Source organism: Gopherus flavomarginatus, chromosome 24 (genome assembly GCF_025201925.1).
Source record: "Gopherus flavomarginatus isolate rGopFla2 chromosome 24, rGopFla2.mat.asm, whole genome shotgun sequence".
In the NCBI taxonomy this organism is placed as follows: Eukaryota; Metazoa; Chordata; order Testudines; family Testudinidae; genus Gopherus; species Gopherus flavomarginatus.
In genome coordinates, this window is record NC_066640.1 from 12,443,801 (window position 1) to 12,723,355 (window position 279,555).

Consider the following 279,555-nt stretch of genomic DNA (forward strand, 5'->3'; position numbering starts at 1 on the left):
TTCCTTCCTGACCCCACAGATGGGGATCAGCTAGACATTGAGCCTGCGAGCAAGAACCAGCCAGCTGAGCCACCTCAGAGCCCCACACCGGCCCACTCCATGCGGTGTCCTGTGTCCAGGTGCCACCATCCCTGGGGCTTAGGAAGGAGAATGATCCCTCCGCAATCCCACCTCCACCATTCTGCAAAGGTACCTTGGGAAAGGAAACCTGCTCTGTGTCCATCTGGAAGGCAACACCACCACCCTGAGGCAAGCTACTGACATGGCAATAGTGTGGTGGTTGGGTCTGCTACCCAGCGGACTCCAAAAGAGGGTGGGGGCTGGGATTCAGGACACCTGGGTTCTAGTCCCACCTAAGGGAGGCTTGTAAGGTACAGTGGTTAGAGCATCCTAAATCATGCCAGAGTACAAACTGGCCCCAGGATCAGGGGAATGTAAAGGTGGTGAAAAACACAAAGCTACAGAAAGAAGATGATTTGCAATTAAATCCTGGAGGATTTTTGTGTAAGAGGATTTATTAAAGATACAGCATCAGATTCCTGGCTGGTGTAAATCAACATCCCTCCTTGGTCCTGGTTCTCCATTGCCCTGCACTTTGTGTGGTCGTTTACAGGAGGGCCAACTGGGTATTCTGCTCTGGGGCGGCACATGATGCAGGGTGTTGGAGAATCAGACCCATTGACTCAAATGGAGCTGGCCCACCTCACATTGGCCTGCTGACTTCAAAGGGGTAACACTGACTTACCCCAGCTGGCCCTATTGACACCAGTGGAGCTTTGTCAATTTGCACTAACTCTGGATTTGGCCTTTAACTGCTTAGGGAATTGAAATTTGCTTCCACACGCAACACACTGCACCTTCGGCAGCCTCTGAGAAACAGGAGTGGGTGGTGAAAGCGTATCATGAAACCTGCTTCTTCGAGACTGGCAGTCACAGGGCCGAGCCACAGAAGCAGGAGATTCCAGTGACTTTCCTCCCCTCGTGCTTAATCTCAGTGAGGAAAAAACTTTTCTCTTTGTGGCTCTGAAAATGGGTTCACAGCAGCTGGGGGTCGGCTGTGCCCTGAGAGAGGATGGAGATGCAGCTGACCCCACGGTTCGTCCGTTGGTGAAGGAAATGGATCAGGGTGCTGCAAATAAAAATGCTCCAGCCCCCCAGGCATCAAAAAACAGCTCTGAAATAATTAGATAACGAGAGAGCCCTTCCAGCATTTTTAACGTGGACGCAAAGGATTCTGGGAGTCCCAACCATGGGGCTGAGAGTGGGGCCTAGGCCTGGGCGTAGTGTGGGGGGCAAATTTCACCCCTTTTTCATGGTGTTGAGAGGGTGTTTATTGGTGCTTTGTTTGGGGTTATGTTTCAGGCATGAGACTTCATCGTTCCTAACAGCTCTGGCCCATCAACAGAGGCACCTCTCAGGAGGTCTGGAGGCCCAGAGGACGGCCTCTCTCTCCACCTCAGCTGCCAGCGGCCCTCCCTCATCTGCAGCTGCCAGGCCAATCGCCAGTTCATTAACACACAGTGTTTAGTGAACACATTGGCAGAGCCTGACTCGAGGCTGGCTATGCCAGCTCTGTCCAGATGGCAGTAGGTTGTAATATCTTAGCAGTAGCCATCTGTCTGAGATCAAAGATGCCAGCAGCTAACCCTCGTTGGAGGCGAGGGGGTGAGGGCAAACAACGTACTGTTTAATTAAAAATGTATCTACTGCAAATATGCTTTGCTAATCAGACTGCCTCCCCGGGGCAGCATTAAGGAAGATTTAAACTGGCAAAGGCGCTTGCCGCTTGACTGTTTTCTGACCCACAAGACAGAGGGAACTTATTTCATGCCCCTTTTAAGATCTAGAGACATGTTGATGGTGGACTTCAGATATCAGGCCTTGCGTCCATCTGCTTTAGGGGTGTTTTCTAGCCCAGCAGCGGGAGGTCTCACATGCTCTGTTCCATGGAAACAGCTGCATCCACAGGGTTGACGTTTGACCCGGGATGGGGACTGCCCTGCTGTGAGTTCTAGATGATGAGGTGGGCAAAGCCCTGGCACAGGGTGGAATTCACCCCTGTGCAGAGCCGAGACTGTGTTGATCACCCCAAAATAGGCTTTAAGTGGTGTCTGCATGGTGGGGGTGGTGAAATGGTTAGTGTGGGGCAGAGAGGCCAATTAACACACCCAAGTGCACTTGGAGGGTACAATGAATGAGGCGTCAGCGCTGTGGGATGAGTCTAAAGAGACACTACACAGAGCAAGGGGGTGAGCTGTGAAATATGCCCACGAGCTGAGAAGGCTGATGTGCTCCACAGCCCGGAGAGGCAGAGCAAAGTGGCCCTATTTAGAACAGCGATTGGCCATTTGGGGCTTAAATATCGATTTGTGTCTAAGAACCAAAGATGGAGCTGGAATATGTGGGATGGGCACAGAACAGGAAAGAGCCGAGCCTCTCTTGTGGGAGTGCAAGGGGTGCACCATTGAAAGGGGGGCGGGATCACTAGGAAAAACCCAGAGGCCTTAAAGTATCCAAATTTTTGCTGCAACACTGAATAAGAGCAGCAGGCGAAAGGGGCCCTATAACAAAAGTCCACATTGCAATTCTTCAAGAATACTGGGAAAGGTGAAAGACTTTGATTCTTGAAAGATCAGTGGTGTCCAGACTGTGCTTGGTGGTCTTAACCTCCACAAGTGCCAGTGGGGTGAAACACTGCAGGGAGCCAGCTGGCAGGAGCCCTGGGCTAAGGGTTGCTGTGGACTGAGAACTCAGCCAAGGGCCGGAACTGGATCTTGAGGGGAAGCTCTGGGAAGCATTGCTCAGTACAAGAGCTGGGGCGAGAGCCTGAAGAAATTGTCCCAGGAGGTTCCCTTGCCCCTTGGACTTCTGACTCCTTGGAGTCATAGTCATGGCGTTTAAGGCCAGAAGGAACTCCCAAGTCTGACCTCCTGTAGATCACAGGCCACTAAACACCAGCCAGCCCCCTCCACACCAAACCCGACGCCCAAAACGTCTTCTCCAGAGTCCCTGCTGGAGCAGAAGAGAATGCGCAGCTGGAGTCCAGTCTGGGTTGTTCTGTTCCTCAGGGCATGGCTGAGACTCTGTTCTAGGTAGGGATGTAACCAGTTCGGTTTCTCTCCATCCTCCAAATGCATTTCAACGCTGGGGGGAGTCATATTTCACCTGTCCCATCCGAATACAGATCCTGTTAGGTAGCTAGATGGGTGTGTATGGAGATGGCTAGATAGACAGACAGATGAAAGACATTCTGGATGTGGTATATCTTAGGCCTGCTCTACACCTGAAGCTTAGATCAACCTAATTATATTACTCAGGCGTGAGAAAAATTCACCACCCCTGAGATACATAGTAAAGCCGGGCCGGATTTACACCTTACATGCCGCTAGGCACAACATCTTCAGTGTCCTTCCTGTCCCCCTTCCCCTCGCCCCCGACTACAGCTGACCTTTGTGTTTTCCATAAAAAATGAAACTTTTAACCAACTTTTAACTTTTAGGTGCCCCTAGAACTCCGGTGCCCCTAGGTATGTGCCTACTGTGCCTAACTGGAAATCTGGTCCTGACTAACCCCCAGTGTAGAAACTGCAAGGCGGATGGAAGAATTCTGCTTTTGACCTAGCTACTGTCTCTTGGGGGGGTATGGGGGGAGGGTGAACTACCACAAAGGAAAAGCCCCTTCTGTTGGCACAGCTGCAGCACCGTAGCTGTGTGGAGCGGCTGTAGTGTAGACATCCCTGATCCAGAACTCCTAATACCAGGGTCTCAGCCCCTGATTGATTCGCGGTGACCATCCGAGCTCCAGGCTGAGCGGGGCTATTGGCTGGGTTAAACGCCCTGCGGTGCTGGAAGATATCTGGGACATCCCCCAGCAAAGGGATCTCTCACACACACACACACACTCAGGCAGCCTCCACTTTGTGCAGTTCAGAAAACATGAGACAGCCTCGGCAGACCTTGCTGTGCGAGCGCCCAGGAGGGGGATCGCTAGTGGCAGCTGAAACGTTGCTTAGCACAATTAACTGGGAAAATAGGTCACGGAGGAAGCGTCTCTGTCTTCAAGCAACATATGCTGCAGATAGACGCCTTCCTTCTCCCTGAGACTGAAAAGCCAGGAGGATGCCAGGGAAGGGATTAGGGTCCACGGTGGCCTTTGGGGTCAGAGCTTCTCATTGCCACATGGGCCCAGTCCCCTATTTCCTGGGATGCCAGGGTCTTGCGTCACAGTGCAGGTGGCATGTCAAACCCAGGCAGCGGGAAATTCACTCTTGTGGAAAGGGGCTAGCACAAGGCCTAGGCAGCGTTAAAGAGGTGCAGTGCATTTCCCCTTAGGACCGCATGCATGTTGCTCTGCTCTGAGCTCCAGGGGCAGGCTAAGGATAACACTGGCAAGCTCTAAAGGAGTCTCCAGATAGTCCTTGATGGCTAAGGAAGGTCATCATGGAACTGGAGTCCACAGCAGGAGGGCAGAGTTTACCACTGGGGCATTCTCATGTTGCAGCATCTCCTCTGGGCTAATCCAGATTTGCCTTTTCCTAAAGCACTCTCTCTCTGGGAAGAGGAATGTACCTAGTGCAAGCCGATTGCATGTGCACAAGCAAACTCTAAACAGAAATTCCACTCTAGTGACAGCTGGCAACTCTGAAGTTACAGGGCCAAAACCCTCAGCTGGTGTCAGTGAGTGTAATCATTGGAGTTACAGAGGATCTGGCCCATGGTCTGCTGCCTGAGGGTGGGGCAGGAATTTGGTTCACTCCTTTGCGCAGTGCACTGAATCAGAATCACTGACGTCACTATGTGCATGGAAGGTGCATGCGTCTGAGGCTGTAGGTAGGCTTGGAAAGATTTATGCTTCAGTGTTAATGAACCACTTCTCACCCCACACGGGAACTGACAGGAATTATTTTCCATCCTTAAGAATTGGAAGGAAAAAGCACAAATCAAAATCCTTCCTATCTGACTCTGGCTGTGTAGGGTGGGCAGGTTGGCCCAGGAGGCATAGGGTTGTCATGACAAATGGAACCACAAACATTAAGGAAGAGGCCTTTATTGCAGAAAACAACCAGAAACCTCTTTCCACACAGATTGAGTTCCAGCTTTGTCCTTCTAGTTTACCAGAGACCACACCTTTCCTGGTGCTCAACGCAGCACTGTCACAGGGTGACGCCCCTTTCAGGGGAGATGGGGCCAGCCCCACCTGTGCTGTAATAATTAATTAGCTGCTTTCCAATCTGAGGGGGTGGGACTAAGGGGGGCTAGCTGCTAGTTTAATGGACACCTAGGCCTCATAAAAGGACCCAGAGAGACCAATTTGGGGTGCGTGGAACCACAGGGAGGGGGTAGGCTCCTGTGGAAGGTCCCGAGCCAGGAACGGGTCTGCAAGAGGCTGGGAACTGCAGCAGAACCAGCCTGGGGGCCAGTGCTCTGTACCAGACCAGGGAAGGAAGCAAGGAACAGAGCCCAGTAGGGACTGAGAGCTGTGCTCTCAGGGAACCAGCCAGGGGACTGAGTGCTCTAGACACAAGCAGGGAGAAGACTCAAAGGTAGCTCAGAAAGGGCCTGATAATGGAGCCCAGAGGGTGGCTGAGGAGAAGCCAATGAACGGGGGAAGAATCTTTTTGTTTGCCATGACCCTTTAGTTGGGTATTTGTTACCCTGGAACTAAGGGTTTTAGTTTGTTTGCAGCTTGGCTGGCAGGCCAACACATCTCCAGCGCTGAGGGGTGTGGGGAAAGCTGAGGAGACCCCGCCCACCCCGGGAAAGAAACTGAGGCAGAAAGCACTGGTAGTGCCACCCTGGAGCAGAAGGGGGTGCTTTGCCACCCCCAGGACAAGCACAGAAGGGAAGTGCACTCAGCAGCTCTTTGTAGTGCTCTGCGTGAGGGAAACAACTTGCTCTGCGTGGCTTGCCAAAAGCAGCCAAGGTGCAGGGGGTCTGCACTATCCAGGCCCTTAAATTAGCAGACACTTAGTTCTATGCTGTGCCTGGAGTGGGTTATCTAGCACTCCGGCCTAGTGCTCAAGGGAATCCTAGGGGGACATCCTGCTCACCAGCTGTGTGGTGCACCGGGCTGGGACCCCACCCCATTTCTGCGCTGCAGGAGAGGGAGAGGGAATTTGGAATCTGGTCTGGCTGCTGCCCGGTTCCCTGGAGGAGAGGATCCCACGGAGCTGATCTAGCCCTGAATCACTGACATTAGAGAAGGTAAAGATCTGTCACATCAGGCAGTTTGTCCCCTCCCAATACAGGACTGCCCCCCCCCCCCCCCGCCCAACACAGGGCTTTGTCTGGTTTCGGGTTAAATGTCTCAGAGGATCTGGGGCTCCCCTACTCCCCATGGGACATTTAGGTGTCTAGCCTCAGGTTATAGGGTGAGGCCGAATTGCGGAATTGGTTTCATTTCAGCTCCATTCCCAGTGCCCTTGCGACAGTCGTCCTCACAGCCATGAGCACCATCATCCTTCACTTCTCCAGCGAGTGGACGAGACATGTTGGAAACGGATTCTCCACTGGCTCCGGCCCTGTGGCAATCGGCACCGAGCACAGACTGTCAGGTGGCCAGAAGCAAACCTGACACACGCCCAGGGGACTGGATGGCTCGGGGGGGCTTGTGAGACGGGGCTGTGGAGGGATTCACCCTCTGCTATTCGTTCAGATCTAGCCCAGGCTGGGCCCCCTCTGGTAGTAATTCACTGGCCCGGAGTGGGGAAATGAGCTGAGTTGCTCCATCTGTTTCTCAGTGGGCAGTTGTCTCTCTTGCAGATAACACGGTAACCATAGGCAGCAGCCTCCGCTCAGGGTATGTCTACACTGCAGGGCGTTCCCTGGGCAGGGGGGAGGGTGGAAAACTGGAGGTGCTTGTTCCCATGCTGTTCTGCAGATAAATAAAGGCTTCCTTCCACCGGCAGCAGGTTCCCCCTGGAAAAGAAAAGCGGCTCTCTCGGCCTGCCCACAAACGCAACACGCTGGCAGAGGGTCCTCCTCTGCCGGCTGCTCCAAGAGAACATCCTACCACCACTGCCAGCTAAAGGAGCTACTCCTTTCACTCAAGCAGCAGAGATCTGTGGTGAAGGTTCCAGGTCCAAACCCTGCTGATGGGTGTTGCCAGGGTGGAGCTGTCATTACACAGATGCTGAGGGATTGCGTTTCATTTTTGCCTGCTGGAGGTTGGGGGACGGCCCATTCGCCCCACCTCATTGCATTGTCTCAGGATCTCTATTCAGAAGCGGCTGCTTTTCCCTTTGTGGCTTGCGAGCTGATCCCTGCCTCTTTTCAAAGAGCCAAATTTGCCATGGCAGAGGAAGAGCAGGGCACTGCCCCGGCGGGAAGCATGTTCCTTCCTGCAGCAATCTGTTATGACCGTCACTGGTCAGAGAAGAAGGCAGGCAGCGTGGAAGGAAGCCACAGGGCTTGCAAGAGAGTTAGATCAAAGACAATGTTACCTTACACTTCTCTAGCTCCCATTGATAGCAGATCCCTACAACACCCCTGTGACACAGGAAGATGTTAGCTATTCCAGGTGGGGAAACTGAGGCACAGAGCGGTGCTGTAACGTACCTGAGGTCAGAGAGCAAGTAGATGTCAGAGTCAGACACAGAACCCAAATCCCTTGATGTCCAGGCCAGTGCTCTAATCACTAGACCTATGCTCCCTCTATGTGGATACTTCTCCTGGAGAACTCAGTGTGTTGATGGATAAATTTGGCCTGGATAAGAACAGCCATACGAGGTCAGACCAAGGGTCCATCCAGCCCAGCATCCTGTCTGTTGACAGTGGCCAATGCCAAGTGCCCCAAAGGGAGTGAACCTAACAGGGTCCGAGATTTGCTGAGTATCGGCAACACCCACGGAAGTCAAGGGGCTTAGCTCCTCTCAGCATCAGGCCTTAAAGTCTCTCTTCCCCTCCAGCTAAGCCCAGGACCCATTTACAAGCCAAGCCTGCCCATCCTAGGGGTGCTTGACTATTGGCTGGGTGAAAGTCACAGTCCGGCTGTGTGGGATTGGGACTGTATTGGAAGGATAGTTTTGTGCTTAGGGCACCAGCCAGAGACCCATTTGATCTTGTATGAGGCACGGCCTGCGTGGTCAGAACATAAAAGGACTCCATGCTTGCAACTCAACTGGCTGTTTAGTAAGAGGACTATTTGCTGAGACGCTACAGCGAGCATTCTAGCCCTGCGCACACAGACCGACCTCCCAGGGCCTCCTCCAGACACTTCCCTCCTGCAACCCATGCTCCTCTCTCCAAGCTCCATGCAGGTGGCTACAGATCTTTGTTTAATTCCTGGCCCCACCACAGCTTGTGACCCTGGGACAGTTCACGGAGGATGGGAGCTTTCCAAAGGCCTAGCTCTCCTCCCACTGCAACCAATGAGACTTTTATCACGGACTTCAGCGGGAGCAGAGTTTGGTTAATCCTGAGTACTTTTGCAAAGCTCACCCTCAAGCTCCCTGAACCTCAGTTTTTATCCTGTAGAGGAACTGGAAATCCCCCTTTAAATAGTGTGAGAGCCCTCTTGTGGTGCTCACTGGGTTCTGTGCTTTACAAACCCGGCCGAGCAGCAGTATGTGTATGCAGCTAGACCACGGGTGTGTAGCTAGTGAACATTGTCATTGGGACCCCCGGTGCAGTTTCTACATATTATTTGGTTGCATAAAGACCAAAAGATTGATGAAAAGTGCTGTAGCTGAGCTAGATATTGTCTGTAAAAGTGGCATAAGAATCCTTCCTTTCCCTCAGCCTCTGTAAACTCATCGGGGCAGGTTTTATTTTGTGTCTGTACTAGCACCATGGGACTCAACTCTTGGATGGGAGGAGGCCTCTATTTGTTCCTATGATATATACTAGTCATATGAATGCATTGGGTAAAATTACCAGGGTTATTTAAGGAACCAGCTGTCAGGTAGGGTTTTTTGTGCTGTGATGGAGATTGCAGTGAGAACAAAGAGCCATTTGATGGCACAAGAGAGCCAGCTAGAAAGAAGGGGCTAGAAATCGTTGATGTTTCTCGTAAAGGTCACTTGTACGTTGCAGCTGCCGGGCGTGGTGTTATGCCTTCCTCCAGACCCCCAAGAATGACACAGCGAGAGAGAAATGTGTGTGCTGATTTTTGAATGCAGTGCAGAATTGCTTGCACAGATGCAAAACTGCCTGCCTCTCCCTAGCCTTCTCTTTGTGGACAAGGGGGACGTCTGAAACGTGAAATCCTGGGATTTTCCATAGCCAAGAGGGCTGGGACCACAAGCTGCAAATTTCAGCAGCTCAGTGCATATCAGAAATCTTCCAAGACTGCAAATCTGGGAGTTACTCTGGGATGGTCCAGCCAGTTTGGGACAATTTGCAACACGGGCCTTGAGCATTGGGTCAAAGAAGCAGAACCCGTAGTAGAACAGAAGTGAAGGTGCAGTCAGAGGTGAGGATGTTTTTCTTCCCAACTAACCCAAGATGTTTGGAACTTTAAAGAGCGAACATTGAATCGGGGACAAATGCGCACAAAGGATTCACGAGAGCGATGCTTCAATACGCAGCGATTCCTTCTCTGCGGTTCTGTTCAGTAATGAAATCAAAATGAATATTAATCAAATTGCAAAGAGCAACTAGCTGAAAGGATTCCGGATGATGCAAGCCACCGGCAGAAGGAAGCATATTCCAGAAATAGAGGACACCACTGATGTCTTGGTTTCTGCTGTTTCCTGAGAAAAATATCAAGACACAAATCTCCTAAAGTGACCATCCTCAATGTGCAGGAATATTTGCTGTCTCTCCTTATGTGCATGGAGGGAGATCCCTGCCTCAGCTAGCATTGCTAGCAGAGTCTATGAAAATCAGGTTTTGGCACTGAAAAGACACGAAGGTGCAGGAAAAATAAGGAGGCGTGCAGAGACATCAGGAAAAACACAGGGGAGAGGAATCGATCTGACTAAGCCCAGCGTGCAGGTCCGTAAGGACAGAGATTTGTGGATATAATTTTATTCCACCAGAGAATCCCGAGAACTGCTTTTTAGTCCATCTGTATGTTTGACACTGGAATAGGTGCGGAGGGTGGGAAGTCACAGCAAGATTCCAATCTCTGCCCCACGTCTAGCAGGAAATTCCTTTCTGCGGCCCCCCAACATGCCTGCCTCCAAACCCGGCACGGAGTACTGGATTGATGGCTCCCACCGCAACACTGCCCTGGAGGACTTCTACACTATGGGTCCGGAACTGGGAAGGTAACGGTTTAAGGTTATCGGGATTTGATTCGTGGTGTGGGTGAGCTTTGCGTCTCTTGCTCCTGATGATGCCTCTTGCAGTTGGGGGTCAAGTGCACGTGATAGGTAGGTCAAGAGCCTGGAGTGAAATGTGGAGCAGGTCTCCCAATGGATGAGAGAGAGGGGTGAATTGTTTTCTTTAGATCATGCAGCCCAACCTCAGGAGCAGGATTATATCTGGTAGGTGATGAGGGAGATCAGTTCAGGGTTTGTAGGACTGGGCCTTTCCTTCTCTGGAGCCTGATCTTATAAAGGGTAAAGTGTCTTCAGTGGCTCTTGCTTTATGTTCAGATTATTCCCGACTCTCACACCTTCTGCCAGAGTGACTTTGGCATGTCAAGAAATGCGCTCTGCCATGATTCACCAGGCGGCGGGATGCCTCCTCCCTGTAACGGGGTAAACAGGGAGGTGGCAAAGTTTGCAGACGGTACAAAATTACTCAAGTTAGTTAAGTCCAAAGCTGACTGCGAAGAGTTCCAAAGGGATCTCACAAAACTGGGTGACGGGGCAACAAAATGGAGGATAAAATTCATTGTTGATGGATGCAATGTAATGCACATTGGAAAACATCATCCCAACTATACATACAAAATGATGAGGTCTAAATTAGCTGTTACCACTCCAGAGAGAGATCTTGGAGTCATTGTGGAAAGTTCTCTGAAAACATCCGCTCAATGCGCAGCAGCATTCAAAAAAGTGAACAGAGTGTTGGGAATCATTAGGAAAGGGAGAGATAATAATAAATACCATAATGCCACTATAGAAATCCGTGGTACGCCCACACCTTGAATACTGCGTTGGTTCTGGTCACCCCATTTCGAAGAAGATACATTGGAATTGGAAAAGATACAGAGAAGGGCAGCAAAAATAATTAAGGGCACGGAACAGCTTCTGTATGAGGAGAGATTAAAAAGACAGACTGTTCAGGATGGCAAAGAGATGGCTAATGGGGCTAGGAGAGAGGTCTATAAAAACATGACTAGGGTGGAAAAAGTGAATAAGGAAGTGTTATTTACTCCTTCACAGACCACAAGAGTCAGGGGTCGCCCAATGAAATTAACAGGCAGCAGGTTTAAAATAAACAAAAGGAAGTATTTCTTCACACAACGCACAGTCAACCTGTGGAACTCCTTGCCAGGGGACGTTGTGAAGGCCAAAACTTGAACTGGGTTCAAAAAGGAACTAGATAAGTTCATGGAGGACAGGTCCATCAATGGCTGTTAGCCAAGATAGTCAGGGATGCAGCCCCAGGCTCTTGGTGTCCCTAAGCCTCTGACTGCCAGATGCTGGGGCCGGATGACAAGGGATGGATCATTTGAAATTGCCGTGTTCTGTTCGTTCCCTTTGAAGCATCTGGCACCAGCCACTGTCAGAAGCCGGGATATTGGGTTAGACGAACCATTGGTCTGACCCAGCATGGAGTTTCTATGTTCTTAAGCACCAGACAGTTCAGGAATTGATAACAAGGACCAGAGCCTTGGATGTGAATCTGCCCCATTTTGCAAAGGAAGTTCTGTAAAAGTGTTTACTCCCTGTCCAGGCCTTGGGGGGCTGATATGCAATGAGTGTGATGGGTCTCAGTCCTACTCCTACTGGGCTTTTGTCCACCATTGCAGCTGGTGCTCACCAGCTCTCTTGTCAGTCTGGACTATAAAGCTAATGACAGCGGATGTGAGAGCTCATTCAGTGGACAGACCTGCGACTTATTTCTGATAGATCCTAACATGGAGCCATGCTCTCATAACGGGCAGGGCATGTGCCCTGCTTTGTTTATGTTGAGATTTGCGCTAAACCAAGCCAGGGTGAAATTTCCAGACTCGTCTCTATGTTGGAGAAAAATGAGATTTTAAAGTCAGCCAAATGTTGTGCTTCAAACCCTAGAATGTGTCTTTTTGAGCAATCGTTTTCTCCAACAAGGGTCACTTAAAGGCCACTATTTCTTGTTTGCATTGCAGTAGTGCAGAAGGGGGCCGCTCAGTCAGGGATCGAGGCCCTGTGGTACTAGGTTCTGTACAAACAAAGAACAGAGACAGTCTCTGCCCCAGAGAGCTCACAATATACAAAGGGTTCATTGATATCAATGGAAAGGCTCCCCTTTACTTCAGTGGGCCTTAGATCAGGTTCTAAGTGATTCAACAAACAGATGGGACGGAGGGGGCGGGGCAGAGGGTGAGAGGACAAAGTGATGGGAGAGACCAGTGTGGTTGTGGAAATTCGTAGACACAGAGTTTCTCTGATCCAAATCCCACTGAAGTCAGTGGAAAGCCTCCTGCTGACCAGTAGCTGGTCCTTGGTTTCAGTCCTTACAAAGAAATAGGTAATTTGCAAAACCCAGATCTGGAGCTTGGTTCAGATTGGAGGTACCCGCTAAAGTTCAGGAGAGTTTGAAGCTGGAATGTTGAAGCCCTCCTGTCAGTGGTCAGTGGAAGTCAGATTTTGCTGTCATCCTAGTGGCTTCTCTTGGGAATTAATTCTTCTTTGTTGTTTGATTAAACCAACGAGCAGTCGTCAAGCGTTGTGCAGCTCAATGACCAGTTGAGAACCTCAAGCCATTTACCCCAGCTGGCCTGTAATCCCTGGGAATGCCCTGCCCTTGGGTAGTTACTGCTAGTGATTAAAATGAAAAAGGGAGGGAGGGCAACAAACAGCAGATGTGGGTATTTTAGGTTTTAGGACCGACATTGTTTCAAACTGTTGCCTACAAGGGCTTTCTAGAGAAGGAACCTTTGTATTTTTAACCAGCTAGCTCGCTTGCCTCGTGAGTTTCTCATCCAATGCTTACTGATTGTTATTAAACAACCTAATATAAAAATGACAAATCTGCAAATGAACAAAGGAAATTCTTCCTTGGAAGTGGAGGTGAGACTGGACAGGTTTAAAATGTGCATTAATATTAGCAATAGGTCCTGAGGGCTGTTGCAATAAATACACAGTTTAGGAATGTTTTAAAGCGCTTATATTTTTATCCTGATCTGTGAAACAAGTGTGACTGAGCCTGTGTGTGTAAATCCTTATTAGGGACTCTTTTTAAAAGCTGATTCTTTTTTCTTCCTTGTGACCTGTTAAACCCTATCATGGCCACAAGCACAGAAGAGTTTTTAAATCTGTTTGCTTTACTCAATCAGCTGTGAGAGCTCAAGAGGCTCAAGAAATGTGCAAGGAGTAGAAAGGGGCAGGAACAACTGAGGTAGGATGGTGCACTGATTAGGGCACCTAGCTTCAGCTTTAGGAGACCTGAATTTAATTCCCTTCTCTGCCACAGATGCCCTGTGTGACCTTGGGCAAATCACTTAACCGCTCTGGGCCTCAGTTTCCCATCTGTAAAATGGGGATATTAGCCAGGCCCCTGCCTCCCAGGGGGCTGTGAGAGTAAATGCATTGGCAGGTTGTGAGGGGCTCTGATGTTATGGTTATGGGGACCATAGATATACCTTAGAATGGCAGCTGTAGAGAACTGGAAATGAATTAGCTCTGCCGGTTTTCACTTCATATCCCTGCCCATCCACAAAGGCACCAGGCTATTTTAAGGCCTGATCCAACACCCTTTGGCATCGACACCAACTGACACCAGTGGCTTTCGATCAGTCCCTTAGAGAACAACGCTCTGGACAGCTGCAGACAAAGTACCTTCGTGTCACTGGAGCAAAAGCTTGGCTATTTCTTTCCTTTTTTTTTTTTTTTTTTGTTGCACTCATAGCTCTTCAATGTCCAGAGCCATCTTTCAGACACACAAGTAGCCTTTACTCACGTGACTAAACCCCTTAATTTAAGGCCCAACCCTGCACTGTTGAAATCAGTGGGAAGTTCGCCACTGGACTGGGGCTGGGTGTGATTCACCCGCCATGCACAGGGCCAGTGTAAGACCTGCAGCCTTCAAGCCCCACTTAAGCCTTCAAAATAGGATATCACTATTGCATGGGTTTCACACTGGCCGTGTGGATGGGGGGGGTCAGTTTCGCCCCCACGTGGATGAGGGTTTGCAGGGTTGGGCAGAGTGCCCGTTGTCTCCAGCAGCTCTTGATTTAAGGCCCCGTTCAGTCCTTTGCTGGGCTTAAATCCTGACATAGCATTCCATTGTTTGACCCCATTTCATTGCTGTGGTAGAACTTCCATCCCATTGACTTCCCTGGAAGCAGGACAAGATTTAGTCTCTAATAGAAACACTAACAAAGCTCTTAACTGCACCACAGCTCAGATGCGCTTCTAGACAGAGCCAGGGCCTTCCAGAGGATTCAGGGGGCCTGGGGCAAAGCAATTTCAGGGGCCCTTTCCATAAAAAAAAAGTTGCAATACTATAAAATACTATATTCTTGTGAGGGCCCCTGCAGGACCTGGGACCTGAGGCAAATTGCCCCATGTGCCCCCCCACTCTGGGCGGCTCTGGACAGAGCTGTGCAAAGAGCTGGTTTTTCGGTTCACTGGCAGTTTGGCAAAATTGGAGGGGAAATCGTTTCAGGATGACCCGAAATGAATTTTTTTGACTTGTTCAGCAAGTCAGAAAGCAACAACAACAAAATAGTTTCAGGTCAAACTAAATGTTTTGTGTAGATTTTGAGCTTTGTAAAATGTTCTCTAAAAGCAAAACTGAAGGCAGTTTTATTGACAAACCAACCGGTTCCCTTTTGAAAATATCAAAACAAAACATTTTGATTCCTTCAGAATTTTGTTTGTTTCCCAACCAAAACAATTCAGCAAATTTGACACGAATTCGTGATGCATTTCGGTCAACCCAACTCTGCATTTTGGCCCCAAAAAAGTTTTGGTCAAAAATTTTTGCCCCGCTCTACTGCTCTATTAATGAAAAACCCCGGAAGTGGGGGAGGAAAAACCTCAGGTTGCCAGTAAAAACCAGAGGCAAAGAACAAGTGGAGTGTCTGTTAGCTCTTGGCTTTGTGTCGCCAGATATTAATACTGCAGATGTGGATTTTATTAATGCTTTGTCTGAGAAAAATAGCACAGCAATCAGAATGAATGAGCTCCAAGGGAACTGAATTTAAATTTCATTTCTATAGACTTTGGGAGGTTATTTTACTTTCTGGCAAATGATGTGAAGCTAATACTTGAACTTGAAAATCCATCCGCATTAAGTTCCAAGGGCTCTTCAAGGATCCTAATAACAGACAAGGCTATAGCTGACTGCAATGGAGAGTCAGTTACCCTTCTTGTCAAAGACGGGGCTGATTCTCTGTTACTCCATTCCTGTACTTGGAGGGTAGAGTTGGGAGATTATAGGGGCTTTAAGATACTTTTGTGTTCCCTGTATTCTTGCAACATCCAGCCCCTGGTGTAAGTTAGAGCAGTCTCAGGGCTGCTGTAACGTATGTTGTTTCTTGGGTCCCCCTGTGGGAAGCAGAGAACAGCTGTAGGGCTTTGCACTCCATACGTACTCCCAACACAGCCCCCATACCAGGAGCTGGAAGCAGGACTGATGCAGAGTCTTGACATCAACCGTGTAGTGGCAAGGGATATTCTCAGGGGGGTTTATGGATTAAGAGAGGACTCAGGCATATGGAGGTGGGTTGCAGAGGCCCTGTAGCAGAAGTGGCAGTCAAGGAGTTAATCCTCCCAAACACATGTTCTGCCTTCTACGGGGAGGGGGGCGGCAACTCGTCAGGGATGAGAGATGAGGGGAAAAGAGCCCAGACCCTGTGCTGAGCACCTGCAGCTCTCAGTGAAGTCTGTGGGAGTTCTCACCCGGGCTCAGCACCACCTCAGTATTTGACCCAATAAGCCAAGTCCAGGGCCCACTCCTCCATCAGGCTGCCCCTCAGACAGGGATACACAGACTGAGGCTCGCGAGCTGCAATGTGCCTCCTGCAGCTCTTTGCCGCACATGCTATTAAAATGCTGTGTGATTTAATTACTAACCAAGCTAAGGTATTAACCAGTCAGGATGCTTGTACTCTGCTATTAACCAATTGTACGTGATAAAATAATAATACTTAGTCATTTTGCTGTGAGAATTGAGAATACCTATAATAATATATAAAAGAAATATTTCCCTGCTACACTGTTTAAACATGAACATATAGTACAATAGACAGTGAAAGACGGAATTCACACTCCTGTGACTCTTTTGGGTAACTTTGATCACTGATTTGGCTCCTGAATCACTGAGGTCTGAGTATCACCACCTTGAAACAACAGCCCAACTAAGAAGATCTGTTGTGTTCTGTGTAAGTCCTCATACTGCACTCAACACTACAGTATCTCAGCGCCGTCCTTTGATTTCAGTAAAGCATTTGTAACACCGGCCTTTGTAACAGTGGATATTTATAGCCTGCTGGGGCCTTTGTTTTTATTTACTATTATGTATTTCTTTGTATTGCGATAGTGCCGAGGAGCTCCCGGCAGGGCTAAGGACATCGTGCCCCCAAAGAACTTACAATCAAACTCAAGGACGTTCTATTTATTTAGCAATGGAAGCTTTCTGCAGCCCACTCTGCCATTGCAAATCCGGGGCACGAAGCCGGCTTTGTCACCTCCTCACCTGCACATACCTTACAGCCGCTAGAGAGAAATAGCAACGGGTGTGGGAGGGGATTCGAATGTGGGTGCAATTGAAACGTCCAGATTTCAATCAAATTAATTTTGTTCCTTCCAAAAAAACCTCCTCTGTCTGAATTGTCAGTCCTTTGCCTCGCTCTCTCTTTTTTTCCTTTCACAACTTGAAATGCCAAGTACTGTGTGTAATCTGAAGTGACAGAAAACCTTTCTCCGCATGCATTTGTCACTTAGTGCCACCCTGCCTCTGGTGCATTGAAACTGACCGAGCAGAACACCTTCTGCAGACTGATTTGTAGCCAATGGTTTCTTCTAATCAAAGGGTGAATTGCAGCACTCAGCTTAAAGGAGGGGTGGGGGGGAAGTCCATGAAGCAGGGTTTCAAGGCCCTTATCAGACAAATGAGCACAGACATGTGATATTTATCAGGCGCAGGGGAGGAGAGCTTTGGAATATTGCACAAATCAGTTCCAAAGACAGACTGGATTGAACAAAAAATGGCCAACCAGCGAGTGAGGTAATAGTTTATTCCCGGTAAAAATTAATTGCTGAAGGATATTGCCGTGAGGAAGAAAAGATAGGCCCTGAGTCTGAAATGTGATCTACACAGGTCCCGGGTCTACCTGATATGACTTGTGGGATTGGGGCCCTAAATCCCATATGCTTGGTTGATTATCGGTGGGGAAAATGTGGATTTTTATCCTGCTTTCAGTGTCTTATAAGTATAAAATTAAAATATCTACATCTCAGTGATGTAAGATGAGAAATTGCAGCTGGATTCTCAATCAGCGCTGAGTATAACATGCAAAATCCTGCTGTGTCTTAGTAGTGTCAGCGCCCCCAGGTGAGAAAAGGTGCAGCAGAGAACATCCTCAATTACATCTGTACAGGAACTGGGCTGACTAGAGTGCTTTGCTTGCATGTTAGACTGGGAGGACCTAACAAAGGGGAAGGGGCCAGCCTGCCTGGAGGTGTGGCCATCCCTGCATGTTTGAGGCCTGATTTGCAGTTATTTTGGGGCAGGGATGACTTTCAGCCATCTTTGTGCTTGCTGTATTCTGGGGTTATGGAGGCCTGGGGAGTTTGTTTCCCTTGGCCCATGGGAAATAGAGCAGCTGCAGGGCAGTACACTGGTCCAGTCACAACCCCCAACCCAGCCCCTCAGCTAGGGGCTGGGAGCAGGGTGTGCATAGACCGAGGGCTGGCTCCAGGGTTTTTGCCGCCTCAAGCAGTGCGAAAAAAAATAAAAGCCGCAATCGGTGGCACTTCCACCACTCCACTTTCTTCTTCATCAGCAATTTGCCGGAAGGGCCTTTCCTCCGAGAGGGACTGAGGGACTCGCCGCCAAATTGCCACCGAAGAGCCCAGCGTGTCACCCCAAGCACCTGCTTGCTGAGCTGGTGCCTGGAGCCAGCCCTGCAGAGAGCCCACAGCACGCCAGCCGGGGGAGGCCTCTGCACTGGTAGCATGGCCCTAGAATGCCCTGGATCAGGGAGCATCTCACAATAGCCAGGCCAAAACTCGGCCCATAGTCTTTGGCTCCTCCTCCACAAACGATGCTATTGGATAAAGTGTGCACTCGCATTAGAAGCAAATCCAGTCTTTTTTCAACTAATTCCATCGTTACACATTTTCCAGTCATCTGTAAAACAAACACAATTATATCTCCATTCCCAGTCAAGGTTGATTACGGATATTTATACAGAACATTAAGTAGAAGTAGAAGATTGACTCTTTTCTGGAAGCTCAGAGACGGGGCCAGCGATACAGACTGACTGGGGTGTAGCTAATTTGTCTAAATCCTGCCGCTGCCGCTGATAATGTTATTGGAAAACACAAAGGGTAAGAGGCTCTTGTGTGTAGACTGACACGCAAAACTGAGCATCTCTTAAACTCTGAGCTGATTGTTTGTAAATGATCATCCTAAATGCAGGATTTGGGCTCTAAAGTAGCCATGCAGAACGTTCACCTTGAACGGTAGATGGATGAGACACATCCAAGTCTGGTGTTGGAGTCAAACTTTGCATGGGTGACGATAGGTTCAGGATGCTACGGTTCTGTTCCTGGCTCTGCCACTGAGTCGCTGTGCAACCATCTGTGCAAAGGGAAGAATAAATACGGAGTTGGGGCAAAGAATCGGAACTGACACTTGATTCCCCCCCAAGACAAGAAAGTCAAAGAGTAATAAAATGTGTTCAGTTACTCAGAGTGGGAATGAACCTGCTAAGAGGAATCCTGCATCAAAGCTGAAATTGCAAGGTTGACGACACAAGCAATAGACTGATTTCACTGTCCGGTGGTTAGGAGATGTTGTGAACTAGATCTAAAAATTACTGGCAACTGCCTGACACTGCAGGGGATTTTAAACATAATGAGTCCTCTTTAGTAACTTGAAAAGGCTTAATTTTGTACACTAGTACCTTTCCTGGACCATTTTGCTGGTCCTCAGAAAACTGGAAAAGCATTTTGGGGGTCTAGTGGTTAGAGCAGGAGACTGGGAGTCAAGACCTCTGGGTGCTGTTCCTGGCCTTGGAGGGGAGGGGGAATCAGGACTCCTGGGTTCTATTCGCAGCTCTGCTACTGGCAATACTAGGTGTCCTTGGACAAGTCACCTCTGTTTTCCCAGTACAATGGGAATAATAGCACTTAGCTACCTCATAAGGCTGCTGTGAACCTGAATACGTGTGCAAACGCTATGGATGGCAGTGTTTGCTGCCCTTCCAGGAAGCCCAGCACACACAGACCAGAGCTCAAGAGCGAGAGCAGAGGCAGCTCCAGGCACCAGCGCAGCAAGGGTGTGCCTGGGGCGGCAAGCTGCAGGGGGCGGCCTGTCGGTCGCTGTGAGGGCTGCAGGCAGGCGGCTTTCGGTGGTGCGCCTGCAGGAGGTCCACCGGTCCTGTGGCTTCGGCGGCAATTCGGCAGTGGGGACGCCGATGGTGCGGCACCAGCAGCAGGCATGCCGCCGAATCCACGTGGCCAGTGGTCTGCCCGCAGGCGCGCTGCCGAAAGCTGCCTGCCTGACGGGCTTGGGGCAGCAAAAACCGTAGAGCTGCCCCTGAGCCGGAGACAGAGGTGGGTTCAAAATGCAGCAGAGCTTGTTATGCAGCGGCCACTGACCTTGCTGACATGGAAGAATAACCAGCATCAGTCCCAGAGGCACAGCTCAATCCATGCTCTTCCCCCAGCCCTCATCACTCTGGCACATGTGTGCCTGAAACCTGCTCTGCATGTTCACATTCACTTCCTCCCCTGGCGATTAGGATGACGTCCCAGCAAAGCACAACCACCCCAGGGAGCCCCATTGGAGGGGCTCCAGGCGAGACTTGGTCTGCAAAGCTCCTTGCCTGGCATCTCTTCCTGGTTAAAGGATGGCGGACGTGTAGGGTGACCAAATAGCAAGTGTGAAAAATCAAGACGGAGGTGGCTGGTAATAGGAGCCTATATAAGAAAAAGCCCCAAATATCAGGACTGTCCCTATAAAATCGGGACATCTGGTCACCCTACGGGGGTGCCGTGCCTTTCATGGCGCAGAAGCCACCTGACTCCTTGTCTCGGAATGACGAGACCCACTCCTGGCTGCTGCGTAAGTGGGGGAGGCACAGAAGAGGGGACGGGTGGGGAGGGCCAAGGGCTGGTCCTCCCTGATAATCCTCTTTACGATTTAGTTATTATTTCGGTAGTGCACCGGGCCTGACGTGCTTAGAGCCTGCCCTGGTTTGCAAACTGATACAAGCCCCTGTACGTTCGCTCTCACTGCAGTTTAAGACACAGATTTTCGTACCAGTAGAACTATGACACTGACACGGAGGGAGGTTATTTTTTATCAATGGCGTTTTACCCGTACGCCCCTCTGAGGATGGGTTATACAGATATAAAGGTGTCCTATACCGGTATAGATGATGGGACCTTGGGACCATAGTTTGAGACTTAAAGTTTTTTTTGCCTTCCTCTGCATGGGGGGTGGATTGCCTGCTGGGATCATCCTGCCATGTCTCACCTAATCAATTCCCTGCCATCGCAGGGGCACTGGTGCCCCTCTGTCCCTCCTGTTCTCTGCCTGGGGCGTGTAACGGGGTGGTCGCCTTGGGACTAAAATGCCTTGGTTTAACTGCAGTCACTGGGCTCAGCGTGACATTGGATGGCCTGTGCTCTGCAGGAGCTCAGACTACATCTATTGATCCCTTCCGGAATTCGAGGCAGCTATGAAATGACTGCTATAAGCAACTTTACACCAGCATAACTGGGAGGGTGCTTTCTTTATATCATCTAGTTAAAACTATGCAACTGCTGTGTGGAGACAACCTCTGAGAGGTGCTTTGGGCCTGGTCTAACCACAGCGTTGCATGGATTTAACTGGAAGGCAGGATTTTAAACTGATTTAGTTAATCCAGGACAAAACCTTGTGTGGACACTTAATGTGATTTAAACCCGGCTTGTATCCATTTTGATGCCAGCACAATGGACATAAGCCAAGTGTAAATGACATTGAGGGTGTCCATACAGGGTTTCATACAAGTTTGAAATAACACTTTTAGGTAAACTGGTGCAATTTAGAATGCAGGCAAGGAGGCCACATTTCCAGAAGCATCTACGAGACAGGTTCCTAAGTCCCATTTTGAAAAGTGCCTAAGGGCCAAATGTTTAAAGGTATTTAGGTGCCTAAAGATGCGGATTAGGACCTAGTTGGAAATGGATTAAGCTAAGAAGGAATAAGTGTGTCTACACATGGAGGTATTCAGGAAGAGTTATTGCAGTTTAAACGCACGCACTATCTCAGCCTAAACAACTTTCCAGTGTAGAGAAGCACTTAGACGCTGATGCCCCAGTCTCTTTTGAAATGGGACTTAGGCTCCTAAATCAGGTACTCTTGAAAATGTGTCTCTACTTTATCTGAATGGTGGGTAATCAGGGCTCAGGGTTTGCTTGTGGCGCGAGGTACTCCACAAGCAAGGGAGACATCGCAGGCTCTGGTTTCCCCGCGTGCTCCAGCTCAAGTCCATGGCCCAGGGGCCCTGCCTCGGAGCTTACAGTGCCAGTAGAAGACAGCTGCCTACCAAGACTCCAGAGTTCCTTGGTGCAAATATAATTTAGGGACCCCCTTCCCCATTGCGAAATCCACCCCCTTTGAGCTTCCCCACAGCCCCAGTCCAGCCTCCTGTACATCTCTGGACCCTCAGCTGGTGCCCCCATAGCCGCAATCCAGATCTCCCACACCTTGGCCCCTGCCTAGCTTCCCTCCAGCTTCATTGCAGGCCCTCTGCAGACCTACAGCTTGTCCCCCTGGCCCCCCTTGCTCCCCTCTAGTTCTGATCCCATCCTCCCAGCTCTCCCTCATCCCACTCCAGTCCTCAGCTCTCCCAGCCCTGATCCAATCACCCCACCAGGCCCTTTTAGCTTCCCTCCTGCCCCCACTTCTCTGATCTCCTTCCCAGACCCATGTCAGGCCCCCACAAGCCCTCCCCCAGCTTTCTACCATGGTCCACGCTCTGCTCCCAGACCCTGCAGCTCTGCTCCAGCCCCCTGAGCTGTGCTCCAACCCCCTTTCCTTGCCTGCCTCAGCTCTTATCTAGCCCCCCAGCTCCACCCAGTTCTGCTCCAACCCCCTGCCCCACGCAAAGTGGCTGAGGCTTTCTGCTTTGCACTCCACCTCTGAGAGGCCACATCTTCCATCTCTGCCCCCACCCCTCTCGCATCACCTGGTGCTGCTATATTCCCCCACACCTTCTCCATGCATCCTTGCTGGCTGCTCGTGCCCAGGGTCATCCTGGATGGAAGGGTCCCCCATCCCAGCCACCCCCTGCCACTGGGGGCCAACAGGCCCTGCTCTAACCCAGTGCCCACTCTGACAGGGGCTCCATAACCTCATGGGTCCTGCCCCACTGTAGCAATGTTCTTGGTGGAAGAGGTATGGGCCAGGCGTGAGGTTGGAGGGTGACGGACTGAGCCTGTTCCAATTTGGAGGGTGATGGGACGTTGAGAGACAATTGCCCTTTGACAAACGAGTCCCCTGGCAAACCCCATTATCTAAACCGCAGCCTTTCCAAATAACCCAGGCACTGGAATGCAGCCTCTCTCTTTCTTTTGACACAAACAGCATTGGGTTACTACCACTGCTTGCTTTGTAATGAAAGAGGCACCGGGGCGCAAGCAATATTTTTACTTTTGGACCAGATGCAGCACCCCCGGACGTGCCGGGGCTATGCCTGGCCAAGCCTAGAGGTGCCGGGGTTCAACCCTGGCACAAATTAAGCGCTGGTTACTACCCTCTTCACCTTAGGGGCTGGACAGTTCGAAGTTACAGTTCAGCAGAGCCCATTCACTGCCTTTGCGAAAACATGATGGAACAGAACAGATCAGCTGTGCTCCAGAGACAGCTTGCTCTCTGCAACTGAAGGCTAAGTGGATTTGCAAATGGCCTAATGACCAGGGTCCAATCCCACTCGATTGGGTTTGTTTGTGAGGGGGAGATGAGGAGTTCGGGTTTGCTCCTTGGGGGTGACCGTCTGCAAGAGGAGAGGCGCTGAATTGAAAAGTTCCTCCAAGGCTGGGGAAAATGGTCGATCAAACTCTGCGGCGTATGTAGCCTTCCGCGTGTCGGTCTTCGAGGCTGCTGGCCCAGGCACTGCACAGAGCCGGTGTCTTGTTGCGTAGGGATGCGCGGAGTCGTGGGAAGCAGCCTGCGGCGAGTGGAGTGTGGCAGAATGCGGCTGCCAGCAGGCCAGATTGCCGTGTGACTGTTAAATGCAAGCGCTCGCTGCTTTAACACAAAGAAGAACACACGCATCATTAAAGGCAGCAACTGCTCAGTCCTAGGGTACGTCCACACTTCCAGCTGGAGGTGTGAATGGTGGCTCGGGATCGTACTTAGGGCACCTAGCCCCTCCCAACACTCGCACCACCCATTATATTTTTAGCATGGTAGCTCCTAGTGCAGGTATGTCTCCTCCAGCTCAAAGTGGGGGTGTACCCAAATAACCCCAGACTGTCCTGGGCTCCAAGCACTAGCCGGGGAGTCAGGAGACCTGTGTCTAGTCTCAGCCATGTGCCTGGATGGCTGTGTGACTTGAGGTTGCTAATAAGAATGCTCTGTGCCTCAATTTCCCCATCTGTAAAATGGGGTTGATCAGGATCTTGTATGCAGGGCATCATAGACTCATAGACTCATAGGTCAGAAGGGACCAATATGATCATCTAGTCTGACCTCCTGCACAAGGCAGGCCACAGAACCCCACCATCCAATTTTATAACAACCCCTAACCCAGGACCGAGTTATTGAAATCCTCAAAATTGATTTGAAGACCTCAAGCTGCAGAGAATCCACCAGCAAGCGACCCGTGCCCCACGCTGCAGGGGAAGGCGAAAAACCTCCAGGGCCCCTGCCAATCCGCCCTGGAGGAAAATTCCTTCCCGACCCCAAATATGGCGATCAGCTAAACCCTGAGCATGTGGGCAAGACTCACCAGCCAGCACCCAAGAAGGAATTCTCTGCAGTAACTCAGTTCCCATCCCATCCAACATCTCCCCGCAGACCATTGAGCAGACCTATCTGGTGGTAATCCAAGATCAATTGCCCAAATTAACGATCTTATCATAACATCCCCTCCATATACTGTGCATTGAAAGCACCATGGTGGCATTAGCATCCTGGTGCCAAGGGGGAGCTCTTGGCCCTGGAGGCTTGTTCAGGGAGCACACATGTCGTACACTCTCGAGAGTCTCCCCTTCTGCTCCTCCACAAGGATGTAATCTCTTCTTAGCCCTCCCCTTGCAGCTGGTTCACTTACTGGGACGTGGGGGAAGGAGATGCAGCTTTCTGTCTTAAAAGCTGCTTAAGGATTTAGACTGCCTCACTATTCCATTTTTAATTAAAATGGTTTTACTAAGGAAAGCCAGAAATATAAGCCCCTCGCACAGCTGAGTGCGCTGATTCTGGTGCAATCAAAGGTCACAGTCTCTGCATCCCCCTCAGGTGGCACAACAGCAGCAGAATGAGCAGCAGCTCCCACGTGCTGCATGATGGTGCCCATCACCCCCAGGGCTGCAGCTGTGAAAAGTCCACGGTGGTAGCGTGGTGAGAGAGGCCCAGGTGGTGTCGTTGCAGTAGTGCATGTATACCCACCATACCTCGCTCTACATAGCACTTCTCATCCGTACAGCTCTGAGCGCTTGATAAAGGAGCTCAGTATCAGACCCCCATTTTAGAGATGGGAAGTTGAGGCACATAGAGGGAAGTGACATGCCCAAGGTCACCCAGAAGCAGAGCCAGGAACAGAACCCAGACCTCCTGTGCCCCACTCCAGTGCTCTATCTGCTAGACATCACCGCCTCCCACATATGCCCAAGGTGACTAGACATGCCTTAAACCAAGGCCCCGTGATTCCAAAGGGAGGTGCATGACTCTGAGCCACAGACCTCAGGTCTGTGCTGCGTGGGCATCCCCACAGTGCTGAGCAAAGTCCTGCCCCAGCGGGCGTGTCACCCCAAGGGAGGGGTTGTCGAGTCTCTGCTTTGCCCGTCCCACAGTCCAGCTCTGGGATCTGGAAAAGGCAACCTCAGCACAGTTACAAGTGGCCCCCAAAAGGAGGCGTATTAGAAGCAGAGACTGGGTGGATATGATGCGATGAGGCCGAGCAGCCTCTGAGCTGGAAAGCTGGCATGAGCACCTTAGCCCTTGTATAGACCAGGACCATCCTCCAGGCAAGCCAAGACCTGAACCTCAAATTTCAAAACCAAGCAGCAAACCACCCTTCAGTCTCCTTTCTGCCTTCTTTATCCATCGCAAAGAATCCTTGAAAAGTGCACTCCCCCCCCCTTTGCAGGTTGTCTTTGAGCAGGCGTGGCTTTTCTCATTGGTAACACCGTTGGCCTCTCCTTCTTTCTGTAGGGGTGCCACTTCCGTGGTGTACAGCTGTGAAGAGAAAGGAACCCACACACAGTACGCGGCCAAAATCCTGAAGAAGACGGTAAGTACCTGGGACGCCGTCCTCAATGATTTCTGAAAGGTTCTGAGCAAGCGTTAGCAACACATGGAAAGTAATGGGAGGAAAAAAATCCTTGTGTAGACAAGGCAGTTTGTAGTCTCAACATGAGTTAGCAGGTTGAGGTCAACCCTAAATTCACCCATAAGTGAAGAGGCCCCCGCTGAGGTCTGGATTTAGAACCGCATGGTTATAAATTCCGCCTGGACTGCAAAGCATCTGCATTGATTCAAGCAGATGTTCCTTCTCTTGGTACTTTTGGCTGCTACTAATTAATGCCATGAAGAGGAAGAAATAAGCAGCCCTGTGGCCGGGGGAAATGGGAGAATCCCCTGGAGGTAGAGGGTCAGTGTAGTCCTGGGGGAGTGAAGGCATGCATAGCTGGGGAATTTTCTGGCCCTGGGGAAAAATGGACCATATACAGGAAGGATGGGCTCCACCTAAACCAAAATGGAACCAGATTGCTGGGGCTTAAAATTAAAAAGGCCGTAGAGCAGTTTTTAAACTAAGGGCTGGGGGAAAGCTGACAGGCACAGAGGAGCACATGGTTCAGACTTCTAATAGCTAATGCCAATTTTTAAAAAGGGCTCCAGAGGAGACCCCGGCAATTACAGATCTGTAAACATGACTTCAGTACTGGGCAAACTGGTTGAAACTATAGTAAAGAACATAATTGTCAGACACATAGATGAACTTAATTTGTGGGGAAGAGTCAACATGGTTTTTGTAAAGGGAAATCATGCCTCACCAATCTACTAGAATTCTTTGCCGGGGTCAAAAAGCATGTGGAGAAAGGGGATTCAGGGGATACAGTGTATTTAGATTTTCAGAAAGCCTTCACAAGGTCCCTCACCAAAGGCTCTTACACAGAGTAAGCAGTCATGGGGTAAGAGGGAAGGTGCTCTCATGGATTGGTAACTGGTTAAAAGACAGGAAACAAGGGGTAGGAATAAATGGTCAGTTTTCAGAATGGAAAGAGGTAAATAGTGGTGTCCCCCCAGGGATTTGTACTGGGCCCAGTCCTATTCAACGTATTCATAAATGTTCTGGAAAAAGGCATAAACAGTGAGGTGGGAAAATTTGCAGATGATACAAAACTACTCAACATAGTTAAGTCCCAGGCAGACTGCCAAGAGCTACAAAAGGATCCCTCAAAACTGGGTGGCTGAGCAACAAAATGGCAGATGAAATTCAGTGTTGACAAATGCAAAGTAATGCATATTGGAAAACATAATCCCAACTATACATATACAATGATGGGGTCTACATTAGCTGTTACCACTCAAGAACGAGATTTGGGAGTCATTGTGGGTAGTTCTCTGAAAACATCCACTCCAGTGCAGCGACAGTCAAAAACGCAAACAGAATGTCAGGAATCATTAAGAAAGGGATAGATAATAAGACAGAAAATATCATATTGCCTCTCTATAAATCCATGGTATGCCCACACCTTGAATACTGCGTGCAGATTTGGTTGTCCCATCTCAAAAAAGATATATTGGACTTGGAAAAAGTTCAGAAAAGGGCAACAAAAATTATTAGGGGTATGGAATGGCTTCCATATGAGGAGAGATTAATAAAACTGGGACTTTTCAGCTTCGGGGGGATATGATAGAGGTCTGAACATGATGACTAGTGTGGAGAAAGTAAACACAGAAGTGTTATTTAGTCCCTCTCATAGCACAAGACCTAGGGGTCACCAAATGAAATTAACAGGCAGCAGGTTTAAAACAAACAAAAGGAAGTATTTTTTCACATAACGCTTGGCCAACCTGTGGAACTCCTTGCCAGAGAATGTTGTGAAGGCCAAGACTATAATAGGATTCAAAAAAGAACTAGATAAATTCATGGAGGATAGATCCATCAATGGCTATTAGCCAGGATGGGCGGGGATAGTGTCCCTAGCCTCTGTTTGCCAGAAGCTGGGAATGGGCGACAGGGGATGGATCACAGGATGATTCCCTGTTCTGTTCATTCGTCTGGGGCACCTGGCACTAGCCACTGTCGGTAGTCAGGATACTGGGCTACGTGGACCTTGGGCCTGACTCCGTCTGGCCGTTCTTAAGACCATGGCTGGGGAATCTCCACCCAAGCAATTCCTGGTTGCTGGAATGACCCCTTCCGAGCTGCTAGGAATAACTCAGGACAGACTTGGAGGTTATGGGACTAGTCCAGCCCTCACCAACCCCCGGATTTGGGGAACAAAAAGGTGGCTTGAAGCAGCCTTTGCCAAACCCCTTTTGCTGCCTGACGTGTTTATTGTCTGCAGCGGAGGCTCAAACCTTGACTATCGATTACAATTCCTCTCTCTGTAGAGAGGGTCATGACCAGCCAACTGAAGGGCAATGGAAACTCTGCTCTCTTCAGCTATCTAGTCTGTCTCCCACACAGCTGTGCAGCTCTCTGTTCTGCAGCCCTGGCTGGCGCTGCTCTGAAAGGTTCTGGCTCTTGGGCGTTCCCCTCACATACATATTTAGAAGACTTGCTTGAGTGAAAGTGGGCGAATTTACATGCAGTTAATATGATCCGGTTCAGAATTAATTTCAAGCAGGTTTTAAACAGCAGCAGAGGCCTCTGCATTTATGTGCTGATCAAACCCGACATCCAGAAGAGTTCAAAAATGTAAAGCTTTTTGTCCTTGTTCTTATTTTATTTTATTGCTTTTTAGATTGACAAAAAGATTGTGCGGACGGAAATTGGTGTCTTACTGAGGCTTTCGCACCCCCACATTGTGAGTATGAGCCATGTGGCTGCTTTGTGACTCAAATCCTCATCGGGGGTGCTGGGGTCCAGTTATGGCCCAGAAAGAAACAGAAACACACAAACACACCTCGTCTAAGGGGGGGAGGAAAGTATCTTCCCAACAGAATGCAGTTTTGATTTGTTGGTTGTTATGCTGTAGATTTCTCTAGCACATTTCACCCAGGTGATGGGGACAGGTATCAGACCCTAAGATAGCAGATTGGATCGCCAACTGCTTCCCCTCAGCGCTCTCCATGCAGCACTGCTGAAATGCAGCCACCTCTGGGGCAAAGGGCAACACCAGGCGCACAGTGGGCAGGGAATCTTTGGCCAAAGATGCTGGAGCAAACCCCTATCTCGTGTAGCGATCCCCTATGGCCTGTATCTACCCTGACCTCCTGCATAACCCGAGCTGTTGTGTTTCACCCAGTGACTCCTGCTACCTGCCCATTAACATAACGGCTGAGCGAGAGCATCTGTTGAGTCCCAGCCAGTCTTGATACAGGATGGGATTTTCAGAAGCACCTAAGGGAGTTGGATGTCTAAGCCTCCTTCCAAAAGTCAGCAGGAATTCAACTAGGTGCCTAACTCCCATGGGTGCCTTCGAAAAATCTCCCGTTTCAAGATGGCAGATGTTGGGGGACTTCGCCACCCCCTTGGGGAAGCTGATCCAGTGGCAAATTGCCTTCAAGTTTAACAATTTGCACCTTGTTTCCAGTTTAAATTTTTCTCCCGGCCACTCTCACCCCCTGGGCTTTGTTCTTCCTTTGCCTGCCAGGTTCGAGCCCTCTGTCCTTGGGTCCCATCTCTGCACAGGGGCACTGGCAGACCGAGATCAAGCCACCTCTTGACTTTTGATAAACTACGGGCAGATCTGGTGTACAGTACAGAATTGCTTCGTATAACTATGTCACGCAGGGGTGTGAAAATGCACCGACCTAACCCCCAGTGTAGACGGCACTATGTCATAGCTCTTGGGGAAGTGAATTAATTACACCTAAAACGCTACACCGGCAGGAGGGCTTCTCCTGTTGGCCCAGGTAATCCACCTCCCGAGAGGCAGTAGCGAGGTCGACGGGAGGCCTAGCGCTGTCTACACCAGGGGTTAGGTCGGTATAACTGTGTCGTTCAGGGGTGTGGATATTTCACGCCTCTGAGCGATGCAGTTATACTGGTCTAATTTCCTAGTGTAGACCAAGCCTTAATAAGTGGAGCTCCTAAGTCTCTCCCTGTGAGATGTGTTCCTCAGACGTCTCTGTGTCATCATTCCTCTCTGCACAAAGCAGATGCGCGCTGCAGCTTGGCAGCCTTCCTCGCCCACCTGGGAAATTGTCAGTCATGCTCAAATCAGCTGTTAGCCTTTTCCTCCAGGCCCAGACTCTCCAAAGGAAAACAAAACTTCCAGCTGGGGCTGTCTACCCAGCCATAGCTCCCAGAGCCTTCAACCTGCTGCCTCTCTTCTCCAAGGACTCCTGCGAGAGACAGTCCCTTTCGGTGGTCCCGCTCCACTTCCTGCAGATCTTGATCTATCCCCAGCTCAGCTGCATCTGATTAGCCACCAGGACAGCTGGCCCCAGGCCTCTGGCCCTTAAAGGGGCAGGCGAGAGTCCTGCGCGGGACGTTTTTTTTAATCCCGCTCCACAATACCCATCCCCACCTGCTCCCATGTTGTTTGTTGAATTTTTATCCCATTCCCGCTATTATGGCAGCAGGTCTGCAGGACCCACAGGATCCCAGCCCCGCTATAAGGCAGGCCACTCTGTTCTTTGTGGTTTATTTTTATTTTAAGGGTCTCATTCAAAACACCGACCAGCAGCAAAGTGCATGGAACTCACTTTACCCACTGCCTCAGGAAGGACGGGATGTGAATGAGCCCTGATGGGGTTTGCCATTGTCTGAATTTCCAGGGGTCTTTCAGGTGTTCCAGCTCTGATGTTCAGGCCACTAGACTCCCCCCTTGGAGGGTTTCCATTCGGTAAGCGATTTCTATCGAGGAGATCAAATGAATGCCAAAGAAAAGTGCCTGTTTGTAACGAATCCTACAAAGGAAGATTAAGTTGAAAACGCCAGGCCATCTCTTGCCAACATCTGAGCTCTCAGCTGCTCGCCGGTATGAGCAGAGCGGTGTGGATATAATGCAGCGCTCAGAGGATAATGACAATTGAACTGGAACAGTTTGTAATGCGCAGGAACAGATATAATTACAGAAGGAGTCAGCCTAGATGGGACCTTCTTGTCAGGTTCCATGTAACTGACGCGACACGCTGCTCCCTCTACTCTGCCCAGACACTCAAGCTGCTAATTCTACCGGGGCTAAGCACCAGCGCTGCCCATTGAGCTGTGGGGGCTGTGCGCTGGGCAGGATTGGACCCCTTTCCAGGCCTTTCTATCTCCAGAGGTTTATTCCTGTCTGTTTACTTCCCCAGCTGATTTGGAATTACCAGGAGGCCAGATGGTTGCTTTCTACCTTCCTGTCCCCTGTGCATGTTGGGCTGTAATGTAATCCCTGGAAGAAAAGCGCCCATTTGTAAATGGATGGTTTTTTCACAGGTCCGCAAAACGCCAGGCAATCTGAATTTTATTTTCATTGTTGCAGGGTAACCCCCATTTCCCAGAAATGCTGCTTTTGGCCATCTCCCCGGGGTGAAGGAGCTTTCAACAATCCCCGCCCTCCTCGTGGGGATGAGAGTGAGAATGGAAGTCTTGCCTGCTTGTAATCGTTAAAGACCCTCCTGGGAAAAGCAAAGCCAATAGGACAGGGAATAGCTGGAAATCAGGGGGCTGGGGGAAAATACACCCCCAGTGTAACTCCACTCACTCCAGGAATGGATTTTGTCCTTTGTCTATCCTCCCCAACACACACACACACACACACACACACACACACACACACACACACACACACACACACACACACACACACACACACACACACACACACACACACACACAGAGTTCCTTGTATGACATTTCCTAGTGCTGTAAATGCCCCAAGCAAAGGAATTTGCAGTACTTCCCCAGAGAGGCTATTTCACATTCTTAGCTCCCTGCCAGGAAATCATCACTGAAAAGGTCTGGACACCCGTTGTTAGAGGGCTGGAGCAGGCTGCCTGGTCTGAGCCAGCTATATTCATATTTCCATTAGTAACCTCTGGTGCAGGAAAGCATCCCCTTTTGGAACAGCCGGCAAGCAGTTGAACTGGAGCAATTTAACACCCAGAAGGCGACCGCCTCAATGGGATCTTCTTGTCAGGCCACATGGAACATGCATCACGCAGCTCTGTCTGCTCTGCCCGGGCGCTCAAGCTACTGATCCTGCCAGGGGCTGAGCTAAACAATCTGCTGCAGGAATTATATGGGGGAAAGTCTACGGCTTGTGTTACGCAGGAGGTCAGACTAGGTGATCACGGTGGTCCCGTCTGGCCTTAGAATCTATTATTCCGTATTCTTAAATTCTATCTCAAACAGGCACATACTTAAGCGTGTGCTCAAGAGAGATCCTGAATTGGGGCCAAAAGGGTAAGTCCCCAAAGGGACATAACTGTTAACGTCCCTGATAAGCTCTGAGGGTCTGATTCTTTTCCACCTGCTTTCAAGACTGATTTCAGCATTCAGTTCTCCTCTTTTGATGCGAGTGAATGACTGGCAACCTGTATTTTGTTAAGAGGGGTTTTTTTCAAGAGCACCTAAGGCTGTCTGTGGCACCTTAGCTATCCCAGTACAACCCTGTAATATAGACATAGCCTACAGGTTTTCCTCACTGTAGGAACTCCACCACCTCCACCTCCTTGAGCATTCTTCCATTGATTTAGCCACGTGCACATCAGGGATTATGTCGGCACAGCTGCCGCACTCAGGGTTGTGGATTTTTCACACTCCTGGTGACCATAACTATGTCCATCTAAATGTTAAGTGTAAACCAGGCCTATGTCCCACAGTGACACTTCAACTCCTAAATCACTTGGGTTTCGATCCTGCTCTCATAAAAATCAATGGTGAAACTCCCATTGACTTCAATGGAACAAGATCAAGCCACTTTTGAATATGTTACCCTACGTCTTTTTAAAAGATATGATAGAAACCGAGACCAGTTTCTCAGTTGGTGTCAATCAGCCCAGTGGAGGAATATCAGCTTATACCAGGTGAGGATCTGTCCCTCATTTGCTGTAGATGCACCACATGGTCTCTGAAGTCTTGTTTGTGTAGAGTCTGGGGGAGAGGCAAAGGAGAGATTGCCTCTGGAGTGTTATAAAGGGGGTAGAAAACTTAATTCGCCCACCCCAGAACTAGGCGCAGCTACAGGCCAGCTACATTGACATAACCAATTGGACAGCTTTAGTGTTTAAATCAGAATGGCTTTGGTAAGGATCTGCTCACTCCCTCGTTCAAACGATATATTTTTAAATGACGCTTCATTTCAATATTTACACTGGTGACATCTGTACGCTTCTCGCTGTCATTCCATACCCACCTCAAGAGCAGACGATAATAGGATTGTAAACTTTTGAAGTTAATAGGAAAATGATAGCACTTCTGTGTAGTATTATAATACAGTAAGCTTCCACAATGTCTCATGCGGAGGTAATGATTAAAGCCCCATGAAATTCACAGTGTCACAGAAGTCTTAAGCACTGTGAAATTTTCTTTTTTCCATTAAAAAAATGCACGTGATGCATTTTTATGAGCCCTGTTCATTCCACATTTGCTGCATTGGCACAAAGGGCCAATGTGAGCGGTCTCTTTTTTTTTTTTTTTTAATTTTATTTCTTTTCTGCTTTCCTCGTGACAAAACAGCCCATGTGTCACAGGTGACCTGTTCAAAGTTGCCTAACTGGCTTAGGTGCCCAGTGTCACATTTTCAAAAGTAACAGAGCTGGTCTCTTATTCATGAAAAATGATGTATACAATCAATACCTAAAACATGAGAGGTTCCTAAAACATCTGGCTGTAGCAAAAGAAGTTTGCTGTGCATAGGCACGTGGGACCCAATCATGTATCTCCTGCACACATTCATTTAATTTTCTCTTCCTGTCCTTTTTGTCCTTTCATGATCTAAGGATGCTGCAAATAACATACTGGAATAATGGTCCAGTTTGTTCCAGGAAAGGGCAGATACCTCAGCTGCAGTTGGCGATTCCAGCATAAATGCACCGTGGCCAATTCTGGCAATTTTAATGTGGGTCTCATGATATTTGGTATTTTTTCCCTTAAAGCCTCAACTCCTGGAGTCATGGGATTATGTAAAACCCTTGGCTTACATGCTTTTTATTTTTTAAAGCCAGTTTCTAGTGCTCGCAGTTGATTAGGAAAACCTGAAAATGTGACATCAAAAGGCTCAAAGCTCAGAAGGCAAATAAAAGAACAAAAAATATATATAAAAATCTTGTGATTTTTTAAAGAGGATCTCATTATTTTTTCAAGCCTAGACACTTGGGATTAGCAGGACTGTAAATGCAAGCACCCTTATTCTCAGTAACACTAAGGTCCCTTTACACGGCTGTGGCATCAGAAAGCAGCCTTAGAGTGGATGGAGACAGTCCCCGAAGTACCCCCTGTGCAGGGGTCATGCCCAGCCACGGCAGACCTGGCATAAGGGAGCTGCTCCAACCTTGTTCCCATTCTCTGACCTAGGCAGTGAATCAGGGAAGTGACCAGAATGCAATGCTCCATAGCTATGTTCGCTTCCCATGGTGGGAACCAGAGCATAAGTTAGAGTAGCCTCAAGGCTGCTGTAACTGACCGCAGGCAAGCCTCTGAACAAGGAGTTTGCATCTCCTCCTCTCTTTGATCCAAGTGCAGGAGTGGAGTAACTGAAGCCAATCCACCCTAGAGGGGCTATCGTGGTATAGCCCACCGTAGAGTAGACATCGCCTACAGCACTGTGAGGGGGTTTCCTGTCACTGTAGCAACTCCACTTTCCTGAGTGACGGTAACTAGGGCAATGGAAATGTTCTTCCACCCACCTAGCTGCATCTACCCGGGGGCTAGATCAGCAGGGCTCCAGAGCCGAGGGGTGTGGATTTTTCACACTTATGAGCACCATGACTATGTCAACCGACATTGGAAGCATAGACCAGGCATGAGAATCAGGCCCAAGAGCTTCAGGCTGAAATCCCGGCCCTGCTGAAGTCAATGGCAAACTCCCGTTAACTTCAGTGGGCCAGGATTTCACCCTTAGGAGTAAAACTCTCCCATTAGCAGAACCAGCGGTTGAGTGAAAGAGACAAGGACAATAGGCTTTGCAAAGCCACAGGAATGTGTGCAGCAGAGGTTGCTCAGTCCTCCTGGCAGGGATGGAGGGGCTGCTAATTTAAAAAGCTTTCATAGGATACAGCACATTCCACTTACAATAATAAGCTTCAGGATCTGGAGAGAATAAATGCCTGGTGTGCGGGTCTGTTTCCCTGCTCTAATTTGCAGGGTTATTTGTTTGGTTTTTTTAAATGCCTGATTAAGTGAGCAAACCTATTTTGAACAGTTAAAATTCCATGTTCAAATAAAAAAAAATTAGGCATATTTGCTGACGGCAGCCCTGTTACGATGATGCTAAACTTGTTACATCTACACAATCTGTTCTGCATTTATTTATTCCTCTCACCACGATGAGCCTCCCCAACATGCATCTCATGAACAAATTAACCTATTCTGGGAATAAATTGATTTACAGTGAGTACAGGGCTGGCGGAAAGTTGCCACTGCATCTGGCTTGTAATGGACGCGGTTGGAAGAATGGTCTCTTTCTGGCAAGGGAGCAGGGCTGTGAGTGAACTGTTTCTGTTCTTTTCAGATCAAACTGAAGGAGATCTTCGAAACGCCCTCTGAGATTGTGCTCATACTTGAACTAGTGACGGGAGGAGAGCTCTTTGACAGGTACTCAGCTAGACCTTCATTTAACCTGCAAATTCTTAATAAAAGGAGACACGTCTAGCCCCACCAAAAAGGTGGAGGATGGAAGGGAGAGCTGAGTGGCTCAGGGACTAAATTACCAGCTTTCCAGCTCCAGGCTCATAGATCCAGTCAATTCAGGAAACCAAGTGGTTTGCAAGTGGCCAGCAAGGGACACAAGACGTGATTCTCTAATGCCCTACATTTACCTCTGGGAAAAGCCAGCATCAGATGAATGATAGCTGGTAAAGAGCTGGGCTTACATCTATTTGGAATAGTTGGTGTGGGCTGAGATATCTTTTGGGGAAGGGGGGAAAAGCTGTTTTCTTTGGGCTTCATTTGAGTTTCCACTAGGGAAGTGAAGTAAGTTCACACGATGGGCTGGAATTGAACCTTTCTCCAGGTTCTGTAATCAGACCTTGGCTTTTCCCTTCCTGTTTCCAGGCCTGAACTGGCCAAGTGCAGAAATAAGGATGATGGTTTATAGAAGAAGAGCCTCGTAGTGCGAAAAGGTCTAAAACTTGGTGGGAACTGATTCCAGGGCAGGCTGTGAGCCGTCACGGGGTCAGGATGTGCCATTGCTATGCAGGCTTCTTTGTGACCTCTTTGCTGTTTTCATCTTACAGGATTGTAGAGAGGGGATTCTACAGCGAAAGAGATGCAGCTCATGTGGTCAAGCAGATCCTAGAAGCTGTATCTGTAAGTTTGCCACTATTTCTTTATCTTTCTATGGTATTTTGGCCTCTCTGCCTCTGTCAAACCCTGGGGGTCATGGACAGCTGTCAAGGGATCGCAACCATTAGAGCTGGGAAAATAACTGATGTAATTGAAAAAGTTGGGGGCGGGAGGGGAATTGTGTCAAACACAATGTTTTGTTTCATTATTGTTTCTTTCTTTAAACTTTTTAAAAAAATAACACTGAGGTAAAATTCACACCGCAAAGTGGTTTTGAATGGAAATGTTTCATTTTTTCCCCCTGACTGAAATAATTCCGGGAGATCTGACATGAATTCACAAGGACAAGATGACGGGGGGGCACCTGCTTTATACTGGATCACGGGCTGTTCAGAGAGAATAGGGGAGCTTTGTGGTTAAAGCGTCATGGTAGGACTCAGAAGTTTACGTTCAATTCTTGGCTCTGCCACAGTTTCCCTGTGTGACCTTGGCCAAGTCACTTAGCTGTGCCTTGGTTCCTTTAGCTGTAGACTGGAGATGATGATACTTCAGTTCTCCCACCCTTTGCCTGGTCTATTTTGGTTAAACACTTTCAAGCAGGGACTGTCTCTCATTCTATGTCTGTACAGCACAATGGGGCCCTATAGGCGCTAAGATAATGTAAATGAAATATTATGGATATTTAAGGCATTTTGCTTAAGACGCCGGTCTTATAAACCTGCTGCCAAATGGCATAAGAAAGGAGTCGGTCTCTGAGTACCCGAGAGAACAGCTGCAGCTTGGCTTTTGTTCTGTTAACCGGTGGCCCCTCCCCATCTTGAGCATATCTAGAGCCACTCCACCCTCCCAAAACCATTTTGATGGGTTCCCCCTTTGCCCCAGTGGTCAGCACAGAAACAGTCCCATTAAAGAGACCCTGTAACGATGGCACCTTGGTGAAATGAAGAGCACAGCAGCAGTGCTGCAGGTCCAAGCATAATTACAAGGGAGGCCTGTACCCTGTGTTTGTGGAGGAAAGAGAAAACTGGATGCCTCCCCATTGTAGTAGGGGGAAATGTCGTGTACTTGGAACACAGCCCAGCTAGGACCCCTGCATATAAAACAGAGGGGCTCCTTTCCTTATCCTGCCTCCGCGACTTCCCTAGCGGGGAAGCTTGTACATCAAAGTAAGATCTTTCCGACTGCCAGCACTGCGAGCCTAACCTGGCCTCTAAAAATAAAGCTGTGTGCCCTTGGCCTCAGGCGTTGTCTTCTGCCATCGTCAATGATAAACGTTCCGGAATGGGAATTTAGCTGGCCGCTGGGCTGTTGATGCACAAGGGAAGCGAGATCAGAGCTCATGCTCCCACCGTCTGCTACTGGATATGGGATCCTCTACCCCAGTCCCTCCTCCATGTGAATTATTGCACAGTGAACTAGAGGCATTATAGGCTCAAGCCCACCTACAGCGACTGGACGCTGCTAGAGGCAGCTACTGAATTGGATGGCTCGGATCCAGGACTAAAACAAACATGTGCAGGGCCAAGGTGCCATCTTTACAGAGTCCCTTTAATGGGACTGTTTCTGTGCTGACCACTGGGACAAAGGGGGAACCCATCAAAATGGTTTTGGGAGGGTGGGGTGGCCCTAGATATGCTCAAACTGCCCCAGGGGCTGGTTATTAGATCAATGAGTGGGGACTTAGGCTTTGGGGGAAACCTGTCATCACGAGGCGTGTTTCTAGCAAGCGCTGTCAGTCTTCACAAATAAGTTTACAACAGCTGCAAAATCTGCCAAACTGTGTTTTTGTGCAACTGAAAAATCCCCGCAACTCACAAAGGAATCCGCGATGCATTGTTCATAGGAGCTGCCTCTTCAGATCTGTGCTCTGGAGAGGATCAAAGAGACAGAGAGAAAATACCTCGGATTTGTATCAGGAAGGTCACTGTTTCTCTACAGGAAAGGTTAGCTGAAGATAGTCTCTATGGCAACAGAGGGTTTAAAAATGGAAGCTCGAAACAGAAAATCTCCTGTGTGGAAATTGCACCTCCATCCACGTAGGCAGGGAGAGAGCAACAATGTACCCAGGAGTAAGGTGTCCAGCAAAGGGGGTTTTAAGGAAATAATTGGGATTTGGGGATCTCTAGGTGCTCTGCATCACACAACAAACCAGGGCAACATGCTGCAGCTCCCCAGATGTGCTCATCCCTGCCCTTTAATAAAGAAAGCTGATTAGCAGGTCAGCGTTAAGGGGGGAGCAGGTTACTGTAGGGGAGCGGTGGTTTCTGTAAGCTAACTGTGCTTGGTGGAGGAGCGTTAGATTCCTATAGCTGATCAGTACAATATAATATAGCGGCTGATCAATATGGGCCAAAGGGAATATTTTTCTCTCCGCATTCATGTAGTTCTGGACACAGCCAAGGTGCCGTTATTCATACTATAGAAGCATCGGGTGCTTGGTTGTGTGCTAGGTGCTGCCCGTAGCGGGCGGCAGAGCTTACATTCCAAACAGGAAGAGAGACCAAGGGGAAGGAAGGGAAACAACTTGCCCATAGTCACATGCTAGGTCGATGGAAGAGCAGGGGGTGGAAGTCGGGTCTCTTGGTATTTGGGTCAGGTTCCCAGCTACTGGGTCCTACAATCTACTCATTGATAATGTGGTTTGCGTTTTGCCTCCTCTGTTCTCATCTTAGGCCCCCCTCGTTCCTCCATATCCTCTCTTCTCCTTGCTCCCTTTGGCTCCTTTTCCCACTTGTGTACATCTCCTTTCCTGCAAGCCACCCGCCAGTTCTCAAAGACTCTCCCACAGGTCCGTCCAGTCACTTATAACTGTTAGCTACGTGCCAGGCACAATATCTACTTCAGCAACTACAGGGTGACTTATCTCTGTGTCTGTGGCATATGGATTAACACCAGGTGGCCCATGTGTTTCTGTTGGCTAGGAGTGCTTGGGTGCAGACAAAGCATGATTCATTGTTGCAAGAGAGTTCTAATCTTCAGCTGTCTTTGTCTGCTGAGAACTCTGTCTAGAACTGAACAAAGACTGGAGCCTGATTTTCATCCACACCAAGGCCCCTTTACACTGCCATGTAAGGGAGTAAGGTCCTATGTGATTTGGATAGTTCTGTCAATGGAATCTCATACTCTGTTTAATACAAACTAAGCAGTGTGGTAAGGAAATCTACGTGGGTATTTTGTGATTCTTCGAGACACAAATCTTCTTCCTTTGCAAAGTCTTCATAGGTTGATCTCCTCAATGAAGATGTTCTCTGCGACCGCTTGTATATGAACTGATGAGCTGTGTCTGAATCAGACTGCAAATTCACATTGGGACGAATCCCGCACTGGTGTAAACCGGCATAACTCCATTGACTTCAGTGGAGCTACACCAATTTACGCCAGCTGGAGATCTGGCTACTCTCTTTTGACATGTGTCTATAAAGAACCAGGGTCCATCACTTGGGGCAATCACAGTACAGTTAGCTAAGTCTCACGCTCTTGATACAGCGTAGAGGTTTCTGAACCGGTTATGCGCCTCCATGACATTCTATCCTAAACCAAGTCTGGCGTGTTCTGGGGACAAGTGTCTGTTGATGTCATCCAGCCATCGGAGCTGAGGTTTTCCACCGGGTCTTTTCCATCCTCCTTTCTTTGAGTCAAAGTCATAGAGGATTCGTGCCAGAAGTTGATGAGCATTCGGAATGGATAACCACGCCATCTTAGAGGGAGCTGGGCAACCGTTTGAGGGGGTTGGGAAACTGAGCTTGCCATTCAACTTGAGTTCATGCTGTTTGATGTTACCAGTCATTCAGCAATGCTTCCTGGTCACGCTATAAAGTGTGAATGGTGATTTGTAAGTAATTAGCTTATAAATGGCGAATACCAGTAGCAGTGTAATTACACTGGCCAAAAACCAAGGACCAGATACCCTTATTGACACTGAACGATACCTTATTCCTGGTGCCATGGATGTCAGTGGAATGAGACGTCACTTGTAGAGAAAGTTGCAACTCGATGTGAATAACGGTATCAGAATCGGGCCCTGAGCAAACTCTCCAGGGTTTGGCTCAACATAATTAATACTCTGAACGCTGCTGTTTTATATCATCCCTGCATTTTGTCTGAACCGGAGTTGGCTTTTTCTCCCCTGCTTCACATTCTCTGTCTCTCCAGTATTTGCATGAAAATGGAGTCGTCCACCGTGATCTGAAACCAGAGAATCTCCTGTATGCAGACCTTTCCCCAGATGCTCCTCTCAAAATCGGTATGTCTGGGGGGCAAGCAGCAGAGTTTGGGTTTCCGGTGCCAAGGCAGCTACCGTCCATGGCTAGGGCCCAGTCCGACAGGGAGTGGGAATTTGGTTCTTGATTTCAGTGGGCTAGAATAGACTATACTCCTTCAGTTTGCTCTAAGTAAGGGAGTGGTGTGGAACTGCATTGTCCCAGGATCAGATGAGAGAAAAAGGGTAGAATGACCCCATTGATGTCCATAGTGAAACTCCCACTAGCCTCAATGGGGCAGGATTTCACCCTGAATTGTGACTCAGTTCCTTCCCAGCTTTCTCCTTTACTCTAGGGAGGGTGGAAGTTACTTCCTCCTTTTCATGGCTTGGATAGTAATAATTCAGTCTGGGATTTTCCAAGGAGCCTATGGGAATTAGGCATTTACATCCCAGTGAATTCGAAACTCCCTTAAACTGAGGCTAGGACATTCAAAGAAGCCTATCAGCTGAAATCCCCATGCTGGCTGTGGAGCATGCCACGGTACCGTTGCCCCTTTGGCGTGAGCGATTAGCCAATATTTGGGTTCTTGCTGGGTTGTTTACAGGAGCAGAACAGATCGACACTACGAGTCGAGTCTATTCTTGGCTATAATCTTATTTACAAAAAAAATGCACAGACAGACCTGTCTCCTGATCACAATAGAAACTAACAGAAGGCAGTTTCCTTGCTCAGAAATCCCCGAGTCTGCCTCTCCAGTGAGCTCTGTGCCCAAGAATCTCCATCTCAGGGTCATGGTCACCATTCTTCTCTTTCTGTCTCTCAGGAATTGTCTGCACTTGAAAGTTGTTTGGATTAACACGAGTTTTTTTGGGGGGAAAGTGTCTTGTACCTACATGCAAAAGATTTCTTTACAGTCATCTGATGTTTCAACCTACACTAATAAACCCACTGGAGAAATGAGTTTGCTGACATTGGGGATGAGTTTTCCATCCCTGTCCTGAATCCACATCTGGCAGTCCTCCCTCTGGATCCCACACTGCTTGGCTGACTACCTGTGTCAACCAGTCTGCTTACCTGTGTGACTGGATGTCACCTCCCCCATTTAAATCCTGGCTTATTAAAGCCAAATGAAGGCAGAGATGCAATGAGAGAAATTAATGGGAATTCTTCAGTTTGACCCCAAGTCTCAGAATTCCAGTGCCTTCTCTTGCTATCCTGCAACATGCCATGAGGAGAAATCTGAGAATGCACCAAGCCCAGCTGAGATGCGTGGGATATCTGCCCAGGCTGCTGAGTGCTGATTTCAAAACAGCCCACCACTGTGTGGACATGCTGATCCCAAAGGGGAGTAGCTTAACCTAGGATAAGAAGGCGTGGTGGATGTGCTGCTTGCGCAACCATTGTTCTGGATCACTTCATGCGGATAAACATTCCCCAAACCAACTTTCAAGTATGGATGAGCCCTCGTACACACAGGTTGCAAAACCAGTGTGGTAGCCTGGGCAACCAGGGCAACTCCTGTTAGCTCATCTGGGTTAGCTCTGCTGAGGAGTGGCTGGGCAGTTTTGTGCCTCCCGTGGTAGCCTCCATTGTCTGCAGTTGTTTTGCTACATAAAGGGGCTGAATTGCTCCTTCCACTGAAAGAAGGCTGCTTGGCACACCCAGTTGGCTTTAACAAGGGCTGTGATTGTTTAGGATCAAAGACTTGACCCCGACGGCAGCCACTGGGCACCTGTCAGCGTAACAGTCCTTTTTTTGCCCATCTGGTCCCTTGCAGGTGATTTTGGATTGTCCAAGATAGTGGATGAGCAGGACACCATGAAGACTGTTTGTGGTACTCCAGGATATTGCGGTAAGTGGCTCAGTGTGAAGGAATCATATGGTGGGGACATTGTGGAGGTGGGAGCGGAGAGGGAATGTATCTTTGCACGTTCTGATAGACAGAAACCCCTAAAGGTAGGACTTCCCGCCCTAGAGATTGGATTCCTATGGGTAGGGCTCTTGGAGCTAGGGTTAGGGGTCCTATCGGTAGGGCTTCCTGCTGTGGGTTTAGGGTTCCTAACAGTAGGGCACATGGAGCTAGGATTAGTGTTCCTATGGGTAGGGCACTTGGAACTAGGATTAGGGTTCCTATGGGTAGGGCACTTGGAGCTAGAGTTAGGGATCCTATGTGTAGGCTTCCCGCCCTGGGTTTAGTGTTCCTAAGGGTAGGGCACTTGGAGCTAGGGTTACGCTTCCTAAGGGTAGGGCACTTGGAGGTAGGGTTAAGGTTCCTATGGGTAGGGCACTTGGAGCTAGGTTTAGGTTTCCTATGGGTAGAGCTTCCAGCCCTGGGTTTAGGGTTCCTAAGGGTAGGGCACTTGGAGCTAAGGTTAGGGTTCCTATGGGTACAGCATGTTGAGCTAAGGTTAGGGTTCCTATGGCTATTGTGCCCCACCCGAGGGATAGAGTTCCTAAGGGTTCGGCACTTGGAGCTAGAGTTAGGGTTCCTAAGGGTAGGGCACTTGGAGATAGGGTTATGGTTCTTATGGGTAGGGCATCCCCCCCCAGGGTTAGAGTTCCTATGGGTAGAGCACTTGGATCTAGGGTTAGGTTACCTATGGGTAGGGCTTCCCGCCCTGGGTTTACGGTTCCTACGGGTAGGGCACTTGGAGCTAGGTTTAGGGTTCCTATGAGTAGGGTGCCCCATCCTAGGGTTAGGGTTCCTAAGAGTTGAGCACTTGTAGCTAGGGTTAGAGTTCCTAAGGGTAGGGCACTTGGAGCTCGGGTTTGGGTTCTTATAGGTAGGGCATCTCGCCCTAGGGCTAGGTTTCCTAAGGGTTGGGCACTTGGAGCTAGGGTTAGGGTTCCTATGGGTAGGGCACTTCGAGATAGGGTTAGGGCTCCTAAGAGTAGGGCACTTGGGGCTAGGCTTAGGGTTCCTATGCGTAGGGCACTTGAAGCTATGGTTAGTGTTTCCATGGGTAGGGCACTTGGAGCTAGGGTTGGGGTTCCTATGGGTAGGGTATCCCGCCCTAGGGTTAGGGTCCCTAAGGGTAGGACACTTGAAGCTAGGTTTAGGGTTCCTATGGATAGGGCACATGGAGCTAGGGTTAAGGTTCCTATGCGTAGGACACTTGGAGCTAGGGTTATACTTTCTATGGGTAGGGCACTTGGAACTAGGGTTAGGATTCCTATGGGTACGGCACTTGGGGCTATGGGTAGAGTTCTTATGGGTACAGCTTCCCACCCTAGGGTTAGGGTTCCTATGGGTAGGGCACTTGGAGCTAGGGTTAGGGTTTCTAAGGGTAGGGAACGTGGAGCTATGGTTAGAGTTCCTATGGGTAGGGCCTCCCGCCCTAGGGTGAGGGTTCCTAAGGGTAGGACACTTGGAGCTAGGATTAGGGTTCCTATGGGTAGGACACTTTGAGCTAGGGTGAGGGTTCCTATGGGTAGGGCACTTTGAGCTAGGATTAGGGTTCCTATGTGTAGGGCACTTGGACCTAGGGTTAGGGTTCCTATGAGTAGGGTACTTGGAGCTACGTTTAGGGTTACTATGGGTAGGGCTTCCCGCCCTATTTTTAGGGTTCCTATGGGTAGGGCACTTGGAGCTAGGGTTAGAGTTCCTAAGGGTAGGACACTTGGAGCTAGGGTTAGGGTTCCTAAGGGTAGGGCACTTGGAACTAGGTTTAGGGTTCCTACGGGTAGGGCATCCCGCCCTAGGGTTAGGGTTCCTAAGGGTAGGACACTTGGAGATAGGGTTAGGGTTCCTAAGGGTAGGGCACTTGGAACTAGGTTTAGGGTTCCTATGGGTAGGGCATCCCGCCCTAGGGTTAGGGTTCCTAAGGGTAGGACACTTGGAGATAGGGTTAGGGTTCCTAAGGGTAGGGCACTTGGAACTAGGTTTAGGGTTCCTATGGGTAGGGCATCCCGCCCTAGGGCTAGGATTCCTATCGGTAGGGCACTTGGAGCTAGGGTCAGGATTCCTATGGGTAGGGTGCCCCGCCCTTGGTTTAGGGTTCCTATGGGTAGGGCATTGAAGCTTCGGTTAGGGTTCCTATTGGTAGGAAGTGCGGGGCCCAATTCAAACAGTTTCGACGGGGCCCTGGCAAGGATGACTTAATGAAAGAAACACATGTAAAAAAGACGTGGGGCTTGTATTCACCGGGTGGTGTTCTGAGTCTTTGGCAGCATTTCGGTGGTGGGTCCTTCACTCACTCCAAGGCTTCAGTGGCACTGGAGGACCCCCTGCTGAAGTGTTGCCGAAGATCCAGAGTAAGCGGAGCACCCGCCGCTGAAGTGCCATCGAAGACCCTGAGAGAGTGAAGGACCCGAGGCTGAAGTGCCGCTGAAGACCCAAAGTGCTGCCAGGGAAGGCGCCTCTAGCCAGGGAAGGGATTCTCACTGGGTGCAGGGCCCTCTTAGGTGTGGGGCCCGATTCGGGGTACTTGGTGGAATAGGCCTAAAGCCGGCCTTGCAGGCATGCCTGTGGGAGGTCCACCGAAGCCGCGGGACCTGCGGACCCTCAGCAGGCAAGCCGTCAAAGGGAGCCTGTCTGCCACCCCTGCGGCAACCGGCAGAGCGCCCCCCGTGTCTTGCCACCCTAGGCACATGCTTGGAGCGCTGGTGCCTGGAGCCGCCCCTGGCCTCCAGTCACACACGGGTGAGATCAGGGACACTGAGGATGGAGTAATGTGGCTGGGGCTGTGTTTTGGGGACACTCATATCTGGGGTAGACTAGCCCAACTCCTCAAACCCAGATGCTGATCACGCAGGTTAACTCGGCAGTGAAGACATGTCCTAAGAATTGCCATTCAGTCGTGTTAAAGAGAACGGTCCTGTCACCCAGGAAAAGCACTTCAGGGGTTTAGGAGCACAAGTCTCATTGCTGTCAAATAGAAATTAGGCACCTAATTCCTTTTGGCTCTTTTGAAAATCCCACTCTGGGTCTGCAAAGGCTCTCAGGGCAAATTTTCACAAGCCGCTAGTGATCTGTGTTGCCTCCCTTTTTAGATGCCCAGCTTGAGATGCCTTAAGAGTCTGATTTTCAGAAAGTGCCTAGCACCCAACTTCTGTAGAGCAGCCCTTTTAAGGTGTCTCAAACTGGGCACTCAAAATCACCAGGCACTTGTGAAAGGTAAGCCGTAGACTGCATCTGAAAGAGATACTATTATTTTTAAAATCCATATAATTTATTTATATTTAGGCTCAGATTTTCAAAGCTGCCCAAAAGATTGGGATGCCCATTTGCCACTAAAATTAACGGGAACTTCAGCTTTGATAATCTCAGACTAAATTCTTACATGTGCCACTACTGCTATCTTGAACTCTAAGGACCGGGAAAATATTTTACAGTCTCATTTTCATGGCGGGTTCTCTTGTGCGTAAAGCACAGGGCTGGGATTCAGTAGATCTGGAGTCTCCTTCCTAAGCTGTCACAGACTTGTTCAAGTCAATTCAACTTTCTGTGCCTCAGTTTCCCATATCTCTAATATGGTTGTTAACTGCCTTGAAATCTTCAGCTGACAATGTTCTGCAGAAGTGTAAATTTATTTTTAGGCTTTATTTAAAATATTGTTTTTCAAGCCACTTATTTCCTCCTTGCTTCTCACTGATCTTGTTTAAGGTGACCAGATGTCCTGATTTTATAGGGACAGTTCCCATTTTTTGGGACTTTTCCTTATACGTGCTCCTATTACCCCCCACCCACTGTCCCGATTCTTTACACTTGCTGTCTGGTCACCCTGATCTTGGTCCACAAGATCTAGATGATTCTGCTTTTCTGTATAACCAATTTTTAATATGCTTCATTTTTGGTTCTTCCTGTACATTGTCTAGAAAGATACTGTCTTATCTGTGTTTTAACCTCTGCAAGGGAATGTTTAAATCCCAGCAGCAAATCATGTTTTTCACTGACACTTATTTTTTAATTCCTTGAAACCAATTCTCTTCATATTAGGGTTATAAAAGATCCTTAAAACCTGAGTTTTGGGCCTAAATTACTTGCTGTGGTCCCTTTAACGGAAGTGGCTTGAAACAGGAAGTTAGCTCAAGAAGTGAGATTTCAGTACACAGTCACTCCTTTGAGCTGGTAAAGGCACAATGTAAATATGACATGGTTTTGGAATTTTCATCTGCAATATTTAGCAGCTGATAAAAAAACCTGTTAAGTACAGCAGACGGACCCATTTCTGGGAGAGACATTAACACATGGCTGTTTGTCTCTGTAGTAACCCTAGTGCTCTATGGCCTTGCTCTGGATTTACACCAATGTATCTGAGAAGGGAGGGAAGTGCAGTGGTTAGGGCTCTGGCCTGGGACTGGGGAAATGTGGGTGTAATTCCCTTCTCTGCCACAGACTTCCACTATGTAGCCCTGGGCAAGTCACTTAGCCTCTTTGTGCCTCAGTTCCCTATCTGTAAAATGGAGATAATAGCATTGCCCTACCCCACCTGGGGAACTGTGAAGCACTCAGGTGCTGTGGTGATGGGAACCATATAAATAATCTAGATAGCAGAATTTGATCCTCAGGTTATTGACAGATGCCTCCTGCTGGCATATTTTAACTGTGAATTATACTTTCAGCTCCTGAAATTCTCCATGGCTGTCCATATGGACCCGAAGTGGATATGTGGTCTGTGGGTGTCATAACGTATATATTGTGAGTAATGCTGAAAATCTCTGACAGCAGCCCACGCCCCCACATCTTTGCTGCTTTTTCCAACCACTGTCCCTAAGCAGAGAAGCACTGACTCATCTTAACTCCATCTGCAAACACGTCTGGTGTTTTCACCAATCTGCTCCAGGGCCTACCACGCAGCTCATGTTAATGACACGTCTAGTCCATGCATCCCTTACAAGAATGAAGACTTCCATTAGGACTCCCATTAAAGAGAAATGGACTCAGGGTTGGCAATCTAAGCCCTTAGCACCTACCAAGTGAGGAGGAGTGGACAATCTTTATGCTCGTTGGACTCGATTTTAACCCCTTAGTCACAGCAGTGAGCCGTTAACTCTAACAAGTTCTCTCATTGGCCAGGATCTTCAAAGGTACTTAGATTCTTCCCTTCCATTGGGAGTTAGACACCTAAATACTTTTGAACATCTGGACCTTTGACTTAACTCGTGAGAGCATTCTCACCGGTTTGAGAAATGGGCTCACAGTCTGGCCTTTTGTTTTCAGGTCCTAAAAATAAGTCATACTAAGAAGAGTGAGAGAGAAATGTATACGGCTTATTGAGAGATGGCTGTCTGTTTTACGGTATATCATGATCTGTTACCAAGGTCTTTGATCACGAATGTCTGATTTTCTAAAAGCCTTCAACCACCCAATTTCTTTCTCAAGCCTCGTTCTGCTGCAAGTGACTCTGACCTCTTTTTTTTCTGAGCGATGGCTACACCCAGTAACATAGATTCCCTTACTGGAACCCTTCTTTTAAAAAATGTCAATTACTGGCCAACTTTGAACTGATGGGGCCCTGCAGGCATGTTGTAAACATGGCTGGAGAAAGCAGATATCTTCTGACTGGCTGAACTTCATAGCACAGACAGTAAGTGTCAGCTGATAAATGAGCTTCCATCACTGGATGGATGAAGATTTAAACAGTCCTTACTGCTATCATCTGCTATTAGCTGAGTACTCTTTCTTTCTTTCTTTCTTTCTTTCTTTCTTTCTTTCTTTCTTTCTTTCTTTCTTTCTTTCTTTCTTTCTTTCTAATAACTTTAGTTAGTTAGTTAACTTCTTATTAATGCCCCAGGAGGATTTCTCGCTTATTCGTTTTTTCTACAAGTATACGAGTCTTTTTTAAACTCTGAACCCTAGACAGTTATACGCTACCACACTTATTCACAATGAGTAGAACTTTACTTTGCTACTAGTCTCACTGAAATCAGTGGGCTGGATTCTGTTACTCCAAAGTAAGTGGATGAGAGAGAAAACAAATCACACGTGACAATGTAGAAGCTGATCATCATAACTATTTGGAATAACTATGCCGCAGTTTCTACCCATGTGGAAACTCTGTTCCAGAAAAAAACGTTACTCCACTTAAAAAAGAATTTGGAATAGCTGTGTTGGTCAGTTTCCTGCATGTAGACAAGACCTTGGTCAGATCACTTACTGTACGACTGGAAGGCGCTTGGAATGTAATATTTTACATCCACTTTACACTCACTATGCCCTAATGTAGATAACAGCAGAAGGTACAGGACAACTGAGAATTGAGACCATTTTTTAGGTTTAAAATGTTCCTTGGACAAGTTCAGCTTTGTTGCCACGGTGTAAATCCAGAGTAGCTCCACTGACTGGAGTAGAATTGTCCTAATTTCCACTAGTATAACCCTGAGATGCAAAATTTTATCCACCTCTTTCCAAAATGATCACTGAAATATTGTGAAGAAGTCGCAGACGTTCTCTCTTGCCCTATTTGGAATGTGCATGGTATTACTGGCCGTGAATTTCTACATGCTTGCAAAACTAACAGATGCTCAGTAAGAGGCAGAAGCTCTCATGATTGTTCTTATAGGTTCCTTTCGTTGTGCCATATGCGAAAGCGTGGCATGACTCATAGAAATTACAGATGGGGGAAAAGCCCTGTAAAGTAATCCAGTCCATTCGTCATGGCAAATGCAAGATTCTTCCCTACCGGATGTGCTCCTGTGTTTTGTCCACTATCGTTGTCAGTGTCCCAGGTAATAGTGCTGCCAGCCCAGATTCACAAAGGATTTTGGGTTCCTAATTTCCACGGAATTCTGTGGAATTCCTTTGTGTATCTAGGCTTCCACCATTTTTCTTGACTGCTCCACAACTCTTGCTGGCAGGAACTTTCCCTTTTCTTAATTTTATCCCACTGTGTTTTCAGGCTTTGTGGGTTTGAACCATTTTTTGATCCAAGAGGGGACCAGTACATGTACAGCAGGATACTGAACTGTGACTATGAGTTTGTTTCCCCTTGGTGGGATGAAGTCTCCCTCAATGCCAAGGACTTGGTAAGTTACCCAAGGCCAGAGATGTAAATGCCATGCTGTGGAAGAAATTGGGACCTCGGTAGTGTAGGTAACATGAGGGGATAGCTTGGCTTCTTGTCAGGGAAGAACTTTGTAAGGCCAGGTCTACGCCAGAAACTTTTCGCTCCAGAGTGTGATTTTTATTTTATTTTATTTTATTTTATTTTTTGTGTGTGACATTTCCATACTATAGCCCATAGGGCTAGTTTAGTCTATATTATATTCAACTATAATGCAATGAACATACAGGCCTGTATCCTGGAAGACATTAGCTTAAGCAAGCTTAAGTATAATCCAGTATAGTAGGCCTGTGACTCATAGATAAATGCCCTGACAGTCACCTTTAGATTTTGGGGAACTAGGAACAGCTTGCTCAACACCAGAAGCTGGACCCTAACTGTGCACAAACACTGAAGTGATACTGGGCTTGGATGTTTTAGGATAGCGTCGTTGGCAGATGTTTAACCACAAATTTGCTTGAGCAATAAGTGAGATGTATGATAATGAGTTAAGTGGCTTTACTGTGTATGCATACGATACGTTAACCTATAGGATAAGTGCACCCCAGTATTACCAGGGTGAGGAAGTTAGATTTGGACAGGAGCATTAAAATGAACCTTCAGGATAGTGTGCAGGCCCTATGACAGGGCAAACCACCATGTGGAGGGGAGCTGGACCCTTCAGCTCTATTGTTATCTGCCATCAGTGTTAGGCATTGAGGGACCTGGACCATTGGACTCGTTCGGCATGCCAGAGACAGGGCTGGCCCCACAGCCAGCTTTATGACCCGCAGGGACCGATTCTGGGGAATCGGGTGAATCGGCTTAAAGCCAGCCCTGGCTGGCCCTTTGTCTCTTATCGTGAGGTCCTCAGGGAAGGGTGCAAGTATGCAAGTCTAAGAGCATGTGCAAAGAATGACACCACAGATAGTCCCCAACACTGTGTTATTCCTAGCTCTTTTCTGTGGTTTGGAGCTTTTCTGGCTTTATTATTGATCTTAATAAAAAATCACTACAGCTGTGCTTTGCCCTCCGTCTAAGTGTCTTTGCCATACAGGCCAAGGTTCCCTACAAGGTATTGAACTCATTGGTTTTAGTTCTGTGTAGCCTGATTCTGGGACAAAAGGCTCTTAACCCTCAGCCAGTCCTAGCCGCGGCTCTGCTAGGCCCTTGTTGTGAGACCTTGCACGCATCTCTCCTTGCCCCATCTCCAAAATGAGGGGGGTAATGCTTTGTTAAACATTTGAGATCTCTGGGTGAAAAGCTCTCTGTTTTGTTATAGCTGTTATTCAATAATAATCATACAAACCAGATTTGCAGAGTGAAGTGCAATAGTGAAGTACTAATGTCTTGAAAAGTACATAAGTGACTCCATTTAGCAGTCTTTCCAATCTCACAAAGTACAATGGATAGCCAAAAGAAAAGACAAAAATGGATGAGCCTGATCAAATGACAGCAAAAGATGACAGGAATCAATGTAAAGTTAAAACTCTCACTCTTTCCAGCAACAAAATATAAATTAAAACTATTCAGATCAGCATTATCAATTATTATCATCCAATATTAAAATGCTTTACAATCAATCCATTTGTAAAAAATGCAGGAATGCAGGATTTGCCAAACCAAAACAGACCAATGGTCCACGTGAATTTTCATTCCTGTGTCTGGCCCCAATTCAGGAAAGCACGGAGCTTGTGATTTATGAACTGGGGCCTCTGACTGTGCTCAGTACTTTATAGGAAAACTGTCCCTCTGATATGTTTACTTTTGCTATACTCTACAATGAGATAAATTCTGCTTGACTCATGCTGGTGATCATTCTGTGCCGTGCAGCATGAAGATGCATCCCCTTATAATTGCATTCCCCATCACCAGACTGCAGATGACATTAATGATAATTTCCAATTCCTTTTGAACAAACATATTTAAACTTACTTGTTTGAAATCTGACTGCAGGTTCAAAAACTGATAGTCTTGGACCCACAGAAGAGGCTAACAGTACATCAAGCACTGGAACACCCCTGGGTCACGGGCAAAGCAGCTAAATTTGCTCATATGGATAGCACACAAAAGAAACTGCAAGAGTTTAATGCCCGGCGGAAACTGAAGGTAACGTTACAGAGCCTTGCTGTTAATCATTCTGATACATTTCTTATTTCCCTTTTACATAGACTGTACAAATTGTCACTGCTAACCACATCTGCTATCGTCAGCTCTTCAGAATGCAGTGGTTTTAGTTAAGAAACACTTGAGATTTGTCTACACTTTCAAGCTGATGTGGATTATGATAGAGTATGAATATGCAGACCAAGAGCTATTCCAAAATAACTCCACATGTAGACAAACATTAATTAAAATGTCACAGTTTTGGTGGGGGACTGGATAGCTCAGGGAACTGGGAAAAGGATATGAAGCTTTTTGTGTCTGAGACTGTTTCCACTGCCAAAAATAGGACTGTTGTTACGTCATTAGCTATCACAGTGTAAAATTCTGGTGGGGACCAGGCATGGGTAGTTTCTACCTTGAAGTGGCTAGTTGAAATAAACCCCAGCAAGGGGTACAGTGTTTGGTCTCTGCTAGCTATGCTGAGGTAGGAACTGCCTGTGCTCTGTCTTCACTGGTATTTTACATTGCAATTGCTAACATAATGTGAAAACACACCTTTTTTTACTCTGGAGACATAGCCTATGGCATCACTTCAAATTTATCTCACAGTCATTGCAAGCTGGTGTCTCTTTGGTGGCCTGTGTGAAAAGAACCAGAAGTCTCAGTCCATCCTAGTGGATGGATGTTGCCATCCATTGGCCCCCTTGTTAGCCCAGATACCAAGGAATGAATGGCCCATGGAAACTGATCTCTTTCCTCTGGAGGGGCGGAGTATGTCTCCAAATCAGGACTTACCCTGTGGAAACTGATACTGACCATGTTCAATCTGTTCTAGAGAGACTGAAGTCCTCTGTCTACCCAGGGCTGTTGCTCTAGAACCTTTCTCTGACACTAAATTCACTCTAGGAACTTAAATGAACAAATGACTTTTTTTAACCCCCCAGTTTTACTAATGAAAAGATTGGAAGTCTTTTAATTGTATTTATTTTTATTACTTATAGATGCACATTAGGGCCTTGATCCTGCAAAGATTCATGCTTGTGACTTTACCCAGATTGGTAGGCCAACTGACTTTGAACTTACATACGCATTAAGTTTTGCAGGGTTAGTGCCTAGGGATACACTTTAATACAATATAAAATACATTTGACTGGAAAATGTTAATACAATTAAAATAAAATAAATCCCTATGGTTGACCTAACATGATTTGATCTCTTGTAAGAATACATTGATTTCTGATCTAAGTTATTCATTATCCTTCCTTAGAACCAAGAAGTATACCACATATATATATTTCCATGTGACCGTGTCTCTTCATCCCACTGGCCCTACTGAAGAACCAAGGTTATTTTGTCAAGGATTTTTTATTTTATTAACACAGGCCTGGGAACCATGACAGCCATTTCATGTAGCATCAGAGTATTTCTGAACTTACATCCAAGTAGCAAATCTCTGAAATGCATCCGTGCACTACTGCTGTTCACTAACTCTTCGTGTTTGTTTTTAAATAGGCTGCAATGAAAGCTGTAGTCGCTTCTAGCCGTCTAGGTAACCACGGGCATCATGACAGCTCCAGAAATGGACGTACTCACGAAGGTACCAAAGAATCGTGCCTGGCTCAGGCAGCTGAGAACTCCTCTCTTCAAGACATTCCTGATAGCTCTTCCATGGCCAGCCGGCCAGAATCCAGCGCAACAGGTCCCTTGGCAAAGGCAGAGAACCTGGAAGCTTTCCAAAGTGATTGCCCTGCAGCTCCCAAGGTTGCGTTTAATGGGGCCAGCTGTGAAAGTTAGTTATAAATATGGCTGCCGGCTGTTAACAACTTTAACTAAACAATATCCCATGACTCTTGGCCACAGCCGTATGGAAAGGAGTAGGCAGAAGAAGATCGAGCAATGAGAGGAGCATCTGAGAAATGATTGGAAACTGGGACTCTGAATAATACATAGCATGTAGTAGGTATGCTTTGATGAGCACTTGGTCTCTCATGTGATGCATCCTTATTTAATGTCCTGTCTCCTGTAACTGGTGGCTGTGTATGTGGGTGTCTGTATGGACCAAACTAGCAAGTCAAAGTTGGCAAGTTAAACTTTCAACAATCTATTCATGGCCACCTTGTCTATGACATATGAAAGAGAAGCAAACAGCAGATAGAGGCATTTTTACCTTCCCTACAAAAGAAATTATGTTATCTTCATGGCTTGTTTTGTAATTTAATGTAAATAATCCTCTTAGGTATATTTAATGAGGGAAGACAGTGAATCTACATTATCTCTATTATAATTGTTGTTAAATCTTCAAGGCCCAACTGTGGGATATTTTTAGATAGGGTTGGTAGACACATCTGGACCTAGATATTTAATGCCATACAAAGGAATAGTACTTGCCCTGTTTAATTTGTGCTTCAATTACACTCCAGTTTCAGTTGCTTTTAAGAAGTTCAGTCATGTGCTATGGACAACAATGCAGATCACATGGTTCTTAATAGCAGAGGCCATTGGCCTTTGCATTTGCTATCTAAGCCACAATTTACACAATTAATTCTAATGATGAACAATGCAAATATTTCTACTGAGCATCCTAAAGACTTTGTTTGTAACATGCAAGAAGTGCTGTTGTTTCTGGGTATCCTGCGTTGGAGACAATGTCTTTGTACAGCATAATGTTGTTTCTTTTTTTTTTTAAGGTTATTGAAATCAATTGATAGAGTATTGGGGGAAAATCCCAATTAGCTTTTTTTAGCACAATTATACACCATACTGCTGGATAACCATTCAGAGGCATCAACTCAGTGAAAAGCAATTTTAGAAATATATAACCTGTTTGGGACTGTGAGTTGTCATTCAGTCAGATCCCTTCTTATAGATCCAATCTCAAAACTTGTAAACTGGCACCGCTCCATTTAAGTTAATGGAGCTACACTGATTTACGCCAATGTAAAGGAGCTGGCCCAATGTGTGCAACAATGGGCTCCTGGCAGACAATCTCAATCTAAAGAGATTGAAATGTGTAAATAAGGTTCATTTTTGATACTTTGTATGTACAGTTCGGAATCTGATAACTAAGGGCTCACAGATAAAACTTACATTTACATTTAGCCTAAGCATTTAGTGTTGCTGATGCAAAATCTAAAAGGGGATAGAGAGCATGTCAGAACTATAAAACAAAGTCAAATGATTTTCAGATTTATTCACAGCACAAGTAGAAAATGGAAAGATGATACATAAGGGTTTATAAGGACTTTTTGTTTATTTGTGTATGGAGCGTTTTGATGTGAAACAAAAAATGTAGTGAGGAGAGATTAATGACTAGAGTTTTCCTGATTGGAAAAGTACTAGTTCTAGGCTGGAGAAGTGCTCCTGTAATTAATATTTATTTCTTAGATGGGATAGCATGCAGCTGAGGAGATGCGTTAGAAGGATATCAGTTGGATGCTGAGAATTGTCTGGGAAGAATAGAATATGGGATCTTGAAAACAGCTGATGTCAAATTAATGCAGATTATATTGTTAAAGTGAGATCAATGACATAATCTGAAAGGAAAACAGGGTTGTTGTTTTTTAATGCATGGAGGGCTTGATTTCAGAGTTCTGAACATGCTGGCCCTGATCTTGCAAAACTCTTAGGATAAAACCATCTCCTCATCAAAGTCAATGGGAGTTTTGCCATTGATTTTAATGGGGTCAGGTCTTCACCTTTAAACATTGCTTTGCTTAATTGGACTTCAGTGGGGCCGCAAATGCTTAAAGTTAAGCACAAGCTCAAATGTTTTACAGATCAGGACCAGAGAGACTAATGCACCCTGAAGGCTCAAGCCCATCATGCCAACATAGCCCATAAAGCTTAGGGTCCAACCCAGTGAATTGCTAAATGACTACTGGGTTGACTTTAATGTCAGTTGAGGGCACTCTTTATTTTGCAGGATGAACTACAAAAAAAAATTGATAGGCTGAGAACACTGAATAACAAAGGACACTGCAACGGCAGAAGGAACCAAGGGAAAATACTACGCAAAAAACAAACAAACAAAACACCTGTCATTTCAAAAAAGAATTATTCTGTAAATAATGATAGCTTAAAGGTAGAGAAAATGTACTCCCTGGAATAAACCTAACTAGAAAGTACAGCTTTGATCTGTAGATATGTGTTTTAATAATAATTTACTAATGCAATTGTGTTAACATTTTCAGTGTTATAGGTATTTATAAAAGTATCAATAAATATTAATTATTATAACACATGGATCCTTTGTGTTTACTATTGAGCTGTCAGAGGGGAAGGTTAGGGGATTGTGTTGCTCGTCTGATAGGGACAAATAATTCTCAGCTGATCTGATTTTCACATGGTTGCCTGAATCCATCTTCACATAACAGACTTTCAGGCCTCAGGAAACTGAATAGGACACCTAGGACCTAGGTTTTTAAGGGTTTCCAGGATCACTGGGGGCAGTCCCCCTGTCAGAGCTGTTCCTCAGCCAGGGACCCTGGAAAAGCCTGGCTGAAATCGCTACATTGGAGCACTGGAATGGGGTCCCTAGGGAGGTGGTGGAATCTCCTTCCTCAGGGGTTTTTAAGGTCAGGCTTGACCAAGCCCTGGCTGGGCTGATTTGGTTGGCGTTGGTCCTGCTTTGGGCAGGGGGTTGGACTGGATACCTCCTGAGGTCCCTTCCAGCCCAATCTGGTCAGTTTCATTGGGGGGGGAGGCACGAAACGGACAAGACGTGTGTGGGTTTCATGAGTCTAGTCCATGGGGAGGCACGAAACTGACCCAGATTGCGCCATCAGGCTCCCCAGAGCATATTTCACTGGGTCCCGCCCAAACAAGCGGACATCACGCCCTCCGGTTGCTATGCCAACTCATGATGTCACCAAAGCAGCAGCCTGGTAGCCGCTTGTCTGATTGGCCGCCCGCGCTCCCCCGCCCGCAGGCCCTTTTGCGCGAGGTTGAGAGAGTGACAACTCTCGCGCACGAGCGGGACTCAAGTGGGCGGGGCCGGGCCGGGCGCGCGCGCGCAGACGCCGTTGGGGCGGAGCGAGAACGAGGCTGGGTCTGGCGGAAGGGGCCGGAGGGCCGGGCCCTGCTCTTGTTGACGCGCGGTGAGCGAAGGGGGCGGGGCTGGGGCTCCTCTGACAGGGCGGCTGCGTGCGTAGAGCTCTGTGGTAACGGCGCGGGGGGCGCTGCGCGTGCGGGTTGGGCATGGGGGGCGGTGGGTAGCGCCTGGGCTCTCCCCGTGGAATGGGCTCAGACAGCTCCAGCCCTCCCCGGGGGGTGCCCCTGAGTACCCCCGTTCTCCCACTCACCCCCCCATAGGGGGCTCCTGAGCACCCCCGTTCTCCCACTCACCCCCCCCTAGGGCGGCTCCTGAGCACCCCCGTTCTCCCACTCACCCCCCCATAGGGCAGCTCCTGAGCACCCCCGTTCTCCCACTCACCCCCCCATAGGGGGCTCCTGAGCACCCCCGTTCTCCTACGAACTCCGCCTTAGGGGGCTCCTGAGCACCCCCGTTCTCCCACTAACCCCCCCCGTGGGGGGCTCCTGAGCACCCCCATTCTCCCACTCACCCCCCCCCATGGGGCTCCTGAGCACCCCCGTTCTCCTACGAACTCCGCCTTAGGGGGCCCCTGAGCACCCCCGTTCTCCTACGAACTCCGCCATAGGGGGCTTCTGAGCACCCCCGTTCTCCCACTAACCCCCCCCGTGGGGGGCCCCTGAGCACCCCCGTTCTCCCACTCCCCCCCATAGGGGGGCCCCTGAGCACCCCCGTTCTCCCACTCACCCCCCCATAGGGGGCTCCTGAGCACCCCCGTTCTCCCACTCCCCCCCATAGGGGGGCTCCTGAGCACCCCCGTTCTCCCACTCACCCCCCAATAGGGGGCTCCTGAGGAATTGGGGGCTGGGACCCTTGTGTAGCGGCGGGGTGGCTCCAACTACTCATTTCTCCTCAGAGGGGGCGCGTGGGGCTCCCCCCCCGGGTTTCTCCCCCGCGCCCTGACCCACACAACGGATCCGGGGGGGGGGCGCGCCCCTTCCCGTGAAGACTAGGCTGGGCTGTGTATATAAGATAGACCAGCCCTGTCCCCCCACGGGTGTATGAGAGAGACTTTAAAGGGCCCATTGGTTTCCTTCCCCTCGCCCCCTGAGCTGTGTGACTTTTTGCGTCTGCGTTCACGTTTCCACGTTCATTTTTATGGGGGGGGTTGGCACTTGGGGGCTGCACTGTAGCAGGCTGGCCTGTTTCTTCTGTGTTTGGACCTCGTGATTGCTCAAGTTTTGGGGGTGCCAGATACTGTCCTAGTCTCTCGTTTTGCACATGCCTGTCTGGCACTGATGAGGTATATTTTTGATGACTGGTGGAATGAACCTTTGTCTGGGCAATAGCCCACGCTTCCCGAAGCAGGTTTTTTCGAGGGAGTTAAATGTAACTTGAGTGCAACAAAATCAGTGCAAGCTGAATAAAATAGTAAGTGGGCATGTATGGATCATTCTGCACTAGGCACTAAAGTGGACAGTTCTGGGGACTAAAAGTAGGGCAATATTTCTGCACTAACATAACTTATGTAGCAATGATAATTATACCTTTATTGTTCTTGCTAAAACAAAGTTATTTATTTAGCACTAACAATGTATCTGTCTGTGTTTGAGAGGTAGGAAATGGGATGTAATCTGTATGCAAAGTACAAAATTGTCTGGAGAAACATGTAACGCAAAATACAAGGGAGGGAAAATGCTATCTGTAAATATCCCATATTTCGGATTGCAATCGTAAGGGTTTGTCCTGACACAAACAGGGTGACAAGTATGGTCTCTTAAAGTTTTACATTTTAAGTACAGTAATTACGCTTTACTTTTCACTTAACCTTTCATATGTAGGACCGAAAAACAAGACTTCATGTAAATTACGTCTTCAGCCTTGTAAGTACATGAAGCTTTTTTGGCTCTTAATACGTAATTCATTTAATTTTTCAGGTCTCTGACAAACATGTAAAACATTTGGAATCTGAAAAATTTACATTCTCTAAATAAGCCTCAAAAAGAGTTGCCAAGTTTGTCATAAGTTACAGGATGTGACAATTCACCTAGATAAACCTGGGAAGCACTTACTTTGCAATGCTATAAATTAGACTATTTGGGTATTTTGTAGAAATATTGATTATCAGAATTTGGTACAAAGTGAATGTTATATCCTTTTCAACTAGCTCAGTGGGCAAACTAGGTAAGTACATTAGTCCCCTCTAGCATGCACTGGATTGCAATGATGATTGAAATATCATTATTTTATTCTCATTTGTAGGTTCACTTTATTAACTAGATTTCTCAATACAACAGGACCACTCTAGCAACCTGAAACACATTGGTGGTGTGTTGCACTAGCCTAAAATGATTTGCACTTCGTGCATTAGTATTAATGGCTATCCTTGATAATTCTGGGATGTGTATGTACAAAACAATATGGGAGAATCCAACAGAAATTTGTAATATTAAATAAGCAATAATTATGTAGTATTAAATTGTTTTGAGATATTGCATAACTCTTATTTCAAAAGGTATATTGAGTTGTAAAAAGACTATGTTACACTTAGAGGTCCATGTAATAGCAGTTTTGTTTCAGAATACACTGGGCCTGGCAGTAGTTACCTTGCTCATCCTACATGAAGCACAATCATGACAGATCAAGAATATATCCTATGCAAATGGAAGAACCGTTTATGGCCAGCAAAGGTGAGAACATTATAGTACCATTTAAACAGGTAGAGGAATGAGGAGAAACTTTGTGGAGGTTCCTACCTTTTCCTGATATCTTGAAGAGAGTGGGAGGGAAGTGTGGGAGAGGGATGCGATCCAAAGCCAAGCAACGTATTCTCCTTGAAACTTCCTATTTGGAGACAACACCAGAAATGAATTCCCTAGGCCAAAAAAAATTGGAATTATTGACAGGGACAAATCTTATTTAGAAATTATGATTTCCAAATAAACATGAGGTTGATGATTTGTGTTTTGGTATCATCTAGGAACCCCAATCCTGGACTTATGTATATGGACCCATTGTATTAAATGATGCACAAACAGAGCCTCCTGCCCCACACAACTTACAATCTAAGTATAAAATGAGAGAAGAGATGGATACAGACAGAGGGGGGGCATACAAGGAAGCAACAAGACAGTATCTGTCTGCATGATAGGCAGTGATCTTAGCACTACCTGTTGTCAGTTTTTTTTCTGTTCCTCACAACAAAGGAGAGTTCTAAAGGAAAATGAGTTAGTTTTGCAAATATTTCCAGGGAGCTCCCAAGCACGAGGGGAAGCATCAGCGGAAGAATGAAGGTGCTTGTTTGAAAGCTCAGCAAATGGGTGATGGAAACTGACCTCGTGGGCCAAGCAGAGATGGGAATCTACTTTAATACTGAATGAGAGATGGCAGGTAGAGTGAGGATAGATCAGGATGGACTTTAAAATGACAAAAATTAGTTTGTTTGATATGATGGTGAAGAGGGAGCTAGGGAGGTGTTTCTAATTAAAGATGATCCCATACTGTCAGCAGATTTGTCTTGTAATGTTCACTGGATGTCAAGGAGTTGAAGCCAAATTTAAGCTCTGATAAGACAGAGGGTTTCCCTGCTTATGTTGAAGATGCAGCCTCATTCCCTGTCGTACTTTAAAAAATCCTTTTACTGAGGGAAGATAACTTTTATATTAATCTAATGTAAAGTTAGTAACATCCACTTGATGTAAAGTATCAATTTACTTGCCACTTTCCTGCTTAAACAAGTGAAACACTTAGTTTTGTCACAGGTCATTTTGTTAAATGTATTCATAAGCATGTTCCCAGTGTCATTCTTCAACTCTTCTCCTCAGTTTCTTATCGTTCCTGGGAGGTAGTTTAACTCAAGATAAGGATGCACTTATCTGTGCCATATTCTTCATTCCTGTTATTTCCTTTATAATTTGTCTGTCATCTTTTCCTCAACTCCTTTTCATTTCCTTTGCATGTTTTTTTCTAGTACACTTTAGCTTCCTTTATACAAAATTTTCACTGACTGTTCCCTGTTTTTTCTGCAAGGCAGCCAGAAAGAGCATCAGTCACCCAAAACATTGTACTTGCTATTTTGAAACACAAGTCACATGGACTAGATGGGGGTTCTTAATGGAAAAGGTCCCTCGTGCACGGTTATGTTTTTATTGTAAGATGCTTGTTTTGTTAATAAACTAGGAGTTTTGTAATTTGAATTTATTTAGAAGATTTTAATTATCATAAAGGCATCATAATATTCATTTACAAATGTTTTATATTTCCTAGTGCAAACGGGCAGCTTATTTTAGGAAAACTTAGGGATCTTTATTGGTTCCCTGTATTTTAGTGGATTTGGATATAAATATAAGAAAGGTGCTCATATGATATATAATTCTTAACCTGTATTCAACAAAAGAGATCTTAATTTGTTCCAAGCATAGTTAATCTACTTTGCTGTATGTTTGCTCCTGTTATATCAAGTTTTGCAGGATCTGAGTATGTGCCAAAATAAAGACACTAAGTTGCCACCAGGGTGAACGTGATATACATTCCCACATAAATGCAAAATTTGTTTTGCACGTTGTCTGTTTAAAGTTTCATTGGGCATAGGTAAAGGTAGGGGAAAGGAATAACCAGCACTGTTAGTGGCAACTGTATTCTGTGAAATGGTTTCTTATATTCACAAAATGCTCCAGAGCTATTCTCTTCAGATTTTATTCAACAGCATGAAGCAAAACAAAATGAGATTAGGACAATCTGGAAGAGAAGTTGGCACCAGGAATATAGATCACACCTTTTGTGGTGTTTGATCTGCTGCAGAAAAGATCAGACTAAAATAATGTAACAAAATATTCTAAATCCGAGAAAGCAAGTACACTTATTGATGTTCTTAAACTTAATTAGTTTGGTTGCCCAATCCAAGTCTCTCACCTTTCCAAGGGTGAGTTGTGGGAGGGCAATTTTCTCTGTGGCATAGCTGAAATTTCTTTCCAGGCTGACATAAACACATACTGTTTTTGTTTGAAAGTGGTTCAGATTCTCTGGGCAGGTTGGAAAGTAAATTGCTTCTGTCTGTTTTCAGGTCAGCAAGTGTGAGAAATAACAAGAATAGAAAAAAGCCTTCAGAGTAGAAACATGAAACTCTGTGGCCTTTTGGCTCTGTTAAAGGTTATAATATTCTGCTAGGGGACAGACTTGATTGAATAGAATCTCTTCTATCCCCACCTTCTGTAAAATTAGTTTTCTTAAAATAACTTCTTACAACAATCATGGAATTTTTGTTTCCATGGAGTGATGTGGCATCTTCTCAGATCGGCTGTGTATGAGTCACAAGTAAATATATAAACTCTAGCAAATGCTCCTTAAAAAAACAGTTACAGTTTGAGGAAATGTTATATGTTTTGACTAAAAGCTAACACTGATTTTGTGTGTGTGTGTGGTACTTTCCAAGGTTTCAGGGACATTAGTGTGCATAAGTGGTGCTGTTCTGTTAAGTTTGATATGCAAATAATATAGTAAAAAATTATCTGAGGAGGGGGAATACTTAATGTTAAGATGGATTCCATTGCATATCCCATATCCAATATAGCTAGGACTAGGCTTTTCCTTACAACTTAGCTTTCTGAGTTTCTCCTCATGCCATCACTTGGGCTGCATACTGTATGACGTCTTTACTCTTATGAGCATTGTGTCCATGCCTGTAAAAAATTATACTTTTTTTCTTCATTTAGGTTTTATGCAAAATCAGAACTTCCAGAAGACCAGTTGTTTCTAAAGCAAAAGCAGCCTCATTCGAAGTTGAAATACTCGGTCTGGAAGAACAGTTAAGTACCCTTTTAATCATCATATATTTAAGAATGCAAATATGTGGCAAACATGCTGTAATCATTAATTCTTTAAGCTGTCTCTAAAACCAGATTAATTGATTTCTGAAGTGTTTTGTTGGCTAACCAGAATTTTGTGTCAGTTTTTAAATGCATAAAATCTTATGACCATTGAAGAATTGTACTAATATTCTTAAAATGTTCTGGGCTTTGATTTTGAACCTGTTTCATGGTCATTAAAAGTAGCAAACCCTCCTGGTATTTCAGAAGGCAAAAGATAAAATTTCTTTTTTGATTACTATACTTCCATATACATGTAATCATTGAAATATTTTAGATAGTGGACTTGATATATTCCACCTTACCAGTCAACCTCTTGATTTTATTATTGTCCTGACGGTCCACACTAATCAGCAAGTTGCAATGTTTTTCTCTCAATATGACAGTTGGTTTCTGCGATTCAAAATATTGAGGAAAAGATATTGATTTCTTATTAATTTAGAAGTCTCATTTTCTTAAATTAGTAATCACATTACATTGTCTAAAGACTTGAACAATTTTACTGTTCTTTCAGGACTAATGTGAACTGTGTGGACACGCAGCCTTTGGAGGAGGAGCGCATAAAAATTATTGCCTCTGAATTAGGTGGGATACTTTTTACGTTATTACATGAGTGGTAGAAAAGGAAGAAATAGGTGGGGACATATCTAAATACCTGACTCATTTGTTTCCCTGGGAGGCTTCCAAAAATACTCTCCATGTGGATACATGAAACATCACAAACAGATACCTCTGATGTTCCCCAAATATGCCATCTCTGTACTTCTGTGCAAGTAGATCTCTAACTCCCTTGTTAAGTTATTTGTAATTTGGAAATGGTGTGTGAAGCAACACAGAGATGTAAACTTTATTCTTAAAGGCATGAGGACAAATGGGAGTCAGCAGGTCCTAAGTTCTGATTATGGCTCTGCCACTGATTTACTATATTGCCTTGGGCAAAGCTGCTTCATTTTTCTGACTCCAGGCTCACTGTCTGGAAAAGATGTCTTATACTTGAAGAAGCTCAGGCCAAGTGTACACTAAAAACTGTTGCTAGCATGGCTGTGTTGGTCAGGGGTCTGAAGAAGTGTGACTGTCGCTCTGCTGCCAAAAGCCCCTACCGTAGATGTGGTTTTTGCTTGTACACCTTATTTTGTTTAGGAGGCATGGTATAAGTTATACTGGCAAAAGTGCAGTTTTCCCAATATAAATTGCATCCATGCTGAAGTGCTTTGCTGCTGTAGTATACTAGTATCACTATACTGGCAAATCCTTCCAAGTGTAGACCTGGCCTCAGTCTATTTAGTTTATCCAAGAGAAGATTAAGAGGTGATTTGATCAGTCTACCAATATCTATATGAGGAAGAGACTTCTGATAGTAAAGGACATTTTAGTATAGCAGGAGAAAGCATAATGGGATCCAGTGGCTGGAAGCTGAAACTAGACAAATTCAGATATGGAATAAGGTGCACATTTTTAACAGTGAGGGTAATTCACGATTGGAACACCTTACCTAGGGATGTTGTGGAGTCTTCGTAATCTGAAGTCTTTAAATCAGGACTGGGTATCTTTAGGAAAGAGATGCTATATCAGAGGTGGCCAACCTGCGGCTGCGGAGCCGCATTCGGCTCTTCAGAAGTTAATATGCAGCTCTTTGTATAGGCACCGACTCCAGGTCTGGAGCTACAGGCGCCAACTTACCAATGTGCTGGGGGTGCTCACTGCTCAACCCCTGGCTCTGCCGCAGGCCCTGCCCCCACTCCACCCCTTCTCCTCTGAGTCTGCTATGCCTCGCTCCCCACCACCCATCTCTAGCCCACCATGAAACAGCTGATTGGGAAGTGTGGGGAGGGAGGGAGAGGTGCTAATTGGCGGGGCTGCCAGTTGGCAGGAGGCGCTGGGGGGGGAGCTGATGGGTGGGGCTGCTGATGTGTTATTGTGGCTCTTTGGCAATGCACATTGGTAAATTCTGGCTCCTTCTCAGGCTCAGGTTGGCCACCCCTGTTCTCTGCTAAGCTATGGCCTTGATGCACAGTTTACTGGCCTGTGTTTCGCAGGGGATCAGACTAGAAGAGTGTTGTAATGGTCTCTTCTAACTTTAACACCTGTGAATCATTTTCCTAACGGATTTCCAGCGTGCTTCATTTAGTTGGTATCTCAAATCTGCCTGTGGAAATTGGTACCATTTTGGTAGCAGTTTAGTTATATGCTCTTTTATTCACTTTTGCTCTTCCTTTCCCTGTGCTAGGCCTTCCATGCTGCACTGAGGGAGGCACAATAGAGAATCTTAGCCAGGATGTGTTTTAACCTGTACAAGTCTATTTCAAATTTGTCATCAGAGAGAAATATGAGCCTTTTTGTTAGCATTTACTTAGTCTGCTTTTAAAAAAAACTAATGGTGCCTTTTGCCATGCATTCTGTGATGCACTGTGCAAGAGATACCATAAAAACAGTACATTATATTTTTAATACACAAAGGAAAAGTAGTCATAACTTCTTGTATGCCTCTTTCAACAGACCAGAGGAATAAACCTAGTCACCCTGTGGAAGAACTGAAGTATCGCAAAGCTCTTAGAATCGCTCTAGATATTTTGAGTGCCTCTCCGAAACAAGTAAGGTCTTCAGATGAGGGACAAACTACTCCATCAGGCCAGAAAGAAAATAAAATAAGAAGTTCATTATCTCCTCCTGTGACTAGATGTCCAATATCTTCCCCAAAAATAAAATTAGAAGAGGGTGAGACCTTGAGGGAAAAATGGAAACAAAAGACACCCAGCCCACAAATTGATACAGAAAAAACCAAACGAAAATATCGGCTCAGTTCCAAGGAGACGGCTAAAACGCGTGGAAACAGAACAAATTCTTCAATATCTAAATCTGGGAACTTTTCTAGCACATGGAAGTCAGAAAGCCAGCATTGCAAGACATCTAAATCAAAAGTAAAAACATTAACTCAACAGAAAACAGTAAAATCCAAATTGTTGCCGAAGTCCAAAACAGGAAAAAGCTCATCACTTTTGCTAAAGGAGAATGAGAAAAGTAAGAAAGGAAGAAAGAGACCAAGAGATGCAGGCGAACCCTCATCTCCTAGCACTAAATTCCCAGATGATACATTACGTGTTTTTGTTAGAGAGAGTACCCCAGTATCTGCTTCCTGCAATTCTACTATGTTAATATGTGCTGGAAAAAGGCCAAATGTTAGGGGTCTGCCCAAAAAGAAATTACTGGATTTTTCTATTACAAGTACCTCACCTGAATTAGAGAGTAACATCAATGAAGAGAGAGACACTCCAGCGAGGAAATATAAAATGTTAGATGGGAGCAAAAAGCCAGTGAATTCAAAGTGTGTTAGCTGGAAACAAAAGACTACTGCAGTGTCACCTCTGCACAAAAAAGGGGGATGCATAAATGGCCTGGAACCTTTATCTGGGGCTTCTAAACACACGAATTATTCTGATAGCCCTCTTTCTGAGTTTAAAAAAGAGGAGAATAAGGGTACTTCACACAGTCCTGTGAATAAAGCTAAAAACTGTCAGCTACCTGATTTTGATGAAGACGAAGCAGGTAAGTATTTCAGTGGGGGAACTAGGACTTTTGTGCCATTTGATGTTCAAATATTGCTCACCTATTATTGTGGGAAGTTGCAATATCTTGGGGAAGGCGTTCTCTGAATACTCATTTTATACTAAAGTCCATCATGGTCAGTCCCTCTATCTGACGGTTTTGTTTTGTTTTGTTTCCCTGAAGTTTAAATGTTTAAACAGTTCAGTCATGTTGGCTAGAAGGAAGATATTTCTCTGTTGGGAAATTTCAGAATTGCTCAGTGAGATGGACAATTCAACACTTTCTCCTTTCCAAAAATGCTTTGGATTGAAAGTTATGATACAGAATAATTTACCAGTACTAGATGTGATTTACTAAATTTAATTTTTGTTTTTTATTAAACTCTTTAGGAAGTTTTTGCAACTTCTATCCATGTAAATATCTGACACAATACAATAATCATTACAACAATGAGCTTTTGTTAAGAGAAACATTATACAGTGGTGTAATCATTGGCTCTCTCTATTAACAAGATGTTAGTGTGTGGCAATGAGCATCTTTACAGTACCCATGACATGCCATTTCTGCTTTACTAAATGTTTGAACTTTTTGTGCAATGCCAGATTATTATCTGACTATTTTGCAGTTCAGTGTTACTAAGAAATACAGTGGGAACTTGCAAACCTTGCATTAATTGGTAGGATTTTTACTGCTCTTCAGCATTCTGCTAGTAACTGAAAAGTTTCTTAACACACTTTTTAGAGGTTCTGGTTCCTTCGCTGCACAGTTCACATGAAAATCGCACAAGCTTGTATTTTATTGCCTTGTCAATTCGTTCTGTAATTCTCCAGTGTTAATTCTTGACTTCAGTCTCCTTCATCATTTGACCTCAGCTTGATGTTTTGCTACTTGAATATCTACAGTTTCTACATCCAATGAAAGCGTACTGTTATAAGGAGGCAGATGATCTTTGGCAATACTTGTAGTTTGAGCAGTCAATTTCACACCTTGCCTCTCTTACCACTCTTTTTTGTATCTTGTTTGATTTCCTTTTTTCCAAAATTCACTGTTCTAAAGAGCGTTAATTGTTCTTGCTAATCTGTTCTATTTCTAATTACAAAGTCAATTAAATTAGTAACAAGTGTTTAGATGCTTCCTTTCCACTACATATTTTCATAGACTTAGTCTTAGTCAAAGCCAAGCCATAGATTGCTGCTTTCTTTATTTTCTTACTGTGCAAAGAAGCAGGCTAGTACCGTATCTACAAATATTCTTATTTCTCTCCAGTGTGGGGGTCAACACTGAACTGCTCGTTTATGGATTAATCTATATAGATCTTGTTGTGTGGCTTAGTGGAATTATATGATGCAGACAAGTAGCGACCTCATGGCATCCCCTGATGGCCTCAGGGCAGCTGAACATGTAATCCCTCACCTCAGTTTCCCTTCTTGGATCCCCAGATAAACTCTGCACAAGGTTTTTCCAGTCTGGTCGCCACTGCCTTCTGTGGGCTTTAATTCATTAACTTAAGTTCAAAACTAAATGCAAAAGTTGTCTTTCCAGCCTTTATCTGGTTACAGCCAAAATTCCCCTGGTCTGGTCTGAGTCCCCTCTGCCTTTGCAGGCTACTCCCAGTTCTTCCTAGCTGGAGCAATTCTCTTGGTCTCAGGGTCTTTGCTGCAGGAGCTCCTCTGCAATCTTCTGAGCTTCCCCCTGACTGCAGCCACCTTCTGCCCTTCATATGGAATTGCCTTATTCCCCTCAGGTAGGGCTTATGTAATCAGGGTTGGCTTGGCCCCAGGCTCTCCAGCAAGCCATCCTTTAAAATATGGCTAAATACCTGTGAGCTAGTGTGTGCATCATTTCATATCTGAATAATTATTTCTCCAGTACTCAATACTGCTACTTGCTTGTCTGTCTAAAGTGTATTGTATTGTTTCCTTCTATTCCGGTAGTCCATACAACCTTTTGACTTTCTTCCTGCTCTGAGTCATAAGGATTCTATCCTAGCGGAAGTCTCTCTTCCTGCCCCCCCCCACCTTTTTTAAAGATGGTTATTGTTTCCAGACACTTATTTACAGAAGTCTGCTCCTCTCCCCTTCCTAATTTCTTAAGCACATAACTCTATATTCACTGGCCAAATTCTGATTTTACACCAGGGTAAGTTTGAAGTAACTCCATTAAGATCAAATGGAGTTGTCAGTGTGCCTAGGTTAGAATGCATAATGGCAAACTGTCATAGCCTAATAGATTTAATGAACTCAGCAATTCAAAATACCATTGGGATATTTTTCAAATTAAGATACCTCGCACGACCAGAAAAAAAATATGTGATAAAACAGTTCTTCTCACTTCACTGCCAGGATTGGACTCCTCTGATCTGTCTTTGAAGTTTAGCTCTCCAGAAGCTATCTCTCCCGATACAACTTTGGTAGATGAGGAGGAAGAAGAGGAAGATGAAGAACTTCCTAGTATTCTCTTACGTCAAGGTAAGAAGATAATGTAACTATTTCTTTGAGCCTTAGAGTCATTGAAGACTTAAATATGATTTAGACTTTGTTTACTGATAGCTTGGTAACAAACATAAATGTTTTTATTCATTAGACTTGTTCTTGTTAGAAACTGTGAACGTTGTTTTGTTCATTTGAGTGTGGTAGCATGTTCATGCACAGCTCTAGAAGCTGCAGGCAAACTCTTCTTAGAGAAGTACCTCGGGTCATGCTGTCTTCCCTCACTGCTCCCAGAACTGTGGGCTTCCTTCAGGCCTCTGACAGTCAGTTCCTTTTACCAGTGCTCGAGTAGTCTTTGGAAAGAGCTGCTATGATGTGATGACTTCTGTTTTTCTCACTCCAGGTGTGAGTGAATGTCAGGGGATGTGTATGCTATCCACAAGGCTGGCCCACAACATTTTGGCACCTGAGGCAGGGAGCTCAAATGACACTCCCATACCCCCTCGCTTGGGCCAAAAATTTGAAAGGTCTCAATTCTGCCTTCTTCCTGTTCTTCTCCTCTCCTGGTACTGCTCTGCTGCCTACCTCAATAAAGGAGAACTAACAACTTAAAATGCCAAGTATCAGAGGGGTAGCCGTGTTAGTCTGGATCTGTAAAAGCAGCAAAGAATCCTGTGGCACCTTATAGACTAACAGAGGTTTTGGAGCATGAGCTTTCGTAGGTGAATATCTACTTCGTCAGATGCATCACATGCATGCGTCATATGCATCTGACGAAGTAGGTATTCACCCACGAAAGCTCATGCTCCAAAACCTCTATTAGTCTATAAGGTGCCACAGGACTCTTTGCTGCTTTTACAGTCTGTACCAGCTCATGCTCTGTTGAAATGGTTGCAAGGCTGACCAGCCTCTCCTGTGTCATTGTGAAGCATAGATGTGTTTTTGATTAACTTCAGATTGGAGAAGCTGCATTTTCCACTGGCAACTGTTACGGGATGTGTTAGAAGTACGCATAGAGCAACAAAAGCATTTTGAAAGAGGGTGATCATCTTATTTATGCACATATATTCCAGAACAGCCTTTGGAGTTGTTCCTGCTGAAATGTATCTTGAATGGGCTTTCAGTTCATCACCTAAATCACTTGCATCAATATCACGCATGTCATCATGGGTCAACACTGTCTCTAATGCCCTGCATTGCTGGTGTAGGTCTTCTTCAGGTATAGTGAGGAGTTTTGGAATATCATACAACATCCCAAATACACTGCCTCCACTCAACTTTCCCATCATGTGGCACTCAGTGGTTTCGGTATCAGAGAGGATGTTCCCAGATGTTGCTTCAAAATTTGCCATCAGTGAGTTGATGCAGAGAAAAATACACAGATGCTTTTGAATTACATTTAAAAAATTCAGCAGCGTCACTAGAAGCTGATGTTGCATTATTGACCACCAAGCTCAATGCATGGGACAAAAAAAGCTCAAGGGTTTAACTCTCCGATCCATGTCTGCACTCCTCTGTTCTTTCCTCTCATGTTGGCATCATTATCATAACCCTTACCTCTCGTGTCAGCTGTTGCAATTTCCATATCTTCCAGCTTTTTAAGAAGCACATTTGTCACACTAGTTCTTGTAGTATCATCAATGTCAATACATTCTAGAAAATGCTCTCTGACAGTCACCATTGCAGGGACATTTTCACTAGGTTCTGTTGTTGTTACAAAATGCACCATTAAAGTCATTTTTTCAATATGGCTGATGTCAGGTGTGCAGTCCAGAGTAATGTCTTGCTGACCTGCAGACCTGCCACAATCTTCTGTTTGACTTTTGTTGCCAGTAACTGTCTGATCTCATTTTGAATTGTTTTTCCAAAGTAATGAGGTGTGTGTACATTCTTGGGTGGTGTCTCTTCTTAGATGCTCCTGGAGTACAGCATCAAACTCAGCCATCAGCTCCACAATTTTAAGGAAGTTTCCATTATTTGGCACGTACAGCTGATCTGAAGTGCCACGCAGTGCTAGGTTTTTGGGTAACAGGCATTCTCACAATGCCTATGAGCCTTTTCAGAACATTTTGCCAGTAAAGAGACTCTGATGCAATCTTCTCTTGATGCTAATCATCTATGGTGGCCTTTAACCTTAGTCTCATCTCAAGCTCTTTCCACCTATGGAATGCTCTCTGGTGATTTGCTGCCTTCTCGTGGCATGCCAGATTTCTAGCCAGATTTTTCAGGTCCTTTGTTCCTGTAGAACCCAATGTGGCTGGAACATTAGACTGGAAGAGTTTGCAACAAAAACAGTATACAGCATTCTGGGTTTTTGAGTGCATAAGCCATGGCCTCTCCACTTTATCACCATTGGGGATTTCATGCCAGTAATGTGTTGGATGGAAACTTTTATTTTCATTGTCTTTGGGGAACATGAAGTTTTTCACTTGCTGTCAAGGAAGTTCCTCAGGCTACTGCTCAAGTGGGTCCACAGTCCTGGATCATCTAGACCCAAGGAACTAAACTCAACAGCAGCTGTTTCTTGCGTCTCCACCATACTCTGATCACTCAGTTGAAAAGGACAAATAAGCAGACAGGTAGCAGGGCCTGAGTGAGGGAAGATATGTGTCTTAAGGGTCTAACTGGTTCCTACTACTTCAATTGACTGCCTGTTCTCCTCAGGTGGGTTCAGGGAAGCAGCAGAAAACAGGAAGCTCCCTGAGAAGCTGGTGTTAATCAGTCCAGACTCCTAGGGCTGTTAGAGCGGTGTGTATAAGAGGCTCCTCCTCTCTCTCCCTGCAGCTCCTGCTGCTTTCTGTTATTCCCTCTCACCTTTTCGCCTGCCTGCCTGTTATGTCTCTTGTGCCCTCCTTCCTCCAGCACAGCACTCCACACCATCTCTGTGCATCTAGAGTGGAGAGAATACATATGCACCAGCAGCATACACCATTTTCTATACTCTGGGTCCTCCCCCCCACCCCCCGTTGCCTCAGTTTACCTCATGGTAAGGCCAGCCCTGGCTATCCAGTCCCAACATGGAACTGGAAGTATCCGCTTTGCACCCTATCACACCACTCTTGCTTCCCTCTAGGCATAGTTAACAAAAACTTCTAGCCTTGTCTCTTTGACTCCCTCATTCACCTTCACCAAATCTTTTTCTGTCTGATCCATGTTGGAGGACATTCCAAAAAGTTTTGTCATTCTATAAATCAGTGGTGCACTTCCCTCTTGAATACTATATATGGTACTTGTTACCCTATCTTACTAATTCTGCAGTATCTTTATTAAGGATTAAAAAGAAGGGTGATAAGAATGATTAGGCCATGGAAAAAAACTCTTCTACAAATAGAGGTGGAAAAGATTGGGCTGGTTTACCTTTAAAAAAGGGATAATGACAAAAGGACATGGTGGTAACATACAGGATAATGACTAGTGTAGAGACTAGCTTAGGAGCATCTGTTCTCCTTGTCTCCTAACACAGGAACAGCTAATGAAACTGAAATATAACAAATTCATATCTAATAAAAGGACTTTTTCCCCACAGAATACACACGATTAGACTGTGGAACTTGTTGCCACAGAATGTTGATGAGACCAAAAAAAATTACCAAGATCCCAAGAGGGTTTGCACTTATCTGGGTAACAAGACTGTCCAGGATTGTTATAGTTAATGCTGATAGTGTCTTAAGGCCTGCCACTAATCTCTAGCTATTAGGGATTGGGTTGAGATTGTCACCAGAGGGCAGATTATTTCTCATTTGCCAGCTGCAGAGTTGCTTGCATGTTCCTCTGAAGCATCTGGCACTGGCCACTGTTGGCGAGGACACTGGACTAGATGGACCATGAGTTTGATCCAGTTTCGCAATTCCTGTGTTCCTAGGAGACTAATGGAGATACTGAGATTATAAGATCTCTGAGGCAGGGACAGTCATCTTGTGTATTGTGTACAATGCCTAGCACAAAGGGATCCTGTTTCTTAGCGTAACGTGAGGTTGTAGTTCAGGGATCTTGTCTGTCTTGTTTGATGGGATGGTATGATGGGATAGCCTAATTTTGGCAATTGATCTTTGATTATCAGCAGGTAAGTATGCCCAGTGGTCTGTGATGGGATGTTAGATGGGATGGGATCTGAGTTACTGCAGAGAATTCTTTCCTGGGTGCTGGCAGGTGAGTCTTGCCCACATGCTCAGGGTTTAACTGATCGCCATATTTGGGGTTGGGAAGGAATTTTCCTCCAGATTGGCAGAGGCCCTGGAGGTTTCTCTCCTCCTTCTGCAGCATGGGGGACGGGTCACTTGCTGGAGGATTCTCTGCAGCTTGAGGTCTTCAAACCACGATTTGAAGACTTCAGTAACTCAAACGTAGGTTGGGGATTTGTTAAGGGGTGGATGAGTAAGATTTTGTGGCCTGCGTTGTGCAGGAGGTCGGACTGGATGATCATGGTGGTCCCTTCTGACATTGAAGTCTATGAACATCAATGATGCTGTGTAAATATTACACTTGTTTAATTATGTAGTCCAATTAACTTTTATTTTTGTGCCGTAGAACCGTGTTCAATTGAACCAGGGATGTTGGTCTGGTGCAAATTGCCAAGATATCCATATTGGCCGGCAGTGGTAAGAACAGCACCTAGCTATTTTTTTTGAAAATGGGATCCGAGGGTCTGATTCTGAAATCCTGTATGGCTGTATTAAGTATCTTCAGGCCTCACTGACTTCAGGATAAGTTGAGAACACTCAGCGCTCTTCCCTGTGGTGTTACTTACATTGGTTCAAAATCTTTGAACAACATTTAAAAACAACGGCTACCTGAAAGCAGGATAGATTTTTGCTTTCCTATGGCAAGATGTGCAGTGCAGATCTGAGCTTGTCAGATTAACGGTGAAGGATTTTTATGCACAGAAACCACCCAAAAGGTGTTTTAAAGGTTTTTACTTTTGACTTTTACCTTTTAAACTATTAGGAACTTCAATGGGTAGATTTCTCTAGTTTAGCTGGAAGAATATCTTTTTGGGGCTGTGTGGAGAAAGGTAGTGTCTCATGTCTTACTAGTGCTTACTTCCACTGAGAAACAAGACTTTTGAATGAAGAATATCTCATAGATTCAAAGTGCTGTTTAGGCATTTGAATTAAATAGTTTTTAATGAAAAACAACCCACTCCCCAAAGCTTTATCCCCCTGATTAAAAATCAGTGCCTTGCTAAATTGCTCATCTGTCTTGATTTTTGTGATGTTTCCCTCATTCTCTAATCACTGTAATATTTTGGGGTAAAGAGAACCTGTATTTTGGATGTAAAAAATGAGCGGGGGTAAAAAATGTTTGTGAAATCTCTTGATGTAATCTTTAAATCCTATAAAGTAGAAAAAAGGGCACAAGCCCAATATTTTTCCTTTTCAGACACCATTGAGAACTCATCACAGTCACCTTCTAAGAGACAGATGTTAAGGATGACATGCTTGTTGAAGTGTGTAGCTGCAAGTCTAGGGTGACTAGACAGCGAGTGTGAAAAATCGGGACAGGAGGTGGGGAGTAATAGGTGCCTATATAAGAGAGCCTCCAGAATCCCAACTTTCCCTATAAAATCAGGACATCTGGTCACCCTATGCAAGTCTGAGGTCTAAAGATAGAGCACTTGCTACAGATTCCAGTGTAGAAGGTGATAATCACTCGGAGAGCTTTGTAATACATAATAAATTCTCCATTGAAACCCATTCTGTTAAGCAGGAAAATTTCATGAGTTCCTCCTTATTCATTGCATTGTATTATGTTGCTACCTGTCAGAACAGCTAGCAATGTGGTCCCTCTTGTGGCTGTTAACACGCATTACTCAGTTCTGAATAGGAAAGAATGATTAATGTACATCATAATACAGTGTTAACCGGTAGCATCCAAAGATGAATTAACTCTAAATTATCAGTTATTGTTGTCTTTAATTTGTAAATTTGTTTTGATCATGCTACTTTGCTTTTTTTCCAGTGTGCGACAATAAGGGAATAAATTCAAATAAAGTAAAACAAATTGCATAATCAAACAACTAACAAAGCCATGTGCGCACATGCTATTCTTAATGTACCAATTTTATTAGCTTTATTTGTTTGCCTGTTAGACATTGAGAGTCAAGTTTAATCTATTTTCTGTAATGGTATATGGAGCAATATATGAAAATGCAAGTGGAAAAACTTGATTGCTTATAAAACAGTCACATTATCTAAAATGTTACTTTTGTCTTTATATTTTCAACAGATAAAAAGAGTGACACGGAAATATAAAAAAGCAAGCGTGCTGCTAATAGAAGCGGGTATGAATGGCAAGAAGGCAAAGGGGTATATTTTGTTGATTCTGATTAGTTTCCTAACTTCACTTACCATTTGTTAGAATTGTGCTAAGTGCCTTAACAACCAGGGTAATAGAGGCATTCTGAACCTAATTCCTTTTGCTAGTACGAAGCCCAGCTCAACCAATCATTCTGGTTTTGAGTTGGCATAAAGTAGCTCTTAGCTATTAATGGCATGTCCACTGTGGAATCCTGTTACAACTGCCAACAACCTCAAGAGGTCTTCCTCATCTAGGATGACCAGACGTCCCGATTTTATAGGGACAGTCCCAATTTTTGGGTCTTTTTCTTATATAGGCTCCTATTACTCCCCCACCTCCTGTCCCAGTTTTTCACAGTTGCTGTCTGGTCACGCTGTCCTCATCCCACCCCTTGAAATGTGCATGGGTTTTATAAACTTTTGTTCAGTGTGTTGCAGATCATACAGAAGGATTCTTAACTTTACAAAACCGCATATGTTGAGTAAAAGTGGATGTGCTTGTCCTTGTGAGTTGGCTTAAGTCTGCAAAACAACTTTAAACTTGCACGTCAGTCTTCATGTGGCCATCTTTATCTCTGTAGCTGAGGACCACTGGACATAGCTTCCCGCAAAGCTCGTCAATGTCACTCCTCAATCAGTTGTTCTGTTGTCTTGTTTCTAACCCATTTTAGCGTCAGACAATTCCTTGAGTATGAACTGGTAGCCCATAAGAATTAAAACTGGTACAAATTCTATTCTTAAACTAGTTATGGAACCTAACCTGCAGAAAGATGTAGAATCGGGGGGGGGGGGGGGGGGGGGGAGGGGCTGTGGGGTGAGAATCTAAGCTTGTCTGTATGCACTAACTATGTTCCTCTTTTTCCCTCCATGAAGTTTCTCTATAGGTCTCAAAAATCTAAAGCACTTTGATTGTAAAGAAAAGCAGAATCTAATAGTAAGTACAGTAATAAGAAGCAGACTTCACATTTTTCTTCAGTATATGATATCATTACTATGACTGAATCCCTACTTATTGGCCTTAATTGGTTCTTTATTCAATGTTTTATGCAGATATATCTTGCCTTTTTTTCAAATCTATTGTTCGTATAACTTTTTTTTAGCTGGAATGCAATTTTGAACAAAGTAATTAAATGTAGATATTCAAGGCATGATACGTGTTTCAAAATGGAGGGCATGAGGCTGCATTGGAGGGTGGGTACCTCGAACTGTCTCTGGAACAGGTTTTCGTTTGACTTTCTGCTTCCAACCTCAAAGTTCTCTAAATGCTTGTACTTGCAAGGTAATCCATAGCTAATGGCTGTCAGCATCTGGCTTCCTTTAGTTGTCTTCTTAGGACAAAACCACATTCAGCAGGCATTGCAGAAAGCATTCTTTAGTTTCCTAGCATAGACCAGGCCTAAAGGAATTTTTGCTTGAATCTGTCTAAATGGGTGGTAGTTTGGTAAGTCATAAATGCTCCAGTTAGTAGTTACATGATTTTTTACCCAACTAGAGCATGCTTGTGAAACAGCTGAAGTTCAAGCTTATTACAGCAGCACGGTGCACTTGCTTCTGTTCCTGAGCATTTGCACTTTCATTGAAATTAGTTTTAGGCTTTCAAAATTCAAATCAAACCTTGAAAAGACAAGTGCCAAAAGCATTGCCCAGCCAAGAAGGAATGTGTAGGCAAATAATCCAAAAGACTCTCCAAATTGCATTCTCAAAAAATTTATACTTGGATTGTCTTCAGGTTTTTAGTATTTTAAAAGTACTTAATATTTTGTAGTATTTATTCAGTGTGGACTGAGTTCTCTGATAAATGTCTAACATATAAGATAACCTCCATTATATTCACTAGGAATGTTTTTCTTAGCGCCTTCTAGCATGTGTATTTTTGTGGATTGTGTACTAGTATACAAAGAGCATTGATTTCAATAGGGTTTTCTGTATCCTTGAAATGGTGTCATAATATGTACTCTTTTTTTTTTTAATCTACATTGAAAGTTTACAGACTTCTAAAATGTATTTTAACCATTTTAAAGGGATAAAATTGTTCTTGGATTATATTTACTAATAAAACTCACAGACATATGGATCAAATGGCTGTTACACTATGTAGTAGACAAAATTAATCCCTCTGCCTTGGAACTGCAAGCCATGTTCTCTCCCCACTGATGCTGAGTAAGATGAGCTTTAACTGCCCTTTGACCTAAAATAGATATCCCAGTTCTCCTGTGAGCTCTGCAGCTAAGAGCTAGTGGGGAAGGAGTGTATGTTGTTTACAAGGCTGAAGACCAACAAATTGACTGAATCGTGGGTGTTGGGAACATTCTGTGAAGCAGGGAGATGTGGATGCTGTTTTCTGTCAGTAGGTTAATGTAGTTGGCTGGTTTGGCGTGTATAAAGTAAAACCTGTTCTTTGTGAGGGGGAAGAGTGCTCAGGCTCCTACAACCGTTCTGTTTGGGCTATCAAACAGAATACATTCTACAATCAACTTCCCAGTGTGACTGGACTTCCAGAAGACTTGCCCTGAATGTTCATCAGCTTCCAACAGTAACCCTAACCCTGAATGGGGCAGGTGTTCAAATCTGAGTAATCTGTAGAGCCATACTCATTTAAAAATCTAATTATTTCTGTGCTAATTGCAGGATGGGAGAGAGCGAAGCTCAGCCCATGTTAGCTTGCACTTCTGCAAGCCTTAAGAAATCTTCAAATTCCTCTATAATGCAGTCCCAAAACTTGGGAACCATTTTTCCCCTTGGAAATATAAACAAGCATTTTCATAAGCAAGATGTATCCATTTTATGATGGTAAATGGACACATTACTCTGTTGCAGAAAAACACTGACAAAACATCTTTGCATTATTTTTTGATTGGTTCAGAGAGGAGGAATTATTCAGTTTAAATCCAGCCTGTTTACTTTTTTTATTGTAGGACAAAGCCAAAGAGGACTACAGCCGGGAAATTGAGTGGTGCATTGAACTGATTGCTGACTACAGAATTAGAGTAGGTAAGCAAATGGGTCACGGCTGTCAACCATGTCCATTCTAGTATATATCTATTGCAATATTGACTGTCTTTAAAGGCCTTAGCTACCTCGGATCTATACTTGCAGGACATTGTGGTAAAGTAGAAGACTTGAGACCTGGGATTTATTGCAGGCTGAAGTTAACTCTTCCTCCTTGTGCCTCGGTTTGCCCACCTATTTGATAATTCTACCTCACTGGATGCTGAGTCTTCATTAATCAATATTTTCAATGTGCTTTGAATCCTCAGAAGAAACGTATACACCTGATTTTCTAGTTTATATATTATATAAAGTGTTCAAAAACAAAAAACATATTCCTGTTCTGCTCCCCTCAACACAGTTATGAGTTAGCTGTGCTAGGGCCTGAGGTGTCTCTAATTTTATAGCACCATGCATTGTGGGCTTCACAGGGGCCACCTGCTGTGGGCTGGATGCCATGGGAACTGAGAAAATAATCAATATTTACACAGTGCATTAGAGACTGACTAATCTTCACAATGTCTCTTTAAAAAGTATGTTTCCTCATCTTATGGATGAGGAAGAAGCGGAGGCAAGTGACAGCTCATGGCCAAAAGAGTAGCCCTACAAACTGGGATTGGAACTCAGATGTTCCAGGCTCTCGGTTCTGGCATTAGACTATTGGGCCACACCTTCAAACAGGTCCGTATTTAGGCTTTGAAATGCTCAGTTGAAAGGTGCTGTATTATGAGCAATGTGGTGTTTAGATAATGTGCTGAATGCCCTTCATAGCTTGGAAATGTTCACCTGATAAATATTGGCACTTTGGGCAGGACATCTTTAAGTGGCTTTGCTGTTTTAAAATTTGCACACTGTATCCTGTTGCACTAAAGTATTAGAATGGTTGAATCATGTCTTAATTACAGCACCTTAAATTTAGGATATTGCCTGAAAGCTATAAAGTTTCTTTAGGTGCAGTCTTTGCATAGAAAATCTCAAACTTTTGTTTTCAGAGATTATAATTGGTTTGATAAAGGTTCCTTTATTTTTTTCAGGTTGTCGTTCTTTTACAGGATCCTTCTTGGAATACTGTGCTGATGACATCAGTAAGTATTTCCATGGTGAGGCTGGTTTTTTTCCTCATTTCCCCATCAGCCAGTGTAGATAGCTACCTACATGCTAGTCTACCAAATTCTTGTAGTTAGGATTTCCAACTCCATAACTAAATTTTTCTGACAACATACTTCAGGGATGCCTAAAAATTTTGCTGTTAACTTGCCTTTTAATTTTGGCAATTAAAATATCTTAGTTTTTATAGCACATGTTTTTCCGTGCTCGTGCAAATGAATAACAGTTGTTTCATATTGTCAGATCAGAAATACCTAGTTGCCTTCATCTCCTCCCATCAGTGCAGCCCCCAGAGAAAAAGAGATGGGGCAGGGTGAAATCCATACTACCTTTCTTTTTTTTTCTCCTCAAGACACCTGCTGAGACCTGGGGAGCTTTCCCTTATTTGACACAGTGCGAATGGTTGGTGAGGTACCAGCACCATGTGCTTGTAGGTAGTACTTGCTTCTTCACAGTGAGCTGGGGAGGGAGAATGGGTGTAAAAAATGGGTGAGCTGCCAGAATAAGGAAATGAGGATCAGGCTTAAGCAAGGCCCATCACTCCAGCTATTAGGGATATAGAGAAAGCATCAAGACTTCAAAGCATTGAGTTGGAATGTTAGGAAGGAGGGATCAAGAGAAGCATTCGGGGAGAGGGGAGACATTTGATGTCAGTTTGGGCAGGAAACAGTTTTCTTGGCCCATGAGAATTGTTGAGATTTTGAAAACTTTCCCATCTTGAATTGGGACAAAAAGTAAATCTTAAATGTTTTGGCAAACTGAAAATCGGGAGGGAGGATGAAATCAGAAGAGCAACCAAAACATTTAGATTTTGACCTTTATTTTTTCCTATAAATTAACTTAAATTTTGAAACAAAAAATCATTCTGACCACAAAACAACCTGTTTTTTTGAAACTTGTCAAAACTGACCTTTCCTGCAGACAGTCTCGTATGCTGACTGTAGCATGATATGGAAAAGAGGGATGCACTAAGCCTGCAGATGACAATGGGAGGTGCGAGGGTCATGTTATCTGACATACAGATTAAGGTGGAGGTGGCGCCTGACTCATGCCAAAGACAACTGTTGGCCTCTTTTAGGAGAGGTTTCTGTTCCTAGGCCTGGCTACAGTTCTGGGTGATAAGTTCTCTTCTCATTTCCTGGCCACTCTCTTGATTTCTGCTGCTGGCATGGCACCAATCATTCTTCTTTCCTCCTCTGCTGCTGCTTTCTGTCCTGACTACTGTGCTTCTTTCCTGCAAAATGCCATGTCTTCTGTGCACTTGCTTATTTTCCTGGACATGGCTCACTTTAGAACAGATGTAATGACTGGCATAATTTAGCCTGTTTTTAATAGACTCCATAAATTTACATATAGCTAACAGCCCAGGCTGCCTTTTTCTTTCACCTCTATCCCCTGGTAATCCTGTCCTTACTTGAACAGACTCCATCCTAAACATGCCATATTATGAGGTATTTGCTGAGTTGGTCAAATCTACTACTGTAGTGACTAGGATGAAGATAAAATCTAAGTTAACTCCGTCAGGGTTCTCACAGTGCCTCTTATCAGCGGTCTGTCTTTTGGACAGAAAGCATTTTGAGGCAAAGACTCCTTATCCGTATCTTGCTGAGTGTGTTCAGCACCATACACCAGCAAATGATAATGAATTTAATACACAAGATAATCATAGTTAGAGAAGACATCTGTTGTCACCCTTCAAGGAATAAGATGATACTTATAAGCGCTAGGCAGGATTCTTTCCTGTTTTATTTTTTACTTCACTCGGCCCAATCTTACTGTCATCCAGAATTGCACAAATAGCAGCGTGCATTATGGGGTGCCTTCATTCTTTTTCATTCAGACATTGGCTGTGGATGAAGACCTGATGCCATGTTAGATCAACAAGTGGGTCACTTCAGTATGGGAACTCCTATGTTCTGAGCACAAATACATTTCGAAACCACTTCTATCTGGATTTCAATTCTTTAGTTTCTTTTTTGGCATAGTTAAAGGTTTCTCTTCCTGAATCAAAAACATTTTATTTTTCTTATCTGTCTGCAATATATTTGTATGCAGTTACTTTAAGTCTGGCTTTCCTTTCAGGCTATCCAGTTAGAAAAGAAGTTAATCAAGGTAAAATACAAATGACCTTCCCAGTCATAGCAGAGGAAGACTTTGAAGAATCTTTGTCCGAAACTACATCTATCAGACCCTCCAAGAAAGTTCTTCCTGATAGAATGAGGGCTGCCAGAGACAAAGCCAACTCAAAGATAGTCGACTTCATAGTGAAGACAAAGGGGGCAGAGGCGCATCTTTTGGCTATTTTGAAAAGCAAAAAGCAGTCCAGGTGGCTGAGAGAATTTCTGAATTCAAGTCAGTATATGACCTGTGAGACCTATCTTGAGGATGAAGAGCAGTTGGACATTGTGGTGAATTATTTGCAAGAAGTCTGTCATGAAATAGATACCAGGAAGCTGGATGTAAAAAATGGTGATAGAATAAAATTTATTTTGGATGTCCTTTTGCCTGAAGTAAGTGAACATCTTTACTGTTGTTTGACCTTGGTTCAGAGACTTGCTGAATGTTCTCCAGTCATTGAGTGACATTTGAGCTAGACAGGTTAAAATTAATGGGCCCAGTTTTTAATCTTGGATTTTTCAGTTTAAGTGCCTGACTCTGGATTTAGGCAACTAAGATTAAAAGGTGGACCCTTTTTATGTGGCTTAGCCTTGGGAGGTCAAAGGTGTGTCCGTTTGGTTCAGCACAGCAATCTAAAAGCTTACATGTATATGTTTTTAAAAAATCTTTGAAAATAAAGTGCTAAATTAGCATTATGGGCCTCCTGCTGGTGTTGCTATCATGTTGAAAAGTGAATGTGTGCACCAGCATAACAGCAGCTCTATCTCCATTTATAAACTGTTGTCCAGCTTGATTTATTCTGAAACTTCTTATGTAAGCACCAGTTTAAATATCAAACAATGGGTTGTCAAAAATTGCCTCATTATAGAATAAGAGCACTATACAATATCTCTCTGGGCTCATGTATTTCTGGTGTCGCAATGTTACCTTTAGGGAAGATGGCTGCTTCTCACAGTATGCTAATTATAATTTGCCTTTCTGAAATGCTTTCATTATTCCAATCTGTGCATTTTTAGAAAATTACACAAACAACTTTTCCTAAACTCTATAAATACTTCTCATGTACCTTATAAAAAGAACTGAAAATCCTTGTAAGGAACTTTTTCCAACTTCTATAGAAACTAAAATTTATTTTAAAAGAAAATTTAAACTTATAGCTCTTATGGTTGCAAAAGATCCTTCCAAGTGGGTTACAGGAAAAATTTATTTCCTGAAATACATATATTTAAATACACTTTTTTCTAAAAGCACAATGAGCGAACTTTACTAAATAGGGTAAAACCTTGTTCAAGAATTTTGTTCATCTGCTGAGACAATTTCAATTGCTGTTTTCAGATTATTGTGCATACAATTTAAACTTTAATTTTTCACTAGTATCAATAAACTCTGTTCTTACAGGCCATCATTTATGCAATTTCTGCTGTGGATGATATAGACTACAAGAAAGCAGAGGAAAAGTACATAAAGGGACCATGTGTCAGCAAAAGGTATGGTAGTTATTGTAATCTCCAGAATTTTACTTGTCAGACTTTTTGCCTAGAAATTAGCCTGATTCTCACCCATCTTTGCATAAAATATCAGCATATAGCCCCAGCTTCCAGTTCATAAGGAAATAAGACTCACTGAGTTTTACCTTGTTTTCTCAATCAGTAAAATCTTCTCAAAAGTGGGCATTTCCAGCGCTCCCTCAGCTTTTGCAAGATTATTACTCTATATTCATATTTAAAGCAAGATTTGACTATTCCAACATGGAAACTTGTCAGAAATTTTAACTCCTTAAAAATACTTAGCACTTGGCATTTCATCTTACTTAAAAAAACAAAAAGGGGGGCGGGGCTAGAGTCTCTGCTCCAGTTCAGTCCCCTTTGTGCTGAATGAGTAGTGCTCAGAGTTTGTAATGTGGCTGCAGCTGTGCAGTTGTGAATTCTGTTGGTGGAGGGGAATTCTTAACTCGCATAATGCTGGTACAGTGTGCCTTTGCCAGCCTCCTCCCTAGCATAAGGGTCCATACTAGGGGAGGAAGTGAGTTTGGGGTGGCGTGGGGGAGGGGATAGAACGGACCCTCCCCAAGCCAATTCTCTGCTGGTATGTGGGCCTTTAGGGACCATATCCTTCTTTCTGAAGTTAGAGCAGCCCATAGGCTGCTCTAATTTCAGTTGAGTTTTTGAGAGCTTAAGTAGTAGGAAGCCATAACATGCTCTGTGGTGCATGCTTACTCCTCATGTACTGAGTGTATATTGTTGTCGGAGAGAATCTGGCCTAAGCTTTTAAAAGAACATAGGAATTTGAAACATACATGCTGTGAAGTCTAAATGCTGGCAAGTGTATTACTCTTGTAATGGGTCACACAGAAAGGAAGAAATCAAACTAAAAAAATCCTAATCTGAGGGTTACCTTGGGGCTGATATGGCAGCCATTGTAAAATATGTATTGGGCAACAGTAACTAAAGTCAGTTAAATTGGTGCATAGAAGATTACTGCATAATACTAGTCATTGTGTGTGTGTGTAGCACAGTTGTGACATGTACAAAGGGATAATTTGAAGATGAAGAGGAAATGGAGACTCCCGTTTAGTTTCACTTAATGCATGTACAGTAGGAGCTCAGAATTATGAGCTGACTGGTCAGCCACACACCTTGTTTGGAACCAGAAGTTTGCAATCAGGCAGCAGCAGAGACGGGGGTGGGAATGGAAAGCAGATACAGTACAGTACTGCTAAATGTAAACTACTGGAAAAATAAAGGGAAAATTTAAAAAAGAAAAATTGACAAGTAAGGAAACTGTGCTTGTTTCATTTAAATGAAGGTGGTTAAAAGCAGCATTGTTCTTCTGCGCAGTAAGGTTAAGTCAATGTTCATTTGTAAACATTTCAAAAGCAACCATAACATTTTGTTCAGAGCTATGAACTTTTCAGAGTTACGGACAATCTCTCCATTCCCAAGGTGTTTGTAATTCTGAGGTTCTACAGTAATCAGTTTTTGATTAAAAACTAGTTTAGATGTTTTTGTTATGGTGAAAATGCAAACTTCTAGACAAGATGAAGACCCAAGATTGCGGGTATTTAAACATAACTAACAGATATTCTAAAATGCTTACATTTTAAAAATATACTTTGCCTGCCTGCTTATAATTTGTAAAGCTAACTTCTTTCATTATCTAACTGCTGAAATGATTAAATGTTGGAAATATTCCTACTGACAATAGTGTGTTTTGGGGTTTTTTTTAGTTTTTGTTTTTAAGAAGAAAGTGTTTTTTTTAAATGCAGGAATTCAGTGCAATGTTTGGAATTTTTTTTGTTTTGTCTTTTTTCAGGGAAAGAGAAATATTTGACAAAGAAATTCTAGAAAAAAAGGAACTGGAGCTGCTGAAGACTGACCTATCCCCTGAAGATAGCGTATAGAAACAGCGGTATGGACCTTTGAAGTCTGCACTGGCACTGAATGTATATCATGGAGAAGAAAGCAAATTTTTGTATGAATTGTGAAATATTTTTACTTTTTTATCAACATGTAAATATAATTTAGTGGATGTGCTGAGTCTTCAGAATGCTGTGTTCTTTTGGATGCAGTTGTACTTCTACGTCTTGTACTTTTTTTGTTCTATGGAACTGCTCATTGCTTTCATCTGAGTGATATAATGCTGAACTACCTATAAAATTAATTTTACAAAGATGTAATAAATTTTTATGGACTTATTGCTAGACGTCACCCTATCCCACTTGACATGTACATTAGTAACGATCTAAGCGGGTAAATAGCAAGGTCTTCGTAAGGCTTTTGACCTAATCATGTAATTTTGTATTTAATTTGTGTGGATTCGCCATTCAGAAAATCTGTGGAAACAAAGGTCTGTCGTCAGAGGAACCTGTGATGATAGAAATGTAGAGTTACAGAATTTTCTATAGCCAAGTATGCTTTGGTTGGTCGTTTCATTACTGCTAAATCTACTGGTTTTCCTATCTGAACATTTTCAGAGGTTGGTTGTCCTTGCACTACTTTTATGTACCTGTAAGGAAATAAAATTAAATGCTATCCCTTAATGAAACCCAAGGCACAGAAGCTCTTTCTGTTAAGAGGGCAACTTTAAACTTTAGTGTAAGAGAAGGCATTCCAACACACTAGAATTATTTTATAATATGACCAGCTTCACCTCATTTAGAAAGATGAAGCAATGAATTCAATGAGTGTCATGTTTAGCATATTGTAGGTTAATTAAACCAGTTTCTAGGCGCACATTTGGCATTTTTATGTCTAACCTATTCAAAAATCAAATCTGCATGCTTCTGGGCCTGTGCCAGCATTAGAAGCAGTTCACATCATGGTATCATAAATTCATTAGCCTGTTTCAAACAGATTACTGTTGGCTGGCCTACAGTGAAACTGGCGGACATCAGGATTCATTGACAGAATACGTCTTAATTTGGGAAGAGCCAATCAAAAAGGTTAGCGATTTATATTCTATTTGTAGTGCGAATCTCTGATCAGGAGGTGTTATACAGTCTGAACTGAGATGTAGTTTGATTTATATAGAATTAAATTCTGTAGCTTAATTTTTTTTAATCTAATTCCTTGTGAGACAATGGAATGTAAATGACATATTGATACTATGTGTGTGTATCTAATGTACTCATCTGAATAGTTATTCAAATGACACTAACTGCTCTGTATCTTAAGAGTCCATCCTCCTTATATGATTTAGTGACCTGTTAAATAAATATATTAAGAACATGAATGTAACAAAAGAATGTGAGGATATCGTACTAAAATGTTCTTTCATATTACTTTTCACTAAAACTTTTTGGAAAAGGGATAATGCAATTTATATACACTTTTTTTGTCATGGCATGAAACCTTTTAATTACAACCAGTTATATAAATATACCTTCAGCTCTGCAAACGTCTTGAAAGCTGCTTTAGCAGACATTCATTATAGATGGAGATTTCTGAGGCTTGGTGCTATCTCTTTACAATGAGCAAGCTGCGTGTGCAGAAGAGAAATTTTTACAAGCAAACAACCAAAAAAAACCTACTGCAGCCACTGGTCCCAGGGATAATGGGCCCCACCAGATGTAGATCTCCTAAAGTTGGGGGACATGGGGGAGGGAAAGGCTTAAATCACAATGTGGTACCCATTTCGCCTCCTGAAATAAACTATAACCAAACATGCTCTTTTCATCAATTTTGCCATAATGTTTATGGGACTTCTAAACAGTGCCACAGTAGCTGAAATTCTAATGTCTCATGTTCTTGAATTAGTCTGGGGAGAAGTAACCTCAAAAACTCTGATGCCTTATTTATATGTATCACACTCTTTCCTATGTTCTTTTTTCCCCTTCCCTCTTCTAATCATATCCTAACATAAGACTTTTTTTTAATACAAACTAGTAGAAATATCTAATCTAATTGTACTTTAACCAAGAATGAATTGCCCTGAAGTAGTACATCATGTTGAAGCTTCTTAGATTTTTAATGTGTACCTAGCACAACTTAGCCTTGAAAATATTAAAAACAAAATTTAAACATTATCTTAAGAAACCAAAGGCTAGATAGCTTTTTTTTTTTTAACTTAATTTGGGATAACAAATACTTTCCACTCATTGTAGAAAGTACATAGACCATTTCTGTAAAGTACAGATAAATCTGAAGACCATCTTTGTGTAGTCCTATGATAAGATATTGTATTAAATTTATCAGTACATTCAGATTGATACTGCCAAATGCAATAATATTTGCTTTCTATTATATACAATATTTACCTTTTTATGGTATTCTGTGTGACTTCAGTTTCTTAAATACCAACTAAAACTGGTACCTAGGAAGGCATGAATTCTCCAAGGTTTATTATTTCTACTTTTGTTTAAATAAATTCAGTTGCTTCAGATACAACTGATGTAATCCATTGCTCTCAGTAAAAGAAAAACTGTCCAGCTGCATTTTTGTATTGTCTGACAGCTAAGTTGATTTTTGTTTTCTTCCAACTATGGGTATGTCAAATACCATTAAATGACATTTGATACAGTATTTGTGTTTGAAATATTTTGTTTATCTTGTAAGATAACATCTGAGTGAATATGAGAAAGCAGTGTCCTGTATTGTAATTTTTAATAAAGCGGAGTAACCAAAAAACAAATTTAAGCAGTAGCTTGTTCATTAGCATGTACAGTACAGTTTAACACTTCCAATATTCTCAGCAAAGTGATTTCTTTTCAAATGTTTAGCTTGTGTTTATTTCTAACCCATGGAGGGTTTTGAGTAAGCATCCAAAAGTATTTGTGATGTGTTTATCTAAATTGAACCTTCTGAGATCCCCTGTCAATATTTTTAATAACTTTTTGATAACTTTGCCTTCAACATGTACACTAATGTGTTTTACTTATGATTTCATTGTAAGCTATTTATCCTTTAGAAGTGTAATAAGAATGGGCCTTCAAATATCTCAGATGTGGTTTTTGCCAAACACAATGTAATCCTTTGAAACCCTGCTGATGGAACCTCGTTCGGTGCTTTAGGGCTAAGCTACATGGAGACACTTAGTGGCATAATTGTAACGTCTATTGTGAATGCTCTTATTCTGACACGAGTCCCTCTTTGGGATTTAGTTTGTCACTTCCAAAGCAACGTAAATTAAACCAGAAAAAGACACACTTATTCTGGAATGAGTGTCCAGGGGGGGAATTATAAATATATCAGGGTAGCTAGGTTGATAAATATCCGTATGTAGACAAGTCCTCCCCCTATGTACTTTCCCCCTCCCTTAAACTAGTTCATTGATATGCATCTATGGCATGCTTCTTTGTATCCAAGCGACGTATGGACAAAATCGTAGAGAAGAGGTTCTGTTAAATTGTGTGTGTGTTAATCCCATGCTTTTTAGTTGTTCTTTTCAGGGGAATGAAATTTTTAATTCTCTGTAAATCGAAGGGAGCATTTTGCAGGGCATGAGAATAAACAGAGGCACTATTGCCTATCCAGCTACAGATCCAAATACTGTACTGTTGCATAAGAATAGCATCGTCCTCCTATATCCCTCAGACACATTTCTCAGAGAAAATGCTGATCCGGGCAACAGCCTCATCTGAATGGAAATTGCACTGTTGTAGCTAAGCTATGTTAAACCTGTATAAACCCTACTGTGGTCCTGCTTTTCAGGAATCTGTCCGCTCCATCAATATATGCCCCACTTAATCTAAGATAAGTGTCTATGGCAGGTGGGGCCAAACTGTGGCTTTTTTACAGTTCATGTGTGGCACCTGGAGGGTGCCCCCCCACTTCCCTTCCTGCCTACAAGACAGGGCAGGAAGGAGGTCAGGGCTTTTGCCCTGTGGCAGGGTTGTGGGTGGCTACGGGCTTTAGACTAGGGGAGAGGGAGGCAATTATTACAAGTTTTAAGAGTATGGGGATTTTTTTCTGGTAAAATCCTTCCACCCATATGGTTCACTAGTTAAAAAAATAAAATCCACTCTCTGGAATATGTGAGACCCTTAGGGAGTTGCAGAGGTAAGAGTTCAAAGGGAGATTTGCAACAGTGGCTCTTAACTCCCACTTGCATATCTGCGGGTAGCAGGTGAAAGGTGCTCAGTGGGTGCTGTAAGCGAATGTCCCGCAAGACAGCGGGGCTTTGAAACAAGCCAGGAACCTAACGGTGATGCTGGCAACATGGAAACTGCTAAAACGAACTACATTTGACCGAGGAAAATATCTGCCGAAACCCGGGATCGAACCAGGGACCTTTAGATCTTCAGTCTAACGCTCTCCCAACTGAGCTATTTCGGCTGGTTGAGGAGTATTTTCTGTCCTCCTTACCGTGAAATTGAAGGTTGAGGCCCAAGGGTTTAGTAAAGGGAATTTAAAGTGTGTTTATTCATGTATTGATCAAGTGCTTTGGTATTTGCCTATGTAGCCCATTGCCAATGTATGCAAATGTCCAATTCCTTCTTTGATTGGATAGCATCAGCACACAGTGCTGTACACAACGGAGGAAGACACTGGCCAAGCCAGTCCAGGGAAGGCATGCAGGACAGGTATGCCTTTGTCCCACTAAAATGACTCCAGCATGGTTGACATTGTTACTGATTAATTAAGTGGGTGAGAAGAGAGGAGGCTTGGGTTGTTTTCTTGGGGTTGGGGGATCAGATTGCAGCAGATGTGCCTGGAGAAGGGGATAAAATTTGGCTCTATATATGAAATATGTCCCCAGAAAATAGGCCATACTTTTGCCCTTACTCCTTTGCAAATGCTGGCTGCTCAGATGCAAGACCAACTGAAGGAGCAGAGGGACAGTCATCCAGGCTTTCTCTGATGAGCAAAGCATAGGACTGTGGGGACAACAAGGAAGTAAACACAATTCCCGCAGAGAGCTTTCTTTTTTATCAGGTCAAATTCTGGGGTTCTGGTCACTGGCCCTACACCCTGGTAGAGAAGGTTGCTGTCACTCAAGCTACTGCAATGAGATGATCTGGAGTCCATGAAATGCGCCCTCTCACCTAATACAAAAAGAACAGGTGTCCTTGTGGCACCTTAGAGACTAATAAATGTATTTGGGCATAACCTTTTGTGGGCTAAAACCCACTTCATCAGATGCATGCAGTGGACAATACAGTAGGAAGATAGAGAGCTAGATACATACATACATACATACACAGAGACCATGAAAAAAGGGGGTTGCCATACCAACTCTAATGAGAATAATCAATTAAGGTGGGCTATTATCAGCAGGGGGAAAAAAACTTTTGTAGTGATTATCAATACAGAAGTTTTTTTTCTCCTGCTGATATCACTCCAAAAGTTTTTTTTAGTAATGATAATACATTTTTTCATGTTCTCTCTCTATATCTCTTCCTACTGTATTTTTCACTCCATGCATCGGATGAAGTGGGTTTTAGCCCACGGAAGTTTATGCCCAAATAAATTTGTTAGTCTCTAAGGTGCCACAAGGACTCCTCGTTCTTTTTGCTGATATAGACTAACACAGCTGCCACTCTGAAACCTGTCACCTAATACAGTGGGCTGGGCTGCACCAATGATTTGTCTGACTGTCAGCAAGTTGTGGTGAAAGTCAACCTGTGTTTGGGATGTGCCAGCCCACAAGCAAAAAGGCCCCCTTCCTTAGAAGGTGTCACCCGTGTATTTCACAGGGACACAATGTCACAAGACAATCTCCTCCCTTTGCAGCAGCACCTCAGCCTGGTTTCACAAGAACCCCCAGCTTTTGGGAGTCCCGCAAAGCTAAAGCCCACAGGCTGCATGCGGCCCTGACACCATCAGACTCATCCCCTGGGGAATAACTAGGATGGGCCAAGTGGCCAGGCCTCCTTAGGGAATTACCTCCCCCTGGAATCTAGTCTACAGTTAGAGCCCTGTTGCTTTGCATGGCTCATCAGAACATTCTTTATTGGCATTAATCATCACAACGCTGCACACTAAAAAAACACCACCTCTTTGGGGACAAAGTCTCTTGTCCCTTCCCCAGGAGTATCATCTGTAGCCTTGCAAACACAGGGGCTCTGAATGGGAGGCATCAGGCAGCTGGGCGAGCCGCTGAGGAAGGCCAGTCCTTTTCCCAGTCCAGCCTTTCCTTGCTTGCTCTGGAAGAATTTCTGCAGCCTGGAAGTCGCAAGGACAGAGCAAGGTATGAATTTAAGACCTTAAGGGGCTGCAGAAAACGCTTCAGCAGCTGAGTCTCTGTGGCGCAATCGGTTAGCGCGTTCGGCTGTTAACCGAAAGGTTGGTGGTTCGAGCCCACCCAGGGACGCGGGTTTCTTTTTTGCCCCCCTGTGCAGGGGTTTCTTCAGCCCCCGTGCTAGTGCATGGAGATAGATGGGCTGGGCGTGGGGGGATGCAAAGCGAACGGCCCAGGTTGCAAGTGGGGAGCTGTGGCTCGTGCAAAGGAAATAAACCCTCTTCCTGAAGGACGGGGGAAGGGAGCCTGTGTTTTGCACGAGGGACGGTAGCATTTGAGTGGGACACTAGGTGGGGGAGGGAAGTCAGTGAGCAGCCAGGCAAGAGCCGCCCCTACCCAAGGTGGCTGCGCCAGGAGCCGGGGGGGGGGGAGAACGTGTTTCCTTGTGCACCCACACTCAGCCAGCCAGTACAGCTGGGTGTCCCCGCTGCACCCGAGCCCAGGCTGCGCTGCAAACAACCCCCCTGCCAGGGCCTGGGACACGTGAGTCCCACCCACGCACGTGTTCTGCGCCCCTCCCGCCACCCCACGTTGCAGATCTTAGTCTCCACCCCCGGCAAGTATCCTGGCCTCACCTTTTGAACAGCAGCCCCCCCGTTTGCAAATTATTTTGCACTGATAGCCTTTCTCTCTCTCACACACACACCCCTCATTTCACACGCGCGTGCACACACACACCTTTCAGCGCACACACAGACACATACCTTTCACACGCACACACAAATGCACACACCTTGCACGCGCACCCACACACCTTTCACACGCACGCGCACACACCTCACACATCTCCTTGCACGTGCACGCGCACACCTCTCACATGCACACACCTCCTTGCACACGCACGCACAGACACACAGAAACAGACCTCACATGCCTCCTTGCACGTGCACGCACACACCTTTCACACGCACACCCCTCCTTTCACACGCACGCACAGACACACACCTCACACGCCTCCTTGCACGCGCACACCTTTCACACGCACGCACACCTCACACACCTCCTTGCACACGCGCGCGCGCACCTTTCACGCGCACACAGAGACACACACACCTTTCACACGCACACACAAATGCACAGACACCTCCTTGCACGCGCACGCACACACCTTTCACACGCACACCCCTTAGACAGGCGGAACCGGGGGGGGCTCCCCGCGTTTCCCCGCCCTGCCGGGGACCGGATGTGGGGCGGCACCGGCTCCCCGCCGGAAGGCTTAGGCGGGCGCACGGCCCCTGCCAGGCAGAGGTTGGCTGAAGGGCTGGAGGGTGATGGCTGCGTTGGCTGGTGAGTGGGGGGTGCAGGAGCGGCATAAGCAGCCCCCCCCCGGGCTAGGGGGCAGGGACCCCCCCTTACCTGGAGCGTGGGGAGCCCCCTTCTAGGACATGCGCAGGGCCAGCCGGGGGGGCTGGGAGTGGGGCAGCCCCCCCCTGGGCTAGGGGGCAGGGACCCCCCCTTACCTGGAGCGTGGGGGGCTCCCTTCTAGGACATGCGCAGGGCCAGCCAGGGGGGCTGGGAGTGGGGCAGCCCCCCCCTGGGCTAGGGGGCAGGGACCCCCCCTTACCTGGAGCGTGGGGGGCTCCCTTCTAGGACATGCGCAGGGCCAGCCAGGGGGGCTGGGAGTGGGGCAGCCCCCCCCGGGCTAGGGGGCAGGGACCCCCCTTACCTGGCGGGTGGGGAGCCCCCTTCTAGGACATGCGCAGGGCCAGCCGGGGGGGCTGGGAGTGGGGCAGCCCCCCCCTGGGCTAGGGGGCAGGGACCCCCCCTTACCTGGAGCGTGGGGGGCTCCCTTCTAGGACATGCGCAGGGCCAGCCAGGGGGGCTGGGAGTGGGGCAGCCCCCCCCTGGGCTAGGGGGCAGGGACCCCCCCTTACCTGGCGGGTGGGGAGCCCCCTTCTAGGACATGCGCAGGGCCAGCCGGGGGGGCTGGGAGTGGGGCAGCCCCCCCCCGGCAGGTGGAAAGGGGGTTTGTCTGGTGTGTGTTGGGGGGGGGCCTGTCCCGTGGGACCCTCCTCCCTCCACCCCCCAGCTCAGGGGTCTGCGCTGGGCGTCTCCCTGGCGGGGTGGTGGTTACAGCTGGGAGGGAGCCCGGGGTTCAGGGTGTGGGGAACACACGGTTGCAGGACCCTCTTGTAAAGTGCCTTGAAAGTAACTCTCCCCTCCCTCCAGCCGGCAGGTGGATTGGGGAATCAATTGGGGACCATTGCAGGCACCGAAATCCCTGCAGCGGGTTGTGACAGCTCAGCGGGGCTTGTCTGACAAGCTTGCACAGGTGGCAGGTTGACATAGTGACAAGACGGGTGGGGTAATAGCTTCTACTGGGGGGGGAGAGAAGCTTTTGAGCTCTGCAAAGCTCTTCCTCAGTCTGGGAAACTAACTGAGCGCGTCACAGCTAAATCCAAGGTGGAGCAGATTGTTTAGCATAGTGGATCCCTAACTCCTGTACTGGTGACCCCTTTCACGTAGCAAACCTCAGAGTGTGACCCCCCCCTTATAAATGAAAAACACATTTTGATATATTTAACACCATTATAAATGCTGAAGGCAAAGCAGGGTTTGGGTGGAGGCTGGCAGCTTGTGACCCACCCCCCTATGTAATAACCTCATGACCCCCCTGAGGGGTCCTGACTCCCAGTTTGAGAACCCCTGGTTTAGCATAAGTAGTTAATGTCAAGGGACCGTTGAAAGAGTGTCATTTAAGTCACTGACTTACGTTTGCGCTAGACACTGAATTGTAGACACTCTTAATCACACTTGTGATTTGGACAGAGGTGCGGTAACGCTTGATGTGCATTGTTCTTGACATTTAAAAAAGCCCCAGTCTGTGTGTGCATTTATTTGTTTATTGCTTTGCTTGGTGTCAGGGCTAATATATTTTAGCGGATTAATGTGACTTTGTGGGGAATGGGTTAGAGTTTTATGACTGAAAGATCTGCTTAGCTTTACAATCCTTGCAGAATTATACCCATTTGCGAATGATGATGAGGCAGGTTGGTCAATATTAAACCTCCTACCTGGGGCTTGGACATCCCTCCTCTCCTTCCCCTGCCTTAGGGTGACCAGATGTCCTGATTTTATAAGGACACTCCCGATATTTGGGGCTTCATCTTACATAGGCTCCTATTACCGCCCATCCCCGTCCAGATTTTTCATACTTCCTGTCTGGTCACCCTCCCCTGTCCCACCCCCCAACCCCGTTATCCTCTACTCTGAGCCTTGGGGGCGGAACAGCACACTTAGTGGAATGCTGCTCCTGTGATGCCAGTGCAGCACCGTTATCATCTTTCATTGAGATTCTGGCTGTGTTAAAGGTAAACTGCCCTGTGGCTTTTGTTCACAGCTCCTCGCCTGACCCGGGCTGGGATATTTCTTTTGCGGTAAGTAGCACCTGGTTGGTTGAGCAACCACAGAGAAGAAACTTACTTGTGGGGGGAGAAAGGCAAAATGGATTAAATCATTTTGCTGCTTGCAGCCCTCTTTATGCCTTTCTCATGAATCCTTCCAATCTGCCGTCTCTACAGCCCTATTCCTTTAATGTATTTCTCCTTGAGTGAGAGTGAATTTGTGCTGAATGCAGCTGCAGAGCTCTCTGCTTGAGTTGTTGCTGTTCGTATAGAGACAGTAACATCAAGTTCTTAATGGACATTCAGGGAAACAAGACTGTCTTGTCCGATTGTGGTAGAGTCACTGGAAAATGTTGCCCTGTGGTTAGATCACAGGGCTGGAAGTCAGGACTCCTCGGCTTCTGTTCTCACTCTGCCACGGACTTTAGTCAGAACACTTCCTCCATTCGTCTGTTTACCTGTCTGTAAATGGGGGTATTATGCTTCCCGGGGCTGAGAGGCTTAATGAGATAGTATCTGTAGAGCACTGTGAGATCCTAGGAAGGAAGGGACGACATAGCTGGCAAAGTGTTTCTGCTGCACCACGATGTTCGGCTGTGTTCATTTTTACAGGCCCAGTGCTGTGACCCCTGCTCACACCCAGTCACTCCATGAGACACCAGCCACCCGCCATGCTGACAGGTAATGCCACGCTACCATCGAAGTTCTTTAGCTGAGTGTCACTTCTTCAGGTGGGAGATTGCAAGTGATACAGGAAAGGAATATCTGTTTGCTACAGCTCCATTCTGGTGTATGGCCGAAGAAAGCCCAGTTTCTCTCTCTTCTCTTAGCAGTCAGTATTAAATGTCAAGGAGTTGGGTCCTGGAGATGAGCCTGCCAGGTAGCCTGAGTGTAATGAAGGTTCCCTATCTGAGCAGCAGATTGCATGATATTTGGTCTTTTCTCCACTATGTGGAGTTTGCTCGTTTGAACAGCATAGAGCTCCCTCGGCACTCGGCCTGGTGTGCTATTTTGAACAGTTAGAACTCTCCAAAACAAAACTCGATGGAGCAGATACAGCCTGTGATCCAAAACCCTCGCCCTCGTCAGCCGCCTGCCTCACAAGGCAGATGAGTGATATTTACAAATATTCTGTGTAGTTGTGCTCCTCTTCTTCATTGACTGGAATCCTGGTCTTCAATGTGGGAATGAATTCCAGTGCTTGTGAAAGCTGGGGACAGACAGCACTGATATTTGAGCCAGGTGCGTCCTTCCCTCTGACCTGGCCAGCAGTATCCCTGGCTATTCCAGACCACCGGCTCCTTACCAGAGCACCTTCATTGTGACTTTCTCTTCCAATCCTGGATCCCATGCACAGATCTGCCAGTGCATCCCTGTCCTGCACTGCACCATCCCCTGCCTTTCCAGCCCGGACCAGGCATGCTTTCTTGGGCCAAATGGGGAGGTACTGTGGGATTTCCTCTGAGTTTTAAACTGGCCGGTCCATAGGTGACCGCTGAGTCTACCCTTACCATCTTGTGCCATCTTCAGCAGCAGCTGGTACTGAATTGACTATAAGGAGCTTATCCCAGCCTGTTCAGGGGATCGAATGTTCTCAGAGTTGACACCTTAATCAGTGACTCTGTTAATAACCGGATAGATTGTAAGCTGATGTTGCCATTCATGCTGTTTGTTCTCAGCCCCTCCCAGGTCCGGCAAAAGAGCACTGCCGTTGTCCAGAAAAAATCCTATGTCCCTACCAGCCGGGGAGAGTATATTGTCACCAAACTCGATGACCTAATCAACTGGGCTCGTAGGGTGAGTGGCCAGGAGCGCCCGTGGCCTGTAAACAAAAATGGGTAACAGAGGCTTTGGAGTGCTTGCGGGAAGGTAGATGAGCCTGTCCCTTCGAAAGGGCAGCAGTCGAGTTCAAAACGATGTTCCTTGGCCAGAGCTGGGGGCTTGGGAGTTTCTGCTTCAGACAGAGGACGAACATCTTGATCTGAAGGCGCTTCAAACTTGCTTAAATATTGTGCTGAGAGTCATCCTGTTCCTCTGTGGTTTCCCTCCTGCCTTGTATATTCCACCAAATGTTGATTTCTTGGCTCGTTATCCGTATTTGAGGTGGCTACGCTGAGTTCAGTCAGCTTTATTGCAGGTGGGGCTCTATAGATGACACCTTAAACTGAGGTCTCTCTGCTCTGGAGAGTAAGGCTTTCTCCTGGCCAAGATTGCTTTTCTCCATTCTCCTGGGCCCTTGTGCAATTTGTTGTGCATGGGCAGCTGCCCCTCTGTTCCAGAACTGGCTGCATTTCAGTGACACAAGCCCACATCCATCTGTAGCATTACATGCGTCATACAGAACGTAAAACCCCTTTGCCATGTCCACCACCCCCACAGTCTTACTGTCCCTTGAAACATTCTGAGCGGCCCACGCGGGTCTCTGTGCTTTTGAGCCCTGTTAACCTAACTCAGATCTCTGCCGTCCCAGAGCTCCCTGTGGCCGATGACCTTTGGCCTGGCGTGCTGTGCGGTGGAGATGATGCACATGGCAGCTCCTCGCTATGACATGGATCGCTTCGGGGTGGTGTTCCGGGCCAGCCCCCGGCAGGCGGACGTCATGATTGTGGCTGGCACCCTGACCAACAAAATGGCCCCAGCCCTTCGGAAGGTATGGATGCTGGCCACCTTGGCAAGTCCAGCTTTAGAACTCAGATGCAGAAGTTCACTGTGAAATCTCTCTGTCCTCCAGGTTTATGACCAGATGCCTGAACCACGCTACGTGATCTCCATGGGAAGGTAAATGCCAGAGGCTTCCTAATTATCTTACAATTTGCTGAAAGGAAATCTGTTGCCACTGCCTTTATTAAGTCAGTAAATAAAGGGCTGGTTTCTCACTCATGTGCCCAGCCTTTACATTGTGTCAGGAGTCCTCAGTGTAAATGAAAATAAGGCCAAAGGTTCCTTTGTGTGTGTGTGTGTATTTGTTGGGGGGGGGTTAGAATATTTTCTAATATTAGTGTCCTCTCTGGGAGTCAGAACTCTAGACTGTGAGCTATGGAGGTTTCTTTTTACAAAGGAAGGGAGGAGCCGCCAAATTCTCCTATAAAAATCCCAAGGAAGGGAAAAGTGGACAGCTAGTGTTAATCATCAGCTAGTGTTAACAAAACATGAGACAATTCCTACCTTCTGCAGATCCTGAGCTGCAGATCAGAGCTGGCTCCTCCGCCGGTGCGAGTAACCACCGTGACGTGGAAGCAGATGTTAGCACCTGGCAGTGCTGCGTCCCAAGTGCATAGGGAGGCAGGCGCGGTTAGGAATGGGGCTAATTCCATTATTCAGACTGCACCCAGGGTAGAGCCCTGTGTTCTTCACAAATGCAAAGTAACACAAAATGAAAAATGATGTATTAAATGAACTGGAACTAAAACCTCGCTCCCTTGTGACAAGAGGGGCAGCCGGGCCAAATTTGTGAGAGGATTCTGGAACCCCAGCAGCCAGAGTGGGGAGCTGGGTGCAGCCCCATGGCTCTCCCCACTGGCTTCTCGCTTCATCGAGAAACTAACAAACATGTTTCTAGCATTGCTGGTTACCCCTTGTGTTTTGGCCTTAGGTCTCATCTGTGCTATAATTACAGCCACACCAAGAATTGGCTCTTAGTAAAGTCTTCGGTTGTGATCCCAGGACGCATTAGTAGCCCTGTCTCTGTTTTCAGAAGTGGTGTAACCAGATCCGTAGACTTGCCGACAATGGCAGCAAAGTGGCACTTGCTGTAGTGATTCGTAAACATAAGGACTGATACGTAGCGCTGTAGCATATATGGACCTTTCCCATGTGGCTGATTCCATCACAGATGTTTGTAGGCAAGTGGAGATGAATGGTGTGCGAATCACCCATCCCACTGTCACCAGCACTGTGGTTTTGGGGTGTAATTGCGCCTCCTGCAGGTGTACTGAGGTACCTTCACTCTGACTAGCCCAGGTCCTGGAGCAGTGAAGCTCTGGCAGGATGGGCTGCAGAGTGTGCTCTGCAAACCCACCCAGGACCCTGCATAATTACTTGTGGTACTAGCCTGTGCTGAAGCGCGGTTCCCTGCTCCAGGACCCCAGCCAGCTAGATTAAAACTAGCTGGGGTGTATCTACATGAGCTGCAATCCCACCTGTGAGTGCAGTATAGACCTACCCTAAGAACATGTATTGAAATGAGCAACACGCGTCAGCAGGAGCAGCAGTGATTTTAACCAAACTGGTTTCTAAAACCCTGTTTGTATGCACGGATCATGCTGCAGGTTTGGGTTATTGTTATGACTGACACAGAGACTTTTAGAAAGTAGATTTCTTTTAAATGAATGAAATTCATAAGTCCCTTGCTCAGAATCTGGTCTGTGGGGAAAGCAGCTGGGGTGTCCAGAGATTCTCAGAACCAGGAGCCTAAGCCATGCCTGTGGGAGATGCACTGGTGCACAGTTAGTCATCTGCATGTGCAGATAACTGCATGTGTCACTTCGGCTCTTGTGTCCTGAGAGCTCAGCCCTGTGTGTTCATGTTGTATTGTCACAATATTGACCCAGCACTGAACTGGGTCCCATGGCTGTGAAGTTTTTTGCTTTAACTGCCGTGTGGCTCTGTTCTCTCAGCATCTCCGATGCCTGGGCAAAGTCTTGCCTTGCCTTGCCTTGCCTTCTGGGTAACTCTTGCCTGCTGCTCTCGAGTTGCACTTCAAAGGACACTGACTCCTTTACGTTTTTTGTAGCTGTGCTAATGGTGGCGGTTACTACCACTACTCCTATTCCGTGGTGAGGGGCTGCGACCGCATTGTGCCAGTGGACATCTACGTCCCAGGTAAAAAGAAACTCTGCTCGTCTCGGTGGGATTACAGTACGTTACTCTTAAGCGCAGCAAGCTGGAGCAGAGCTGCAGCAACCTAACAGTGTGTTTCAGTTTTGGACTGTGATTGTAATATGTTATGACTCCTGGCCAGTATGTGGCTACTTCAGGACCTTTTGTAAGTTTTAAGCTGCATCGCTTACATTTTCAGGCTTTCATTAAATTGTGTTCAAACAAGGAATTGGGAGGGAAGTCAAATCCTTGTGACTTCTATGCAGGCAATTGCATGCAGTCCAGTCTGGGTATTCGTTAGTCCCCAAGAAAGGAATGTGCTGTGTCAAGATACCAAGTTATTTACAAGGAAAAGCAGTTCTGACATTCATAAAACTTTTCCAAGTGCATCTCAGTTCTGAGGTCTAAAAATACAGCCCTCTCCTCTGTGACACCTGCTTTTTTTAATGCAGGAGAAAAACTTGTGCCTTATTTCTAACTTAACAGTGCAGGTGATTAAACCCCCCTAGAACAAACTGCCACAGGACGTCTTCAGAACAAGACCAGCTACCTTTCTGGAAGAGATGCTTTAGTCAAACACAAGTTATTGGGCTCCACGCAAGGGTAACTGGGTGAAATTCTCTGGACTGTGCTATTCAGGGGGTCAAACTAGATGGTATAATGGGTCCCTTCTGGCCTTAAAATGTACTCATTGATGCAATCTTTTTCTGAGCAGCCCTTTCATATGTTAGCACCAGTACTGGTATCCTTAGCCCACCCAGTGCAGCTGGTTGGCTGGTGTTTGTTACATATACTGAGTTAGCACCTAGGAGCTCCAGTCATGGAGCAGGACCCCCTGGTGCTGGACACTGGACAAACGTGGCCCCAAAGAGCTTCCAGTTCTCAGGCTCTCCCTCTCTCCCTCAGGCTGCCCACCCACCGCCGAAGCACTGCTCTATGGCATCCTGCAGCTGCAGAAGAAAATCAAGCGGGAGAAGAAGATTCAAATCTGGTACAGGAAATAGCCTCCCTTATTTATGGTCTAGCTATTCACCCCCGTTCCCTGACAGAGAAATGTATTTGTATTGTCACGCACACTGTAGCTCTGGGCTGCACAAGCCTCACAATAAAACGTCATCTGTTTAACGTGATCTCCTGTCTTTAACGTTCCCACTCAGTTATTTAAACTAGGGGGGCACACTTCATAGCTAGTGTCGTTGCACCCCCCCCAGGTGCTCCCTGGGAGCCATCCTCCCATCTCTCTCTTTTTTGGGGATTCCCTGCAACTCACCCAATCCCCCCCCCTTCCAGATGTTGTGGGTGCCCTCCCCTGACACACATACCCCCCAGGGGTATACGGGTTAAATCGGATAGGGTTCCGAATACACTGGTTCCTGGCTTGAATGGTTCATGTGGGGGAGAGAGCATGCCCACTAGGTTCTTCATATCATTATCTGCTGTTGGCAAACAAATCTGTTCTGCAGCCTCCCTCCCTTCTGCGACTCTGGGTTTGACCCATTGGCTGCAGTGGAAATTGCAGGTTCTGGAAACTGGATCCTCTTGTGTAGTGATGTTATTTACGTAAAATAGCATTAACTGGACAAGTGGCCAAACCAATTTCTAATACCAGAGAAGTTGAAGCAGATACATAAGTGAGTTTCAAATGTTTCACAGAGTCTTGGCTTGATTTGAAAGTGGGGAAAAGTACCTCTAAACGCCTACCTCTTTGACAATAACAGGCTTAGATTCAGCTTGCATAGATGAGATTGATTTGGGTTTTTTTGATCCCTCTGTGGCGATCAGGACTGAGACATATCCCCAGCTTTGTCATAGACGGGCTGCTTTGTGAATCAGTCCTGGGAGTTTGGTTTAACGCAGGCTTAGAAGTCTCATCTCCACTTCCTCACGTGCGAAACCCTGGCCTTGATGCTGTCAGCAAAAATACAGCAACAGCAGAAGCTGATAGACACTCTTCATTGCAGCCCATTACTGCAGCTTCTGTACCTCTCTTTGCCACCCTAAATCTCTGCTATGCAGGAGGTCAGACTAGATGATCATAATGGTCCTTTCTGACCTTAAAGTCTGTGACTCTGTTTATACTTTTCATGTATCTGTGAACTGATCACTGATCTTCAGTCATCACTTCAGCCAACCCATTAACTCCCACCCCTTTTTTGTAATCTTTACTGCTAAGTTAGTCCCTCTGGATAGATTTTGCAGCTCTTCTCTGAACTCCATCCAGTTCATCATCATAGTTCTGATAATGTGATGCCTAGTACAATGTCCCAGGTACTGCAGCACCAGAGCTGTACAGAGAAGGATTTACCTCCCTGTTCCATGTCTGTGCATACAACACAACTGTACTTGACCTCTCTTTAGAGCTATAGCTTCCACTGGATACTTAACACTCTTGTCTTAGAAGCTCTGGGGGGCAGGGACCATGCATCTGTACAGCCCCTAGCACAATGGGGTCTTGGTTTGTGGGCTCATAGTCTACATTTAGGCACCTGCTTTATCTAGAATCTTGCCCAGGAATCTTATTAAAAGGCTGCGGTCTTTGTGAAAATGGGACAGGACTAGAAAGCTTCTAAGCCGATCTTAGGCTGCCTACATCAGGACCACAGGAGATGCTGAAGAGTAAACAGATTGGTGATTTGCTACCAGCACTTCAAGCCATCTGTAATGAGGAGCACAGAGCCTTTGCAGAGTTACACATGTGCTTATAAAAAATGAAAATAAATTAATCTGAAGTCTCAGCTGTAGATTGAAATCAATTTAATGTCTTTAGTGTTCGTATTAATAGCATGTCCACCACATCTGTGTACAGAGGTGGGTAATTATTCATGTAGTGGTAAACTTCCAGGAAGGTCATAAGAATGTTACCAAAATCTTAATTAAAAACAGGCCATTAGTCAAAAATATGAGAAGAGATTCCCACGAGATTTGCTCTGGGAGTTGTCTGAATCTCATTTAATTACGCAAATACAAATATCAGGCTTTCAGAATTAAGCTCTGGGGTGAAGGGTACTTTACTCAGCTTGTCATGGAGAGTCAAGTCTTGATTTTTTAAAAAAAGGACAGTGTTCCACAGGGAACCTAGATTTGGAAATCCCTCGTTCAAGTTACCTACAGTCCCCTCCTGATTTTTACTTTAATCAACATCTGCGGAGCCTATAGCTACAGCTCTGAGCGCTGGTCAAACCCCGCAGTAAAAACATTCTTTAAAAATGTAGGAGGAATGTCCCAGATCCACAGCCAGGCCATCCCACAAGGGGTCTGCCCCCAAGACAGTTTCTTTGACCAAATAACACCTAGCTCTGACCTGGTGTCTTAGAGCCATAGATCTGAAAGCACTGTGGGGAGAAGGGGATAATGATTTATTGTGGATGGGGGCACAGAGGGGGCAGTGACTTGTTCATACGCACCAGCAGCTCAGTGGCAGCGCTGGGAATAGAAGGCAGGCATCCTGAATCCCAGTCCTAGCCACTTGGCTCCTTTGTGGTGCAGGATCCACTACCGACATGCTAGTTCTAAACTGTCACAAACTTCCAACTGTACTTTCCTAAATCCTCCTTGCCCTCCAGTCTTCCTGGAAAGTCCAATCGATATGTTAACGTTCCCTCATTAGTACTGTAAAGCGACGAACATTTCCTCCCCTCCCTGGATTGTCAATAGCCAGTCCTTGATTTCGTTTTCACTCCTGCTGGCAGGATTTCTTCTCTTGCTCTTTGTTGCAGCAGCCAAGCGAGCGAGATGGGAGTGGGTGCTGGGTGGCTGCTCACTGTTTGAGGATAGTGGGCGTGATCATCTTGTGGAAGGAGTAGTAGCGGCAGTCCTCGGGTGGGATCAAGTCCATCACGCTGGTGCTTATGTTCTCCTTCTTGAACCCTGCCTCCATCAGGTGTGCAACTTGAGTCTCCTAAGGGAGGGACAGGTGAGACAGAGACCAGTGAGGTTCTGAGCCACCTCTCCCTGAGCACAGAGTCTGATCCTCAGTGAACGCGACACCTAACCCTTTGTTTAACTGGTCTGGTTACATTGAAATGACTCTGCCCCAGCCACTAAGATGGCTGAAGCTTTAGAATGGCCCTGGAAAAACACCCACTGTACTCGATGATGCTTCTGAAATGTATCCTTCAACTGGGTCCCGCCAAGCCCTACTTGTCTACGGTTCCTTCCTGTTCATGTTACCACCTGCCTGTTATCTAGCTGTGCCATTTACCAGAGGGCTGAGGACGGACCTGCTTTTCTGTGGATCTAATCCAGGCCTGTAAAACTCGTGTGCTCGTTCGTGTCTGCAAACCAACTGGCAGGTGCAAGGCTAAATGCAGCTCTGCGCCCACAGCCAGGCAGGTGGTAGGACTCTGGTATCTGAATGCTCCTGTCAGCAGCCGCCTTGGGTGAGTGAGAAATGACTGCAGGGTTTGGCACCCCCTCGCCTGCAGTCGTGTCTGCTATCAGGCTCTCCAAGCCTTTGCCTGTCCTCACCTCAAACATCTTCTCGATGTCCGTGTACTCCGTCTTGAGCAGCTCCCCCCAGGACGTCAGGTTGCAGTAGGTGAGCACACCGCCGGCTTTCAGCAAGCGGAAAGCGTGACCCTGTGGGAGAGGGAAACAAACCAGAGGCTGATGGGATTTAGGGGCTGGCCTAAACACCGGGCTCCTCTCTGCCCCTTTCTGGGGCAGGAGCCTTCCCTCCGTAGCGTAGGGTTGACAACTTGTAATGTTTAAAAAAACGGATTCTCCAGCAGGAGTGCTGGAACATTCCCTGCCCCGCCTCTTCTCCTGAGGCTCTGCCTCCATCCACTCCTCTTCCTTTCCCCTCCCCCCACTGCTTTCCCCCTCCCACCTACCCCTGCCAGGAGGGACTTTTCTGGGGACAGCTGAGTAGGGGCTGGAGTGGGTGATGACCTAGTGCCTTCCTGCTTGCAGTAACTGAACTTTGGGTGTCCGGTCAGTAGATCTGACTGGACACTGTCAGGTCCCCTTTTTTACTGGATGTTCCAGTCAAAAACCAGGCACCTGGCCGTCCAACTGTAGCGTCTGCCATCTAGAACAACCTCCCCATATGCCGCCCCTCTCCATTTCCTTTCAGAGAATCTCTGAAAGCTTCAATTGTCCCTTGCTAGGGTCGGTCCCTCTCCCACATAACTCCAGCAAAACACTTCTTGGGTAGCGTTGGTAGGAAAGATGCCCCGGAGACAAAGGGGGGCTATATGCAAAAATCCCACATCCCTAAAACACCCTGGGCCCCAAAGCAGCATGGAGAAGCTGATGGCTGTAACATAACAATGGGCAAGGGCTCATCCTAGCAAGTCCCTCAGGGCTGGTGCCATCTCATGATGACTCCCGTGTTACTTTGGACGTGGGCTACAGATCTAACTCTCCAGCTCAGAGAGGCCGTCTCTTCCTCTGGGGAATTACAGTCCTGACCCTGCCCGGTGATGTGTCCTCAGTTCCCAGAGAAACCCAACCAGAGCCGAGAGTGCTCAGCACCTTGTCTGAGCAGGCCCCAGATGACTGGCGCTGCTGCAGAAATGCTAGCAGGGGGCTTGCAATATGCAGATAATGAGTGAAGAACGCTGCTCGCTGGAGAACAGCAGCAGAGTCTTTTACCTTAATAAAGCTGAACTGGTGGGTGTGCCAGGTTTCTGCTGAGAGGGGATAGGTATCATAGAGGATGCCTGTCCAGGAAAACCGAGGGAAATAATGCATTAGCTGCAAGAAACGCTGTAGCATGGACTGGGAGCATTTAGTTGGGCTAAGATTCCTCTTCGTAGCTGGCTGCCTGGTGTGTCCTCCCCCCCACTCGCCAATACATGACATTTAAGTCACATGCATTTGATAACACCAATGTTGGTGATAGCTTCATCGTAACGAGAACAACGTGCTTTCCTTCTGCCAAGCTTTGGGAGCTGGGCTAAGCTGGCTAGCTGAATTTCATCCCTCCCAATTCAATGCGAACTAATGAGGCAGCAGGGCCTAGCGGGCAGGGCACCGAGCTGGGAGTCAGGAGGCATCAGTTCTATTCTTGGCTCTGCCACTGCCCTTGGGCAAGTCACCTCCCTTTTGTGTGCCTCAGTTTCCCCTCCAGGCCTTTGTCCTGTTGATTTAGACTGTAAGCCTTATAGGGCAGAGATTATCCCTCACCGTATGTGGGTGCACCACCTAGCCCAGTGGGGCTCTGGTGCTCTATCTGGTGCACTAGGTCACACAGCCTCCCATGGAGCTAATGTGCAGCTCCTCCAGCAACACATGGTTCTTAAAGTTCTAGGGTCTGATTTTTTTTTCATAGAGCCTGAGCAAGGTCAGCTCTCTTTGAACTGGATGGAAGTTTCAGGTGCTCAACACCTGTGAAAATTAGGCCACCTGGTATATTTTCCTATGGATGCATGGTCATTCCTACTCCTAGCATGAGTAAGCTGAGGTCCTGTTCAGAGTGGGTTTATGTAGCACCCTCCTATGGAGTATATAGCTAGAGCCTCTGATTCATGCTCCATTTGAATCCCCCCATTATCTAATGGCCACACAGAGTCCAGAACATTTCAGGCCAGAGCATGTGTCACTCTAAATACTGCCCACTAAACTAGGGCTTGCTGGCTCTGGGGTAGTTTGTCTTTCTCTGGGCCCCTGATCCATGGATGTTGTGGAGGTCCTCCCTGCCCGGCAGCCTCCTTCCCCAGAACCCACCCCTGGGATTCCAATGATCCCTTTGGATTTTTATTTCAATCTGCTTCCCTTACCGTTGAAGTGTCCATCTGGCAGCGTCGGCGCCACGTCTTCCCACAGCCCCTTCAAGGGGACGACCTTCAGGCAAGACAAGGAGAAGTCACAAGATGGTACGTAGGTACAGATTCTGATCAATGATTAATTAAACAGGGAATAAGAAACACCCAGGGAACGGGGAGGAAGGAAGAGTTGGCTCAATTTCCACTACAAGCAGCATTAAACTTGGTTTCCGCTTAACAAGCCCCGATTAAATATGAAAGTCCAGCTCCACAATGGGTGTACGTCGCTGGAGCATGACAGCTTCAAAGGAGCTAAGCTGATCTGCACCGAGGACTGGGCAAGAGAGTGAGTGTGTGTGTCTGAAGACTAGCATTTGCAACTTCTAACACACAGATATTGAGCCAAATCCCACCCTGGTGTAATTCAAGTCCAAGTTACACTAGGGACGGATTTGGCCTAGTAAAAGTATGTGTAGGGGGGCCCCCACAAGTGAAATTCAACCCCACTGGAGTGGCATCCGTGTAACCCAGGGCTGATGTGGTGCCTGTGTGTGTTAGATTAACTGAGGATCCTCTACCCCAGGGGTAGGAAACTTATGGCATACGAGCTGATTTTCAGTGGCACTCACAGTGCCCGGGTCCTGGCCACTGGTCTGGGGAGCTCTGCATTTGAATTTAATTTTAAATGAAGCTTCTTAAACATTTTAAAAACCTTATTTACTTTACATACAACAATAGTTTAGTTATATATTATAGACTTATAGAAAGAGACCTTCTAACAACGGTAAAATGTATTACTGGCATGTGAAACCTTAAATCAGAGTGAATAAATGAGGACTCAGCACACCACTTTGGCAAGGTTGCTGAGCCCTGCTCTGCCCCAGCAAGTGGACTCTAATACACTGTGACTGATTTAAAAAACGGGTTTATGGTGCATATTAATAAACAACTTGATAGTAGTGAGTGTGCAGGAACCGTGTGGGGCCAGCCTTCTCTTTACCGAGAGAGTTCATGGTTTGCTTAATGGAATGGTTGTGTGTTGCTAAACTTTTCTTCTGCTTCCAAGTTATGAAAGTTTTGGTTTTTTGAACTCTGGTTCCAAGGGTTTCCTCATTCAGCTCAGGGAAATCTAGAGGGTAAGAAATGGGCAGAAAGGCTGGCCTAGTGGTTAGGGCACTGGGGATAGACTCGCAATCTGGAGTCAATTCCTGGCCCTGACAGTCTTCCTGTGTCATCTAGCCTGTGCCTCACCTCCCCAGCTGTAAGATGGGGGTAATGCTTTAGGGAGTGGGAGGAGGGACAAAATCCTTTACCAAGTGCAAGGCGCTCGGAGCCTGGTGATAAGGGCTTTATATGGACACAGCTACACAGCCAGAGATTGGGATAAGTCCGGCCCCCCCATCCCAGGCCATATTGTGGCCCTTTGATGCTCCCACCGGAGCTCAGCTGTAGCTACAAAGGTGCACGGAGTCTGCAATGCATCCTTGTCTACAGCGAGCGGAGCTGCTCGTACCTTGTGTGGCTGTTTCTTGGCCCACTCCTGCAGCCTCTGGAAGACGCCCTCATTGCATTCAATGATCCAATGCTCCTCAATGTCAAACTCTTCCAGTTTGGTGGCAGCAATGGCCATGCCAAACCCCACTTCCAGCACACAGCCGCCTGGGAAAAGACAGGTCACAGCCTGGCTACCAGTGTTCTGCAGGCACGCTTGGGAGTTAAATGACAGCTGTCTTGATCGCAGGATACAAGGTAGCTGGTCCCTTAGTCTTCTGTGCTGAGATACAAACCTGGGAGGAACTGGCTGGGCTGGTATAGAGCCTTTCACCTATAGGTCACTGGTGCGGGTCCAAGCCAGGCTGCTAGTGACCAGCAGTCATTACTGTCCGAAGGCTTTTTGGTCTTGCTGTCTGCCCACCCAGCTGGCTCTAGCTGGGTCTCCTCTCTCGGCAGTCTCAGCAATGGGACCAAGGACTGGATGGGCCATGGAGACTGAAAATCACTTTCAGCCCTAAAGGAGGTCCCTCCAGGTCAGGATGGGGTCACATCAATAGGGTAGCATGCAGGGGAAGCTTGTCTCACCTCTGCATGTGGGACCCATTCTCAAGCCAGGGGATTTTCATGCTCTGGCCCCTTTCATTAGCACTAAGTTAACTTGGAAAAATGACTGAAGATCAAGGCAAGCTGTGAATCAGCACCAAGGGGGCTGCCCAGCCGGCTAAATCAAAGCTGGATTGGAAAACAGGGTGCAGTGATTTGTTACTTATCTCCTCTCACTCTAGCCATGTCTCTGTCCTCCTGTACCTTAAACACAAAACCTTCCTCCTAACTCATGGGTGTCCTGCCTAACTGGATAGAAAACCCAGCAAATGTGTTGGAAGAGAAAAGGAGATAAGGAGTTTGAAAACCTCTGGAAGGCACAAGATCCACATGGCTTGGCAGGCTAGAAAATGAATTCATCAGCACAGGTATGACTCAGTGTGTGCAAACTCCCAATCAGTGGGTGTAAGTCCTACCACTGACCCACTTTCACCAAGGATGTGATGGCGTTACTTCCTCCAGCAACATGCAACCCTGTAAAATCCTTGAATAGGCATGAATGAAAGGAATTTTCTGCATACCTTAGTCCTTTGGTCTATTGTCAGTCACCTCCCAAATATAGTCATTATTTTATTCTTAAGGGGACATTGTTGGGTTAAAATGTTACTTAAACATAAATATCCTCAGTCATCCAACTATTAATCCCTGAAACGATTAAAACCATACAAGAAACTACTACTTCCCCCCACCCATTTATACTGTTTCTTTGCTGGTAGAGGGAAACTCAGTTTGTCAGTTTCATCTTTGTTTCTAGTCAGTTTCACTTTTCTCCTCATATGGTCCTGATCATGCAAACACCTACCTGCAGGCTTAACTTTAAACATGTGACAGTTCCACTGATGGCAAGGGGACTGCTTGTGTGCTTGTATAAGTGCATATTCAGGATCAGAGCCTAACTGTTTGGGAGGATGCTTTGAAAATGTAACACTGGATAAGTTATTACCCTATTCTGGCCCTCGTGCATTGGAGTAACAATACAATGGCTGGAGCTGCACAAGCCTCCAGGTAATGTTTGAATCCCTAGAGACAGAGGACTGCCAGACCTGAAGAAAAGCTCTGTAAAGCTCAAAAGCATGTCTCTTTCACCAACAGAAGTTGGTCCAATTAAAGAGATTCCCTCCTCCACCTTGTCTCTCATATCCTGGCACAAACATGGCTACAACACCACTGCAAAACAGACTGGAGAAAAGCAGAGGTCCAACTCCTCTCTGACAATGGCCATCACCAGATACTTCAAAAGAAGGTTCAGAAATTAACCTGCCCTTGGAGAACGTTTCTTCCTGACCTCCATCAGAGAGAGGTGAGTTTATGCTCTAAAAGGGGTTATCACCCTTCTAAACTTTGAGGATTTTTTCCTCCAAAACAATTTTTAAAACCCATAATACCGGCATTACTTATATGAAATGTGGTTAGACCTTTTCCTAACAAAACCAAACTAACCTGATCCCTCTGGGCTGTTTCTCTGGTAACAATTCACTGCTTGTAGAAATACCCTACAAATCTCCAGGTGACATGTTTCAAGAGCTTTGGGCCTAAACCACAGCGTACTGAAGTCTATACCACACTTGGTAAAGCAACCCCCATCCTTTCTAGTATTTATACCTGCTCCTGTATTTTCCACTCCATGCATCTTGATGAAGTGAGTTCTAGCTCATGAAAGCTTATGCCCAAATAAATGTGTTAGTCTTTAAGGTGGCCCAAGGACTCCTCGTTGTTTTTGCTGATACAGACTAACACGGTTACCACTCTGAAACCTGAAGTCCATGTGAGTCGTTCCATTCATTTCAATGGGCTTTGGATCAGACACTTTGTTTTTAAATGAAAAGTAAAGTGCAAAGATCAAGGAGAGCACCAGAGGGTTCTGGTAATTTAGCCCCTCCTCCCATGAAGAACTGCAGATCTCCCTGCCCCCTCTCTTGCCCCACGGATAAGTCTGCAGCTATTTGGAAACCCGTCTTCTATTACACAGAGCACAACTGTTTAACACAGCTACTGTTACAGTGGAGCTATTCTTAACCTGGCCTCTAGTGAAGCATATGAATTGGCCTGGCATTTACAGTTAAAATGTGCATTGCATGACCGAGAAGAGTGAACACCAAGGACAATGGACAATTATATATGCACTGTTGGAGTTCTCTTGACTTTAGACTGAAAAGCTACAACAGGCCTGATTTTCCCCCATAATGTTACCTTCAAAGCAGTGCAGAAATCAAATACTTTAAAGGCATCCATGCAGAATGAAAATCCAAAACACTGATCTGAAGTCTCGATCCACCTGGGCAAGCCATATTTAAAGTTTAGTTAGGGGACAGGAACCGCTGCACTGATGTACTCAAACACATTTTTCCCCTCTGGCTTCCATTGCTCTTTGAATCACGGAGCGAATCAATTCATAAAAAGCTGACGATGACTTTGATATGCTAGCGGTAAGTGCTGCTAACAATACACAGTTACATGGGCAATTATTTCACGGGAAGGTTTAAAAAATAGTCTGCTTTTGGCTCTATGCTGGGAGCTCAGCTCCTTATTTAAAAGAGGCTAAAGAGTTGTATGTTTTATTTAAACACCAGTCCTCATAGAGGGAGGAAATGCTTGTTCCATTATCAATTCATTTCAGGATACGCAAAGCCCAGCTCCTATTTGATAAAGGAAACAGAACTTTCAATTTTCTAACATGTAGCAGCTTCTCTTGTGACGTTATGAGTATAATATAATATCTCGTTGAAAGGTGACAGGGCCAGAAAGAGTTAATTAACTCACCTCACCGACTGACCTGACCCATGGGTGAACCTTAAGAACTGGTTAGCAAGATATGTAAATGAACAGAGCTTTGAAATGCAAGTCTGCATTGTTAGAGGTAGAAGGGGAGGTGTTTGCTCAGGTCTTGTGATATAAGCAAACAAGTCTTGTCTATTGCTATAGTTTTAATTCAAAGATCAAAAAAGGAATATTAGCATTTATGATGATACTTGAGTAAAATAGTATTATTGTCTATGTGTCTCTTTGAAGGTTGTGGTAACCTGTATCTGAACTGTTTACTGGATAAATTACTCTGTGCTAATTGCCAGGATGTTTGGGAGAAGGAGTTAAGCCTATTGTTTTCTCAGGCCGAAAGGCTGTTGGAAATGTATAAGAACCCTGGGACACGATCCCGCTTCATCTCAGATCTGCTTTGGGTTTCAAAAGGGGGAAACCTTAAGCCACAAGGATTGAGATCCCCAGTCATTGACTGGAGCCACCCTGAATATGGAAATTGGACTATAACCTATGGACTATTTCTAAAAGGACTTTTGGCAACTACAAGCTCATCTCTGCTATGCATCTGAACCTCAAGAATTGAATTCAAGTCTGTCTGTATATTGATCTTTTAACCAACTCTCTCTCTTTTCTTTTTAAATAAATTTTAGCTTAGTTAATAAGAATTGGCTATAGTGTGTATTTTGAGTAAAATCTAAGTTATAATTGAACCTGGGTATGTGGCTGATCCTTTGGGACTGGAAGAACCTTTTCTTTTATATGATGAGATAAGATTTTCAGGAATCATCATCATATCTGACAGGAGTGTCTGGACGGAGGCCTGAGGCTGGACACTTTAAGGGAACTGTGTTGTTTGGATTTCTAAGTAACCAATGAACTACTATAGAAGCTGTTTTGTGCTGGTTGGTAAATCTAAGTATTGAAATAACCACCAGCATTTGGGGTTTGTCTGCCCCATTTTGTTTGTTCACCCTGATTGAGTGACCTCAGCTGGCTCCCACGGCAGCACCCTCACAGCCCAGCTCATGTTTGATAAAGGAAACAGAACTTTCAATCTTCTAACATGTAGCAGCTTCTCTTTAACACTATCAATCGGTGCTGTGAACAGTGCAAAGGGATAATCAACTGAAGCAAGATCCCAAAAGACACGTACACCCTCAGCCTCCTCTGCAGACTGCTCTTTATTTCATAGTCTGAGCTGCACCTTAGACTAAGAACATAGCGCAACATTAATTCCCAGGCTAAATCGCTTTGTTAGCTGTTCCCAAATTTACAAAAACCTTGGGAAGCTTATCTCAACTAACCCACAAGAAGCCCCAATTCAGACAGCGTTCCAGAGTGGAAAAGGACAGAAAACACTTGAATTCAGTTCCAACTAAAATCTCTCTGAATCCCCACGAGTGCATCACAACTCCTAGCTGCTGCCAGTACTCGCCCCCCTGCAAGGAGCTGGGACCTCAGGAGTCAGTTACCTTTGGATGCTGCTACCGTAGCCAGCGAATGCATGTAAGGGGTCTCCCACCTCTCCATCACCGGTTTGCCCAAGATCTCTAAGTGGGTGTCCGTCTGATTGAAGCCAGCGTCTGCCTCCTTCCAGGACGGCTTGCAGTTCTCTCCCTGGAGGAAGATGGGACGCGCAGCCTCGGAGGAGCTCATGGTACTGCTGGTACTCCCCCCGCAGCGGAAAGGCCAGCAGGCTGAGAAGGGGAGAGGAGAGAAAGGGGCCCCTGTGAGCTCGCCGGCTTTATATAGGCAAGCCAGCACAGGCTGCGTGCAAAGCAGAGCACAGGCCACTTCTGGGTTATCTGGGCTGTGGGCCCGAGCATGCCCAGTGAAGGGTGGGAGCGGAGGAGGGCAGAGATGTGAACGAGGAGGGAGGGACATCTGCTGATGCCTTGGAGAAATGCACTGACACAGATCACCCGGGCGCAGCGAAAGCGGCTTGCGAGGAGGCGTGTGAACAGCGCCCTTCCACTCCCTCTGTGAGCAGGGAAGGAAGCAATCTTTCCTTATCAGCCCGTCCCACCCGTGGAGCCAGCTTCCACTCACCGCAACACAGGACACTGCCCAGCACATGGGCTTATTACCTGTACTCTACCCACTGGGATCAAAGCAATTCTCTTCTCTCAAAACAGAGTGCGCTGGTAGCCTAACCCTACGCCAAGCGCATTACCTATGCAGTTGTCAGTTTTGTGCAAGCCATCTGCCTACAGAAATACCACACCACTCCCAAACTCGGGTGTGTCCGTGCATCAGTCTTTCTCTGTGAATTTTAATTCTCTTTGCCCTAACCCCTGAGATAGAGACTATCCCACAAACGCTTACGGGTATGCTTAACTTTACTACTGTAAGTAGTCCCATCGACTTGGTAGTAAAGTGAATTCTATCTTTGCAGGATCCAGGGATAGGGCCATAGTTTTTGTAAGTGCTGAGTACCCACAGCTGAACTCAGACAGAGTTTTGGGTACACAACACTTCTGCCAATCAAACCCTTAAATATCCTTCTGGGATTCAGCTAGAGCCACTAGATGTCCCTGCTTCTCTATTATCAGGAGGGCGAGCCGGGCATCCCTGCTGTGTGATTTTTTCAATAGATAGAAAGTTAGATTTCCAAAAAACAAAACAAAAAACCCACCTCAAGTGTGTGATTTTAAATGTCACATCGAAACCCACATAAGCAAAATCCTTCCTCCCAAAAGAGAGAGGTTTTCAATAAAACTGCCTTAGACTTAATCCAAAATTAGAATGTTTTCCTCCCGAAGAACAAGATGTGGCAGGTGCATGCCAGAAAGATCAGACACTTGAGTAAAAATAAATCTGCAGAAATAAAACACCACTCCCAAACTGTGCAACATGTGGGATTAAATTGCCTTTCCTGCCCTCTACAGTCTGGGAGCATGTGTAATCCCATGGGCAAATTAGTGATAGAAAGGAAAGACGGGGTGTCATGTGATTCATAGAAAGCTACAGAATCATAACGCTCCCAGACTGCTAGGGGACTAATATACAGCAATGGTGCTATATAAATACAAAACTAAATAATACTAGTTAACCAGGGCTAGGTATCATTCTGACATTGAAATAAAACCACTGGCTGCCTGTTACAGTATCATTGGCTTATGCTTTTCCCTTGTGCTGCACACAAACACAAGCTATCCATGCACCTATGGATGCTGGACATATAGGTCTTCTATGGACTCAAGGCTTGTCTACACTTAAAACACTGCAGCTGTGCAGTTTCAGAAAAGATATACTGGCACTAGAAAAGGTTCAGAAAAGGGCAACTAAAATGATTAGGGGTTTGGAGAGGGTCCCATATGAGGAAAGATTAAAGAGGTTAGGACTTTTCAGCTTGGAAAAGAGGAGACTAAGGGGGAACATGATAGAGGTATATAAAATCATGAGTGATGTGGAGAAAGTGGATAAGGAAAAGTTATTTACTTGTTCCCATAATACAAGAACTAGGGGCCACCAAATGAAATTAATAGGCAGCAGATTTAAAACAAATAAAAGGAAGTTCTTCTTCACGCAGCGCACAGTCAACTTGTGGAACTCCTTGCCTGAGGAGGTTGTGAAGACTAGGACTATAACAGGGTTTAAAAGAGAACTGGATAAATTCATGGTGGCTAAGTCCATTAATGGCTATTAGCCAGGATGGGTAAGGAATGGTGTCCCTAGCTTCTGTTTATCAGAGGGTGGAGATGGATGGCAGGAGAGAGATCACTTGATCATTGCCTGTTAGGTTCATTCCCTCTGGGGCACCTGATATTGGCCACTGTCGGTAGACAGGATAGTGGGCTAGATCGACCTTTGGTCTGACCCGGTCTGGCCGTTCTTATGTTCTGTACCGCTTCTAGGAAGACACAACCTACACCGCTGGGAGGAGTTCTCCCATCGGCACGGATGGGTTGATGGAGGAATTCTCCCATCGCCCTAGCACTGTCTACCCCAGCGGTTAGGTCGGTTTAACTGGGTTGCTCAGGAATGTGGATTTTTCACATTTGCCTACATTTCAAAGTTTTGCTGGTTTAACTATGCTGGCTTAGGGCTGGTCTACGCAGAAAACTTACATCGACATCACAAAGTCTCTCAGGGCTGTGGAAAATCCACACCCTGATCAAGTTGTTAAGCCGATCTAGTCCCTGGTGTAGACAGTGCTAAGCCGGTGTAACTGCAATGATGGGAGAGCCCCTCCCGTCGCCGTAGTGAGTGTCTACACTGAAGCGCTGCAGTGGGGCAGCCACTAAGTGCAGACTTAACCTCAAAGAGGCAAAAAAAAACGTAGTGACATACAGTTATACCTGTACAAAAGTGCTTATGCCGGTATAGCTGTATCTACAGTAGGGCTTTTATTGGCATAACAATGTTGATGAAGTATTACACCACTGACATCGTTATTTTGGTTAAAAATCACATCCCTTTGTGACAATAATGATACCAGCACAAAAACTGTGTGTAGACCAGGCCCAAGTCTAGGCACAGGCACACTCACACCTTACTAAACACCCAAGGACACCCCTGCCCCACATAGCCCCCTCCCCCCCGCCTGTACACACCATGCTATGCACACACTCTGACTGCGTCTACGCTGCAAGTGCTGTACTGCAGCTATGGCGCTGCAGCATAGATGCTTCCTACACAGACAGAAAGGGTTTTCCCTTGATGTAGTTAATCCACCTCTCTGAGAGGCTGGAGGTAGGCTGACAGAAACCTAGCTGAGGTCAACCTGACCCCCCAGTGTTGACAGACTAGTAACTTATTATGCATTTTTTTCACGTCCCTGATCTATTTCTATCTTTAAGTGTAGACCAGGCCTCACTTGCAAACAACTTCCCTGCCAACCACCTATTCCCTTTCACACGCTAAATCTCATGCATTCACTCCCATGGGCTCTCCCACGCGTACGCTCCTTAGCACCTACATGGCCTCTCTTTCTCGCACGCACTGCCCTCTCGCTCTCTCCTGCCGGCTCGACCCCGCATGGCTGCCGCGGAGCTGCACCACGCGTTAGCCAGCCCGCGCTGGACTACGTTTCCCGTCGTGCCCTGCGCCTGCCGCGCAGGCGCGCTACGCCCTTTCCCCTCAGCCGCTCGTTGGGCGCGGTCCCGGAGACCCCGTAGCGAGGCCAGGGTGCACGCGCAGCGGCGGTTGGCGGGCGGCGCTGAGGGGAAGAGGGGGCCGGAGCCGCCGTTGCGCAGCTCGGGAGGGAAGCGGAGCCCGTGACCTTCCGCTGCCGCCGCCGCCTGGGCCTGAGGGAGCCGGGCCCGGCCCGGACGCTGCCTGGAGCCGCCGCCATGAACAACGTGGGAGGCGCTGACGAGATCGGGTGAGGGGGGGGGCGGCGGCTGAGGGGCTCCGGGGGCTCCGAGCCGTTGGGGGGAAGGAGCGGGGCTGGGGGGTTCAGGGCGGGGAGAGCCCCCCCAGTGAGGGGGCTGAGACCGGGCAGTTCGGGGGGGGTGGGATATTGCCCCCCCCCGGGCTGCCCCTGGCCACGAGCTGGCGGCTGACGCCATCCTGAGCCCTCGCGCATCTCCTCAGGGGCGGGGGGTTCCCCTCCCTCCACGTGCCGCCCGCTCCCGCGCCTCGCCGGGGCCTGGCGGCTGCAGGTGCTTGGAGCCGGGGCCCAAGGTCACAGGGGCTCGCTCCTCCAGGCCGTGAGTCGAACCGTCCGCGGAGCCCGGGAGCATCCCCGGGGGGGCGGGGGGGGGGGGATCGCAGCCTGTGAGTGCTTAGCCGGGTCCCGCCGTGGGCTCAGCGCAGACATACCACGAGGCGGGTGTCATGGGACCAGAGCAGCTGCGCCGAGCTCGCTCTCACCTTGATGTCGCCGAGGAAGATGCGAAATCTGCTGGCAGCCTTGCCCCAGGGCAGGGAGCCCCTGACTCATCAGGCTGTGCCCGCATAGCTTCCCCCGTGTGTCGGGAGACGCACACGGAGGGTGAACTCTACACCCGACTGGCAGGACAAAGACGGAAACAGTCTTTTTATCTTCCCTCCTAGAGACGGGAACCTTGTACTGTGCCTCTGTCCGTCCCTTCCACCCACAGGCTTCCACAGATCAGTTTCACACTAGGAATCTTGAATGGCTGGATTTAAAAAAGAGAAGTTCCACTTGCTTTAAAGGCCTTCTGGGGACTTCAGCTGTTCAAATAGATAATGCCATGTATGGCTCCCCATGGATTTAAGATTGCACTTTATATATTTTTCCATACACTGCTCAAACATTTACAGTATTAAGAATCACAAGACAGTGGCCGGTGCATGGGCGAATTGACAGAAAACTATAGAGTATCTTTATACAACACTGGTTGCCAGGTGTTTTGTTGTAGTGAAATGTAGCAACAGTTGACAATGAATTTTTCCACCATGATAAACGGTTCATCTTTGTAAAAACTAAAATATGCATAAAATCATAAACTAAAACCTAAGAGTACATTGTCCAGGACTATACTCCTAGAATGGTTCATCTATTGTGTCCCTCTGTGTTTAAGTTCTGAACTATCTCAGAAGTACAAGAGATGTAATAGTACTGGATGTCTTGAAAATAACTTGTCTCACTGAATGGTGTTTGCCCCTTGGGTTATGTTTACTGCATTTGCCTGTTCTGAAAGTATTATTTTTGTGTCCTGAGCCCCATTTACTGTTGAAACTAATTTATGAGATGCCCTCCCGTGGGAGGGCATTAACAGCTGCATTTCTCAAAGTGACTAATTTGTTGCTCTGAAGTAACATGTTTAAAACAAGCTTCTAAATACTGGGCAAAATATTATGTTAACTCACATTCTGGACAATGAGCTTGTTGTGGATTGCAAATTGCTCATAATTTCACTCCCTGAGTTTATATTTAGGTGTGGAAGGATCAGATTTTAGTTGGTAAAAAACAATAATCGTTAATTTCTTCATCCACTCAAAAATACTTAGAAGGGAAAGGTGAAAGAAATAGGATATGTTGCCATTTTAGACAGCTTACTATGGTGTCAAGTCTGTTTGGCGATCAACTAGAAATTAATATTAAGAAATAAAATTTTTATTTTGGAAGCTGTTACAAATCTTCTGTGGCTGCCAAATTGACTAGAGTATGAGTCTTACCTTCTAATGCAAAAATGTAAGTTGATAACATTTTTTTAAAACTTAGAAACAAAATATGTGGGGGTAATTGAACTGTCAGCATTATCTTAAAAGAAGAACATTTCCACGCTTGTTGAACTAATTTGTATAGTGGGGAATATTGAATTGACACATACTAAGAAAAAAGTTTTCATATTTTTGTTCATCAATTATGTGTTCCCAGTAGGCTAACTGCTAAAGTTGATACGTGACATCACTCTGGAGAAACAGTTTTAAATATTTATGGTATTACAATATGTAAAATTAAAAAAAAAAAAAGAAAAATAAGACCAGAAAGATATTCTGGGTCTGCTGGACTTAAAACATCTAATTTGAGAGAGAGTGTCTGAGAATGGAGTAGTAGAGTGCTTTTCCTGCCTTTTGATTATTACGTCTGACATGGCTTCTATTTTCAAATCACGTTGCTGCTCCTTGTGTCTTGAGATTTATTACTTTAGCTATCTATACTTCATGCTTACTGCCAGATATTACAGTTCTGACATTCATGGAAGCCTGGTAAACTCATAGAATAAAATATTATTTTGATTAGTTCACTGTCTTCCCGCTGTATTGAGAAATAGGGTAATAGTAATGAAGGGAGGGGAATTTGTGCCATACAGCACATGGAATTTTAGTTTTGTAAATTTGGGCTTTATGGTTGAAAGTATTTAATACCTGAGTGTATAGTCTCATACTGCTATGAGCCCCTAAGACTTATTCTCACTTGACTACTGGTAAAACCTGCTTCTGTTGTTTCATACCATATTGGTTATGATTGCCTCTATAACTGAAGGGAAAACTACATGAGATTCCAAGGCAAATCACCTAGGTGGATGATACATTATACACATAAGGGCTGTAATCCCTTGCACTAGCTGGGGCACGGAGAGATTTTATGGATACTGTTCACTGCAGTTACTACTTAAACTACTGTGTGTCTAAGAAAATGGTGTACTCCTGGAGGACTCTGCAGCCTACTGAAACTACATTGAAAACAGCTGATGTATTCATCAGCTAGGATATTAATTGGAGATTTAGTTTAATAAGTGTCTTTCTGTTATAGTTAATTCAAAACTTTCACATTGTTGAAAGTTTCAACTGTTGTGTAATATTTCTGCGCATAGTTAACACATTGATTCCAGAGGTGGGATGGAGCTGCTGTACATGTCATATATTCCTCCTCCAATTGTATTGTCCCATGCAAACTACTCTGGGATGAGGTGAAGCATGCAAAATTTCAGAACAGTCTGCTTTGTTTGAGAGAATTTAACTTCAGCCTTACTATGGGTTGATTACAGCAGCTTCATAATGTCAGTTGTTATATATAGCTTTGTGAAAACACTGAGTTTTTGTCTGAGAGAAGTACCCTTGCACAATACTTGAATTGACAGCAAGAGTTTACTAACTACCTGTCCTTAAGTGTTTGAACAAGCAAAGCTTTAAATGGCCAAGCCTCAGCTTGTGTAAGACTAATAAGAACAGGTTGATGATGGTATAAGCTAAATGTTGCAAGATGAGCGATCCTCTTGCACTGTCCTTTCTTTCTTAAATATTTTGCTTCTGTCAGCTTTCCTTTATATTGTGCCTATATCCTTGTTTTAGGCAGGTCGGTTGGTTAAATAAGGTTTACTTTTGCTCAGTATATTAGAATCCATCCATCACAGAGCCGCAGGCTAAGATTGTCTTGGCTTTTGCCATTCTATAGTATAGTATGCATATAAGTGCTCTATTTACATACAGCTGCTGTAGATGACCTTAGACAACCCTTCTTTTTTGTTTGAATATTTGTCTGTGAGGTGGCTAGAAATAATTAATAATGGAGCTAGAAGGTTTCAATGGTCATTATTGAGAAGGCAAACTCCCTGCAGTCAAACAACTAGATGGTCTGTCCGAAACTCTCAGATGGTTTTTTATTTTTATATTCGATAACCTGGCATAGAATAGTTTTATGTGGCTGGATGAAGAGCGTTTTGCTAATCCAGAGTCCTTGGTTTAAAACTAAAGCTAAACTCGTTGCCTTTTTTATTTATAATAAAATTTAATTGTGAATATTTTAATACACAAAACTACTCTAATTTATTTAAAAAAAATCTTTGTGTGGTTCCTTTAGACATTGTTAGAAACTTTGTTTTTCACAGAATAGGTACAGCATAGGAAGGACCAGTGAAGGCCATTGTGTGTCTGTGTATCTCTTTTGTGGGGACCAGATCTAAAGAAGAGTGCAGTTCTCATCTTGGCCACTTTGGTGAGACTGCTAGCAAAACTGTTTTTGTATCTGCCTATGGGCAGTTGGATGGAAAGAACTTTGCTTCACTCAGATAACCAAATAGACCATCTGGTGGTAGGCTTTAAAGCCTTGTCAAACCCAAAAAATGGCATGTTACTCGAAACTGTTGCCAGCAATGTGTGAGTTCCTTTGAACTGATGCTGCAAACATGTCAGTGCCTAGAGACAGGACAAAACCATTTTTAGCACCATTGTGGAAAACATTCTCAACATTTAAGCCTTGTTTAATAGTATCTTCCAGGAAATCTCCCACTATTGCGAACTACTGTTGGTGCAGCTTCACTGGTGTTAACAAATGGTGGGCGTGCCCAGGCATTTTTACTTTTGTATCATTTAGACCAGCTTTTGGCAGGATTGGGTTATATGGCAGTTAAAACACTGAAGCCCTGTATACATTGGTATCACTGGTGGGGCTGTGGTAATGATCATTGCCCCCAAAACAATTTAAGTGTGGATGTAGTCAGTGTTTCTGTAAGAGTGCTGAAAATTGTCCTTTGTACTCTGATAGTCGTTTTCTGGACTGGTCCATGTGAACCCACTGACAACTGTTCTCAGCAGCAAATCAGTTTTCTAGTGCAGATAAGGCTTATGTCATTGCTGATCTGCTCCATCTACGAACCAGTGACTTAGAGGTGAAATTTGTGATCTGTCTAGGCAAATTTTAAAATACCATTTAATAAGATTAAAATTGGTACAATATGTTCATCATTTTTAGACTCTGAAAACCTAAATTCTTAAAGCATTTTTATTTACTATCATTTGCTGAGCAGCTGGGGTAAGCTTGAGATGTCTTGGAGCAAGTTGGTGTACTGTGTGTTTTAAAAAAAAAAAAAAAAAAAAGGGCAAGAAAAATTTAAATTACAACTCCTGGAATCAAATTTTAGCTCCTGAGGCTTGACTGCAGCCTTTTTCTAAACTGCAGTACCTCCCCGGAGCACCTAGCTCAAGTGAACAAGTGAAGTCTATGCTACCACTACTAATCTTCTGTACAGCAGAATTATCCAAAATTCCTGATGCTTAATTACTACTGCACCCACAACTCTGTAAATTGCCACAGTTAAGCTGACTGGTGCCTTATGGCAGCCATTGCTAGTGAGTAGCTATTTGTTTAATAGAGCCAGGTTCTTCTGCATAAAGCAGATGAGGAAGTTGCAATATTTTCTCTTAGGGTAAAGTAGCTCTTTTTTTATCTATGGGCTGAGAATGGGAAAAATACAAATGAAACTTTCTCCTCTCATTGGGAGACTTTTTTCTGACTTCAGCTGAGCTATGGCCATACACTGCACTATAGCAAAGTGGAAAACAAAAACAATAGATCATTTCCTCTTTTCTCTGGAGAAAGATCATGAAAACAGGACATTTTCTTACGAAGTAGACCTCCCTGTCATATTAGTGTAAACTCAGTTACTTACTAAAATATAACTGGTGGACCTTTAAGATGCTGCTTCTGAGTAAGAGGGCCAAATGTTGGGATGGCCCTAAGTTAGCTTTTAATTATGGGATGCACTTTTTGTATATGTAGGTTTTTCTCAAATGCTAAAATTGATATGCATGTGCATACAGTTGCAAATCAGGTAGTCCAGTGTCTGTGCACAAATAGAAATTTTGGGGCATGCTGTAACATGGATAACTTGTGGGTACAGATTTAGATGCTGTTTCTGAAAACTTGCAAGAATTGGTAATTTTTTATAGTCATAGTGTTTTAGTCTATAACTTCCTGATATACAACAGGCATGAGACTGTCCTCACTTGTTACTTTTAAACTATATCATAAGGTGACATTCTAAGTATGGTTTCACAGTTCAGTATTAAGGAGTTTTCTGGTGGTTGAGCTCAATCCTAGAAGTCAGTACTCCAAGGTTCATTTTCTAATTCTGTGTCTGACTTTCATGACTGTGGCTGGGTCACTTCTGTTTCACATTTTTCAAATCACAGGTGGATTAATAACTATTAAACACCTTGATGAACTCAGATGAAAGGCATTGTGTGAATACATATGTCACTGTCATGCCTCTTGTCTTTGTAACAAAACTACAAATTCTGACCAGCCAGCATACCTAAGCAATGCTTTTTGATTGGTTTTCAAAGCTACCTGTTGTGACAATTTTACTAAAACTAAATACCATATTTTAGTATTCTAGATGTTCAGTTCATAAGATGAAACGTGACCTGCTGTGTTCTGTTTTTAAAGTAAGGGGTCACACAATTTAACGTTTGCCATTTGGTTTCAACTGCAGCAATATTATTTTTCATAAGTTAGTTAAGATGGGCTTGTCTTCTTTACCTAGTGCCTGAAGGTTCCTAGGAAACACATTCTTATTACATCACAATCTTTTTTGAATGTCACATTTCATATAAACTTATTTCTGGAAACTAAAATAATTTAAGAACTTACTAATGAGTCTGAGTGTCATTAATTTCAAGTAATTTTTTTTAAAAACCTCATTTCTAAAGTAGGGTCAAACAAAACATGATGTGCTGACTGCACAGCAAAGTTTACAGAATTACTAGACTATGTATTTTCCTTGTGTGAAAGGCCTTGGCATTCTGTTCTATTACCATGAAGCAGAAATCTTTGCTATTGATTTTATGTGGAAGGTGCTCAGATACTATGGTAGTGGGTAGCAGTATGTAAGATAGTTTTATACTATGGTAAGAGCCTGTTCGGAGAAAACTCAGCATAAATTTCCACTTTTATTTGATATCGTGCGTTTATTCTTCAAGCAGAGAGACTACCATACAAAAATGGTGCAGTCTGCAGTCTTAGACTGCAAATCATTAATTTTGTTTTTCAAAAATTAGCTACAGAAGGATCTTTTTGTAGACTGACTGTCAGGAAGACTTTGAAACTAGCAGAGCCTAACTTCACTGCTCTTTAGTTTTCACCGCAGTTAACAAACAACTTGATCGAGATACTGTCAGGTTAGATGTTCCCTAGAATGATGTAGTTATTGTGAAGATGAGCTTTCCAAGACCTAAAGACCAAACAATAGAAATGTTTCCCTGTTTTTTAGGCCAGTACACATTTAAAAACTAAACTTTCCCCTGCAGTTTTTAACCTGAACTTTGTAGTTACTTTTCCTTTCATTTATTAACTAGAATCTGACAGTAACCAAAAATGAATCTGACTTGTCTTCCAAGATAAGTGAAGTAGCAACATATAAGTAGCAAATAAATAATCACTTTTAATGTTTTGTTCGCTATGTAAGAATTTTTTTTTATGGATTTTTGGGTCTGACTTTGTCTGTTTTTGATTTTGGGGAGCCCAAAGACAAGTGGGTGTAACGCACCTAAAGGACCAACTCCAGCTCTCTGATTTGAGAGTGGGGGAAAATTCAAATGTTGTTCTCTAAGTTTATAATTAGGTCAAAGGAAAAGCGGTATACAGAAGTTCCAGGTGATTGGAATTAATGATACCTGAATTTTTCATTATTGCGTCTAGTTCAACATGCTTTAAAGTGAAACGTGTCTTTTAGTCATGATTCCCATTGAGCTTTTACCATATGGCACACAAGAGAAATTTGCTATACCATTTCCCTATGTGTATGCATTTGTTGCTTGACATTTGGAAGTTGGTACAAGATAACTTTAGTAATTGAGGTGGAATAAATTTTCATACACCAGTAGTTTTAAAGATAATCCCTTGAAGAAGGAAAGGTAAAGTGAAGTACATTAGAGAACTTGGGAAATCTGCTATAACATTTATTCTTACAAAGGGGATACAGGGACTGCAGTATTTGCAGTGTTTACATATACCACTGGATACTCTACAGTTATTAAAATCATGTTATCTAGTTGGGTTGTTTATCCTTCTTAACAATTTTGTATGTTGCATTCATCATTCAGTGTTTAATGGGTTTATTAGAACAGTCACACTGGTTCTCTGAGCTTATTCTCAGAGAGTCAATGCAAAATCCTATGCACTACTTCAAACCCTTAACTCGGGAATAAAATGATGACTAGATCCTTGCTCATACTCTCTGAACCATGGGGATTTTCACAACATGAACAATCCCACTTGGCCTCAAAAAGTAGATAAGTAAAGATATTTGGTGTTGTCGTCTTTCTTCTGGCTATTTTAATGTTGTTAGACATATATTTTCTTTTATGAATGTCAAAGCTATAGATGTTTGATTTGACTTCTGCTTTTCTGGCATATTTCCTATCTGCTATTTCAAATCAGAATAAAATATATTCTTGGTATAAACGTGCAATCCTATACCTGTGGGGTGCAGAGGAAATAATACTTCAGTGTTTTTAAATCTTTCACTATACTAACAGTATGTAACATATCTGAAGATAATCTTGAAATAAAAATGGAAACTTAAAAGCAAAGGAGAAATGCATCTTCATTGAGTAACAGGCCTTGAGTTCTTCAAAGTATGCTAAAATACTACATTAGCTAGATGAAAGCACGAACAGGCTGTATATGTTATTAGTTAAAATAATGCATGTTTGATTCAGTCCTCAGACTTTAACCAAAATATTTTGTTTGAATTACAGAAAGTTGTTTGTGGGTGGCCTAGACTGGAGTACAACACAAGGTAAGTTATGTATTCTACTACCATTATACCAAAATATTACAAAGGACAAAACTTTATACCTCATACTTTCTTATAAAGTAATGTAGTTGTAACATCTCTGGAAAATTCAATTGAGTCTTTACTACTCATCTTCGATTTTGTTGCTTTTTAATAAATGACGATAATAGAATTCCTGTAAAGAAACTTATGTTTCTGTCCCGACTGTGTTATTCATCTTTACATTATGTCACTTTCATATCTCTTGGACAAGGAAATTTTATATTCCCTGGTTATGTTGGTTGATATTAGAAACAGTTGGTTTTGACATCCCTTAAAGTGCTGACTCAGAAATAGCTGATCTCTGTTTTTGAAAACTAATTTACTGCAGTATTTTCTTCCATCTGCCTGAGTGGAATTAAAACAGTGAGCATCTTCTGTTATTAGATACATGGCTATTATATCCTCTTTAAATGATACAAATCAGATGCCAGGTTTTAGCAAGTGCATATTAGAAGATTTAGACATGTCAGTTTTACTAAAAGTTATACTCTTTAGTAGCTGGTTCTGCTTAATACCATATTTTTTAACAGAAACTCTCCGTAGCTACTTTTCCCAATATGGAGAAGTTGTAGACTGCGTGATAATGAAAGATAAAACAACAAACCAATCTCGAGGGTTTGGATTTGTCAAATTTAAAGATCCCAACTGCGTGGGAACAGTACTGGCCAGCAGACCACATACATTAGATGGCCGAAATGTAAGTTTACCTGTCACTTTGGTTTTAACTATTTAGAATATGACTAGGTCTTCAATATTTTTTTTTAAAATCGGTGAATTTAAAAGTAATTTGGGTGGTAGTTGACGCATGAATAATTCAAGCTATGTTTAATTCAATGACTGTTCCTTCCAAAATGTTTAATCTGGGGTAACTTTTATCAGAAGTGTTAAATTTAGAGAATGGCATCCACAGGTGCTTTGAATGCATTTATTAGCACAAAATATTCTGCACACTTAAAACTGACCAATTTGGAACTTGTTACAGATTGATCCAAAGCCATGTACACCTCGGGGAATGCAACCAGAAAGAACGCGGCCAAAAGAGGGATGGGTAAGGAGAGATGCTTAAAGCATACTGATAGATATATTCCAAGGTCTTTCTGGCTAGCAGCCTGTGCCCTTTACCCTGTACACATCATGAATGTCGTGTTGGTATTTCTCTCAGTTCCTGATCATCTTAACGTAAATTTTAGAAAGCTCTTTTACCTGCTTGGAACTGAGAGGAAATGCAGAAGTCTTGGTGTAAAACACAGTAAACAGTTGGTATTAAGGCCAGATACCTTCTTAGTTAAAGCTGACTACATTTTATATTATTGTGTGTGAAGGCGTTTACTTTCATACGTGCTGCTTCAACAGAATATTAGTTCTAACAGCCGAGTGTTTTTTTCGTAGGGGTGCAGCTCTCATTGGAATTGTTGGTTATGTTACTAGGTCTTTTGTTCAAAGATTCTTGCGGTTTTAACTGACATTGTGACATGTCTACTGATTGCTGCTGGGTGTACAAGTCAGAGTATGGAAATCAAAGAATTACTTTGACAAGAAGCAAGTATGATTGAATGTGGGTAATGGTGGTGATGAAGATCTATGACTATGCAAGGACAAATAGAGTAGAAGCTAAATTGTATGCTTTTGTGAAATTTCAAACTGGCTAAATCTGAATTAGCTCTTACATCTGATTTACAGGAGCCAAACCAAGTTCAAGAATTTCATCAACACTTGTGTAAGGTTTTTTGCGGGGGTGGGGGGGGAGGTAAAGGGATGAATAAATTAAAAACTTATTTATGTTTCTTATACTGTAGTAGCATCAAGTATTTTGTACCACAGCTTAACCTCCACCACCACCTTTTTGGAGAAGAAATCTGGATTGTTACTCTGTTTAAAGTTCTGCTATATTTTGAACGTATTTTTTTCTGAAATCTTTTTATTTTACTAGTTTAATTTTAGTACTGTTCTGTCTCCTGTGTGTGTGTGTGTGTTTTAATCTAACTGGTAAAGTAGCTGTTTGTCTAGCATCTACTTTTTTTTCCTATTCTTCAGATAGTGCAACTTGTAAAATCTATGAGTGAGCATGTAAGGCACAAAATGAGGATGAAATCTTTGCAGTTATAGCCAAATTCTTGAGATCCCTTTTTTGACTAACCTTTTTTAATCAACTGATGTCCCTTTCAGTCTTCCTTTATGGTTAAGTCTATAAACTGAGTTCTGTTTCAGAGAGGTATCCGTGCTAGTCTGTATCAGCAAAAACAATGAGGAGTCCTTGTGGCACCTTAGAGACTAATACATTTATTTGGGCATAAACGTTCATGGACTAAAACCCTACTTCATCAGATACATGGAGGGAAAAATACAGTAGGCAGGTAAATATATTACAGCACATGAAAAGATGGCACTTGCCTTACCAAGTGGGGGGGTCAGTGCTAATGAGGCCAATTCAATCAGGGTGGATGTCGCCAGTTCCCAACAGTTGACAAGAAGGTGTGAGTATCAACAGAGGGAAAATGACTTTTCGTAGTGACCCAGCCACTCCCTGTCTTCATTTCAGGCCTAATATAATGGTGTCAAGTTTGCAAATTAATTCCAGTTCTGCAGTTTCTTGTTGAAGTCTGTTTTTGAATTTTTTTTTGTTGAAGAATGGCCACTTTTAAGTCTGAGTGTTGAGGGTAATTGAAGTGCTCTCCTACTGGTTTTTGAATGTTACAGTTCTTGATGTCTGATTTGTGTCCGTTTATTCTTTTGCGTAGAGACTGTCCCGTTTGGCCAATGTACATGGCAGAGGGGCATTGCTGGCACATGATGGTATATATCACATTGATGGATGTGCAGGTAAACAAGTCCCTGATGGTATGGCTGATGTGGTTGAGTCGTATGACAGTGTCCCTTGAATAGATATTTGGATAGAGTTGGCAGCGGGGTTTGTGGCAGGGATTGGGTCCTCGGTTAGTGTTTTTGTTGTGCGGTGTGTAGTTGCTAGTGAGTATTTGCTCCAGGTTGGGGGGCTGTCTGTAAGCAAGAACTGGCCTGTCTCCCAAGGTCTGTGAGAGTGAGGGATCATCCTGCAGGATAGGTTGTAAATCCTTTGTGATACACTGGAGAGGTTTTAGTTGGGGCCTGTAGGTGATGGCTAGTGGCATTCTGTTACTTTATTTGTTGGGCCTGTCCTGTAGTAGGTGACTTCTGGGTACCCTTCTGGCTCTCAGTCTGTTTCTTTGCTTTCCCAGGTGGGTGTTGTAGTTTTTAAGAACGCTTGATAGAGATCCTGAAGGTGTTTGTTTCTGTCTGAGGAATTGGCGCAAATATAGTTGTATCTTCGGGCTTGTCTGTAGACAATGGATCGTGTGATGTGGTCTGAATGAAAGCTGGAGGCATGTAGGTAAGTATAGTGGTCAGTAGGTTTCCAGTATAGGGTGGTGTTTATGTGACCATCACTTATTTGCACTGTAGTATCCAGGAAGTTGGTCTCTTGTGTGGACTGGTTCAGGCTGAGGTTGATGGTAGGGTGGAAATTGAGGAATTCCACCAGGATTTCAACAAGCCCTCCTTCCCATGCGTCCAGATGATGAAGATGTCATCAATGTAGCACAAGTAGAGTAGGGGCTCTAGGGGACAAGAGATGAGGAAGCATTGTTCTGAGTCAGCCATAAAAATGTTGGCATACTGTGAGGCCATGCGGGTACCCATAGCAGTGCCGCTGACTTGAAGGTATAAATTGTCCCCAAATCTGAACTCTGTTTATGAGGAACAGTAAATCCTGAACATGAATTGCTTGGTGTAAGCTGCATCTGTCTACTTGGGGAATATGATGGGGATATTTGGCTTCTACTGGAATAACTTGCATTATAAAAAAACTATATTACCAATATTATAAATATTTAGTACTGCAAATACTCCCTTTCTTTTCAGTTCCCAGTTTCTAAGGAAGTGTTTGTTCTCAGAGGAAGAAAATTAAAGCGTTCATGATATACTCTAGATAAGGGAATGATACAGGCATTATATTTGAAATGGCTGTGGGAATAGATGCGCTTGGGTAAAATTTCCAGAAGGACTTAAATGCCTTAGGAGTCCTTTAGACTTTCATCGAGATGTGTGTCCATCACCTTTTTAACATGACGTGTGGTTCTGAGTCACTTAGCCACTTTTGAAAATTTTATCCTGAATGTCTATCCTGTAAGCGAATAAACGAAAATAGAAACCATCTGACTACAATTTAGGACCAGTCAGTGTAAATTCTCTGCTACTCAGTATTCTGCGCCCCCCCAAAATATATTGTTCTAATTATCCAGAATTGTAGAAATCCATGAAAAAGTTACTTTAATGAAGTCTGTTTTACTTGGACTCGTATCTTGATTTCCCAGAATGACAAGTTTAGCCTTCCACTGATTGTGAACAAAGTCCACCTGGCTTGTAAATTCATGGTTGCTGAAATTGAGTATAGGGTCAACAATTGATAGGCTTTGACACTTTCTAGGCTGTAAGTAGCTCTCATTTAAAAAAAAAAAGGGGGTTGGGGGCTTTAGGTAATCCGTGACTGTGATTCTTCTTCAATAGCCTTGGGGATGTTTAGGTAGAATACAGTCCAGGTCGACTACAGATGTTCATCTTCCTTTCTGCAGTCGACTAATCAACATTCAAGTTTCTGTAATGACATCAGTAATATTATAATTACCCAACTTTTGTGGATTGAAAGAACGTAAATGATAGTGTCTAAAAATCCCCTTAAGGTTAAGAGGATGCATGCCAGCACAACCCACAACCTGCTGGTTAATGCTGCCTAATTAAGAAATTAATAAATAAATGTTTTCAGAACATTTGCCCTCAGTTCTCCATCCCTACCAACAAAGGACACCAAGTTATAGCTAAGCATACCAAATTAATGAATCCAGAACACACTTTTGCTCCTTTTGAAACAAAATGGGTGGCTTCCAAGTGTGGACTTCAATTTGAATTGTGACTTTGTTACATTACAAATGAATTAGAGCAACCCACCTGCATGTACCAGTGGAGGAAGATTATGCTACAGTATTTATCACAGTTCTAACTAACAGTATTTTATCCCTCTTGATTTAGCAGAAAGGACCCAGAAGTGATAACAATAAATCAAATAAAATTTTTGTTGGTGGGATCCCTCACAACTGTGGCGAGACTGAGCTCAGGGAATACTTCAAGAAATTCGGAGTGGTGAGTCATTCATCATCATGGCAAGCATCGGCTGGTTACAAGATGTTTTTCCCCCGTCTTCATTCTGATTTCATTAAGCTGTCAAATTTTAGTGTTAATTTAGGCAAACTTACTCAGAGACATATTGAAGTGTTTTGTGGTAAAGTATAGTAAATGTTTACTTTTGCAGCACATTTGCCATTTTTCATCAGATCTCTCGCCCTCATGTGCACAACTTGCTATGCGCCTTTCCCTGCTTCCTTTTGGTTTAGCTATTCCTGATACTATTTTCTCTCCCCTCTTCAAAGGGGGGGAGGAAAAACCCTTGAGTTTAATTATGACTTGACTATAAATGTGACTTATCAGCCTCCTTTCAGTTGCTGTTTTAATGTACCTTAGTTTGATTACGAAAACTTTCCATTTGCTTTTGGAACAGCAGGTGCTTCAGTGAATTTGCATCACCACAGGTCTCTGTCCTCTACCAAGTAAGCAAATTGGTGAAAGACTTTTTGGTGATCCACTTAACATTGTTTTGGTTTCACGATGCCGTTTTAAAATTAACAGAGTCCTTTCGGTCTTCAGAATCTCATTTCTAGGGTCAGACTACTATTCATGCAGTTTTGTACTCATCCTTTTCTTGAAATTTTGCCAGCTTAAGTTTTAAGTCGATATAGAATGAAGATGTCCAGATATGACTTCTTTAAACTCACATTTATTTTTATTTTATTGTCTGACTTTTTCTGGAATAGTTAAATTGTTACAAGGTTCAAAGATTAGTTTGTATATTAAGTTCAATTTAAAATATTGTGGAGTAGTATAAATTTTATATGACTGTTCATGTCAATTGTATTGGTCATAATGTCAAAAGCAAAGAGATTCACAGTGGCTATTGGTTGGTCGCCCTAGCTCCAAAATGCTTTTGTCACCATCATCACCTATCTTTCTAAATTCCATCAGCAGCCCAAAGCATCTTTGTAGCCATCTTTCTCAAGTGGTATCATGATGTTTTTCAATGAAAGTTGGTTAAAACAATCTTTTTTTAAAAAAATTATAAACACCAGCGGCTAATAGATATTCCTGTAGTTTGAAAAGCTGCAACAGACTGAGTTTACAAATAAAGATGGGGAGTGGAATCCATAGTTGTGGAGCATAATTTCTAAAGGCTCTTCTCGCAGACTTATGGCTTTCCAATTCTGACCTGGATGGCTTGAGAGATACAGGGTTAAGTTCCATCAGATATAGGAGGCCACAACCATTGAGTGTAAGTGCCAGAAAAGTAAGTAGAAGCACTTCATAGTTAAAATAGAATTTGGGGAGCCACGGTAGCATTCTTAAGACAAGATTTGTGTGTGTAGTCATTTAAGTACCTGTAGAAATATGAGATCCTGCATTCTGGGAAAAAACACATTCAAGAGCACACAATTACAGGTATAGCAGCCTGAAAAACTAGAAGCTAAGACAACATAAAAAGGCAGGCTCTGATTCTAAGAGACCTATGGGGGTTGTTATTGACCAGTATGGCAAGTAGTGCTCAAACCAAGCAAAGCAGTATCGAACAGACCAGCAGAACAGATGTGTCAATATAATGCTATGACTTGCTGTCATGCTGCCAAATGGCCTACCAGCTCTACATGATGACAAACGTGAATCAGCAGAGTTATACCTACAAGTGAGTGTATCTCCAAAACATGAGTGGAATCTTTCACAGAAGTTGGAGAGCAAGACAAATGGGTATTGGACTAATAGATTATTTCAGCTGCTTGAGATACAAATGTTCTAAGCTAAATTGAAAGTAGTTTTTTAAAGCAGGGATGTAGTGATATAGAAATAGCCACAAGATTGTTATGAAACTGGAAGCTTTATGGTTGATTTTTATATTTAACTTGAAAATGGCCATGTGACCTGCCTTAAAATTGGTATTAAAATAAATGGCACCCCTGGGATTAGTCTGTGCATATCACCTTTAATTGTACAGTGAATTTTTATTCTGAAAAATCTGGAGAGGGGTTATTTAAAATTGAAAATAATCAGCCCTAAAGTAGTACGAGTGAACTCGGTTTAGTACATGCATGTGTTCTGTACTAGTTGTACAGTACTTTAGAGAGTCTATACTTCAGAGTATTTCAAAATAAAATGGAGACATCAATTTCAGCTCCAAGAAGCTTTCATTCTTTAATATTTTATGGAATTTAGTCTCAATATAAATTTTTCATAATAACTCTTGAGGGGCCAATTGGCTTTTCTGTGTAATAGTTATCAGTGTTTGCCAAGGAAACATTTTTTGGTAGTTTTTATCCTGTTTTCCTACAGCTTAAATGATCACAGTTCTCAAAAACTTTAAGCTTCTCTCTCTATGCATATGTGATAATATCTCAGATTTAACACCAGTTTTGTAATTTGGTCTTTTAATCACTTCCACATTTAAAACAACAATCACTGGCATAACTTTGCCTAAACATCACAGAAATGCCTTATCTCAGGGACACCATGCCCCACAGAGAGGCATAAGCATGTGTGGAACTACATACAATACAATTCAGGAAAGCTACACGAATCCTATATTAGTCAGTAAAATAGTTGGAATTAAGGCTACCTTGTTCAGGATGAGGGTGGAAATGTGCATATTGTGGAAGAAAGGTAGTTGAGACTGAGTAGTAGTACATACTGAAAAGAGGTGTTGAATGATTTAATTGTTTCCTTATTTTTATGGTCTGGTTGGTGGGATATGCAGTTTGACAACCGTAACTCTACTTTATCAGTGTTTTTGGTGGTAAAGTTTGTTGCGGTCCTAAATAAGCAAAAATGTGATTATACTTTAGCTGCTAGGAACAAATTAACTCAATTAGAATTTTCATAAATGGGAAGTGTTGCTCTTTACTGGAGTTTATTTGCATTGTGCTGTGATAGACAAGTATTGATGGCTACATCAGGCATTTAATTGTGCTTTGTGGACTGAGTGCTGGAAACCAGCCTGTTCTGCTCTGCTTGTATCACTCCCCTGGTAACATAATTAGTAGAATTTCCCTTCTCTCTTCCAGGTCACTGAAGTTGTAATGATCTATGATGCAGAGAAACAGAGGCCCCGAGGTAAAGGCTGATCTAGTTTGTCCTTGAAATTTCTTCATCCTCTCCTGTAGTCAGATGGCAAACTATTTCACACCATCAAAAAAGTAGTGGTTTTGTTTTGTTTTGTTTTACTTTGCCTCAGGAAAAGATTTCAGTGGACAAATGTCACAAACTTAGGCTTTTCATAGACAGCTTCATTTGGTGTGTCTGTTTTTAAAGTCAGATGTTACATGTTCATTTTTTTGGTGGTTCTTTTTACTTGACTCTGAACAGAATTAAACATCTGAACCGAACATGTGGTTTAAAATATTGAAAAAGTTCAATTAACTAATTTGCCTCTGATTTTCCCCCTGTTTAACATGAAGGTATGTTAAAGTCTATAGTTGCGTTGTATTCAGCTTTTTTCTTTGCGGTTCAAATTATCTCTAAACATGAGACTGGAATCAGATCCATCCATTTGTGCTTTTTGTTTTGGTTAAATGTCTTTACTTGAAATTCAAGGAAAAACAATTTTCTTAAATTACATAAAATTGCCTTGAGAAATTGTTTATATGTTTGCAGGAACTATACATCCCCATTCATACTAGAATTATTATTTTTATTCCTTAAAAAGGACAGCAATTAATAGACCATATGAGCAAGTCTGTAACCTTTGGTCAAAATATGAAGTAATTTTCATGTCATCTGCCTTTCATTGCATCAATCATCTATTTGTTGACTATTACAGAGGCAATATTGTAAAAGTACATGAAGTTTAGTTGCACTGATCACCTTGTAGCATGTGAGACATGCTAGAGAATAGTTTGCCATCTGAACTTTCATTTCTCCTCTGACTCCATTATTAAGAAATATATTCACTTCATATTTATTAAGCTAAGTCAAGTCTTAGTTTTATTTTTAATTTAGACATACATCCTTAGTGGCATATTTAAGTGTTTCATAGTAAAGTACAGTAATGTTAAGTAAGTTGTTTTTTTTTCTTTTCCTTTTTCTCTTTGTGAATTGTTTAACTGTGATTAACGATATCTCTTTAGATTTCTTCTCTCTAGGTGATAATTTATCACAGAGGTACAGGCCAGTTCCACAGTCAGAGGAAGGGCGGGCTTTGTCTTTATTGGAGTGTAAACGAAGTTTCAATATATTTGTTTTGTTTTTGTCTTGATAATATTCTTAATCCTTTTGCAACTGATCTGTTCTCCTTAAATAAAAACACACATTCATCCATTCGGTAAATGCTATAGAGCAGCTTATTTTAAATAGAGGAGACAGTAGAGACCAAAATAAACACCTGATTAAAACTTGCCTGGAGTTTTGGAACTATATTTTAGAAATTATTGCATCACCTGTATCTTTGAAATATTTATCCTAATCTTGCAATCTCTGAGTAAAAAGGACTAAAAATCACAGCTGGTTTGGATTAATGGCTCCACTGCTAAAGCTGCACTAAAAAATTAATAGAAGGCTCCCAATCCACTCAGTGTTACAGGGTAAAGCAGAACTTTAAGACATCATACTCTGGAATGAAAGCCTATGAGTCCATCCATTTGAGGGAGTAGTTGTACCCCACAACTCTTTGATTTGTCTAATTTTTTAAAATGACTGAAATCCCTCAGTCCTGTCACTATCATAGCTTGTTTTTGTTCTCCATTTCTGTATCCTCTTCATAATGTGGTAACTGCATATAGTTTCCAAACATGGCCTCCTTAATCTCTCAGAAAATGCTAGAAAAATCTCCTCATAGTTTGTATTCAATGCTGCTGTTTGTACATCTAAGAATATTTTTATCCTGCTTGGTATTTTGTTATATAAAATGCTATTGAGCTTAGACTCTCCTTGTTCTTTTGACTTATCTTAAATTTCTATGCATTAAATTGCAGAAGCTCACTTATCTGCCCATATTCTTTTCTATCCACATTCTGAAATTTGCCTTCCTCCTTTGACTTTAGTGCTCTCACTTTCTACAAATCCCTTAGTGCATGTCATTTTATCAAGTCACTGAGAGAGAAAGAAATCAAAATTGGCCCTGTTACTGTCCTCTATGGCAGTCTACTGCTACTTCCTCCATCTCAGACTGCTTACTACAAGAAAACCAAGGGCCAGATCCTCAGGTGATATAAATCATGGTTGCTGTGCTGACTTCTGAGACGCTCGCCCTGGGTCTTCAATACTTAAGTCCAGTCCTTCACTTTACACACAGTTCTGTCCTTTCCACATCCCATACCTACTCACATTTTTGTGGTCTTTTGTGCAATACTTTATCAAGAACTTTTCTAAATTCCAAGTAAAGTAAAAGCATAGCCAACATTATTGCTTCCTAAAAGAAATAATCTGCGTTGTTTGTCATGATCTTTGCTTTCATGCTGTTTCATTAACTAAACCAACTACTTTTCAGTAGGTCAGAGGTTCTTACTGTGTGTGTTCAGTTTCTTCCCTTTAGCTGCAGTGCAGCTTCATTGTCTTCTGTTCTTGAGTCCCCCTAGATTTCATCTTAAACACAAAATCTGTCTAGTTCATCAGTAAACTTCTGCCTTCAAAAAAGTTAGAGCAAGTCTTCCAATAACTGTATTTATCGTTTTTTACCCCATCCTTTTAAAATGTGGCCATTCCCATCTGCTCTGGAGTTCTGTCATCTGTAATCATTGTCGTTTCTTAAATACTCTTTTTATGGTATGGTGTTTGGGTCTTTAAAAAATTGTCTGTTTCCCTGAGACATGGCATCTGAATGCTGTCTTCGCCCAATTATCTGTGAACAAATTTTAACGGACCATCTCAGTAGTTGGATGGGTATCACCTGTTTTTCCCTCATCTTTTGAGATGGAAGGCTGTAATATTAAACTGATCTAATACTCAATGTAGACTTTGAATGTTTCCTCTTTCTACTCCAGTGCTGCTGAGAATTCCCGTTAACTTCATACAAATATTGATGAAATGCTGCTTTCAGTTTTGAGGCTGCTTTCATCATAGACCAACAAAACTTCGTTTATACTGCCAGTCTCTTGTGTGTGGGAAATGCTAAAAGTTATTTTCCTTTTATTTTAATTTTATTTTAGTGATGTCTTTTGCTCTTGTTGCTGACAGCAGAATTTGACCTGCTGGAATCTATTTTGGCCTGTATCTTTGTGTATTTTATATATAAACCTTCTCTACAATAGGCCTCTTTGGGCTTACCCAACCCAGTTGGATAAGCTTAGAGAGACACTAACTGTTATAGATACTGTATTTCTGTTTAACGCTTTAGAGCAATATATGGCTGCTGTCAGCACTAGCTGCAAAGCAAAATGCAAACCAAGGGGGAAATCTTGGGTTTCAGAAAAGCAGAAATGCACCCATATTCCATATGCTTTTGATGCTGCACCTTGGTTTTTTTTCTTTCTAATTTTACTGCTGTACCCCATAGCTAATTTAAAGAATGGCAAAACTGTTATATACTGCATGTGTTCTTACGTTCCTGGGATTTGGTTATTCCACCAGCAGTGAGTGGTTGACGGCATGACTCAGCCTTAATGTTCTGTGAAATTAACCACTACTTTGCCACTCTAGGCAGTGTCAGCAGCTACAGCCTAAGCGCAGTGGTTCTCAAACTGTGACTGCAGAGCGTTCTCAGATCACACTGTGCTGGTACCTTCTCCTTTCTGGCTGCTTCTATGGGCGTTGGAACCCAGCTGCCTGTAAAAGCAGCTGGATGCTAGGAGGATCCAGTGGGATTGCTGCTATAGATGAGAGGAGGAAATGAGTTACCCTTAGGAACACCAGAGGTAGAGATGTGCAAGGCAGAAGGCTTCTGGAGAACATGTACTGAGATTGAAGAAGAAGGGAATCAGGCAGCAAGGGGAAAGGATAGCAACAGAACAGATTGGGCAGAGATGAATTGACAAGCAAGAGACATGGGTGGTTTTGTTTTTTTTTTTTTTTTAAAGGCAACACTGATGTCTTTAAACAGCTAAATACTTCTCGTTTGCTATGTAGGTAACTGCTATATTTGGCACAGGAGAGCTATGATTGGAAGGGGTAATGTCCATTAAGTGCTCTCTGTGTTAAGATGTAAGAAGTTTGAGAATCTCTGACCTAGGCTGTTAGTTTCTGAAGCTTATCATTCATCCATGGAGTGGTAAAAATTCTCATGCTTTATCAGCTACATTTCAAAAAAAAAAAATCCTTTAAATTTGTACTGTTTTCTAAGAAAGTAAATACCCCACACACATACAATATTTTTTGGGGGGAGAGAGGGGGGTTATTTTGCAGTGTTAGTAACTGTATTAAGGGTAAGTTTTACCTGGGTTCCTAATCCTAGGTACATTTTGGTTCAAGGATGAGAGCAAAGCTGCCTTATTTTAACCTGCTGTTCCACAAACATTGTATTTAGAAGTTGTGGTACAGTAACATTTAGGGTTGTGGTAGTGTTTATCTCTCCACTCCTTTTAGTGGATGGATTAGATATTAGAAACTAAACATTGATTTTAATTTTCAGTTTGTAATGTTGCATGTATGAAACTAAGCTGAGGCATTATTTGCCTGATAATTTATATATAAAGTACACACTACAGTTTTCTCAAGAGGACTGATTTTTTGAGAACTTCATAACACAAGCCTTGGTTATCTGAAGCCCCTGCTTGAACCCTTGGTCCGCCCCTAATACTGTTCATCATCCTGTTTTGTGTCACAACACCCTGCTACCTTGATTCACTCTTCGTCGTTGGCTAGGTTTTGGATTTATTACTTTCGAGGACGAACAATCAGTGGACCAGGCTGTCAACATGCATTTTCACGACATCATGGGCAAAAAAGTGTGTAGTTGTAGTTTTATTTTACCTTAAGACAAAACCAAGTCTTGGGCAATTGGCAATTTCACTGGTGAAATAGTAATTTGTGGTTTAAACAGGGGAGATCCTAAAAAGTTAAAAAAAAAAAAAATCCAAATTCAGGGCTTTGTCCATGATGATGGGGAAAGTCCCTTGAGTTTGCATAAGATAATGGATATGAGGGGAACCTCTCCTTAACTTGCTGCCTATCCCATGGGAAGGAAACAGACCTTGAAGGCCTGAGTATTTATGCAAGTTATTTAAACAGTTCAGATGAGTCCTTGACCATTATACAAATAGCAAACTGCTCCATTTGAGCAGAATTTGTATCTGAATAAATTGACTATATGAATAGTCATGGTTTATGCACTGCTACATGAGTGCTCACTATTTTCCTTTTCAGCAGCAGAGATAGAAGTTAGTTTTAATTCTCATATGTTTGTAAATTGAGATCCCAGTGAAATCTCTGAGCTGGCTAAGGCTCGGTTTAACATACCACTCCTTCAGATGTGCATTTCATATTCAAATTTTGAGGCACTTTGAGGGGATCTGCCTTTATAGTCTTAAACTTTAACCCAAAAAAAGACCATAAAACATCATGAAGGATTGGTTTTTTAAAAATTGGGTCACTTACTGTGAAACTTTGATACGAACCCACATATTCTATATAGTATTTAACCACAATACAGTTAAGTGACCTCTGGTTGTTTCATCTTCATACTGTGTTGTCAGCACAAGGCGGTTTGATAGATGAGGGATTCCGCCTTTCTACTCCTTTTGATTGTATTAATCAACTGTGAACATTAAGATTCACCTATGGAAAAATTAAAAGTAGAATGAATAAGTAGTTCCTGAGAGAAATTCCTAAATCTTAATTATATTGTGAATATCACAGCTTCTAAAAGGGAAATTCTGGTAAAATCGAAAATAGTACAGCTTTACACAGCTTACTGTGAATTTGAAAACATAGATGTTAGAAGGCTGTTGAAAATCTACAGTGAAAAGTTCCCCAAAGAAACTTGCATCAAAACCAAAGGACTTTGTCATATTCCTTTAATTCAAACATTTTTCCATGTTGAATTCAAAAGATTTCTACAGCCTAGTATCTCTCAGGCATTTCTTCCACTGACAGGTAATGTGTTCTTGTTGCGTTAGTGCAAAGTTTGCATTGTTAGATTACAGTGCCCTGTACAAAGCTCTTTAAAAAGTCACTGTTAAAAATTAAGTATTTAAAGGGTTACTACTCTATTTCGATACACTGAAACTACAGTCACATTGAGAAAAAGAATGGTTTACCAACTAATACAAATGAATTATCTAATGAGCACACTTTTGACCCAAACCTTGGAAGGAGGAACGTGCGTAACTTTCTTACTGTGAGTAGTTGAGTAATCTCATATGAATCAATGCAGCTACTTACATGAGTAAAGTTATGTGTGTGTTTGCAGGATTGGAGCATTTATTTACTTGTTATCCTTTATACAGCCATTGCTTTTTCACTGATATTACCTTAAACTTTGGAAGAACTACTTAAATTAGGGCAAGGCAGTATGCCATTTATGAACAGAACCAAGAGATGCCACAGCTACTTTTTTATGGTTCTATAAATCTGTGGAGAGCCCCCTGTAAGTCTCTAAAGTGTCATAATCTTTTATGTGATCAGTTCTTGAGGTATTTCAATCAATTGCTACTCACTAATAGTGCCTCTTTAGGTCTCTATTTGCTATACAGGGGTTCCTGAACAGGCTGAGCATCAGAGTTGAAATAATTTTCTGGGATTACCTTAACTATTTATTGCATGACCTGCTCTAAAACATGCACAAATATATGCAGTATTTTTCCCTGGTTACATGAAAGAAACCTAGGTAATTTTCCTCTTTTGAGTGTTTATAACTTTCGCCTTGGGCAGGTCTAGAATTCTCACCTTGATCCTAAAATTTGTTTGTATTAGGTTGTTCCAATCCCTAGTTTAGGAGTCTTACACTTCCAAATGCCAGTTTACAGGTTAATGAAATTCTGCCATTTAGATAAATGTAACATTAGATAGTCCACCCCTTCATTGATTATTAATAGACGCTTGAAGATTTTGAAATACTCTTTTTATATATAATCTATATAAATTAAAAATGTATTGCTGAAGTGAATCTGTATCCATACATTACTGAAAGTAGAAATTTTAAATTACAAGCAGGACTTTGCTTTTGTAAGCAGTAACCAAATTCCCTTCAGGAAAATGAGTTAAGACTCATTAATTTGAATTCTTTGAGAAATTCCCTTGGTTCCTCTCTAGCAGGGCCTTCAGCTGACAGAGGTTTGGTTACTGTCATGTATAATGTCCTTGGGGCATTTTCAGGAGGAGGGGAGGGAGGCCTTTGTCCTTGTGCTGTGCCAATTTCCTGGTTGTTCTGTAACGTGAATGGTTTAAAGACAGCAGGAAGAATTCTGAATACTTTATTTTCCATACTACTCAGGCCAATTAGCGATTGAGATTTATTTTCTTTGTACTCTGGCATCCATTAAAATTAATCATAAAATAAAAAAGACTAATTCAGCATACATGAGTGCTGAGTGTTTTGTTAAATCAGAAACTGGATTTTTTGTTGAGGTTTATAGTGAATGTGGAGCTTATTTTAAGTAGGTCAGATGCACTTGATGCCTTGGGGCCCTAAGACATTTTATCTTTAAATGAAATAAGTTAAGCACTGAGGCTTATTAACACTTTTTAAAACAGGAAGGTTTTTGTCACTGACTTAACACAGTATGAAGATTTGCTTCTTATTGACTCAACTGTCCATTTTTATTACTTGCATGTTTGTTTACTTTTTTGTTAGATGTAATGTAAGATTCTCTTATCACATCCATTCCCTCTGACATTGTTTGAGTTATTTGAGATTCTTTAAGCGTTAGCCTGGGGAAGGTAAGTCTTTATCTTCCATTAGACATTTAAATAAAACCTAAGTAAAAAACCAAACAAACGAATGTGTGTTTCTCAGGTATGAACAGAGCTGAAATTGCAGGTAGATGGGGTGGGTTTAAACTATAACTTCCAAATGAACCCCAGTCATCCTTAAATGTTAAAGCATTAGTACCTTTTTCAGAGTGGACTCTTTGCTTGTGGAAAGATCTTGACTGAAATTGTTTTCTTCTTTGTAAATGTCACAGTGAACATTTAAGAAATAGTCTAAAGACTAAGTTAAAAAGATTATGCCTATACATTTTTAGCAAAGAGCCATTGTAAGAGGGTACTGCTGCTTTAAGGTGAGCAAGCAAATGACTACTTAATATAATGGAACAGCAATTGTTTGTAGGACATGTTTTGCTTTAAATATATGTTGATATAGGACTTGTAATGTCTTACTATCGCATCTATTGTACCTGAGAAACATTTTTTTAATTACTGGCCTAACTAGTTTTATAATTAAGTATTTAGACATAAGTCATAAGGTGCTAAGTGTAGTCTTACGTGTAATTAAGGGTATGTGTGAAGGGAAGGGGGGTAGATAACCTACATCATCTCCTAAATGGCTAATCTGTTTGTTTAGGTGGAGGTAAAACGTGCAGAACCTCGTGATAGCAAAAGCCAAACCCCAGGGCCACCAGGTGCCAGCCAGTGGGGAAGCCGGATCATGCCAAGTGCTGCCAATGGCTGGGCAGGTCAGCCCCCTCCTACCTGGCAACAAGGATACAGCCCTCAAGGTACATTTTCTTTTGGGGGGTTTCAGAGAGCTAGAGTCAAAGGTGTGATTCCTGTCTTCCTTAAAACTGGCAGTGTCTGTCACTAGCCATGGTTTTGTTACAGACCACATTTAACTTGCATTATTCTTTCAAAAGGTAACATCTCATTAGTGATACAGATACTTCTAAGTGGAGTGAAGCCATCTATGCAGTGACGTAATACAGAGAGAACTAAAGTACTCTGCATCTGTTTTCCCCAATTCTGCCTGGGGTTTTCCTTAGTTTAATTTTTTCAGGATGATTTTTATTACATGCTACATAAATCAATGGGTCTTGGCAGCACAAGTTCTGTTTTCTCAACATACCCCAACCTGTTTAAGTGGGGATCATTACTGTGATTGGTGCTTCATCCATTCTGTTTAAGTGTGGGGAGCAGGAGTACCAAATCAGCATGTTCTTTTTACCCAGTAATGGGGAGAAGTCAGAGAGAATTCCATGATTCTGCAGCTGTGCGAATGTGGGTGGCATGAGACCCTGATTAAAAATATTTATGGAATACAGATTTTCAAAGATGAACTCTGAAATGAGTTTCAAGAGAAACTACGAGTGAAATATGAAGGGAAAACAGGCTATCTTGTGTCTTTGTATTTCATTAGTTAGTGTAGCCTGGAAAAGTAACAAGCAGCTCTAGGGTTAGTTGTTAGTGGTGATGCAGGGGACCGCTTAATGCATATAATTTTCTAGATTTAGCTTGAGCCCTTTAGGGCTGGAAGGAGCAGATGCTTGTTTTAGTTTTGAATGCCATAAAAAAAAAACCTCAATTTTGAGCACACACTAAATGTGTTGAATTCATCTAAAGAATGTTTTCATACCATATGAAGAAATGAGGTGGCATATCGAGACATCTAACAGAATATATAACCTGCCTTTCTCAGATATGAGAAACTATTACCATGGGGATACGGGGTGGCTTCACCTTGTCCATTATGCCCCCATAGAATGGCTTACTGTTTTCCCATGATACTTATTAACTTGAAAGCTGCACCTGAGGCTTTGACAGTCTGCACAGATTTGCTAATCTGCAAACTCAGACTGAGAAACTAGATCACTTTCATCTTGGTTATTTGTAGGGAAAGGTATCATTGTATTAGTCTGTGGGAGGTATTAAATGCAGAACTGTTAAATAAGTTAAACTTTCTACCTTCACACTGCAGCAAATATAAAATGAGATTCCATGGTTCCAAAACACTTGAAATAGCTGAATGATAACTCTTATCAGCATTATATTTGAAACACCTTGTATCTATAGCTTCACCTTTGCAATCCTTAGTCTTTTTTAAACAATGTTATGGAATGACTTTTAACACTAGAATATTCTCTCAATTTGAACACTGAGTATAATTTGAGTTTTGAGACTCCTGGACACTTCTTGCATTAGCTCTTTAATCAAGGTAGAACACGATTTTTTTTCAGAATCACATATGTCATTTTTAATAGAACAGCTTAAATATATAAGTGGATAAACTATCATTCTGTTTCATTGTTTTAGGAATGTGGGTACCAGCTGGACAAGCAATTGGTGAGTAGGTAACAGAAGTTTGATTGTTTAGTATATTGTAAACTGTAGAAAAGGCCAACTGGTAGTGTAGATGTAAATTGCTTTGCTTTTCAATGAGAATTGATGGTGGCTGTTAATTTCTCAAGTACAGTGCTTCTAAGCCAGTTTTAAAACTCAACTTTTGAGTTTGTATTGGAAAAAATATGGGCATGGGGGAACAGTTCTATTCTTAACTATTCAGTGTTGGGAATTGGAATACATCCTTTTGCTGATAATGCAGTTAAACTTATACTGGCCATCAGGAAATTAAGTGCAAAGAAGAGAACTGTAGAGCTATTTACAGTAAGGGTTCTCTGAGCATTTCCCAAAGTTTGTATCCATAGAGGGGGTAGAGTTTCCCAGAATTTGGTTCCAAGTACGGTGGTAACTTCTTTATTCTGTTTGGGGTAATTTTTACTTAGTATTAAAAAGTTGTCTTCGCTGATTTAGATGAAAGCGCCACTTGTTCTCACAACTCTGTATTGGATTTTCTAGGTGGGTATGGACCACCTCCTCCAGGAAGAGGAGCCCCTCCTCCTCCACCACCTTTTACCTCATACATAGTTTCTACGCCTCCTGGAGGATTCCCACCTCCACAAGGGTTCCCACAGGGCTATGGCACCCCTCCACCATTTAGTAAGTGTCCTCTGTGAGTCTCGAACCAGTGATGTGCTACTGAACACAGGAACGGGTTTTAATCAGTTCTGTTTCTTTGTTTCATGCCTTTCTGTGAATTCACTGTCATCTTTCACACTTGATCCACTTGTGGATCCACTCAAAAATTTCTGTACTGTAACTAGAAATCAGTATATTTTCAGTTCATGTTTCTTTGAATCCATCAATTTTGATCATATAAATAATGCTTAGACAAACTGAGAGGTTATGGTACATCTCTACCTCTATATAATGCTGTAGCAAAAAATCTTACCGCATTACATCAAACTTGCTTTGATCCACCGGAGTGCATAGCCCCGCCTCCCCGGAGCACTGTTTTACTGCTTTATATCAGTTCACGTTATATCGGGGTAGAGGTGTATTACTATGTTTTGACTGAAGACTTTTATTTTTGACCTCTTCTTTCTAGAACAGAGATATTTGAGATAGTAATACTACATGTTGAAGACTAGAGAGACAGGCTCTCTTGAAAATTCTAGCCTAAGAAATTAGGCTCTCTGCTCTCATTGAATTTAAATGGGATTTGGGTACCTAACTCCTTTACGTTCCTTTAAAATTCCTATGCACAATTGGGTTAAAACTGGCAGAAAGATACCCTTAATTATCCAGAGTTTCTTTCATAGCCATTATGCACCTGTTAGTTCTGATTCTTGTGCTTTGGGGAAGCACCCTGTTCAGGATTTTTCAGCCTGAGGCTTTTGGCAACTTCCTTATTTGGATGGATGAAAGGCTTTTTGGAGGGGTGTCTCACCATGCCTTTCCCTGCTTCCCCAGTACACCTTTCGGTAGCTGTGGCTACCTCTTCAGCTATTTTTTGCTAGGTAAGATGCTTCAGTTGCTCTTAAGCACATGCAGTCTGTGTAACAGGTGTAAGATTTCACATCTCTTAAATGACTTTAGCGGTGGATAGGATGACTGTTAAGAGATGGTTAAATCAATCCCTTTATATCAGCTGCAGGCAACAAGTAGTAATTAATCTCTTTTCTGTAGACACCTTACAACGGGTTTAGTAACAAAATGTTAAATTACTCTGAAGCCAAGTGAAAAGTCCAAATGCTTTTGGCCTCGTAACATGTCACAGATTTTATGCTCTGCCTCTTATTTATCAGGTTTTGGATATGGTGCTCCACCTCCTCCACCTGACCAGTTTGCCCCTCCTGGAGTACCCCCTCCACCTGCCACTCCTGGGGCAACACCACTAGCTTTCCCACCGCCACCACCACCATCTCAGGCAACTCAGGACATGAGCAAACCCCCAACTGCTCAGCCAGAATTCCCTTATAGCCAGTTTGGTAAGTAACTGCATATAAAATACACTCAGAGTGGCAACGTTCCCCTCAGCCCCAAGGTTCTGCTTTCCTTTTATTCATAATGCTTTGGTGAAAAGTCACAGTTTCCAGGAGCATTTGTACTAACGGTGGGAGTACCAGCTCTCAAGGCCCCCAAAACATCCAGTACTCCGATATCACAGAATTGTTTCATTCCTACTCTGCCTGAAGTATTCCCCATTTCCTGAATCACTAAATAACTAGCTCTCTAAAGACCTGTGCAGTGGTGGGATAAGTCACCATTTGCATTCCCTCAGATGCTCAAATTTAAACCCTTTTTTGTTCAGCTGCTAATTTCACACTGCAAGGTGCTCAATAGTTTGCTTCCTTTTCTGTTGAAATCTCTTTGGTTACCGCAGTACAGCCGCAGGGAATTCTGGTCACCTCACCTCAAGGACGATGCCCTAGAATTGAAGCCAAGCACAGTGTAAAGGGCACTGAAAATCGCTGAGTGATGGGCTTGCATAAGAGAGTGGGTTCAGCATGGAGAATAGTGATACTTAAAAGTAGTATCTAATTACTCTAGAGTAACGGGAATTGACTGAGACAAAATAATAAAGGGTATAGCAAAATCTGACCGGCATGCCCTTTTTGTCTCTGCTTCATAAGACTTGTTGAAAATTGATGCAGCTAATTTAAAACAAAAATGGATACTTACTACGGAAAACTTTATCAGTCTCTGGAGCTCATTGCTACAGATAGGTGATAAAGAATGATTTGGTAGGTTAGCTACAGTAAGACAAAATATGGGAAGTCAAAGTCTCGTGCTACTGGCTGAAAGATGACTATTTGTGGAGATCAGGAACGAGTTCTTTCATTTTACCCTTGCACCCAAGCCTTCCATGAGCAGCATTGCCCAATTAACTGGGTGAGTGTGCCTTCTTCTTGATCGCTGGCCATTGGTAGCCTCTGAAGGCAGCATAATACACAAGGTGAGCCCAGGAATCAAGTATGGCCACGCTGTCCCTGCATTTTAACTGTTTCCCCTGTGTTTATGCATGCCCTACTAGTCCCGTATAAAATACCTGCAGAAACTGTTCATTATGAAATGTCTGCTTCATAAAGTTCTTTGAATGGATTTTCTGTAGTCCAAAAAATCTGAAATATAAGACTTCTGATAGGAGATGAGCTTTTCAGTTGTTCTTGACGTACATAAGATGAGGGTGTTAGAGTTATGATGGGTTTAGTTAGAGATGTTCTTAAGCTTGTGTCATAGACACAGTAGCTGGGATTGAAAGTTCCCCTAATTTGACTTAAGGTGGAAGATTTTCTTGTCTTGTTGAAAATGTGCCTCTGTTATGTATGAGGGGAAACATTTACTGAATAGAATAAAAACTGATGCATACAAACGTATCTTGTCTCAGACTTGGTAGCCAAGTCTTTTAATACCAATAATTAAAATGGATCCAAACAGCAAAGGCATAATTGATTATATATAAACTTCCCATATAGGGAACTCTGCTCTAAAGTTCCTGTTGCAAGACTTTTATGTAATAACCTCCAATTATCATTTAAAAAAACTCACCACTCAGTTTAATTGACTGACATTCAAAACAATGCTGTGAGGAAGAGTTGGGGTGTCTGGGGTGGGTAAGGAATATGTAGTACCAACTGCATCTTGTATAAATCTTGGAGACATTTTTTCCTACAGCGAAATGCTGGTTGTAGTTAGTCCTTAGCGGTTAATGGATTTTTTTGGGAGGAGGAAGAGGGTTTAGATAATGTTGTTAAATGGATTAGTGAGATTAATCTCTCACCCCAAAATTCATGCCAGAAAGCAAATTACTTCTGTGCAAGACTGCATTCTCACAGTATATGTACATAGTGACAGAAGTGTTCAACTTAGTGTATTACCACCCAAGTCAATAACCTCTTCATGTTTATAAAGCTATGTTTAAGATCTTTTTAACCTCTTTAAGATCTTTGGAACTTCATATGTCATTTGCAATTCAGCTAGCAGCATTGGTATACAAAAGGCAGTTAACAAGTTTTTCATGTTTTCACTTAAATGCATAGAGTTTATAGACTTTAAGAGGCATCAAAGTATTTAATCATTTTGGCATTTACAGATTCATCCTGGCTTCACAGCATCATGAATGCTGCTATATTTACAGCTGAGATAAATGTAAACACTCTAGTAAATTAAACTCTAACAAGGGTGTGTCTCCCTCACCCCAAAAAATTATATCTCTGTACAGGGCTGTCTTGGGGTTAGTCACCCTGGTCTCCTCATTTCTTACTAGGGCTGGGTACCTATTCTCAAGACCCTTCAGGCTACGCGCCAATACTTTGTTTACACTCTTATGGTCAGGCTGAGCAGTGATATATCCTAGGTAGGTGGAGCCTATTTACAACCAATGCTCTTACTTTATCTGCATTTGGGAAATTAACTTTTGTTTCTTGCAGGGTCTCTTCTCTTTGAGGGTGGGTGAGATAAGTATGGTGGCTTGGAAATGTTTGCTTTTTACAGTTCAAGGATAATCTACTTTAAATATGTTAGTTGGCCTAAGTAAAAACGCGTCCTTGGAATATGACTCTGCTGCTGTTCACTTCCCAAGATTTTGCATTGGCAAGACTTAGATTCTCTTGTGTAAGCAAATTGCTTTTAGTTACCCTAAGCAACAGAGTCAATATCGCCTGCTGCTATTGACACAACTGACTTAGAAACCAGGTCACTCTGGAGTTGTGAATCAGCTATGTGTCACTGTTGGAAGTGACAATGCAGACCAATGGTGGGATAGTTCAGTGGAGGAAAGAACAGTCCACCCGCTTCCCTCCCCCTGCACAAAAAAAATTTTAAAAAAAAGTTGGCTGTTGGTTTGACTGCTGGATTCCTTTGTGGCAAACAAACCAGCAGAGCTCTGGTTTTCTAACTCTTCACTGCAAGCCATAATGCTGGTGAGAGTAATGTGATTACCTTTACTCCGAACCCCACCACTTGACAGTACATTAACCCATTTAAGGTTGACTACTGATCTTTGTGTCAAAAATGGCTGAATTAGCAGCTTGAGAAATCTTCAAATGGGGAAGCCCATGATAAATGCAGTGTTGGGTTCATTAGTGGTAGTAAGTCCTGTGAGACAGGCAGAACTTGAAATTGAAATACTGAGGAGATGCCAAGAGACTGTTGCTTTGGATTAGCAGAGTTAAACATGCTTTAACCCTGTGCAGAAAAAATTTGAGTCACAGAGATCTACTAAGTAATTACAGAATTCTTAACGAGGCTGTCTTGCATAGTGGAATTTCACGTTGATACCATTGTAATGACTGACAGTTGTATTGTAATCACTAGAAATATTCTGTTAGATTTGTTAACTTTTTAGTAAGTTACTATTAATACACATCCATTTGCCTTCCAGGAATTTAGTTGTTTCCTCCAAATTGAAAGGGTGTCTCTCTGTCTCCTCTGTCATCCTGCTTACTCTAAACCTGTTGCTCCAAAATCTCTTACCTCAGCTCCAGATTATGTCATAGAATGGAGGTTACAATCTCATTGACAAGGCAGGAGGAAGATGTGGTAGGAGGTAAAAGTTTCCTGATTCTGTAGTTACCTTTATGATCTCTTCAGGGAAAGGAAGCTAGTTGTTACCCTGTCAGAAAGATACTGACTTACAGAATAAATGAGCATAAAGTTCGCAGAGGGACGGCTCACTTTTAGATTTAAAATGAGTAAGTCTGGAGAAACAGCTTAGACTAACTCAGTGGTTGTGTAAGTGTGAATAGTAAGGGTACACAGAAGGGATGGCTATTCCAGTATAACTATTTATCTGTTGCTTCAGTGTTTTTGTTATATTGGAAATACAGTCTGCCTACTTAAGTTGTGTGGGAAGCAGATGATAAAATAGCTCAAAAGAACAGCAAAAGCTACCTTTGAGAAGAAACTTGCCACACCATTTGCTTATTTCAGCTGGTTCTGTGCAGTGAGTTAACACCAGGGCAGGGTGTTGGATTTGAATGGCAATTAGCTGAAGTTCCCTTTTTAACCACATAATGGAGGCCATAGCAGCAATAACAATCTTCCTGATTCTGGTTTGTGGATTTGATGGAAGTTTATGGGAGTCCAGTCACCACAGCCTTTGAAAGGGACACTGTCAACTTGGGGTTTTTAATTGACAATTTCAGAAAATTCCAGTTTCTGATGCAACCATCGTCTTTAAAAAACAAAAACAAAAAAACTACCATTCAGGGCCTAGTATTTAAAACTCCTTTTTAAATCAATTTCCTGCGGTTAACTTACAGGGGTCTTTTCAGCAAAGGAAAACTTGACCATACACAGGAAACTAAAATTGGCTGTACACAAAATAAACTGAAAATCACAATCTTTCATTAACTCCTTTCAATTACAAACATCAGCTATAGTAACTATCAAATTTTCAGACATATGTTTCCCCATTAATCTTCTCTACCTCTGCTAAAACTGACAGAATGCTAGTTTTGCTAATAAGAACACTTTTATCCATTATGGATTAATAGATACTACAAACCCACTTTACATAAGCCTCTGAACAGCAGTAGCATGACATTTTGGTCATCACCAGCCTGGGTAAGATTTGATATAGAGTGAAAAGCATCATCTCCAATTAGGCATTCAGTCCCCTCTCCTCTCCACCTTTTATCAGTTCCTGTATTTTCTACATGTAAATCCAAATAACTTGGTCAAATGTAAAAGCAACTATCATCTGGGTATTAGATCAGCACATCACTGTGTGTTCATAAGGCTGTGCATTGGTGTGTGTGGCATCAGTTTTGAAATGGTGCTGTGCCTCTACTTTTGAGCGTGTGGACTGTAATAGAAGCTTACTGCAGCCTTTTCCTCTTCTTCCCAGGTTATGGACAAGACTTGAGCGGTTTTGGACAAGGTTTCTCTGACCCCAGCCAGCAGCCCCCCTCCTATGGAGGCCCCTCGGTGCCACCATCAAGTGGCCCACCTGCAGGAGGAAGTGGTTTTGGACGAGGACAGAACCATAATGTGCAAGGATTTCACCCCTACAGACGCTAGCACATGCTGGCAATCAGGGAATCCTGTCCACAGTGGGATATCTGGTAGCAGCTGAACCCGGGAATCCTAGACTTCTGAACTTGTGACAATCACATACTTGATGGAGGAAAAAAAAATCTAACAACATTGGGGGAGGGGAATGGGAGGGGGAATGGCTTTTGAAGGCAACGCTGTGGGTGTTTGGACTGCAGGTTTTAAATATATTCCTTTCTCTAACCCATCAGCACAAATAAAGAAAATGTCACTGGTTCAAACTACAGGGTTTTAAAAATGTCTTCAGCTTTAATTCAAAACTTCAGGTTTCTTTTTTTGAAATTATTTTTCCTGAGCCTTTGTTTTACCGTATATTGTAAACTTTTATGTTTAAAGAAAAATATATACATTTACAGATTGTGAAATTTTTAAGAGAAATTTTCTACTATGTATGCTGGCTTATTTTTTAATTTAAAACAGGGTTTCCGTTAGCAATGTTGGAAGTGATGGTCAGTTTCAACCCCTTTACTTCTAACATAATGGTGGGGCAGTTGGTCCAGAAACTCTGGGAGTTAAAAGAGAGAAATCTACTGAGTGTATTTTGCTTTTGTTACCTGACAGTATAGAACTGGTAACAATGCAGGTGCAGACTTGTTGATGCACAGTGTCACTTATGAAGTACAGCATTTAGATCTGTGCTTCAAACTCTTTAAAATCCTCTGTGGATTTCATTCGGGGTTAACGGAGGCCTTGTTAAGATGTAGATTTCCCTCAGGCAAAAGGTTTAGGTGCATTTTGCACTAACCAGTGATTACCCCTGGTTTGAATAAAGAGAAGTACATTTGGATTAGAAACATAAGCCTGTCTCCATTTTTTTTTTCTTACAAATTTTTCCATGTGAATTTGGGTTCTAATGAAAGTTGCCAGATTGACAGCTCTGGAAAAGAAGTCCTTGTGGGCAGAGAGTCAGTGCACGCTTACCCACACTTTTTGCCCTGTGCCTCAACCAGGACCTTTAGGTACTGCCTAGAAGTGAAAGCATAATGCACTCTTCATGCCCTTTCAGACCGTAATGCAAGTGATATGATTGGGCTGATGTAGGATCTGGACTGAGACCATTAAATTCATTTCATAGGCTACTGAAGAACCTCAGTAGCTTTAGATCTGTACCAGCCTGACCTGGATTTGAACTGGTAATCTACAGGTGAAAGACTCAATATACCATTGAGTCTCCAAAACCCTCTCTTGTCTCTTACATGTGCATGACTATAAGCAGGAATTGATGCATTACGGAGTATTAGCATGTTAAATCAGTGATATGCTTTAGTCTAGAATTAAAGGTGGGTTAAGTTTCAAGATTATCAGGCTGCAAAGTAATCTTAAATCCTAAATGTAACATGTAAACATATACAAGCTCTTAATTTAAGAGGTGAGATCAAAGTACATAAACGTCTAACAGAAGAATATATCTATCTCGAAGAAGAGGGTGGGACTAACTCTTCTGAGATTTCGAGATCCTTTTGATTTATAAAAGCAATGGCAATATATATATTGCACTGTTCTCTGGGATATCCTTTTAATTTCTCATGTGTCCTCATACAAGTCCAGGTAGTGTTACCTCCCCATATCAAGGATCTGGTCTATGAAAAAAATCCTCCACTGCATAATTCCTCTGGAATCAGCTTTGTGCTGGTTTGAGCAGTGATAGTGGATTAAACTCCAATTGTTTGCAAATTGTTATGTGAGCTACCTGCTTTATTCAAGAAAGTGCTTCAGGGGCAGGTCTTATGGAGCTAATGAACTGTGTTGTCACCTTCACAGAGCAGCTGGGTTCATATATGGTTCAGAGTGCAAACTAAGCTAGTTTGAACTTGTAGGCTTGTGTGACACTTCATCAGCACATCCAAAATTTACCACAAATCTACACATACAGAAGCCTCTCCCACTATACCCAGATCTTCCCCAAACCCATTCACTGGCTTCCCCTGAACCTCTGTGTCACATTTAAGCTCCTCCTTCTTATTTTCAAAGCCCTGCATAACTTGGCTTCTACTTACCTCTCTGCAAGTAACTAAACCCCCCATCTTGCTTTTTTCTTCCATGCAGCCTCCTGTTCTGAGGTGCTCCCTCCAACCTGAATTTACAGAACTTTAGCAGAGGCACTGAAAACACTTCATTTGGCCTGTAAACCTTAGTGTTAAAACGGAGAACTAACTTCGCAGCACTAGCTGTGCTCTGTTGCTTCTTGATGTCCTTCAACCTTCCATCTTTTGTCTGCCGATTGTGTAGATTGCAAGCTGGGGCAGGATCCCTTGTCTTTGCATGTCTAGTTCCAACCTGCTTTTAGCATTATCATTGTACAGCACAGTAATTTGTACTGCAGAGACAACTGGTGCATCTGGGGAAGGCTATGGGTCAGTATTTTAGAGACTGGATGAATTAGTTGCAAGCTTTTGAACACAAGTTAATGTAGTTCTATCAATGCTCGAAAATTTGACTTGCAGCGTTTCACATCTCTACTGCTACCTGTTTGTGAGTAATGCTTGTAATCTCAGTACAAATATGACAAACTCTGTGACACTTACATAGGGAGAAGACAATTCAAGTCAATCAAACTGAGGCCTGTGTGTGTGTGTCTGTATGTAATTTGGGTGCTAGCACTACCCTCTGATCCCATCTCTGATACTCCTAGGCTCTGCACCAAGAATCCACTAGCTTCTGCTAACTCTAGGCCTGGCGCTTAGTTGAGCATTTAACTCTGGGGTAGAACTAGAATTTTTTTTAAATGGGTGAGGCAAGCAGAAAAATACTAAAATGAGATTTTAAATGGTAGGATAGATGCACAGTGAAAACAGACTATCCTATTTGAATAGATGAACAATGCATAGGGAGGTTAACCCTGATTTCTGCCCTCTCCAGAGAAGAATGGTGGCTGTAGCCCCCTCTGCACCTCTTACTGAGCTCCCAGTTTTGCAAAAGGAAAAACTGGAGTGACCATGTGAAGCAGGTTCATGTGCAATTTCTGGATGTTCTTGGGGGATGGTACATTTAGTTTCTATAGTGGATTAATTTACACTGGTTCTCGGTGCTAAAGCATGGTATCTGAGTGTTAAACAGCTTGTGTCCGTATTGTCCAATCACTGTTAAATGGGGAGTGAAAGTAGATCTTGCAGTGGCACTGTGCTCCTGTTGTGTTAGTGTCACAAATGCCACCTCAGCAGCATGGCAGGCACTGGCAGAAGATGAACCACAAAGCTTAAAGCAAAAAGTGCATTAAGACCAGCAATCTGCTCACTTTCCACTGCCAGCCTATGGTGGGGAGATGGGGCAGAAGTAGCTTTTTAGTTTTTTTTAATTTAAAAGTTTGAATTTAAAACTATGCTGAAAGAACAGGAGTGTTTGTGACACCTTAGAGACAAACAAATTAATTTGAGCATAAGCTGTTGTGGGCTACAGTGGGCTATAGCCCACGACAGCTTATGCTCAAATAAATATTTTAGTCTCTAAGGTGCCACAAGTACTCCTGTTCTTTTTGTGGATACAGACTAACACAGCTGCGACTCTGAAAACCATGCTGAATGCATCTCTAATGACCCAGTTACTCAAGTATTCTGGGAACGTAAACCTATTTGTTAGCTCGCCTGCTCATCTATAAAGAAAAACTCCAGACACCTAAATTTTCCAGAGTGACTAGTGATTTTGGTGTCCAAATTGAGATCCTTTACATGGGCATGATATTTTCAGAGCAGTGGCTCTCAGTCTTTAAAATCTTGGCTATTGCAGTGAACAAGACTCTTCCCTATGTTAACTCCTACAATGACAACTTTAGTAAAGATGTCATGGGTCTCAATTCACTGTTAATCTGGTCCTTGTGCAGGAAAATATTTCCAAATCAGAATGGAAGGATTTTACATTTGGTCATTTAAATCAAAGCAAAGCGTGTAAAATCCTAGGCGTCTGACTTGGAAGCATTGTACGCTCATTTTGCATTGGTGTAACTGACTGCAATGAAGGGCAAGATAATGGAGGAGATTTTAACTCCTTTATTTATGCTTTTCATCTTGTATTTCGTGCAGCTTGGAGATACAAGCTTTACTGGATGCATTGAATTTCTAGACCAGATTTGCTTTCCAGTTCTCCTGCACTTCAGCTGTTTGGAGTTGCCACATAGTGGGAGAATGTTTTAAATGGTTGGGCAGGTTTTGTTTAATAAACCATTAAATCTGTTTGAAGTGCAGCTCTGCCCAGCAACAGAAACTGAATCAACCTGTGCTAAGAGCTGAGGCAGCATTTATCTGCCACACCTTGGTCTAAGGCTTATGTGTGAATCATCTCACAAAGCATAGTGGGCTGGAGACTCTCCAAATTCTATGAGCAAGAGAGAGAAATGCCCCAATGACGGTATTGGAGGAACAGTTCTATTAAGAAATCTGATCTTGGGTATGTCTTCACTGCACTTAACTCAGGTGTCTAGACTACTACAAAGCCCTGTCCGACTTCTGGGGGCATATCCCATAGTTCTTTGTGCTGCTGCAGCAGTAAAATGAGATGCTTTGTGATTTTCCCAGTGAATTGGGGGGGAGGGGGCAGGAGAGGCCACTTGTCCTGGGCACAAGGAGGGAATTGTGGGAAGGCTTTGGGGGACTATCGGTACTTGAATGATTTGGCCTCATCCCAACTAAAAGTGAGTGAGGACCAGTCTGAGTGAAAGCAGCGCCCAAGTTGCCAGCTAGCCTGGGTTCAGAGCACCACCAAACTCAGGTGAGAGGGTGTTGTGTGTGGATGGGAGAGGGCTTAGGGGCAACACCTGAGTAAGAAACCAGGTTAACTCTGCCTTGAAGACCTACCTCGTGGGAGACAAATTCTCTGCTCCTCTCCTAGACAAGTTGAAAAAGGACAGTTTTATGGTGCCACCCACTGGGAAGAAGTTCTGAAACCCATATAAATTGCAGCCATGTTGCCTCCCTTAGGTTTTCTTTGCCTGATCTTGGAAGCACAGAGGCATTGCTTCATCTTTCCTGCTCTCTCCCTCCATCTGGACTAAGGAAGGAATAGGAGACAAGAAAAAGAGAAGAGTAAGGAGAGAAGCCAGAGGCTTGAGATTTCTGCTTCAGCCCAGGGGAGAGGATAGAAAGCAGAGATTTGAAGTGGAGCATCCTTTATAGTGGTCTCAGCTGGGGCCAGCCATTTAATCAGACATGATTCCCACTTGGAAATGGCCGAGTGGTCTCTTCTACTTCTCCAAGGTGGCTACTTGTGTACCTGGGACTAGCACCCTGCCTAAGCATTCTGCTTTGCTTCACAGCCTACTCAGCTCTATGGCAGCTTCTCTGCCTCCACCTGGACCTGATGTCTTGTTCTGGTAAGTCCTGCACTGGTGGGGAATTTTTTTGCCTTGCCCTTTCTCAGTGAGGATTCTCCTCAACCATCTGCTCCTAACCTTTTTTTGCTCCAATTTCTGCAGCCTCTTCATCTCCCTGGGATTTCATCTGCCTGTTCCCACCCTCCCAAAACTCACCCTGCCCAGGCATCTGTATGTTTGGTTTGTAGAGCCTAAGGCAGGGGTAGGCAACCTATGGCACTTGTGCTGAAGGTGGCACGTGAGCTGATTTTCAGTGGCACTCATGCTGCCTGGGTCCTGGCCAGCAGTCCAGGGGATTCTGCATTTTAATTTAATTTTAAATGAAGCTTCTTAAACGTTTTAAAAACCTTATTTACTTTACATACACCAATAGTTTAGTTCTGTATTCTAGACTTAAAGAAAGAGACCTTCTAAAAATGTTAAAATGTATTACAGGCACGCAAAACCTTAAACCAGAGTGAATAAATGAAGACTCGGCACACCACTTCTGAAAGGTTGCCAAATCCTGGCCTAAGGACTCAGGATCACCTGACAGCCTTGCTCCCAGCCGCTGGCATAGGGGGCAGATTGCAGGCATAGCCAGAGTGCTGTGATTATGACTATTCGAGGCTTCCTAGGGCCTAGAGGGAGCTATGAAAAGCAGCATAAATTAGAGAAGTCCTGAGGCTGCTCTAACTTACGCCAAGGGGGCAAGCAGCACCTCTGTGTACTCAGAACACGGGGAGACCATAGGTGACAGTCCCTCTTCTCTTCATATCCCCAAGCACAGAAATAGAGTAACTGAGAATTGGTCCCACTGTGCTATGTTAGATCACTCAAGTTTTATTGAGCCACAGTCATTTAAAATAAAACTATCAAATATTCTTTCTGTAACTTTTTTTTATCTTAAAATTAATTTGGTTGTTAAAGCTCACAAGGACTCAACTCTATATTCTAGCCAAAACAACTAGAATTCATCAGGGAGTGACTTTTTTTTCTGTGAGAAATGTTGATGAAAATGGAGGGGAACTGTTTTTGTTTTTCTCAAAAATTTTCAGCTTTTCTTTGAACAAACAGATTGAAACCTGAACAATTTTCAGTTTTAAACTATTTTTTTCCTCTACAAATTTCAGTTTGACTGAAATGGAATCTTTCCCCTTACAATTTCCATTTACCCAATAAGGCATTTTTCTGTTAAAAATGCTTTTTAATCGAAAATATTTGATCAGCTCCTAACCCAAGCCTCCCTTGAACTTATGCAAAGAGTGGGCTGAGGAAATAGTTTATAGAAACTGCTTAACCAATAGCTATTTCCATACTATTTTTGCTCTCATTCTCACAGTTAACTTTACTGTGTTTTACAACACCCAAAAAGGGTTGGTTCCTGATCTCAGTTCCATGTCGTTGGACTTCTGCACCCCCTTCTTCCCAAGTTGATGGGGAGAGGTTCCAATATTTCTTTCTGGTGTGGGCACATGTCTGATCTAGAGTATCTTCTGTGCCACAGGATCCCAAAGCTCTTTGCACACAGCATCACTGAAGTGCAGCCATCTCTGGGGTGGGTGAAAGGTGACAACCAGGACTGGCCTACAGTCCAGGGGAGTCTCCTAAAACCTTGGGGAAATGCTTACTTTGAAACCCACTTCCAGTGAAAATCCCTTGAGGGCTGGCGCAGGTGGATGAATACTTGGCAGGTAGCAGCCCCCACGGGAGTGATGGATTGCAAGTGGGATGTGAAGAACCAACACACTGCCCCTGCCTTCAGGGAGCAGACAGAGGGCCGACCTCTCTAGGATATTTGCTTGGATTGAGGATTCGGGGGGGGGTCAAACATCCCCAGCATGGAATAGTGGCTGGTGGGGCATCAACTTCTGGAGCAGAAGCCAGGCAGGAAAGGTAGCAGGACAGAGCACCAGGCCTCTGGTAGGTCGAACTGGATAAGGACCTGCATGTGTGTGGGGGATTCCACAGGGACCTGGGTGTGTACCCAAAGTAGGTGCCCAAGGTAGCCACCTTGGGAATCAGCCTGTGCCACGGTGGAGGCTGTGCTTAGCTGGGGCTAGTCTAGGTGGGTGCCCAGAGGGGACTGGGCTAAGTGGGTGCCTGGAGCAGGCTGGGGGGAATAAGTAGGGTTGCTAATGGTCCCTTTATTACTTCATCTCTCTGCTGGGTGCTGCAAAAAGCTGCAAGAAATACCCCATGCGCAGGTAGCTGAGTGCTGGTTGTGATTAGTATTAATAATATTAGACAGGAGTGGGGGTGGGGTGCTAAGAAAACAGCCCCTGGTGCTGCCAGCTTTAGGAATAAGTGTGGGATTGGTGGAAGGGGTGGTACAGGAGACGGGGCCACCGTGGGTGAGACCTTAGGGTTTTGGGGTAGGGAGGTGCCCTAGAAATGGATGGTTGAGCCATGTAGCTGCTGGCACCCCACGTGCAGCGAGATTTACACCGTCCACTTTTTTTTTAGCGGCGGCCCCTTTAAATCTCAGTGAGGGCGGAACCGCTGCGCTGAAGCCGTAGTGGGCGGGGCCTGGCCCATGCCCTCCTCTCGCGATATCAGGCGCCGCCCGGACGAGATCAGCCTTTTCCGAAGAGACGCGGCCAAGATGGTGGGTTGTAGTGATGTGGGCCGGAGCCCTTAATCCGGTTCCATCCGCTTCGGGGCCGACTCGGCCGGGGCTCCGGGCGCCGATACTCCTGGAGGGCGCTGCCCCCTGCCCCCTTGGGGCTGTATTGGGGGGGAACTGGCCTGGGCCTGGGCGTGGTCCTGGCTGAGCTGCTACAGCCCGGTCCGGGCCCTGGTGGGGGCGGGGAGAAAGCCGCCTTCTCCGGGGGGGGGCCGAGCGGAGTGGGGGGGGCCCGGGGGAGGAGTGGGGGGGTGCGTTGTGTGGGGAGGGATTGTGATGGGGGGTAGTTGTGCATGTGTCTTGGGGGGCCCTTGGAGGTGCTGCGGGTGTGTGCAGTGTTGGTAGGTCGGGTTGTGTTGTTGTTGATGTCTGGGACTCTTGGGGGTTCTGTGTGAAGGGAGCGTTGTGTCTTGGGGGCGAGTTGTGAGATTGTCTATGTACAACGTGTGGAGCTGGGCTCATGGTGCATTGTGGGTCTGAGCGTGTGTAAGGTGTGCCTTGGCAGGATGGGGCACCCAGGGAGTTGTCTGGAGACTGTGTGCGAATGGCACATGTGGTCCTAGGGGTGCTGTGTAATATTGTGCGCATGTTATATGTGGGGTGCTTGCTGGTGGAGGCTGTTGGAACTTGTGGGCCATTCTGGGGAGCAGTGGATTGTTGTAGGGCTGGGCATGGTGCTGAAGGTGTGTTTGTGGGTATGTGGAGGGCTGTGAAACTTATGGGAGCATGCCGAGCAGGGTTGGTTTATGTACCTTGTGTTCCTCCCGGCTAAACTGGCTCCAGATTTGTCCCGTAACCAACCTCTTGTGAATATGGATGTGCCCAGTTAAGCCGTGGGAATGCTTCACCCTTTGGGGTGGGGGTTCAATTAGGTCTGCGTGCTCAAAGTGAAAGGAGTATTAATATTTATCTAACAGTGAATCTTTGTGAATAATACACAGCGTTTATATTCTTCAGAGCACTTTTACAGAGACTAATGAACTGCCATGCATGTGCTCCTCTTCCCCCGTAACACCTAAACGCAGGCAATAGCTGGGCTGATAAACACATGAGAGCAGGGCAGCAAAGGTGTCTGACGGAATATCACGCCTGCTTGGATATCTTTGTAATTTGGAGGCCTCATCTGTTTTCCCTCTGGTTCTCTCAATCCAGGCGGAAGTCGAACAGAAGAAGAAACGTACCTTCAGGAAATTCACCTACAGAGGTGTCGATCTGGATCAGCTCCTCGATATGTCCTAGTAAGAAACTCTTGCTTATTGGCACCCTTCTCCCCTATTACCAAACCAAGCAACGAGGTTATGTTAAGAGATGCAGGCAAGTCTTGTGGCGAGAGCCCATGACTGGAAATCAAGACATCTGAATTCGGTGGAACAGGCCCATAGGCCTTGTCTTCACTGCAGAACTAGCCAGGTTTAAACAGGATTGTGAAATAGTTTGGGACCAAGTGTATTATATGACTTCTATTTTCTCACCTCCTAACAATGATAGTGGACCATATTCTGAACCAGGAGTTCATTGGGATTAAGCTGTGGTTCCTTAATTTGGATAGAACGGCTTTTTTTCTATCCGCTCAAGCAAAAACCTTATAACAGGACCATATCTTCCGTTTAGTTTTCCCATCTGTAAAATAAAGATACTATCACTCTTCCTCCTGGAGACTTAATTTAGGGCAAATGCATTAATATGGGTGATGTGACCTGGAATCTTTGAGGCCAAAGAGCTATGGAAAAGTAACATTTTGCTGTCTGCTATTTTACTTGCGTGTTCTGGTAGGAGTAATTTGCCATATTAGTTCGTATCGCTTGGTCCAAATTAAAGATACCAGAATGTGGGAGAAGGGGTGGTGTCAAACGGGGGCCACTCGCCCAGCATTCCGTGGGCCCAGAACTGTGCAAGGAAGAACTCCTAACTGAGGGTGCTAGGACCCAGGTGGGGTGCAGCTGCAGAGAGGAGCCCTAGACTCCAGCTTGCAGGAAGGGAAGCTGCCAGAGCAGGGACCTCTGGCCATTCAGAAACCTTTCTGCAGTTTCTCTGGATGTTTGGTTGCCCTGAATTGATTGGCAGTTTGCTCCATCTCTCAATCTCTTTGCCTCAGCTTTGCTCCATGCTTGCCCCGCTCCCTTATCCACTTCGCTTCCTCTCTTTCCATTTAGTTAACCCCCTTCTAAGTAAATCTACCCTCCGAAAGTTGTCGCACATTGTTCACTCAGCTTGTGGCCTTCCTTGATGTCATGGCTGGCTGTCTTTGGGGCAAGGATCATCTGCTGGTGTGCTGGTACAGCACCTCGCCCAATTCTTGGTTGACCGTTAAGCAGTACCGCAACGAACATCATTAATAACTGATACATGACTCTGCATCTCATTGGAATGTCCTCAGCAGTACTAGACTACGGATTTGCTCACTCCTGAATCTTTCCAAACAGTGAAGAAATAATTCCATCCTCCCACGACTGGCAATAGAACCAAGGAGTCCTGATGCCAGGTCCAGTGTTTCACTCCTTTTCTCGCTGAATCTAAATGTTACAGAAGAGCTGACTCTCTTCTTTAGAGTCATAGAATATCAGGGTTGGAAGGGACCTCATCTTGTCCAACCCGCTGCTCAGAGCAGGACCAATCCCCAACTAAATCTCTAAATGGCCCCCTCAAGGATTGAGCTCACAACCCTGGGTTTAGTGGGCTAATGCTCAAACCACTGAGCTATCTCTCCCCCCTAGCTGATCTGGTCCTCTTTGTTATTTCAGCGAGCAGCTGATGCAGCTGTACAGCGCTCGCCAGCGCAGGCGTCTGAACCGCGGCCTGCGTCGTAAGCAGCATTCCCTCCTGAAGCGCCTTCGCAAGGCAAAGAAGGAGGCCCCTCCCATGGAGAAGCCAGAGGTAGTCAAAACTCACCTGCGCGACATGATCATCCTCCCCGAGATGGTGGGCAGCATGGTCGGTGTATACAACGGCAAAACCTTCAACCAGGTGGAAATCAAGGTGAGCTATGCAGGAGCGAAAGGTTTAAATACTGCCTGATAGCAGCAGAAACTTAACAGCATCCTGCTTGCTTAGGGCCCTGTCTCCGCTCCTGCATTTTCCTGCAGTGGATTGATTCTGAAAGTGAAACCATTTGCCCTTTAATTTGCTTGAACTTCTGTTCCAGTTGGGACCTTGGCCAGTTCTGTCTCTTGGAGGAGAGTCTTTGTATATGAGGCTTTAACACCTATGAAAGGCAGGTTATTGTGAGAGCTTTTTGTTTAAAAAAAAAAAAAAAAACCCCAAAACTTTGTTGTCATGAAATCATTTTCTATTTTCCTTTGAAAAGGTGGTGTCTGACTTCAGGGAATGTGCTGCATACAAACCTTTTTCTTCTTAGCTTGTTAAAACCTAGCCTGAAGTTTTGCAAGAGGTTGCTTGCCCACCTGGTAAATCAGTGAGTGAATCAGTTGTTTATAGTGCTGCTGTTTATGAGAGAAGTAATCAAGGGAAGGGTCTGTCTGCAGTGCAACAAAAAGCTTGCTCTTAACTTGGCTTAGCTAACAGGAGTTAAGAACACGTTGCTGCTTGCAATGTAGACAGACCCTTTGGGACAGTCCTTACCCCTTCACACCTATGCTCACCTGCCTGGTGGTGACAGAGCAGGGGCTCCGTTACAGAGCCCAGTGTGTCTTGCTGTATCAAGAAATCCGACTTGCAAATCTAACTGGAAATGAAGTAGCCAGCAGGTGCAGTGTGGCGTGATCTGATATTACAAGGAAGGATTAAACAACTGACCAACATTTTCTTTGCCTGCTTTGTTTGTAGTTGAAATCTAACCTGAAAGCCTGTTGAAGGGCTTACGGTAGATTGACCTGTTTGGGCTCTCTGTTTGGGGGAATGTTTGAGTTGGACACATGGGGGTGATTTTTTTTAAAGGCACAGGTGGCAGTTAGACATGAAATGGGAGTTAGACACCTGTGTCATGACATCCAGGTTGTCCTCAGATGCTCTTCAGGGTCTTTGCAGGGTACTCTCCCGTTTTAGGCTCTCAGCTGCTTGTCACATCAGATCAGTCCTGTTTCTGAATAGTCTTCCTGTCTTTTCTCTTGCAGCCCGAGATGATTGGCCACTACCTGGGCGAGTTTTCCATCACTTACAAGCCAGTGAAACACGGCAGACCTGGTATTGGTGCCACCCACTCATCTAGGTTCATTCCTCTGAAGTAAATGTTGCTTCGGGAAAATGTTTTCTATATGTAAATAAAGAAAATGCTCCTGCCCGACACTGTCTCTGGTGTCTCTCTGGGTAGTGTGTTGAGAATTTCCCTTCCACTTGGGCTGTCCCTTCTGAAGCTACATGCCATTAGGAGCTTGTGTGAAGACCCGGGGATCCTGTAGGGAATCTGGGTCCATGTGTCTGCTTAAGCTCACTGAAAATGCTTTGTGTTGTGCAAATGGGGACAGGTCAGGTGGGGTAAGGGATACTCCACCTGTCTTGTCCCCAGTTGCACAGCTTGTTGATGAGTTGGTCTAGGAATGTCGTCTCTAATGGCAGGTGGGAGAGGGACTGGGCTTGTGCCCTAATAAGCTTCTTTGCGGGTCTGATAAGAATTTTTAAATGTTTCTTCTTTTTATTTTTAACGTGAGATATTCTGATGCTGTCTAGTCTGGGGAGGCTGACTTGAAGATTGGTGATGTGACATCACAACCGCTAAATGTGGGGGAGGATCTTACGCAGCCTGTCCTAGAATGTTTACTGATTCCAGTCACTCGCCATTTGGAGTAGTGATGTCCCTGTAAAGATTCGAGACCTTCTCTTCAATGAAGGAATGAGAGCTCATTATAAACAACTAGAGTGACCAGATGTCCCGATTTTGGAGTCTTTTTCTTTTATAGGGTCCTATTACCCCCTCATCCCCTCCTGATTTTTCACATTTGCTGTCTGGTCATCCTATAAACAACCCATATCCTGCAAGAATAGAATTAACAGTCTTGGTACTTAAAAAGCAGGAGTAAAATCCTTTCACACCTCTTTGTGGGGTAGGGGGGGCAGGCCATATGCCCAGTCTTCTGGAATCTTTTAAGCACATACTGAATATTAAAGGGAGGCAGAGATCAGGTTTATTGGCTGTTAGATGTTACAATCTGAGGAATGCACTCTGAGTTCTTAGATGTCAATATCCTCTACCTCTAAAAATTGTCAGTGTGCTGGTGCTGCCACTTGGAGAGCTAATGAGTGTGTTTTGGTTTGGTGTTCCAAGTATGTTCCCTTCCTGTGCACAGCTGCTTTCTGTACTAAGGCCTTTCTTGTTACTTCCATGAAGATGCTGATACAGCGTAAACAAATGTGGTGGTTACCCTGAACATCTGAAGGACGTAATAAGCTGTGGCTGACAGAAAAGGATGAAAATATTTTTTTCCAAATGTCCGTGACATCCAAAAACATTTAATATGTTATAATAAACCCAGTAGGTCAATGATGCATCCCAGTGTGCTGAAAATTCTCATCTGGCATAATCGACAGGTAAATGCTAGAGAACAACACTGAAGATGGACTAGAAACGTGAATGCAATTTTTCTTTACGTGGTCTGTCCCAGGAAATCCCATGCTGGTTTCATTCATTGTACTCTTGAGAGGTCCAGAATCCTTTTCCACTACAAACACACACCTGTATGGCAGCTAATCAGAGTGGTTTCATTCTTGGGTGTGTGTAAAAGCGGAAAGAAAAACATTGAATAAATGAAACCCTACTGGGACTTGTCTAAAATACCGTGTCCTGAGCATGCTCCCGTACAGCTGCACGGCTTTCTGTAGCACAATTTTCTTTAGAAGTAATTTGATACTCAATTGAAACAGGATTTTACTAAAGGTTCCCGATGGCGGAAGCATGGTTATTAAAGGGCTTGTGTATTAAGACCCTGGTTCTCCAGTTTTCAGTCCTTCTGACACAGCTCTGGTCTCATCCTTTTGATCTTAATATTACTAGACAAGAAAAGGAAAAAACTGAAGTTCATGTGGTTTGTCAAGACTGTTTGTTCAAAGTTCTAATCTCACATGGGTTCAACAGCTTCCCGTCTGCCTGTGGCAGTAGGTGTGTGAAACTTCAGTCAATGATGCCAACCAAATGACTGAAATGCAGAGTTTTGGGAGCTTCCTCTAATTACGTCTCATGATAACATGTTTTAAAACACGGGGGTTGGAGCAACCTGGCTCCTTTTCTTCAAACTACTGAGGTCTCCCTTTGGCCTGTGCTTTTATAGAGCTTGCAAGCTAAGTGATGTCGAACATGGATACCTCTTGGCCAGGAGATGCCTCTCGCACAGTCCAGCTAGTGGGGTTTGAGATGAACCCTTCTGGGCGGTAGGTAGAATAAATAACCCCTCTAGCTTTAATGTACCTAGTACGAAGCTCCAACTGTTCTGTGAGGCCTATAATTGAGGCTGGTAATGCCACTTTCCTGGCCACATTTAATGGTTGCTACATTTCTCCCCAAAGCTGCCACACTCCAGTGGTAGGTTGATTTGTAAACTAGCCTGGGGCATTTGGAGCTGAAAGATGCTACATAATGGTCTCGTGTCCATTGCTATCCGTTCAGTTCCCTATGTGGGGGTTTGGTAATGAACGTCACAAATTGGGCTCAGGTCAATGGGAACTACTCTGATGGCTGTTTGATGGCCTGTGTGAAAAGAACAGGTGGGTCTCATTTCATTTCCTATGGGACATGTGTCCACAACCTCACCACCATTGCAGTTTCAGCAGAAAAGTCAGGAGGACTTGGACACCCTTAAAATATGGTCTTTCTGTAGCCAGGCTGAAAGCGTTTTTATTTGTATTACCATAGCCCCTAGAAGCCTTAGTCCTGGAGCATGACCCCATTGTGCCAGGTGCTGTACAGACATAGGACAAAAAGCTGGCTCCTGCCCCAAGGAGTCTACAGTTAAATATGACAAGATACAGATGGGTGTGTTAGTGGGAAGCTTGTGTTGCTGTTCTCTGCTGTACCTGTTGTGCGGCTTGGCCTTGATCTACCAATCTAGGACCTTTCACCAATGCCAGATTTACCTCTCCCGGCACTCTCCCACCAAAACAACTACCACAGCCTCGGTACCCGGCCCAGCACCCACGTTGAACACAGCCTGGCTGCCATCCATTGACTTGCTCTTTGCTGGCGTATGACGGGGGCGTCAGGTCTGTCAGCAGCAGGGTTCAAAAGGGGATCTTTTGTTTCTGGTTCTAAAAAGCCTTTTCATGCTCTACCAGCTTTGTTCTCTTTGGAATAGCCTAGATTCATAAAGGGGCTTTGCACCCTCCCCTTGTTCCTGAATGACTGCCTGTCCAGGAGCTTAAATAATAGCTGAGGAATTGGATGGCTTTGGAAAGGAGAGAACTGGGTTGCCTGGTGTCGGAATGTCCTTTGTGCCCCAAACCTAATCTCCATATGAATGGCTGGGGACACATTCACTGTTAAGACTTAGCTATTGAATCTATTGCATCCATTTGTTTTCCAGGTACCCCAGCAATGCGCTGATTAAAGAATGCAGCTTTCTTAACCCATTAGGAGCATCAGTGCGAAAGAAATTCTATTGAGCCATCCTGCATAATAACGAGACACTAGGGATGGCACTGCTGGTACAGCAAAGTGCTGCGGGATCACCGAAGAGAAACGGCGATTCTCTGTGCCTTCTGTGATTGCCCGCTACTCTTAACACCATTTTCTGCTTCATCCAGCAGAACCATGTCCCCAGGTGTTTCACGCTCTGTAGATCACGCCGGTGCTGAAATGTCAGCAAGCCACCCAGAGGCGAATGCATGAGCGTAAATATTACTACATGGCCGTTATCGCGGCTCCAGGAACTGTCTCCATGACTGATGTTTGTACAGGCTGTTGTAGTAAAACCGCATGACCTCTAGGCTACCCCGCCTGCGAGCCAGAAGGATATTTGCAGGCCAGGCTGGTTTGCAGCCAGGTTGTGTGTTTTGGCCAGCAGATGTCGCTGTGAGGTTATTCCCATTTGGTCAATATTTCTGGAGATCATGTGACATTTGCTTACCGCCTTTCTCTTTGATCAGAGAGGATTTGCATTGCAAAATCCTTTCTCTGAAAGCAGTGTGGGTTTGGCTGCTGAGGTCAGAGCTTTTAACCCTTCCTGAGATGAAGAGTCTAAATCAGATGCACAACACTCAACTAGAATTTGGAGGAACAACAAATTTCCTAGCAGCTTTTTAGGTTCATTCAGCTCTTCTCTGTTATCTTCTCTCGGCACACTTTCGAACACACGTGGCTTTTAAGTGTAGATGCCTGGGACCTCCGAGCTGGAGAAACCGTCCGCATCCAGCTCCTGCCAGGGCCGGGTGGTTCTCCGTGGAGGAAAGCTGGATTGGGGGTTAAGGCTTGGGCCTGGGACTTCTTGGCTCTGCCACAGACTTCTTGGGTGATCTTGGTCAAATCACTGCACTTATCCTGCCCCTCCATTCTGTAAGATGAGGCTAATATTTCCATGCCCTGTAGAGGGGGTGTGAGCATAAACACTAACTCAGGCCTGCTGGTGTCGGCCATGTAAGTAGATAAACAGCGAGAGCTTTGCCTTCTCCAGCTCTAAATGTCTTTATCTACGAGCCCTTTCCCAGTTCCATTTGGGAGATTATTCCACACAATTAGCTCGGCCCTTTTGCAGCTGATTCCTGTTGCCCAGCTTAAATTCCCTCGTCTAAATGTTGTCCTATTACCTGTATCACGGTAGCACCAGGGGCCCTTGATGTGGCGTCAGGCCCCATCGTCCTCGGTTCTGTATAAACAGCACAAAGAAACGGTCTTTGTCCCAAAGAGCTGCCAGCCTTTGTTACGTAAGGGTCTGACCTTCTGCTGGAGGTCATTTCAGAGTCGCTTTAACTGTCACTCCTGGGCGAGACATGAAGAAATGACAAAACTTGTGTCCCTTACTCCTATATCCACCCCCTCCACCACCATCCTCGATCTCCCTTTGCGGTGATAATGCAACTCACTGTAACACAGAATGTGCGTTTGTCCCTTGTTAGAGGCTGGATAATAGAGGATAATAGCCTACTGGTGCGATCTGCTGGAGGAGTTACTCCTTTAGCTCAAGCAACAATGGCTCCTAGTTTGCACTGAAAGTCACAGGCTCAAGCCCTGGTGACCGGGCAGAGTCATTGTGACACCTGGCCAGTTACACGTATAGTTTCCTGGCTGTGCCTTTTCGTAGAGCTTTTCCAGAAGCCTCCTGGAAGATCTGAACGGCTGCGTGCTGTGTCCCCAGCAGACTGAGCAGGAGACAAGCCCAGGAGGAGCCGGCCATGAAATGGTTAAAGGTGTCCTTCTCCCCAGCATTCAGGATGGCGCAGGTCACGGCTGGCGGGCAGGGAGACGGAGGGCACTGCACCAGCACGGGGAAGTGGCTGTAGAGCGTGTGGAACGTCACCAGGAAGACGCCTTCTAGGACAACCTTGGCCAGGAGACTTCCCAAGTGCAGCCAGAGCCGCTGCTGCTTGCCCCGGAGCATGGGCTGCAGCCAGCTGCCCGTGCCCTCGCCGCGTGGGTGGAAGTGCCAGGAGCTGGCCAGAGCATGGCTGAAGATCACCGCCAGCTGCAGTGCAAACAGGCTGAAGGGCGAGATGGGGAAGGCGGCGGCGAAGCAGGTGTGGCGGCAGCTCTCCGCACTGGCGTTGCAGGCCAGGTCCCCAACCTCGTCCCGCCACAGGGTCTTGGCTCCAACCGCCAAGGCGCTGAGCCGCAGCGTGAAGACCACAGCCAAGCCAGCCCGACACAGGCGGGGGGCGTGTGAGCTGGTGCCGCTCAGCAGGCTTGCGACGGCGTCCGCCTCCATGGCAGCCTGGGGGGGAAGGGGAGTATAGACGGTAGAAAAAACAAGACAATCCCCCACTTTGTCACACCTGGCCTGTAGGGAGCATGAGGAGGGGAGAAACGGGTTAGAACCCTCTGGATTACATTAGAGAGCAGCCCAGTCGCAGCCTTAGAAATACTGTCGCTTGGATGGAAGGACAGGCAATGGGGGATGGAAGATGTTAGAGAGGAAGGCCAGGCTAGTGATTAGGGCATGGTCATTGGGGGACCCGGCTTCTATTGCTGGCTCTGTCGCTGTCCAGCTGGGTGATCTTGGGCAAGTCATGTCCCTGCTCTGTGCCTCAGTTTCCCCTCCCACCCTTTGTCCATCTGGAGTGTTTAGATTGCAAGCTCTGTGAGGCAGGGCCAGTCTCACTGTGTGTGCAGCACAACGCATGATGGGGCCCGGCTCCCAGGTTCAGATCCTACATTTATGACACACACCCTGTCTGGGCTGGTCGTATTGCGTTAACAGAGAGGACTCCATTGCCACAGAGAGACAGGTAACGAGCTGCTCCGGCTGGAAGGATCACGTCTTTGAGGCTCAGAAAGAGCTGGCAGAATGTGTGCTGGGCTGGGGTTCACATTTGGGCCTTTGAACAGGGGTGGGGGAGCTGACTGCTTGCTTCCCTAGAGGGAGAGTGTCCCTAAGTGGGAATATTTTGTAATGTTTGAGTCCTGTTTGTGCCTCAGTTTCTCCATGTGCTGCATTGTTACCTATTGGAATGAAAAGGAATGTTTGCTTTTGGGGCAGGCGAAGAGAATTAGGTGTGGGTGTCACCTAGCTGTCTGGGCCTTAGTTTCCAATAAATGGAGCATCTGAGAAGACAGCGGTGAATCCAATCGCCAGGACGTTGGAACCTAGCAACCAACATCCCAAAGGGATATGGACTTTCCCCATCTCTCCTCAGGGCAGATAAACAACAATCCCCCAGCTCGAGATCAAAGGACCGGAGAAGGTGAGGTGTGGGGGTAAGGTGTGGTGGCTGCTGGAAGGAGTAAGGGGTCTCTCAAAGGAGGTCAGACAGACAGAGCCTGAGCCAAGGGGTTCCCCGCAGAACCAGAACGGGCTCTGCTTTACTCTTCAGTTCTCTTGACTACCCAAAACTTCCTAGGTCGGGTCCAGTTAATGAACGAACCGACCTCTCCACAGCGCCGTGGGGGTGTCACTGCAAATGCTGGGCGAGGTGCGTTAACGCTCCTTCAGGGGTCTGTCTCAGTGGGACGCGCTGAACGGAGCTCACGGTGTGAACTGGGCCCAGAGGTCCAGCTGCCTGGCTTACCCTGGAGGAAGAGTGAGACCCCTGGGGGGTCTGGCGCACTGACGGGGCTCCAAGGCTGGGACCGTAGCACCGATCCTGTGGAGCCGAGAGACAGAGCCTCTGCCTGCCTGACCCACGTCAGTCCTGGGACAGACCTGAGCCTGGCCAAGAAGCTGCAGTGGGCACAGACCTGAGCATGGCACGGAGGCTGCACCAGCCCTTGGCTAGATGACCTCCAGCGATGGATGAAGATCAGGTATTGTCTCTGCTGCTACATTGTTTGATCTGTCGATACCACTGATTGCGAGGGGCTGGAAACTCACTTGCAGACCTAGCGGGGATAGATGGGGGCTGCATGTTCCTACCTCCCTGAGAGCTGGCAGAGGGAAGCCTCTGGGTGATTTGCTCCTCTGCCTCAAGGCTTGTCTCGTGGTGTTCTGCAGGGCTTCAACTTCTCTTCCCTCCCAGAGGAGTAAACTGAGGCACAGAGAGGGGCAATGCCACTCATTTACCCAGCATGTCGTTGACAGGAAGTCCTGGATCCCAGCCCCCTCTATTCTAGCCCCTAGACCCCATGCCCCTCCCAGAGCTGGCAAGAGAACCCAGGAGTCCTGACTACCAGAGCAGGGCACAGCACCCAGGACACCTGTGTCCCACTCCCTGCTCCCTTGCTACAGCAAGATTCAGGGGGCACGGGGGTGACCTTGCCCTTTGCAGCTTTGGAGGAGAGCTCTCCTCCTCTCACGTCTCGGCTCCTCCTGCAGACCAACCTGCCTGTTCCCCGTTGGGTTTTTCAACAGGCTTATTGGAGGCTGTCACGTGACAATGATTTCTGCTGGCCCTCCAGGGCAGAGACCCTGGTGGAGCTTCCACCCCTCACTCCCCCATCCTCGGTCAGTGGTGGGAGGTGAAGCTGCTGCTGTTCTCGCTTTTCTGCATCAGTTCATCAGGATTTTGTGCCTCATGGTCCTGATCAGAGCCCCAGGGGCCTTTCCCTGTATTCAGAGCTATGACTCCATCACTCCCTAAACTTAGCATGGTGCAGGGCCTGGCCCTCACCTGCTGAGCTGCTCTGGTAAGCCTCATGCTGGCCATCTTGGTTGGGTGGGATTGTACCAGGCCTAGCTAGTGGAAGAATGGCTATTGCTGACCCTGTGGCCTGGGAGCTAGACCTGGGTTCTATTCCTGCCACTGATCTGCTGGGTGACTGTAGGCAAGTCCCTGCTCTGCACCTCAGTTTCCCCTCCCGCCCTTTGTATAGTTAGATCAGGAGCTCTTTGGGGCAGGAATGGTCTCACTCCATCTGTGCAGCACCTGGCACATTGAGGCCCTGATCTGAGCTGGGCCTTCAAATCGCCATCTTAGTTACTAAGACAGTGGAAATCAGACAAAGGAGAAATGGGCGGAGGGGGGGAAGGTTGCCCCTGCAGAAAGCTGCCAGCTGATCCTTGGGAGGAGGGGCTTTAACTGCGCAGGAGTGGCCCAGGCATGGAAAAATTTGTACCTGAAGAGTGAGGGGCAGTGGGGCGGGTTTGGACTGTGGGGCATCAGCAGAGCTGAGTGTGGGGGTCCCAGCGCGGGACTAGCCGGGGGGCTGCAGTTCAGGGCTTTGGCAGAGCTGTGTACTGGAGAGCCCAGAACTGGAACAGCAGTGGGGGGCAGTGGGTGCCCGGAGTGAGGAGCCGGGGCTGAGGAAAGGTTGTGCAGTCTGTGGCCAGCGTGCTCAGTGGCAAAGGAGATTAACGTGGCTGGAGCCTGCTGCTGCTGAGGCCAGGCAGGGCACACGCCTCCGTTCAATGCTATTGATCCCCTTGGGGTCTGGCCAGAGCCGCTCTTGGGAGCCTCATGAACTGCGCTGATCGGCCAGGCTGATCCCAGGGCTGGGGCAGGGCAGAGAGAGGAAACCGCCCGGATCATGAGTAAAGCCCCCTGAGATGGAGATCAGCTGCAGAGAAGGGGCCAGCCCTGCCTCGCTGCCCAGGGGAAAGAGAGACGGGAGGCAAGAGCTGTGCTGGATTCTCAGCTGAGCCCCATCCAGCCTTCCCCTGCAGCACCGCGGAAGAATCCAGTTGGTGCTGCTGCCTCTGGCTGAACTTTTCCAAAGTGCTCACTAGTTTGGGTGCCTCCATTTTGGGGGAGGACCCAACCTGAGACACCTTCAAAGAGCCCTGATGTGTTTTTCAGGAAGTGTCTAGCTCTCACCCTCTGGAAATCAAGCCCTTTATGGGGTCTTGAGTGGGGTGCCCAGACTCGCTTTAGCAAATTGTGACTGTTGGGTCGCTCCCTAACCAGATCCCTTCCATTCTCAGTAACCCAATCGGTCAAAAATACTGATTCAGACCCTCAGAATCCTGAGATTGGCTTAGAAATCATGAGATTTATAATAACGTGTGGGCTCTTTTTCCTTGTCTCCTGGTTTCTCAGCCTTTAGCCCACACCCGGGTCAGAGTTTCATGCTCTTCTCTGCAACCTGAAGGGCCAGACATGTAGCTTTCATTTTTTTAAAATAAAGTGAGATTAAGAACAGAGGAACGGCCATACAGGCTCAGACCAAGAGTCCATCCAGCCCAGGATCCTGTCTTCCGACAGCGGCCAATGCCAGGTGCCCCAGGGGGAATGAACAGAACAGGAAATCATTGAGTGATCCATCCCCTGTCGCACATTCCCAGCTTCTGGCAAACAGATCTAGGGACGCTTCAGAGTGTGGTTTTGCATCCCTTCCCATCCTGACTAATAGCCATCAATGGATCTATCCCTCCATGAATGTAGCTAGTTCTTTTTAGAACCCCGTTATAATTTTGGCCTTCACAACATCCCCTAGCAACTAATTCCACAGGTTGACTGCACGTTGTATGAAGGAAAACTTCCTTTTGCTTGTTTTCAACGTGCTGCCAGTTAATTTCATGTGGTGGCCCCTGGTTCCTGTGTTATGAGAAGTCGTAAAGAACATTTCCTTACTCACTGTCTTCACATCAGTCAAGATTTTATAGACCTCTCTCCTGTCCCCCCTCAGTTGTCTCTTTGGTCCACATGATTAAGTGGAAAAGTTCTGGGGCTTCGAGGAAAGCCTGAGATACCATGAGAGGCGGCAGCGCTGCCTTCCTCGTTCACAAAATAACAGGCCAGATCCTCCCTGGGGTACGTTAGCCTAGCCTGGAAGGCGATGGGAGTGACCCCGGTTTACACCTGTAGAGGACGTGGCCAGTTAGCTACAGCCCAGGGGCAGGGCAGGGCAGAAGTGGGAGAACTAAGCAGGAGGATCCAACCTAACTTTCCCTTTACCTGGGAGTTTGCTTCAAGGACGTTAGAGGTTGTTCGGCAACATCTCCTGGAGCTGGAGGGTCCTTTCCTGTGGCACCTTTCTCAGCCCGTCTCCTCCCAGGAACTGAGGATGCCAGGAAATGCCCAGGGACCTCTCCCACTGCTGCTTTGTTTTGATGTAAATAGCAGAGAGTGGAGTAGCATGCAAGGTGCAGGCGTGTTCATGGCTCAGGCTGGTTCGGAGCAGCCAGGACCGGGCAAGAGGCTAGAACAGAACCAACCAGGAGCCCTCAAGAGGGGAAGGAGCAGAATGTCATTGCACAGGCTGGGAGGCTGCGAGGTCATTCGTGTCACCTCTGTACTGTCGGCACACGAGATGTATGAGCATGGAGTGGCCTGATAGTAAACTTAGACCCTGCTCTATGCCACCGTTAGGGCAGGCGTGGGGGTTTCTGCAGAGAACTGCTCTGAAGCCTTAGCTACGATCTCTGCTCCAGGGCACAAGCGTGGCTGAGGATCAGGAAAAATTATATCCCCTTCCGACACAGATACTGTAGAACCCTGCAGGGTCCATGTGTTGATTTTGCAGCTTACAAAACACCTGTTCCCCTTTGAGCCGGGCTTTGAAAAGACCAGGGCAAGGGGCGGAAGGGAAGCAGCCTCGCTGCCCGACAGGAGGGCATAAAGGGAGGAAATCCCCCTGATAGGATGAGGCAGAGGCAGTGGCAGGGCTGGAATAGGACTCCTGGGCTGCACGCCCAGCTCTGGGAGGGGCGTGTGGTCTGGAGATGAGAAGGGAGTTGGCATTAGGGTCAGGACTCCTGGGTTCTATTCTTTGGCTCTGCCTCTCACTCACTGGCTCACTTTGGACAAATCTCTTCCCTTTCCCGTGCCTCAGTTTCCCCCATCTGTAAAATGAGGGTGAACTTTAACCCCTCTTTGCGACTAGGGAGCGAAGATGACAGATAACGAAGGGCTGTTACTTGTCCTCAGTATGAGGGCCTGAGAACCAGGAAGTGAAACTGACTAGAAATAGACAGAGAAAGCTCCCACTGACTTCAGTGGGGCCACGGCTCTGCACGCCCCCCCTCCCACCTCGGAAAGTGAAATTCAATAGTAAGAGCCTGATCCTGCAGGTGCTGAAGGATTGCAGGATCAGGGCCTAAAAGGAGAATCGGAGAAGACACATGTCTGATGGAACGGGGTTTGGAAAAGGTGGAGGGTTTGCTTCTCAGATGATAAGGGTCAGAAAGGAATTTTTGCATGTGGCCGGCTGAGCTCCTGTTGAAGCCATTGTAGTCATGCAGCTGAGACACCACTGTGGTGTTAAAGGTGTCACGGCACCTCCAGAGCTTCCGAGTTATTACTTACACTGAAATAAGTGGTAAGGCAACAGATTTGATTATTAAAGTTCTCTTGGTTCTAACGATCTCGGAGGGTTCTGGAAAGATTTTTTTTGTCCGTTTACAGAATAGAATAATAGGACTATCGGGCTGGACGCGGCGTCAAGAGGCCCAACCCCCTGGGCTGAAGCGGTATGAAGTAAACCTAGGCCATCCCTGAGCAGTGGCTGTCCAACCTGTTCTCAAAAACTCCCGACGAGGCAGCCTTTTCCAGAGCGTAACTAGCATTATAGTCGGAAAGTTTGCCTAATATCCAATCTAATTCTCCCTTGCTGCAAACTTAGCTGATTTCTTCTTGGCCTGCGGCTGTGGAGAACAGCTGATCACTGGCCTCGCTTCGTCTGAGTTGAGATTTGTGTATTTTCATCTGATTGTTTCAGATGTGACCTGCCGTCCCCCTGACACTTCTGGCACCGTCGACGTCTCCCTTGCTGTCTCTTCAGGTCTTGTCTATTGCCCACCCCCATCTTTTTCCAAGGCTCACACTCCTTTGCAGCTAGCTAGCCTTGCACACTTGAATTTTCCGTTTTCACTGCTGTTGCATTAGGTCTAATAGCTGGAGCCAAATGGGATCTGCCGCCACCTAGGGCTGGGAGCCGGGCACTTGTGAAAAAAATTCCACTCCAAGGACCCAGCCCTTTAGGAGGAGACAGAGAGAGACAGATATAGCGTCAGCTGCTGCAGGATGCAGGCTACATGGGACTGCTTTGGTTCCTGTCCTTTCTGCATTCGACCTTCTTTGGAGATGAGGTAAAGCAAAAGGCGACGGATATTTCAGGTGCAATCGACTGGCAAAGCCAGCTGACGCGGGTTGGGGAGAAAAGGAATGGTATTTTTCCCCCCTGCTGGTAGCTGTATATTCAGGCTGCCAACCTGAGCTGCATATTAAGCAGGGTCAGCAGCAGCCTCCCTGAAGCTGCATGGGTTTTGGGGATTGGGGGGGGTTGTTGCAGGAGACATAGATGGTGAGGGTCACATTATGGGACTGCAGTCTCCGCATGGAGCGATCGCAGTGGGCCTTTCATTCCACGCTCCGTTTTATTTTGAGGGAGATTGAGGCACGGTCGAAATCGTCGTCTCCTCCGTGTCTAGCCCCATGGCACGGGGAGGTGCCTAGACTTGGGGGGGACGTGGCTGCAGCATGCGTGTCCTGGCTCGGGTTGAGGCCGACCCGGTGCTATGATGTCAGATCAGATCTAGCAGGTTCAGTGGGGACCTTGTGAGTTGTAGAATGGAAACAAAGCTCCCTGCAGCGGGAGGCAGAGCCTTGGCTTCAGCACAATGGCAAGGTGTGGGTGCCTTTTCTAGCGGCGCTGGTTGCGTCACAGACAGAGCAGGGCTAGTGTGGGCCTTGCAGCCGAGCTTTGCGCATGCTGCTTGGTAGGGGAAGGTCTGTCTGGAGAGGCAGAGAGATCCATGACGGCCGCTCTGCCTGCCTTGTTTGTCCGTCTCTCCATCATCTGTACAGTGATTGCCCGTCCTCGCCTCTGCATGGAGGGCTCTGCACCTCGGATCCCCCCACGCAGCTATGAACTCTGGGTGGGGGAAAGGGCAACTGGGCTTCCCACAAAGGGTTACGGTGCTGCTGGTTGCATGACGGGGTTCTGCTGGGTTCCTGACAGCTTGCGGCTTCCATGGCTGGGGGATTGCAGGGATGTTGACGGGGGGGGGTCTGTTGTGCTGGGGGAAGGGGAGGTGACCAGTGGCGGGTGCGGGCGGAGCTGGATCGATGCAGAGGTCTGTTGTTCTGGCTGATCATCCTCTTACCCTCACAGCCTGCCCACTCCGCGCATCAATCACAGCGATAGGCCAGCTCCATCCTGGGTGTAACTCTGCCAACTCCAATGGAGTTACACCAGGAAGGAATTTGGCCTGATATCGTATTGCCTTTCATCCAGCAGCATCCCAGACCGTCCCCGCGCGCACACGCTGAGCTGCAGCTGTCTCTGGGGTGGAGCTCAGCAGCTGCGCTGAACTAAACACATGGCACAACACATCTCTTCAATGCAGGGAATTTCAGGGAGCTCATAATGCCCTCCCCCAACCCCCCCCCCCCACTGGGATCTAGCTAGGACGCCGGGGTTCCTGACTCATAGGGGAAATGCCAGGGGATCTCTTAGTGACCGCAAGCGGTCTGGGCCTCCATCTTTTGCGATGAGACGTCAAACAGTCCCCCAGGCTGTGCAGCGCCCCCTAAAAGCCTGCTGGCAGCATTGCTTTGAAATTTGGAGGCCTGAGTGGTGGCTGATGGTTGGACCTTGTATGTCTCTCCTAGATCCGGGGGGTGTTTTCATGGGAGGGGGGCAGGGGCTGGTGTCTCTAATTGTGCTGCCCAGTTCTGTATTGCTGGTGCATAATTGGGAAGGGCAGAATGTTAAACCTGGGCTTGGAGTCTGGCTTTATTCGGGAATGCAGAGTCTCTGACGTCCCTGTGAGGAGACTGCCTGTGCCGGGCAGCAGAGACCGCCCTGAATTTCATTGCAGATTAGCTTTTCCAAGGCATTGGCGTCTTACTGGGGGCAGGGGCCTGGAGGAGGCGAGGGAATGCATGGCAGGACTGAGGGTCTTCAGCAGAGCTGGGTGTTGGGAATGGCAGGGGAGGCCCGGGTTTGGAGTAGCAGGGGGGCTGTGAGTCAGGATTGAGGGGCACCAGAAGGGCTGGGGGTTGGGGGCTGGAGGGAGCCCAGGACTGAGAGAGCAGGTGGAGCGGCAGGGCACGATTGAGGGACAGTGGCAGTTTCTTGCATCATACCCTTGGGGCAGGCTCTCCGCAGCGTGGACGAACAGGCGGAGGGCTCTGCCTCCGCCTCCCTGTTTGGGGTGAATTGATGCTCCTGTGCTAATGGAGCCTCTGATTCTGGGTGATGCTTCCCAGGCTGGACAGGCGTGGTTAGGAGGTGGGATCTCATGGCATAGGAGGCAGCCAGTCCTCTTTCCCCCAGTTATTTTCCCCTCTGCTGCCCAGGCACTGTTGTCTCTTGCCCCTCTCTGCTCTGGGGTTGTACCCATTCCACATCTCCACTATTCTTCAGTTCCTGGCCTGTCCCAGCCCCGTCTTTGCTGCGAGGAAATCTGTGCGAAGCCAGGGGCCTGGGGAACTTAGGGGAGGCTTGAAAACCAGCAGAAACCTGTTCAGTAGCCTGGCTGGGGGAATCTTTCCCCGCACAAAATGACTTTCCTTGGTTCCATCCCAGCGCCCTAATCAAAAGCCAGCCCTGCAGGTGGTACATTGCCCTGCCCTGAAACAGTCAGGGGCCTGTTCTAGTTCCCTGGGAATAGAGCTTTGCTGGCTCTCAGGTTTATACTGCATCCATAGCTGCGTCTGCCGCTGCTGGCGAGAGGGAGGGGCAGGGCCGGCGCAGGGGAGATCTGACAGAACTCGGGCACAATGAGAATCTCGATGTGGGTTGGGGGCTTGGACTCTGATCTTGGCAGTGAGATCTCGGAGACTGTGGAAGAGTCTCCCCTGGGCGGCCGTTAAATCCGGGCTGGACGGTGCGCTGTGAAACATACTGGATCATTACTTAGAAGCTCCACTGTGCTGGGCCCTGCATGGACCCAGTAGGAGACAGTCCCTGTCACAAGGAGCTCGCAATTAAGAGACCAGATAGATAAAGGCTGGGAGGGGAAACTGAGGCAGTGAGCGGGGACGCCTCCAATGGAGAGCCTAAATCACCTAGGTCTTTCTCTAGCACCTCTGCTCTCTTGTGTGTACAATCCATACTGGGGCCAGTTCTGCCCTCCATTCCCGTGGACTTCTGGGGGATTGCGTGCAGATAACTGAAAGCAGAATTGGAATGTGCTGCATCTCCTCTTGGGGGCTGGATTCTGATCTTGGGGATGCCAGTGCAAATCTGGAGCGGTTTTGCATCTGCACCAGCCTCACTGGGCATGAGGGCCAGATTCTGAAGTCAGGGGGGTGACTCTGGGTGCCCCTGAGATCAGGATCTAGCCCTAAATCCATTGAGTTAAGTGGAGTGACTCCAGATTCACCCAAGTGTCCCTGAGATCAGGATCTGGCCTGCTGCCTCCCTTCACTTTCTTACAACCTCTCCTATCTCTCCTCCCTTTAATCATTCCCATTAGGTCTCCTGCCGCCAGAGCAGGGGCTGGCAGATGCAGATCTACCCAGGGGTGTGTGCTGACAGAAAGGATCTATCCTGGTTACTGGTGTGGTTCTGGTGATTTGTGGACGTATAAAATTCTGAGGCAGGTCCTGAGCCCAGAACACTTTGTTTATCTCAGAGCAAAACCAGATCCGAAATGAACACAGATGCCCGGGATCGCAGTGGGTTGCTAGGCGCTGCAGCAGGGCCATCCGTGCGGGATCTGGCTCCATGAGATGTGGCCTTGTTATTTCGTTCTGGCAGCCTCCATCAGTTGTGCCTTGGAGACTGGCCGCTGGGGAGAACCCGGACTTCCAGGCCTGGTTGCTGTGGGGTTCTCTGTTCCCCTCCGCTGCCCCCCTTTGCTCCCTGAGAGGCTTGTGTTGGCTTTATTGGTGTAGGGGAGAGAATGCATTGAGCTGCCTCTAGTTCTTAACTGTCCCTGCTGTACGGACTGGGATATGTTCAGAGGTGGGTGGGGCTAGTTCCCTGGAAAACCCTCCCTTGGGTCTGTTTGCCCTGCTGGTTATTTGGTTTCTCGCTCCCCCAGCTGGGTTCCCTTCGCCTGGAACCAGCCTTTACTCCGGTTTCAATTAGTGGAAGCTGGTAACAACATGCTGTTTAATGCCCCTGGGGACCTGCTGGGGAGGGGGCTGCTGTGACTGAGAGGCTGTTTTTCTCCCGTCGGGACTGTCCTCTGCTCTCTGCCGTTCCTGCAGCCCCCAGCCCCTCTATCTCCACCCACGCAGCGCCCCCTTGCTGGCCTGTCTGAGCTGGAGGCAGCCCCAGGGGGTGACAGTGGGGTATGGGTCTGAGTGTTGACCTGCCCTAATTTGAAGCCAGGCAACAGCAGGTGCAGCTTCCTCCTGCAATATCCCTTTGTAACCTCGCTGTGCATTTCCCTCTCCCTTTCTGCCCCCCACCCAGCTCTCTGCACCCCATTCTCAAGGGCGTCTGTGTGACAGCAGCTGCTGGGAACGGAGTGGCCAAGCTGCTGCCTTTCGCAGCTGGGGGGCACAGCTGATTGTGCCTTTATTCACCCTTCGTTCGCTGTCACAAACTCTTCTTTCCATCCGCTTGATCCCGATGCAGAATAAACCTCTCCCTGGATCCCCCGTGGGGGGGTGCACCCTTCCTGTTCTTCCACAGCTCCCCTCTGACCCCGGGCTTCTGGGGATCAAACGTCCCATAACAGGGTGAACCCTGCAGGGACCGAACCAGCTCCCCTGGGACACAAGGCCGGGAGAGGTAGGGAAGAAACTCCTGTTGTTGGCTGAGTTTGTAGCAACAGGAGATGGAGGCAGATGATCTACATCCAGTCACCTACTTCCCCCTCGCTCCTGATCTACACCCTAGAAGGCCCAGGCGACAGCAGAAGCACCTCGCACCCACCCCTCCCTATAAATGCCCAGCTGGGTACAAAGGCAGCTCCTGGCTAAGCAAGGGGAAACTGCAGCCTACACAGATGTTTTGACTTTCCACCCCAGTAATCTCCCCACAACATCTGAGCTGGTAGCTCAGACTCCCGAGCCTCGGGATGGTGCAGAATCGACCTAGTCCTTAGCAGTGGTTTTAATTCTAGCACACAAAGGTGCCAATCAACACAATGCTATTGGTTTCCCCTCTCCCTTCCTTGCACTGCATCGACTGAAATGGGCCATTGCCACGTGAGAGCCGCCGGCCAAGGTGACGTGTCGTGGCCTCGGCAGATCTCCACGGTGAAGAGGAAGGCTCCCGAGTGTCAGGATCAGCAGATTTTACCCCTCATCAGGAACATTGCCTGGCTAAGTATCCATGGATACCGTCGCTTGGGTTCTTGCGGGGCAACAGGGAATTAGACTTCCTGGAAATGAACACGGGAGTGTTTGCAGTGTGGGTCCCAGGCTGAGACAGAGACAAGGTTGTGGGGGGGGGGGATTCCTTTTATTGGACCAGCTTCTTTTGGCGGAAGGGAGACGCTTTTGAGCTTCCCAGAGCTCTTCTCCAGGTCTGAGGAAGGTAAACAGAGCATCAGCGGAGCCCTGATAGTCCCGAGGGGCGGGGGGCAGGAGAGAATGAAATTCCTCTTCACCTGTGGAGATGGCACAGGGGTCTCTGCAGAAAGCGTCTTGGCAGGTCCAGATGGCTTGGCTCCGCCGGTCGCTGTCGAGAGGGCTGTCACCTCAGAGGGTGCCCTCGGTTAGGCCCTGCCAAGCCTGGGCCTTGCTGTGCGTAGGGCTAACGCTCGGTCCCTTTCTGTATTGTTGGGTGCAGTGAGACACTTCAGAGGGGCAGGTTTGTGCCAGACTCAGAACCGGGGCCAGGCCCTCAGCGGGTGTAAATCGTCACCTTTAATGAGTTCAGTGGGGTTACGGGGCCATGCACCAGCTGGGGATCTGGCCCTGGAAATCAGCAGCCATTTTTGTGTGCATTGATCAGCTGTAGGGCGGAGGGAGAGGGGAGTCTCTTCCCCTTGCTGGCAAAGTCTTGGAGTTCTGCTGGGACAGAGGCCAGCGGCTGATGCCAGATGAGGGCTAGTGGCTTGGGTTGGCAGTGGGGGCCGGGAGCGGCATTGGGAGCTTGCTACTGAGTTACATAAGGGCTTTGCAGGGACCAGGCGCCATTTCTCTTAATTGATTTCCTGCCTGGTGTTTCCCCAAAACTATCCTAACCGTTTGGAGTGTGTAACAGCACTGAGCCAGGTCCTCGGGAGGTGATCTGCACCGCCGGGTGCCTGGCTCCTGACCTCTACGTCAAAGGTGTCGAGACACTTGGCCAACGTCAGGTGATGAGGCACCGTCCCTTCCCTGAGAACCTGCACATTTACAAGATCAGTAAACTGAGGCCTGGAGAGGGGGAAAGACATTGCTCATAGTCACACAGCGAGTCGATGGCAGAGCTGGGACCAGAACCCAGATGTCCTGAATATTACACCCCCCGCAGAGCTGAGGATAGAACCCAGGAGTCTGATTCCCAGTCCTCTGCTCTGGTCACTACATCCCACTGTCCCTGTCGCAGGCCCTTGACTATTCGCTCCTTGGGCCAGGTGCACATCAGTTCTTCGCGTAAAGTGCCACCCGCCTTATGGTGAAATAACGAGCCCCCCATTGCTCCCTGTTCTGTGTTCTCAATCTTGCTTGGTCAATCTAATTATCTGCTAAGTGTGTATGGGTGTCCACAGGGCCACACTCTACCTCCAGCTATGCCACTGGCCTCTTCCATAGATGTGGCTTGGCCAGAAGAGACCCTGGGTTCTGTCCATGGTGCTGAACCCTGCGTGGGGGCAGGGCCATTGCAGCATGAGGAGTTACTATGGGCATCTGACCCAAGTGAGATCCAGGCTCTATTGTGCTAGGTGCTGCACATACACACAATGGGAGAGCCCCTGCCCCAACGAGCTTTTAATCTAAATAGGAAAGAATTGTAGTGGGGGGGGGGCTGAGGCACACGCCTGGGGAAACAACTTTTCCCAAGTCTCACAGCAGGTCAGTGGCAGAGCTGGGAACTAGAACTCAGGTCTCCTGAGTCCCAGCCAAGTGCTGCTGACTTGTGAGAGTCTCCCTATGGCAGCATAAACCCTGCAGTTACCCCTGTGCATGGGGGGTTAGACTTCAACTGCTTCTACTGTCCAGTATTTTTTATTACAGCTTGAATGACTCACCCCAAGGCCTTTCCCCCTCCCTTGGCTTCCAGCCTGTAGTTGGAAAGATGAAGAGGGATCTAAAAGGAGTGCCACTGAAAATCAGCTCCCGTGCCGCCTTTGGTTGCCTACACCTGCTTTAAACCATGATTTGAGGACTTCAATGGCTCACACACAGGTTTGATACAGGAGTGGGTGGGTGAGATTCTGTGGCCTGCATTGTGCAGGAGGTCAGACTAGATGATCATAATGGTCCCTTCTGACCTTAAAGTCTATGATTGGGGAAAACATTCAGAGCAGCTTGTGCTGCTAGCACAGGAGCCCTGAGTTCTAATCCCAGCTCTTACACTGACTCTGAGTGGCCTTGAGCAAGTCCCATACTGCCTCAGTTTCCCCAAGCTATAAAACAGGACAATAACTGGCACTCAGATACGGCACTGGAACAGGAAGACTCAGGCTGGGACCAGGGATCTAATCACGGGTATAGGGTCACTCGTTCCTCTGGGTCTGTGCTGCAATGAGTTGCCTTTGGAAGGTGTGAAGAATTACATAGCTGCTAAGAATTAAATCCCCCTCTGGGGAGAACATGGCATTAATTTATAATGATGAGAACCTTAAAATAACACAGGTCTCAGATGGCTTGTACAAGCCGGCTCCCACGGCTCAGCCTGTCGCTGTGTGTGTCTGAGCGAGCGAGAGGGAGTGCACGGGCGTGCCGGCTGCATTGAGAAGTGAGCTCTGACGCTCAGAAAGCACTTTCTGGTCCAGAGCAGAGTCCTGCATTGCTGAAGTGAATGTTAGAGCTTCTCTGGAAAGATGCCAGCCTGGGAGACATGCTCTAGCCAAACATACTTCACTGGGCTCAAGAAAGGAGCGACTGGTGATCTGATGGTCTCTTCCAGCCATAAAAATCTCTGACTCGCTCAGGTTCCCCCAGACTAAAACACCCGTTGCAGACCCGGAGACCTAAGAGGAAGCTGGTGTAGCTATACATCAAGCACTTTATGCCTTTTTCACCCCCAGTGGAGATAACTTGTCCATGCCTCAGTTTTCCCCTCTGTCGAATGGGGATATGATAGCGACTTGCCTTTGCAAAGCTCTTGGAGATCTATGGCCGGGAAGTGCTATAGAGTCACCAAGCGGTTACAGCACAGCGTGAATCACACGACACAGTGCATGGACTAGGACTGGAGCACGGCAAGGAAAACTGGTTGTGTGCGTGCCAGCAAAATCCAGCTGATTGTTATCTGTGGCTCAGAGCTCCAGTGCTCGGTGCCACACCAGCACTCAGGGAGGGGCTGGGCCTGCCCCAAAGAGCCTACAAGCTCCTTAGGTGCGACAGATAAAGGGTAGGAGGAGAAACAGCAGCCCAGGCAACACTGCCTCTTCCCGAGGTACAGTTCTCCTCTAGCCTGTGAGGTCAGGAAGAATTATTACCCTTATTTTAGTGGTGGGGAAACTGAGGTGCTAGGCAGCTGTGATTTGCCCAAGGTCATGGACAGGCCAAGGATTTGAACCTAGATCTTGTTCGTCACCCGTCCAGTAGCCTAGTCACGAGGCCAGCCTTCCTTTGGTAACAAGAGCCCTCAGAGGGGTGAATAACAAGGGGGCCAAAGATAATGATTGGTCAAATATTTTCTAGGGGAAAAAAGTGAAATTTGTGGCACAATTTGTTGAATTTTATGATTTGAGAAGAAGCAGATGGGTTTTCATTTTCCTCTTTATCCTACGGATATTTCATTATTCACCCCAGCCTCTGCTATGCAACAAGGTCAGATTAATAGTTCCTTCTGGCCATAAAATCTGTGCCTGTCTAGTGAGCAGGGTGAGGGAGCGAATACTTTGGATGGTTTTAATTAAAGAAAATCATGTTGCAAAATGAAGGGAATAAGATGTTTTGCTGTCACTGCTTCTGCCATTGGTAGCGTCTGAGGCCAAGGACAGAAGGATGCTAGGACAGGAATTGAAGCTAATTAAAAAGGAGTCAATATATTTTTTTTTCCTGACATGGTTTGAATGCCTTCGAGTGAGAAACGCTTTCTATCTAGTTTATCCAAAGGAGAGTTAAGACTGTGACCTGATCAAGTCGCTACGTGGTGAAGAGATTTCCCTAGTACCTGGCTCTTTATCTAGCAGGAACAGGCATCTAATGGCTAAAAGCGGAAGATAGACAAATTCAGATTAGGAATAAGGGACACGTTTTTAGCCCCTGCAACAACTGACCTAGTGGTGTTGTGATGTCTCCATCACTTCAAGCCCCTAAATCGCAAGCGGACGTCTTCCCAAGAGAGGTGCTGCAGATCCAACAGTCGTGGGATCGACTCAGAAATTGCTGGGTGGGGTGCTCTGGCCTGGCTTGTGTAGGAGGTCGGACTAGGCGATCATGTCGGTCCCTACAAAGGTCTGGCTCCACGAAGGGCCAGATGTTCAGAGGAGCCCAGCAAGTCCGAACACTCAACTCCAGTGAGGTGATGCCTGCTGTGGCAAACCCAGCCCTAAGTCTGTCTGGGCCTTAGGGAGTGCATTCTTCTGGGACTGCATTCATGCCCCAAGGAAACGCTGAGTGCGGAACAGAAGCTCGTCCATCTCACTTGATTTGAAGTGGACAAATTTTGCCACGGTACGAAACAACCCATTCAAGTGATATTCAGCAGCTTTGATTTGTAACTTGGTCCCTCCGCCCCCAGCCCTGATTTAAAACCAGCTGCCTACGCCCCCGCAGAAGAGGGGTCAATCCCACTTCTATTGACGTCGACTGCAAGATTCCACACTGACGTCAGCGTGCGCTGGGCCATCTCCCCTGCTGTGCGAAAGGCAAGCACAGGAAAGGAAAATGCCATCAAAGCTTGGGAGGTCCTCAGGTTCCCTGGTAAATATCTCAACACCCTCCTGCCCCCAGGAAACGCCAGTGCAGCTCCTACTTCGTTAGAACCTGCGCATGCCCCAGCTGGACTCTGATTCTGGCTTCTACCTTCTACCTCTGGGAATGGGACATTTGCCCAGCAGCCAGTCTTCATTTGCAGTCTCCCTCTGCGTGAGCTCTGCCTCTTTGCGGCTGAGCTGGGGTTGGTATGAAGGCTAATGTGGGAATGATTTTTAAAAGCGTTCGGTTTAGGGGAAACAATCTAAACCAACTCTAGCGTCGCTGTTTCTCATTCTTTGAGCTGCTTCTCTCTCTGGGGCGTGGGCGTCTGCCGGCTGAAGGAGCTGCAGAAACAAGGCGATGATAGGCACAGGTCTCCTTGTGCGCTCATGTGCACCAGTGCACAATGGATGTAGGTTTGATGAGCTGGTCGCGTGTTATGCTTTTTTTTGATTGATGTAAATGCCTGGGCCTGGTGTGGGGCTATGAGGAATTGGGCCCGAGAGGTCAAGTGGTCAGCAGGGGTAAATTGGCACGGCTGCATTGACTTCAGGGAAGCAATGGCCATTCATGCCAGCTAGGGAGCTGGCCTTAGATGGTCCATGAACAACGTATTATCTGGAGATGAGAACTGTTTAAACAGACTCCGGGGGGTCAACTCATGTGATCTGATGAAGGGCTGGATACTTGGAAAGAGGAGGGGGGGATGCAGGAAGTCAGGGGAACACGGAAGCAAGGAAGGGAGAGGGAGGGAATGAATGGGGGAAGGAGAAAAAGACAGAACGAAAGAGGAAAAGTGGAGGAGGGGTGGGGAAGGAGAGACAGGACTGTGGGAGAGAGTGGGGATTAGAGGGTGTCCTGTAGGAATTCCTTCCCCAGGCATGGTAGCATTCCCAGGGATGGAGTTTGGGGGGAATGGAGGAGCCGAGGCTGGGGGAATACTACCACAGTCACACCCCATTCCCCATCACAGCCGGAAACCTGGGGCACCTAAATAATTCATTTGTTTGCTGAACCAGAAAGACACACATGCTGATTAAAGCAGCTGACGGGAAGGCTCGCTGGAGGGGGCTTTGTGTGCCATGGGCACAGGGTGCATGCAAGGTGGTGGGGGATGGGGATTCTTGTTTTCCTGTTAAATCCTTCCTTGGAAGCAAACAAACCCATTGTGATGTTGTGATATGAGGGAGGGCTGTCCTGCGGGGATTCCTCTGCCACTTGCCTGGGTGCAGTCTTTACTCTGGTGGTGGAAAGTCCACTGTGTTCTATTGTTTGTTGTCTGTTTCTAATGCCCATGGTGCAGCACTCAGACAAAGAGTCCCTGTGCCAAGGAGGAGAAATGTCCCCAACCCCCCTCCCAATTTTCCTTTAATGTAAAGGTCTTTTATGATTTCCTGATTGGGCTTCGTAGCAACTCGCTTACAGTCCTATCTGCACTGGGCCATCAAACCCCATTAGCTGGAGGGTGGCCATGTGGTCTGGAGGACAGAGCCTGGGTGTCAGGAGACCTGAGTTCTAGTCCCAGTTTTGCTGCTGGTGAATCACTTCCCCTATCTGTGCCTCAGTTTCCCCATCTTTAAGGTGGTGCTCTGAGATCTAATGACTGACAGCACTACATAATAGGCGGGTATTATGAGTGGAAACTAGGAGATGGACTGAACTGGTTTTTACTCAGACCCATCTGCTTTATGTCAGCCTAATGACGGCTCGGCTAGATCCTGCTCCCTCTGAAGTTTGCATGTGTAAAGTGAGACACCAGCATTGGGTCTCTGTGCTTGGTCCTCTATAAACACAGGACAAAGACATGGTCCCTGCCCCAAAGAGCTACACTTGGCTTTAGATCAGCATTCCTGGTTCCATGAATAGCCTCTTGCATCTAGTAGCTGGTGGAGTTTTGCATACTCACATTCTTCTATTATGTGCATTATGGTAGCGCCCAGAGTCTCAGCAGGCATCACAAGGCTATTGTGCTAGGAGCTGTACGTATGTGCAGTGAGAGACAGTCCCTGCCCCCAAAGAGCTGTTCTTGTCTTGAGCTGGGCCCAGAAACCCAGGGTGGAGCTGGAATTAACAAGCACACTTACATCTATATTTGATGGCCTGGTCGAGAGCCCAGGAAAAGAAATGGAAAGCTTCTTTGCCTTTATATTCCAGCTGCTGGGGTGCTATTGGCTGTCACCATAGCAACCAGAGAGCCTTGGCCAGGCTGTGATTGGCTGGCCCGGTTGGCAGCATCTCCATGGCTTTTCCTGATTGCCATGATTTATTCAGCAGCGCATGGGAATCGCCCACATTCGCGAGATTCATGAGGCTTCAAAGAGCCGCGGAGCCTTTTGTCTCCCATTGGGGCTTGTCTCTGATTTATTTATTTAGTGGGGAATTGGCTTGGCTCTGGTTTAAAGGAACCCTCGGCCCATTATCTCTGCCTTGGCAAAGCTGCTTGAGCGGGGCCGGCTGGCCGGCTCGGGAAGGACATTGGGAAGAGGATAAGGGAGCCCAAAGTGTAATCAAACTGGGGAGGACCAGATGCTGTTGCACTGCTGTGAGGCAGCATGGAAGGTGTTTAAAGCACAGAAGTCGAGGACATCGAGTGCTTTGGCCCAGCTCTGGGAGGTGGGGAGCGAGGCAGGCCTGGGAGTCAGGACTCCTGGGTTCTCCTCTGGCTTGGAGAGGGAGTTTAGTCTAGTGGTTAGTGCAGAGGAGTCTGGGAGCCAGGACCCCTGGGTTGTGGCAAGGAGAGGATGGGGAAGTGATCGACACATAGGACTCTTGCCTCGGAGCCTGATCTATGCCTCGGTTTCCCCCTCTGTCAAACAGGAATGATAACCTTTCCCTGCAGAACTCTTGCAAGGTTTAACTCATTGATGTCTGCAGAACAGTTTGAAACCCTTGGGTCATAGGTCCTAAGTCAAGCAGGTTTGGAATTTTTCCACTGAAAGGGGTTTTAAAACAGGAAAGGGCGTTTTGACGGAGCAGAGATTTTGTGAAAGAAAATTCTGTTTTCCTTGAATGTTTTTGACCTTGAAATGTGGAAACAGACAGAAAAGAAACCAAGACATCTGAGTTTTGTAGAAGTATTTTTTTTTGCAGGGGAAAACCAGTGAATTTCCCCACCAGCTCTGGTTAAACGACTGACCACCTGAGAGACTCGCTGGGTGGCATGGTCTTGAATCCACTAACTGGTGGGAAGAGGGAGCCCCCTGCTCAGATCCAGACTGGCCCCATCCTCCTGAAATCTCAGTTGGGAGAGACCTTGCGCAGTTCACTGATAAGTAGGTGACGGTGCCCCATCCACAGAGCAGGTGAGTGTTACAGGCCCACCGAGGAGGGTTCATTCTTTAGCTCGTGCTTTTAGGTCCATGGAGCAGCCCCCAGTGGGACAGACGCAAGGGTGTCCGTCGTGGTTGTACAGGCCAGAGGGAGGAGTACTTGGCTGCTGCCTCGGCCCCACTACCAGGGGGTTTTCTGCTGCTGCTGGTGCTACTGTCTGACTCTCTGGATTGCTGGAATAACCCTTTCTAGAGCTTATCTGGAGCCTCTCAGCAGCAGATCTCAAGGCGCTTTACAAAGGAGGGTGCTCACATTATCACCATTACACTGTGCACTGGTACGGCCTTAGACCTGAATCCATATCCGGGAGCAGCTCCTTGGGGGAGGGTGTTGCGAGCGTGGCTGTTAACCCGGCTGTGGCAGATAACGCCAGCGTCCGGCTCTCTCAGAGGTTCGAGTACTAACGCAACTTTACATCAGTCTAGTTAAATCCTGGCCCCTCCCTGCCTCCCCAAGGCACAGGCAGGGCTAGTTCCTCACATGGGCTCCCAGTGAAGGGCCAGGAGACTGAGCTGTGGCTGCTACCTCCTTGTGTCCAGGTGTTGGAACAGGAAGTGTGCGGGCACTGACATGCGCTTGCACTCCGCCACTGCACCACACACGGGCCGTCTCCCTCCCAGGTGCCCGCTGCCGCCCCGAACCACGTACACACCCGCTCAGAGACACAACCATACAATCCGACTGGGCTACAATTGCACCCTGAGAGAGACTGTGGGATGCACATCCGCCATGAGACCTAGTGGGTAGCGCTCACGTCCTGAAAGACGCCTGTGCTCTGTGATGCGTGCGGAGACATGTGTGCTCTGACACGCTGGGACACAGGCGCACGTGAGCTGCTGCCCACTCACCAGCCCTCTGGCAAGCTCAGACGTTTAGCGGGCACCAACCGTGGAATGGGGAAGCAGCTGTTGTCCTGCTCTCTCGCTGGCCTCGTGCGAGCTCTTCCAGGACACCCTACGCCGAAGCCAAGGGGCAGCAAGCAAACGCCACGAGCTCTGAGGGAAACAGGAATGTCACAGCTCAAAGCCTGACCCATACGGCTGCCATCCTGACACATCGAGATGGGAAATTGCAGCCTGGGCAGCACAAAGGGGTCTTGCATGGACCACCACCGGTGTGCCATTAGCAGTGACCCCACAGTGCTATTAAAGCCCTGGAACTGCCCATCACCCCCTCGCGCTGCCCTCCTTGTGGGGATGCCCATGTCACCCTGCAGTTCCCATGGAGGACAATAAAGGACCCACTGTCTCCCCGTTCACACTGGGAGCTGTTGGGTGCTGCACTCACATGAAAATCTCTCGCAAGAGCCAGGGAGCCGTGTGAAACCATCGCAGCTACCACGGTAACCGTCCCCCAGATGCAGAGTCCTGAGCAACCAGCATGATTATTCATTATTCCTCTGCCCGCTCATATGATCTGATCACCGCAGGCTACCCGGTAATGCCTTTGTCCCCATTATTGAGACCCCAGGGTGTGACCCTTCCATGCACGCACGACGGCTCTGCCTTTCCAGGCGCGTGCGCAAAGGTAGTCGCAAAGGGCCGGCCTCTGATCTCACTTACACGGATGTAAAACCAGAGGGACTCCATTGTGGACAGCATGGATTTCAGTCTGTAGCAGGGAACAGCACCTGGCCTAGGGTAGTTCATGCTGATGTTCATTAAAGAGGCCACTGGGTTTTGGTGCCCAACTTGAGATACTGAGGCCAGATTTCCAAGGGCTCAGCACCCGACGTGCGGTGCTCTTGGGAAAGTGTGGCCCTGCCGGGGGTGCTGAGCCCCTCTGAAAATCCTAGCCATGGGACCTGAGTTTTAAGGAGTGCTGGGCACCCCCTGCTCCCATGGTTGGCTGTTACCTCCTAGCGGCTTACTGACATGTGCACAGTGCATTGAGAGCCTCAGCTGGCAGGGGATACAGGAATGCAGCTGGGGAGATGGTGAGCACCGAGGGGCTGGGACTGTCTTTTTGCTGTGTGCTTGTACAGCGCCTAGGGGGTGACTGGGGCTCCTGGCCGCTACCACAGGAAAAATATTTAATCCTAATTAAGTCATGGCTGAAAGAACCATTCACCCAGCTCTTGGTTCAGCTGACACATTGGGCAGCAAAACCTTTCTGTAGTGGGTCCCCAATCGAAGAGAGAGTGAGTGAGCATGTGTGTGTGTGTGTTGTGTTTTAGGTTCCATTTTTGTTCTGTTGTTCAGTTTGGGGGCACCGGAGCAGCTCCCGGCTGCTCACATCTGCGATTCTGGTTCAAACCTAGGCTGTGCGAAAACCATCTAGTGGCTTGTTAGGTAGCACCAGGGTGAATGAGTCCTGATCTCGGTTGAGTTTCCAACAGATACGTCACAAAGACCCACTAGTGCTGTTATCGGTAAGGGCCAGATTTCCCTCAGTGCGGGAGTGGGATGCCCATTGTTCTCAGGGGGGGAGGGGAGAGATGCCCCATTGTTCTCAGTGGGGGAGGGAGGGATACCCCATTATTCTCAGTGAGGGAGAGGAAAGCCTTATTGTTCTCAGCGGGGAGATGGGGATTCCCCATTGGTCTCAGGAGGGGAGGGAGGGTGCTCCATTGTTCTCAGTGGGGGAGGGGAGAGATGCCCCATTGTTCTCAGTGGGAGCTGCTAGGTGCTGAGCTCTTTTGCAAACCTACCCCTAAGGGTCCCCTTTGGTGGCCCCCTCAGCAGAGTGGCGAAAGGCTGAATGGGGCAGCAGGAACCCAAACTTTCCTTGGGCCCTGCTGGGGCCCCCTGGGGTTAGGACCGAGGCCCATTGGACTGGGGTGGGGGTAGCTCCCCTGCAACTCCTCCCCTCTGAGGGTTCCCCTCGGGCATCCCGTGCAGTGCCGAGCCCCAGGCAGAGGGAGGGGGGTGCACCCTCAGAGGCAGCAGCAAAAAGTAATTTTAACCCATGCTCCAATTGGGGAGGGAGGAGGGGGGGTGGGCTGCTTTCTTAGCCCCCGTGCAGCGTGTGAAGGAATGAACATGCCCAGCGCACGCTCATGGTAAACAAAGCCCAGCCGCCGTCTCCGCTTGGATTGTGGAGATGCTGGGGGTGGAGCGGGGGCTGCTAGGAAATTAGCTGATTATGGAAGCCCCCCCGGTGAACGAACGTCGATGAGGCGCCTGGGACGGGGCTGAACATGCAGCGTGCACCAGGACGTCGGATGCCCCCCAGCCTGCTGGCCAGGCCCTCGGGGTAACGAGTGCAAAGACAGGTCCTCCGGAATGCCCTGGCCTGGGACGCGGAGCCAGCAGGGCAGGAGAAGGCGCTGGGGGCAGCCCTGAGAGCTGGAGGTTAGAGGGGAGGGGGGAGGCGGGAGGCTGCGGGATGGGATATGGGGTGAGCAGGGGAGGGAGGGCACAGGGGACTGGACGACGGGGGGATAATTGCCCTGTTCTGGTCGTTCCCTCTGAAGCACCTGGCCCCGGCTGCTGCCGGAAGACCCGATACCTGGCTAGCCGGACCATTGATCTGCCCCAGTATGGCCTGCAGTGAGGGGGGTATCTGGTGAGGCAGAGGGGGCTCCGCAAGGTGGGGGCAGGTGGGATGGGTAAAAGGATGCTTTGTTGTTCCCTTCCAAAGGAAAAGAAAGAGAAAGGAATGAGAGGGAGGGAGAGAGACCCAGGAGAGCTGGGGGGCGACAGACAGACAAAGGGGGAAGGCAGTGGAGCAGGTGTGGGGGAGAGACCGCACCTCTAGGGGGCTTGTGCAGGGTGCTCAAGGGTGAAGGAAGGAGAGGGACAAGGGGACGCTTAGGAGTCGAGGGGCCAGGGGTTGTAGGGCCGCCTGTCACTTAGAGGGCAGGTGGCTGGGCCTGGCTGATGAGTTGCTTCCTTGGGGGTTAACCCTTTGCGTTCCCCTGTGCGTGCTGTTCTTGCTCGGGCTGGGGGAGGGGGGTGCCCGTTCTTTTTTAACCTAGTTAGGGCATGTGGGCTGGACGATCCGGGGGAGTGTCAGCTGTGTGTGTGGGGGGGGGGGAGTAAACACTAGGATGTGGTTCAGAAATGGCCCATAGGTTACAGGCTGAATCTGCTGCAGGGTTGCACTGTTACTCCTGGGTATTCCAGGGTTTTTCCTGAGCCCTCCCCTGCCAGACGGCGACTGTGTTGGCTGCGGGGTTGGACTGGTGCCGCTGCCGTGTCTAAAGGCCCCTTTACCCTCACTGAGCAGCCCTGTGATGCTGTGCACAGAGGCGATGCCAGGAGATGCCCAGCCCCTGCTTTGGGCATCACGAAGCCAGTGTGAGTGCCTGGGTAATGCATCATACACAGGTGATTGGCACTGGTGTCCCCACAGCCCCCGTCTCCCATCTCGGGGCCACGCTGCCTGCTCCTCCCTCCTGGGTGCCACGTGCTAGGCTCTGCCAGTGCAGCACTGCCTGGGAACTGGTTGATTGCCTGGCACATTGCAGGGCCAACTGATTCCTGCAAACCCTGCAGCTCCTTGCATTAGCTCGACTAACTGCAAATTCCCTCCCTAATAAGGGAACCTGGCTGGGATAATGCTGCCTTGCAAATGCTTCCTAATGATGCTAATGTTGTAATCCAGGGTGGGATTAGCTGTCCCACGCTGGAGGTTAAGGGAGCTCCGTTATCTGGGGTGAGAGCCGTGCTGGCTGCCCCACCAGCCGAGACAGGCCCGGGAATGTCCGCCAGGACAACGGCAGGTTGGTGATATGAGGCGGGCAGGAGCGGTGCCAGGGTTTTTGGCGCCCTAGGCGCAGGGCCGGCTCACGGGTCCACTGGAGCAGTCTGCCGCCCTTCCAAATCCTGGCGCCCTAGGCGACTGCCTAGGTTGTCTAAATGGAGCCTCTGCTGCTGAGCTCTGAGCTGCTGCATCTCGTGCCAGGAGGGTGGGAAGGAGGAGGAAAGAAAAGAGGGTGATTGCAGAGGAAGGGAAGGGATGGGAAGAGCGAGGGGGCCCTGCAGAGAAGAGGGCGCATTGGAGTAACAGCACGGGCTAGGCCTGCGAAGTCAGCTGCTGTGTGAGCTCTATCCATATGTCTCTGTCCTTACCCCTGTGGCCTGTCTGACAGCCCCCCTGCTACCCTAGTCCTGGGTTCCCCCCTCCCTGAGCTCTGCTGGAGCCCCTCAGTTGTGACCCACAGCCCCCTGCTACCCCAGCCCTGGGCTCCCCCCTCCCTGAGCTCTGCGGGAGCCCCTCAGTCCCGACCCACAGCCCCTGCTACCCCAGTCCTGGGTTCCCCCCTCCCTGAGCTCTGCTGGAGCCCCTCAGTTGTGACCCACAGCCCCCTGCTACCCCAGCCCTGGGCTCCCCCCTCCCTGAGCTCTGCGGGAGCCCCTCAGTCCCGACCCACAGCCCCTGCTACCCCAGCCCTGGGCTCCCCCCTCCCTGAGCTCTGCTGGTGCCCCTCAGTCCCGACCCACAGCCCCTGCTACCCCAGCCCTGGGCTTCCCCCTCCCTGAGCTCTGCTGGTGCCCCTCAGGCCTGATCCACAGCCCCCTGCTACCCCAGCCCTGGGCTCCCCCCTCCCTGAGCTCTGCTGGTGCCCCTCAGGCCTGATCCACAGCCCCCTGCTACCCCAGCCCTGGGCTCCCCCCTCCCTGAGCTCTGCGGGAGCCCCTCAGTCCTGACCCACAGCCCCTGCTATCCCAACCCTGGGCTCCCCCCTCCCTGAGCTCTACGGGAGCCCCTCAGTCCCAACCCACAGCCCCCTGCTACCCCAGCCCTGGGCTTCCCCCTCCCTGAGCTCTGCTGGAGCCCCTCAGTCCTGACCCACAGCCCCTGCTATCCCAACCCTGGGCTCCCCCATTCCTGAGCTCTGCTGGTGCCCCTCAGTCCCGACCCACAGCCCCCTGCTACCCAGCCCTGGGCTTCCCCCTCCCTGAGCTCTGCTGGTGCCCCTCAGTCCTGACCCACAGCCCCCTGCTGCCCCAGCCCTGGGCTCCCCCCTCCCTGAGCTCTGCTGGAGCCCCTCAGTCCCAACTAGGTTGACCAGATGTCCCAATTTTATAGAGACAGTCTCAATTTTTGGGTCTTTTTCTTATATAGGCTCCAATTACCCCCTACCCCCGTCCTGATTTTTCACATTTTCTGTCTGGTCACTCTAGTCCCGACCCACAGCCCCCTGCTATCCCAGCCCTGGGCTCTCCACAGCTCTGTCAATGTCCCTCAGTCCTACCTGACCCACAGCCTCTCTGCTACCTTAGCCCTGGGCTTTGTCCACTCATCCCCCACAACTCTGCTACTGACCCTCAATCCCAACCTGAGCACTTCCTGGAGGGCCGAGTCCTACAAGCACCTCCACATGCAGCGCTCCCCTTGACTTCAGAGGGAGCCGAGCTGCTGGGCCAGAGGTGTGAGGCGCCCTGAGGAAATAGAACTGAACTGGGTGCGTGCCGGCCGTGTCCTTCCAGGGGGAAAGGCAGGAGAGACCCAAAGGAGCTGTGACCTGATCTGAGGATCCCCTCGGCCGGGGCCTGACGCTCTCTGAGCCCCGGCAGCTCCGTCACCCCCCAGCAGGATCCTGGGCCCAGTTCCTTCCCAGGAGCTTCGTCCAGAAAATACTGCGGCAAGAGGAGCGGAGAACAAGGAGGACGGGCAGGCAGGCTGAGGGAGGTATGGGCAGAAATACTGGTGGAGGAGATGGTCAGTGAGCTGCAGCAGATGGGAAGAAGGTTGGCTGGGGAGATGGGAGTGAGAGAAGAGATGGTCCCTAGAAGGATGCAGGGTAATGTGAGCTCACTGGGCAGGTCCTAAGGGCAGCGTGGCTCAGTGGGTAGGGTCCTGCCATTCCCAGCTCTGCTCCTGGCTGGCAGAGTGACCCTGGGCAAGTCACCCCCCCGTCATGTTCCCCTCCATGGCCTTTGTCTATTTAGACTGGATGCTCTTTGGGGGAGCGACGGTTGCTTCCTACGTCCACCTGTGGCACTGAGCACGCAGGTCTGGGGCCAGTTTTCAGCCCTGCTGCTGACTCCCTGGGCAAACTCGGACAAGTCGTTGACTCTCTTTGGGCCTGAGGTCCACAATTGACAGGTAGGACTAATAACCCTGCCTTGGTCTGTCTTAGACTGGGGCAGGGGCTGGCTCTCCAGGCACCACCCTGGGGGCTCCATCTCTCGCTATGGTACTTCCCTGCCCCCCCTTGGGATCTGAGCCCCTGCCCATCTGCAATGGATTTCTCCCATTAGCCAGCACCGAATCGGGACCTGCACCCCCCTCCCCCATGCACAAGCTCCTGGCGCTTCCGCTGAGCACTGCTGGGCGCTGCTGGAACACACCTACAACCCGGCACACCAGGGTGCAAGGGGTCCCTGCCGGGGATGACGCACCCACGTCTCTCTCTTTCCCCAGACGCTGGAGGAGCTGAAGATGTCTGGCTCCATAGCATCCTATGACCAGCTGGTGCGGCAGGTGGAGGCACTGAAGAAGGAGAACACGCATCTGCGCAGGGAGCTGGAGGACAACTCCAGCCACCTCTCCAAGCTAGAGAATGAGACCTCGGACATGAAGGTGATGGCACTGGCAGCCCCAGGGCCCAGCCCTTGCTGAGCATGTCACCCAATGCCCTGCAGCAGGGCGGGAGGGCGGGTTTCCTGGAGAGGGAGGTGGGCCTAGTGGGCAGAGCACAGGGCAGGCAGCTGGGAGGTCCAGCGTTCTGACCCCCCCGCTCTGCTTTTGACTCAGGCAGTCGTGGGCTTCTCTGGGCCACATTCTGCTCAGATTTACACCCTGGTGAGGCAGTGAATTTGCCCTTCCTGTGCCTCAGTTTCCCCACCTGGAGTTAAGACTCTTTTTTCCCTCCCCCTTCCTCCCCCCAAAACAAAGAGTTAATCAGGTCCGCTCTGTACTAGAGCTCATTGGGGCATGTATTTCATGTCCTCCTCCACCCCCGCAGCTTGTGCTTCAGTCAGACAACAGAGAGAGCAGTAGGAGCTGAGTGCTTTCACAATCTCCCTCTTTGTGACCCTACCCCACCCCTGTCTGGCCTGGCTGGAGCGAAGCTGGCTTCAAGGTCGACTTTGCTTCTCGTTCTCCTGCTGCTGGGAAGAGCTGGTGAAAGGGGCTGAGTGCAAAGCCCTGGAAATTAATGTTCTTTGCCCATCCCCGAGGCTCGTAGGTGTAACTCACACTCTTGCAGCATGGTGGCATGTTCCTCACTGGTGATGCCGAGGCCTTGCATAGCAGCTTGTGGGCCAGCGCCGGCCATGGCTAGTGCAAGTGGGGGTTTGATCCCTGCTGTTAACAACCCGCCCAGGAGCGCAGCCAGCCTGCCCTGCAGTGATCCCCCTTAGGAGTAAGAGGGGAGCCCTGTCTCCGTGGCCCATTTGCATCTTGGCTTCTCTGCAGTGGCCTGGCTGGCTTGACTTGTTCGCGCTATGTTCCTCTGTTTGTTAGGAAGTCCTGAAGCACCTTCAGGGCAAACTGGAGCAAGAGGCCCGGGTCATGGTGTCCTCCGGACAGACAGAGGTTCTGGACCAGCTGAAAGGTGAGTGAGCCTGAAGAAGTGGCCTGTCCAGTGAGGCGAGGGCAGGTGGGATTCTGTTCTGCACAAGGGGAGTCCTGCAGAGCTCCTGGTGGTCGGTGGGGTGATGCAGCAAGAAGCCCAGAACCTGGGGGCCAGGGGCAACATGGAAAATAGATTGTCCTTGATCCAAGAAACGAGAAGGCCAGTGTTCTGCATGGTGGGGAGGACTGGAGCCAGGACTCCGGGGTTCCAGCCCCAGCTCAGATTGGTGAGTTGTGTTTAGTGGTTAGAGCAGGGTCCTGGGGGTTTTCAGTCCTGGGTTCTGTTGCTAGCACTTGGAGGGGAGTAGAGTCTAGTGGATGGGCTGCTGGGCCAGGACTCAGAAGATCTGGATTCTTTTCCCAAATCTTCCACTGACTCCCTGTGTGACCTTGGAGCAGATCCTGATTGTTACTATGCATCAGGCTCTACTGAACTTTACACACATGGAAGTCGCTTGCTGCAAGGGTGGGAGGGACAAAGGATTTCTAACCCCCCCCAGGCTGTTCATTTAATAATAGGAATCCAAAGCCAATGATCCACTGACTCCTTCGATGCACCCATAGGTCCTGATCCCGCAAACACCTACCCGTGTGCTTTAAACACATGAGCAGTTTCATTTGCTTCAGTGGGGCTACCCTGCTTTGCACTATCTGAGGGACTGCCCCCAGGACTGGCCCTGGACCAAAGGGTGCCTCAGGCGAAGACCGCCTTTGGCGGCCCCCGCCACCATTTGAATACCTTATTTTTATTGAATTTGTAGCCATTTCATGCCTCTGATGCACAATTTACATGCATGATTTATCCCTGTCATATAAGATGATACATTTGTCTGCTAACATGAATAAATACAGATTTACAGATCCTAACAACAAAAACAGCACCCCGAGTCTGGCACCTCAGGTGCCCCTATATCCAGCCCTGTTCTTCCCCATCCCAGCGCCAAGGGAGTCCCTGGCAGAGCCAGCCTGTATCCTGTTCAAACACAGCTGCGCGTTCCCCTCCCAGTGTGAGCAGAGCATGAGAAGGTGCTGGCCCACTTAACTCCCCTTAACTCTGCCCACTTCCAACTGAGTTTGAACCATCTGATCCATGAGCAGCCTTCGCTTTGCTGGGAAATGCATTTGGTGTATCGGGGCAGCATATTATAATATGCCAGCACTCCCCACTCCCACCATGCCGAGTTTTGCTGGTGTGGACAGAACCAGACTGTGTGATAAGCAGGGTATAGAACCATATAACAACCAGGGGCTCGGTTCCCTGCTTCGCCTGTGCCCTGGTGTGTGGGATTCACCCAGGCAAAAGGAGGGGCGGGGATTGTATGAGCTGTCACCAGGCCCCGGGGCTTCTGATGGGGCTGAGGATGCAGCTTTAAGTGGCTGCTGGCCGGGACAGCGTACCTGGGTTCCCCACCCTCTCCTGAAGCTGGGCTGTCCAGCGGCTGGATCCTGGCAGAGGTTGGTTTGGGGGTGCTTTGCAATGCTACAACCATCCTCTAAGAGGAGCAGTGCTCCAGGGCCGGGTCAAGACCCAGGGGCCACTAGCAAGGCTCAGTCCCGCTGTTCCTCCGAGCACCATCCACATGAGGGTACCTTGTTCCTGCTGCCCCCCCAGCTCTGCAGATGGACATCACCAGCCTCTACAACCTGAAATTCCAGCCTCCCGCCCTGGCGCCCGAGCTCGCCTGCCCCGAGGGCAGCCCCGTGCACTCAGCCGCTCCCCAAAAGAAGGACAGCATGGGGGAGCTGAGTCGAGCCACCATCAGGCTGCTGGAGGAGCTGGACAGAGAGAGGTAAACATACACACCCGTCCGTCTGTCTGCGTATGCCCATACACCTCCATCTGTCTGCCTGTCCCCCTGCACCCCGTCTGCCTGCCTGTTCCCTTACACACCCGTCTGTCTGTCTGTCTCCGTATGCCCATACACCTCCGTCTGTCTGCCTCTCCCCCTGCACCCCGTCTGCCTGCCTGTTCCCTTACACACCCGTCCGTCTGTCTGTCTCCGTATGCCCATACACCTCCGTCTGTCTGCCTCTCCCCCTGCACCCCGTCTGCCTGCCTGTTCCCTTACACACCCGTCCGTCTGTCTGTCTCCGTATGCCCATACACCTCCGCCTGTCTGCCTGTCCCCCTGCACCCCATCTGCCTGCCTGTTCCCTTACACACCCGTCTGTCTGTCTCCTTATGCCCAAACACCTCCATCTGTCTGCCTGTCCCCCTGCACCCCTGTCTGCCTGCCTGTCCTCTTACACACCCGTCCATCTGTCTGCGTATGCCCATACACCTCCATCTGTCTGCCTGTCCCCCTGCACCCCGTCTGCCTGCCTGTTCCCTTACACATCCGTCTATCTGTCTCCGTATGCCCATACACCTCCATCTGTCTGCCTGTCCCCCTGCACCCCGTCTGCCTGCCTGTTCCCTTACACATCCGTCTATCTGTCTCCGTATGCCCATACACCTCCGTCTGTCTGCCTCTCCCCCTGCACCCCGTCTGCCTGCCTGTTCCCTTACACACCCGTCCGTCTGTCTGTCTCCGTATGCCCATACACCTCCGTCTGTCTGCCTCTCCCCCTGCACCCCGTCTGCCTGCCTGTTCCCTTACACACCCGTCCGTCTGTCTGTCTCCGTATGCCCATACACCTCCGCCTGTCTGCCTGTCCCCCTGCACCCCATCTGCCTGCCTGTTCCCTTACACACCCGTCTGTCTGTCTCCTTATGCCCAAACACCTCCATCTGTCTGCCTGTCCCCCTGCACCCCTGTCTGCCTGCCTGTCCTCTTACACACCCGTCCATCTGTCTGCGTATGCCCATACACCTCCATCTGTCTGCCTGTCCCCCTGCACCCCGTCTGCCTGCCTGTTCCCTTACACACCCGTCTGTCTGTCTGTCTCCGTATGCCCATACACCTCCCTCTGTCTGCCTGTTCCCCTGCACCCCGTCTGCCTGCCTGTTCCCTTACACACCTGTCTGTCTCCTTATGCCCAAACACCTCCGTCTGCCTGCCTGTCCTCTTACACACCCGTCCATCTGTCTGCGTATGCCCATACACCTCCGTCTGTCTGCCTCTCTCCCTGCACCCGTCTGCCTGCCTGTCCTCTTACACACCCGTCTGTCTGTCCCCTACACGTCCCTCTGTCTGTCGCCTCTCCCCCTGTGCACCCATCTGTCTGTCTGTCCCCCAGCGCATCCAGGTGTCTGCCTGTCTGTCTCTCTCCGTCCTGCCCCCATCACCACAATGTCTGAGCCCTAGCTCGTCGGGTGGTTAAGGGGCCCCTTTGCTGCTCCCGTTACCCAGTATCCCGTGCAGCCCAGTGTTCTGCCCATTCACCTTGCTGCGTGCCCTGGCCTGGGATGCTCCCGGGGGCAATTAGCCAGCCCTTCAGCTGGGCTCGGTGTGGTGAAGAGGCCCCTAGAGGTTTTGTCCCTCTTCTTGTCGCTATTCCCCCTCCTCGTGAGGTTTCTGGCTGGGCCTGGGGTTGGGTCGGCGTCAGCTCAGCACTGGGGGGGGAGTCCATGGAGTGGGGGGTCCGTGACTGCTTGCCCTCTACCCCCTTCCCCTTCTTCAGGTGTTTCCTGCTGAGTGAGATTGAAAAGGAGGAGAAGGAGAAGCTCTGGTACTACACGCAGCTGCAGAGCCTCTCCACGCGCCTGGACGAGCTACCTCACGTGGAGACGGTGAGTTCCTGGGCCCAGGACCCAGCCCGAGTCCTAAGCCGACAGGGATCCCTCCTCTGCCAAGCGTACCTGGGTGCTGGGAGGTCCCAGGGGCTCATGGGATGTTGAGGACTCAGCCCAAGCCCTGAGCGAGTCCCCTGCCCCGTAGGATGCACTTTTCCCCATGGGATGTGCCTCCCGTAGAAAATACCCTGTGCTGGGTAGAGCGGGGCCAGGCAGACTGCTGGGATCTCTCCCCTCATGCCCTGCCTCTCCTCCCGGCTCCCAGTTCTCTATGCAGATGGATCTGATCCGGCAGCAGCTGGAGTTCGAGGCCCAGCACATCCGCTCGCTCATGGAGGAGCGCTTCGGGACGACCGATGAGATGGTGCAGAGGGCTCAGGTCAGGGCAGGGGAGCTGCTCCCTTCCTGTGGGTTATTTCCCTTCAGCCTCACCCTTCTTCCGCCAGTAATGCAACCCCCTGCTTTGCAAAACCAAGTAATGGGAGGGATTAGACTGCAAAGCTCTCCCTGCAAAGCAGGGCAGTGTGTTTGTGTGCGGGGGGAGAAGTGGATTGGGAAGCAACAACCCCCCCCAAAAAAAGATGGGCAATGGGAGGCTTTGGGGGAGATCAGGATCTCCCCTGTCACTCCAGAAATCTGGGTAGTGGTGAGGGGGACGAGGGTGCAACCCTCCTACTCACAAAGCGGGACAATAGGGGGTGGGTGGGAATCAGGATCATGTTCTGCTATGGGGTGGTTTATTTTTGCATGAGGGAGTAGCTCCTCTGGGAGAGGAGTGCCCCCCCCTTCCCTTTGTCCCCCTTCACCACCTGGTGGCTGAGTCTGCCTCTCTCTAGGCCCCATGCTGCCTGACCCCATCCCTTTACGGGACATGGCTGGAAGGCATTGCAGGGGGCGGTGGAGCTGGCACTTGCTGACTCTGTGGTTAAATCCTCACAGATCCGAGCGTCCCGCCTAGAGCAGATTGACAAGGAGCTGATGGAGGCTCAGGACCAGGTGCAGATGTCGGAGCCACAGGTAACGGAGTAGGCGCTGGGTCCGCTGGGCCTCAGGCTGCAGCCCCCACGGGAGGAAGCGGTGGTGCTAACAGAGTCTCTGTCCTGTGTGTGCAATGCCCCTGGGCACCCGTCCCCCCCCCACCGTGTCACCCCCACACGTGTACACACCCAGCCGTCTACACCGCGAGTGTTGCTCATTCACCGGCACGCACAGCATCACCCACAGGTGTGCACACCTGTACATTCACACCTATGCTCCAGACTCACGTGCACACTTACATGTGGGCTCACACACTCACACCTGCCATTTGTATCAGAGGGGTAGCCGTGTTAGTCTGGATCTGTAAAAGCAGCAAAGAATCCTGTGGCACCTTATAGACTAACAGACATTTTGGAGCATGAGCTTTCATAGGTGAATACCCACTTCCTCAGATGCATGTAGTCACCCAGAAACTCCCCTGCACTGACTCATTGCACACGCACCCAATGGGGGCTGGTGCTTACAAAGACAGGTATGCTTTCCCCCCCCCACCACTACAATGGTCCAGATGTGCCTGTTCTCCACCTGCACACACCCCTCATTGCACCAAAGCGGAGGAGAGCTCCCCTGCGCACACACCCCAGGCCCATATATATATATATATATATATATGTCTCTTACACACACCCCTCTGTCTAGGGAAGGCTGGCCTTTGTGCTAACACACAGGGCCAGGAGAGGGGAGACCTGGGCTCGCCACCCACTCCTGATGCATGTTCCCCTCTCTGTGCCTCAGTGTCCCCCTCTAACAGGCAGGATGATACTTTAGTCCCCCTGGCCCAGAGCTTTGCTGTGGCAGGCAACAGCTGGGCAGCATCTCTGGCATTTCCCTCTGCCCCAACTGGAGGTCGGGGTGTATTTCTCCGGTGCTCGCCCTTGGGAGCAATCGTCCCACCTGCAGGCCTGGGCACTGTGTCCGGACAGCCTGGCTGGGCAGGCAATGGCAGAGTCGCGTGGGCCATGGCCGCGCTGGCTGCATTTAGGTGGATGCGAGGTGTATGGGCTCTCATTCTGCCTCCAGGGTGGGAATGCTGGAGGAGGCTGCTTGGCATGGGGGTGAGAATGGCACTAGAGCAGGGGCGGGCAAACTTTTTGGCCTGAGGGCCACATCAGGTTTCCGAAATTGTATGGAGGGCCGGTTAGGGGAGGCTGTGCCTCGTCAAACAGCCAGGTGTGGCCCAGCCCCTGGCCCCATCTTACCCCCTCTCGTCCCCTGACGGCCCCCCTGGGACTCCTGCCCCATCCAAACCCCCTTGTTCCCTGTCCCTTGACGGCCCCCCTGGGACTCCTGCCCCATCCAAACCCCCTTGTTCCCTGTCCCTTGACGGCCCCCCCGGGACCCCTGCCCCATCCATGCCTCCCCATTCCCTGTCCCCTGACCGCCCCCGGACCCCCTGCCCCTGACGGTGTGGCCCGGATGTGGCCCACAGGCCGTAGTTTGCCCATCCCTGCGCTAGAGGCAGGCTGGTCTCCGAGGCCTCCCCGCCCCACTGAGCGGGAGGGCCAGGCCTTTGTGTGTCTCGGCACCGTGAAAGGGGCAGTTGCCATGGCGACGAGAAGTAGGCCATGAGGGGAGATGCTGGCAGGCCCAGCGCTGGATTCTCAGAGTGGCTGAGCCAACCTCCATGCTGGGAATCAGGAGCGGGTGGGGTTGGGGTGGGGGGCAGATGTGTCCCAGACCCCCCCGAATTAATCCCACTGCTGCCTAGGCTGGATGTGTGTTACTGACCCCACAGATCTAACACAGTCCACAACACAGACCACTCACAGTGAATATCCTGCCAGAACTGTACAAAACTACCACAGCATTACACCTCTACCTCGATACAACGCTGTCCTTGGGAGCCAAAAAAAATCTTACCGCATTGTAGATGAAACCGTGTTATATTGAACTTGCTTTGATCCACCGGAGTGCGCAGCCCTGGCCCCCCGAGAGCGCTGCTTTACCACATTAAATCCAAATTCGTGTTGTATCGGGTGGCGTTATATCGAGGTAGCGGTGTATTTGAAATCTCTAAATATTCCAGTAATATAAAACCTACGTTAATATTCAAATTATAATGTTTAACTACTACAGTAATATTACAAGTACTAACACGTATTTGAAAAGATAGAGTAATATTAAAATACTGCAGTGTTGTTTTTAAAATATTACAGCAATATTGAAATGCTACAGCATTATTTCCCCCAAAATACTAAACAATACTAAATTAAAAATGCATTATAAGGAAAATACCGTGATTTTATGAATAATGGTATTTTTAAATGTACAGTATTCTCAAAAATACCATCATATTAAAAGGAAAAAAATTACAGTTTTTATTAAAAATACCAAATTATAAGAAAATGCGAAATTATAAGAAAAATATCTGCAGCATTTAAAAAAAAATACTACAATATTATTAAATAGTACAGCCCTTTAAAAATACTTCAGAATTACAAGGGGAAATGCCATGGTTTTATTAAATATATTACGTAATAAGAAAAATACTTTATAATTGTTGAAGAAAAAATACCTGTAGCTCTACAATTAAAGTGATTGCTTCTGTATTAAAAATACTAGAGGATTATAAAGAAAAATATTGTAGTACTAGGATATAATACTACAATATTGTTTTAAAGATATTGCATTATTATTTAACACCCCGCACAGTTTTATAATAAACATAGTATTTTTAAACAATATAAGAAACCTACAATGTTATTAAAAATACTAGGGCATTCTACAATAAGACTCCTGAATCCTTCAGTAATGTGGCAGGAAGCTGTAGTGTTTGGGATAATTACTGCATAATACTGTAGCATTTTTCTAAGGGTTAAGTGTCCAGAGTTTAACTAGCCTCTGAACAGTTTTTAAACCCAGAGGCTATATATGAAATCCTGGCCTTATTAAAATGAATAGGAGTTTAGCCATTGACTTCAGTGGGATCAGAATTCCCCCTTAGGGTTTCATTAACATCTGAACTGGGTTTAAAAAGCCAAGGGTCACGTGATTCCTACTCTGGGCTCCCAACAGTCACTGGTGCTCTCTCTCCTACCTTCTGTGACAGAGATTAAGTGAGTACAGAGATAAATTATTTTGCCCCTGGCCCCGAGCCTTTTTCTGCACCAAGAAATCGATAGCAGAACTGGCTGTGAATTTCTCCCTTAACCTCATGCAAAGTTGGAGCACAACTGGGCTTTTAGCTAAGCCCTGGGAAGATGGAGCAGTTTAGATTCAGTAAGACAATTATCACACTGTTGGCTAAAAAGGGGATTTGTCCTGGAAAGAGAAATGAGCCATAGCACTCGGACCTGAGGCCTTGAATCCCTGGGCAATACATATTTTTTTACATACATCTGCAATAAGGCTGATTGGTAGCAAGGAAGGATAGTTCCGTACCTAGGCCCTTTGCCCTACATCTCAGGAAAGCTGGGTTCAATTCCCTCCTCTGCCACAAACTGTACATGTGATCTTGGGCAAGACACTTAGCTTCTCTGTGCCTCAGTTTCCCATCTGTGCAATGGAGACAATATTGCTGCCCTGTCTCACAGGGTGGCTTTGAGGTGCTCAGATAGTATGGGATTGGGGCTGTCTAAGTATTTAGAGAGAGAGGGTTTAAAATAATTTAATATGGGCAGATTATTGAGGAGCAAGGACAGAGTGGGAGATGCGTCGCTAAGGATGGTAGTAGAGAGATGGACTGGCTCTTTTACATGCAGGGCTGCCCAGAGGATTCAGGGGGCCTGGGGCAAAGCAATTTCGGGGACCCCTTCCATAAAAAAAAAGTTGTAATACTATACAATACTATATTCTCGTGGGGGCCCCTGTGGGGTGCAGGGCCTGGGGCAAATTGCTCCCCCACCCCTAGGCAGCCAGAAGTCATTTCCTCCACTGTGCAAGGAGGGTTGCCAGCCTTTCAGGGTTGTCCTGGAGTCTCCAGGAATTAAAGAATCATCTTTCGTTTAAGATGTCGTGTGATGAAACCTCCGGGAATACGTCCAACCAAAACTGGCCACCCTACGTGCAAGGCCTAGCAAAACCCCGTGCAGCGAAGATGCTGAAACATGCATTGGTCTCATAGGAAAATCCATGTTGCATATTACACAGTCACCTGGCATTCCTGCAACCCAGCACCCCGCTTACTGACACCTCCACTTCAGTATCCCTCCGTTTAGCGCTGGCGAAAGGTGCCGGCTCAGGATTGAACTGGAGGGACCGTTTGAAGGGTCTCTCTCCAGGGCTCGTAGAGGGTGCAATCTTGCTCCTATTAAAGTCAATGGGACTTTTGCCCTTGCTGGGTGCTGCCCCAGGGCTAGAACAGGGGCTGCAGGCCCCAGTTCAGAAAGCACCAAGTCCCGTGGAAGCCAATGGGATTTTAAGCGAGCGCTCAAGTGCTTTGCTGAATCAAGGTCCCAGTGAGCACAGCGTACTCCCAAGTGTCTCTCCATTGCAGAGCCCAGTTATGTGACGCTGAGGGGTCCCATGTATGCCTCCTCCCCTCCCAGCCCCTGCTGCATTGGGACCTATCTGGGCCCCTCTGCCCCTGGAAGGCAACTGGCACTTTGCTGGGTGTCTTTCTGGAGCACTCTTGGATCTGAGAGCAGGTCTGGACAGAGCCAGGGTCCCTTAGCAATTTCTGGAGAGTTTGCTTGCCTGGACCGAGCCGCTGATGGGGGTGGTATTGCGGTGGGTAGATTGGCCTCTTCAGATGAAATGGTTTTTGCTGCCGGCCTCACACGGAGCAGAACTGGGTCTTGTCTGCATCTAAGGGCATGAAAACTGGTGTGACACACGGCTCCAGCGTACAAGGCCCGCTCACGCCCTGTGCTGACCTTTAAGGTGTGGAACCCACTGATCAGTGTGTCGCGGGTCCCGCTTCAGGTCCGATCCACAGGGGATGTGAGTCTGTCACTGCCCCAGCTACAGACGCTGCAGAGACTCCTGTGGTTAGCTCTGGCAGGCTCTGGTTATGTCATCCACCTTACGCTCCCTCTGAGTCTGGCCTGCTGAGTTGAATTAACTGGGGTGTAATTTACACTCTGAGGGGGCAAATCGCACCAAGACTCACCCCTGATCTGAGCTCTGTGTGTGCCCGATGCAGGAGACAGACAGAGAGACAGGACAAGCAGACTGGGAGAGGAGAATAAAGTCACAGCATTCTGCATTTTCCAATCCTCCGTGAACGGAGTCCCCTGTACCCATCCATACACCATGGCTGCTGCCCGGCTTCCCAGCGGCTTGGGAACAGAGGAGGCTGCTTGGATGAAGTTAAGCAGGCTGGGTCCTCACAGGGCAGGGGCTAGTCAGAGCCAGCCAGCCCAACACTGCAGCTGCTGCGATGTGCTCTGTACAGCTCTCCGGTTCTTACGCATCCCCCCTCTCTGTTCTTGTAGCCGTGTGGGAAGCTGTCTGGCATGGAAGGGGACGGGAACCTGGACATCCCAACGCATCCTGAGGAGGGAGGGAGCCACCTCAGCGACAATAAGGTAATGAGAATCCCCATCCCTCGGGCATTTGATGGAGGAAACGCAGACACTCGCTGGAGATGAACAAATCGAGTTCTTCCCTGGCTCTGAACGGTACCAGTCAGTGTTGTGTAGCGGACAGGGCATTAGGCCCAGAGCTTCTGTTGCCAGCTCTGCTGTTCACCTGCTGAGTGACCATGGGCGAGTCACTTCCCTGTGCCATGCCTCAGTTTCCCCTCCTGCCCTTGGTCTATTGTTGCGTCTTTGGCTCTTTACACCAGAAATGTAAAATGAAGGAACCCCACAGGCACAATGGGGTCCAGATAACCACGTGTGCCGACTAGGTACAGCTTGCCAGGCTTAGCTGCATTCACACCTTGCTGCTCTGCCGGGGTTCTGGAGGCTTCAGGAACACAGAAGACAGGGAATGCCACCAGCAGGCACGCAACCTATTTAAGGGGGTGCTACCCAATTCCTACACACGTCTGTTCAGATTGTGCACTCTGACCCCAGTATCTGATTCGACGTTTCCCCCAGCGCCACTTGGGGCGGAAGGGGATCTCATGTTGCTTCTTGGTTTAATTGCACCGGGAAAGGGCTTGAGATTTAGATCCCCAAACAATCAAGGAGCCTGATTCTGTTCCTGCGTCACTTGTACCCCAGTGTAAACCCACCAACTTCAGTGGGGTCACTTGTGATTTCCACCGAGATGAGTTAGAGGAGAATCAGGCCCAAGGTGCTGAGAAGGTTAGAGGACATTCCTTGTGTGATCTTGGGCAAGTCAGATAGCCTCCCCATCCTGTGCCCCAATTCCCCACACCAAGGGGGGTGTGGAGGACCGTCGGGGGGCACAGCAGGGGCCCAGGCCTGCCCCCACGGGGGGCGGGGAGGGAGTGCCACCCAGCTCTGCTCCCAGCCCAGTTCCCTACCCCCTGCCCCAGGCTTGTCAGCAGGTAACCAGACGTTGCTGGCAGCTGCTGAGTGAAATTGACCTGTCTCTTGTCTGTTTCACTTTGCCCACCATTGAATAGACCTCAGCAGTCCCCAAACTTTTTACCTTGTGCCCCCCCTTACCTCTGTCCACACCCCCCCTCCCTGGAACTGAGTAAGGGGCTTGGGGTGGAGCAGGGAAGGGACCGGAGCTGAGTGGCACTCCCTCCCTGCCCCCCCGTGGGGGCTGGCCTGGGCCCCTGCTATGCCCCCCCTGAATGGTCCTCCATGCCCCCCTGGGGAGGCGCACCCCACAGTTTGGGGACCTCTGCATTTGAGAGTACAGTGCAACAGGATTTGTGCCAGGCAGTCTGGCCAGGGTGGGGTGCAGGGTAACCCACTGGGTGCTTGTGCTCTGCAGGTGGAAGTGGTCTTCTGGCTCCTGTCCATGCTGGCCACTCGGGACAAGGACGACATGTCCCGCACCCTGCTGGCCATGTCCAGCTCGCAGGAGAGCTGCCTGGCCATGCGCAAGTCTGGCTGCCTCCCACTCCTCGTCCAGATCCTGCACGACACGGACAGGGAGCCGGGAGACCCCCAGAGCCCCGGCAGTGGCAAGGACTCCCGCATGCGGGCCAACGCCGCCCTGCACAACATCATCTTCTCGCAGCCCGACGAGGGCCAGGCCAAGAAGGAGACGCGGGTGCTGCACGTGCTGGAGCAGATTCGCTCCTACTCGGAGACCTGCTGGGACTGGCTGCAGATGCAGCTGCAGAGCAAAGACGGGGGCAAAGGCCCCGAAGCCAGTGCCGGTAGGGAAGGGTGACGGTGTCTCCAGCAGGGGGTGCCAGGGCCTGCTGCTCCCAGCAGAGTGTGGGGGGACATAGGGAGCAGGGGACACCTGATCTTGATGCTTCTGCTCGGAGAGAGCATGTGTATGCGGGGGGGTGGGGGGTGGGTTTGCAAGCATGTCTGTGCATGCTGGCGTGCCGCTGAGTGTGTGTGTGTCCATGTGAGCATCAGTTTGCAGCTGAGTGTATGTGTATGCACATGGTGGGTGGGAGTGTCGCTGTGCAGCTGAGTGTGTGTGTGTCAGTATGTGGGTGTGTGTCAGTGTGCAGCTGAGTGTGTGTGTGTGCATGCGTCAGTGTGCAGCTGAGTGTGTGTGTGCACGCGTCGGTGTGCAGCTGAGTGTATGTGTATGCACATGGTGTGCGTGTGTGTCGGTGTGCAGCTGGATGTGTGTGTTTGTGTGTGCAGACGGTGTGTGTCACTGTGCAGATGAGTGTGTGTGTGTATGCACATGGTGAGTGTCGGTGTCTGTGTGTTGGTGTGCAGCTGAGTGTGTGTGCACATGGTGTGTGTGTGTGTTGGTGTGCAGCTGAGTGTGTGTGTGTATGCACATGGTGAGTATCGGTGTCTGTGTGTTGGTGTGCAGCTGAGTTTCAGTGTGGGTGTGCAGCTGAGTGTGTGTGCACATGGTCTGTGTGTGTGTGTCGGTGTGCAGCTGAGTGTGTGTGTGTGCACATGGTGTGTGTATGTTGCTGTGCAGCTGAGTGTGTGTATGCATATGGTATGTGTGTGTGTGTCAGTGTGCAGCTGTGTGTGTGTTGGTGTGCAGCTGAGCGTGTCCACCTACAGGTGTGTGCATGGGGGGGGTCAGTATAAGTGTGTGATTGTGAGTGAAGGCGTGTGTGAAGGGATGGGTACATACAGGTGTTTGAGGTGCACACACATGGTGGAGGGGTGTCGGGGGAGCGTGCAGAGCATGGTTAAGCACAGGTGTCTCTCCCCTGGTTCTGATCCCTGGGCGGACTGGCCCTAGAGAGTCTGTTGGTCCCGTTAGCAAAACAGATCCTCTCTGATGGGAAAACAGCCCCGTCCCCTCCCGCCTCGCTGGGATTTGGGGATTCCGATGGCTAATGGATCCAGGTGTGTCTGATCCGTGGCTGGGCTGGGATCTTGCATGACCCATGCCACCCAGCGGGCTGGCGTCGCTCACCTCCGCTCTCCTTGCAGTGCCGGTGCCCATCGAGCCACAGATCTGCCAGGCCACCTGCGCCATCATGAAGCTCTCCTTCGACGAGGAGTACAGGCGGGCCATGAACGAGCTGGGTAAGCCGCACGCACCCCAAGAGGGTTCCGGGCTCTGCTCCCGCATCCCTGGGTGGGCGGGAAGTGGAGAGGACACGACTCAATGGGTTAGAGTCTCTGGGGGCTCCTGTACCCCATGCCATGGGCTGAGCAAGCCCCTCCTGCATGGCACGGCCTGGCAGTGGGGTGGGTGCCTGCGGGGAACACACGGGATGGGGCTGGGAATACAGCACCCTGGCTCCTTTTCAATGGGACACCCTGACCCCAGCTCCACCCCCTCACTGACAAACCAGCGGAATCCCTGGCACAAAGAGGAGGGGGGGGTGTTGTCCCCCCACAGTGCCTGGCTGGGCCCGTACATCTCTGTAACCCCCCCACACACCCGGATCATCTCCCAGGTGGTCTCCAGGCCGTGGCTGAGCTGCTGCAGGTGGATTATGAGATGCACAAAATGACCAGTGACCCTCTGAACCTGGCGCTGAGGAGATACGTGGGCATGGCACTGACCAACCTCACCTTCGGGGACGTGGTGAACAAGGTGAGGCGGGGGGGGGGGGGAGCTGGGAAAGGTGTCCCCAGGAGTGGAGGACGTGGAGAGGTGATGGGTGGAGGGGAGGAGGTCAGGGGAAGATGGGGCAGGGACCCTGGGGTTGGGGAGTGGGGGTCTGGGGACAGGTCAGGAGAGTCAGGGAGGGGATAAAAAGGCTTAGGGGGAGTGCGGGGGGGAGGTGAGTGAAGAGCCAGGGGCAGGGACTGGGAAGGCTTGGGGGAAGCAGGGGGGGAGGGGCGTGAGGACCCAGGGGCAGGGACTGGGAAGGTTGGGAGTAGCATGGGGGGGAGGGGAGTGAGGACCATGAGGCAGGGACTGGGAAGGCTTGGGGGGAGTGCAGGAGTGGGTAGGGAGTGAGGACCCAGGGGCAGGGACTGGGAAGGCTTGTGGTGAGGAGAGTGAGGACCATGGGGCAGGGCTTGGGGGGAGTGCGAGGGTGGGTGGGGAGTGAGGACCCAAGGGCAGGGACTGGGAAGCAGAGATCTGGGGTGAGGACAGGACAGGGATGTTAGGGGAATGCAGCCAGAGCAGGGATCCTGGTGGGGATGGGGCCCAGGGGCCTGGGGAGCAGTGATCTCAGCTGGCTCTAAGCTTCCGGGCATTGGGTGACCCAGCTGTGGTCCCTTCCAACAATGGCAGGGGCTCTGGTGTCCCTCCGGGCTGCACTGGGGGTGCGTGTGCGCAGGATCTGACCTTCCCCATCTCTTCCTCTTGGCAGGCGACTCTGTCCTCCCGCCGGGGCTGCATGCAGGCCATTGTGGCCCAGCTGGCCTCCGAGAACGAGGAGCTGCACCAGGTAGGTGGACGCTGGCTCCCCTGGGGCTGTGGCAGATGCTTGGGCAATCGCGCCCACACGCACTAAGCCACGGCATATACCTGGGCACACGTAGCTGACTACTGCCCGCTGCACAGGGCCTGAGTTATTCCAGGTGCCCGCCTGCCTCGGGGGCGCTCACGCACGGCTAGGCGAGGTAACTCTAGATACCCCATGCTTGGCACTCAGTGACGCATGGTGAGGCTGCCTGGTATTGCAGGGCAAAGCCCAGCCTGGTCCCTGACTTGGTGCCTTTCACCAGGACCAGTGTGTGCTGCTGGATGCAGGATTCTTCGGTTCCTGCTCCTGCTGGAGCAAGCTGGCTAAGTCCTTGCTGCTCATCCTGCCTGGCTGTTCCATTGCGGGCCCTGGAATCATCCGAAGAGGCCCAGGAGCTCCCCATAGATCCCCTCTGCTGAGAACGCCAAGCCAGGAGCTGGTGCTGGAACAGGAGGCGGGCTGGGAGACTTTGGGGTGGCAGGGCGGATGGGGTGAAAGAGGGTCATGATGCTGCCCTCTGCTGAGCTGTGGCCAAACTGCTCCGGTCCTGTATTGACAGCTCTGCCCGGAGCAGGTGGGCTGAGCACGGGAATCTGGCCATGTCCCTCCCTGTGTGTGAACATCCTCATCTCGTCCCCGCAGGTGGTCTCCAGCATCCTGCGGAACCTCTCTTGGAGGGCAGACATCAACAGCAAGAAAATCCTGCGTGAGGTGGGCAGCGTGACCGGCCTGATGCAGTGCGCCCTGCGTGCCACCAAGGTAAGAGGTGCGAGCCCTGATCTCTAGGCTGCGTGTGCAAACCCTGCGTTTGCACACACACAAAACGGGGGATAGCTTACATGCTCACAATGAGCTGCATGTGCAAACACTGCCCTTGCACGCACAGAGCAGCTAATGGCTTGCACGCTCACTATAAGTGTGTACGTAGGGGATGGCATGCATGTGTACAGTGAGCTGGAGGTGCAAATGTTGCCGTGGCATGCACGGAGTGAGCATGCTTACGGTGAGTGTGCGAATGACTGCGGGGTGTGCGTGGAAAGCAGATGCACTCACAGATATGCTGCCGGTGCAGTTGAAGAGGCCCTGTCACTAGAGGGACGCTGATGGTGATTTTATCCTGGCTAGGAATCCACCCTGAAGAGTGTCCTCAGCGCCCTGTGGAACCTGTCCGCTCACAGTACCGAGAACAAAGCCGCCATCTGCTTGGTGCAGGGCGCCTTGGGCTTCCTGGTGAGCACCCTCACCTACAAGTGCCAGAGCAACTCGCTGGCCATCATCGAGAGCGGAGGAGGCATCCTGAGAAACGTGTCCAGCCTGATCGCCACCCGGGAGGATTACAGGTCAGCCTTGCCCTGACGGCAGCTGCCACACCCCGCTCCGATCCTCTCGCTGCTCCCAAGTTCCCCCCCGCGCCAACTCCAAAGCACTGTGCTGGTCAGTGGGTGGGATCTGGCAGAGCTGTGGGTCATCCCCAGCTGCCTTGGATCCATTCTGGCCCCTGGGTATAAGGGCAGCAAGATGTGCTGTCACTGTCAGCTGTCCCTGATGAGATACTAATATTATTCATGGTAGTACCTCTGGGGTGTGTGCGTCCCCCACAGAACAGACTCACAGTGCCTCGAGGAACCTTACCATCCCAGGAGTGCTACGCTGGTTGATCGGGTTTCTGTAAATACTGTGCGCTCTTCGCCAGAAGATCCTGAAGCACTTTGCAAAGCTCATTGTGCCCATGTTATGATGGGAAAACCGAGGCATGAAGTGGGGAAGTGACTGGCAGTCAGGACTCCTGGGTTCTGTTCCCAGCTCTGGGAGGGGAATAGGGTCCAGTGGGTTGTGGGGGGACCTGGGATTCAGGACTCCTGGGTTGCTCTGGTGGTGACTCACTGTGTGACCTTGGGCAAGTCATTTCCCCTCTTTATATCTCAGCTGCCCCCCTGTAGAATGGGGCTGCTGCGAGGGTGGATCAATTGGAGGATTTTGAGGCACTTTGAGATCCTCTGACTAGGGGTAGCCGAGGAGGGCAAAGCGGTGGTGTTGTTTATTAACGCTCTGATGTTCAAAGCTGGGTGATTCTAATGGAAGGTCGATCCATGTCCTGCAGGCAAGTGCTCCGGGACCACAACTGCCTGCAGACCCTGCTGCAGCACCTCAAATCCCACAGCCTCACCATCGTCAGCAACGCCTGCGGGACCCTCTGGAACCTCTCCGCCCGGAGCCCCAAAGACCAGGAGCTGCTGTGGGACCTGGGGGCCGTCAGCATGCTGCGCAACCTCATCCACTCCAAGCACAAGATGATCGCCATGGGCAGCGCCGCCGCCCTCCGGAACCTGCTCACCAACCGACCCCTCAAGTACAAGGACACCGCAGTCATCTCCCCGGGCTCCTGCATGCCCTCGCTCTACATGAGGAAGCAGAAGGCACTGGAGGCCGAGCTGGATGCTAAGCACCTGGCGGAGGCCTTCGACACCAAGAAGCCCCTGAGGCACATGGACAGCCTGGCGAAGGACTACGCCTCCGACTCCGGCTGCTTCGACGACGACGAGGTGCCCAACGTCTCAGCAGGGGCGGAGACTGGGAATGCCTCCATCCTCTCCATGTTTCTCAACTCCTCCTTTCTCCAGGGCCAGGCCTTGCCCAGGGCCATCGCCCAGAGGAGGGGCCCGGAGCCTGAGAAGGACGAGAGCAGCAAGCTGGCCGAGCCCAAGAAGCTGCCGTTGCCCGAGGATGAGGTGTCGCTGGCGGCCGAGAAGCTGGCCAACAAGATCTCCACCACGGTGGCCAAGATCGACAAGCTGGTGGAGGACATCTCCACCCTCCACACCTCCTCGGACGACAGCTTCAGCCTGAGCTCGGAGGACCACTGCCTTGACTGGCAGTATGGCTCTGATGAGGTCCACGAGGCTCGGGCCCAGTCCTGCTCCCCGTGTCGCCTCTCGGATGCCAGCAGCTTCATGAAGCGGGAGAACCTGAGCCGGGCCCACACCCTCCTGAGGCTGAAGAAGGCCTACACCAGCTTGTCCAACGACAGCCTGAACAGCGGCAGCACCAGTGATGGCTACTGCACCAAGGAACACATGAAGCCCTGCACCCGGGCCTCCTTCCTAGATTACAAGGAGGAGCTGCAGAGATACCAGAAGCGGCCCAGCAGACTGGATCTGAAGAAAATCCTCATCCACAGGCCTGAGAGGATGGAGCAGCCGGGGGTGAAGGTCAAAGAGTCAGGTGAGCCAGATAAACTGGAACCGAGAGACACACATGACAGGGCTAAGAAAGCGGTGACGTTCCCCAGCCCCAATGTCCCTGAGAAGGAGCCTGAGTGGAAGAAGGATCCAGGCAATGAGCTTTCTCCCGACCCTCAGGTTCACACCATCAAACTCTCCCCTTCTTACCAGCATGTACCCCTGCTGGAGAATCTGGCCAAGAGCAGCTCGGCCCCTGGCGCCGTGGGACTCTCAGGTGCTAGTTACCACCCAACTCTCCCAGGCCGGAAGCAAGCCTGGCTCCCCACGGGGCTTCTCCAGACGGCCGAGAACTTGAGCAAGATCCCAGAGAAGCTGGCTGCCCACACGCCGGCCCCAGTGGAGCAGGAGTCAGTCCAGAAGTATGCGGTGGAGGACACCCCCATCTGTTTCTCCCGGTGCAGCTCCCTCTCTTCCCTCTCCTCCGCTGACAACGTGCTGGACGGGCAGAGTCACAGCGAGAACGAGGTGGACAGCGACTCCTCCCTGGAGATCATCGAGGTGGAGGAGGGCGCCGAGGCCGAAGGTGACGTAGAGCAGGCCGAGGCCTGCGATAGGAGACAGGAGAAGGTGAAGGCGGTGGATCTGGGCCCGGCCACGCCAGGAGGGATCTCCCAACCCATCGCCATCCCCTTCCAGAAGCGCGACAAGATCTTCCTGAGGGAATCCTCCCCATCCCGGCACGAGGACCTGACTCCGTCCAGCTCCTCGGAGAACTATATTCAGGAGACCCCTCTGGTGATGAGCCGGTGTAGCTCGGTCAGCTCCCTGGGCAGCTTTGAAAGCCCATCCATTGTCAGCTCCATCCAGAGCGACCCTTGTAGCGAGATGATCAGTGGCACTATCAGCCCAAGTGAGCTGCCGGACAGCCCTGGTCAGACCATGCCCCCAAGCCGCAGCAAGACGCCCCTGTTCGAACTGGGATCCCAGCCGGAGAAGGAGACCAGCCAGTTCAACATCCAGTGGGAAAACAACGTCAAGAAGTTCATGGAGATCACGGATTTCAAGGAGCGTTTCCAGCTGCCCCAAGACCTGGACTCCATGATCTACTTCACGGTGGAGAAACCCAACGAGAACTTCTCCTGTGCTTCCAGCCTAAGTGCCCTGCCCCTTCACGAGCACTACATCCAAAAGGACGTGGAGTTGAAGCTTATGCCGCCTTTCCCTGAGAGGAACAGCCTGAATTTCGTGGCACATGAGAAGCAGGAGGATAGGCGGGAAGAGAGATTCGGGGAGAGCAAGAGGAAGCTGGAGCGTCCAGAGCTCAACTCAGACGATGATATCGAGATCCTGAAGGAATGCATCAACTCGGCCATGCCTTCCCGCTTCAGGAAGGTCAAAACCTCCCTTGTCTCCGGCCTGCCCAGCCAGGTCTTGAATCCTCAGACCAAAAAGGCTCTGCACATGCCGGTCTACATGCTGGTGCCCACCCATTCGCACCGGGGTGTCCCCAAACACCTGCAACCTGCTGCCCGGGACCTCTTCAGGGATGATGACTCCTTCACTGACTCCGCAGAAGGCACCCCCATCAACTTCTCCAGCGCCGCTTCCCTGAGTGACGAGACCCTCAAGTACCCACTGAAGGAGGAGGCTGACCACAAGGGCGGCCCTGGGAAGAGGCTGGAGAGGAAGGAAGTGGCGGGGCCACCGGTGGGGCGCAATACGGAAGCACACCGTGAGCAAGGGAGTTTGAGCCCCACGCCAGGCCGAAAAGCAGCTTCCAACTCCTCGATGCCCACCAAGATGAGTACGGCCTACCAGCAGAAGGGCGGGTCGAGACATGGCAGCCCTGTCCAGGCAGGCAGGGGCCAAGCAGCTGAGGTGAAGAGAGGGCTACCTCCCCTGAAGAATGGACCCAACCTGGAGCTGGACTTTGGCAGGGCGGGGGTCCGCCTGGAGGGCGTCCCCCCCAGGAAGGGTGCTCCCTGTGAGGACAGTGCCCCCGGGGGCATGGCCTTTCAGTCCCTGTGCCACACCACGCCGACCGAGGAGGCCGTCTACTGCTTCTATGAGAACGACTCCGACGACCTGCTGGAGGTGCGGAGAGACTCGCCTAAGAGGAAGGCCAGCCCTGCCCAGGCTCAGAAGAAAGAACGCAGGAGCGGAACCACCCCTAAGAAGGGGCCGGAGCAAAGCCCCCGGCAGCTGCTGCAGGCCAAAACCAAGATGGCTGCCAAACTCCACAACAACCTCATCGTGGATGAGACGCCGCCCTGCTATTCCCTCAGCTCCTCCATGAGCTCCCTGAGTGACATCGATCTCTGTGACCACGAGGAGCGGACAACCCTGTACAAGGCCAACAGGCAGCTGACTCTTAGCCGGATACAAGAGAGCGCGGCCTCTAGGGTCTTAGCCAGAGAGAGAGACAGCTCCCCGAGCTCCCTGAGCTTCACCTCGGATGACGACCTGCTGCAGAAGTGCATTGGCTCCACCTTGCCCAGGAGGAGGCGGCACTCCGCTCGGCGCAGAAATGCCGAGCACAAGCAGAAGCTGAAAGGTGCCAACCCCAAGAGCGCCGCTGGCAAGGAGCGGAAGCCGGAGCCGAGGCACAACCCAGCGGATGAGATGATGTCGGACAAAGGCTCGGACCTGGACAGCGTCGAGTGGAAGGCCATCCAAGAAGGTGCCAACTCCATCGTCACGTGGCTGCATCAGGCTGCAGCATCCCTCTCCAGGGAGCCTTCCTCGGAGTCTGACTCCATCCTCTCCTTTGTGTCAGGGCTGTCTGTCGGCCCTACCCTGCAGCTGTCCCTGGACAGGAAGGATAAGAAGAAGGGGGCTAGGAGTGGGGTAGGCCGTGAGGTGGAGAAGAGAGACCATGCAATGGCCTTTCAGGAGAGCAAGAAAGTGATGGACTCCGGGGGCAGAAATGCCAGGGTAGAGAAAAATGTAAGCCAGCAGAAGCCAATGTCCAACTTGCCAGTGGTTTTCCGAGGCAGGACAGTGATCTACGTGCCCAGTGCGGTGAAGGACTCCCCAAGCCCCAGGTCCACCCCACAGAAAACAGCCACAACTAAGCCCGAAGCCACCATGCAAAACCTCACCCTGAGTCAGCAGAGGTCACGGAGTCTTCACAGGCTGGGGAAGGCCTCGGAGATGGCCGACCTCACCTTGCCCAAGAGGAGCGCCACCCCTCCCGCCAGGATCACCAAGGCCTCATCCTCGGGCTCCTCCAGGACCTCCACCCCCTCCCAGCCCACCCAGAAGAAGTTAACGTCACCCTCCCAGCTCAACAAGCAGCTGCCATCTCAGGGGGTGAAGGTTAGCAGGAGCTCCCCAACAGGCTCCACCCCCAAAGCACCCCCCCAGAAATCCCCAGCCACCAAGCAGCACAAGACCCAGAAATCCCCCGTCCGCATCCCCTTCATGCAGAAGCCGAACAAGAAGATGCTGCCAGCCAAGAGCTCCATGCCGGTGCTGGAAGAGCACGTGGGCAGCCCTAAGCTGAAAGGCAATGGGAAGGGCATCCTGCCGCCCGCCCGGCTCAATCTGGTGCGGATGTCCTCGGCCAGGTCCAGCGGCAGTGAGTCTGACCGGTCCGGCTTCCTGAGGCAGCTCACCTTCATCAAGGAGTCCTCTAGCCTCATCATGAGGCACCGCTCCGAGCTCTCCTCCTGCAAGTCCACGTCCTCGCTGTCTCAGAGCGCTTCCCCCAAGAGGAGCAGGCCAGGCCTCCCAGCTGTGTTCCTGTGTTCCTCCAGGTGCGAAGAGCTCAAGGTGGCCAAGCCGGTGGTGACCAGCCAGAGGCCAGTCATCTCAAGGACCCAGGCCAACAACAAAACTTCTCCCAGTGAGAGGCCTCCTCGGAGGACCAGCTCCGAGAGCCCTTCCCGGCTGCCTGTGAAGACCAACACTCCTTCGCCTGAGCCCTTCAAGAGGTATTCTTCCTCCCCCAACATCAGCATCATCAAGAGGACCAGCAGCCCCTCTTCCGTCCTGTCCTCTTGCTCCGAGTCATCAGCCAGGAGAAGGAAGAGCCAAGAGGCCTCCAAGCTGACCCCGAATCCTGCAGTGGGGAACCCAGGGCAGCAGGACAAGCAGCAGATGGCAATGATGAAGGGTACTTGGAGAAGGATCCGCGACGAAGACATCCCACACATCCTCAAAAGCACCCTGCCTTCCTCAGCCCTGCCTCTGGTCAGCACCCTGGAAGAGGAGACCCCCAGTGCTCAGATCCCCATCCAAAGGAAAACCAGTGATGCTGTGGTGCAAACTGAGGACTACCCCACCACCAAGATCAACTCCAGCACCTCTCCAACGCTGGAGACCCGGGAGATGCCCAAGAGCGAAACAGAGTGCCTGACTTTGACCAAGGGCACCATGCCCATCTCCTTCAGCCATGAAGGGCCGACTGGATCTGTTGGGAGCTTCCCCTCCAGCAGGCACAGCTCTCCCAGTAGATCTGCCCGGGTGACTCCCTTCAACTATGTTCCCAGCCCCATGGTAGCACCAATGATCAACAAGAAATCGCTTGAAAAAATGCCAGCTTAAGCCGCTATTGCAAATGCAAAGAGCACCTCAACTTTCATGATAGTGTATTAAGAAACGAGCAAAGCCCCAGGCACTCTCACTACTGCACCACCATGAGGACAAAACTCTTGTTCATAAAGAGACAGAAGCAGCAGCGTTTTTGTTTTCTCAAGCTTAAAAAACCAAGGAGGAACTTTTGCATTGATGTAACTGTTGGCCAGGAGGGTTGTGACAGTTTTCACTGAGACACACATGAAACACCTGGAGAAAAGCAAGTATTTATTCCTTTATTCTCTCTGCCCTTTCTTTTTTGTTTAATGGAACTTTGGAAGTTTTACTGTCGGGCACTGGGAAAGAACCAGGTAACTGCCCATCCCTATCCCCCTGACATCTGTGTTCTGCTGATGGCTGTGCCAATGTCTTCTCTGCGATGTCTGATCACCATACACTCTAGTTTAAGGAGAGGGATTTTTATCCATGGAGCCTAGATGGCCACAGGTGTCCTGCACGAAGGGATGGACTTTTGCAGTGAAGCCTATGGGATGTCTTGATGGCCTCGCAGTTCACAGTTGTTGAAGAACTTTGAAGCAGCGATCAGCCAACTTCCCCGCTAGACAGGCCAGTGCCAGGAGGGGCTGTAGGCCCATTTTCTCCATGCTTTCATTGAAGCACACTTGGGATTTTCGATCCAAGGACAACCAACAGGGGTCGTTGATTCACTGGGGTGTCTCTAAATTCTCCCAGGAGGTTGAGATTTCAAAGGGAACTGGGATTGCTGCTCTTTCTGTTTAAAAAAACAAACAAACAAACCCAACCACCAAGAATGCTTCAAGCAAAAGCCTTAATCTTAGGTCTCAGCTGCATGCTTTGTCTCACATGTCGGCACTAATATCCATGTATCCAAATAATCTCAACTGATTTACAGAAACACTTTCAGAAACCCACCCCTGGACCAAAAGCAGAGCGGGAGAGGGGTGGGGTGAGGGGATCTGGGGAGGATTCTACAATGGGGAACAGAAGAAGGGCAGAACCTCCCTGTTACGGAACCAGCCATTTGCGCAGCACGAGGCCTGTAATTATGGTGACTGGTTAATCTGCTAATGACTAACTTGCTGGGATTGTGTTTGCGTTGGGTGTCACCCAGTGTCTGAGGGGAGCAGAGCAGCACCTTATTATCGCCAAGGGAGGAGGGTTGTTATGGAAACGCTTCTCGCAGCACATGGGGGAACGCCAACGAGCTGGGGCGAGGAAAGGCCATTTTTGTGTTTTTGGCGGGCGAGGGGACGGGTCTGGGCGGGAGAGGCTGATTTATGCCATTCATCCTCTTTATAAACTCAGCCCCACTATGCAGGTTTGGCGCTAAAGCTGGGGCCAGAGGCGACTCCTAATGAGCTTCAGGGCCTACCTTTGGTTAGTCCAATTTGTGCTCCAACACCTCCCAGACAAGGGGTGGGAGGGAGTCGCAGGCTGCGGTGGGACATGAGGAAAGGAGTGAGGTCCGTATCAATGCTCCTTGACCGTGGCCTCTGAGACAGAGTTGCTCATTGGGTGCCTAATTCCATAGGCATGGAGTGAAAATCTCCCCTTAAAAATTTTGTCCTGATTCTTGTGGTTTGACACCAGCATCACACCACTGAGGTCAGTGGCAGGGGAGTGACTTCCTGATTTGCAAGCGGGAAACAGGAGGCAGAGAGAAAGAGGCACGTATCTCTCTCTCCAGCCTCACTCCTGCCCCCAAAGATACTGTGCTTTATAGGTACACTGGGACTTGGGACTCCTTGTTTGTTTCAGGGCCTTGCCTGATCACAAGCAGAGAGCAGAGGGAGTTGCCTACCACATGTTTGGGCTTTGTTGTTACAGTTTTGTCCAGCATGGTCTGATTTGGCTTTGATTAATGTTGCAAAACTTGGAGGGAAATTGCCAACGTGGCTTCCTAGGATCAGGAGGGCAGATGGTGGGGGGGGGTGAAGTGGTATTTTAAAAAAAAGATGTATTCTGGGGGTGTCAGTTTGGCCAGTGCCTGCTCTCTTCTCTTGAAAGAGTGTTGTATATTAATCAGAATGCCAGATTTTTAATTTAAATCTGCTGAATGATAATTGTATGGTAGTTTCCAAAGGAATAAATGTTTGCAGGCCGCCCAGATTCCTTCGCAGTAGCGATGACAAAGTGCAGGGTCTTTATGACAGAGGCAGGTGTTCTTACCAGGTCATGGCTTGATTCCAAGATGGGCTATTCCATTCCACCACCCTAGAATTATCCAGGCGTTTCAGCTGGATGCAGGGCACAGCTTGATTTCCACAGCTGGCAGCGTTGCTGTGTGCTGTTGAAAGGAGCCACCACGTTCAGCCCCAGAAGTGGCTTTATTTCAGTGGCAGATGAAGATACTTGCATCTAAAGGTGCTGTTGTACGTGGCAAAATGCTGGTCTCATAGAAGCCTATGTGAGTTTTGTCACTGACTTTCATGGGTCACTATTCAGTCTGTGCTGTGCAAAATGCTTTGGGATCCTTTTGAATGAAAGATAAAGATGGCTATTTAATAGCTGTGATACAGTAGCATTCCCATTCCTGCCCCCCGCCCTGCCCATGGGCCTGGTGCTGAACAAACCTACCTGGGGAAACATGCCCCACCCCAAGCCATGCTGTAGAAACAGATGATGGGCAGGAAGGGGACAGGGGGTTAGGAGAGTGCAGGTTGGAACAAGGCCAGAGCAGAGCTACCAGAGCTGTTGCAGCCTTAGGTGGAAAGGCCGGCAGAATGGCTCTAGCTTAGGACTGTGGAGAGCTGGCATCAAGGACTTGTTCTGCCACAGACTCCCTGGGTGACCTTGGCCCTCCATGTGCCTCACTTCCCCATCTGTAAAATAAGGACATAGCCCTGCCTCCCAGGGAGGTTATGAGGATTAAAGGTGGTAAGTTACCCAGGTGATATGGTAATTGGGGGGAGGGGGGTCAGAGTCAGATACGTACCAGCTCCAATGGAGAGTGAGAGTTGTACAAGGTACTCAAACAGTGGGGGGTGGGGACATTTTCAAAAGTGTCTAAGTGGTTTAGGAGCACAAGGGCTTCTCTAAACCTGGAGCAACTCAGCAACGGCTATTCAAGAAGACCTCCATGTGGGGCAGCTCTATTGACTTTGGAAGTGGGGCAAGCTCAGCAACATTTTTAGTCCGGAGTGAGAGGCTGGCATTCACAAAGGGGACGTGTGCATCTAACTGCCCCATTTTGGAGCTGCATGAAAGGCCCTTGGCCCCTACATTTTAAGTCCTCAAGGTGCCAAATTTCCAGTTTTTCAACAGAAATCCCCTCCCCCAACAAAATTTCAGTTTTTGATTAAAAACCTCTCAAAACAGAAAAACGGGACTGAAAATGGCCAATGCGTCACCAATAAGGGCTGCAAAATATTGTTTCTTTTGAACTTTTTCATGGAAAAACCCTTCCCCATCCACGCTACTAAGCCTCTGACATTGCTTTCAGGTGCTAGGCAGAGCCTTATAGGCCATTCAAAATACAGATGGGTCATAGTGACTCTAGGCTTGGCGAAAGGACAGCGCTGTAGCTGAAAGGCTCCGGTCGATCACAGATTAGGGCAGTGGCTGGGCATCACCCATCCCATGTGCCTGAGTGGACAGGCAGCCTGGCAGATGGGCCTTATTCAGCCCTGCTTGTGGTGGCGCCGATCAGGGCCAGGAATGGTTTTTATGGGGTGGAGATGGGGCCACTAAGAACTGGACTAAATCCACCAAGTCACAGCCCCCACCTTAGATGGGCTGTGTGAGGTCAGGAGGGTTTGGGAGGGCCAGCCTGCACCCCCTTCTCTCTCAGCAGCTGCTAAGTACATCCTGCAGCGGGAAGTTCCCTCCTTTCTCTGGGCATTTTGAAGCAGTGCTGATAGTGGAGGCCTGGCCTGCGTATGGGGCCTCACGCTTTTTTCTTCATGTTGTCCGCACCCAGTGTGCGAGCAGGGGACGTGTAGGCGTTGGGGGTCTTGGCTCCTCTCTAGCCAGTGCCCCAGCTCGAATCCTGCCTGCTAGCCTTGTCAGCCAGGCCCTGCTCTTCAAAGCTACACAGCGAAAAACCACCTCAGGGTTGGGGTTGGCTGGCTCAGGGCTACTGTGGTGATTTCCATCCATGCACACTGGGTGTGAAATGCCACAACGTTGGAACCACAGCGGTTTCCCCCTTGGCTTTGCATGGTTTTGAGTGACGACCCAGGCTGCCAAAAAAGAGCACAGTGGGGCCTGCTTCTTGCCCTGAACAAGGCCTTGCTTTGCCCCCCCCACCTGCCTCCCTATCTGGACACAGGCTAACGCTCCTGCGTCCCTCTCCCTGGGGAGCGGTGGGTTAATTCGCTTTGGAAGGGGCTCAAGTCACATACGTTGCAACTCTTGTGTTACAAAAATGAAGTGGCAGCAGAATGAGGCTGCTGGAGAGGGTGGGGGGGCACCTTACCTTTGTGGGGCCTGGCCTGCAGCTGACAGGGGCAGCCCCTTGGCACAGGCTGGACAGGGCCCTACCCCTTGCAGCAGTGAGGCGCTGTGCTGCAATCCACCAACTGCTGCACTGGCTAGAGGTGGGACTTTAGCTCCTGATGGGGCTTGTGCTCCTTGATCTCAAGGGAAGGGTGCTGGGGCAGGTGGGTTTTCCAGCCTCAGCACCCACCTCGTGGCTTGAACATTTCTACCTTCCTCCTGCCCGCCTTGCCCCTTCCAAACACCTGCTGGCCCCAGGCCTCAACCAGCAGCTGCTGGCCCCCATGTGCCCACACCAACCCCAGCTGTGGCACTCAACAGCCTTGATCCCCTTGCAGAGAAGCTGGCTCCCCCGCAATTCTAGCCGTTTCTCTCCTCCCTGCAGGGATGGCAGCTGCGTGGTTACACGGCCCCTGCATCGCTCCCCAAAGGGTTGTGCTGTAACATGGGGGCAACCCGCCCCCTCCTGCTGTGTGGGGCCCACAGCACCTCACTCTCGGGGACATCACCACTCACACAACCCAGTGGGAGGCCTTTGTGGTGGCAAACTCAGAGCCGCAGGAGTCGGTTCAGCCTTGGCATGGTGGCAAAGTCCCAGCCAACCATGGGGCTGCAGCGATGGGTATTAAACAAGCAAAGGTCTTGTCTCTCCAAAGCACCTGAGCCCTCCCCCCTTAGGAGCCACACACACCATCCAGTCCGAATGCTGTAATTAATTCAGGGTACAACACACCTGTAGTAACAGGGGACACCTGCATTACCTCACCATTTTTGCAGTAACTATTTGTTTAACTTTAAAATACAATCTCCCCCCAGCTGTGCTTTCTGTTAGCCTAGCAGCCCCTAACAGTTACCCTCAGCTTCCATCCTCTTCTGTCGTGCTGGGTGTTGAGCCGTCCTGTTCTTTGCTACTGGTTTCTTCCCCCACCCCTCACCTGCTGTCTGTACGTACTAAGGATGTTATTTTACTGGGGCACTGGACAGTATTAAAATTAAAGCTGTATAACGAGGAAGCAGTTCTCTTTATTTTCCACCCTGCTAATAAGGACTGCATGGCCAGTTGGAAATGGTGGTCAGGGTGGAATGGGGAGGAGAGAGCCAGCAGGGACTGGGGAGCAGTTTTCATTTAATAACCAGAGGTGGTTGGTTCCTCTGCTGGCTTGAGGAGTTGCTGATTCACAGGCACAGCATCCTGCTCACCAGAGGGAGGGGGGTTTAGGGTTAAGGCACTGGCTTGAAGATCTGAGTTTAATTCCCAACTTTAACACAGACACCACCACCCCCTTTCCGTGCCTCAGTTTCCCCAGCCATAAAACAGGGATAATACCAACCACTCACACCAGGCTCTCAGATACTCTGCCCAGAGAGACCATGCACAGAGCTGGGAAAACCTGAGATTTGAACATAGCCAGTGTCCCACGTACCATACACAGTGGTTGTGTAGCATATCTTGAGGGCTAGCTGGGCTTCTCCAGGTAGCATAGATGCGCCCCGCCTGGGGAGGTGATGTGGGGAATGCTTAGAGGCTCCTGCCTCTCTGTAATCGCTACAGGAGGCAGCAAGTGCCTCTCAGGGCAGGGAAGCTGCGCACCACCCAGCTGTTCCTTCCCCCAGCTCCAATTTCCAACACCGAGTTGGTCTGGCCAAGACTTCAGCTTAGTTACAAGACACAGCTGTGGTGTCAGCTGGAGCCGGGGCAACCACAGTGTGATACCCCCAAGACGCAGACATACACACACCACCACCATCTAGGACCAGGTGAGGTTTCACTTTTATTTCAAATCAGCAGCAGAAAGCGTGACACAGGGATGCAGGCGGACAGTTTCCTGAGAGAGAGGACAGAGCTGAAGCCTCTGTAAGAGAACAGGTAGGCAAGGGAGGTAGGGGGCGGGGGTTTGCACCAGCAGTGCCCGGATGGATGGATGAGGCACACGTGGCTGGGTGAGTGAGCTGATCTCTAAGCTGGGCAGCGTAGGGAAGCGAGGAGGGGTCACTACACGGCAGAGGGGACGGACAGGCAAGCTTACAGATGATGCTGCAGTCACAGGTCTCGGCCCTAGCGTAGATATTTTTTGATCCACGTCTTGTATTTAAAGACAGCCGTTGCGACGGGCGGTTTGAACACATCGACGCAGCTTTTGCCTACGAAGGACATCACGCCGGCTACCTCCGCTTTCTTTCCACACACCACAGGGCCCCCGGAATCACCCTGCAACAGCACAGAGTTCACAGCGTCTGTTAGCCTGGGAGGGCCCCACACAGCATTGGGAGTGAGGGTCAGGAGCATGGCAGGGCCCAGGGGTGGGCACAGAGGCGGTAGCACCAAGCAACAGAGAGTTGAGAGGCAGTGGGGCACATTGCACGGGGCAGGCCTGAAGGTTGTCCTAGGACTGGAGCTAACCAACAGCTTGGGCCAAATCCTGTGCTGGTGAAAGGGGCCTGACTGACAGCCCTGGAGACTGGAGTCCTCTCTCCACAGAGTGGGTGCAGAGTAGGGCGAGTGTCCCACACACGTGCCCCAGCGGAGCTGAGCTCTGACCATGGCCCATTCCGTCTTTAGCCTCTCTGCCAAGCCCACCATCAAGGGCTCCAAAGGACTGGGGAGACCCTGGCCAGCAGCTCCCTGCACCTCATTATCCTCGCCTGCCAAAAAGGATCAAAGCCTCAGAGATGGAAAATTGGACACAATTCCCAGGGAGAACACGTGGCCAGACCCCCTGGCATCCCTGTCAGCAAAGGTGCTGCCTCCGTGGGTGCTCCGGGGTTGGTGCACCCATGGAAAAAAAAAAACCAGAGGGTGCTCAGCACCCCGCGGTGGGCCTTGCCAATCAGCTCCTCCCCCTGCCCGCTGCTGATCAGCAGCAGATGCTGGGTGGGATGGGGAGCAGGACGAGGCAGAGTGAGGGCAGGGCATGCTTGGGGAAGGGGCAGGGGTGGATTGGGGGCAGGGTCTCGGGCAGAGCAGGGAGCGAGCACTCCCAGGGAACTCAGCAAGTCGGCGCCTGTGCCTGTCAGTGTCTGTCATGTTCTAGGGTGACCAGATAGCAAATATGAAAAATTGGGACGTGGGTGGTAGGGAATAGGAACCTATATAAGACCCCAAAATCGGGACTGTCCCTATAAAATCAGGACATCTGGTCACCCTAGTCATGTTCCCCAGGGTTCTTTAGTATCTTAGCTAGGTCTGGGGCACCCTTGTAGGATCCTGCCATCTCCATGCATGCTCGAGAACAGGCAGCTAAGCACGCAGGCCTGGCAACGAGGCCATCCCCTTTGTACACAGCCAGCTGGGGACTCTCCCCCATCAGCCCGTTCTAGACCAGCGTTGCTGTTAAGCCATCACCTTGCAAGGGGCAGAGCCTTTCTCAATCCCTTCGATGCACATCATGGTGCTGGTGACCTCGCCATGCCAGTACCGGCTGTTGTTGCACATCCTGATGTCCATCACCTTGACATCGAGTTCACGCAAGACGGGGGAATATTTGCTTCCCTCTCTGAACCTCCCCCAGCCAGCCACGCTGCACGGGGTCCCCGGGGTCGGATTCCTCTTGGACAGCGGGAGAAGGCTCGTCTCCTTGTTCCAAACCACCTTCCTGTCCAGCTGCAGGCAGGAGCGAAAGCCAAGGTCAGGCCTTGGGGACAGACTCTGCCAGGCTGCACCTTCTAGGCTGCTTTCTGAGAGGCCAAGCCTCTAGTCTGGCCCTAGAGGAAACTGTGCAGGCCCAGAAGCCGAGGGATGGCGGAAAGGGGTGGGAGGAATGAGACTTCCTAGCTGTTGGGAAGCAGGTGAGGGACAAAGGGAAGCATCCTTTGCTCTGTTAAAGAGGCCAGACTCCGGGAAATACTTTATCCGTCAGCGAAAGCAAGGCAAGGCTGCAGACCTACCAGCACCTCAGAGGCGAGGGTGTGAGCTGAGAATGACTCAAGGCTGGCTAGAGAGCACTGCTCGCGTTAAAGATTTCCTGTAAGGGTTAGGCAGTTTGTCACTTCTGAATCTCACCTTTCTAGCTGCAGCAGGAGAGGCCTCCAGAGAGAGAGAGAGACACCCCCCCCCCCGCTCCTCCCCATCGCAGCTTCACCCCACTCAACCTTCCCCCTACCCTGAGATGGAGGAACAAAGGAAGGAGTAAATCCTACGCAGTGCTGAATGCCCTGGCTTGCCTCTGAGGGTCCTAACACAGTGTTTTCCATTCACAAAGGAAATACTGATTGGTTAGCAGCGTGGCCTAGCAGCTAGAGCCCTGGTTGGGACTCAGGACAGCTGCATTCTAGTCCTGCCTCTGCCACTGACCCACTGGGTGACCTCAGGCAAGTCACTTTTCCCCACCGTGTGCCTCAGTTTCCCCATATGTAAAAGGAGGATGACAACTCTGTTCTCCTTTGTAAAGTGCTTTGAGATCCACTGATAAGAGCTAGGGACTATTACTACCTCTATTTTACAGATGGGGAAACTGAGGCAGACAGCAGCAACACAACCTGCCCAAGACCAAACAACAGGAACAGCCAGCATTTGAACCCACTCCACTGCTCTAGCCACATGCTCAGACGCTGCTGCCTTGTAGGACGGGTCCCCTGAAGCAGAAGCCAGAACAACTGGTGCCCATGCCTTCCTAGCAAGCCCATGTACCTTGAGCAGCATGATGTCATTTGCCATGGTTGTGCGGTTGTAGGAAGGATGCGGGACAAACTTTGCGACAGTGAAGACCTGCACTCGGGCATTTCTCCTGGACTGCCAATGAAGACCCACCATCACCCTGATGGGACCCTTAATCCTGAGACACAAAAAGAAACCCTCTCTAGCATTAGCACCCTCCCTGCAGACACTCGGCTATCCCAGTGGAAACACCCCATTGGGGAGGCACAAAGCTAAGCCTGCAGTCAGAGGAGCAAGTCGGCTTTCTGGTGGAGCACATTCCCCCAGCTCTTGACTCATGACCCCAGTGACACTGGCCCAACCACTGATCCTCCTGGTGTGCTGAGGGCAGACGGGCTCTGCAGGCAGACGCCTCCCATGAGCTGAGCAAGTGTCTGGGAATGCAGAGGGAGGCACGTTGGCCCAGATTCTTCAAAAGTATTTAGGTGTCTAATTTCCACTGGAAGTTAGGTGCCCAAATACCTCTGAGGGTCAGGGCCATTCAGGCCACTTTAAAAAAAAAAAAAAAAAAGGCCTATGATTTGGGGTGCCCAGCCCATGACACACCTTTGGGCCAGATTCTTCTGAGAGAGGTTGAGTGCCCACAACCCCAGTGGGCTTCAGGGGAGCTGGAGACGCTCAGCCACCTCTGAAAATCAAGCCCTCAGACCCCAAATCAGAAGCCACATTTTTCAAAGGGGACCTATCTGGTTCACCCAAAGTCACGGAGGAGCTGAAGAAAGAACCCAATTGCATTCAACCCCCCCTCCCATTTACAACTCATGACCAACCCCGACCCTGTGCACCTGCCTAGCTGAATAACCTTCAGGGTTCCTAGTTTGCTACTCTACTGGTTGGTGAGATTCCGACAGGTGTTCGGTAAATAACGGCCCCTTTCCCCTCTGGCCTGGCATCAAGGCTTTTCCTCTGGCATTTCTTAAATCCAGATTTCACTATTTGCCCCTGTAACAGCAGAGCAACCCCTGCTCCCCCCAGCCAAACTGGGAGCCTACTCCTCTGGCCCTAATCTGCAGGAACCCACCAGCCAGGGGTGGGTTCTGTACTCACAGGTCGGCGTGGCAGTGCGCAGCCGTCAGCACCCAGCATGCGTGGACTAGGACTCCCCCGCAGGTGGGAATGCCTCTTATGTGGATAGACACCATGTAGGGCCTGGAGTGAGGCAACGCTTCGCGTCCTCCAATGATCGAAGACTGGAGCTGGCCTGCTGCAAAGAAATAGCACGCCGTGGCCCAGTGCATGGGGACTGGGGAGCAAGGCGGATGCAGGGGACAATTCTCACCCCAAACCCTGGAAAGGGAGGTGTGTTTGAATCCCAGCACTACCAGGCTGGAACCGATCCATGTTCCAGCTGCTCCAACTGTGCCCTTGGGTGTGTAAGCCCTGAAGCCTGGAGGTAGCTAGCTGCAGTCCAGTGGGCAGGGCATTGGAGTATGACTCAAAAGCCCTGGACTCCCCCCCAGCCACTTTAAACCATCAGTCTATTGACCCATCACGTCCAGAGGCCTGGCTCCAGCAGCTGCTGATACTGGATGCTTCCGAAAAAGGCAAAGTCCTTCACCAATAGGGGAACTGAGGCAGAGAGAGAGAAGTGGCTCAGCTGAGCCCACTCAAATTAGGGGCAGAGTCAGGAATAAAATCCAGCCTTCCAGATTCCCACCCCCGTGCTCCTATCCACTGGGACACCCTGCCACTCCCCAGCACCACGCGACCCTGCCACTCCCTAGCACCACGCGACCACCCACTCACCAGCCTTCCCAATGGGGAGGAACAGCAGCACCAGGAAAAGCAATTGCCCATCTGCCTTCATGCTGCCGCCACGCTGAGCCGTCTGCAGACGTTGGCGCCCCCACCGCTTCTGCCGGGGGGGATTTCCGCTCGTAGTTATATACCCCGCTCCTTCCGAGCGCATTCACATCTCCTCTTCAGCAGTGGGAGAAAGGGCTCTCGGGAGGCGGAGGGTGAGGTCTACAGAACAAAGGCTGTTGCTCCCACGGCCAAGGTAGGGCCTTTCTTCACTGCTTGTGAAAACTGGATGGCACTGGAAGCAAAGTGTTGCCATGCTGGGGCTGGGAGATGTTTCAGAGGGAGGCAGAAGCTGAGTGCCAACAGCTGAAACACGCCAAGGCTATCGGCAGGGAGAGGAGCTGCTACACAGCATGTGCTCACCTCGCTACCCCCAGAAAAACAGGAACTCAGCCCTAAGAGTGAGTGTGTAAAAACAAGCCTAATACACGACATGCTTCCTGAATGCTTTGGGGCCAGATTCCGACACCTCTGTGACATTCTACCCTGCAACAGCACCTCCCCCACACACACGCCCTACACGCCCTGACATTAGAGACGTAAACTGCTCCCCTGCCGTTTCCAGCCACTTTTAACTCCCTCTCTATTGCAGTCGGCGCTCAGGGGCACATCTTTAGGCACAAACATGATTACAAAGCTGGAACCATTCCCCTGATCCAGCTAGGTTTGTAGCGTAGAGTCCCATCGCCCAAACCCCGTCACCCTGTCACACCCATGCACCAGCTCTCAGCCACTGCACAGCCCTGGACCTTGTCACGATAAAGAGATACGCCGCTACCTTCATTTTCGCAACCACTTATGTGATCGACTGCAACATGCCCCTTTGACCGCCTCCCCGGCACCCAGCCCGTGCAACAAGATCTGCTGGGGCTTGTAGCATGTAATAAAACCATTCCTCTCCCGGAGTTCTGCTGCTCTTTCTGGGACGTAAAACCAAGATCTTAACCACCCAATGCTCACTGAAGTGTCTTAACTGCCGGGAGCACAACATCCCAATGAGCAAATTGGGGTGGAGCCAACACCCAGGTGCTAGCACAGACCTGAAGAAAAGTGCTCGGGCTTCTCTCTGGGTTTTTAGGTCCATGGTACTTAGCTAGTGGACAGAACAAGGAGCTGGGTCTCCAGATACCTAAATTCTATCTCCAGCTCTTCCACTAGCATGCTAGTTGTGTCCTTGGGCAAGTCACACCCCATCCATGTGCCTCAGTTTCCCCATCTACAAGATGGGGATGAGACTGACCTTTGTAAAGCGCTTTGAGCTCTGGCGCTGAAAAGCACTAAATAAGGACAAGGGGTTATTATGACTTCCAAAGAAATCACAGACTTTAACTAGTGCTCACAACTCCCCCTCCCCTTCAAAACAGGCAAGCATTGTTACACCCATTTCACAGATGGAAAGAAACTGAGGCACAGGGCTACTTTACTCCAGCAGTTTTAGGGACATCGTCATCTGTTGCTATCTGCACTGGGAACGGCTAGTGCAGACAGGGCTCTCAGGGGTCTAGTGTGAGCTGCATCAATGTAGCAAAACCTTGGGAGATGACCAGTTAGTTACCAGGGCAGACACAGCCAGTGAAAAGCTGGGTGGGGTTAGGGGGTGCCAGGGTCAGAGCTGAGAATACAGCTCATTATTGACTCCCAGCAGGACCTGATCTGATCCCTACTCAGCCCCTCTCATAACAAAGACTCGGCCGTTCAGTTTTCTGAGGACTGGATTTTAATAAGAGCTTATTAAATAATGGAATTTATGAGCAGCCTTGGATCACATTCCATATAGATTCCCAGTGCATTTTAATAGCAAACTCCCACCAGCAACAACTTTATTTTCTAAGTCTTCTCACCGTCGAGTCTAGGTGCAAAGCCAAGCAGATTAGTTCACTGCCAACACTGCAACGGGGCCCACAGCAAACCCCGGATGCCAAATGAACAAGGCAAGACATGCTGCATCACTCCTGGCAGGAATCAACCAAAGCCAAAGTCCCCGGGGCTCAGTTTCTCCATGCAGCAGCAGTGCTGCTGCTGCTAAGTCCCAGTGCTATCGGCTGGCTCTGCTTTTGGCAACGGTCGCTTTGGAGGGGCGCCCAGCCCTCACTCGGCCAGCTGGAGGTATGATGCTTTTCAAGCTCTCCAGCAGCCTCCGCTCGAAGAATTTGTTTCTGTAGTCGAGTTCGTTAAGATGCCTTAAAACCAGAGGCACCTGCTCTTTTTCCACGTCCACGTAAACCGGGATCATCTTTGTCCCCTCCTGCTCTATCACATGATGCAGGTTCCACTCCACGACGCGCTGACACCAGGGGTCGTCCAGCGAGCTGGCCGACAAGATGACGATAGCGACCCTGCTAGCTTGGATGACCTCGGCGGCCGTCATGAGGATGGACGTCCCTGCCACTTGGTCCTGGTGCTCATCATAACCCTGGAGGCCTTGCTTTTTCAGCAACATGGAGATGCAGGAAGCAATATTGTCGTCACGAAGGCAGTACCAGATGGAGAAGTCGTAGGTAAACCTGGAGGGCGAGGGGGACGTCATGCCAACAGTCACCATGGGCACCTGAGACGGTGACACGCAGCTTACGAAAAGCCAGCAGCTGCCTGGAGCCCACGCTTACCCCAGCCAGGTCAGGTTTAAGCTTGCCATTTGGAAATTGGCATCAGGTTCTCCTAATGGCTCAGTGAAACACCTGGTCCAAGAGTCCCTTCCGAACATGAGCAATGAGATCAGGGTTGTTCATTGGGAAGGGGTTACGGAGGCAAATCCTGTAGCATTTTTAGCTTTAAAGATGAACCCCCCCCTCACATACCCCCTAGCATTTCCAATGAGCATGAGGGGCTACTCTTGTGAACCTGCATTCATGAGGCTTGGTGGGTTCTTGGAGATTCCAGGCAAGATGCAGCAGTGCCAGATCTTCCATTAAATCAAAGTGCACACCGGGGTTACCTGGCTGGGTGGCTTTCTGGCCCTATGGTTTGGATATAGAAACAAGAAGCCACTCTGGGGACGTCTGTGAAAGTTGAAAGCACATTGAGAAGTGCGTCAGGACTAGGAGGTGGGGCTTTTTACTGTCGAGCGCAAACCCTTCTGGGCCAGCTTTTTGTCTCTGCTCCCAATGTCTCGGCATTCCAGAGAGGCCAGACAACCTCACAAGGCCTTTTCCTTAATTTCCACGATATTCTGTTCCAAAGTCGCGCCCATCTTCTTCAGCTCTTCGCACTTCTCCTTCAGCAGACTGCAGGCCTTCTGCAGCCGGTGGTTCATCTCTACGTAAGAATGACTCTGTTGGTACAGGTGCTCGCTCTTCACTTCAGACTCCTCCTCCTTCCTAGGGGCTGGCAAGTCTGGGGAGGGGAAATGCGGGAGGAAAAGACAGAGAATAACATGCATTTAAAACGGGGTAGTAATCTCTTCATGTAAAGCTAAGTTACATTTCAGATCAAGTATCAGAGGGGTAGCCGTGTTAGTCTGGATCTGTAAAAGCAGCAAAGAGTCCTGTGGCACCTTATAGACTAACAGACGTATTGGATGCATCCGATGAAGTGGGTATTCACCCACGAAAGCTCATGCTCCGATACGTCTGTTAGTCTATCAGGTGCCACAGGACTCTTTGCTGCATTTCACATCAGACGCACCTTCAGGTCTGTTTATAGTCTCAAAACTGTCACAGCACAGGTAGCGGCAGGGGATGTTTCCCTACCATGCTCTGACCAACGCGCCTTACTTATGAACAGGGGAGGACACCTGTACAGGTGAAAGGGAAGATCAGTCTCGAGGCCCCATGGAGTCTATGACTTCCCTGAAGAAACTGTCAACAAAAGCAGCAATCACAGCTGTGGATTTTGGACTATAAAGAGGTGTCCCCCAAGAACGGGACTGAGACCCAGCAATTCATGTCCCCCGAGCCAGCAAACTGGCAAGATGGCAGCAACTTTCAGGGCTAATTTGTGCAATGCTCGCTGACAGAGTTTTTATAATTGATAGGTAGGATAGGAGTGGACAGAGACAGGCTCCCATCATCTGGTAGATTTCATACAGACTGGATCATGGAGATGCCTGAGGCAAAGATCTGGGATGCATTCTCCTACCTTTATTGGACTCTGCTATAAGGACAAACATGGGATCGGATGGCTGGGTGCTCCTGACATCCTCAAGGATCTGTTCCACGCTGGGTGGTTCAGGCCGGGTCGGCAGAACCACCCGCTTCTTGCCTTTCGAGCTCATAACTCTCCTGCCTCATAAATGGGCATCCTGGAGTGGGCAGGAAGAGACTAAGGAGTCAGTGACTTTCCTGCCTGCTGAGATAATGCTGCTGCCACCCATGACTGGATATACACCCTTTATCCCAGCCCCCACAACGCACACTGTATATCCCATGCCCCTATTCCTATACCCCCTGCTCATATCATATATCCCATGCCCCCTTTCCCACCCACCCCTGCTCGTACTGCATATCCCCCACCCCCATTCTCACCCCTACTCCTACCGTATATCCCTGCCCCCAAGCCCCCCACTCGTACCATATACCCCCTGCTCCCCATTCCCACCCACCCTTCATACCGTATATCCCTTCCAACTCCCTGCTCATACCATAGACCCCCTGCTCCCCATCCCCTGCCCCCTTTCTCACCCCCACTCCTACTGTATATCCCTGCCCCCAAGCCCCCCACTCGTACCATATACCCCCTGCTCCCCATTCCCACCCACCCCTCATACCGTATATCCCTTCCAACTCCCTGCTCATACCATAGACCCCCTGCTCCCCATCCCCTGCCCCCATTCTCACCCCCACTCCTACCGTATATCCTTGCCCCCAAGCCCCCCATTCGTACCATAGACCCCCTGCTCCCCATTCCCACCCACCCTTCATACTGTATATCCCTTCCAACTCCCTGCTCATACCATAGACCTCCTACCCCCCATCCCCTGTCCCCTTTCTCACCCCCGCTCCTACCGTATATCCCTGCCCCCAAGCCCCCCACTCGTACCATATACCCCCTGCTCCCCATTCCCACCCACCCTTCATACCGTATATCCCTTCCAACTCCCTGCTCATACCATAGACCCCCTGCTCCCCATCCCCTGCTCCCATTCTCACCCCCACTCCTACTGTATATCCCTGCCCCCAAGCCCCCCACTCGTACCATATACCCCCTGCTCCCCATTCCCACCCACCCTTCATACCGTATATCCCTTCCAACTCCCTGCTCATACCATAGACCCCCTGCTCCCCATCCCCTGCCCCCATTCTCACCCCTACTCCTACCGTATATCCCTGCCCCCAAGCCCCCCACTCGTACCATAGACCCCCTGCTCCCCATTCCCACCCACCCTTCATACCGTATATCCCTTCCAACTCCCTGCTCATACCATAGACCCCCTGCTCCCCATCCCCTGCCCCCTTTCCCACCCCCGCTCGTACCGTATATCCCTGCCCCCAAGCCCCCCATTCGTACCATAGACACCCTGCTCCCCATCCCCTGCCCCCTTTCTCACCCCCACTCCTACTGTATATCCCTGCCCCCAAGCCCCCCACTCGTACCATATACCCCCTGCTCCCCATTCCCACCCACCCTTCATACCGTATATCCCTTCCAACTCCCTGCTCATACCATAGACCCCCTGCTCCCCCCATTCTCACCCCCACTCCTACCGTATATCCTTGCCCCCAAGCCCCCCACTCGTACCATAGACCCCCTGCTCCCCATCCCCTGCCCCCTTTCTCACCCCCACTCCTACTGTATATCCCCGCCTCCAAGCCCCCCACTCGTACCATAGACCCCCTGCCCCCATCCCCTGCCCCCATTCTCACCCCCACTCCTACCGTATATCCCTGCCCCCAAGCCCCCCACTCGTACCATAGACCCCCTGCCCCCATCCCCTGCCCCCTTTCTCACCCCCACTCCTACTGTATATCCCCGCCTCCAAGCCCCCCATTCGTACCGTATATCTCCGCCCAAATCCCCCGAGAACGGACGCGCCCACCCAGAAATTCACCTGACCGCTGCCCGCGAACCCCTTCCCGGCCACCGTCTGTCCCGCCCCCTCCAGCTCAGCAGCAGGCCCCACTTCCGGTTCCGCCCCGTCACGTCATTGGCGCCCCGCGCTGCAGGATATGCCCCGCCCCTCCCTTAAAGGGGCCGCGCGCGCCCCTCTTGCTGCAGCCTGGGGCGGCTGTGACCCCGGGGCTGGGAGGTGGGGCTGAAACGTGACTCAGCCACAGCCCCTGAGGCCCCGCCCCCCAGCCCGCTCTCTGCCCCCCACATCCCCGGGGGCTGCGCCCCGAATTGTCACCGCAGCCCCTGCCTCTCGCCCTGCGCCCCGGTGCTGCACCAGCCCTGCCCCAGGGCACGGGCTGGGCACTTTGCATTAGGGCAGCACGTGGCAATAAGGGTGTGAGATTCGGAGGCGAGGGGCAGGCAGTGCTGTGCCCAGCAGCCGTGGGCAGGCCTTGAGGCACCATGTTAGACTCCGGGGCCCTGAGGGTCAGGGGAATGAAGCAGGGGGGAATAGGTGCCGTCCCAAATTCCTCGGGGGCTCAGCCCCCATGAAAGGTAGCCAGTGCAGGGGTAGGGAGGAAGAGAGGCAACTGACAGCCCCGGCCTGCAGCGTTTTTAGAGAGGTAGCCTACAATTTAGGGCGGCTGGCAGAGAGGGCCAGAGCAGAGCCCCCCAGAGGCATGGCAATCAGCCACTGGGGCGACGAGCAAGTGCCCAAGCAGTGCAGCGTGTAAGGTGCCTCTTTACCCGCCTCTGCCTTCCACACAGGGTGGGAGATGAACCTTTGAAGTCTGGGGCTGCACTGGCCAAGGGCAGCAACTGTGAGTGGGAGGGGTGCAGAGAAGGGATGGGTCGGTTAAAGGGACTTTTGGGTTGCTGGACTTAAGAACCTGAGGGGAAAAGGACACGAGGTAACTTACTTAGGGGTGGGGCTTTTGCTCTTGGTTTGTGTTTATGAACCCTAGTTGCAGTGTTTTCCTAAATTAATGCTGAGTTATTTTCCTCCTTTTATTAAAAGTTTTTGCTACACTCAGACTCTGTGCTTTCGAGAGGGGAAGTATTCCCTATTAGAGGTGCCCAGGTCACTGGGGGGAGCGGGTGGGAAGAACTGAACCGGTTTTGGGTTGTATTGGTGAAAAGGAAGCCCTAGACACTGAATCTGGCCCTTGTTGCTGCTGGAGCCACCTGGCAGAAGGGTTAAAATTTTGCAAGCAATCCTATCATAGTGACAGGGCTAGATCTAACTTTTTTGCAGCCCCAAGCAAAAAAAAAAAAAAAAAAAAAAAAAAAAAAAAAAAAAAAAAAATCGCTGCCCCGCCATAACACTGCCCCCCCCCCCGAGTGCCACGCAGCCCAAGCCCACCCCTCAGCCGAACCAAACAAAAAAAACACCCCAAACCCCGAGCACTGCCCCACACACATGCTTGGTCGGCTGGTGACTGGAGCTGGCCCTGCATACTGAGCACCTAGGCAGGATGGGTGTGTCCATGCAAACAAGATCAGCTTCTGAAGTCTTTTTCCACAGCTCACCACTAGCTGTCGGGGAGAGCTCATTCAGACCCTGCTTACACAAATAAACCTGTCATTCATTCAGTATCACCAGCTCGGGTAGGGATACCCACTTGCAGATTTCCTATAGGGGCTCTTGGGTTATGGAGCCACCATTACTGTGCAGCAAAAAGGTGGTTTAGCCAAAGCGCTTTAGGTTCAGTCACTCATGAAATCCTGTCACCCGTCCCAACATCAGCATGTACAGCACAGCAAAATCTCTAGTGCTATGTGGTGCCACTATGAACTGGATGACTGCGGGTGGGTGGGTAAGACCAGTAGCCCATTGCTACAAGAAATTGCATGTCCTGTTATGTCGAAACTGCAAGTCATCAGTTGGCACCCAGCAAGCAGCAGCAGTGGCTGCTAAGGTCAGCCTTGGTTGAAGCAGGGTGGATAAAAATCGAGGTTTTAGAAAAGTTTTAGATTTTACAAAATTGATTTCATAAAATGCTTTTTGAGGAAAAAATGAATAGTTTGAGTTATAATGTAATTTAATTAAAAGATCTCATCGTGGGATAGGGATTATAAATTCTAATTCTACAGCATGAGACAGTGTATTCATGCAATGTTTAAGAAAAGTTTTGTAAATGAGTTCTAATAGTTCATGGATTAGGGACCCAATTTTATGGGGTTCCACAGGCTTCTGTATAGATTATTTAGGTTAATCTTTCTATCTACCCAATGGGACTCAGTGCTCAGTCTAGAAGTACCATCAGAGATGTGTAGTTTTGCAGTTCTCAAACTCTGGATTTGTGTCTCCAGAGATAACATGCTTGTTAGCAGCAAAAATGTTTTAAAATAAGTGAATGATATCTAGAGGTGAGAAATAAGAGACATCAACCCTATTGTCCCTCTGCAAATCTGTATACACAGAGTCAATCCCTTACCTCTCTCAAAAAGTGCAAAGTTTAAAAAAGTTCAATTAATAGAAGATTGTTGGGGGTGGAATAGATCTGGACAAGGAGAAGAAATCTGGAGATAATGTGAGAAGGGAGGGACAGGCAGTAGACACAAAAGTGAAACTGTTTGAACAGCATATTCCAGAAGTCTTGCTGAGTGTAGCCTTCAGTGATTCGAGATCTACAATACCATTCTCTGACTAGAAGGAAAAACCTATAATGGCAGCATAAAAGAGACCCAGTTTGGGAACAAAAACCATTCAAGAAACGCATGTTTGCTGATGATGTTTTAAAGAAAGTCCCACCAGTGAACTGGTGAAAGTCACTTAAGCACTTGGATTCAGAGACTGTTGAAGTGATAATCTCACTTTTAACAGCAGCAGCTTCTTCTGCTGCTGGTGTAGAAAGAATATTTTCTTCCTTTGGACTAATTCATTCTAAACAATGAAAAAGCAGGAAAGCTTGTTTTTCTTTTCCAGATTGTGAACAAACGGGAAAATGAAGGTGAAGACGACTGAGTTAGCTACAGAAGCCAATATTTTAAGTTTCTCAAATTGAATGCGTCAGCCAGGTTAACAGAACATTTGCGGTTCTTTTAAACAAAACTATTTTAGTTAAACAATTTTAACAAAAAACAAACCTGATTTAAAACAAACATGAATGTTTAACTGAATTCAAAAATTCATATGCTTGTTTTGTTAAAACTATTATGTTTGCTGTTTAAGAAAAAAAATCCAGAATACATAATGTAGCTTTAGTTAAATAAAACAATGTAAATGTCTGTCTGGTGATGTTCTTCTCCTCCTAATACAGCATGACAAGAAAATCCTCCAAATATTAATCATTAACCTGTTGAATTGGAGATATTTATGAACAGGGTCACCCGGGGGGGGGGGCGAGAGGGGCAATTTGCCCGGGGCTCCGCAGGGGCCCCCACGAGATTTTTTCAGGGCCCCTGGAGCGGGGTCCTTCACTCACTTGGGGGCCCCAGAAAACTCTTGAGGGGCTGGGCCCCGGAGCTTCTTCCGCTCCCAGTCTTCGCTGGCAGGGGAGTCCTTCCACTCCAGGGCGGAAGAACCCCCCACCATCGCATTACCGCCGAAGCGCAACCCGGTTTTCAGCGGTAATTCGGCGGCGGGGGGCCCTTCTGTTCAGGGAACCGCCGCCGAAGTGCCCCGAAGACCCGCGGCGGGGGCCCCCCGCCACCGAATTACCACCGAAGAGCGGGTTGCACTTCGGCGGTAATTCGCCGGCGGGGGGCCCCCCTACCGCGGGTCTTCGGGGCACTTCGGCGGCAGGTCCCAAAACGGAAGGGCCCTCCGCTGCCAAACAGGGCTGGCTCTAGACATGTCGCCGCGTGGGGGGCCCCCTGCCGCTTGCTGGTCCCACGGCTCCAGTGGACCTCCCGCAGGCGTGCCTGTGGATGCTCCACTGGAACCGCGGGACCAGCGGACCCTCCGCAGGCATGCCTGCGGGAGGTCCACCGTAGCCGCCTGCCGCCAATGGCCCCAGGAATCCTCTGGGCGGCCCTGTTTATGAAGTCATTGGGAGGTGAACTATCTGCTTCAATTACCTTTAGTAAATGAAATAACCAAACAATCCTTCATTTTCTGATATAGCCGTAAAACTATTCTGAAAAGTTTTCAACAATAAATCACTGTTTAGAAATGTATAGTGTGTACCTTCTAAAAATGAAACCTACATCTCTGAGTTGTGAAGAATGTGTATTAAGGTTATAACAACCAACAAGAATGCACTTTTATGTAGAAATCCACCATTAAAATCAAGTTTTTGTGACTAGTGATTAAATCAAATCCACCCTGGGCTGAAGTAGCAGCAACCCACTGACTTTAAGGGGAGTTACAGCCACATTGGAGCAAATTCAGATCATTCCTAAGTGGTTACCCTCCGATGCCTTTTGCTGCCTGTGTGAAGCCAGCAGATGTGCTCTGGTGATGGAATGACAGCATCCAATCTCCCTTCTCAGTCTCACACAGAAGGATCCAGGCTTGAGGTGCAGTGGTAGAATGGGTCATCTGCAGTGCTCCGTAGCCCTTCCTCTAAGTTGGGAGGGGGGGGCACTTTCATTGTTCCACCCTCTCCCTTCCCCAGGATTCAGAGAGTCTGTGTCAGGAATCAAGCCAAGCATGAAGAGAACAAGCAATGCAAACAAAACCCATGAACAGAAAGAAGTTGTTATGAGTCACATTTATTCTGTTTCATACAAAATAAATGGATACAAATGAGAGGGAAAAAATCACGAGCAACTTTTTTTAAATAAAAAAGCAGACAGTACATGAACTGCTGTAACTTGGAGTCACCATGGAGGACAAACGGAAGCCAGTTGCTCCCTGCAGAATTCACAGCTTGAGATTGGCCCCTGCTAGGATCTGATTAAGTAAATTAGATAAATTAACATTTGATTTTTGAAAGAGGAGGGAGATGGCGAATTGCAAGCAGAACGCAGACACGCTAGAGTTCAGCGCCTGAAGTGTAGAGGGGCAGCCGAAGATCAGGTTTTTCCACACTCAAACAGGATTAAGATTAGCAAAAGCCTGAGGCCAACCCCCTGGAAAGCAAACACACCCTGAAAGCATCCTGCCCACGCACACACCCCACTGGAAGATTCGGCCTTGTCCAGTTCTGGAAGCGAACTGCAGAGCCAACACTTAACCAGACTATCAGAACACACGATTGCCAAAGCAGCCTGCTTATGATGTAAGCCCAGCTCCAGGTCTGCAGGCTATGGAGCACGTGCTGCTCACAGGTTGGTGCTAATGTCCCCCTCCCCACAAAGGCCACCTGTCCCCTATTGCATTCAGCTAACCGGCACCTCTCTCGGCTTGGGCTGTTTACCTAGAAGGGCCAAGACTACTGAAAGTGGGAAGCTTGGCCCCTGACTTCAGCGAGAAGCAGCACAAGGCTGAGGTGTGCGAGGGGAAATGAATAGCTGCCTGCTCTGGGACGCTGGACCTCAGCCTGCTGAAGTGAAAACTGAACAAGCTAGACAGGAAAAGAACCTGTGGGATTGACAGCTGAAGAGCCAGTGGCTACAGAACCCACTTCCTTCTCCCTTTTGTGCTGTGGTTTATTGCAAAGGATCCTGTGTTAGGAGGACTGAGGGGCCTGGGGGAGGGGAAACGGGATGGGGGCCTTGAAGGCTTTATAGCCGGTGGTAAATGCTGCAGGATCCATCCACCAAGGGAATTATACTGCATCATCATGTGTCAACACCTACACTCAGGCCACAAAAATACTAGAAGGGCAGGTCTCAGGCTAGCTCCAGTGGACTGTCTCCCCCTCCCCACTCCAATCTGTGCCCTACATCACAAAAACACCATGGGGGAAAATGCACCAGCAGCCGCTGTGATATCTAGTGCAGAGCCAACAGCCTTCCTGCAGAATAAAGGCCGTCTCTAAAACAAGAGCTACCGAACTGTGTCTATTTGAGATCAGACGGTGCTGACTCCCAGCATGGGCCTGTTCGTAATTTTAGATCTGCTGGAGCTCTTGGGGTTTGGGGAGATCTGGAAGCTGTACTTCTTAGACACCTTGGAGCCAGTTGCTTGCTGTCGCTGCTGGCCAGCATGGTTTCAGAATGGGAAGGGGATCACCGATTTATTGGCAGGTGCCCATGGGTTACTTCAAGCCTTTAGTTTAGGGAGTTGCAGTGGAAAACTCAGAACAGCCGGCCCCTAGGAGCTCCGTCCTCACTTGGTCTTGTCAGATTCTAGACCAAGGTTCACTGCTGCTTTGGATGCTACAAGTGGGGGAAATAAAGGCAATTAGCACATGGGGCTCCTCCAGTGACAGGTGACCAGAGTGATAGAATGAGCCCTATAACCTCTGCCCCCACCTTTACTGAGCAAGGGAAATATAGTCCCTATTTTACAGACCAGTCAGTGGAAGCACAGAGAAGTGACTTGCCCAAGGTCACAGAGCACATCTATGGCAGAGCCAGCAACAGAGAATCAAGGAGTGCTGCCTCCGGCTTGTGCTTGAATCACCAGACAACATTCCTTCCCGGAGCCAGGAATAAAACCAGGTGACCAGCTTGCTTAACACTATTCTGACCACTAGGCTCCCCTCTATCCTACACCCTATTCCCTGGGTATTAGGCCCCACAGAACATGTTATTCCAGTCAAACAAAGAAGAGAAAACACTGGCAATCTCCGCCCCTGGTTACGACATCTATGCTGTTATCGCGCTTAGGCAAAACGCTTGGCCCTAACAGGAGGCAGACAGAAGCCTTGCCCTGGCACAGAGGTACCCTTGTGTGTAAGCTTGTGAACTTCCTGGCAGAGCTCCTACCTAATCCATTTTAGGAGCAGCTAGAGCCCTAGTAATCCAGCTATAACACCACAAACCACTGCATCAGCTTTCCAGGGGGTTAAACGCAGGTGCTCCAGCCCCCCCACGGCCAGAGCCAGATTCTCCTCCTTTGGAGCCCTGCCCAGTTGAACATGCAGCCAGGGGATCAGGGGCTGGTCAGGCAGAGGTACAGCAGAACCACAGAGTTACAAACACCTTGGGAATGGAGGTTTGTAACTCTGAGCAAAAAACAGAGTTGTTTTCAAATATTCGCAACTGAACATTGGTTTAAAACTGCTTTGAAACTGTTCTATGCAGAAGAAAAATACTGCTCCTCTCTCCCTTTGTTTTAGTAGTTTACAGTTAACATAGAACTGTACTTGCTTTTCTTTGGTCTCTGCTGCTTCCTGATTGCATCCGTCCAGTTCCAAATGAGGTGTGGGGTTAACTGGTCAGTTCGTAACTCTGGTGTTCAAAACTGAGGTTCTGCTGTACATGCAGCAGGGGCCTGGAAACCGGAGCCGTGAAGAATTTGCACCCCACCTCTTGCCAACAGCTGGGGTGAATCTGTGCCCCTCCCAAAGGGAAGTGGAGTGGCAACCTTTGGACCCGCTATTCAATCTAAAGCACCAGCCAGGTCCCATTGTCACCTGAGGCTTTACACACTCCAGTCCACCTGCTTTTGAAGTTAACCCTCTATCAGCCCTTGGTAGGTTCCTATCTAGGCAGCCATACCTACCACACACTCTGTAGTAACTGGGCACCTCTCGGGCGTGTCTACACTGCAGTTAAACACCAGCACCTGGCCTGCGTCAGCTGATTCAGGCTTATGGGGATGTTGAAATGTGATGTAGACATTTGGACTGGAACCTGCAAAGGGGGAAGGTCCCAGAGCCCGGGCTCCAGCCCAAGCCAGCTGACGCAGCCCAGCCGCAGGTGTTTAGTCACAATGTAGATGAACCCCAAGTGATTATCCCCTGTGGTCTTTTAAGGGGACCAAGTGGGCTTCCTAGTCAGGAACTGCAGCCCCACTCCCGCTGGAAGGTGGAACGTGGGCTGGGACTGATGCCACCTGAGGACGCTCACACCAGGGAGGGCTGTGCTAGCAGAGCTATTTGTGTTGCTGGAACACAGGGCACAGGATAATCCAGTCCTGGCTAATGCGATTGATGGGTTTAGCATGTCCGACGGGCAGCTGGAAACTCCCAGCACCGTAATTTCACACACAGACAGCTGGGGTCAGTTCAAGGGATGAAGGGCAGGGGACGCCCCGCTTGGGCGAGTTTTTCTGGCTCAGCCATCCAAGTGGTGGATTTTCTTTTGCCATGTCCCTTGTGTCGGATCTCAGGCCAGATTGGAGGCTCTGCAATTTCCTCTCTCCCTCCCCTCCAGGGTCACCCACAATGCAGCCACTATCTTGGACTTCAGCACCCATCATCTGATGCCTGTTGGGGTGGAGAAGGCCCTGTTCCCCATAAGCAGCAGGGCGCTGCAGACACAGCACCCCAAGTGCTGGCTGTCTCAGGGAGAAAGACAGACCTTTCCAAGCAACCCACTCCCACCAGAGGAGAAACCACATCAGCGCTGTTCCATCCAGCTGGCCTGCCACTGCCATCCCTTCCCCAAGCCATTGGATTTCACCTCCATCACCGACAAGTCTCTTGTGGGCCCCTGGAATGTGACCCCACCCCCAAAATGTGGGTCTCCTAAGTGGCACCGCGCTGCCAGCCAAGACACCGGGCTGGGTCTGAGCTGTACTGAAATAGCACTCTGAGGTGGTAACAGCCCAAATACCCTTGGATGTGGGGCAGGTGCTAACCAGGAGAGAACAGAGACACCAAACCCCACCCACACATATCTACCACCAAGGCATGTATGTGAATGGACACGACCACCACAGTAATAAGCAAAGGGAAGACAGACTACAGTGCACCGTTCTAGACTGGGGGGTTAAGATACTGGAGGCCAGGGAGGTGTGGGAATTTAGAGGACAGAGACTGTTCTCCACAAGGGAAGGAAGAGAAAGGAGAGTTTAGCATGACTCCCATTGAGAAGACTTTCCCCCAGCTTCCTCAAGAAGCCACAAGCGTTTTCAATCCAAGTAGGGCAGCCCCATCACTCACTCCCATTGGAGAAATAAGATCTCCAGGGTCATGCAAAGCAGCACACGTTACCCACAATGCTCTGGGCTGCAATCACATGTCACAAGCTTGCTGCTTTTGGGAGCTGAGCATAGTACTCAAGTTCCGTTTTTAGGGTTAGCAACAGCCATGGCGGCTGTACAGAGGCAACGTATTAATCCACGTGCTTGCCAATTACAGGACCTGTAACAGCAGTCAGTGGCCAGGGAGAAGAGAGCACAAGTTCGCCCCAGCACCTTCCTCCAGATGTTTTGCACGAACTCAGCATGGCTTTGACAGCTGCAAAGACTGTTGCCACCTCCGTTTGCCCCAGAGCAGATGGAGCCCCGGTAGAACTTGGCTTCCCGACACTGTGACTACCAGTGTATCTCAATCCTGCTACTGAGCGACCCTCGTTTGGGGCTGGAGGGGGAGGGTCCTTTCCCAGTGCTCATTTAATCCTTGGCACGTCTGCAAAGGCTGCCAGCCGGAGGGCCAATACAGTGGGTGATTTCTGCAATGAGCACAATGCAGGAATCACTGGGTGACTGTCGGGCCTGTGTTATGCTGGGGATCAAATCAGTTTGGCAACAGTCCCTCTGGCTTTAAAAATATATGGGGGGGGGAGAAGAGGGGGAAAATCCACTGGCAACAAGATAGGGGCCTTTTTATTTTGGTGGCCACTACGCCAGGTTTCGGTCCTTACTGATCTTCAGCTGGATTTGAACCAGCCATTGGAGAGGTTCTAGGGCCAATTAACAAGTCCCTGAGCAGTCTCTGCCACTGAACCACCAACCCTAAATTCTAGAAGCTGCTGGGATAGGACATGGCACATCTTCAACCAAGAACATGCTATGGGGCTTTGCTCCAAACTGCACCAAGATTTGAACTGGCTGCCTTTAAAACCCAAGAGCAAGTGTCCTGGTCCAGCCCACATGACGTGTTGAGAAGGGAAGTCATGCTAAACGGACCTTTGCTCCCCGGGTGAACGACATGGGTTATTACATACAGACAAGCTGAGCTGTGGCCACCTCGGACACCAGACGGGCTCTGCTGTCGGCCAGAGTAGAGAGGACTGTGCAGAGAGGCACAAGAGAAGAGAAAGAAAAAAGGAGAAGAGGCAAGAGATTACGAGCCGATTCGTATTGCTGCAGAGAGGAGACAAGGCTCTGTCTGGCCATGAAGTTATGGACGAAAGGTGGAGAGCGAGCACGTTCCTGCAGCGACACCAAAGGGATGGTCTAGTCTTGAATGAGGGCCTGATTTGCAGTTCCAGCTGCGCCGCTCTAGCAGGGTGCAAACAGCCCTCTGAAAATACTCCCAGCTCAGAGGGAGTCCCAGGCTCGCGTAAGGGCCCTGCTCCCAGTACAGGGGCAGACTGGAAGTATGGCTGGAATACATTGCATGACAGCTAATCACTGCTTCCCAGGACACACACGGGCAATGGGAAGCAATATCGAAATTAGAGCAGCCCTGAGACAGCTCTAACTTACACCCTGGCCAGGTAGGGCCCTGTCCCAGAATACAGGAGAACAAAAGGTGTTTTAAACGCCCTTCTCCCCATTGCTGCCCGAAGCACAGGAACTGGGTAACTGAGAGAGAGGGAATAGGACACGATACCTTCTCTGGTGACTGTCGAAGCAGCATCGAGCGCTGTGCCGCTCAGGTCACTGATCACGCTGTCTACTATCCGGTGGTGCTTCAGGAAGAAGGGCCGGATGACTTTTTGGTACAACACCTGGGAGCCATTCCAGGAGACAGGTGCCATGCACCAGACCAGGAACAGGCACTGCAGGGAAGGAGACATCTCACTCCAGGTTTGGAAGAGACCCAGAGGTCAGGTGGCAAGACAGAGGCCTCACAAACTGTTCCAGTGCATCAGCTTTAAAGGACAGAATTGGCCACGGGTGATGTCAGCAGGACAAACCCTCAGTGAGGCGCATCCAGCTGGACAATGAGGGGAAAACAGCCAAGAGGCTCCAGCTAGACCTGAACAAACTCTGTTTGGTCTGTTTTGGTTCACCCAAGCGTCAGTTTAAGTTTTAGGTGGGCTCAGACCCAGTTAGGTGAAGAATCACCTCCAAGAGGAGCCAGCGACTTTTATCCCAGCATGGCTCTGCTCAGCAACCACTGGTACCATGGTGGGCTTCCACGGTTATTCTTTAAACCCCATTGAACTTGATAGGAGTCTCTGCCCAGTTCAGTGAGCTTCGGGCTGGACTCTCCGCCTAGAAACAGCAACCCTCTAGACACCCACAACAGAGAGAGTCATCCCTGGTATTGACTTCCAGTTACACCAGAGAGAGAGAGAGATTGGCCCCAACCCTACAGTGCTATTGGTCAACTCCACAGTAACCCAAGGTTTTATCTCCAGAAGATAAATCACAGAGAGAAACAGGACAGCAGCCGATCTATGTGCCCCCGTTACCTTTCCAGCATAGTAAAACGGGAACCAGTAGAGGAAGGTGTCGGAAAAAAACTCTGCCACATTGAAGACTCCATATACCACCCAGTATGTGAGCCACATGGTATCATCGTCCTTGTCGGTGCTTTCAATGGCTTTGATGCTATGGGCAGAAAGGAGACAGGTCAGTTCTACCTTCTACTCTGCTTAGGCGTGTTAAAGACAGGCATGTTAAGCTTTGAAAATCTCAGCCTTACTAAATGAGTTGGGAGGGTCAGTTCTGGGTGCCCCACAGAGGTTTTGCTGAGCATCCAGTGTCTGAAGAGAACATGCCCCTTTAAAGCAGCCTCAAGTTGAGCACACCCCTATCTAACTATCTTTGTCAAAAAAAGTAATGGAGACTAAATCTGGGACTCAAATAACGTTGTGGGACATTCTCCCTGGACAATGAGTATTTAGCATTTCATACCCAATAGGCAAATAATCATCGTTTTAGCAAGTTTGTGGGGCTCATCAAAACATGCTGGCCCAGCAGAGGGCTCTGCCCCTCAACGTTGGAGGTGAACACAACAACATTTTGCTTTCCGCCGGGTCCCTCTCCCCAGAGGGACGTTCTCAGCGGTGAAACTAACGCCCCTGCCCTCCGCCCCCACGTAAAGGGAAGGAGCCACAGTGCTAGGCGGAGCGCGGACTGCTGCCACTTACGAAACGTAGGCTGGGTAGACAAAGCCAATGAGATTGCACAGCAGCGAGGCGCCGTATCCGAACATGAGGTACAGCCCCAGGAAAGTGATGGTACCTGGCCAGGAAAGGAGACAGGAGTCAGAATAGTGCTAGTGAGCCACCGTTCCACACAGGAGAGATTGTTTTGGACACAGCTGGCTAATGGCAGAGTCGTGACTGGAGGAAACCCCCTCAGCATGGCAGCGTCAGATCCATTTTGTTGGTAGTCAGATGGCCAGTCTGGTTGTGTGGCCACCAGAGAAGCTTGCTCCTAGGTTGCGTTAACTCCCTTTAACCTCTTGTTTACACAGGGCTGGCCAGGAAGTTCCCGTTTATTTGTTTTGATCCTACCATCCCACCTCCAATGGTGGGAATCAGGCAGGGGTCACTTGCTTGAAGGCATTTATTAACGGGCATTTTGGCATGTATGAGCCAGGGAACTCGTGATGCCAAGTGTCAGAGGGCACAGGAGGTACAGAGTTTTAGGAGGATCCCCGGGTCCATTCTAGGCATATCAAATCACTGAAGGAGCGCCTGCAAAGTCTCAGTGGAGAACCAGGAGTACCCAGGTCACCAGAACCATGACAAATTGTAGGCAAGGATAATATTTAAGGAGTTTTGTACTCAGACTGGAAATTATATTCTTAAGGTCAGAGTTAAAGCAAGACATCAGGAGGTGACTAACATGGCCCTATCAGACAGGCATGAAATGCATCTCTACTGGTCTGGTTATATGCAAAGGATTGTACACTTCACCACAGATCCTGTGTGCATCCTGAGCCCCCAGCGAAAGTTAATGAGACTGCAAAATCTTCAGCCAGGAACACACAGCAGGAGGGTGACTAAAGACCAAAGGACACTTCTGATACATCTGTGGGCTGTAAAGGGACACCCTGGTATCTTTCACAGGGGAAGCAAGCAAGCCCACCGTTCATTTTATGAACGAAAGAGGCGCAGAGTATTTGGGGGGAGCTTTGGCTCTTATGACAGCATAGTGGCTTGCTAAGTTTAGGCTCTAGGACCTGTGTTATGATTTGATTTGATGTGTAACCCTCTCTTTCCAATGGGTCTGCTAGCCACGGTTGGAATCTGTGCTTTGTAGAAGAAACATACACTTGCTTGCTCCATAAACAAATCTAAGTGGTGTGTGTTAAGTGGTGCTGTGCTGGTTGGCTGGGGCAGGATACCGCTCCTTTGGGAGCAGAGGATCAGGGAATTTCAGTGGATCAGTGGCTGGTTGCTCCAGGGAGACGCTCAGAGATTGGAACATGCCTATTTTTAAGCTGTATGGAGAGAGCAGGGCCCCGACAGTGCTTATAGTCCCAGAGGCGATGGGAAGCTGACTCATGGTGGACACAGACGGGGCACGTGGTAGCAAGGAGCCTAATAACCATGAGTACCCCGGGGAAGCATCACACCCTGGCAGAGACATTGAAGATATGTCTGCACTGGAGCAGGAAGGTAATTTCCAGCTGGGGTAGACGTATCCCTGCTAGCTCTGATGAAGCCAGAAAACCAAAAATAGCAGTGTTGCCATGGCAACGCAAGTAGCAGGATGGGAGTAGCCACCCCAAATATGACCCATCTGAAACCTGAGGGATGTACTTGGGCAGCCAGTCTGTCCTGCTGCTGAGGGTACACTGCTATTTTTAGAAGTTACACCCCCAGCTCCAGTGCAGATATACCCTCAAAGTCTCACTCATTTAAACAGCCATGGCCTAAGATGACTCCCTGCCAACAAGAGGGTGGCTACAGACTCAGCATGTGACCTTAGGCCAGTCACTGTGCCTCAGTTTCCCCATATGTAAAAAAAGGGGGGCAGGGTTTGATACTGACCCACTCCACAGAGCGGTCATGAGGCATTAATAGTCAAGGTGGTCTGAGATCCTTCAATGGAAGACACTAACAAGTAACACAGTGTTATTTACTCCTGCTTGGCTTATTGTGGTTCTCCCAGGAAGGTAAAGTGCATCTGTGCAGGAGTCGGAGCTTTTTCAGAGACCACGAAAAAAACTCCTACAGGAACAAGCCCCCCATCCCCCAAAATCACAGACCTCTTGATCTTCTGCCCCAAGTGCAAGGCACACTTCTCCCCTCTGCCTTCACCAATCCAAGCAGAGCAGCATGGGCATTAGAAAGAGACACTAAATCTTAACACCATACAACACACACAATTCTCCCCTGGCAGAGAGGGTGACAGAACAAGCCACACGTGACGGATGCCGGTCCTGTCGCTTAACGCACAAATGGAAGGCGCTTGGATACCATGATGATGAAGGCAAGATAAGAACCAACATATAACAGAAAGATTCAGTCAGGCCCACAAGAGAACGTTCAAAGATTCCTTTAACGATCCCCGAGAGCTACAGTATGTTGCTATTTTCCTTCCCAGAAATTCCTGTTGCACGAGATACTGATTGGCATTTGGAAATAAAACCTCTAGAGACCTGGCAGGAACCTCTGATCCCACGGGAGCCTCACATTCCCTCCTTTCCCCTGGGCTTTGCACATACTGCTGCATCCTTTGAGCAATAAGCAGGAGTAAAACTGAAACGGGGCAGGGGTGGTAGTTCTGCCCATTCCTCAGCAAGGCTCCTAAGGAGCTCTGAGGACTCATGAGAGCCAGGGTGGATAAAAAGATTTTTGAAAAAATGCTTTTTGACTAAAAAAAAAACAAAAAAAACCCCACACCTATCTAAAGATAATTTTAATTAAGATACATTATAGCTCAAAGAGCTCATCGTGCAATAGGGATTATAAATTCTATAGTACGAGACAATAGATTCATGTAACGTGTAAGAAAAGTTTTGTAAATGAGTTCCTAATAGTTCATGGATTAGGGACCCAATCTTACGGTGTTCCACAGGCTTCTGTATAGATTATTTAGATTAATCTTTCTATCTACTCAGTGCTCAGTCTAGAAGATAGCATCAGAGATGCTTAGTTTTGCATCTCCAGAGATAACATGCTTGTTAACAGCAAAAATGTTTTAAAATAAGTACATAATATCTAGAGGTGAGAAATAACAGACCTCAACCCTATTGTCCCTCTGCAAATCTGTATACGCAAAGTCAATCTCTTACCTCTCTCTAAAAGTGCAAAGTTTAAAAAAAGTTCAATGAATAGAAGATTGTTGGGGATGGAATAGGAGAAGAAATCTGGGAGATAGATGTGAGAAGGGAGGGACAGGCAGTAGACACAAAAGTGAAACTGTTTGAGCAGTATATTCCAGAAGTCTTGAGGTCTTTCAGAGTGTTGCCTTTGTTGATTTGAGATCTACAATACCATTCTCTGACTGGAAGGGGAAACCTATAATGGCAGCAGGCTGTAAAAGAGACCCAGTTTGGGAATAAGAACCATTCAAGAAATGTGTTTGCTGATGATGTTTTAAGAAAGTCCCACCAGTTAACTGGTGGAAGTCACTTAAGCACTTGAATTCAGACACTGTTGAAGTGATAATCTCACTTTTAACAGCAGTAGCATCTTCTGCTGGTGTAGAAAGAATATTTTCTTCCTTTGGACTAATCCATTCCAAACTGAGAATTGTTTGGGACCTGAAAAAAGCAGAAAAGCTTGTTTTTCCTTTCCAGATTGTGAACAAACAGGAAAATGAAGGTGAAGACGATTGAGTTCGCTGCAGAAGCCAATATTTTAAGTTTCTCATGTTGACCTGGCTGACAGTTGATTTTTTTTTAAAATATTTCATTTAACTATTTTAGTTAACAAATTTTAACAAACACAAACCTGGACTTTAAAAAACTTGAATGTTTAAAGTAAAAAATCCATATGCTTGTTTTGTTAAAATATTATGCGTTTGCTATAGAAGAAAACAAAACAGAATACCTAACGTTGTTTTAGTTAAATAAAACAATGTAAATGTCTGTCTGGTGATGTTCTCCTCCTAATACAGCATGGCAAGAAAATCCTCCAAATATTAATCATTAACCTGTTGAATTGGAGATATTTATGAAGTCATTGGGAGGTGAAATATCTGCTTCAATTACCTTTGGTAAATTAAAATAACCAAACAATCCTTCATTTTCTGACAGAGCTGTAAAACTAATCTGTTGAAAAATGTATAGTGTGTACCTTCTAAAAATGAAACCTACATCCATCTCTGAGTTGTGAAGAATATGCATTCAGGTTATAACAACCAACAAGAATGCACTTTTATGTAGAAATACACAATTAAATTGAGTCTTCTGACTAGTGATTTAAATCAAATCCACCCTGATGGAAGCAGTGGAGAGTCCAACATCAAGCAAAGCAGAGCCCCAGAAGGGACAGAGGCATCTCCTGACACCACTAAGAGCTAGTCACCTCCATTCTGTCAGCTGGTTCTTTGCAGCTAGTGGAAAACCTCCACCTCGCCCAGCCTCCTGTTAATGCTGCCAGCTAGCAGGGGCTGTGCTTGTCTTTTTTTTAAATATGGATGAGGACTGGACTGAGTCCAACTCATTTCACTTCATCTACGGGAGGCAGAGGCTGCTGCTGGAGTCAGTAGAACCTGCCAGGGCTGGATTTGAACTGACCACTTCAAGGTGGATGACCCCATAGGCCACACCCACTCCTCCCCCTCCCCATTTCTATTGCTTCCTTAACTTTGGGGAACTATTTGCCAGGTTAGGAACAACCTGTCGTCCGCAGAGCACATGAGACTCTGTGCAAAGGCCAGTCTTCCCATCTGTTCCAAGAGCTCAGAGAGAAGCTCTGTCGGGAGAACGGGCTGGTTGGGAACATGCTGCATTCCCTGCTGCAAAAGGGAAGCAAAAATTGCTACTAAGTGGCAAGCTGTTTGCAAGGAGACATTAGCAAGCTCTGGAAGAAAGGAAAACGAAGCGGAGAGGCGTCCATCATTGCTAATGGATCTGAAAACTTACAAGTTACTTTAATGGAAAGAAGGTCTCTTGCTGGCCTTCAGGCTAATGCTAGGTGGTGTATGTACTGTTTTTAAAACCAGTTGCATGTAAGAGCAGCAGTACTGGGGAAAACATAGGATGCGATAGGCAGAGAGCAATTCAGAGACTCCAGGATTCTTGCTCCTCAGTCAGGTCCTTCTGGGGCAAACAAAGGAGACAACCAGCTCAGATGACCTGAGATGCAGTGTAGTCTAGTGGTTATGGGTATGGGATTCAAAAGACCTGCATTCAATTCTCAGCTCTGCCCTTGACCTGCTGTGTGACCACAGGCATATCCTCTCTATGTGCCTCTTTCCCCTCCCATGCTTTGTCTTGTCTATTAAGGTTGTGAGCTCCTGGGGGTAGAATGTCTGTTACATACATGTACAGCACCTGGCACAATGGGGTCCAAATCTTAGCTGGGACTCCTAGGTGCTAGTGCTATACAGACATGCGCAACAGAAAACCACCCCCCAAACTCTTCCTCCAAAAGTTGGATGGGGGGGCAGGGGAAGATTCTTCTTCTGCACACTGATCTGGGCATCAGCCAGGATCAGCAGCACCTACAGCAACCTGACCTCGCAGCATGTCTGACCCAGCTTGACCCAAGAACTACTGGAGGTCACACAAGAAAGCTAGTAGGGGAGAGGTAGGATGTGTTTGCTACACCTGACAGCAAGGACTATGATGGGTAGGGATGTTACTTGAGGACAACAAAACAACTTCATTTGCTCCCCTACATCAGGTTTAGAGTAGATGGGGGGCCCACAGCTGGTGGACAGGGAGGAACACAGGGACAACTTGTGAGGTGCATAGGAGGAGCAGGAGGATTATGGTGGGGAACAGCCAAAATTTTGCCACTCTGCTCCAGGACCTGAGCTCTGCTGCAGTGCGGATGGTCCCTTGGAGGGGTGGGACCCATGGACTGGCTTGAATTGGCATGTTCGCCTGGGCATTCAGTGGCATGGGGCTGGGTTTCTTCTCCCTACTCCTGCCTGGGCATCTGCAGTAGAGCTGGGGAGCTTGATCCCCACCCCCCCTGCCCTGGATGGCAGAGGTTCCCTGAGCTCAGGGAACCTGTCTGGGAGTCTCCCAGTTGCTAGGACCCGATACGTACACACCTTTGCTGCTGTCTTTGAGCGTTGGCTGTACAAACGTGTACTAAAGAATTAAACCCTCCCAGTCCCAGTAGTTAAAACCACATCATCGATTAACTCAATACCAAGAGGGAGAGGGAAATGCTGCCCGGCCTAGAAGAGGAGAAAACCCTAAGTTCTGCACTGAGTGTTCCTAGCAGCTGGGTGTGATCCAGGGACGGCACAAAGGTTGAGACACGAAGTCCAGGAAGAACACGCACTGCTGCCAAGTACGAGCAAAGCAGTAAGTGCAGCACCCCACATACCCCCTGGTGCTGCAATTTACAGGCTAGGCGTATCTCCCAATCGAGGAGGGATGGCAGCTAGTTAACACCCCCCTCCCCTCCACACACACACCCTCTAGCAGTGCCACAGTCTGTAAGACCGGCATTGCACCAGCACAGACAAATCTACTGGAGACTGCAGAGATGCCCATCGGTACATGTCTGAAGGGATCTGGATGGGTTCACGCTGATTTGCAGACAGTTACAGTTGGAGTTCCTTCTCTGGAGGCCTGTGTTCTGGTGTTCTATCAGCGAGTTGTGGTAGTAGGCGCTTTTATTCAGTGGCAAAGAATCCTGTGGCACCTTATAGACTAACAGACGTTTTGGAGGTGCCACAGGATTCTTTGCTGCTTTTACAGATCCAGACTAACACGGCTACCCTCTGATACTTTATTCAGTGGATAAGTTACCAAAGAGGGACATGACACTTGGCAGGACAGGAGGGTCATGTTACAGCGCACGTAACATGAGCAGAGCACAGATGGGCCCCAAAAGGGACATAAAAACCTCAAGCTTTAGGCCAATCTCTAATTATTAGGGGGGAGGAGGCAGCCTTCACAGGGGGCAGATTATACCCACACTTGCCTGCTTTCTTGCACCTTCTTCTGAACAACCAGGGGTTGGCCAGCCGGAGGCAGGACACTGACCAGCTTGACTCTGGGTCTGCTTTAGGACAGCAAGTCCTGGCTAAAAAAGCCCTGGATCTGACTGGCAGGAGTAATTTCAGCCCTACCCAAGGTTTACAGGGTGGCATTTGCCAACTGTCCCTTTAAAATAAAGCAGCATCACATTGTGGTGGGCTCAGTTGGGAACCTTAAAATTGGTTTTATGGGCTGCATGAAGTTTAGCTGCAGGAACTTTTTGAAATACCAGCCTGCTTAAGCCTTACAATGGGACACGTATCAAAAGGGGAAAAAAAGGTAGCATGGGGGAGGGCAACCACATTCATTAGGTGGGATTAAGGCCTTTTCTTGTGTGTGTTTGGATTTCTCTTCTCCTTACAGATCATAAAAGGACTAACTGTGACTGGCTGCGGAGGCTGGCCGCACAGCTCTGCCAGTGCAGATCAGTCCTGACATGCAGCACTCCCTACTAATCCAGCCCTGTTCTCCTACACAGATAGCTTGGCCAATGCCCCTTTGTGACAGTGGGAATTTTCTAGAATAGTTTTATGCGGCCTGTGTGTGCCTCAGTTTCCCCGTCTTTTCATTGCTGCCCCGTGGCTGCAAAAGGGTTAAATCTGCTTTGGAGGCAGAGCAGGAGATGTTCCTGCTCTGGGGTGGTATGAATGGTTCATAAAATGGGTTGGCTGACACCCACTCATATCAGTGGAGGATCCAGAAAGACAATGGGACTGAACAATCGACATCCAAAGACCTTGGGCAGGCAGAGCGCGTGACCACCTGGGAGTGTCTCTGCAGGAGAGTCAGGTGGCTCAGCGGGAGCTCTCACCTGGGACAGACAAAGATACAGGAGAGCCAAAAACATTGATCCAACAGTAGTTTGGCTGTGCGGAGCGCAGGCATGGCTAGGACAGACCATCTGCTAAGCTTTGCTTCCCTATGGTAATCTAAGGGCACCTCAATGCTGTGTTACACTCAGCTAATAAACCCTACTCTGCCTGGGGTCACTGCGAATGCTTGCTAAAGCACATTGTCCCCAAAGAGCACAAAGTCTCTGACCAAGAGCAAGCATCTCAGCTGGACTCGCTGGGCAGCGCTCCTGGGGTGAAACCGAGTGCTGGAGCCCTAGGATTCAGCCTTTGAGGCACTGAGGCTGCATGACGTATAAGTAAGGAAGATGGTGATCCACTGGGGGCCTGGGTTTCTCCCAGGGACTGTTTAAAAGCTGAGGCAGAGCGCAGATCTTGCGGCTCCATGACAACCTTCTACCTGACCTTTTGCACTAGCTGCTATTCCACGCAGCCCTGCCCAGTGCAGAACTCTGCCAGTGCGCCCCAGGCCATCCCAGCAAGGCCTCCGCTAATCTAGTCCATTATAGAGACAGGCATGTGCTTGGGGCGTATTTTTTCAAGGGGCAGCATTCTGGCCCTTTGGGGACAGCACTCCAGGTTCTTTGCCACCCCAAGCAAAAAAAGAAAAAAGTCAGAGCCAGCCCTGGAGACAGAGCATATTGCATGGATCTCTCCAATATGAGACACCACCAAAGCACTTTGCAAATATTAGTTAAAAAGTGCAAACCCCCCCCCCCCCCCGCCACACACACACATACATACACTGCAGGTCTAGCATGACAACCATACTCCTTTCAAATCATGTTCTAGAATAGGAGTAGATCCCTGGTTTTCTGAGGCCAAAGACTAATGACTCCATTTAACATCCCACAGGGCGAGGGTGGGGGAAGGGAAATGAATTTTAAAGAGTTCTAAAAGGGAACAAGAACAATGATGTTTAAAAGGCAAATTACGTTTTGCGGGAGCGTCCCCTTTCACTGCATACAGCGGCCAGGAATGTTACCCCAGCAACAGAAGCAGACGGCTTCCGATCAGTTACAAGGGAGCTGCTTTTTTAATATTCCTTTGTTCTCAAGCGGTCCACTACCCATCACATGGCTGAACTGCAGGCAGACACTGACAACTTGTCAAGGACTCCGCGCCAGCATCTCTGCAGTACAGTAACCCAGACTGTAATTAAAATAAATCGGAGTAAAATGCAGTTAGACTAAAAAAAGTTTGCATTAAAGCTTGGCAGGGTGGGGTGGGGGAGGGAGAGAAGCCCTGTGGCTTGGAGGAGACAGACTCTCCTTTCACAGGAGTTAATCATTAGGCCACAGAGAGTAGCTATCTCAGCATAGACTTGCTTCTAGCTTAAGTCTGATTGATAATAATTTACATGTCCTTCTACTAAGGAGAGTATTAAATCCTAATTATCCAAGTGCCACACAGACCCCTTGGATCTTTGGCAGAAAGGATGTCAGAGGGCTAAGTCTGCAAACATTTGCCTGCTTCAAAAAAAAAAAAAAAAAAAAAAACACATGACAATGTCTCTTTATGCAGATGTTTCCAGCATTGTGACATACAACATTTAAAGCCAGGAAAGTCCCAGGTAAAGGTCAAATGAGGAAAGTGTACTCCAGCATGCAAGCCTCAAGATGATGCACCATCAGAGCAGCACCCAAAGGTTGCAATCAGGAACAGGACCCCAACGTGCCAGGTGTGATAGAATAACCCTGTCTCAGCCCCAGAGTCTAAGCCCAATCTTGCAAGTTGTCCCATGAGCTGAGCACAGGGGTCTGGCCACATAGACCACAATCCTGCAGGTTGGTCCAAGGAGAAATGAGACAGGTGAGAATACACCACAAAGGGATGAGACAAAATATAATTTCCAATGAGCAATTTTCTATTTGTTCCTTTACGATCAGACTTGGACTAGAAGTTGGCAGTGGATGCTTACAGCTATAAATGAGTGAGTAGCCTTGTGCCAGTCCCATCCTCCAGGCTACAGCAATCAGCTACTGCAAAAATTCTGGAGCACGTGCAGCAGCAGCAGTAAGAACTTCATAGAGTCGGCCAAGCAAAGGCTGGATGTAACATTAGACGCCGTGTGACCTCGGGGAGCACAAAGAAGATGATTTTTAAGAAAGAGGGAAGAAGGTCTTTCATTGGCACATTAACTCCAAAAGTCAGGTCACAAGAACAGTGCTTGTGAGCTGGGAATTTTGATTCCTAGCATCAGCTTGCAGCAAATGTTTAAGAATGGTCTTGTGTAAAACCAATGCAGCTAAGAGAGGTTTGGCTAGAGGAGAATGAGGGACTCCAGCTTCTGTTCCCAGTTCTGCCACAAGCTTTCTGTTGGGCCTATTATTTGACCTCTCTGTGCTTCCCTCACCCACGCAAAGATACTTCCTTCCCCCAGAGCAGCGCTGGGGCGAGTTCATGACAGTCACTGAACTTTCCAAACAGTCGCTGAAGTACTGTATAGCTTGGAAGCACTGACTGACCATTCAGCCAAAACAGGCAGCTACGTTAACAATGTCTCTTGTGCCATGACTGGAGGCAAACACCAGATCTACAGTAATTGCTGGACTGGATCAGACCCAAGGACCATCTAACCCAGTACCTACCAGTTGCTTCAGAGGAAGCTGTAAGAAATCCCGCAGGAGGCACACGTGAGATGATCTCCCCACATCCCAAGCGGAGTTTGGTTTAAACCCTGCAGCGTGATACACTTTGAATTCTTCTATTAGCCCCTTAAATAGCTTGTCTGAAAAGGGGTCACATCCTCCAGCCAGGTGTTCCTCAAGAGCAGGTCTACCAGGCGGTGCCAGTCCCCAGAGCTTGCCCCCCACTATACCATCACACCCAGCAGCAAGGAGACCCAGAAACAACTGTGCTTTGGGCAGTGGAGGAGAGGGCTCCTAGAGATCTGTACATTGCAAACCAAGGAGGTCCCATGTGGTCAGAGACCAGGAGAGGCTCTCAGAGTTCAGCAAGAGGCAGAGTTTCAAAGAGCTCAGCCTATTCCTTCTTGTGAGGGTCTCCCCCACTTCCCTCGAAACTGACTCAGCCAAGCAAAGCCCTTTCATGGGACAGGCCTGGAGCTAGGATGACCAGATGTCCCGATTTTTGGGTCTCTTTCTTATATTACCCCCCACCCCCATCCCAATTTTTCACATTTGCTGTCTGGTCACCCTACCTGGAGCGCACCTGCAAGACTCTCCCTTTCCAGGCAAGGATCAACTGGCAAGTGCTCCTGCAGTCCTTGGGGGAAGGAAGCACCAAGGGAGGGGGCATTGGGAAGGGAGATCTCAGGGTGAAAGGGGGTCTCTTGTGGGAGGAATGTGACAGGGATATATTGAAAAAGGGTGTCCCTGGGGAGCATGGGCAGAGATCTGTGGTGAGGTCCCCTTAGAACAGGTCTGCCCAGGGAGGGTGAGGGGAGGCAAGTGGGGCAATTTGCCCCACGCCCCCATAATATAGTATTCTATTGTATTGCAACTTTTTTTATGGAAGGGGCCCCCAAAATTGCTTTGCCCCAGGCCCCCTGAATCCTCTGGGCAGCCCTGCCTTAGAAAGAGGGGTGCCCCAAGCGGCTCCCCAGCAGTGGGACCCCACACAGGGCAAAGGGAGCCCCCTGCCAGATGAAGTATCCCCCCCGGAAGGTGGGGGAGGGAAGTAGCACGCCTGGCTCCGTAGCAAGGGGGGTTCACAGGAGCAGGAGGTCCCCTGGGGGGGGTGTCCTTGGGGAGCACTCCGGCTCGGAGAGCGCTATTCCCGGACTCCCACCTGTGGCCAGATAGTAGCGCTTGACGCCGGTCCTGGCCTCCAGCCGGCCCAGCAGGTCGGTGAGCAGGCTGGGCTGGTCGAGGAAGGTCTGGAAGCGCTGCTGCAGGGAGCCCATAGCTGCTGCGACGGGGCGAGCCGCGATCCGGCTCCAGCGGCGGCTCCTCGCTCTCTATCTGCTTAGCTGCCGGGCCGGGCCCGCCTCCCCGCGCCGGGCCAATGCGGGAGCGGGGCGGGGCGCAGCCAGGTGAGAGCCGGGGCCGGGCACGTCACAGGGGACAGGTGAGGACGCAGGTGGGACGGACCAGGAGAGGGTGCGGGGGGAGGGTAGGAGAGAAGGGGGGTCAGAGGGGGCCGGGTCGGGGCCCTCGTGGGGGGCAGGCCACACGTGCAATGCCAGGAGGGCTCAGGAGAGCAGAGGGGAGGCCCCAGCCGAATGTACAGAACTAGAGGAGGGTGAGACCCAGCCTGAGCAGCAGCAGCTTCCTGCAAATAAGGATCATCTCTAGCAAACCAGCTCCCCGGCTGCGCCCCTTGCTCGGGAAGCAAGACTGTGGACAGGGGCTGCCTGCCTGTGAGAGCGGGGCAGGTGGGAGCCAAGTTGGCAGGCGGAGGGAAGAGCCTGACAAAGGGGATGGGGTGCACACAGTGATTGCAATGGTGAGCTCCTGGGGGCAGGAACTGTCTTTTAGTTCTGTATTTAGACAGCGCCGAGCACAGGGCAGTCCTGGCTCATGACCCGAGCTCCCTAGGTGCTATCTTGATGCAAACCAATAATAATAATAAAATATATTTACAGACATATTTATTACAGAAAGAAAGCCCCCCCACACACGCTTTGTCATCTTCTTTCAATCACAGACGATGCTCCAGCCCGGCCAATATCATCATAGGAAGCAGAAAACACATACTTGCGCCAGGCTTTAAAAAAAACTACAACTCCCAGAAGGCTTCGCAGCCCATGAACGGCCGCTTCTCCTCGCAAAGCCCATTGGGATTTGTAGTTTGTTGGGAGCCGAGGGTGCCGTGCCCGGCTCCCTTGGCTTGCGGTTGCTATGGCGACCCCGGCTGGGCCGGGGTGTGAACACGTGGAGTGGGGCAGCCCGAGGAAGCTTTCCCCGGCCCGGGAGAGAGGCAAAATCGAGGCCCCGGCTTCAGGCATAGCGCTAGGCCGCAGCTCCGGGGCGGGGGGGTATTTAAGGGCCCCTTGGCGGGGGCGGCCCCACGTTTCCCCCTGGGCGGGGGAGACCGGATCTGCGCCGAGTCATGGCGGGGGCGGCTGCCTGGCTCCGCCTCTGGCTGCTGCTGGGCGGCGCCTCCTGCTGCTTGAGCGGCCTCAGCATCTACCTGAGCAGCTGGGCGGTGAGGGTGCCCGCGGGGGCCCGGGAGGCCGAGCGCCTGGCCCGCAAGCACGGGCTGCTCTGCCTGGGGCAGGTGAGGGGCGGGGGGGCGGAAGAGGGGCAATCTGCGAATGCCACCCCTAGCCCCAGCAACCTTCTCCCCCTGCTCCAAACCCTGCTTTTCCTGAGGCTCCTGCCCCACTGAACGCCCCCTTCCCATGAGTGGCTGCTCCCACACTCTTCCCTTCTCCTTCCCAACACCCCTCCCTTCCCCATGGATTCAGTCAATTTCCTGTTCCAACCCCCCTTTCCAAGAAGGGGGGGGAGATGTTTCTAAAAGGGGGGCTGGGGAGTGAGGCATACCCTCCTCCCTCCAAAGACACCCCCAACATTTGTTCCCCAGATGGAAAAGCTCCTGTTGAGAGCCAGGGGCCAGGTCACTCCTCCACCCAATTATCTGCAATGGGAGCTAATGAAAGGCTGACCTGCTGCAGAAATTCACACTTCTGACAGTGACCTTGCCTGGCCTGCAATTAAAGATGACTTTTCCAGAAGTGAAACTACAACACTGCACCTAGGACTGAGTAGGAGACTTCTGGGCCAGCCTGCATAGGTGCCATTTGATGATGCAATCTTTTTCTCCTGCAAACCTTGCCTCTTATTTATCAGTTTTCCTCCCCTCACTCTCCCTCTTCTCTCTCATATCTGTATCTGAGAAGCTTTTCTCAGGGTCTATTTTTATTTTTAAATGGTGACATTCTAGCATCATTACCAATTCCTCCTCATGCAAGGCTCAAGCTGAAAGCATACATGATGCATATGGCATTGACAGCAGATGCAAATGAATCTTTAAAGAGAGGCCCTATTATACAGCAAGGTTGTATAGAAAGAATATCACTGGTGTCCAGCCCATTATCTGCACTAACGCTGCCACCAGGGGATTAGTAATGGATGGCAATTTAAGGAAGAAAAGTTTGGTGCAGATCAGGTCTCTCTCATTATAGTTGGGCCTATAATTAAGTTTTGGTAAAAAAAAAAATTTACCAAAAAATCCTAGATTAATGAAAACATTTCCATTAAATTTTTAATAATGTAATAGTAATACTAGAAGGGATAATTGCTTTTCCAAACCCTGCAGTCCATGTCTCCGTTCAGCATTCCCTGATCTCTCTGGACACATTCTCTGCACTTTTTTTATTTATATTTATTTAGTGTTCTAAAACCTAGAAGGCCCCAGTTGAGATTTGGGGTCCTGCTGTGCTAGGTTCTGTACAAACGTCTAGTAAAAGACCGCTACTGTCCTGAAAAGCTCAGTCTAAAGAAACCAGACTGATAAAGGGTGGGAGGAAGGCAGAGGAAGTGACTTGCCCAAAGTCATGCACCAGGTTAGTGGCCGAGCTGGGAATAGAACCCAGGATCCTGACTCCCAGTCTGGTGCTCTATCCACTAGATCATGCTACCTCCCTACACTGTCTTACTGAACACAAAGCCAGCCTGCCAGTGAATACCCTTATCTGAAAGAGCTTTATCTCCTTTTAGTTCTGAATGGCCGACAGCCATCATCCTGCCATGTCTCCCTGTAAATCAATAAGAGATCAAATTCACCTCCTCTGCCTATACAACTGGTTTTAGGCCTTGAGAACTCCACTGGAGCAGCTGTTTGGTTACAAACGACCTCCTCTCCCCACCTTTTAATCTGATCTTCTGTTGTACCAAAACAAGCCCCCAACTGACTTTCCACCTTGATTTTTTTTTCAGATATTGACCTACCCATCTTCCACGGTGCTCGCTTTGATTATCCAATGGTTTGCCCTCTTCATAAAATCCTGAGCAGGGGGAATGGTGGTGCTTCATACAGCCAGGTGTCCCACTAATTCAATGTCATCTCCTTCAGACCTCGTTCCAAAATCCATTATCTTAGCTGTTTTTCTTTGATTCCTCTCACAGTCGCTCTCTGAATATACTCTAGGATTTCTACTTGTCCTTTATTCTAGGTGTTCTACATTGCTGAGACTTCTGAAATAGTGCAACCACTTGCCACCTTCCATTCACTTTGAGTCTGGGTATTTGAACATCTGTTTGCCCCTTTTCCACCCTCTGCTGTTTCCTTGGCAGTATGTTCCCTACAAGGTAATGTTTCAATCACGAAACCAACCTTTATCTGAGTGGTGCTTTGCTAAATAACAACTGCTTGTCTTTACCATTGTATAGGCCTGTTTTCAGGGTAACTCAGCTGCATGAATAACCTAGTTCTGAGCCAAAACTTGCCACAAAACGTTTTTCTCTCTTAAGCAGAGACTCTGTGCTTGAGATTGGCTATTACAAGGATTTCCTCTTTATCAGCTCCACCTGTGTCCTTCCCTACCTTTCTGCTGTAGCATCCAAATGGCCTCCTAGAATATTTAAAAGGCTGTGCAGATCTTTGTCTTGTTTCTCTCCGCCTTTCGCTTTAAAATATGTCATTTGCTAACCGATTGTGGAACCAGCTCTCTGGAGTGCTCAGGGCTCAGGATCTTCGGCGGATGCCTGTCCATTCAAACTGCCACTCACTGTGGTTTCACTTAGTGCCCCATGATTGAGAAAATGGAAACATGGAGAGACCCACCCCAGTCAGCCAGCAGTTGGCAAGTAGATCAGAAATGTTAGCTCTCCATTACTCCGAAGGGAATTCTAAAATGACAAAGGTGAATATAGAATGAAAATTCCTAATACAACAGGCCAGTAAAAAAAATAAAACCACCCCACACAACTCTGTTCTGTTTTTATATATTAAAGTATGCCCAGAGGAAGTGCTTATAGGAGAGAAGAGATTTGGCTTGTATACTCAGTAAATGACAGATCCTGCAGTTTATTATGCTGAAAGGCATACATGGTTAATTTCCCTGGTGGGTTCTGGTTGTCCCCATGTCATAGCCTTATCTATAACTCTTCGTTCTGCAGATAATTGAAGGGGAACACTATTACCATTTCAAACACCGAGGCATGGTGCAGGAATCGCTGAACAGACACTGGGGCTGGCATGTGCATCTGAAAAGAGAGCCCAAGGTGAACAGAGTGTAATTTGTGCTGGAAGCTCAAAAGAACTTCAGCTTGTTAGAAAATGTGTTCGTGAATTTTAACTGGACCATTGTGAGCATCTAGTTTGGCCTCCTGCGTAGCACAGGGCAGAGAATATCATCGAGTTACTCCTGCATGGAGCTCCTGACTTCTGGTTGAGACGTAGCACGGGCTCTTTCCTCCTGTCCGAGCTAAGGTGGAAAGGGATCGGCCAAGGGATTGGCTTCCATAGTTCTGTCTATAAATACTGCAGATCAGGCACCGATTGAATGGAGTTGCTGTGCTGTCAAACCAGCACGTGTAACCTTGAATGCAGGGTCCCACCTACTTTGATAGCCCATCCCTGACAGTGGCCAGTGCTTCAGAGGACGGCAGGAGAACTAATAGTATGTTACTATCCACTGTTTGTTTGGTGGAGAGAGTTTCTTCTTGAGCCCCAGCGTGTGATCAGATCTGAAGCATAAGGACCAATAGCCCTTTTTTCTTATCATGAGCAACTGCCAATGTTATTTTTCCTAGAAGTAGTCTTCTAGAGGCAAACCTTGGATGCGTCTGCCAAAGATCTCCTAATTAATTTGGTGTCCTGTCAGTTACAATGTCTGTAACAGACTTTGGAACTGATTTGGTTAGGAATCGATAGAGGGTCTTTTCTGTTAGTACTTTGCAACCATAGACTAAAGCTTCAGGAAATGAGATCTACTTCAGTGGCTATGGAAAACCTCTGGATGTATGGTTAAAATGGCCTTTCCACCAAGCTGGTAGAGCACAAAGGCCTAAGTGGTATGGGAAATCTACAATGGGAGGTGAAATCTGTCACTGGGAGTAGACCGGCGAAGAGGAACTTGCTGCTTTCCCTGGCATTAAGAAGGGTGACTCCTCTCCATCTAGGTCCAGTGGTTTGAGCAGCAAACGCTGAAGAGGCGTACGAAAAGAACCATCGCTGTCGTGCCAACAGATCCTTGGTTCCATAAACAGTGGTACATGGTAAGAATTTATATTCTGTTACCTTCTCCTGTCTGATCCTCTTTTTGGTGTAACGGTCCGTGAGGAAGTGGGTTCTAGCGTTTAGAGCAGCCAACCGGGTGCCAGGACTTCTGGCTTTTATTCTTCAGCTCTGACTTGCTTGAGGCATTCACTTCACCACTGCATGCCTCATTTTCCTTAGTTGTAAAGTAGGAATAATACTGGTAATAAATCAGAACAGTCTCTGTCATTGAAGGTTTTTAAGAGCAGGTTAGACAGTCACCTGTCAGGGATAGTTTAGATAATACTTAGTCCTGCCTTGAGTGCAGGAGTCTGGACTAGAAGACCTCTTGAGGTCCCTTCCAGTCCTACAATTCTATGATTCATAAAGGTGATTCATAGATCACAGGCCAGAATGGACCTTTGTGCTCAAACCTGGTCTGGCTTTTGTTTCAGAACAACGACGTCCATCCAGATCTGAACATCCTTACCGCTTGGAGCAAGGGGTACACCGGCTTGGGCGTGGTGCTCTCCATCCTGGATGATGGACTGGAGAGAGACCACCCCGATCTGTCTGCTAACTATGTAAGATCAATCTGAAACTATCCAGGCATCCCAATGTTGTGACCTCCACAGCTGAGTCCTTTGGGATTGATCAGCTACAGCTAGGTGCTTCTTTGTAGCATATTTCCTGCAAGGAAGAGGAGAAGCTGTGACAGAACCTTTATCCTAGGGTAGTGGGACTCACCCCTGGGGAGCCCAGCATCTGGATGGCTGGATCAAAAGGCTTAGCCTTTTCAGTGAGGGAAACTTCCGAAGTTTGAAATGGCTTCTGTAAAAGAAATATCCAAGACCAAAGAAACATGACGAGATGTAATTAGTGGAAGCTGAATCCCAGCACATGTTTAGAAAACGAATGGAGAAAGGAGCAATTGAATCTCCTAAATAAGTGATCATCTATAGTGCACCTCGTATGTCCTCTAAATTGCATAGAAGTTGGGTTCACTCCTCCCTCGCAGCCATATCCTCTCCCAGAGAGGCAGCATGGGCTAATGCAGTGGCTCTCAACCTTTCCAGATGACTGTCCCCCTTTCAGGAGTCTGACTTGTCTTGCGTAGCCCCAAATTTCACCTCACTTAAAAATTACTTGCTTATAAAATCGGACGTAAAAATACAAAAGTGTCACAGCCACACTAGTACTGACAAATTGCTTCCTTTCTCATTTTGACCATATAAAATAAATCAACTGGAATATAAATATTGTACTTGCATTTCTGTATAGTCTATAGATCAGCATAAACAAATCAATGTCTGTCTGAAATTGTAGTTTGTACTGGCTTTGCTAAGGCTTTTTATGTAGCCTGTTGTAAAACTCGGCAAATATCTAAATGAGTTCATGGACCCCCTGGAAGAGCTCTGCCTACCCCCAGGGGTGCACGTACCCCTTGAGAACCACTAGGCTAATGGACAAAACACTAGGATGGGATTCAGGAGACTTGACTTCTATTCCTGGCTTTGCCACAGACCTGCTGGGTTATTTTAGCAAGTTACTTTTTACCTCCTTTTGCCTCCATTTCCCCATATTTAAAATGGGGATAATGACACAGACTTCCTTTGTAAAGCATTAGGTATCCTTGTGCCCTGGTCAAAACACAGAGTAGCACCAGTTTACCCAAAGGTGTGATTATAAGTAGACTTCGTTAAAACCAGTGAAAGTTGTGTACATTGATTTAAACCTGTTTTCTATCAGGTTAATTTGCATCTAAGTTAAACTGGTGTAACTGAGTTTAAACCAGAATAGTGGTAAACCAGTGCAACTTTGTAGAATTAAATCCTGTTTAATAAACGTGTGTGTGTGTGTGTGTGTGTATATATATATGTGTGTGTATATATATACATACACACATATACACACACAGGGCTAGGAGCCAGGAATTCTTGTTCTAATCCTGTCTCTGCTACTGAATTACTTTAGGTAATCTTTGTTTCCTGTTATTAAAATATGGATTAATAGATTATTAGGCCAGAAGCAACCACTCTGATCATCTCGTTTGCCCTCCTGTGTAACACAGGCCATAGGATTTCCCTGGATTAACCCCTGGGCTATTGTTATCAGTGTCTCATAGGAGCATATGGTAACACTTGTGAACACTCACCATGTGGAGTGCTCTATAGATGCTGATTATTTACCTGGTTGTTGGCTTCGTTCTAGGGGTTAAAGCGAATGTATAATGTCCATTGTAACAAAGACATGCTTTCCTAAGCAGGGTCTTCTCACCTTCGTGTTTCGTCTTGCTTTAGGATCCCCTTGCGAGTTATGACTTCAACAGCAACGATCCCGACCCACAGCCTCGTTACAACATCTGGGATGAGAATCGGTGAGTTCCCGCAGCAAACGGGGGTGCTGCTGCTTGGGGTGTCAGATCTAAATCCCCTGCCTTGGGGATTTTGTCTCTCTGGTATAGCTGATCTCCAGGGTTGTTCTCTTGATATGTCATGAGATTCACTATCAGGATGCACTGAGGTGAAGAAGGTGGAAGCGAATTCTGTCCCTGAACAATGAAGGACTAGGGTTACAAGCACGTGTGTTCCTGTGGAGGGACATTCAGGCACTTGGATTGGAGTCAGAGGGGTCTGCCTCAGGTTTGCACCTACCTAGGCCGTGACATTAAGCAGCATCTCAGCTGTAGTGAAGATGTTACGATCGTGATATTGGTCTGGCAGCCTCACCAGTGCGTGTATGCAGGGCGCAATGTACCCCAGAGTGTCCAGTACCTTGAATCCCCAGCTGACTCCAATAGGAGGATTCTAACCTTGTGTCTGGCCCCTCCTCCTCTGACAGTGACCAAATGTAATGCTCTCTGGGCCATCAGGCAGGCTGGGTGGTTTCAGCGGTTCTCTCTCATCCCACCTGCCAGCATTCACTGCACCACTTCCCACGACTTGCATGTGACTGAGTCGTGCCCAAATGGAAAGCAGCCCCCCAAGGTGACTTAAGGAGGGACCCCCCGTGCTCCAATGGAATATTTCAGGGAGAGGAACAGCTGCTAGTCAGCATTAGCATGCACTGTACCTCATGGCAAGGCAGAGCATATGGAGGAATCTGGCTGTTTGGCTGGCAGATATGGCTGTGGTGACTCTTGCTCCCTGCCTCTGTCCCTCAGGCATGGGACACGCTGTGCAGGAGAGGTGGCAGCGGCAGCCAACAACAGACTCTGTGGAGTCGGCGTCGCGTACAAAGCAAAAATTGGAGGTAAGCCATCTGCTTTCTTGGTGTGATACTTCCCAGATACCATGGGAAGGGAGGGCCCGAGCTTGCCCAGACGTCTGGGGGAGTGCATGGCCACAGAACAGGGACTTGGCTGTACAGCATAAGGGCAGTTCTGGCCTCTCAAACCAAACTCTTGGTTAAAACCGAATGCAAATATCGTAAAAGGCAGCACAGTTTAGTGGATTGAGCACAGGGCATGAGGGCAGGAGCTCCAGAGCTCTCAATCCAGCTCTGCCGATTACGTACTGCAAGGGCTTGGACAATCAGTTAGGAACTGATTGATTTTTTTTTTTAATTTTATTTTGCAGCAGGAGCAAGTAGTTACAAATCCATTTGAAGCCAATGAGAATTGCAGGTGCTCAGCATCTCTGAACATCTGATCCCTTAACCTCTGTGTGTCCATCTGTAGAATAGTGAAAACCCCATCCCTGCCCCACCATGCTGCTCTGGCTACAGAGATTGACTGGTTAATGCCTGGCCATTGCGCTGAACATATGAAAAGTGCTCAAGGTTAGGCTGACCTGGCTGAAGCTGGAGCCTTGAGTGACACTAGAGGGAGCTCTTGCTTAGCTGCTGCAAAGGGTGATGTTATGATTAGGGCCCTACCAAATTCACAGGCCATTTTGGTCAATTTCATGGTCATAGGATTTTAAAAATTGTAAATTTCATGATTTCAGCTATTTAAATCTGAAATTTCACAGCGTTGTAATTGTAGGGGTCCTGACCCACAAAGGAGTTGTGTGTATGTGTGGGGGGGTGTCACAGGTTATTGTAGGGCGGGGGTTGCGATACTGCTACCTTTACTTCTGCACTGCTTCTGGCGGCAGTGCTGCCTTCAGAGCTGGATGCTCAGTCAGCAGCCGTCACTCTCCAGCCACCCAGCTCTGAAGGGAGTGCAGAAGTAAGGGTGGCAATACAGCAACCCCCCTGCCCCCCAAAATACCCTGCAAGTCCCTTTAGTGTCAGGCCCCCTAATTTGAGAAACGCTGGTCTCCCCTGCGAAATCTGTATAGTACAGGGACCATATTTCATGGTCTGTGATGCATTCTTCATGGCTGTGAATTTGGTAGGGTCATGGTTATGAGGCTAGCATGGAGGCTTGCATGCTAACATCAGCAACTGGAGACGCCTGCCTGACCTGGAGTGGGAGAGGCTCATGGGCCTGTTAAGGGCAGTGCTGGCTCGTTGAGACCTCTGACCTAGCTGCCCTCTCTTCCTTGGCCCCACAGGTGTGAGGATGCTCGATGGTCCCATCACAGACATCGTGGAGGCTCAGTCCTTGAGTTTCCGCCCCCAACACATCCACATCTACAGTGCAAGCTGGGGCCCAGAGGATGATGGTAAAACTGTGGATGGACCTGGGATCCTGGCCCTGGAAGCCTTCTACAAGGGGATAGCGAATGTAAGCGTGGGCTCTGGGCTTGGTTCCTTTGCTGGCTTGTTGCCTCTGAAAAGGGGGTTTGTGACTTCTGAAGGGGAGGGATGACGTGGGCTGGAGAGCACCGAACTGGGCACTCTGCTACGCTAGCCCCCAAGCGGGGCAGCTCTCAGCCAGGCACCTGGGGCCAGTTCAGGGAGGAATTCTGCTCCCCATGCACGACATGGCCCTGGGTGCTGGGTCCTTTTTTGCCCTCCACTGACGCATCAGAGCCAGCCTGCTGATCAAGGCTAAGCTAGCTGGAGCCTTGGTTTGATCCAGTATGAACAAATGTTGGGTATAATTTTACATGAGACTAGCCCCACCGTTCCTATTTACTCCCATCTCCCTCCGAAATAGCACCCTGTACGCATGCTGCGGCAGCTGGGGATTGGTCAGCTTAACTACAGTATATTGTGTTTCCATGGAAACGAGGTCAGCTGTAGCCAGGACCCAGGAATCCCCCCCACTGCCAACAGACAGCCCTGTGCCACGTTAGCACCATATTAACACCACTACAGCAGGGACTCTGTCCCATCCCCCCACCCCCCCGCAGTGTAACACTGGTCCCTGCTTGCTCCCCTCCCCACAGGGGCGCGGCGGCCTGGGGTGTCTCTTCGTCTGGGCCTCTGGCAATGGCGGCATCCACTCGGACAACTGTAACTGCGATGGGTACACCAACAGCATCTACACCCTGTCGGTGGGCAGCGCGACCCAGAGCGGCCGGGTGCCCTGGTACAGCGAGGCCTGTGCCTCCACCCTCACCACCACCTACAGCAGCGGCATCAAGAGCGAGAAGCAGATCGTGAGTCCCCCCCCCCCCCGCCGCCCGTTCCTCTCTCCCCTAGGTTAAGGCTGCACTCGAGGGCCCACTGTAGTGGGGCCCCAGCCAAGAGGCGGCTCAGCAGTGACCCCTTCTGGCCGACGGCAGAGCAGACTGATGGCTTGAGAGTTCTGCCCTGAATTTCACTGCTGCTCCTTTACCAGCAAAGGCTGCTCAGACCCAGCAGATGATTCAGCACAGAATGTGTCTCTGCATCTCTCTGAGATGCCAATCCCATGGCTTCCTCACCTACCCTCTCTCCCCAGGTGACAACTGACCTGCGGCACCGCTGCACCGACAAGCACACAGGCACCTCGGCCTCTGCCCCCCTGGCTGCCGGGATGATCGCGCTCGCTCTGGAGGCCAAGTAGGTAGAACACACGTTCACGCTGCACTCCTACCTCCTAAGGCTGCCCCTGCCTCGGCAACGAAGCCACTACCCCCAGGGAATCTGCTAGGGCCTCTTTCCAGAGTCCATTAGAATGTCTGTAGGGATTACGGTCAAAATATGTCCCCATCACCCTGACAAAAGCAAACACGGTAACTAAAATAGCTCACGATGACCTGGGTTGCGCAGTCTCCTCTCCAGGGATACATTACAGGGAACCAAAGCTAGCGCCCCCTTCCAGCTGTTCAGCTGCCTGTGGGAAACCAGTTGGGGGTCTCCATCCAGTCCACATGGCTGGGTGTCCAACCCACCATCTGCCCTAACTGGCCCCCATGTTGGCAGAGAAGCCAAGGACTGAATGAGCCACAGATGGTCTGCTGTTAACCCTGTAACGTGGCCTCTCCAAGCTGGGACAGTCTGGAGAAAGCTTGCCCATGCTCTACCTGCTGTGTGGATGAGCAGAAGCCACCTGCCCCCTCTCGCCAGCCCCAGGGTCACCTCAGCCTTTTGATACAGGAGACCTCTTTCCCAAAGTGCTCCTTGTCTCTAGCCCAGCACTGACCTGGCGTGACATGCAGCATCTCATGGTGAGAGCCTCCAAGCCAGCCCACCTGCAGGCAGAAGACTGGGCCCTGAACGGAGTCGGACGCAAAGGTGAGGCTGCTCATTAGATCTTTACTCAGTGAAAATTGCTACCGGGACCCTGGTTACTTCCACCATGGTATTTAAAAGAACAAGAGGCTTGCAGCCCTTACCAGCCTTCATCAGCTGTTGGTGGTCTCCATAAATGCTGCAGCATCTAGACCAAGTGCACCTCTCATGCTTGCAGTGAAAGAAAATGCTGGTTCTTTGGGTTTCTAAGAGCTGATTTTTCACCAGCATATCTGGCAGCAATAAGCTCCCGTGAGTCACGGCTTAGCAGTCCGGTGTTGGGGCTCATTGATCCTTCCCTGGACTGGGTGTCTGTTTTTCAGTAAGCCACCATTATGGCTATGGACTCCTGGATGCTGGCGATCTGGTGGACCTGGCCAAGAAGTGGACTACGACCGGGCCCCAGAGGAAGTGTTCCGTCAAGGTTGTCTACGTGCCCCTGTAAGAGAAGAAATCCTGGTGGAATCTGACCCCTTGTGTTGTGCGTTGCAGGGGAAATTCTGGTAGAAAAAGCAGGAGCTGGGAACCACTTCCCGAGGATGTTTTTGCAGGGAAATGGGAACCTGGTCTCCATCCCAAGGTCTCAAGTATGGGCTGGATACTTACAAACACCACAGCACTTCAGGAACTCCTGCTGTTTCAGTTCTGTGTGGGTGTTAAAGGAGGTGGCAGCAAAGATTAGTGACTGCTTGTCCCTCATATTCTTGGGGACAAGAGCTGGGTCACTGGGGGGGTCCTCCCCCAGAAAAATAACCCTGCCCGCAAAGAATGATCCCCATCCTCTGCTTGGACCCTATGAACTTTTATCCCAGAGCTCTGCTCTGCTTTAGCTCCAGTTTGCTGGACACACCTGACCTGATGCTGTTCCTTTGTGGTTTCATTAAAAAACATCTGCTGAAGCAAGAGGCTTTAGTAGCAGACTCCCCCGTACCTGGTCTCATTGGGTTTCTGGGCCCCAAGCTGGGGCAGACACCTTCACCTCCTCTTCTTGTCTCCTGGCAGGGAGATAGGTTCAAAACTCACAGTCAGCAAAGACGTCTCCACCTGCATCGGGAGGAGCAGGCATATCCGCTCCCTGGAGCACGTCCAGGTCCGCATCTCTCTAAGCTACAGCAGGAGAGGGGATCTGGCCATCTCTCTGACCAGCCCAATGGGAACTAAGTCCACCCTGGTGGCCATCAGGTAAGGTGTGGACTGAACACTTCCTGCTGGTACTTCCACGGGGTGGGGGTGCGGGGGGGGTGCAGCCTGCAGTGATCAAATGGGAATTTCATGGCTATAGAAACTTAAAACCTGAATCTCAGGCAGTGTGATTGCTCCAAACGAGCCGTGGCACTAGGATAGGAGTTCTCAACTTGCAGGTGTCAGGGTTACAACCACCCTGCCCTTTCCATATTGCTAAAGGCAAGTGTGCAGGGAGCAGGGGGGTCCCAGCTAGATGAGAGGTAGATCGTGTCTCTATATGGAACCATTGTGCTGGGGACATCAGAACTGCCGCACTGGAATGGATCCGTGGATTATCTGGTGTGGTATCCGGTCTCCTCCTTGAGGGGAAGCCACAACCTCCACAATGCACTAGATTACAGAGGCACAGGTTCCTTCCTGACCCAAGCAGGGGAGCAGCGTATGCCCAGAAGACAGTTACCCCAGCAGGGCTGTGAGGTGAAGGCTGCTTTGAGAAGTCTTTCTGCTAGAAAGGCAAATGGTTAAGGCAAGCTATGTCTCTCGGGCTCTGGTACGTTTGATGCTGCCATTGTAAGAACCCGGATACTTGTCCAACGCTCACCTCTGGGTTTCTGAAGTGCATCCCATGACCTCCTAGTGTCCAAAGACTGAAGGGTTTGTGAATTTCCCTTCCACCGCCCCCACTAGGCCATACGACACCAGCAACCAGGGCTACAGGGATTGGTCCTTCATGTCCACGCACTTCTGGGATGAGGACCCACGGGGCACCTGGACGCTCTTCCTAGAGAACAAGGGTGATGCTTACAACACAGGTGAGCATCCCCGTCATGCAGGAGACATATGCAAGAGCCCCGTTGCTATCGCTACAGCTGCTTTTCCTCTGATTAGCTGAGGGTGAGCAGAGTTCAGGACATCCCAGGCTGCTGAACAGCTCGGCGAGCGGGGATGTGCCTAAAGATGGAGCCATGTTCCCCTGTAGGCCAGCAGAGGAGTTCCAGGCAGCAAGGTCTCTTCCCGGGTTAGTTGTTATGTTGCTGTCTCCCAGTGGGAGCGACTGTTCCCAAAGGCAGTGGTGTCTCCCAGGTGGCTGATCACCGCTCTTCCTCTGAACACTTGTGCAGGGGGAAGCAGAGCCAGAGTTAATCCCTTGTGCACCAGGAACCAGTGGTGCCCCTGAGCCCGGTTACGTTTCCTCCCCTGTGCACCCCTCCTTTGCTGTCCTGTTTATCCCATCCTTCTCCTGCACCACTCAGTGTGCACAGGGCCTGGGCTAAATTCCCTCTTCTCATGGGGATTCTGGAGCTAGTGAGGTTGCACCTGCTTCGGATCCTTGAAAGCTCCCTCGCCAGGGGCCTTCGGGGCCAGAGCTCCGTGAAGTGCCCGGCTGGGTGACTTGTACGGAACTCGTGGCATTTGGGATCGTAAGCTCCACTGCATCGAATCTGAAACTCCTCCTCTCTTGAACCCCCTCTCCCAGGGTTCCTCACCAGCTTCGTCCTGCAGCTCTACGGAACAGACGAGGACATGACGGCCAGGAAGATAGCAGCCTCCGTTGTGAGCGAGTGTGTGAGGCGGGACTCCGAGGGAGCGTGCGAAGGTGAGTCGTCCTGGTTCTTCGTTACCACCCTGGCACCAATAGGCTCATTAGTATGGGGCTCTGCTGTAGTCCTCAGGCAAAGTCAAGAGTTATCCACAGCCATGTGGCCGGCTCTCCCTGACACCCACCCACCCCAGGGCAGCTGGCCACCCAGGAGTTACCTCAGCTCACCTCAGAGGAGGCCATTTGCCTGGTGAGCTGGGGTGGGGGTTATGTCCGTGCAGCAGCCCTGAAGATGCTTCTGTGTTCCCTTTAGACTCTCCTGGCTGGGTCTTCCAAAAATCCAGTCAATGGCCCTCCTCAGTGAGCCGGGGGGGTCACTGAGTGACAGACCATCCTCCTTTCGGGGGTGCTGTGTGCCAGGCCTTGGCCATACTAGCATCTCCTGCTGGCCCCAGGAATGAGTTGGGGAAAGTCTGCTTCATGTCAACCTGGTGTCCTTCCCCCTCTTCAGTTGGGCATTACAATGGGGCATGGCCGGCTTGGCTAGAGGGGCTGCTAAGCCATTCGACTTGGGTTCAGCAAACCGGGCCGGGCTGGGGCTGAATCAGTCTCTGGCTTTCAATCCCACAGCCATAAGCAGTTGAGAGTTTCTCAGTGCGCCTGTCTGTCCTTAAGCCCAAGGGGATATCAGTGCTCTGTGCAGCAGGCTGGAACTAGAAACCACTTAGATTCCTTGGAGTCACAGGTTTGAATCCAGTCAAGGCCAATTTAACCCTTTGTACCACAGAGAGCAGTAACTGGTGTTCTCCACGTGGGGGGCTTTCTTGGAGGAGACCTTAAACACCAAGGCCCAGATCCTCTAAGGTATCTAGGCTCCTTACTGCCACTGAAATAGCTCTGTGGATCTGGGCCCAGGCTCCCCTCTGCTGCGTGTGGGCACTGGCCATGCCAGAGCACCTCAGTAAGATCGTGCCCCACGCTGTGCAGCAGGCTCTGTGCTGGCTCTTGCCTGCCCACCCTAGAGGTGGCTGTATTTCAGCCCGTGTTGCAGTACGTAGCCTGAGGCTAACCCTTGCCCCTCTCCCCACAGAATGCAGCAGTGCCTTCTATGCGTTCCAGCACCTCTGCCTGTCCTACTGCCCTCCCCGCTATTACAACCGATCCAGGAGGTCCCCCAGCCTGGACAGGAGCCCACACCCTGCCCAGATCTGTGCCACCTGCCACCCGTCGTGCTACACCTGCCGGGGGGACACCGCCAACAACTGCACCGCCTGCCCCCCCTTCTGCACCTTCCACGAGCTCTCCCACTCCTGCTCCCCGCCGGCGTACCCCTCCGTCTTTCCCAGCAAGCCTGCAGCGGCGCACCGGCAGCACCTCATCTTCATCGTCCTGGCAATCCTGCTGGGTGGGGGCCTTCTCCTCATGGGTGTCCTCTGCATCACCTGCCATGGGGTGTCCCTCGCCGCCTCCTGGAAGCAGCGGAGGGGGCTCTCTGCTCTGCCCACAGCTGCTGGCCTGGAAGGGGGAAATCAGCCTGGGACCCCAAGAGAGGCTGGGTGCTTAAATGAGCTCGGGCAGCAGCAGGCTCTGGGGCCACCAGCGGAGGGCAGCGCTGGCCACCTAGCCCAGACCCTGCCTGCAGGCCATGCTGCTTCCAGACTTAGAACCTGAGACCGCCCCCCACCTTGTGAAATAAATAAGCTATTGTCAGTCACAGCTGGCCCCTCCTCTCTTGCTGCAAACCCTACTGGCTACCATGACCACTGCATTGGCTGCCCTCCCGTCCCGCATCCCGGAGCCTCAGGGGTCAGAGAGTCAGGTGGGCGGCTCCGTGCTCCTCTGCGCCTGTCCCCGGCTGTGGCTCCTGGGGGCTATTGCATATCGGCCGAGGGCCGCAGCATTGCTAAGCATGCGGCGTGTCGCCTTCCACGCTCACAAGGGAGGGAGAGCGAAAAGTGATGAGTTGGGAGAGGATTTTCCACCCAGTTACCTGTCCCTCTTCCCGCTGGAGGAGGGTGTTTGACCTCTCACAGGCCGTGAGCTGAGGCAACTTTGCATGTGGGAGAGGGGGAATGTTAAGCTGGTAGCTGGACTGCTTGGCGCAGAGACAGCCCAGGGGTCTCGCTAGGTAACAAAGGACCAAGCCTTGATCTCTGCATCCCAGAGCATCAGAGGCCTTTAGGAACCCGCTGCCCATTGCAAGCAATCGCAGCTTGGTGCCTCAGGCCATTCTGTGAGGCTCTGGGCCTGCACTCCTGTAACCAGCTCCCACCGTCGCTTTGTGCTGCCGAAATCCCTCAGGGGCGGCGATCCCCCTTCCGGTAACAGACGCGGTGGGGCCTGAAGAGGTAGAAACAATAGTTTATTTTGTTCAGAGGTTTTTGCCCAGGTAGGTTCTGCAAGGAACCAGCTGAGCAGAGCGGTGGCTGCCGTCACTATACGTAATGGCCTTTTTGCGCTGGACACGGCCGACCGGACCCTCAGCTTGGATTTCAAGGGGGTTCCTGCAGCTGCAGCGTTGGGCCCGGGTCTGCACAGTGATTGTACAAGTAGAGGAGGGAGGCAGGTTTCTGCTCCAGGAACAGAGCTGAGGGGCTTGGCCTTGGGGGAGGGGCAGCTTAGCCTCAAGTTTCCCTTCTCATGAGGCCATGTCTACATCTAAAATTTTGCAGCGCTGGTTGTTACAGCTGTATTAGTACAGCTGTATAGGGCCAGCGCTGCAGAGTGGCCACACTTACAGCAACCAGCGCTGCAAGTGGTGTTAGATGTGGCCACACTGCAGCGCTGTTGGGCGGCTTCAAGGGAGGTTCGGGGAACGCGAGAGCAAACCACGGGGAAGCTGGTCTCCTTTCCCGGTTTGCTCTCTCGTTCCCCGAACCCCCGAGCAAGCAGGTCTCCTTCCCTGCGGTTTGCAGGGTGGTTCGGGGAACGCGAGAGCAAACCGCGGCGAAGCTGGTCTCCTTTCCCGGTTTGCTCTCGCGTTCGCCGAACCACCCAGCAAACCGCAGGGAAGGAGACCTGCTTGCTCGGGGGTTCGGGGAACGCGAGAGCAAACCGGGGAAGGAGACCAGCTTCGCCGCGGTTTGCTCTCGCGTTCCCGGAACCCCCCTGCAAACCGCAGGGAAGGAGACCTGCTTGTTCGGGGAACGCGAGAGCAAACCGGGAAAGGAGACCAGCTTCGCCGCGGTTTGCTCTCGCGTTCCCGGAACCACCCAGCAAACCGCAGGGAAGGAGACCTGCTTGTTCGGGGAACGCGAGAGCAAACCGGGGAAGGAGACCAGCTTCGCCGCGGTTTGCTCTCGCGTTCCCGGAACCACCCAGCAAACTGCAGGGAAGGAGACCTGCTTGTTCGGGGAACGCGAGAGCAAACCGGGGAAGGAGACCAGCTTCGCCGCGGTTTGCTCTCGCGTTCCCGGAACCCCCCTGCAAACCGCAGGGAAGGAGACCTGCTTGCTCGGGGTTCGGGGAACGCGAGAGCAAACCGGGGAAGGATACCAGCTTCGCCGCGGTTTGCTCTCGCGTTCCCCGAACCACCCTGCAAACCGCAGGGAAGGAGACCTGCTTGCTCGGGGTTCGGGGAACGCGAGAGCAAACCGGGGAAGGAGACCAGCTTGATTACCAGAGGCTTCCTCAGGTATGCTGGGATACCTGCTTATTCCACGGAGGTCAAGAAAAGCGCTGGTAAGTGTCTATACTTGATTACCAGCGCTGGATCACCAGCGCTGGATCCTCTACACCCGAGACAAAACGGGAGTACGGCCAGCGCTGCAAACAGGGAGTTGCAGCGCTGGTGGTGCCCTGCAGATGTGTACACCTCCTAAGTTGCAGCGCTGTAACTCCCTCACCAGCGCTGCAACTTTCTGATGTAGACAAGCCCTCATCAGAATTCCCAGTTCAGGTGCCGTCCCCTCTGGGCACAGCGGAAGGGGGAAGTTACCTCTGCTCAGCCAGGAAAGGGAATATTCCCTCCTGGCAAATCATCCTCCGCAGGGAGGAAGCCTAGATCCTGGCTGGTGGTTTTTCTGCCTTGGGCAGTGGTGGGGGAGTTCGAATTCTTAGTGGTGATCAGACAGAGCCGAGGGGAGGGAGGTGATGTTTTTTATTGGCCTGACTCCTGAGGTGAGTGACAAAAAGGGTGAGTTCCTCACCTGCCTTGTCTCTGTAAGGTCCTGGGCCCAGCAACACCACTGCGTGTGCCCCCCAACAGCACTAACAGCTGTCTCCTGTCACACTACAACCAGCCAGCTCCTGCTTACCAGCCACACTAGCTACTGCCCCCTGCATCCCACGCAGCTCACCCGCCAGCATCCACGCTCCTCCCCCAGCCAGCCTGCTTTCCCGTTCCTGTATACCAATCGTCACCCTTCTGATCTGGGAGCAGGGGCACCCTGCCCTGGTTTAACTACTCCCCTGAGGAGCAGGGCAATGCTGGATCAAGTCCACTGCCTACTGCTCTGCTCCAGATTATCCCTGAATGGGATGAAATCCTCTCTCCCAGCAAGCCACCGCTGCTCCTCTTAACTCAGAAAGTCACTTTGATCAAGAGTATTTGGGATCATAAATGCACAGAGAAGGGCTTAACCCCCCAGCCACTCTCACAACTGAGTACCCGGCTTGTGCCTGCAGTTGGTGTTATGTAACCTGCCTATGCTTGAGGGGGTGGCAGAGAAAGGAAAGGACAGCTCCTCTGGGCACTGCTACAGGTGCCGGGCAGTGTTTGTGAGGTGCCCTGGCCCCATGGAGGAAATAGCAAGAAAAATGACAGGGCTGAGGCTGAGGATTTCAGAGCCTTCTCCTGGGAGTTCAGGCTAATTTTCCAGGGCAATAAAGCCAGGTTTTTGGCCCAGGTCTGCCCACGTGACCTGATCTGCCAGGCTTAGCATGTCATTAGGACACTACAGTTGCTCGTCTCCCTGCCCTGGCTGCAGCAGCATGCCAGAGGGAGGTAGGACCAGGCCACATCAAAGGGAGACGCTAAAGCCCCTCTCCTCTGGGCTCAGATTAACCTTGGCCAGGCTGCAGAGACAGCTGTGCCCTGGCACACGGCACAGCCCCGGGGAAGGCTGGGCTGGAGGGAGGGAGGGAGAGACCAAGGGGATCTCCAGGGGCAGGACTCAATGTCCGTTACAGTATCTCCTCGGAGCAGGAGCTTGCTGGAGCAGTTTCACATGCTGCAGGCCTTGGGCTGGGAAAAGCCCTTCCCACGCTGTTTGGTAGCACAGGGCCGGGCTCTGCTGCTCTGTGGTGTCTTGGTGACCTTACGGCCGTGGTTGCTAAGAAGTTGCCTTCGGCTGCGGGGCTCGTCCATCACTTAGCACTGCCCAGCTGGGGGGTGGGAGGGCACAGCTGGGGATGGACTGAAGTGGGGATGCTTTATGCTGCCTTGTGTGTTGATCCAAGCTGGGCTGGAGTAGCTGTTCAGAGGTGGAGGCTGCTGGAGCTCAGGACTCTCCCCATCCTATGCCGTCTCCTCCTTCAAGTGCCTTGGCTCCCCGGCTCCTGCGTGGGGGCTGGTGTGGCCCTGCTGCCGCCGCCACCCGCTGGAGAGGGCACGAAGAGGAAGGCGAAGCCCAGGTCGTAAAGACAGAACAAGTTGTAGACGGTCATGGCCAGGGCCGGGAAGAAAGAGATGCCAAAGCCAAAGCCGCGGTAAGCGCTGCCGACGTGGAGGGTGATCCAGTAACAGCATCTGCAGCACAAAAGGCAGAGTGTTCGCTACCCATCCCAGCGCGCCAGAGGGCAGCTCGCCAGGGGACAAGTATATGGAGCGCCCAGCAGCAACACGTGATAAGGATGGACTCCCTGCCCCGGGGAGCGTACAGAATTCATAGAGACCAGGAGCTGAGACCAGGGTGGGGGAGAACGCGAGGATCATGCAGTTACATGGGAGGTTAAAGGTCCAAGTGCTTGATGACAACTCTGCTCTCTCCAGTACCCGTCATAGCCTCCCCCAGCCGGTCATGTGAGACCAAGTCATTCCTCACCAGGCTGCAGCCTCTTGTGGAAAGCTCCCCCAGCTCTCCCCAGGCAAAGAAACCAGCCGGCCAAGGAGATGCAATCAGGGTTACTCTCGTGCCAACAAGATCTGGCTCACAACATGGCTGGAAATAAACGAGAGGCTCTGAGGAGCTCTCCTGTCTGTTACATCGCGGAGGCACCTACTGACTTCTATGGGCCCGACAGCTCCGGGTGCTGCTCCGGGCCGGCACGCGGCTATGCCAATGGGGGAAGGGAGTTTCTGGAAGGCAGCACAGCCCGAGCAACGGGCTGGGAATCCCTCACGACGGCCCCTGAGGCAAGCCGCAGGCCGGGAGGGGCCGCCAGTTCAGTGGAGAGCTGCAGTTGGAGGGGACGTGAGGGAGACTTCACCCAAAAGAGCTGAGCACTTCAGTTCCCGCTGGAGAGCCAGACAGGGCCGCCCGGGGGTGGGGCAAGTGGGGCAATTTGCCCTGGGCCCCGCAGGGGCCCCCACGAGAGTTTTTTTGGGGGCCCCTGCAGTGGGGTCCTTCACTCGCTCCGAGGGCCCTGGAAAACTCTCGTGGGGCCCGGGCTCCCAGAGCTTCTTCCACTCTGGGTCATCATCGGCAATTCGGTAACGGGATCCTTCCGCTCCGGGACCTGCCGCCGAAGTGCCCTGAAGACCCGCGGCGGGGGGTCCTTCCAGCACTTCGGCGGCGGATCCTGGGGCGAGTCTTCGGTGGCAATTCGGCAGCGGGGGCCCCCTGCCGCCATAGACCCCAGG

At 48.4% G+C, this 279,555-nt stretch overlaps 13 protein-coding genes and 2 non-coding genes across 31 annotated transcripts in view; 8 read left to right on the forward strand and 7 right to left on the reverse strand.

The window, feature by feature from the left end:
• Nucleotides 1–9,000: 9,000 nt before the first annotated feature.
• On the forward strand, nucleotides 9,001–54,003 carry LOC127040123 (calcium/calmodulin-dependent protein kinase type IV-like). Its single transcript, XM_050933922.1, has 11 exons — nucleotides 9,001–10,210; nucleotides 25,638–25,716; nucleotides 28,400–28,462; nucleotides 35,261–35,343; nucleotides 35,985–36,057; nucleotides 40,186–40,276; nucleotides 42,013–42,087; nucleotides 46,800–46,875; nucleotides 49,076–49,202; nucleotides 51,176–51,328; nucleotides 52,838–54,003. The coding sequence occupies exons 1-11, from the start codon at nucleotides 10,113–10,115 to the stop codon at nucleotides 53,117–53,119; spliced, it is 1,200 nt and encodes a 399-aa protein (XP_050789879.1). The 5' UTR covers nucleotides 9,001–10,112; the 3' UTR covers nucleotides 53,120–54,003.
• A 2,399-nt stretch (nucleotides 54,004–56,402) lies between these two features.
• Nucleotides 56,403–86,828, forward strand: PWWP3A (PWWP domain containing 3A, DNA repair factor). Of its 3 annotated transcripts, none has more exons than XM_050933887.1 (16): nucleotides 56,403–56,421; nucleotides 58,196–58,237; nucleotides 58,935–59,044; nucleotides 62,066–62,157; nucleotides 62,733–62,803; nucleotides 64,715–65,761; nucleotides 68,104–68,229; nucleotides 72,718–72,788; nucleotides 74,416–74,495; nucleotides 75,360–75,420; nucleotides 77,402–77,473; nucleotides 78,509–78,574; nucleotides 78,934–79,015; nucleotides 80,664–81,091; nucleotides 82,098–82,186; nucleotides 84,012–86,828. In XM_050933887.1, the coding sequence occupies exons 3-16, from the start codon at nucleotides 58,988–58,990 to the stop codon at nucleotides 84,097–84,099; spliced, it is 2,430 nt and encodes an 809-aa protein (XP_050789844.1). In that variant the 5' UTR covers nucleotides 56,403–56,421; nucleotides 58,196–58,237; nucleotides 58,935–58,987; the 3' UTR covers nucleotides 84,100–86,828. The 3 variants fall into 3 exon arrangements, with proteins under 3 accessions (XP_050789844.1, XP_050789843.1, XP_050789845.1); XM_050933886.1 differs by lacking the exon at nucleotides 56,403–56,421 and adding an exon at nucleotides 56,433–56,484; XM_050933888.1 differs by lacking the exons at nucleotides 56,403–56,421; nucleotides 78,934–79,015 and having other exon boundaries at nucleotides 57,310–58,237; nucleotides 77,402–77,477; nucleotides 78,509–78,559.
• Nucleotides 86,829–88,398: 1,570 nt separating this feature from the next.
• TRNAF-GAA (transfer RNA phenylalanine (anticodon GAA)) lies at nucleotides 88,399–88,471 on the reverse strand. Its single transcript has one exon. It is a non-coding gene; the product is annotated as a tRNA-Phe (tRNA).
• A 1,904-nt stretch (nucleotides 88,472–90,375) lies between these two features.
• TRNAN-GUU (transfer RNA asparagine (anticodon GUU)) lies at nucleotides 90,376–90,449 on the forward strand. Its single transcript has one exon. It is a non-coding gene; the product is annotated as a tRNA-Asn (tRNA).
• Nucleotides 90,450–93,692: 3,243 nt separating this feature from the next.
• On the forward strand, nucleotides 93,693–99,664 carry NDUFS7 (NADH:ubiquinone oxidoreductase core subunit S7; the record flags this gene model as incomplete). Its single annotated transcript, XM_050933982.1, has 7 exons — nucleotides 93,693–93,754; nucleotides 94,334–94,402; nucleotides 95,401–95,518; nucleotides 96,192–96,371; nucleotides 96,453–96,499; nucleotides 98,454–98,542; nucleotides 99,446–99,664. Coding segments are annotated over 7 exons (663 nt in total), but the record flags the coding sequence as incomplete, so codon positions are not given.
• Nucleotides 99,665–101,276: 1,612 nt separating this feature from the next.
• GAMT (guanidinoacetate N-methyltransferase) lies at nucleotides 101,277–111,946 on the reverse strand. Its single transcript, XM_050933934.1, has 6 exons — nucleotides 111,573–111,946; nucleotides 106,760–106,905; nucleotides 105,262–105,325; nucleotides 104,135–104,202; nucleotides 103,007–103,117; nucleotides 101,277–102,437 (listed from the first exon to the last, which is right to left on the reverse strand). Exons 1-6 carry the CDS (start codon nucleotides 111,754–111,756, stop codon nucleotides 102,297–102,299), a joined length of 714 nt encoding a protein of 237 aa, XP_050789891.1. The 5' UTR covers nucleotides 111,757–111,946; the 3' UTR covers nucleotides 101,277–102,296.
• Nucleotides 111,947–115,234: 3,288 nt separating this feature from the next.
• Nucleotides 115,235–150,198, forward strand: DAZAP1 (DAZ associated protein 1). Of its 7 annotated transcripts, XM_050933917.1 has the most exons (13): nucleotides 115,235–115,426; nucleotides 123,997–124,037; nucleotides 124,607–124,773; nucleotides 125,059–125,124; nucleotides 129,138–129,248; nucleotides 132,266–132,314; nucleotides 136,995–137,077; nucleotides 140,635–140,788; nucleotides 142,317–142,346; nucleotides 142,860–143,000; nucleotides 144,149–144,331; nucleotides 146,611–146,700; nucleotides 149,194–149,291. In XM_050933917.1, exons 1-12 carry the CDS (start codon nucleotides 115,395–115,397, stop codon nucleotides 146,688–146,690), a joined length of 1,137 nt encoding a protein of 378 aa, XP_050789874.1. In that variant the 5' UTR covers nucleotides 115,235–115,394; the 3' UTR covers nucleotides 146,691–146,700; nucleotides 149,194–149,291. The 7 variants fall into 7 exon arrangements, with proteins under 7 accessions (XP_050789874.1, XP_050789876.1, XP_050789873.1 ...); XM_050933916.1 differs by lacking the exon at nucleotides 146,611–146,700 and having other exon boundaries at nucleotides 115,237–115,426; nucleotides 129,141–129,248; nucleotides 149,194–150,198; XM_050933915.1 differs by lacking the exon at nucleotides 146,611–146,700 and having other exon boundaries at nucleotides 115,238–115,426; nucleotides 149,194–150,198.
• Nucleotides 150,199–157,186: 6,988 nt separating this feature from the next.
• On the forward strand, nucleotides 157,187–161,546 carry RPS15 (ribosomal protein S15). Its single transcript, XM_050933967.1, has 4 exons — nucleotides 157,187–157,288; nucleotides 158,459–158,544; nucleotides 160,048–160,282; nucleotides 161,377–161,546. Exons 1-4 carry the CDS (start codon nucleotides 157,217–157,219, stop codon nucleotides 161,488–161,490), a joined length of 507 nt encoding a protein of 168 aa, XP_050789924.1. The 5' UTR covers nucleotides 157,187–157,216; the 3' UTR covers nucleotides 161,491–161,546.
• Nucleotides 161,547–166,449: 4,903 nt separating this feature from the next.
• On the reverse strand, nucleotides 166,450–167,106 carry LOC127040137 (gap junction beta-2 protein-like). Its single transcript, XM_050933954.1, has one exon. It carries the CDS (start codon nucleotides 167,104–167,106, stop codon nucleotides 166,450–166,452), a length of 657 nt encoding a protein of 218 aa, XP_050789911.1.
• A 6,505-nt stretch (nucleotides 167,107–173,611) lies between these two features.
• APC2 (APC regulator of WNT signaling pathway 2) lies at nucleotides 173,612–219,836 on the forward strand. Its single transcript, XM_050933860.1, has 15 exons — nucleotides 173,612–173,799; nucleotides 194,282–194,440; nucleotides 195,326–195,416; nucleotides 197,049–197,226; nucleotides 199,001–199,109; nucleotides 199,378–199,491; nucleotides 200,052–200,129; nucleotides 205,526–205,618; nucleotides 206,949–207,339; nucleotides 208,547–208,642; nucleotides 209,020–209,159; nucleotides 209,890–209,967; nucleotides 210,628–210,744; nucleotides 211,111–211,325; nucleotides 212,087–219,836. The coding sequence occupies exons 1-15, from the start codon at nucleotides 173,746–173,748 to the stop codon at nucleotides 217,713–217,715; spliced, it is 7,542 nt and encodes a 2,513-aa protein (XP_050789817.1). The 5' UTR covers nucleotides 173,612–173,745; the 3' UTR covers nucleotides 217,716–219,836.
• A 4,082-nt stretch (nucleotides 219,837–223,918) lies between these two features.
• Nucleotides 223,919–230,557, reverse strand: LOC127040132 (granzyme M-like). Of its 6 annotated transcripts, XM_050933942.1 has the most exons (7): nucleotides 230,463–230,557; nucleotides 228,565–228,884; nucleotides 227,866–228,022; nucleotides 226,792–226,936; nucleotides 225,508–225,765; nucleotides 224,192–224,373; nucleotides 223,919–223,990 (listed from the first exon to the last, which is right to left on the reverse strand). In XM_050933942.1, the coding sequence occupies exons 2-6, from the start codon at nucleotides 228,725–228,727 to the stop codon at nucleotides 224,221–224,223; spliced, it is 876 nt and encodes a 291-aa protein (XP_050789899.1). In that variant the 5' UTR covers nucleotides 228,728–228,884; nucleotides 230,463–230,557; the 3' UTR covers nucleotides 223,919–223,990; nucleotides 224,192–224,220. The 6 variants fall into 6 exon arrangements, with proteins under 6 accessions (XP_050789899.1, XP_050789896.1, XP_050789900.1 ...); XM_050933939.1 differs by having other exon boundaries at nucleotides 223,919–224,373; nucleotides 228,565–228,856; XM_050933943.1 differs by having other exon boundaries at nucleotides 223,919–224,373; nucleotides 227,866–228,019.
• C24H19orf25 (chromosome 24 C19orf25 homolog) lies at nucleotides 230,316–234,690 on the reverse strand. The gene is made up of 3 exons (XM_050933970.1): nucleotides 234,608–234,690; nucleotides 232,699–232,861; nucleotides 230,316–231,954 (listed from the first exon to the last, which is right to left on the reverse strand). The coding sequence occupies exons 2-3, from the start codon at nucleotides 232,832–232,834 to the stop codon at nucleotides 231,758–231,760; spliced, it is 333 nt and encodes a 110-aa protein (XP_050789927.1). The 5' UTR covers nucleotides 232,835–232,861; nucleotides 234,608–234,690; the 3' UTR covers nucleotides 230,316–231,757.
• A 4,626-nt stretch (nucleotides 234,691–239,316) lies between these two features.
• REEP6 (receptor accessory protein 6) lies at nucleotides 239,317–258,340 on the reverse strand. Of its 2 annotated transcripts, XM_050933956.1 has the most exons (6): nucleotides 258,182–258,340; nucleotides 246,601–246,694; nucleotides 245,920–246,058; nucleotides 245,112–245,280; nucleotides 244,501–244,566; nucleotides 239,317–240,819 (listed from the first exon to the last, which is right to left on the reverse strand). In XM_050933956.1, exons 1-6 carry the CDS (start codon nucleotides 258,294–258,296, stop codon nucleotides 240,770–240,772), a joined length of 633 nt encoding a protein of 210 aa, XP_050789913.1. In that variant the 5' UTR covers nucleotides 258,297–258,340; the 3' UTR covers nucleotides 239,317–240,769. The 2 variants fall into 2 exon arrangements, with proteins under 2 accessions (XP_050789913.1, XP_050789914.1); XM_050933957.1 differs by lacking the exon at nucleotides 244,501–244,566.
• Nucleotides 258,341–259,444: 1,104 nt separating this feature from the next.
• Nucleotides 259,445–274,495, forward strand: PCSK4 (proprotein convertase subtilisin/kexin type 4). 3 transcript variants are annotated; one of them, XM_050933889.1, is made up of 15 exons: nucleotides 259,445–259,612; nucleotides 262,459–262,563; nucleotides 263,464–263,559; nucleotides 263,995–264,123; nucleotides 265,840–265,916; nucleotides 266,703–266,791; nucleotides 268,039–268,211; nucleotides 268,819–269,031; nucleotides 269,316–269,416; nucleotides 269,988–270,091; nucleotides 270,412–270,529; nucleotides 271,091–271,270; nucleotides 271,961–272,085; nucleotides 272,751–272,870; nucleotides 273,904–274,495. In XM_050933889.1, exons 1-15 carry the CDS (start codon nucleotides 259,445–259,447, stop codon nucleotides 274,482–274,484), a joined length of 2,379 nt encoding a protein of 792 aa, XP_050789846.1. In that variant the 3' UTR covers nucleotides 274,485–274,495. The 3 variants fall into 3 exon arrangements, with proteins under 3 accessions (XP_050789846.1, XP_050789848.1, XP_050789847.1); XM_050933890.1 differs by lacking the exon at nucleotides 259,445–259,612 and adding an exon at nucleotides 261,556–261,648; XM_050933891.1 differs by lacking the exon at nucleotides 271,961–272,085 and having other exon boundaries at nucleotides 259,557–259,612; nucleotides 273,904–274,456.
• Nucleotides 274,496–278,288: 3,793 nt separating this feature from the next.
• The window catches only part of LOC127040121 (transmembrane protein 79-like), a 6,592-nt gene continuing 5,325 nt past the window's right edge, over nucleotides 278,289–279,555 (reverse strand). The window contains exon 3 of the mRNA XM_050933914.1: nucleotides 278,289–278,502. Within this exon, the coding sequence (XP_050789871.1) occupies nucleotides 278,289–278,502 (214 nt within the window). The remainder of the gene's footprint in view (nucleotides 278,503–279,555) is intronic.

What these genes read in the sequence shown, in the direction of transcription:
- LOC127040123 (XM_050933922.1), top strand. Translation starts at nt 10,113, where the DNA reads ATGCCTGCCTCCAAACCCGGCACGGAGTACTGGATTGATGGCTCCCAC. An exon ending in ATGGGTCCGGAACTGGGAAG is followed by an intron (nt 10,211 to 25,637) that starts GTAACGGTTTAA and finishes TTCTTTCTGTAG; the next exon opens with GGGTGCCACTTCCGTGGTGT. An exon ending in ATGCCCGGCGGAAACTGAAG is followed by an intron (nt 51,329 to 52,837) that starts GTAACGTTACAG and finishes GTTTTTAAATAG; the next exon opens with GCTGCAATGAAAGCTGTAGT.
- PWWP3A (XM_050933887.1), top strand. Translation starts at nt 58,988, where the DNA reads ATGACAGATCAAGAATATATCCTATGCAAATGGAAGAACCGTTTATGG. An exon ending in TAGTATTCTCTTACGTCAAG is followed by an intron (nt 68,230 to 72,717) that starts GTAAGAAGATAA and finishes TTTGTGCCGTAG; the next exon opens with AACCGTGTTCAATTGAACCA. An exon ending in CATCAGTAAGTATTTCCATG is followed by an intron (nt 78,575 to 78,933) that starts GTGAGGCTGGTT and finishes TTTCTCCTCAAG; the next exon opens with ACACCTGCTGAGACCTGGGG.
- GAMT (XM_050933934.1), bottom strand. Translation starts at nt 111,756, where the DNA reads ATGAGCTCCTCCGAGGCTGCGCGTCCCATCTTCCTCCAGGGAGAGAAC. An exon ending in CCAAGAAACAGCCACACAAG is followed by an intron (nt 105,326 to 106,759) that starts GTACGAGCAGCT and finishes TCTTGCCTGAAG; the next exon opens with GTCGTCCCCTTGAAGGGGCT. An exon ending in ACCAGTTCAGCTTTATTAAG is followed by an intron (nt 103,118 to 104,134) that starts GTAAAAGACTCT and finishes CCTCTCCCACAG; the next exon opens with GGTCACGCTTTCCGCTTGCT.
- DAZAP1 (XM_050933915.1), top strand. Translation starts at nt 115,395, where the DNA reads ATGAACAACGTGGGAGGCGCTGACGAGATCGG. An exon ending in GGAGGCGCTGACGAGATCGG is followed by an intron (nt 115,427 to 123,996) that starts GTGAGGGGGGGG and finishes TTTGAATTACAG; the next exon opens with AAAGTTGTTTGTGGGTGGCC. An exon ending in AGACTGGAGTACAACACAAG is followed by an intron (nt 124,038 to 124,606) that starts GTAAGTTATGTA and finishes ATTTTTTAACAG; the next exon opens with AAACTCTCCGTAGCTACTTT.
- RPS15 (XM_050933967.1), top strand. Translation starts at nt 157,217, where the DNA reads ATGCCCTCCTCTCGCGATATCAGGCGCCGCCCGGACGAGATCAGCCTT. An exon ending in GAAGAGACGCGGCCAAGATG is followed by an intron (nt 157,289 to 158,458) that starts GTGGGTTGTAGT and finishes CTCTCAATCCAG; the next exon opens with GCGGAAGTCGAACAGAAGAA. An exon ending in CAGCTCCTCGATATGTCCTA is followed by an intron (nt 158,545 to 160,047) that starts GTAAGAAACTCT and finishes TTGTTATTTCAG; the next exon opens with CGAGCAGCTGATGCAGCTGT.
- LOC127040137 (XM_050933954.1), bottom strand. Translation starts at nt 167,106, where the DNA reads ATGGAGGCGGACGCCGTCGCAAGCCTGCTGAGCGGCACCAGCTCACAC.
- APC2 (XM_050933860.1), top strand. Translation starts at nt 173,746, where the DNA reads ATGGGACTGCTTTGGTTCCTGTCCTTTCTGCATTCGACCTTCTTTGGA. An exon ending in AGATGGTGCAGAGGGCTCAG is followed by an intron (nt 199,492 to 200,051) that starts GTCAGGGCAGGG and finishes AAATCCTCACAG; the next exon opens with ATCCGAGCGTCCCGCCTAGA. An exon ending in GCCACCCGGGAGGATTACAG is followed by an intron (nt 211,326 to 212,086) that starts GTCAGCCTTGCC and finishes CATGTCCTGCAG; the next exon opens with GCAAGTGCTCCGGGACCACA.
- LOC127040132 (XM_050933939.1), bottom strand. Translation starts at nt 228,727, where the DNA reads ATGCGCTCGGAAGGAGCGGGGTATATAACTACGAGCGGAAATCCCCCC. An exon ending in ATGACATCATGCTGCTCAAG is followed by an intron (nt 225,766 to 226,791) that starts GTACATGGGCTT and finishes TCCTGCCTGCAG; the next exon opens with CTGGACAGGAAGGTGGTTTG. An exon ending in AAGGCTCTGCCCCTTGCAAG is followed by an intron (nt 224,374 to 225,507) that starts GTGATGGCTTAA and finishes GTGCTGTTGCAG; the next exon opens with GGTGATTCCGGGGGCCCTGT.
- C24H19orf25 (XM_050933970.1), bottom strand. Translation starts at nt 232,834, where the DNA reads ATGAGCTCGAAAGGCAAGAAGCGGGTGGTTCTGCCGACCCGGCCTGAA. An exon ending in TATAGCAGAGTCCAATAAAG is followed by an intron (nt 231,955 to 232,698) that starts GTAGGAGAATGC and finishes TCCCCTCCCCAG; the next exon opens with ACTTGCCAGCCCCTAGGAAG.
- REEP6 (XM_050933956.1), bottom strand. Translation starts at nt 258,296, where the DNA reads ATGGGCTCCCTGCAGCAGCGCTTCCAGACCTTCCTCGACCAGCCCAGC. An exon ending in GTCTACCCAGCCTACGTTTC is followed by an intron (nt 246,059 to 246,600) that starts GTAAGTGGCAGC and finishes TTCTGCCCATAG; the next exon opens with CATCAAAGCCATTGAAAGCA. An exon ending in CGTTTTACTATGCTGGAAAG is followed by an intron (nt 245,281 to 245,919) that starts GTAACGGGGGCA and finishes CCTTCCCTGCAG; the next exon opens with TGCCTGTTCCTGGTCTGGTG.
- PCSK4 (XM_050933889.1), top strand. Translation starts at nt 259,445, where the DNA reads ATGGCGGGGGCGGCTGCCTGGCTCCGCCTCTGGCTGCTGCTGGGCGGC. An exon ending in GGCTGCTCTGCCTGGGGCAG is followed by an intron (nt 259,613 to 262,458) that starts GTGAGGGGCGGG and finishes TTCGTTCTGCAG; the next exon opens with ATAATTGAAGGGGAACACTA. An exon ending in TCCATAAACAGTGGTACATG is followed by an intron (nt 263,560 to 263,994) that starts GTAAGAATTTAT and finishes CTTTTGTTTCAG; the next exon opens with AACAACGACGTCCATCCAGA.